This window comes from Rhinolophus sinicus, linkage group LG03, assembly GCF_036562045.2.
Source record: "Rhinolophus sinicus isolate RSC01 linkage group LG03, ASM3656204v1, whole genome shotgun sequence".
Classification (NCBI taxonomy): Eukaryota; Metazoa; Chordata; class Mammalia; order Chiroptera; family Rhinolophidae; genus Rhinolophus; species Rhinolophus sinicus.
Window position 1 is genome coordinate 157,638,528 of NC_133753.1, and position 243,793 is coordinate 157,882,320.

Here is a 243,793-nt window from a genome sequence, read left to right on the forward strand (position 1 = left end):
TGGTCCCTGCCTCTTCACCATCATCTTTTGCCAGCTTCTCCTTCGGTGCTCATTCTTTCCATTCCTGGAGCTCACCGTGCCTTCTCTTACTCCTGCAACAGTCGGCAAGACCATGTTTGTCCGGTTAACTCCTATTCTTGAATTCATTTAGATATCACATCCCTCAGAAAGCCTCTCAGTCCCCCAAATCTGCGTTAAGAAACTCTCCCCTGTGCTTCCAGAGCACCCTGTGCTTCCTTTAATTGTCTGTTATTTCACTGTGCTGTACCTACTTTACTTCCCTTGCTTCCGACACAAGTCTCTTAACTCCATGAAGATAGGGACCATATGCATATGCTCAGTTATATGCCCAGACTTCAGCACAAGTCCTAGAATAAATAAGCACTTATGTCAATTAGAAGTGTGTGCAGAAGAAAGGAACTATTCTTTCTTATGTGCTGAAAAATAAGATTGACATATTTGGTAACGGAGACTCGCCTGACAGGAACCACAGAAAAGAGGGATCTTATCAGTTTAATTTATTAAATTGTGTTCATATAGTTTTGTTCATGAATATTGTCTCCACTGAATTCCTGGAAGGAAGGCATTAGACTGTTTCCTTTGGGTTGAGGGAATATTTATAATCAGGACACACATTAATAAGGCTGGCTCTACTGTTAAAGAATTCAGTAGTGTACAAATTGGTTGTTACACAATAGTCATGGGGACGTAGGGTATAGCATAAGGAATATAGTCAGTAATTCTGTAATAACTATGTATGGTGTCAGATGGGTACTAGAGCAATCGGGGTGATGGATGGGAGGGGGTGGGGGGCAGGATGAAAAAGATGAAGGGATTAAGAGATATGAATTGGCAGCTACAAAACAGTCATGGGGATGTAAAGTAAAGCACAGGGAATATAGTCAATAATATTGTAAGAACTATGTATGGTGCCATGTGGGTACGAGACTAGTCAGGGGGATCACTTCTTAAGTTATATAAATGTCTAACCACTATGCTGTACACCTGAAGTTGATATAAAATAGCATTGAATGTCAATTGTAACTGACAAATTTAAAAAGGGAGGAAAAGATGAAGGTGAATAAGAGGTTCTCATTTTCAGATATAAAACAAATAAGTCATGGGGATGTAATGTACAGCATAGGGAATATAGTCAATAATATTGTGACAGTGTGGTACGGTGTCAGATTGTTGCTGGACTTACGTTGATCACTTCTTTAGGTATATAAATGTTGAACAACTATGGTGGACACCTGAAACTAATATAATATTGTATGTTAGCTATGTTTTAATAAAAATGTTTTTTTAAAAAAGAATCCAGTATTATAAGAATACCTGGCATCTGATTTTATTTGATTAGGACTTTATTAAATTTTCTGGAAAGTCACTTTTTGCTTGCCACCACTCTTTCTCTTATAGTTCCTACCTCTGAAAAGAATACTTCTAAATAACTTCTTTGCACTTTATAGTATTTTGTCCAAACATGAGCACATGCTTCTACCTCTGAATAAAGTGGTATGAACTTCAATTTTTATAAAATCATACATTGTAGTTCCTCAATTTTAAGATGCCAAAGATTTTTTTTTTCCTTTTCAGGGAAAATATATGAAATTAAATGTAGCCAACAATTTAAGACTCACCACAATTTCAGATATATTATAATATGAAAGAATCTGTGTCTTAAACACACACACACACACACACACACACACACACACAAGCATACATACATTTGAAAAAAAGAATGGAAGAAAACACAGCAAAATATTAAGGTTGGTGAGCTGTGGGGCTACGATTAATTTTTATTTTTTTCTCTCATATTTTTCCAATGTATCTACAAGGAGGATGGCTGTATTTTTTGCATAATAAACACAAAACAAAATTAAAAGATTTGGTATGATATATTTAATATGTCTTTTGCTTCTCTTACAGATGCTTAGGTCTCTGAGTTCTCAATTTATGAAATGAGTCAACACACTCTTGTCTTAACTTTGGGCTATATACTCTATCCATTTGAGTCTAGTATTATGGATCTGTTTTTATTCTTTGCATAGGAATGCATTCTTCCTTCTGGATGTAATTCCATAGAAATCTTTTACATAGTCCTCAGCTCATTATTCTTTGTGTGGCTGCCAATTTTTCTCTTCATTTGAACTTGTATGTTTTAGGACATTCAGAGAATGAATTAAGGCCTCTGACATAAATGCACATTCTGATACAAAAGCGACATTACAAATATCAGGTTCTGAGAACTTGCATACGGTACTAGATTTGGTCACTATTTGATTGAATTAGTTAATGATGGAGAAAGTGCTTCGTAAGTGTTCTGTAAATGACCCTGTTTCCTTCTCATGCTCATGATGCCTGAGACAAGAACAAAGCAGCTCCAGAACCGTTTCTTCCTTCTATTTCTTTTCCCTGTAGTATTTCTTACCCAAACAGTCTCCAGATTTTATGAATCGCTTTTATTTATAAAAATTTAAACAAACAGCTTGGAAAATGGCACTTCCAGCAAAGCAAAGTTAATTCCGGTTCTTGACAGTTTGCCTGAGAACTGCTACCCTGGTTCACAGGGGTACTGAATTCCTGGAAGGAGCAGGACAAAGGTTATGACCTTGAGAGAAATAGCCAGGACAATCAACATTTGTACAATCTCAAAGTACTTTACAAAGAGCTCATTAGGTAGAAGAAACATGGGAAGATGCATGGGCTCCCTCAACTAGTAGTGTAGAGACCTCTGAAAAGAAAATTTTCTAACTTGTTCACTACTTGGTCATTCAAACTTTTGAACCATGTTGGGCACTTAGCCTTGAACTTAAAAGCCTCCAAAATCTGAAAGCAATAATGATACATTGCTTCAGTGTGTCTTTTGTCTTTTTGATAGCACATTTCTATTCTGTTTTAGCTATTTTCATTGAAGAAATCAATTGCTTCTTAAAATATTAATTGATTTTTTTCAACATGCCGCATGAAGAATAGATCTTACCTACCCCCATATCTCCCGTTACCATCACTATGCCAGTGACTCCCGGTTCTCCATCTTTTGCCCAGATCCCTGTCCTGAGCCCCAGATGACCAACTGCCAGCTAGATATATCAATTTGGATACACCAGAAACACCTCACATGCTGTGTATTCAAAACACCATCTTCTTTCCATCCTCTTCTCTCATCTTTAATTTCCTATGCAGGTGAATGGCCTCGCCATCAACTAAGTTTCCAGCAAACTGTCGCCTTTGACCCATCCCTCTCCATAATGGTTCATATTCAAATGCCAAGGCTTGTTGATTCTACTTGCTGAACATACCTCAGATCACTGCTCTCCATTACCCCTGCCTCTCACAATGTCGGCCACTAATATTTCTCACCTCGATTTCTGCACAAGGTTTCTGAATCACACTGTTGCCTGTGTTCTGTCCTTAAAGATCCAATCTGTGCACTGTAGTTAGAGTGATCATTCTAAAATACAAACCTAATCACGTCACTCTCCTGCTACAAATAATATACTGGAAGTCCACTGCTCTTAGAATTAAGCCCAAATTTCTCAACCTGGCTTATAAGATTTTCATGATTTGGTTCCTACTTCTTTCTATAGCTTCACATACTCCCACCTCGCCTTCCCCCAAACCTTGCTGTAATTACAATGAGCTTTTTTGTGTGCTCTCTATTTCCTGGTCTTTGCATATGGTGCATTCATCACTTGGAACATTCTGGTTTCTCTGCATCACCTAAGGCTGGTTATCAACTATACTCAGTCTTAGATCTCAGTGCAAGTGCCATGTTTTCTGCCTTCCCCGCATCACTCCCACCCTACACTGAGTTAGGTGCCCCTCAATACTCCCATAACACCCCATACTAACTCCTGTATTTTAAAAAAAACGTTTTGTTTGCCTGTGTCCCCCAACTAGATGTTAGCTCCCTTAGGACAAATATAACATCTTCCTTACTTTTATATCTCTTGTAAAGTGATCTTGTAAAGGTCTTGTAAGGAACTTAGTAAAGTTCTGGAACCAGAAAGCTCTCAATTACCATTTGTTGAACTCATGAATAAAATTAGAGAAGTAACAGGTTTCCTGGCTATTAAAACGTTTGCAAATAAAGCTTGAGTTACTCAGATTGACTAACTCGGATTAGCAAGTATACCATCAGATCTAGGCCAGACTGGGGAAAATAAGAATTTTTACTTTTGATATAGGATCTGGCCTAGATTAAACTGACTCCAGAACCAGTAGTTCCCTTGCAAGTCTGAGGCATGTGACTTGTAAAAAGCCACTAATCCTTGATTCTGATAGAAGGAACGTCATCCTCAAAATGAGTTATAAATTAGGCAAAGTGAGTTTCTTATCCTTTTTTTTTTGTTGGAGCATTATTCTAGGGATCTGATGGTTTCAACCCTAGATCCCAGAAAAGCATGCAAGTGAAGATGAAGATTAGCGCTGGAGAAATGCAGAGACAGAGTTTTTAAATGAATGGGTTGAATAGTTGGAATATTTTTATGGGACTATGCTAGAAACAGAGGTGAACAAGAGACAATGCCCCTGCTGTATAGAAGGGAAGAGTCAGACAATAAGCAAACAAATAAATCAACAAGATAAAATCAGAAACAGATCAATGCTATGATGTCAATACAGGGTGACGTGATAGAGGGTGGGGGTGGGGAGGTGGCTGCTTACAATAGGGGGTTAGGGAAGGCCTCTTCGATAGGTGACATTTGAGCTGAGACCTGAATGGTGAAAAGGAGGCAGGCAGGCATGTAACGAAATGAAGGAAGAATAATCCTGTTGGAAGAAACAGCAAGTGCAAAGAATAAATTTGCAAGTTCAACGAACAGAAGAAAGAGCAATGTGAATGCGCGGGGGGAGCGGGGGAGGCGGGACATGGTTGCAGATGAAAGCAAGGAGATGGGCGGGGGCTGGCCCAGCAAGGCCTGCAGACTGTGCTGGGGAGTTTGGCTTTAATAATCAGTGCCCTGGGAAGCCACTGGCGGGTCATAAGCAAGTGACTGACTTTACCTAAATATCCTTGAATTTATAGACTGAGGAGGAAGGAGTTAAAAGTGGGGAAAAAAGGGTTTTTTTAACCTCTCCTACTAAATGAAAACCATGTGTTTGTGCTTTCTCAGCGTTTCAGTACTCAGATTGAATAGTTGACATGTTAAAATGCATTTATTACACATTTAATTTCCTTAATTGAAGGAGAACTTGGAAATACCCCTGCCGTTACTGATTCTAGGTGAAGAATCAATATTCCTTGCACATTTTAATTTTTTTTTCTTACTGTTTCTACCCAATGGGAGATTAGAAAGTAATTTTGTTTAAGAACTAAAATTAAAGTAATTACTAATTTTAACCTCTTTTGCTCCCATGTGGTTACTGCAATTAAAATCAGTATTTATAACATTCACAGCTAACCAGCATTTCAGGGTTTTAAAACCTTTCATTCTAGACCTTCAAGTACATAGCTGAAATCTTGCAAATCTTCTGTGGTTAACTGCAATTTACACATCCTTTCTAGTGAAACTCTGAGGTCTATAGGTGAATTGAATCTGAGTGCAATTAAAAAGTTACTTGGACAGCATTCCTTGCTAAGAAATGTTATCTATGTAGCATTTGTTAAGGATTATAAAGCTTGGTTTGTTATCTATAATTCAGAAACTTTACGTGGGTCTCTTTCAAAACAAAAACATAATATATTATAATACTGAAAAAATATTTTTTTCCTGAGGAGCTCAAAGCACTTTACTGATGTTTTCTCATTTGTCGCCACCATTTCCCCAAGGCAAGTAGATGGAAAATGTTATGCACATTCAATAGATGGGGGAACGAGGCCAAGAGAAATGAATGAACATGCCCAAGGTCATGTAATACGTCAATGGCAGAGGAAGGATGAGTCTCAGGTCTTCTAATTCCCAGGGACCTGGCATTTTGTAACATAGAGCAAGGTACCAAACCAGTTCTGGTTTGATTTGGTACATACAAGTCCCCACGTATACAATTACAGTAAATTAATCAGACATCTGTTTTGCGGTATATCTCTATGTTTGGTGTTTACATTGGCCACAATTCTTGTTATTTTTAAATGAAGACATGGGGGAGGTGTTAAAAAATTCAGTAAGATTAAAATATTTATCTCATATATTGCATGTGAGTTGTCTGGCTAGGAGCCTATACGGGCTATAGGAACTTTATCATTTTGCTAAAGTCTACATTTGTTGCCTGCTATTTAAGGAATTAGAAATACACACACACACACACACACACACACACACACACACACACACACACTTCATTGTATCATTTTCCCATAGAATGCTTTTCCTCCATAATAGGATATTTGAAAATTGTGAGCTCCTATGAAAAGTTAAAGTTGTTTAAGCTTTCTTTCTTAAGTTTTAAAATGTTTATATGTCCTTTTATATTAGTATTTAAGTTCTTGCTTTTTTGTCTTTTGTCTTTCTCCTATGCCTGAATCTTTATTGTAAAAAAATTCCAAACACAATAAGCAGTACAAGAATAGTACAATAAACCTCCATGTACCCCTTATACTGATTATAATTACATGTAATTATAACCAAATAATTATAAAGATTTTGCAACATTTATTTCATTTGTCTCTTTTTTGCCTTTGCCAAACTTTCAGAGAGTAAATCTCAGATATCAAGTCATCTCATCCCTGTATACTTTTCCTACAAATCTCTAAAAATAAGAACTTTTAGATCATAGTCTTAATGCCACTGTCACACTAAAACTTTAACAATAATGCCATTATATTATCTGAAATCTATGCCTTAATAAAATCTCTCAGATTGTTTAAAAAAACAAGCAATCTTTTCATAGTTGATTTGTTCAAATCAGGATTCAAACATGTGGCATTTGGTCGCTGTGTCAGACTCTTGTACTCTAGGGCAGCTCTCTCCCTTTTCCTCTGCCCACTGCTGTTGACTAGTTGCAGAAATCAGGGAAGTTCCCCTGAAGAGTGTCCCATATTCTGAAATTATGTTTGCTTCTTTGTGGTATCGTTTCACTTATGTCTCCACCTCCTATATTTACTATGCAAGGAAGTTAACTCTGGAGGCTGGATTATATTCAAGTTCTTTTTTTTTTTTTTTAATTGTTGCTGCAAGAACACTTCATAGGAGATACTGTGAGCTTCCTATTACATCATATGAGGAGGCCCACATGTCTGGTTGTTCCACCCTTATTATGCTAAGAGTATCAGAGGGTTCATATGGTGACAGCCTGACCCTTCCATTAAGTTCCCTGTCAGCCTCTCAACTAATGGTATCAACCATTGATGATTTTTGCCTAAATTAGTTATTGCAGGGGTTTCAAACAATTATTTTTTCATCTTACTATTCCTTCCACATTTATTAGCTGAAATTCTTCTGTAAAGAACTTTTTCTCCTCAACTAAGCCTACAAGGTTAAAGAGAGAATTAATGCTTAATTCTTTCCTTTTATTTGACAAGGGAATGGTATCCTAGTTACATTCATCAGTGTCCAATGAGGTGGATTTCGTTTAATTCATGATTCTTCTTGATACTCAAATTCAAGCACTGAAGTTTTGCTTCTAAAAAGAGTAAATATGGAAACATGCAACACAGATGGAGTACTCACCATGTACTGGTTTTTTGGGGAAAGCAATGTAACAGCACACAGACCCCCCCCCCCCCAGTACAAGGCACTTCCCTGTCTCAATCAAATCCTTTTTTAAAAAATTTCTCTTGGCTTTCCTTCGCTCTCTGGTGGGTATGAATGGGGTATAGAAACCAAAGGCGGGGTGGGGGTGGAGGGAAGGCCAGGTATAAACAAGAAGGAGAGAACTATGATTCATGGTTTGAAGCCAACCATCCTGGAAAAATGAAATACAATAAACACTTACTTCAAAGGAAACAGAAAATACTTCTCTACCATCTCCAGCCTTCAAGGAAGTGAACCAACTACAGAAAGTTCTTTATACCTCTGTTCAAAGCATATACACTGAGTTTTATCAGTCTTTTGCCTTAATAATAGTATAATTAATTGGTGAGAGTAGCTAAAATGGGGAGATGCTGATGACTACTTGCAATGCTAAATCTTTTGTGTTGTCCATTAGAACAAGGTCGCTAGGGAGAAATATGCTTACAAACCCATAAACCAAGGTGAATTGCACTTTTGATTTACCTATGAGCTCACAAGGTACGTGGGATACCCACATTAGCAGGCAACATGGCCCTCTTTGCGCAACTACCACAGGCCTAACTGGTTGGATAACTTCTTTCTAATGGCAAGACTTTATTCAACAACAATATATTTTTTATTGTCGATGTCAAAAATAACTTCATCTTTTGCTCATGTAAAAAATGAGGTTGGGAGACTAGCTTTCAGCAATGAAATTTACACCAACATTTTACTATCTTGTAATGTTAGAGATATTTACATAATAGTAAAGATATTTACAAAACTTTAATCTCTAAGGTTATTTTACAATATTTTTTGAATGGTCCAAAAATTCATATAGAAGATTATCTCTCAGAATAGGAATGCTTTGTGTTTCATTCAATTTCCTGTAATGGATATTAATCCCTTAAGATGTAAAACTGACAAATTACACATTCTAAAAATCAAATTTTATAATACAGCCTGACATTCCTCAAAGATAAACAACATTAAGGATAGAAGTCTTAGAATATTTGAAGACAAGGTGGAAGTAGTAAATTACTGACCTTTAATAGACAACAAGCTTAAATGGTGTCTTTTTCTAAAAACAGTTTAAAAGAATCTTGACACTCAATTTTGCTATCAATTTAGTGGTTGTCCTTCCGGGGAAAGTGATCCAAAGGTTAGATTGAATAAAGTTTGAATAATGAGTTTTCAGAGGTTAAAGTGGAAATAATTGATTTTGGCTGTCTTGACAGTATTTCTCATTAATTAGCATATATATTTATGGATGGACATATGAGAGTGGGCATAAAGTGTGAAGATCTTTGTATCACACTTTAATGCCCACCAGGGATAATCTACTATGAAAGAGGCACTAGGCAACCAAATAGACGAAACGAGTTGGTTGGTTGATGTCAGTTAGCCAACGTCAACGGCCACCCCAGTGCTAGCATGATGGGCACACGAACAGAGCCAGGGGGAAAGTTGGAGGCTGTACATGAGCCCAACTGCATTGGCTATCACTCCCTAAATCTGATCTAAATAGTATTACTGCCAGATTGGCAATGTGTCAGCATCAGAAATCCATGTTGAGACACCAATGCAACACTATCCCCCAAATAAACCAAACACCCACTTGCTAAGAAGTTGAATACACTGGGCGTCTTCCACTCATTTGTTTTCTGACCATGACAGACAAATATTCTAGTTATATGTTAGCTTTTCCTGCCTACAGAGCCTCTGCCAACACCACTATACTAACACTTATGGAGTATTTGATCCACCAACATGGGATCCCTCATAACAGCCATCAGACCGAGGGACCCACTTTGCAGCAAAGGAAATGTGAAATCGGGTTCATGATCATGGAATTCCCGTGGCTTTATTACACACCACACCAACCAGAACCTGCTGGCCAGTTAGAGATTTTGAATGGTTTGCTGAAGACATGTTTAAGTGCCAGCTCAGAGCCAATACTTTGTAAGGGCACCATTCTCTAGGCTGCAGTATCCCCAATAGGAAAAATTCATGAGACTGGGAACTAAGGAGTCAGAGCAGGAATGATCCTATTTATCTTCACTGTCAATAACCCACCTGGGGAGTTCATGCTGTCCATCCTCATCACAATATGCTCTGCAGGGTTAAAGACTCTGATCCCCAAAGGGTTAGCACTTCTCCCAGAGAACAAAATCAGAATCCCATTGAACCATAAGCAATCTGTCCCTGATCATTTCAAGTTCCTTGTGTTAAAGGACCAGGAAACAAGAAGAGGAGGGATAATTTAGGCAGAGATAATTGACCATGATCATCAAGAGATTGCATGATTATGCAACGGGGCATGGAGGAACATGTTGTGGAACTCAGGTGATCTACTTGGACACCTCTTGTTACACCCTTGCCAAATTGTGATGGAAATAGATGAGAGTAGTATCCTTAGCCTGAGAAGAGCATGGAAACAAAGGGCTCATTCCTCTCAGGAATGAGAATCTGGGTCATGCCACCAGCTAAGCCACCAAAACCAGAAGAGATGCTAGCTGAGAGGGAGGGGATTTTAGAATGGTTAGTGGAGGAGAGATAAATTAAGTATCAGTTTCAGCAACAGCTTAGTTTGTTCTACTAACTTTCCCCTTCTAAGGAAGAGAGGCCTACTGGACATACAGGAAGCAGTGACTCTGAATAGCATAAGGGGTAGCCAGGGTGTGCAACTGACACACAGCCTTCAACTGTCAGATCTTGTAGGGCTTACCTCAGCTGCAGAGATCCATCTTACCCAAGGTCACATCTTACACGAGGTCAGATCCTTCTGGGGGTAGCCCATATCCAATACATGATTAAGGTGAGGATATAAAGGCCTGGCTAATTTGGCCCAATGTGGGACAATTCTGAGACAATTTCACCTCCAGAGCTCCCCCAAGGAATTGGCTGTGGCTGCCAGGCTCTCATCACAGCTTGATTTATCCCTCTGCCTAATACTTCTTTCTCTCCTTCCCTAATAAATATCCCAAACACTAAGCTCTATGTCAGAGTCTACTTCCCAGAGTACACAAATGAGTACTGGTTACAGAGAATCCTGTTTTCATGAATTTTCCTCAGTCTGCCAAATTCCTCTGTTAGTCATGTCCGTGAGGGGTCTATAGATTGCCCAAGCAGAGTTGGCCCCTCACCTCTTTGTATCACCACAGCACTGAGTTTATTCTTTTCATTATAGCACTCACCACGTCATGTTGAATTGTTATAAATGTCAATGTGTCAGTCGGCCTCTCTGGACTGTTAGTCTCACTCTTGAAACCAGCGATGCTCTCCCCACCGGCCTTTGTGTTCCAGTGCCTAGTGTATAATCAGGGTGCAAACTCCGTAGCTGAACAGTGATGAATGAAGGAAGAAGCCTTAACTTTCAACAAGGCTTTTGTTTCACTCCTTCTTGAAGTGCTAAGCCCTTTATGAACAAACAAAAACGATCTTTATTAGACTATGTTCTATATTTGACTTTGTGTCAAGAAAGTCATACTGTCACACCAGAAATTATTTTCCCTTTGTGTTGAGTATGAGTCAAGTGGTAAATGGCTAACAGTAGCAGAGCAGCAATAAATTTTCCAAGCATGGGTAAAGGGTGAATGAATCCTGTCAACTTCTTTGGCCAACATCCTGGAAGTCAGTGCCTGTCTGCTGATATAAGCAGTTGTCATTTACTGAGAAGCTGCTATGCAACAGGCATAGAGCTAGACCCAGGAGTCAGAGAGAGGAAAGACAGTCCTACCCTAGGAAGGCTAACCTAATGAGGAAGACAGACGAGAAAAAAAGTTCGATATAGATGAGATATTTTCTTCCTAAACCCCTGTAAAACATCAATATCAGAATGAGAGTAAAATGTGAAGGATTCTTTGGAATAAAATAATAAAAACCAATGATAACTAAGGTTTCATGGGACACACACACACACACACACACACACACACACTTTCTCTACAGGAATCACAAATCTTTCTAGCAGAAGATAGTTATAGAAAGGGAACACCATTTACTAGGAAAAGAAATTAGGTGATTAGGTGATAACGAAGGGTTTGTGCAGCAGAAGCTCTAGGAAGATTGTATCAAAGATGAACCTGGGGCTCAATAGAGCACACTGGAAGACTCGTCTTTTTCTTATCTCTACTTTGATGGGGATGTGGATTTGGGACAGACAGAAGAAAAAGTGGACTCAGAACCCTTTCTTATAAAATGAGAAACTATCAAAATACCATGTTTCCCTGAAAATAAGACCTAGCCAGACAATCAGCTCACATCTTTTGGAGCAAAAATTAATATAAGACCCGGTCTTATTTTACTATAAGACTGGGCCTTATAATATAATATAATATAATATAATATAATATAATATAATATAATATAATATAATATAATATATACCGGTCTCATATAACATAGTGCTATATAAGACCATATCTTATATGACATAATATAGGACCGGGTTTTATATTAATTTTTGCTCCAAAAGACACATTAGAGCTGATTGTCCGGCTAGGTCTTATTTTCGGGGAAACAAGGTAGTATTATCCACCAGTGTTTAAATGCATCGGATAAGAGGATAAGAAGCATAGGGACAGCTTCTTACCAGGATATCAATCAATTACGTACACCTGGAAAAAGAACACATTGTCAGAAAGCTAACAAACCTTCTAGAAGACTAACATAAGCACTAACATCAGAGAGATAATAAATTTTACACTTAATTAACGTGCTGCCTTTTGTCCACAATGAGGATGCCTCAGCAGCCCCATCCATAGGACTTGCTCTTCTGGAAGAATAATAGCAGATTTGCCCTAAGCCGGCTCTATTCTTTTACTCCTTGGTCAGGAGTCAGAGCATGAACAGGCTAAGAATTAGCAAGACCTATAACTAGATATTCATGGAAGATCACATGATCAGGGTAGAACCCTGTCTAGGCAAGTGTCGTGTTCAAAGGAATAGAATAAGGAAAGATGCCAGAAGATAAGAGGAACACAGCTAATTGAGGCAAGATGGAATGCCTGGCTATCATCCAGGTGCCTGCTGCAACACTCCAGGAAAGGCACTAGTTAGCTTTGTTGCTGAAGCCTACATGGAATCTTAAGTCTCAAAGCGGGGTAGATTGTATAGGACTGTTTTTCCTACAACCTAAGGTCTACCCTGAAAGCACACCCTCTCTTCTAGGCCCAGGACTGAATCTTGGTTTCACCACTGCATTGGTGAAATGAGCCAAGGGGAGAGATACCCAAGGAAAATTAACTGATTAAAAGAACATAGATTAACAACAGGAATAAATCTCACAGACATAACAACAAACAAAGGCCAGACACAAAAAAGAACATGTTGTATGATTCAACTGATCAACTTCAAGAACAGCACAACTAATATGGCGATAAATGTCAGAATGGTAGTTATCTCTGGGTCCTGGCTGGTGGGAGTGTGCCTGGGAAGAGATTCTAGACATCTTTCTGAGATGTGGGAAATGTCCTATATCTTGTTTTAGGTAGCAGTTACCCGGGTGTAACCAATATGTAAAAATTCATTAAACTATACATTTACAATTTGTATATATTATGTATACTGTCCATCAGTAAATAGATAAACTCCACTTATTTTTAATCCCAGGTCTCTTCCTTCCATCACACACACACACACACACACACAACACAGCCCACCTACTTTGACCAATTTACATCTGAGCTCTTTTTCCTCAGGAAACAGTGTAGGGAGGGGCAACCTTGCCTTTCCCCTAAGTGGGTGCCAGGGATGTAGCGGCATATGACACAGTCCCACAAAAGGGGTTGGGGATGGGTAGAACTTCATTTCCTGAAATTTGGTAGTGAGGTGGACAAGTCCGGAATTCTAAAGGAAAGGGGCATCTAGAGGTAAGACTAGGTACTTACAGGGACGAAAAAGACTTGGCGGCAAAAAGCAACACCCGAGGCCTTTCTTGCCTGGAAGGTATAAGAACAAAAGAGAACCAGCAATGATTTTGCTGAATACCATGGAGCTAATAGCACAGGTTTTGTGATTCCCCTGGTGTAAGAAGAGGATTAGTTCTAGAGTCTGCAGTGGCATTAAACTACAGGTAAGGATTGTTGTGTGGCCCCATTTTTGTGAAAGGAGCCAGAGCAATCATTAGAAATACCATCTGAGGCCATAGAAACCAGAGAAACTAGCTCTCACCAAGGGATTCACCTGAAACCTTAGGCCCATTAGCATTGTATTTTAATCAAGTGTCTTCCAAAGAGGTAATAGGCACTCAAAACAAAAGCAATTTTGAGTCTTTTCAGGAAATGAGACCTCTTCTATTGCTTGCATGGCTTTCAGCTTTGAGAGAAATATAATGTGTCACTGGGATCCTACACATAACAGAAGGGCAGGATAGGATCTCACTGCAATTAGCAGAATCATGAATATAAGCATGGCTTGTTCAAGATCAGACATAGATGCTATTGTAATCAGAAGGACAGAGCAGCTCTCCATGCAGTCATTTAAGGACAACCATTTGAGCGTGTTAACCATTTGAGCACGCCAAGACCATCATGCTGTCAGAACAACAGCTGCACTGGAGAGCATGCGGCTCATCAGAGAGCACCACCAGAGTCGGCAGTCAAATAGAAATCCAGTAATTAATTTGGAGATTATTGCAAGCAAGCTACTGATCTGAGTCACCAATGCCATTTACTAGAAGCAGGACAAGACTACATGTTTATAAAGGTGAAGATACTATGACCAGGGAGAGAAACTGCTGCGGGATTCCCCTTCCTGAAACACCTCCTCCAGGCTGCGTCTCCTCTGCTCACAGTTGTTTTTGGCTTTTCTTGCCAACTATCAAATATACATCATTTTAATTGTCTTTAAAGGTATTTCCATTATCTGGCCTCCTTTTGTGTAGCAAAATTTCTTTCTAACATCCTGCCTGATTCCTTCCGCTTTGGCAAGCCTTTCCTGATGTGATTCCCTTTACCTGGGCCACTCCCTAGGTTTCCCTCCCACCTATTCCAACCCTGAGCAGGCTTCAGACTCCACTTCTAGATTCCCCTTCTACAGATGTGCCACTGATCTTGATCTAATCAACCCTAAGTGAGCTCATCCTCAAGTCACTTAGCATGTAACCTCCCCAGACAAGTTAGCCCTTCCTGTTATCGAAACAATGTTTTGTTTTTGTTATTGTTTGAGACAATCTAGCCTGTTCTAGTACCTTAGGAGCCCCCCATATGGCACCTTTCTGATGACATCCTCATCCCTCCCCACCAAGAACTTTATTGCATATTTTTGTGTGAGAGTTTCTCTAGAGTATATACGTAGGAGTGGAATTGTAAGTTGAAAGGTACATACATCTTCAACTTTACCAATTCCAAACTGATTTATAAGGTGCTCGTATCAATTTACATTCCCACAAGGGAAGTAGACTCTGAGACAGAGATTATTTGCAGAAAGTTTATTAGGGAGTACTCGTGGGATCAACCCCTGTGGAGGAAAGGGAATGTAGCAGCACTGGACAGAGGGATAAATTGAACTGTGATGTCATCTCAAAGAAAGCCTCAGCTCACCTCACAGCAAGCTCTGAGGCTGAAATACTTCAGGGTTGTCCTGTTTGGGGCTAGGCCACTAGGCCTTTATAACCCCATGTGACCAAGCTATGATCAAGTGCTACCCCCATTGGATGCAGGCTGTCCCCAGGAAGAGTACATAATTTTGGGAAGACAATTCTCTTTAACTGGCTGATTTATACCACTTTGTCATAAATCAAGTTTCCATAATGTGTAGTTTTGTTTCTGAGCAATCTGTTCTGTTCCTCTGGTCTATTTGTCTATTCTTCGACCAAAACCACATTGTCATAATCACTTTCCCTGCACTGTAGTTATATAATAGATCAATTTTGTGAGAATATTCTTAAAATATTGAGTCTTTTTATCTAAAAAGATGGCTTATCTCTCCAGATAATGAAGTCTTCTTTAGTGTCATTCAATAATGTTTATAATCATTTCCGTATAGGTCTTGCATATGTTTTGTTAGATTTATTTCCAGGTACTTTATACTTTTTATTGCTATTGTAAATGGTATTTTCCAATAGCTTGTTGCTGCTGCTTAGAAATACAATGAAGATTGATTTTTACTTGCAGTCTTAATATAAATTCTTACGTTAGTTCTAATAATTCTTTCTGTAGATTCTTTTTAGTTTTCTAACAATCATATCTATTTCATATTATCGAACTGACAGCCTGTTTCTGTAATAATCCATTACAATACAAAGATGTCTAAAACAAAGCGAATTATTCCTCTTTTCCCTGACACATTCTGCATTCTGTGTCTTCATCTTCCTGGGTTTACCAGTGTTAACAGCCTTCCACACTTTTCTCCTTGTAATTGACCATATATACCAACATTCAGGGGGGTTTATTAGTTTGCTTTTACTGGAATAGGACTATAACATAATTCTGCAACCTGCTTTTTTCACTTGTCTATTATCATGAAGTTCCCTAATCCCATCTTTTTTTCTAATATCTTCATACATTTACATAAATGAACTCAGATCATATATGCAGAGTTTTTGTTGTTGCTGTTTGTTTGTTTGGTTTGTTGGTTGGTTTGAGTGCCTCACTAAACCTGACTGGATAATGAGTAGACCAAATGCGAAGGACTTGAACTTTCATCAAAAGATTGCTGAACTAGTTGCATGTATAATTTTAAGATTAAATAAAATATTTAATGTATTGATGCATCTTTTAAAAATGATTCACACTAACTTTTTTGATTAACTAACGAGCTATTAGGCACAATAAGAGTTGGACCCACAATTACAAAATCGGTTCAAGTAGTGAGCAGACACACAAACAAATAAGAAGACATGTTCAGTAAAACACTTGTTAGGCATCCAAAGATAAAATAACAATCTGACTTTATTTGTCCTAGAGTAATGTACTCTATCAGGTGACGCCAGTTGTTTCACTGGCATTCGGCCGTGCCACACAGATCATGTCTGTCCGGTAGGATTAAGTGAGAACAGAAACTGTTCCAATCAAGTTGCCAATAACTTTACCGAGATTTTAAAGCTGTAATCTAGTAGTGATTTAAACTAGAACAACGTGAGGAACTAAACATAAGAAGACTTGGTCATTCTTGCTGTGTCTATGCAGTAGAGCATTCTATTTCTATGACAGCATATAAAATCCATCATGTCGAAATTCTAGAACACATGGAGCCTGCTGCAGAAGCATCATGTGCTATCTGCCAAAAAGATATTAAACAAACTGAATTCATCTGGTGTTTTCTGTAAACAATTTACGGTTACTGTCTAGCATCTTGCAAATCTTGACTGTGTGAAAATAGAATTCTAGGAATAACTTACCCTATTTTGTGTGATTTCACTGAAAAGAAAAAGAACATATTGCTTTAGTATTTGTATATTTCATGTCAGCAAAGTTTTACTAGTATAATTCTATGTTAATATTTTACTTGTGGTACTACGAAGTTATAATATTTTCCAAACTAAGTAATTTGTTACTTTTTTGAAAGTTAGGAGAATGTACATTTCATAATCTTCATTGTCATCATCAACAACAAATATTAAACGTGTATAATATAGAAAGCCCTACTGCATAGATGTGGAGAAGGATACTGGAAAACATGCATGCAGTTGCTACTATCTGGAAGTTGACGGTCTAAATGTAGAGCTATGATGTCAATAGATGAAAAAGATAATCACGATACCAGCTTTTCCTGAACTATGAATCACTATGTTCTGGTATTGTGCTACGTGCTTTTCATAATTATCAGAAGCCTCACAATAAACCAAAATGATAGGTAATATGTTTCCATTTTACCAATGAGAAAACTAAACTTAACAGCAACTTGAATTTGACTGTGAAGAGTCATTCCTTCATTTGATAATGACCACTTCTTTAGTATCAGACATTATACTAGGTTGGTGCAAAAGTAATTGTGGTTTTTGCAATTATTTACCTTTTAAACTGCAATTACTTTTGCACCAACCTAATATAATATACAGGAATTCAAAGGAGGTAGAGCTCTACTTGGTAGCTCTGGATCATAGCGTGGTTGCATTTTAGCGAATGGGGAGGAAGAGGGAGAGCGTTCCAAGCAAAGGGTATTCCTAAAGGTCAAAAACATGAAAGCAAATTTGATGGGAATAGCTGGGCTCAAGGGAGTGTAAGTAGGAGAATGAAGACGAAATTTACATCTATCAACACATATTTCTAAAAGACCGGCAAAAGTCGTTTGGGCATAAATTGTTGAGTGCTTTAAGTGTAAAGCTAAGGAATTTAGACTTTATTCCACAGAAATTGGTAAGTCAAAAGTGATTTAACACAAATTTAAATTCTTTAAACTATGGTAGTAACATATGTGCACTTTAAAAAATTCAAATAGTACAGAAGTATAGAAAGAAGAAGGCAAATTTCTCCTCTCCCCCACCTTACCAGAATTTTACTTCCCAGAAATAATCAGTGTTAATAGTTTGGTTACCACTTTCCAGCCTTTTAAAATTCATAAAAATATAAATCTACTTTTTAATGTAAATGCATTTATATTATACGTGTTTTTGGGGCCACCTGTTTGTTTTTTTTCCAACTCAGTAATGTATCATGAACACCTTTGCATGTCGATACACGCTATGAAGACTTTTGAACAGCCTAAAGCACTCAAGCATTTCAAAGTTTAGAAGCACTAAAATGACAAAAAAAAAGTCTGGCAAACATATATTAACATAACCAATGTTGTGATAAATATCTTTTTATGATTATCTTTCTACACTTGCCCAATCATTTCTTTAGGTTAAATTCCTAAAAGTGGAATTGCTGGATTAAAATTTGATATATATTTTCAAACTGTCCTCTGGAAAAATGATATCAAGTTATGCTGTCAGAGGACGTGTTTGAATGTTTTTTGTTCTGTACCTTTACCAATATCAGATATTATCAACAAAGAAACTTTTTGAGCAAGAATATGACAATGATCATAGCTGTTGTGTGTCAGGTAGCTGGCCTATTCTAGATCACTGTTTTTAATGCATGATTCATTGTCTATTTAAAGTTGTTACGCCAACAACTGGGTAAGCAGACATTAAGGAAATGTAAGATTTCTAATGTATTAGGAAGGTGACTAAACAGAATTAATCTCACTTGGCAGAAAATTAATCCAACTACTTTAAGTCAATGGTTCTCAAACCTTGGCACACAGAGAAATCATCTGGGGAGCTCTAAAAACTATCAAAGTCTGATATTTTTAAATATCAAATCATTTTAATTGTAGTATGATTTTTTAAATTTTCAATGCACTTTGCAATTATTCACAAATAGTCTGAATATATACACTTGCTATAATAATATGAATAAGAATGTTGAGAAAGAATGCATTTGAACAAAAACATTTAAAAAAAGTGTTTTCCAAAAATGTATGGTACATCAGTATCAAGTAAAGTACAAACACCTAACTGTCATTATTTAGGCCCAGACTTTCTATTCTCAAACGCCTAATAACTATCATAAATATTATTATGGAAAAATCACTCCAAAATAAAGAAATAATTAAAGCCAAAACCAAGAAACTATCAATGTCTGGATCCTACACCCCAAATTCTCATTTAATTGATCTGAGGTTGAGCACTGAGATTTTTTTTTTTAAAGCCCTTGAAGTGACTCTAATGTGAGCCACAATCAAGAATTTCTGCTTTAAATGTGAATATTGAAAGCTCCTGAACTCCATGCCCACTCATCTCATAAAGATGCCTGATGTTGCTTCCTTTTTCTGTAGCTCTCTGGAAAGTATGATGTGGGTTCCATGTTTTGGGGAGATCTCACGAGATCCAAACCAGGAACTACATAGTAATAGTCTGAAGAAATGTGTATTTCTTTTCTTGGCAAAGGCACTGGATTGTATTACAGGGCTTAACTGCATTTCTACACTTTGAGCCACAAAGACTAAGAAACGTCAGTATTCACAATCTTTAATCAAACATTATGTTAGGCCTCAGGTGAATTAAATACAGGCCAGGTAAATCTGCAGAAAACAAACAAAATAAACAAACAAACCTGGTTCTTAGAACATTCCCCAGAAGATGAAATGTGCAAGTTAAAACAGGTCTGGCCTGACTGACACACAGAGAAGGCAGGATTTACACAAGGCAATGTTAGTAGAATAATGAATAACCTAGTCCTATGAAGAATTGTTTTTCAGGTATTTCAACTGTGTAAGATCTAATTTCTCCCATCCTGTTGCCACATAATCTTCAAACACAGCCATTGTGATTAATGGTATTAGAAGGGAAACCCCATCATGTTTTGAGGGATGAATGTCCCTTCACTTTGCTGACCAGGAGAATGAGTCACCCATTTTCCACCGACCTCATGATATTTTGATGCTCCATGTCCATCTATCATTGCCAAGCAGCAGCTGACACTTTAAAGTGAACTTGTGCCCTTCAGAAATGTAAACTGAGCTCCAAATATCAGTATTCTGAGTTTTGCATTTGCCTGGGTTGATAACTTTTTAGGTATTATAAGAGTAGGTTGCTGATCGTGGCAACAGAGCGTCAGGCCTGGGATTCATTTACTGACATCTCACTGCAAACAGGATGGCTCTACACAGTACTGTGGTACTAAAGCAGCTCTCTGCAGGGGGAGTCATATGCCAGGGGGCTGATTTGCAGCATTTGCAGATTTCTGTGGTGTAAATACTCCCATCATGGCTGATTTCAGGCTACTATGGTTCAATAATCAGCACTCAAAAGCCTCAATATTTAACAATAAGCTCTCTCCAGCTGGTTCCAGCATGCTGCTGGCTCTACCTCACTAAGAATCAACAATCTTCGTTTTCTGGTGGGTAATTGCAGATTGACAGCTACTGTGTTCCCCCAAAATTAAGACCTAGCTGGACAATCAGCTCTAATGTGTCTTTTGGAGCAAAAATTAATATACGACCCAGTCTTATTTTACTATAAGACCGGGTATAATATAATATAACATAATATAATATATAATATAATATCCAGTCTTATTTTACTATGAGACCGGGTATTACATTATATATTACATTATGTTATATTATATTTTACTTATAGTAAACTAACACCGGGTCTTATATAACATAAGACTGAGTCTTATATTAATTTTTGCTCCAAAAGATGCATTAGAACTGATTGTCTGGCTAGGTCTTATATTCGGGGAAACATGGTAAAATATAGTGTAATTATTAGACTCAAGACCATTTTGTTGTTCAAAATTCAGCCTAAGAGTTCAGCAAAGCCCAATTCACACCTATACCACAAATTTCTCAGCATCTATTAATATTTTCAAAGACTCTAAGGGTCTAACAATGCAAAAACCCAGCTATTAGCACTTTCAAAAGGTTATTTATAAAACTATTTATAAGAATTATAGTCTAAAGCAAATTATTTTGGGCTGGGACCATGGAATGAATTGAAACTTAAAAGTTATTTAATCTAAGAACTAAATCAACTTATCAGCAGTAATGGTTACATGCTTGGCCATGCATGCTCCCTTTTTCTCATGAAGTTCAAATGCTCTTAGGAGTGAGCAGCTGTTCCAGATCCCATTTTATTTGACCCAAATTTGAGTCATGATCTCTTTGGAAAAAAAGACTTCTCTGTTTTCCTTGTGAAGTCCTATGTTTACCAAGTGGATGGCTCTGGAATAGAAAGAGGCACTAGTCGGCCTGGCATCTATTTGAGAAAGAAACCAGTCTACGTCTTCCTAGGAAATGTTCGTTTTTTTAAATACACATTGGTAAGAGGCAGTCATTATTTTTGTTAGCACTGTTCCCTTACATATCAGAAATATGTGAGTAAACATGTTAGTATATTACTATTTGAAACAGTCACCTGTATGTGCTTTCTATACCATCATGTCATAAAAACTGCTCATTATATTTCCATACAAAAATAATATTAACATATTGTAGAGAGGTTAAGAGTAACCTGGAGTCTGAACAGATATTAGTTTGTATCCTTCCTTGTATCCTCAATTTGTAAATTAATATCCTCATTTGTAAAAACAGACAAAAAAATAGTACCTACTTCATGGGGTTATTGTGAAGGTTAAATAAAATAATATGAATACAGAACTTAGCATAGGCTTGGCATTTAGTAAATTCACAATAAATCAAGAAATTATTTTATATTGTTATTCTTTTGATCTTTTGCAAGTTTCTTTATTTAACCCAATCTCATATGATCTTTTATTATAGTTATATTAAGTATGTAAGTATTAATATAGCCCTTTTAAAGATAAGGAAACAAAAAAAACCAAACAATCCAATTAAAAAATGGGCAGAGGACCTGAATACACATTTCTCCAAAGAGGAAATACAGATGGCTAATAGACATGAAAAGATGCTCAACATCACTAATCTTCAGGGAACTGCAAATCAAAACCACAATGAGATATCATCTCATACTTGTCAGAATGGCTATTATCAACTAATCAAAAAACAAGTGTTGGGGAGGATGTGGACAAACAGGAACCCTTGTGCACTGTTGGTGGGATTGCACACTGGTGTAGCCACTACAGAAAAGAGTTTGGAGGGTCCTCAAAAATTTAAAAACAGAACTACCTTATGACTCAGCAATTCTACTTCTAGGTATTTATTTGAAGAAATCCAAAACACTGATTGGAAGAGATGTATGCACTACTATGTTCACTGCAGTGTTATATATAAAAGCCAAGATATGGAAGCAACTTAAGTGCCCATTAATAGACAATTGGATAAAGAAGAGATGATACATATATACAATGGAATATTACTCAGCCATAAAAAATGAAATCTTACCATTTGAGACAACACGGATGTATCTATAGGGTATTATGCTAAGTGAAATAACTCAGATATAAAAACCATATGATCTCACTTATATATGGAACCTAAAGAAGAAAATAAACAAACAAAAAAATAAAACAGAAACAGACTCTTAGATACAGAGAACAAACTAATGGTTACCAGATGGGTGGGGGTTGGGGAACAGGGTGAAAAAGGTGAAGGGATTAAAATTTACAAATTGGCAGTTACAAAATAATCATGGGGATGTAAAGTACAGCATAGGGAATATAGTCAATAATACTGTAATAACTATGTATTATGCCAGGTGGGTACTAGACTTATTGGGGGGATCAATTCATAAATTACATAGATGTCTAACCACTATGCTATACACCTGAAAATAATATAAAATAACATTGAATATCAACTATAATTGAAAACAAACAAACAAAAAACAAAAATAAGAAAATGAATGCTCAGAAAAATTAGCAATTTGCCCAAGATGGAATAGTTGGTAAATAGCAGAGCTGGAATGGGTTTTCGTATAACATATTATATATAATTAACCATAATACTACTCTGCTGACTCAAAATAGTGCTAAACTAATAAACAGCAATAAAACTGGCATTCTAACTAGAATAATTTTTTTCATTCATGAGTAAGGTAAATATTGTTAGCTACTGATTTTGGAAATACTATTATTCCTTGAAAACAACCACAAGTTTCTTCTATTAGTAGCAGCAGCAGAAACTATTTCTAAATATTTCTGACATGCCAAGCACTACACTAAACACTTTATATGCTCATCCCTTTTCATCCTCAGAACTACTCTCTATGGTAGGTACTATCTTCTTTTTTACAAATAATCATAATAACTCACATTTATGACCACTTAGTCTGTGCCAGATATTGTGCCAAGTATTTTGGATGCATTGTCTCATTTTCATCAGCCCAACAAACTTCTGAGATAGGGAGCCATCATCATCATCATCATTATTATTATTATTACTATTATTCCAGTTTGCTAATGAAGATAATATATAGACAAATTTCCTGTTAAAATTATAGACCAGGAAACTTTTTATTAGACATTATCATCTCAGTGTAATTACATAATTTAAAGGTCCTGTCAAGATAATCTTGCTAGAGTCAGGTCCATTAAAAATAATCACTGAAGTAGAGATTGGAGAGAAAACAGTTGCTGAGGCAAAGTTATGTTCAAAGTATGTTTATGCATTCCTCCCAGAGTTGTAGAATAAGAAATGCTGTGAAAAACTTGAATTTTGGGGACTCATTGTATTAGTCAGACCCTATCTAGTTTGTGTAAAAATAAACTCTGTTTGGCAACTGCACACTAAAGAGTAACTATTCTTAACACCCAGTAACACATCATAGCCTTTCCAAAGATAAAAACAGTGATGGGGTCAAAGAAGTATGTTGTTTCAAGGCGTATGTTACTATTAATACAACAGTCTCTCTGCAGGAAGTATACACAGACAGCTCACAAAAACAGGAAAGTCACTCAGGAACCTGCTTTAAAATTCTCAGTCACAAATTAGAGTTAAAGAGAAGAACACAGTCTTTCTCATTCTTTACTCAGGCAATACTGTATTTTCAATCTTGTGAAGACAGATCTAGACAAATTCAGGAACATAACTTTTTACACCAACACTGTCATTTTACAGATAAAGAAACTAAGATCATGGATATGATGGACATCTAATGTTTTTGCCCGCCCAGAATCCATTTCCCCTTCTGGGAACAACCCATTCCCATGGACTTTTCTTTGGTACTCCTCCTTGACTCATGGTCTTTGGGTTTGGAGAGGGCTGATCTCATCCCCGGTTCCAGGGATGGGCATAGACCAGGCCTGGGCAAACAAGGTCACATTCAACTGTTCACTGACAGGCACGAGAGAATCTAAATTAATTTAATACAGAGGTTAAAATAAATCAGAGACCACACAGTTAATGCCAAAGCTAGGACTATATTCCAAACCTAATGCTCTTTTCATACTCACATGCCACATAACCATTTAAGTAAAAAAAAAAAGTTATTATTAATTTAAAAAATACTGGGGATGCCAAAAAAGGTATACACATGACTTGTATTCATCTTTTGTTATCGATATATATTGAGTATTACAATTTTAATACAGTATTTTTCCTTTCTTAAAATGTATATACATTTTTTGGCACCCTCTGTAGTTGCAGTTCCATTTCAGGGCTAATAAGTCAGACTGCCTCAGGGTCTAGTCTACTTCCTGTTTATATAGTAGGTAGCTGGAACATATGCCCACATGTCTTTCTATTTCCTTAAAGAGGATAACAATTTATACCCGGGTAAGAAGAGGACTGTATACATAGACATCACCAGATGGCCAATATAGAAATCAAACAGGCTATGTAATCGGAAGCAGGAAATGGAGAAGCTATATATTCTCTGCCAAAACAGGACCAGGAGCAGATTTTGGTACTGACGATGAACTGCTAATATCAAACAGAGTAAAGCTAAAAGAATCATAGTGCCAAAATATAACATAAATAATATTCCTGGTGGATTTAAAAAACAGATTTGCACTGTTCAATTTGGTTGACACAGAACCAGAAGAACTACAGATTGAAATGAGAAATATTATTAGGGAAGAATGAAAAAGACAATACCGGAACTGAAAAGGAAAGAAAAGTCGAGGTAGATGACAAAAGAAACACTAAAAACTTAAAGACAAGCGAGAAGCAAATGCTAAAGGCGACAAGAGCAGGGTTAGAATCCTGAATGTAATTTTTCAACAACTATCATGTAGAGATAAAGAGAACTATTACAATCGTCAATGTAAGGAGATGGAAGAAAAAAACGAAGAAGAGATCTCTATCTGAAGATTCAAGAAATAGAAGAGAAATCCACACCTAGACTAGGAATGCTGAATGACCAATAAGGAAGCACATTATCTGACCAAGAGAAAATAAAGAGAAGGTGGAAACAGTAAATTGAAAATCTATGCAAAAGAGACAAAAGGATGACAGAAACCTTCGAAGAAGATGCCTATGAAGAAGAACCTGTAATTCTAGAAAGCAAAGTGAAAGCTGCCCTGAAAAGTATAGGGAAGAAAAAAATCACCAAGGGTAGATGGGATACTGATAAAATTATTTCAAACCACAGAGACCGAATCTGTCAAAATTCTAACAAGAACATGTCAAGAAATAGGGAAAACAAAACAATGGCGACAGACTGGAAATGTTTACTATCCATCCCAGTCTTCAAGAAAGGAGGTGCCATGGAGTGCAGTAACTATAGGACCATTGCTAACTTCCCAAGCAAGTAAAGTGATGCTCAAGGTGATGCAACAAAGGCTTCGACCTTATATGGAGCAAGAAATGCCGGATGTTCAAGCTGGATTCAGAAAAGGAAGAGGCACTCAAGATCTAATTGCGAACATTCATTGGATACTGGAGTGCACCAAAGAATTTCAGAAGGCTGGTCTGTGTTTTGTAGACTACAGTAAAGCTTTTGACTGCATGGATCATGAAAAGCTATGAGTTGCTCTGAAAGAAATGGGTGTGTCTCAGCACTTAATTGTCCTGAGGTGTAACCTGTATTGTGGATAGGAGGCCACTGTCAGGACAGAATGGTTTTCTATAGGCAAAGGTATCAGACAAGGGCGCTATTTATCTCCTTAATTGTTTAGCCTGGACACAGAACCCATATAAAGAAGTGGGCTAGACTCAAAGGAAGAGTGAAATTTGGTGGAAGAAGTATCAGTTATTTATGTAGATGACACCGTCTTACTGGCAGAAAGTAGTAATGATTTGAAACGACTTATGATGAAAATGAAAGAAGAAAATGCCAAAGCAGAACTGCATTTGAACATCAAGAAGACAAAAATCATGACAAGGGAAGAAATATACAACTTTACCATAGACGAGGAAGACACTTTGAAATTGTTCAAGGTTTTGCTCACCTTGGTTCAGTCATTGATTCAAACGGAGACTGCAGCCAATACATCAAGAGAAGGTTGAGACTTCAAAGCAACAGAAGAATTAGGAAAGATCATCAAGAGCAAAGATGTGTCTGTCATTAGAGACCAAGGCTGGGATAATCCACACCCTCGAATTCCCAATTCTTATGCACAAATGTGAACGTTGGACAGTGAAGAAGACTGATAGGGAAAAAAATTGATTCATTTGAAATATGGTGTTGGAGGAAAGCTCTACGGATACACTGGACTGCCAGAAAGATGAATAACTTGGCCCTACAGCAAATTAAGACTGAAACATTGCTGGAGGCAAAAATGAGAAAACTGAAACTGTCCTGTTTTGAGCCCACCATGAGAAAGCAGGGTTCTTTGGAAAAGACCATAATGCGGGACAAATAGAAGGCAGCAAGAGGAAGACCAAAGGTGAAATGGACTGACTCCATAAAGAGCCATAGGCATGAATCTATAGGAGCTGAGAGCAGGGAGGTTGAGGACAGGACGTCGTGGACATCACTCATTCATAGGGTTGCCAGCAGCTGCCTCAATGGAACATAACACACACACGAAGAGGGCCATCATAATTTACTTCATATTCAATGCTACTCTAAGGTCATTTAAAAACTTATCTTATGCCACTGGGCTATCACTATATATTTCGTTCTATCGATCATTGGAGTATGATTTATGGCCACGTGAAAAGGGGCTAGGTAAGAAATGTGAGGCCGGTGTCGTGTTCCAGAAGGTTTACGGTGATTGCATTGGAATGACTAGATTATAAATAATTTTCTCTCATTCTTTTACTTTCCCATTTTGGGAGGTAAGAATATATTTCAAAAATTAAAAAGCTTACACTTTCCTTAAAAATTTAATTATTCAAAGATCAACTATCTCTGCTTCAATTTATTCAGGCCCTTTTTTTACTCTCTTACAACTCTGCCTTGCTTTTTCTATTTTGGCCATTCATCTCCCCGTTTATTCTTCTAGGAGAAAAAGATGAGACTCAAACTAGACAATATTCTGCCTATTCTGGGGCATAATTTTCCTAAGAGTGCCTGTGTGTAAGTGTCGCTGGATTAGGGCCGGTGTATCATGGCTCCCAAGAAAGCAGCTAACTCCCAGGAAATCAGTACACAATGAAGTCTTGGGAATTAGGAAGGTTTAGGAACCTTCTGGAGGGTTAGGAATTACCCAGAGCAATTTTAATTAACTATATCAGTGTGAACTTTCGTTACCTCAGGAAACTTGGAGTTGGTATTACTTAAAATTATATTTGGGTGTTACACCAAGCCTCAAACAGAAAATGTCTGACCTGAATTCCTTCTTTTCCCCTTTCCAAAATAGTTATACACTCTATGCACCCATGTCTCTCAACTCTTCCTCATTCTTCCTCACTCCCTATAATTAATAATTAGTAAGTCCGAATGTGTTTTCTTCACCATTCTCATATTGCTACATCGCCAGTTGCTGTTGGGACTAATAGCTTCTCAGCCACCCTTTAATCTCCTCCTCCCTTTAATCCTCCACCCCAATCTTTAATTTTAATCTTTAAGATCACAAATCCAATCCTGCCATGCCCCACCCCACTTCCACTCCAACACCAAACCATTCAGGGGTTCTTTATTTCCTTCAGGATAACAGCCAAACTTCTCAGCATAGCATTCAAAGCCTGTCAGGATCTGGCCTCTGGGTATTATTTTCGTACCATCTCTCACCAGCTCCTGTACACTCATTGGCTTCCCTTTAGTCACATCAGACGACAGTTTTACAGTCCACTTGGCACAAATTATTGCCTCTATCTGGACTACCTTGATCCTTCTATTTGGGGTTGATTAATTTATACTTGTTGACAAAAGAGTTTATATTGTGTTGTAGCTTTGGTATAAAACATGAGACTATTTATATGCTTTTTATATGCAGTGTTTCTGGAGGATTACATAAGAAACTGGTAATATTGATTGCCCTTGAAAAAGAGAACTATGAAACTGAAATGTAAAAAATGGAAAAGAGACTTTTCACTTTATACTCTTGTGCTTTTAGAATGTTGTGTCTTGTAAATATATCAATAATTTAATTAAAATTAAAGATATGTCTACTCTATGACTAAGCAATTACACTCCTTGGTATATTCTCAAGAGAAATGAATGCATATGTCCACCAAAAATCATGTACAAGAATATTCGTAGCTTTTCTCCTAATAAACAAAATCTGAAAACAACCTAAATGTCTATCAACAAGAGAATGGTTATATAAATGGAAATATATTTATTTAATGGAATACCACACAGTATTTTAAAAAAACACCAAAAAACCCTCAAAACTATGATATAGCCTCTCAGGGACATAGTGTTGAGCTAAAGAATTAAACACAAAAGAGTAAATACTGGATGGTTCAATTTTTTCAAGTTCAAAAACAGGCAACATGAATGGATGGTGATAGAAGTCAGAATTACGACTATGTCAAGCAAGGGTGAGCATGGAGGCCTAGGAGGTTGGCATGAGAGGATACTCACTGGGAAGGGGGAGACGCTTTGGTTAGGAGTGTTCTGTAGCTAGAGGTGGGTGGCAGTTAAATGAGTATATACCTATGTAAAACATATATATGTAATGGATATATATACATGTGTAAAAATAATTTAGTTGTACATAGCAGATTAGTGTATTTTACTGTCTACATGTTGATACATTTTTAAGTATTTAAAAAGCATAACAAGTACACACTGCCAATTTGAAAAAAGGAAATAATTTTTAAAAATCTCATTCAAATGTCAAATGATCTCTCCCTTTACATGGACAAAAGTCAATGCAACACCACACTAAAAGTTTATAAAGAAAAAAGCAACAGGGAAAATACTAAGAATTTCTTTAAACTAAAGAAAAAGTTTGAAGCAACTATTAATTGTAAGAATAAAATTCTGATTAAACCAATTATAAAACAAAACCAGAATTTTTTATCATGAACCTCAGACCTCAAAGACTATACTATAATGCTTCAGCCCACAAGAGGCAAAAAGGTTATTTTACAAACTTATTAAACAACTTTTAGAAAAGTAAATGAATAAGATGGTACTTAAGATTGACATTTTATCAGAGGACACATGGTAACCTGGAGAATTCGGTTTGTGGAAAAGTGGCAGATAGAAATGCAAGTGACAAGGGCAATATTATGCAAACCAGCTTTATGTGGTCCACAATGATGCAGAACAGTGATCTTTGTAGGTAAAAGGATAGAAGAACCAGGTGGTCAAGAGAAATAGGCAAAGAAGAGACAAGGTTCTAGACATCCAGAATATTTACAAGTGAATTTAAAAAGGCATGTGAAATTGTGAAATAAGCTGCTTTAGAATATATCAGCTCAGGAACAAAGGGAAGGGGAGAACCACCCAAAGTGAGAGCAACATGTGCTTTTAAAAAAGACTTTCAGTTCAGGAGAGGCCGTAAGGTACCAACAGAAGATGTTTAGGTCAACCCTCCCACTTCCAAGATTTAATACTTTGAAAATCTAATTTGTTAGGTTTTTACCCTCTTAATAAGTTATTTTTCTTTTCAATTAAAAAGTAATAGGGCTTCACTGTAGAAAATTTGGGAAATACAGACAAATTTTAAGCAGAACCCAAAAATTGGTCAAGAGATGATGACTCTAGAATTTCAGTGTAGGATAATTTCTAATAGGCAGACAGGACCTAAATACAAGCAGATCAGAGGTTCTCCTGCCCTGGGAACCCAGATGAGTTTATTATTGGAGATTTGTCATTTCTACTTTATTGGTGCATTTTCCCTCTAGAAGCTTCATGAGGGCAGAGATTTTTATCTGTGTTGTCCACTGCTGTATCCCAGTGCCTTGTACTTAATAGACACTCCAGAAATATTTGTTGAACTATTTTTTCATACTTATGAAGATTAGCTGCTACTTCTTTTTCCTTCATAATTAAAAGATTTAAAGTCCTTTTCATGTTGCATTTTATGACTTTTCTTATTTATCAGGACAATCTAGTTATTAAATAAAAATGTCTATTAAAGGAAGGAAAATGACAAATGTAAACAAAAGCCTCATGAAGTTCTTACTAATATCACATTGAATTTCTTCTGTGATGCCTTGTTGTACACACTTCCTGAATGGTGTAAGAAACAATTCCTTCAATTCCTTATGTTAATCTATTGCCCATATAACTTACCAAAAAGAACTTGAAAACCAATTTAAAATCTATGGCATTGCAACTCATTTTTTTTTTCTTCTAAAACTAGGATGTCTTTAAAAAAATTTTTTCCCCTCCAAATTCAGGCCTTGCTTTTGAAGAGCGAAAAATGAGCAAGGAGATTCCATGATACTTAGAAGTCTAGTAAAGGAAGTTGAGAATATTGAATATTCTTACAGTAAAAATTTTCAGGGAGGGCAGATGGAATTACTCAAGCTTGAAATATATGCAGAATTCTGTAGTCAACATTCCCACTCTTGGAATTAAAACAGGACCCTTGGAATCTTTCAGAATCAGAGGCAGTCAGGGCCCTTCAACCATTCCAAGGCAACCAAGGTCCAGCCTGGGAGCTACGACAGTTATTTTGGGAAAAACAAAAAAAGCGTAGTTAAGCAAAAGGGGGTTTTATTGGCTTACATAACTAGGAAGGCTAGAGGTGGAACTAAACTGGGCATAGCGGGGTCCAGGGGCTTAAACAATGTCAGGGTTCTGTCTTCCAGATCAAATCTCAGGAGACCGACTGGTCCTCCTTCGATCATGTACCCTTTGCTGAATCATTAATAGTGACCAGAGAATAAGATATTTGAATTGGCAGGGCATGGGAAAGTCCTGGGACACATACCCATCCACATAAGGAGGGAAATGGCATCAGTCTTACCCAAATCAAGTGAAGTATATTCTCCACAAGGGGCATTCGGTCACCACAGAGAGGGACAAAGGGTACTCCTGACAATGCCGAAATTTACCTGAGCACTAATGCTTCTGGAACACAACCCCCTTTCACACACACACACACACACACACACACACACACATCTCCTCACCCCTTGTGTGTCAGGAAATGGCTCACTGAGAGGAACCTCACCCATGTGACTTAGGTAGGACTCGTGGTGACCCCTTGTCTACTTATGATAACCAGACACAAACCCTCTAAGTTTCCATTCTTTGTCTCATAAATAATTAGCTGAACTGTTTGTCCCACTGAACAAGCTGAACAAAATGCCCGCCAACTTAGCTTGATTAAACTTTAGTAAGGCTTTTTTCCTTCGCCCTAAACTTGGTCCTACCTTTGAGAATAGGCAGACCTTGGCGATATGGCAGGTTCAGGTCCAGACCACAGCAATAAAGCCAGCCTCACAATAAAAGGGTTGTAATCTTTTTGCTGGTGGAAGTTCTTGCCTTCAATTTGTAAAAAAAAAAAGCAACAGCTGTGAAGTGTTATAAAGCCAGGTGCAATAAAACGAGGTATGCCTGCTTTAGAGCAAGGAATCCTTAACCACCCCTTCTGAGAATCAGCTGATTTTGGAGGGTGGGGGGAACATTCCCTGCTTGACTTCCTTATAACTCCATCTAGCATCCCAATCCACACCTGGTTTCTTCCATCCTTGTTTACTCTTCCTTACCTGCCTGACCTTTGAGATGCTTGCATATCAGAGCGGTCTCCCTACTGCAGCGGTCCCCACTCCTCATTGCAATAATCCTTTGTAATAAAATCTCTCCTTGCCTCAGTCTACATTTGGTTTTGTACTTGACACTGGCCAGACAAAGCAACAGATGTCTACCACAACATTCTATTATCCAGTCTGATGGACCTTAAGGGAATGAAAATTAATTATGCCCTTCCTTCCTACTCTCAGTTTTTAATCAATTGAGAAGTAGAAATACAAGCTGGAATCATGCAGATAAGAGCTCAAAAAGTCAGCTTCATTGATGGATGAATGGATAAAAAAAAAAAAATGGTATACACATACATTGGAATATTATTCAGCCTTAAAAAAAAAGGAAATTTTTATACATACTACAACATGGATGAAACTTGAGGATATTTGCTTAGAGAAACGAGCCAGTCACAAAAGTCAAATACTGTATGACTGCACTTATCTGAGTTATCTAGAGTAATCAAATTCACAGAAACAGAAAGTAGAATGGTAGTTGTCAGGCGCTGAAGTATGGGGAAAACAGGGATTTGTTGATTAATAGAGTTTCAATTGTGCAAAAGGAAAAAGTTTTGGAGATTGTACAATTAACATTACTGAATTTTATGCTTAGAAATGACTAAGATGGTAAATTTTATGCACTTTTTTACCACAATAAAATACTTTTACGAAAAGTCAGCTTTATTACTAGTAAAGTTGGTTGGAGAATGTGACATACTCATATACCAGTGGTCAAAAAGAGCTTACTAATACTTCACTAAATTAAATTTCTTCAAACTTCAGGCCTTCTTGCAGGACAGGGCCTCTTCTATTAAGATGATCATAAAGGCACGTCCTTAAGGACAGCCACTCTGAAAGAAAGAAGGGCTGAGTGACACATTAGCAGCTCCTTGCCTCAATCTTACCAATGAAGGTGCTTTTTCTCAAGAGGAGAATGAGCAAGGAGGGAGGCCTGAGTCCCCCAAGTTGTCTCTTCTGGAGAGCAGACAGATTTGAGGGGATAAGCATTTACTCCTAACCAGTCTGTTAAAAGAAAAAACACATTAGAATATAAACTGGGAAGGAATATGTAAAACTGGGACATTTTTCATAATTTTTTAATTAGAATAACAAGATTTGGAGTCATCTTTCTCTTTTCTCAAAATAATTTTATTGGATATTATCAGAGAAGGTCCAAGATAGTGGAATAGGTAAAGGCTATGTCTGCTGCTTCTTATGATCACATTAAAATTACAACTAGACATAGAAGAAAAGATAGGTACTAACCTTATGGACCTTGGGTTCAAAGAGCATTTTATGAATTTGACTCCAAAGGTAAGGGAAGTAAAAGCTAAAATAAATGAATGGGACTATATCAAACTTAAATGTTTCTGCACAACAAAAGAAACCATCAACAGAATAAAGAGGCAACCAACTGAATGGGAGAAGATTTTTGCAAGCAACGCCTCCGATAAGGGGCTAATATCCAAAATATACAAGGACCTCATACAGCTCAACAGCAAAAACAAACAAAAAACCCAATTGAAAAATGGGCAGAGGACCTGAAGAGACATTTCTCCAAAGAGGACATACAAATGGCAAACAGACATATGAAAAAATGCTCAACATCACTAATCATCAGAGAAATGCAAATAGAAACCACAATGAGGTATCACCTCACCCCAGTTAGAATGGCTATCATCAAGAAGACATATACTAACAAGTGTTGGAGAGGCTGTGGAGAAAAAGGAACCCTCATACACTGTTGGTGGGAATGCAGACTGGTGCAGCCGCTATGGAAGGCAGTGTGGAGGCTCCCCAAAAAATTACGAATAGAATTACCATATGACTCAGCAATCCCTCTCCTGGGTATCTACCCAAAAAATCTGAGAACATTTATCCATAAAGACATGTGTGCTCCAATGTTCATTGCAGCTTTATTTACGGGTGGCCAAGACATGGAAACAACCAAAATGTTCTTCGATAGATGAATGGATAAAGAAGTTGTGGTATATATATACAATGGAATACTATTCATTGGTAAGAAAAGGTGAAATAGTACCATTTGTGACAACATGGATGGATCTTGAGATTATAATGCTAAGTGAAATAAGTCAGATAGAAAAAGTAGAGAACCATATGATTTCACTGACATGTGGTATATAAAACTGAAAACAACAAAAGAACAAGACAAACAAATGAAGGAATAAAAACTCATAGACATAGACAATAGTTTAGGGGTCACCAGAGGGTAAGGGAGGAGAGGGCTCTAGGAGAGTGTAAATGGGGTCTAAAACACAGTGATTGAAAGAGAACTGACTCTGGGTGGTGAACACACAACATAAGCTATAGATAACGTATTACAGAATTGTACACCTAAAATCTATGTAACTTTACTAACAATTGTCACCCCAATAAACTCTAATTTTAAAAAAATTACAACTAGATTTGGGTGGCCATATGGCTCAGTTGGTTGGAGCACAGGCTCTAAGTATTAAGGTTGTCAGTTCAATTCCCACAAGGGGTGGTGGGCTGCACCCCCTGCAACTAAGATTGAAAACGGCAACTGGACATGTAGCTGAGCTGCGCCCTCCACAACTAGATTAAAGGACAACTACTTAGAGCTGATGGGCCCTGGAAATACACACTTTTCCCCAATATTCCCCAATTAAAAATAAAACGTCTTAAAAAAATTACAACTAGATTCTAGAACAACCAAGCTCAAGGATCATATGAAGACTAGCTGAACAGAAAGATATAAAGAAGAGGCCATATTGAGACTGATAGAAGGGGCAGAGATGTGAAATAGTCTGACCCCAAACCCACAGTAGTGGTGAAGGGGCACCTCAGCAGCTGGGATGCAAAGTTGGTTCGATACCTGCAAATCAATTAAGATGCTATAACACATAAACAAAATTAAGGATAAAAATCATTTGATCATATCAATAGATGCAGAAAAAGAATTTGACAAAAATCCAGCATCCATTATGATAAAAACTCTCAGCAAGTGGGGATAGAGGGAACACACCTCAACATAATAAAGGCCATATATAACAAATCCACAGCTAACATCACACTCAATGATGAAAAGCTAAAAGTGTTTTCCTTAAGATTGGGAACAAGACAAGGATGTCTACTTTCACCACTTTTAGTCAACATAGTATTGGAAGTCCTAACCACAGCAATCAGACAAGAAAAATAAAAGGCTAAGTGAAATAACTCAAACTGAGAAAGACAAATACCATATGATCTCACTTATATGTGGAATCTAACGAACAAAATAAATGAGCAAACAAAACAGAAACAGACATATAGAGAACAAACTGATGGTTGACAGAGGGGAGGTGGGTGGGAAGCTGCATGAGAAAGGTGAAGGGATTAAGAAGTATAGTTACAAAATAGTCATGGGGGTGTAAAGTACAGTATGGGGAATATAGTCATCAATATTGTAAAAAGTATGCATAGTGTCAAAGAGGTACTAAACTTATCAGGGGGATCACGTCATAAATTATATAAATGTCTAACCACTACACTGTATGCCTAAAACTAATGCAAAGTAATATTGACTGCGAAGTATAATTTTAAAAATAATAGTTACCGGGATATAAACTACAGCATTGGGAATATAGTCAATAACATTATAATAACTAGGTACAGTGTCCAATGGTAATAGGCTTATTTGGGTTATTACTTTGTGAGGTATATTAATGTCTAATCATTATGGTGTTTTGTACACCTGAAAGTAATAAAAAAAAGGTAAAAAATACCCCACAATTTTATTGGTATACCTTTTTAAAAATATAATTTTGTTAACATTGGAAGTAACACATTTGTAATAATTTGGTACACTCAATTTATTAAGTGGTTGAAAGGGGAAAATAAAAGGGATTATTAATATACAGTTCACATTTTATAATTACGTTAACTGTTTTCTGGCTTTTTTCATGTAAGGTTCATTAATGCTACCAGTGAAGCTAAACAGTTTCCAAATGCTTTTAATTGATATTAATGCCAAAACAAAAGGCTAATTTTGCACTGTAAAGCAGAGCTCTGACTTACATATTTTCATTTGAAAAAATAAGACATACCCTTGGGCACAAAAAATTCAAGGTCAGATACATGTAGATTAGATATATTTGGAATCACATTTTAAAAAAATGACTTCAATTTACTATAGTACTTGAATAACCATGTTTTCCAACATCTGTATGGAGAAGGCAGGGCAGATTTCATTTTTCTAGGTTATCAGATGAGAAAACAGAAGCATATTATGTTAAATTATGCGCTTCGGATCATTTACCCAGGAGTAAAATAGCTGGATTTAAAACTCCATTCTTTTCTCTTTGTATTTTCCAAAGAGAGTATGTTTAAACTATACTTCTCTCTCATTAACGAATTTTTGGTGAAAGGATTATCTCAAAACGTGCGGAAATTTGCAGTCGGTTTTTAAAGAGAAAAACTTATTCACATGGCATGTAAATTATACCTTAATTGAAAATTTAAAGAACATAAAACAAGGTTGGGGAAAAAAATTCCTCTGTGTGAACTTCAGACAGTTAACGAGTACATTAGGTATAGGCTGTGGAGAGACACTTTGGATAGTAGAGAGTAAAACACTTTGCATTTTTAAAAAAAGGATGGATACTGTTATGTCAAAAAAACATGTGTATCCTCTATCGGCCCAACACACATTTGGTTTGAATAATTTCTACATCCTCAGAGATATTCTCTCTCTAAGGAATCAATCCATTTAGGAAATTACTTCCTAGAACTTGTACTAAAAAATGAAGTGGCCTTATCTATCACATTTGCTTTGAGGGGAAAATGGTGTCCTTTAGATAAAACATTACAGTGACCAAAATACCTCCCATCTGTCAACTTCATATTCCTCTCTTTTAGTTTCCCATTATGCACTTTGCCAGGGAGTAAAACAGACAAGAACCTATTTTTACCACTGGAAGCATGCCAATTTGGCAAGGGGGTGGGACAATGGGCACTCTCATACATAATAAGACTATAAATTGGTTCAGCCTTTCTGGAAGGTAATTTGGCTATATACAGGATATGAAAATTTTAAATATGCATATCCTTTGGCCCAGAAATTCTACTTCTGAGAATTTATCCCAGTCAATAAATTAGACAAATATGTAAAGATGTACATAAAGGGCCTTCATGAAGCATTGTTTGCAATAAGTATGAGTTGGAGACCACCTAAAGCTTTTATCTCTAATGGACTGAATAAATACATCAGTGGAGTATTTTGAGGTGAGTGGAACAATCGTATATACAGTCATATCTTGGTATCCACAGAGGATTGGTTCCAGGACTCGCTGAGGATCCAAAATCCTCAGATGCTCAAGTCTCTTACATATAAAATGGCATAGTACTTGCATATAACCTACGCATATTCTCTGGTATACTTTAAATCATCTCCATATTACTTATAATACCTAATACAATGCAAATCTTGTGTAAATAGTTGTTATACTGTTGCGAATAATGAGAAGAAAAAAAGTCTGTACATGTTTAGTACAGACGCAACCATCGTAGGCCTAACTACACAGTACATGTCAGTAACATGTAACTTTATTTTTAAAAATAGTTTGATCCACAGTTGGTTGACTCCACAGACATGGAAACTTTGGATATGGACGGCCATCTGTACTTGTGTTCATTGCTAAGATAAATTATAAAATAGCATAGTCTGGGTTGCTAGGGTTGCAATAATCTGGGTTGTGAAAAATTCTCTACATGCATAGAAAACAGCCTGGAAGGATGTACAGCAAAATAATGCTGTTTTCCCTGGGTTGTGCAGTTTCAAGTAATTTTTAGTTTTTTATTACTTTTATGTTTTTTGAAACTACACCATAAGCATGTATTACTTGTTAAGTCATAAAATATGTGTGTTCTGGCTTGAAAAAAATTATAACATGCCACCTTAAAAACAATTACTTCAGGAGAAAATATTTGCAAATCATACATCCGATAAGGGATTAGTAACCAGATTATATAAAGAACTCCTACAACACAAGAACAAAAACACAAACAACCTCATTAAAAAATGCACATAGAACTTGAATAGACATTTCTCCAAAGGAGATATGTAAATGGACAATAAGCACATAAAAAAAAATGCTCAACAACACTAATCATTAGAGAAATGCAAATCGAACCCACAATGAGATACCATTTCATACTCATTACAACGGCTAGTATAAAAAAAACAACACAGAAAATAAGTGTTGGAGAGGATGTGGAGAAATGGGAACCCTTCTGCATTGTTTGTAGAAATGCCACTGTGGAAAACAATATGGTGGTTCCTCAAAAAGTAAACATAGAATTAGTATATGATGTGACAATTCCACTTCCAGATGTATACCCAAAAGAACTGAAGGTAGGGAGTTGAACAGATATTTGCACACTAATGTTCATAGTACTATTAATCACAATAGCCAAAAGGTAGAAACCAACCAATGTTTATTGATGAAATTAATGGATAAACAAAATGTAAGATATGTATATTATTCAGTCTTAAAAAGGAAGGAAATTCCTGTAGCATGTTGATATATGCTACAACATGGATGAAACTTGAAGACATTTATGCTAAGTATAATAAGCCAGGCATAAAAAGACAAATATTGTACGATTTCACTTATATGAGATATAGAGAGAAGTTAACTTCATGGAGACAGAAAGTAGAATGCTGGTTGCCAGGAGCTGGGGGAGGGTGGAATGGGGAGTTGCTATTTAATGGGTAAGTGGTGATGGTTGCACAACAATGTGAATGTACTTAATGCCACTGAACTGTAAAAATGTTTAAGATGGTAGAGTTTATGTTATGTATTATTTTACCACAGTAAAAAAACAAAAAAACAAAACACAATTCTTTTATATGTAGAGGTATCTGTTTCTATCATGACTAAGAAAGACCTAACTATCATGACTAAGAAAGACCTAACTTGTCAGAAAAATATCTATAGACTTCAGAAAACAGAAAACTCATATTCATCTCAATTCATTCCTCTTACCCATGGCCTGGCCTACGTTGGAAGGTATAAGTGACATTAATCCAAATTAATAGGAATTGAGTTAATCCTCTTCATTTCCCTTAATCCAATTAGGTTATTTATATGTGACTCATTATTTTTCCAGATTATACAGATACCTGAAAGACATGGAGAGATTATGGGGTAATGACAAGCAGATGTTTACTCCAGACATGTCATCTCTTCAGCCCACCTGAGATAGTCTGGCTTGGTAAGTGATTAGAGCTCTTCAGGTTTTCAGAAATAGTCTGGCTCTTACCCAGCTTTTATCTTTATCGGGGACTCAGCTGGTGGGGGCCACTACTGCTTTGACCCCAGTGTGTGCTACTCTCTGAAGCATTTTCAACACCCAGGCTAATGGCGTCAAAATAAAACACATAAGCTTCTCTTCAATCTGATGGTAAGTTTCTGCCCTTTGCAGGGACCCTCTCCCCAGGGCTGGGAGCGGCTTTCAACTCTTCTGATGGGTGAACTTTATCCTGGTGGGGAGCTCTTCATCCCAACGTCCCCTCTGCTGCTTCTTTCAGTGCCCGTGGTGAACTAAGGTGGACACACAGTGCCTGGGTTAGGACTCGGGTGAGGATGGAGTGGCACTGACAGCAAGGAGGGCGATGACTGCAGACACAGGCAGGAGCTGGGAGGGCAGGATGAGTGGCAGCCTCTGCTCAACCAGACCCAGGCAATTCAGCCGTTGCCTGGTTCTCTGTAAAAGACCTTCTGACAGCATCCAGATAAGAAATCTACCTTTTAGCATCTTCCATGTTTTGCCAATTTTCCTTCTACTACCAAGAGAAAAATAAAACAAACACAAACATTGTCCCACCTCTTCCTTTTTACTACTCAAAGTCCCATTCTTACTTAGTTAAAATCACCTTCTCCTCTAGGAAGAGAAAGGAAGGGCATTTTTTTCTGTTGTTATATCCAGGTGACTCACACTTTGCACTGTCCACAATACTACCCATGGCCTACGGAGCTTAGGAGAACCTCAGGCGGAGAGGACTCCTGATTGCCTGCTCTGTACCTTCTTCCTTAGGTGAATGGGTGTGTCAAACACTACTTTGATTCTCAGTGCCAGAGGACATAGGCTAATGAGACTTCAGAGCTAAGAGGGACACTGAAAAATAACTATTTTAGTTGCTTTAGTTTTTGTTCCAGGACATTATATGATCTGACCAAGAATACGGCCATTGGGTGTAGAAATGTACACCATTTAGTCTAGGAATAATTAAGGCCTCGCCTCTCTCCTTCCCCCCCGCCCCCAATCATTGCTTTAAGTATCATCAGTGGAGAAGTGAGGTGAGAAGAAGAATCTCAAATTAGTCATTCTTCGTAGTTGTTCACAACTTAAATGTAAGGTTTTTGTACTGAAAGAAGGTGAAATTCATAACTAAAATGAATGATTTTTTAAAACTTTGTATTTGCTAAGTAAGCACTCTCCCATTCTCATGGATATGCAAGAGTTTACATTTTAGAATATACAGAATGGTTAACAACTGGATAATACAGCAAAATAGCTAGTTGAAAAATAATTTAATTTCTGAAAATAATCAGTCAAAAAGTTAGGCTCTCTCTCTCTGAATATTTTTAGTCTCAGTTTTGGAAACTGGATTCCACTTGCTTTTGGAAAAACCCTTATTCTCTGACTTGTGGTTAATTAGAATTGGTCTTTCTACCATCTTTTACAGCCCTGGGATTTGGAAGCTTGATGGCGTACTGGGGGCTGCATGCCATTGGTGAGGTAGGGAAGATTTAAGATCTGCCCATCGAGTTTGGATGGCAAGTTGGACCTGGCTGCTAAGGTTGTCTCCAGAAGCCTAACCAGCTAGAACAGGCAGAGCTACTCATGCAGTGTCCAAAGGACACAATCATTTCAATTCAGACATGGTGAACACTAGGCTTCCAATAAAGCAGGCTGGGCACAGTAGTAGGAAATTCAGATGGTATACACCACTCAAGACTCAGGCCCCTGAACTAAGGGCAAGAGTTAGAGGGATAAGGAAGGGCTTAAGTTTGGGATAATTTGGGTATAGATAGCAGTACAAAGCCCACTCCATCATAGGCAGGGAGAGGGAAGAGATGGGTAACATATCCCTAATGATTCAGGGCTCATCCCTGCAGACACCTTAAGTGTAGGTAATAACATGAGTACTTGGGGAATAATTAGCCCCAGGGATTGTCATTACGATGCTAATAATTGGAAGAATTCACATTCTTTCTGCACTCCTGCATGCTTTTCATATATATAATGTCACACTCACACACACACACACACACACACACACACACACAGAAATTTATTGAAAGGAATTGGTTTATATAAGGAATTTTGCTTTATACCATGTCTCCCAAAGGAAGACAAAGGTATATAATTTGGGGTTTAGGGAAGCAAGTATGGAATCCACAGGGCAGGCCATTAAAGGGCCTGAAAGATAGGTTGGAAACTCTCAGGAAGGAGTGGACACTTCAGCCCACAGACAGAATTTCTTCCTTGGCGAAACCTTTCTGTTCTTAGAACTTGCAACTGATTGTGTCAGGCTCAGCCAGATTATTAAGGGTACTGTCCTTTCTTTAAAGTCAACTGATTGTAGGTGTTTATCCCATCTACAAAATACCTTAACAAAACACCTACGTTAGTGTTTGATTGAATAACTTGGTACTGGATAGCCTTAGGCAAGTTGACAAAAAAGACCATAGTGCCAGTTAAGTATCATTGAGTATCTGTCAAGTATCTGATTTTAGATTTGGAATCTGAGATTCTGAGAGGTAATGACTCTTGTCCTAGGAAACAGGCTCTGGTTTTTTGTGTGTGTGTTTTTTTTTTTGGTTGTTTTTTTGCTTTATACCATGTCTCCCAGAAGGAGACAAATGCATTCTAGCCATCTATATGATTCATGTTCCCAAGATCTTACAAATGTGGGAGAGACAGAACCAAAACTGTATTGCTTGTTTCAGAGGTGTATAAATATGAAAACAAGTGAGAATGAGCCTTCTGGTGAAGTGCTCAGTGGTGCCAGTTGTGGAAATCAGGTAGGGTGGAGGTTAAGGGAGGTGGCATAACCTCATAAAAAGATGATGGACTTTGGAATCAGACACACCTAGGTTTGAATTATACCTGTACTACTTTACAAATGCTGAGGCCTTAAGCAAATTATTAGTTTTAAAAAATTCCCTTTATTGAGGTATAATGTATATACAGTATAATGCACCCATTTAAGTATACTCATATATATCAATGAGTTTTAACAAATTTATACATCTGTGTAACCATACACATAATCAAGATACAGAACTAGTTCCTATACTCCTTCCCAGTCAACTCTGACTCACCAGCCCAAGGCAACCACTGACCTGCTGTCCCTATTTATTAAGTTTTATCTAATACTTATCGAGCACCTACTATCTGTCAGGCATAGTTCTGGGTATTGGGATATAGTAGTGAATAAGACAGACAAAAATAGCTTCCATTATGTAGAGGGAAATAGAAAGCGAACAAAATGTATGAGGAAATTTGTGTTGGATCACATGGTGACAACTGGACAAAAACAGGGGAAGTGACTGGGGAGAACCAGAGTGGGGGTGGGGCATGCTGGTCTTTTCAGTAAGGTAGTCAGGGATCGCATCACTGGCTAGGTGATGTGTAAGCAAAGATCTGATGTAAGTGAGGGTACATGCAGTATGTATACTAAGACAAGAATGTTCCAGGTGGAAGGAACAGGAAGTATAATGGCCCAATGGTGAATGTTGCTGGAATGTTTAAAAAACTGCAAAGAATCCAGTGTGGCTGGCGTGAAGGGACAGAGATGGAAAGCAGAAAAAGATAAGAAAAGTAAAGAGGTCCAGGTAGGATAGGACCTTATAGCCACTGTGAAAACTCTGACTTTTAATCTTAGTATAATAGGGTTTTGAGAAGAGGTGTGACATCATCGGGCATGTGTCTGGCTTCTGTGTTGGGAAATGACTGTAGAGGACAAGTTCAGAATTAATATAAAGTGCCTGGTACGCAGTAAATGTTCAGTAGATTTTAGCTATTTGGAGGTTACTGATTTCTTAGTAAAAATGAGGCTGTGACCTCTTTTTGTTTGTTTATTTCTGTACAGTGCAATTACAGATTCATTCATTTCCTTAACATATTTGTGGGACATGAATACACTAGGTGCTGGGGAATGAAAGTTGAGTTTAAAAAAGATAAGACCGCTGCAAATTCATAGCAACAGAAAGTAGACAGGTACCAGAAATGGGGAAAGGGGAAAATAGAAACTTGTTGTTCAATGGGTACAGAGTTTCAGTTTTGCAAGATGAAAAAGTTCTGCAAATATGTAGTACAACAATGTGAATATACTTTACTGACCTACACTTAAAAAATGGTTAAGATGGGGGGATGGATTTAGGACAGGAGTCACCACCCTCCCAGAATACCAGCATTTCGAATAAACCTGCTTTTCCTTCCACTGGGAAAAAAGTGCTTAAAATGGTGAATTTTATGTTAGTGATTTTCACCACAATTAAAAAAAATATTTAATAGCAAAAAATATGTATATGACAATTGGTAAGGGAGCTAATAGACAAATTAACAAGAAATACTAGGTAGAAACAAGTATTTGTAATGAAAAAATAATGGTGATGTGCTGTAACTGAAGGGCTATTTAAATTGAAAAAAATTAAGACTAGTGAAAAAAGAGAGTATGGCCCTATTTATGTAAAGATAGATGTCTGCTTTCTGACTAGACCCTACTCACTTACAAGCAATATCCTAAATAATATGAAACATTTGTACTTCTTTTTTCCCTGGGATGTGCAATCAACTATATATTTTAGAAAATAATGCCATTTTTTGTCCTACTAAAAACAGATGTGTACATATATGTATGTATATAATACACACACACATGTCATACATATGTATGTACGTGTATGCTTATGCATATATACTCATATGGATGTGTCCACATGTGTACATGCCACATTAAACAGATAAATGTCTGGTTGGTTATCTAGTGTCCAGGTAATAAGATGTAATTTGGGGTGATTTTCATTTTTGTACTTTTCTTCATTGTTTGGATTATTTAAATAATAAGAATATACCATTTTCCTTAAACGAATAAAGCTATTTTAAAAATCAAAATGACAACAACTTAACAATACAGTTCTGCTGCATAAGTTGGTAAATGAGAAGTGCTTGGAACATATCTGGAACACAGTAAGTGATAAATAAGTATTGGCTGTTTATTCTGCTTGTGACTATGTGGCAAGCCCTGCTCTAAGTACTTCACAGTATTTTCTCCCTTAACTCTTACAGATAACGCAGGTATTGAGATACAGATGGATTATGCCAAAGATCACACAGTTAAGTAATATTTTACAAACGTCTTTTAACCCTTTTAACATAAATGGCTATTCAAAATGCCTTGGCCCTGTACTTGTATAAGAACTCATTGCTGAGAATATTCTCAACTGATACTATAAATATGTAACTGCTTCATGTGACTCAAAGAATTACCTATAAATTCTCATAAGATTTCTGGAAGTATCACTTTAAATTAAATGAGTTAAATAACTATACATTCTAAGACGTGTAATTCATATAGTGAACTAAAATTTGTATCTCCAACTCCATAGCAAAATTAATAATAGTACCGGTTTGTCCTCGAATAACAATTTATTGTTCACAAAGCATATTCACATACATTGGCTCACCTTGATCTCAAAACCAGTGAGTGAAGCAGTGAGGCAGGGCAGGCACTAATACCAACCCTTCCTTCTTACCCCTGAGGAAGCTGAATCATATATGTATGCTTCAGTGAGAATGCCTTTCGCCACAAGTAACAAAAACCCAACTCTAACTGGTTTAAACAATATAGAAATATACTGGCTCACTTACTTGGATGCCCAAAGGGTGAGGGGGTCTTTAGGGTTGACGTAATCTAGTTGCACTGACTCTATTTCTCTGTAATTCTCTTGGTTCTTTCCTTCACCAAGTATTGGCTTCATCTTCAGCCTGATGCAGTTCTGGGCCTCAAAGCTATACACAAGAATGCTGGAGGAAAAGACCATTTCATTCTGTAGCTTTATCTTGAAAACTAGAAAACTGTTCTTAGAAGTTCTTAGCAAACTTCAGTTATCACTGGCTCAGATTAATTCATAGGCACATTCCCGACTCAATTATTGGCAAGGGGTATGGAATTACGCTTAGATGAATCAAGATACTTGGTGAAAATCTGGGCTCTGCTATAGGAAGGAGGAAAACTGGGGGTGGGTGATGAATACTGGCCGAGCACTACACCCTGGGAAGGGGCAGCCAAGACGAGTCCAACCCAACTCTTCTAGTTTAAGACCTGAGGCAAGCCAAGATAGCAGGACTCAGGCCTCCTAACTTTCATGCTTTTCATAAAACAATGTCAACTCTTTCAGATTTTCATTAGATTAGAATGCTCAGTTTTAGTTTTTATGGGGACACCCAAGGGGCATTCTTAAACCAAAAGTTTGAAAGTGGGAATTCCATATGACTGGGTGAAGTTGGATGGACTGGTAAAACTCTGCTTTGAAAGCTACATTCTGACAGATCTCTCAGAAGTACAGTATTATTCCTTTTCTTAATTATAAAATATTTCAAGCAATAAAAAACAAAGGTTTTTGGATGGACCTAGAGAGTATTATGCTAAGTGAAATAAGTCAGATTGAGAAAAATAAATACCATATGATCTCACTTATATGTGGAATCTAAAGAAAAAATGAACAAACAAAACAGAAACAGATTCATAGATAGAGAACAAACTGATGGTTACCAGATGTGGGTTTGGGGGTTGGGTGAGAAAGGTAAAGGGATTAAAAAATATAAATTGGTAGTTACAAAAAAGTCACAGGGATATAAAGTACAGCATAGAGAATATAGACAATAATGCTTTAATAACTATGTATAGTGCCAGGTGGGTACTAATTGGAGGAATCACCGCATAAATTATATAAATGTCTAACCACTATGCTGTACACCTGAAACTAATACAAAATAATACTGAATGTCAACTGTAACCGAAAAAAATAATTTAAAAAACTTAAAAAGAATCTTAACATTGTTCCCTATTTGCATTGAATTTTTAAAGGAAAAAAAAAAAAAGATTGCGGTTATAGTTGAAGGCCCCTAAGTTATCTCTCCTGGCTCCCATTCTCCGTTCTCCCTGATCATAGTCCTGAATATCATGTCCATTTTCATAAGGATGTCTTTATACTTTTAATGCTATGTATGTATCCAAGATACATAGTGTTATTTTGAACATACATGATTTATATGTGTATACATATATAAAAATATAAAACACACACACACTAAAACTATATAAATAGTAACCAGAATATATCTTCGGCAATGGTACATTTTGCTCAACATTGTTCTCGAGTGGTATTTATATTGATATGTAACACACGTATGTAGCTTTAGTTCACTCATCCTAACTGCAATATAGCCTATTATTCAAACAAACCCCAAAGCATTATCCACTTTTCTGTGGATGGATATTTTGTTTTCATTTCCACTGTTTGACTATTCCAAACAAAGCTTTTGTAAGCATTCTAGTAGATATTTCATGGTACTCATGTAGAAGAGTTTGTCTGGTGGTACCTACCCTGGAGTGGAATTACTGGATGTGTTCATCTGCAACTTAATAGATATTGCCAGATTGCTGTCAATCTGATGGCTGTGAAATGAAATTGTATTGTTGGTTTCAGAAGTATAATAATTTCTTTTTTTCCTTATATTTCCTATGTATTTGAAACTCTCCAGTTTCTTAAATTTATCCTATTTTCCATATTGAAAAATGTTCTTTCCTTTATCGTGGAAAATTATAGTGGCTATTATGAGTCTCTTCATCTTGATATATCTTATTTAAGTTAGCCTATGTTGTCCTTTGAAATATATTGTGTTATTTATTACACATAGAGCAATGACAATGAGAAAAGAAGAAACACACATATACAGACACTTGTTTTGGTTCCAATTTGTTATTTAAGATACAGTAATTTTTCCTTGATAATTTCTTGCTCATTTGACTAAGAATATAATGTGATCTAAATTTTTGTATTTTGTACAGGGAATGGAATGTATCCCCCTTTCTTTTCACTGGAAAAATCCCAAGATCAGAAGATTTAAGAATAACCGTGATAACCAATTATTTTAATTAGTATTTGGCAACCCTGTCTAGCAGAATCCTTGGACTTGCACCTGGAGTTTAGAGATGACACTGCTCAATGATTCCACTTTAGCATCTTAAAGCACTACTCTATTTTGATCGGTCTCTACCCAGGAGATTCAGCAGCACTTGGACACGCTTCCAGCAAGCTCCCCAGAGTTTCTGTGTGTTTGTGCATCAGCAAATCAAAATTTACACCCTACTGACCTAGGAAATACAAAGTCAACACAATAAACAACAATGAGATCATATTTCCATTTTGGTTGAGGACAAGGGGAACATTTAATCCTGACAGAGTGAGAGAGAGAAACAGGAGGAAATAAAATGCATGTTGATTGAGACTGTAGTTTTCTCTCGCAGTTTGCTTTGCAAAATCCAGATGGAAAAGGAATAAACATTTATTTCTCTCGCTTTCCATACTTACCTTTTAAGTGTCTTAGTATCAAAAGAAACACCCAGCCTGACACTGTGTTTTCTTTACTCAAACACTGTGGTGTGAGAATGTGAAGGCGGGGAGTGCTGAGCTTTGTGGGCATAAAGAAATACTCAAGATAAAAATCATGATAAAAATGATAATTTCCAAGACTTAAGACAGATGCCTCTGATGAGGGAATTATTTATGTTGGTTATAGGTTCTCAGAGAGGTGACTACACTCTGTGTCCTTTTAGTTTATTGATTAAGCTGTTTAAAAATGTAACAAACTGTTGTCAAGCTGTTTTTCAAACAGCTACTTTTATTGCTTCCTCTAGAGTCTGTAGGTGACAGCTCGATTTTTCTGGCATGCACTCTAATGGCCAACTTTTGGTAATGTTCCATTAAAAAACGACTACAAACATTTTTATAGATGAGGTAATAAGGAAGTTTTTAGGAGTTTTCTTCTAAATCATACCTTTTATTACTAAAGGTTAATAAGACCTGAAAGTGTTTGGGAAGTGGTTAGATATTCTCTTCTATTATTTTTGAAAAAGGAAACTTCCCTTACTCACCTTGAATTAAAATAATAATTTGTTAATCAAGCATGTCCTTGAAGTCAAACATTTTCTTCTTTTGACTATTAGTGCCCCCTCCCACCCTGATTCCTGAAGTTGCCCTAGTTCACAGCCAGCACTTCCTGCTGTTAAGTCCTTGGCCCTCCATTCTAACACTGACCTCCCAGCACTCACCTTCTGATAGGCACATTGAAACTTCAGCCTCCACACCAACCTTGGTCATTACCATCTCAAATATCACAAACCTCAATGCTCCTTAAGTGGCCTTTCTGCCTCACCCTCTCCTGGCTGCTAGAATCCTCCAGCTGCTGAATCAGTGACCTTAACCTGGGAGTCAACATGTTCAGGGTGAGAGATGTGAATTCTGGACACATGATTCAACATGATTCATTTCCTAATGTAGTAACTTCATTTCTATTACCCCAGAGGAACGCAGCAGAGGTAGTGACATTTTGTCTACCGGGACCACGGAAACTGCGTTGCTGCACTAACACATCCCGGCTGAATTCTGACAGGGTCCTGAGAAACTTACTAGGCAGACAGAGGAACTAATTGGAGCTTTGTAGACTTTAATACAAATACACACCACCCTTAGAAAACAAGTTGGCTTCAACCAGGGGAAAGTTAAACTAGGGCTTTAAAAGTTTAAGCAGGGCTTCACTTGTTTCCGCCCCACCACCACCCCCACCCCCCTTTTAATTTTTTTACTCTAACCTGAACTTCAGTAGATACAGGTCATCTAGGTAACAGTCTGGCTTTCCTGGAACAAGTTCATAACCTTACTTTAATTTGGTTGATGAGTTATGAAAGAAGCCAAACCTTTCAGAGCACTATGTATCTTGTGTAGACATTTTAAAAAGGCATTTACTTTTAGGAGTGGTTGCATATAGTTTGCCCTTACTTGAATCCTTCCAAACCTCTTATTTAACCTGCAGGCGTTAGAGTACTGACTGGGACTTAAAATGGGATGTTGTAAGAAAAACCCTCCAAACCCCACTCTCAAAGGAAAAAGCACCGAGAACATTGCCCATGGTCTCACTGGCTACGTTGCCGGCCTCACACCTCTGTTGCACTCTACTGGCATTGGAGATTTGCTCAGAATTTTTCATGCATCTAACTAGTCTTTTGGAAGAAAGAAAGATGAAGGGAAGGGAGGACATGAGAGAAAGATGCTTCAGATGGCTGGTTAGACCCCAGGATGTAGCTTATCTACTAGAGAATTAGTGACATGAAAATAATAAAACAGAAAGATTGAGCTCTGTGAATCGAGGGTTCTGTCTTCATTTAGATAAAGTCACCATTAAGCTACTCCTATTTCCCTATTCTTAACTAACCTAGAACTAGAAAAGGAAATGTAAAATTGAGTCACCTTCCCAAATGGCTTCAGAAAAGTTTTCCTAACCAGGGATTCCCAAAAGCAGAAAAATGTACTGGGGTGTATGAGCGCTTCAGAGATGAAGTGTGAGAAATTTCTCTCTTGCCACCTGATCCCAGTTGGAAATTCACTGGCTGTGTTGCTGACTGAACAAAACAGAGCATAATAGCCTCTGGCTGAAGATTTTATAATTGAAGCTGAGACCGAGTGGGCCATGTGCATGTTCAGAACAGTGATGGCATTGTGAATTACAACAGAAGTCCCACTTGTCAGACACACAAATGTTTAAGACCACAGAAAGACGTCTGATTTGGGACAGGGATGACAAAATGGAGCTTTTGGTTTCCTCCACTTTGCCCTGATTACAAAGGGACTGATGGCTGCTTTGTTCTGGGATCCAGTCTTACATTCCTGTTAGGACCTACCCAATCATTAATAGAGAAAGAAAATTCCTGTCTGGAATTACTCCTACTACTTTCTGAAAGAAGGAACCTTGTCCTCATCACCCAATGGGGGAAGAAAGCAATATAAGTGATATCACAGCCAGATTTTTTGCTTTGTTTGCTAATCATCAGTTTTCCTCGTTTATCTTTAGTGACCGCCTCAATGTTCAACAATAGTAGTAAACAGCATTAAGAAACATGGCGTCAGTTTGACAGTGTCAACATTTAAAATGCTTCTACCCTTTAAACCAGGAATTAGACTTTGGAGAATTATTTAACAGAAAAGAGACAGTTATTTAACAGATAAGCTGACAGATGTGGAAAACGACATATTCACAAAGATAATCTTGGCAGCACTGTTTGTAATGTTCAATGAGTGAAAATGACTTAAAAGTTCATCAACAGATGATTGATGAAATAAATTACTGTACCTTTGCATAACTTATGGGGTGTACGTTTAAAGTCCAGTTCCAATCTTTGTCATAAAACCTGGAACTCCGAAGTTTTTTGTTTTTTATTATCTGCTTAAGTAGTTGCTATATAGGGAAGTTACAAATAATAGGTAGTCAGGGATTGAAGTTAGGTTCTTTTCCTTTAGTTTTTATTAGTATAATGGAAAATTATTAACACTGATGGGAGATGGAAAGAAGGAATCCTGACTAATTCTAGACCATCTCTAAATAGCTCAATGGTCACCTTAACAGCCTGTTTTCTAGATTTATAGGCTGCACCAATGCCTCTTGGGTATATTCTACTTACCAGGTCAGAAGAGTCCCACATCATTCCTCTTAAAGCTAGAATTTTATAGCCATTTGATCACAATGCATACAAATGGTTAGAGTGAATATTTTCATCTCTCACTTGTGAGTTCTTTAACTACAGGGTCTAAGAAACTCCTGGATATAACAAAGATGGAAGAACACCATTTATTCCCACTGTTGACCTGCTGAAAAGAGAAAATCAACCATTTTGTTAGAAATAAGTCTGTGGTGTCAAGTGGCATGGTAATCTTAAAATTGTGTGGCACAGAACTTTAATTGTACAGTGGTCAGCCAGTGTGGGGGCAAACAACATAAAAGCTTTTTATACATACCTTTGTTTTATACTTTATCTCAACGAACTTATTACTTGCCTTCCTCGTTACACTGTGATCAGCTTAGGTTCAGGGTTGTTAGTCACTTGTGTCCTCAGTGGCAAACACAATGCCGAGTAGATAAAGGACACTTTATGGTCTTCAAATTGAATCCAAAACCCAAAGTTTGAAAACAAATTGTTTAAGACAGCAGTTCTTAAATTTTTCTGATTAATGCTAGGGATCCTTTCCCTAGAAGAAATGCACATATCTGTGTACACAAAAATTGTAATATAATTTCAGGACAATCATGGATATCTGCTTTCTCTCCCCCTTTCCTAGATCTTCTAGGATAACAAAGATTCCAGATTAAGGAATTCCTAGGTTTAGAATATAGAATCAGAGAGAGAAGTGATCTTTAGAAACATGCTCCGCCTCTCACTTTTTCTTTTACAAAAAGCACACTTCTTTCATCCACCTCATACAAACTCTTCCAGAATACTAAGGAGAAGTGCCCCTTCCATAAAAGGTGTAGAAAGCATGTATCTATGTAGTTTTAGATCCATTTATAAATGAGATATTTTGCAGTTATTGTAGAAAAATGCATCCTTACAGCAAAAGGTAATTTTAAAGAAGGTAAGCTTATTTAACAAATATCCATGGACTATTCACTATGATTCAAGGCCTGTGGAGAACGGGATGGAAACCATGACTTGAAGACATCACATTATGGTACATACTCAACTGGGTATTTGAGTTACATTTTGCCTCTTGTATATGTGTGATGAAGACAGTGGTGGGGGGAATGGGCAGAGAGCAACTGTAAATCCTATAAAGGAAGAAAATGAACCTTTGTTCATTCTATAAGAGTTTTTGGCTTTATTATGGTCATATAGGACTGCTATGCTCTCACCTTCAGTTACCACACTACCCATCAGAAGACTGATAGTAACCTCTAGATATGCACTGGCTGATCACAGATGAGGAGTAAGTTAATGCTTAAAACACGATGCTTGAACTATAATCCTGCAGTATGAGGGAGCTGCAACCACCTAAATACCATTTCTAAGATCCAGCATGTAAATGTTTCTTTCACCTGAGTAACATTTTGCTGATGATCATTATATATTTGCTGCATCTTAAACTCTGGAGGAGACCTCAAAGCTGCTCTGGTAGGAATGTCTACTCCAAGGATGAATCCCCTTTGTAAAAACACTCCTGGCAGTCACAGGTTTTGTTTGAATACTCATTAGCAGTAGTAGCAGAATGCATCTGTAATCAACAATAATTATTAGAAACTGCTTCCTCATACTGAACTAAAGCCTCCTTATATTTTCCAACCATTTCTCAGAATTATCCTATTCTTTCTCCCCTATCATTCAAGGATTTGAAAAGAGCTATTTATATTTCTGAATTTGTCTCTTGATGGAACTTCCCTAATTCTTTTATGCAGTTCTCTTGAGAAGTATTTTCAAGGTCATCACCCTCCTGTTGACTCTTCCAAACACTGTAATACTTGGCCAGTCTACTTAAAATGTGACACCTAGAACAGAACATGATATTCTAGCTGTGATTGATCTTACCACACTGAAGTCCAGAGGGATTATTCTTTTGACCTGGACATTCTTCCATCAATAGACTCTTATAAAGCTTTCATTCTCTCCTATTGCCCTCCCCAGGTGTGCTGTACTGTGGGCTTATGTTAGAATACGGTCAAATAAAACTGCCAGGTCTTGTTTCCTGAGTACCACCATCGAGTCAGGTTTCCCCTCCTTTTACTTTGGCAATGGAATGTGCCCAATTTCACCTTAAATTTATCTCAGCACTGAAATAATTTTAAATCACAATGTCATCGTATTTAACCATTCTTGCTCTTTATAAATTTGATAATACTTTCTATGGACTTCATTGTGTCTTCACCCAAAGGACTAAAAATTTCCCCGTTTAATGTGAATCATTATTCAACTCTCTTAGGTTGTGTCCATAGCTAGGAATCCACCTGGCTAACAATTACCCAGTCGTATCCTCATCATGGCCACAAAGATGTCAACAGAGATGTCAAGAGTCTTTTTGGATTCAGTGAACACTGTGCCTTTAAACCAGTCTTTAAGCCATGTAATTTCTCTGATGACAAATGCTAGACATTTTATCATGGTAGTTAATTTTTAGGTGAGCCTCCAGGAGCTATGAAATAAGCACCTAAAATGTGTGTCAGCTCATGCGATGCAGTGTCGTATTCACCTCTTCCCTTTTCTTGTACACACACACAGGACCAGATGCATTGGACCTGTACTTTATCTGGAAAGGAAACTACGAGATAAATTCAACCAAATAAAAACTCAAGAATCATTTACTGGAGAGAGGTATGTGAGGGGCTGTGTTGATTATCTCAATTTTTCAAAAAATTTTTTCAAAGTCTCCATGTATAGTGTTATTGTGGGTATGTTGGAAAAGACTACATTGATATAGTATTTAGATTTTGTGACCTTTGTTCTTTGCTTTGATATAGTTGGTACTAGATCAGTTTCAGTGGAATTTCTCCATTAAGGATGACTGAAAAAATAAACTTTGGACATTGACTGTTTCAAAGAAAATGGAAGCATGTATGTCTTTTTTTGCTTTTATTCTCACCAAATATTCATAAGAGAAGGCATATTCAATTTTGAGAGGCTATCCAATTTCAGGTGGGAGATGCATAACTGTAATAATGTTGTGTTGAGGGAAGAAAGAAGCCTTGGTCATTGCATCTAGTCAGATGAAATAGGGTTTCTCTTTTAGCACTCTGTGGGGCTCAGTTAACTATGCCTAAACCCAATTTGGGGGGTTAGTATTTTAACGCCATTTCCTTAAGAACATGTCAAATTCTTGTGCATGATAGAAATGAAAAACATGAAAAAATGGTCATAAACAAAGCAGTTGACCCACGGAGGAGGCAGGATTACTCTACACCTTCATACACAAAGGTTAAAGGCAAAACAGTAAAGGAGAAAGTTAAGTCATTCTCTATTAGTTAAGCCAAGTACAAAGTATAAGTACAGATCCGATCAATTTTTTTAAAGAACTATTTTCTCTATTTTGGTCTCTTACACCATGTAGTTTGTCAAGTCAAAAGAGCTACAGATATCCATTTTTCATCATATTAGTTTTAGGAAGGCAAGACAGGCATGAACAACTCTTGAAGATAATCTTGTTATTTTAGGGAACAAACAACGTTTCTCTTAGAGGAATAAAAATCTGCATTACGTGGTATAACATCAGGACTTTTCTTTCTCTTCTCTGTGGCATCTTAAAGTTAAATCCTTCGGCATGTCTACTATATATTAATATAAAATGACTAAGAACTTGCCCTTAGCAACGTACTGATGCCTCCCCCCAAACCTGAAACAAATCTAAATCTTCTGGATCAATAACCAAGAGAGATTTTATTACTTGTGACTCAGTCCATAAATCTGAAGTGTAGGTTGTCCAATGACAATTTTTATAGTTATCCACCCTTCAGAGTGCCTCACCAACACTCTATGCTCTGATCTGGAAAAAAAGAACAAGCAGATGGATGGCCACATTCAAAAAGGCTTCAAAAAATAAGTCCTTAGTTTTGAATTATGGTAGAGAATATTTTTGGGTACTTGATTTTGTGGCTTTTCCTTGGTAGATTTTAAATATTAGTTGTGGACCCTAAATAAAAAGCATATTACAGAGCTTTTGCTCTCTCATGCATTTCAGTTTTTACATTAACGTATGAAAGAAATGTTTAAGTTCGTTCTCTTGGATAATAATGCAATTTTATTGCGTGCAGCCTTTTTCACAGCAAGTATTAGTTTTTCCATGTGAAATAAGATTTAAAATGATAAAGTTATTGTTAAGGAGACACATTAGGCAATAGAAAAAGCTGAAGAGAGTTTTTGTCTGAAACTGGAAAACAGAACAGTCTGGGGGGGAAAAAAAGATATGAGAAAAGTACACAGGTTGCTAAGACCAAAAAAAGAGCTTTGGGGACCAGAGGCAGTGACCTTGAGTGAATGTGGGAGAAAGAAGGACCAGGCAATTATCTCAGTCAGGAGGGTAAGATTGCATGTGGACGTTTAAGCTGTTTGCTTGACAATAACCATCTTAGAATTTTCTTCTGTGTCACCAAAGCTCTTGATTTTTCCTGCTGTCTATAATTTTATTGTGCAGCATAATATTTTTTTTTTTTATTTAGCACAAAGTCCATTTGGACTAGAGAACAGAAAGGTTTTCATTTTGTCCCTGGCCAGTGAAGTCATACCTCAGGTACCCAGTGGGAAACAACTGGAAGACTTATGCAGAGTACATTCAAAGTTTGTTTTTTTGCTTTTTCATTTAAAAAGTTTTCTTGTCCAGTTGTAGTTTTCTTATTGTGTAGACTCCTAGAGGAAAAATAAGTACTGTGAGTTTACTGGTCTGCTGCAGAATTGGAATTCAGGCCCATATTTAGTTGAAGAGAGATCCCAAGGTTCATGTCAAATAAAAATCACCAGACCAAACAGACCACTGAAGAGCCATTTCCCCGTGGCTGAGTTTAAGCACACGTGTAACACTTGGGAGCAGCTGTCCTAAAGCGCTTCTGTCTAGAACCCACTCTTCTGGAGTTTCTGAACTCTTATGCTCTGCATCAGGTGCAGCTCTCTAAATAGCCATTGGTGACATGTGTACCCGCCACTTTGGGAGGAGGTCAAGTCCCACCACTTCTTAGAAACCGAAGAAGAGATACACTTCCTTAGTGTTCTTATTAGCAAATATGCCAAAAGACTGACAATCTTGTATGCTGACGTGGAAGGGCACCTCTAATACAAGATACAAAAACCTGCAATGTACATTGGGCTAGTTCAGTTAAAACTCATACTGTTTGGTACCCTTTGACTGGACGTTAGACAGAAAAGACACCCAAGTGGAGGACTATAATTTAAGTGTGGCAGAAAGTTGGGAATCACACGGCCTTCAACTCAAAGATAAATGAATGCATTGCTGAGGCATATTCCCCTGGCCCTGAGGTATGTAGGCAAAGAGGTCACACTTGACTGTGAGACAGAGTCAAAGTTGATGCAGAGCTCCCAGAAAATATTTACCAGAGGAATATGGTGATTCATTTATGTCCAGAAATCCCAAGTATAAAACTGCATGATATAAGAAGGATCAAATTATGTAATGTATATGATTCAATTTAAAAATTCTGAGCCCTCTTACATTATATTATCTAGATTACAAGAGTACAAAAAAAATCAAATTACATTCATATGAAACTTTTATAAAAAAAATCAAATCTATTTTTATGAAATTTTATAGTACAATTATTTTCGAATGGGCCTCTTCTTAGGTCACAGTATTTATAATTCCATTTACATCTGTGTAAGTTTTCAACTCAAACAACAAAAGGCAGTCAATAGAAATCTAAATTTTCACTTGCAAAACTCCCTTCAGTTTCCAGGCCAGTGACACATGGTGGTGTCGACTTGTCCTCCAGACGTGGATGGCTACCAAAGAGCCCCAGCCTACGGAGCGTGCAGGCCTCTGCTCATTAAGAACGCCTTTTGGTTTGGCTCACGTTCCAAGAAATTCTGGAGCATGTCCATGCCGTCCAGAGATCCCCCAGGTTTCAGGATTAGGTTTCTGTATTTCATTCCAACCTAATAAAATAAAACATCATGCCTAATAATTCACGGTTATAGCAGTTTTCCAAATCTCTAGATGCAAAAGAGAAAAGGGAAGGGGTGAAGAAACAGGGACCTCAGCTTCATTCTGTCTGGATGTTCCCTTGTGCTGGGCCTGTGGCGCTGTGGTATTTATTTATTCTGGTAGCTAAGCGATCTGAGCTTAGACCTCCAGTCTCCTACACTTCCCTTTATTACTGTCTCGTCTCCCTTGATTCTCAGCAGTGAAATGACAATGTGAGCAAACAGACGCACAAGAAATAAGCAAATAGAATACAGAACAGGTTCCTATTTGTTACGCCCTTTCAAATGGGATTTCAAAAGGGTTTACAAAGCAAGTGTTCAAGAAGGCCACAAGGAGGGGTTCCGTGTACCTGGAAATAGTGGCACATCTATGGCCCACATGACTTCTGATCTGTTTTTATGAGGGGCTCATAAAAAACCCCTGTTCCTTGGGAGAAGGTGGTGGGGGCGGGGGAGGGGGGCATAGGACAACACCACAGTCCCATGGTGCAGGGTAAGACATTTCTGTGGGCCCAACGCTGGGAATGAGGACCTTTGTCAAGTGTTCTTTGAGGACCAGATCTGTAATTTTAAAACATATCACAGTTTCGCTGTTTTTATTTACATTTAACATAGGAGCAGATAAAGTGAAAGAGAAGAATTGTAATTCAATATCAGTGTTATTCAATATTTTCACTTCCTTTTCAGCATTCTTTTAGGGAAACGAGGCAAGACAGTTCAGTGAAGCATAATTCTAAATACACACGTAAAAGAAACAGTTCACAGAGTAATACTCCTAAATTTATAGGTATTATATCATTTGATCAATAGGACAAGGAGCCTTTCTGAGTACAAGAACAGCTAGAGAATTTCCAGAGACAAAAGTAATACAACTTTTGACTTGTAACAATGATTCTGCTTGGTACAACCATCAGAGATCAGACTAGTCAAACTGTTCAGGAAAATAAAACGTGGATGAATGGAATCTACCAAGTCAGATACAAAACTATTTAATGCTCTACAGGGTCATAAAATTAAAACTTTTGGGATTATCTTTTGGTTATAAGCAGATATCATCTGCCACTTATTAATCATCCACAGGCTAACATCTAACTTTACAGTCTAGGCCCAAATCAGGGGTAAATAATTAGCCAAATAAAATTAACGTCTCATAAACTCTAGGGCAATAGAGTTTGACGAATAGAAATAGAATGTGAGCCACATACATAGCTTAAAATTTTCTAATAATCACATTTGAAAAAGTAGGTGAAACTAATTTTAATAAAATATTTTATTTAAACCAGTATATCTACAATATTATTTCCACATGCATCAATATAAAAAATTATTGAGATTTATTTGTTGTTGCAAGACTCAAATGTGTTTTTTACATTTATAGCACATCTCAATTCTTCAGTTGCACTAGTCACATTTCAAGTGCTGAATACCCACAAGTGGCTATCAACCTAGAATCTAAAATGTGAGTGATGGCTATTCTTGTCACAGACTTCATTATTCTAAGAAGTAGCAGATCAGAGCTCTTCAGCCCAATCGCAGTTTACCTCTTTTCCCTTTCACTCGCTGCCCAATGTGTCTAAATGTGACCAGTGTTAAATTAGTGGGGAGAAGAAAGGTAAGGAAAGACTATATTGTCTGAGGATAGCAGTATAGGAAGAACTTAGACAATGTGAGTTAAATTTATCTGCAGAATCATAAAAATAGTTTAATCCCTTTAAGATGGAAAAATTTTAAATATTTACTAATAGCAAAGAAAACAATATCATGAACTCTCATGTACCCATCATTCAACCTCAGTAACTAATATTTATCTGCCGACATTCTTAACGCTCACGATCTGAGAATCTTTTATTTATTAAAAATAATTTCATTATACAAACACAGGACTACTCAGGGAAATCTAAAGTGAAAAATAAATCACCCAAAATGCTGACGTCTGACCAAATATTCTCATCTTTTACAGAGACCTGTAGTTTTAGGTGGGAAAGAAAAGCAAGTCTTTGATGAGCTATGTAGCTGTGTGGTGTTGTGAAAAGTCAGCTCATGCCTCTTCCGAATGGGCAAGCCAGTCAGAGCAGGCCCCTGTTTAGTCTCACAATATGTGGCTCAGTACAGCTCTAGTCCTCCTCCGCTCAGAGCTCCAAACAAGTTGATTCAATTTCCTGAATTACAGAGCAATGGCCTTTTAATAGTTTCATTTCCTTTGCAACGAAGTTTGGAGAAGAGTTTAAGACTCGTTTTGGTAATAGGATCTTGCTTTTCTTTAAAAAAAAAAATTAAAAAAAATTAAGTGAATTTTTTGTGTCTCAGGAAGGTACCAGCCTCTGTGGGGGAGAGGACATGGCCTGGGAGACATATGCCACAGGAGAAGGAGTCTTTGTCATAAGTTGTTCTGCTTTGTTTGTATAGTAAAGAAACTTGAACTTCGAGGAAATGGAAGCTCTAAGACAATAACTAAAATTTTTCATGCTAAAAAAAATCCTTCGGGAGGATCTGCACATAGTAAGAGCTCCTGTTACCTGGTCTATGAAGGAACATAACCATCAACCACCTCTGTGGTTTTTCATTCTGGAAGATTAGAGTGTATCTTTTGGCAATTGTGCAAGTCCTCTCTAAAGCAAGATCAGGCGTTCTGGAGTCAGGCCCAGGTTTGAATCTTGGCTTCATCCTCAGCTATGTGCTCTTGGGCCTTGGTTTCCTTACCTGTTCATTGGGAATATGCCTCCCTCACTCAGCTGATGGGGAATTAGAGGTGATGATTTCAGCACATTGCCTACTCCCTACCATAATACCTGGCACGTATAGTGATATTCAATAAATCTTAGTCATCTTTCACTCCTTTCATTTCCTTTTCTCTCACACTGCCCCAAAGTTCAGTTTCTCCTAAACAGTCCTGGGAAACAAATGCATTCCTGGTTTGGTATGTCTTTAAAATTAGTTTTGTCAACTAATAGAGCTAAAAAAGAAAAAAAAGAAAGAAAGAAAGAAAAAAGCACAAGAGACTGTACCTCCACTATTAGTATGAAATAGAATATATAATTCAGTGGGACTATTAAGTAGGAGAGACAAGGCACTCATTTTATCTAAGAATATGTATCTTTTATTTGAGGTAGTACTTTGAGAGCCACCAGAACTATGTGAATGAAGGATGTCCATCATCTATCCGTGATGAGAACATACAAATAGGAAACAGATCGGGTCTCATGCTGTCTCTGGCATCTCTGAAGCAGCACATGCATGTTCCCACTGCCTCCCAACCCTCCCCACTTCCTCCTCATTGTGACTGACTCTGGGGAGTAGAGCCAGAGTCGCCTCCTTCCTACACTGAGTAACAGGCAGCAGGGCAGAGAGCATCCACCCAAGGACAGGGCACCTAGCAGGCGCACCAGCCTGCTTTCAAAGTGGACTTTGAAACCTTTGCTTCCACAGCCTATCAGTCAACGCCTTCCCAACAGCACACCCTTTGTTTCCTATGAGGGTGGAGAGACGGTGGGTGGAAAAGGAACACCTTTGACAACAACGAAGGAGGGAGAGAGTGAAAAGACTGGTGCTGGGAGTCAGGGCGATGAAAATTAGAACAGTGCTGGGAATCTTTACTTGATTAGAAGAGGCCTTCTGGAAACCTTAGGCAAAGTTTCCATTTGTGAGGATAGAAGGATAAATCTTTATTTAAGGGGAGGGAGGAGATCGGAGGAAAAAGGTACCCTGGGTAGTAGTATGCATTAGGGTAGTAGAGGAATGGAAGCAGATGGAGGCGGGGAGGAACTACCAGTTAGGTCCAAAGAGGTACCCATTTGTAACAGTGATAATTAAATGTAACAGTTTTGAAGCAGAGGACAAACACAAAGATGAATAAAACAGTTTCTATTACAGGGCCTTAGGGTCTAAGAGGTGAGATAAAGAAGTAGACAATTAACAAGGCAGATTATTAGGACTAAGAGAAACACAAAGAAGGGCTGTCAGAATACAAAGGAAGAAAAACCTCTTTCAGCTGGTTGGGATTCAAGAGTTAGAAGGTCTGGCCTTGTAAATATTCAAGAAGTAGGTTGGAAATCAATCCTACTTCCTTCCTCGTCCTTTAAATCGGGCAAAATCTAAATCTGTTAGAAAAGGTTGAAGTGTAAGAAAAGTCAGCCTTGGGGTGGTTAGGACAGGAGGGCTGAAGCAGAAGTTAATCCATTTGTAAGGCCGTCAACACAGAAAGTTTCATATTCTCCCGTGACAACATATAGCAGGAACTGGACCCCGGATTCTGTTTGAAAAGCACTCGAATACTTAGCTTGACATTACACATTCTCTGTCAGGTAATTCTTTTTCAGGTTTAACCAAGATTCTTCATGTTTCTGTCTGTTATTGCTTGTAAGATGTAACTACTTCCTTATGACATTCTGTGTTAAAATATAATAGTTATACTTTATCTTGATTTTCTTGGCATTCCTTTCAGCAGTGAGGTTTGGTTGTGTTTCTCCTTCATTGATGGAAAAAACAAAGCTTAGCAATTTCTCTAATGCAAAAAAGATTATTCTAGCTTAATAATATAATTGCCTTTGAATCCACAATGTTTATTACCTCTTAGGAAAATTTCCCACAATGAAGTTGCCTTATAAAAAGAAATGGCCCTAGTTAAATGCCCCCAGTTTTTCAACCCTATGATTAGCTGCTGGATTTTGAAACTACATTTGGTGACCTTCAAGCTATCCTTAACGAGATCTTAGAGCTTGCTGGAAAAGTGTTAATCCCAAGCAGATCCTTTTCCCAATTATTTAAGGGATCACCTGGAGTAGTAAAAGCTATGTCTGATAATGAGACTTCTCCATAATCCACTAGAAACAGACTAGATAATATTTACCAAACCAATTAAACAGTTAAGCTATTGTATCTACTTACTATGAGGAATATATAAAACCAGAGGTAGCAAACTTTTAGGCTATTATAGGTACATGGCCAGTTCTAACACTTTGATAAAAGCCCTCACAAACAGAATGGAAACAATTGTACCACAGAATATTCTATTGCTACCATTTGGTATTCAGCAGGCTAGAGGTTTACATTTGATCCTTCCTATTGCTGTTTTCCCAGAGGAGTGACACGCGTTCTACAGTTCTACTTGCTAAGAAGTGGAATGGTTCTCAGAACAGACTCTGGGCTTTGCAGGATGGCACGAGGTTACAGTGAGAAGGCCTCAGGATGTTCTTTTGCTGATCCCAATAACCATGGCCAATAATGTCCACAATATATGATCTTTCAGAGATTGGGGACGAAGAACAGCAGGCACTGACTCCTTGAAAGGCCATCCTGCTATCTTAAAATGATCCGAACACACTAGGGAAGATGAAGGCCTTGAGACAATGAAGTCTGCATGACATATTGGGATTGCTCTGATTCTCGTGATTTCAGATCAAATACAGTATTTGATCTGAAGCCATAAAAATTCTTTCTCTTCATCACAACATAAAAATTCTTTCTCTTTATACCATAAAAATTCTTTCTCTTCATCACAACATAGTTGTAATAATGACCTAAGTTTTTTTGGAGAATAGGATTATTATTCCAAAATATTAATTTTGAATAAGTGATATTTGAATTTTGTAAATTGGGTGTTATTTTAGTGCAAATATTTCTAAAAAACAAAAACAAACCAAAAAAAACCCGCCACCAAACCAAACAGACAGTACACGGTAGGAGGAGATAAAATGTCTATTTAAAAAGCTGTTCCAGTATCTGCCATAAAAGAGTGTGAGGGTGAGGCGCAAAGGGACTCTCGTGGTCACTGGAGCCACACTCACTATTGTCGTGACAGCAGGGGAGCAATAAATGACATGACATTCCAGAGTATTTGATAAGAAAGGAAAAAAGAAGGGATTAAAGCCAGCTTCATGTCATAAGACGAGTAATAATATACAGCCCTGTTGGATCCAGAATTTTAGTAAAACTGAAAACTGTCTTAATATCACAAGTAAACAAGTCCAAGTAGTTGGTAATCTTGTTTTCTCCAAGTTCAACCCAATTCCTTTGTTTAAATTACGAGTAGTCTGGCTCCCTGCCAAACTGTGAAGCTGGAGAATAGCAGGAAGTACATAGAAGCATAATGGCAGGGTTGCTTCTGCTGGACTTGCAAGTTCCTTCCGGGGGATCCACTGGGATCAGTACTTTGTACCTGGGCTATTAACCTTGGCAGCTGGAAGAGGAGATGAATGAGGAGGCTTCATTGAAAGAAGTACTGTAGCACTTATGCCAGGAAGCCTCACCAACTAATAAGAGCCAGTAAGAGGTCATAATCATGCCTTTACGTACTGAGACTTTGTGTTTCTTCAAACATTGCTTTCCAATTTCTACAATAATACGTACTCTACGTAAAAATAAGAAAAAGCTACATAAAAAGTACAGAAAAATATTTAATAATCACTCATAACTCTACAACCCAAAGATAACAATTGACAACATTTTGATGTACTTTTCCCCTACACATATGTTTTAAAATAAAAATTTGTGGGGTGGCTGGATGGCTCAGTTGGTTAGAGTGTGGCCTCTGAACATGGGGTTGCCAGTTTGACTCCCCTATGAGCCAGTGAGCTGGGCCCTCCACAACTAGATTGAAGACAATGAGCTGCCATTGAGCTTCCGGAGGGGCGGCCGGATGGCTCAGATGGTTAAATCACGAGCTCTCAACACAACGTTTCTAGTTCAATTCCTGCATGGGATGGTGGGCTGTGCCCCCTGCAACTAAAGACTGAAAACGGCGACTGGAATTGGAGTTGAGCTGCGCCCTCCATAACTAGATGTAAGGAAAATGACTTGGAGCTGATGGGCCCTAGAGAAACATGCTGTTCCCCAATATTCCCCAATTAAAAAAAAAAAAAAATTGCATCCTCTGGTATATAGTATTTTATAATCTGATTTTTTTCACTTTGCTTGATAGTTATGTTAAACATTCCAGACATAAGAAAAAGCTTACTGAAGCCTTTCCCCCAAGCCCAAGCCCACTCTTCTGTTTAGAGGATGGAAAAGTCACTTTTGGTTTGGATGATTTGAAAGACTTCATAAATGACCAGCCACGTGAGAAGAGCTTTTAAGAATGGAAGGGTTTCTGAGAATCATAGACAAGGAAGTCGTACATTTCAGGTGGAAGAAATACAATGAATAAATTTGTGAAGATGGAAAGATCTACAGGAACACAGAAATTTGGCTGACACACAGGGAGTTCTGGGAGGTAAGGAAGGAATCTGATTGCGAACCTCAGGGCTGTGAACAAAGAGAGGAATAACAAGAAGTAAGAAATAGAAAAAAAACAAAAAAGGCAGATCAGGGCCTTTGGAAGTTGACGATTGGGTCATCAGTGGTAATGCTGGAGAGAGGATAATTTTCCAGTTTAGTTGATGGAAGCAAAAACCAGGAAACAGAGGTTTGCAAAGACTGTTTCTTACACTAAGAAATGAGACTGTGAAAGGAAGAACACCTGAGTAGGAGCAATGAGATTATCAGAACCAATAGCAATAACCCCAGTTTTTTTCCAAGATGGCAAATGAGGAAGGCTTGGTATTAGAGACATCTCCTCAGGCAGGAGGAAAGACGATAAGCATTGATGTATAGAAAGAATAACAAAGATGAAGGTACTTGTGCTCAGTGATCTTAATTTTTTTAGTAAAGATCATCTGCCCAGAGAAGACAGAGGTGGTGGGACTCAGGGAAGTGGAACATGACTGCAGAGTAACCCTGGGTGTCCAGTTGAGGTTGGACAGCATGACTTTGTAGTTGGGCATGTTAATGGAGTCATCTGATCTTCTCCGGAACATTCTGAATCCCAAGGGCACCATCTCTAAATGACATGATGGAGGAATCCAGGGCTGGGCACTGGCTGAAGGTCATGCAGAGGTCAGGATATTTATGAGAAGTGGTTGACCATTGTAAATGAGTTGGCCAGGGAATGGAAGGAGACTTAAAGGGAACTAACAGCCTGGGTAGGGTGGGATGGAAGATGGAGTGATTAGAAAGTCTAGTATAGAATGTAGGTACTGTGGAGATTTTTGTGTTGTGTGTGTGTGTGATTGGGGGAGGTATGGTAGTCTAAATTACATCAATGTATTTCAGTGCATATGTGTAGGGCACTATGCAATCCAGAAATATGAAGTTTGAGGAACAAATCAGTTGGTTGAAATAAGCACAGAGAGCCTGATTTTGATAATTTGCTCTCCTAATTTCTGAATCAAACAGAATGAAAAACACACTGGCAAATGCACCAGCCCTAGAAATAATCTGACAGCTGAGTCTTCAACAAGAGTGGAGACAGGGGACTGTAACTCAGGAAGGTTGGCTGGCAGCCACCTGGCAGTCCATTCGCTGTACACGGAAAGGAATGGCTCAGGTTAATGAAGCAGCTTAAATTACTTAAAGGCATTTAGGTTACAAACTATGTAGTAGGTGGGGTTTGCCAGCCACAGAAAAAGGGTGGCTCCCACAGAAAATGTATAAGGAAAGTGTGTAGAGAGTATCAAAACATAAACAAACCATTTATATCAGGAAGGAGTTTAGTTTTCTTTCCCAATCTTCTATAAAACTAAAACATTGTATGGTGCATGTCAAAACTAGCAGCTATAAATGCTTAAATGCATAAACAAAGCTTTGAATTTTAATTATGCAATATACTGGAATGTTAATAAGCGAGAAAATGCAGGGTTTTTTTTTAAACTTACAAAATTAATCGTTTGTACACTACAACATGATGTACGATTTAAGAAGATTCAAGACTTTAAAGTTAAAAATTAAAAGCTGTTACCAAACCTCTTACTCTAAAATCTACGAGTTAAAGGGGAAGGAGCAACTACGAAATAAACAAAAGGAGAAAAAAAAGACAATACCTCTGGATTCATTATCCCTTCTTTTTTAAAACAGCTGTAAAACATATCCATGGAAAATACTTCACTCCAAAGATATCCATAATATTGGCCATCATATCCTCCTGCCAAATGTCCAAAAGTAGCTGGCATATTTGTACCTTTAAAGAAAGATACATTTCAATCAATGTCATGGCCAAAGTTAATTACCAGGTTATCTGCTAGCTCAGGTTTCCCTACAGGGAGCCCAGGTGTGGGAGGAGAGAGTGATAGGATTTCACCTCTAGTACACCCAAGGTTTCTGTGTGCCCTTGGTCAAGATGTTTACAAACTTCTCTCCTGAGATGGCTCAACCTCAGAGCTGGTTTCGGCCCTAAGCTCTGGAATGCCTAACCGTAGTTTCAGAGGCTTTGTCCACACCCATCAGATGTCTCAGTATTTCAGATTCCCTCAGTCCTTTCTCATCCCTTACACACATAATGTACTGTATCTTACAAATACTCTAATATTAAGCCTATTCTTTGTCACACATCTATATATCTAAATAGTGTGTCAGAAAGGCACTTATTTTACATTCATAATTACTGAAAAAGAACTCTTTACTTGAAAAGCTAAAAAAAATCTTCCTAATTCAATTGACCTTTAGGGCTACTTTAAAAAAGGATTTTGTCAAAATGGCCTGAGGCACAAAGTTGCTGTAGGGTTTACTATAAACAGAGCACACAAGAAAAGTGAAGCCCTAGATAGACTCCACCGACTATTCTGACCTTTGTTATCTCTATAAACGTGAATGATTCCTTTCAATAACAACTTCCTTGGTGGAAAAAAAAGTCACCTTACCAATTACATATACTTACAACTATATGTTGGCTTCAAACATATAAATATAAATGTAAACATACATCTGTGCAGCTATCCACACACCCACATGAATCTCACAAATATAAGGTTAGAAACTGCTAAGTCAAGCTGCCTTAACAGAATCCGAAACAAGGCATAAGTTTGTGCTTTCTCTCTGCAATGGTACCTTCTGGCAGTTTCTTACTGAAATAATTGGGAAGTCGTGGTGCATCCAGGGAGGGGGAACCCAGGCGGGTGCTGCCAAATGTGAATGGCTTTCTGGGCTCTGGGGTGGAGGCCAATTGCTCACGCCTGATTACACTAAAATGCTGCAAGGCTGGAGCCACCTTTCCTTCAAGCACATTTGGACAGGGTAACTCATGTGGCCAGAGTATGATCATCTGAAATTCATGGCCTGATTACAGAAACGAGAAACAAATTACACTAGGTAATCTACCTGACAAATGCTTACCTTTCCTGGCAGTGTGAGGAGAATACCCTGTACTGCACAGGAGAAATACACTCAACCCATAGTATTTACCCACCTGGAGTAGCAGCAACGCCTAAAATTTCTGTGCAATATTTGGCATATTCACTTGCAGCATCCAACGACGCATCGGTATGGAGAGACTGATCAACTTTGCTCAAAACAATCTGGCGTAAAGTCAGAAGACCTAATAACATAAGAATGTTTGGGCATGTTTTGTAGAAGAGAACTGTGTGTTCTAATATCACAAGATCATAGATTTCAAAACTGATTCCTGTAGTACTTGTTACAAAAATGGGAGCAGCAAGACATCTCATTTAAAATTTAAATGAGATGTAGTTTTCTTCTTGGACGTAATCCCAGGGTTCAGTATTATATTCAGCGGTCTTCCCGTATTAGCAGTTTTGGGGTACAATCATTATTAAAGGAGAACTAGTTCTATAGAAGAAGATGCCTGCAATTCTCTATTAAGTAATTTAAATTTATTTTCCTTTTCTAAAATTACAAGTCATACCTGTGTTGACCAGTCTAGAAGCAACAAGTTTTTCCAGCAGATCATCCATAATCGGTCTTCCATCTTTATAATGTTTGGATAGTCTTCGGAGGGAATCAATGTCCCACACCCAATTTTCAAGCATCTGTGATGGTGCCTCTACAAAGTCAGTTTCCACATTTGTTCCACTAAATCGTGCAAAATCAGTCTAGAAAGTAAGCATAGAGGGCTTTTAAAAAAAACAAGCACACACTGAATGAAAAACAAATATGTGATGAATTGCAATTAAGATTCTCTAAAACTTAAGTCAGAATCAGTCAATGGCTCCTTTGAATGAAGGTAAGAAAACCTCAAACTTAAATGAAAATAAAATACACCTGCCTAGCAGCATGAAAAATACCCCACAAATAAATCGATATTAAAGTAATATTTTATTCTTTGGAATCCTAATCAAACTTGGAGCAATTATCCAGGAATCAAATTGAAAAATAAATCAGCATAAGCTGATTTTTCTACTGGTTTCTAAGCTGATTTATCTCTGCTACTTAACTACTCAAGTTTTAATCAAAATCACTTAGCGTTAAGTTACAATACTACAGACAGATATCCTTTGTGTGTGTGTGATGTTTTGTGTTTTAAACTTTTAATTAAGTGGGTCTAAGATAACCGTATTTGTAGAAAGCCTGAGTTGTACCTGTCAGGTTGGGCAGAAGATGTTACCTTAAAAGGAGAAGCCACTTCAGTGGGAGTTAAGGCTGTATATTAGTTGGCAAGTGGGGTGAGATAAATGTAGCTAAAGGAAAAGAGAAACAAAGAATATACTCATAAGTTTAAGTACCCCTCTGTGAATGACAAAGGGGCGCTCTAAGAAGTCAATGACCGAAAGTAACCTCATGGGGTGATCCGATCATGAATTCCTAACTGGGCAGGTCATGGTGGGTGGGTGGTCATGTGCCAGGCCTTCCCTAACCACATCCCTAGTAAAAGGTTGTCCTTGCCTTAAATGAGCTCTGTCAATTGTTTTTGTGCATCTAGGTTAATATACCTTTGAAATACTTCTTATTTAGACCCCTCAGAAGACCACCAGCAAGAGAACACAGTATCTAATGAACTGTCTTCTAATCCAATCACAGATATTTTCCAGCTTTGCTTTCTCCCACCTTCATGTAATCTTCCTTACTTTTCTAATTAATTTACTTTTCTATTAATTCCAGAAACGAACTGCAGAACTGTCATTTGCTTGAGCATTTGAGATCTTGCTTTCCTGGCATGTCCTTAGCTTGGCTCAAATAAATTCTCACAAAAATTCCTACAGGTTTGGGTATTTCTTTTGTTGACACCTTGTAAAAATAAAAGACTTATTCTGAGGGTCGGGGCTAAGAGTTTAATTTTTTTGGTTTTTTTTTTTTTTTTTTTTTAAAGGAAAGTTTAGTAAATTGTTGAGTCAGATATCAGAAAAGCTCTTGAGCAGAAAGATGAGAATTCATTAGAACAGGTTGGTATTTTTTAACGTTCACACCATCCAAAAAACTTCTGTAACATTGCTATTGGCAAAGGAGACCGAGCATTCACCCTGCCAGGTCACCTGTAAAAAGGGGGTGACCAGTCTGCTGTCTTTCCCTGAACCTTTGTCCTATTTCCCTCTTCAGATGCTTTACATCCAAACTTCTCTTCCTAACTTCATCATCCTGGGGGCTCTACAGGCAAGGGAAAGGAAGAAGAAAGGGAACAGATGGGATGCCAAATCAGCAGCAAATAACCATTCTGCTTTTGGCCCGGGGCAGAGACACAGATGTCAACGCCATCTCACATTCTGCCTCCCTCTCTTGATGCAAAAAAATGTTTTGCTTGACTTCCCATTACAATTGTGCTGATTCTAGATATGAGGCACTTCAAATACTGAAGGGCCAGGGGAAACTGAAATTACTAGGCGCTGGACTGGGCCACCTGTCCTTGAGGACATCCCAATACAAAATTCTCACAGGAAAAGAGCAAGTGTTCCAGAAAATGAAACATTTTGCCTCTTTCTGGGATATAATCTTCTAAAATAACTACATCCTACATTTTGATACAACAAACTTATACAATAATCATAACAGGTAACATCTATGGAGAATTTACTGTATCAAGCATTATGCTAGATCCTTTACATGGATCACCTGATTTAAATACCAAAACAATTTATTCAGTAAATACTGTAATCTCTATTTTTGATATAAGGAAATTGAGGCACACCTAGATTAAAGTAGAAGTAGGATTTGAAACCATGTGGTCTGACTCCAGAACCCACAATTTTAACCTCAAATGCTATAATGCCTCTCCATCTTATAGAAAAATGAAAAGAAAAAAAAAGTAAAAGAAAATGTTAAATTACATTGTTACAAAGTGACTAAATACTCTAGGAAGGGATCTAAAGTAGAAAAGTCTTATATCAAATTTGCCTCTATGTGAAGAGTAAAAATGTGGTTTCCGTGTGTTTCTGTAGAAATCTGACTTCCTCTATGTACTGGAAGATTTTTCAAAGTCCAAACATGAGGTTGAGGTGTAAAAACCAGCCTTGGTAACCATCTATCCTAGACTTGGGATTCTGTAATACAAAGTGCATGATTTTCTAAAGATTACTGTTTTAAAATAAATACTAACAGAAAAAATAAAAGCAAAATCACACCATCAATTACAATATTTTCACAAAAATATAAATTTTGCATACTCTGCTTGTGTATTTTTCAGGCAGTGTTTGCAGATGAGGGGGAAAACCAATCCCAAATAACAAGAAAATGCATATGTGTGTGTGTGTGTGTGTGTGTGTTTGGTGGTGGGGGAGGGAGTGTTTCAGAAGCTAGAAAAAAAACAAACAAATGAATAACTCATGAGTTAAAATTGAATAAAATAAGAATTAACACAGTTATGACACTCAGAGTAGAGAAGAGAGGACTTATGCTATTTAAGTCATCTTGTAGTAGGAGAGAGAGCAGAGCAAGTGAATGAACAAATCAACAATGTCTTCCAAAGAACAAAAGGAAATGTTTGCAAGGAGTAAAAGCTAAAAATAACTCTACTGCTTACTAATTTCCCGAAAGTTAGTCATGCTCTGTTTCTCTGTATGCCCTCTGGGCAATATCATTTAAATATGTTTCAAATGAGGAGGACAAAGAACCTACAAAATTCAAAAGCTAGATTTCCAGCAAACAGCTAAATTTTAAAGAGAAAGGAATCCACAGTCAGCCACTGCCTTGTCTACACAGAAACCCTGGGCAAGTCTTAGGACCCAGCAGCCTCTGGGGGCCTGAAAGGCAGAACAGCTTGCCTGTGGCTTATTACTCATTGTGGACTAGCCAGCAAATACCCCTCCCCAGCTTTAAACTGTAGATTCCAAAGAACCCTAAAAAAATACTTGATATAGTTTTCAATCTGAACAATTTCAAGGTATTGAATATAGCAGCTTGTGAGGCATAGTAACTATCGATGCTAATATACTTCCCAGATAAAGCACAGTAGTGTAAAATAAACATGAAGTAAATTAACAAGTGATTTTGCAGGTGACACTTCAAAAAGTTTTAGGGCATTTTGCTGCAGGAAATATTTTGACAACAAAAGCTTAGAAAACAATATCAACTTGGATTCCTATTTGGTTAGACGTTCTTGAGAGGAAGAAAGTTGTGTAAAACGATGAGATTTTTCTTCATTATCTTTTTATACAGGCAATAGGATGCCTAAAATATACTCTGTTATAGATTTTTATAAAAGATGACTCGGTGCTGCAGAGAGTAACTTCTTAATTCATACAACACAGTGAGAGCTGGAGCAAACGTTATATAAACTACAGCTCAAAAACTCATGTGAGCTTTTGTTGTATTTAAAGACCAAAGTCCTATGGGCTTTTTCTAATTAAGAGGCCAGTTGCATTTACTAGTTACAACTAAAGTGTTATTTTCATGATAGCAAATCCCAACTCAAAGAAAAGGCATTTGCTGAAATCTGTAAGTGTATTGTGTTTAGGAAAATGAACAGGTCTCAGGAGGACTGACCTTGGCTGTCTGAGGTGAACCCCTATTGATTTCTTTGCAGTCATTCCACATCCTGACCTGTCTAATCTACCCTTAAATCCAGGGATGATGGGAAAGTTTATATAACAAGGCATTAAAAAAAGAAAAGTGCTACTGTCTCCTAGGCTTTGTCATAAATAGAGGGTTAAAGGTCATCGTTTCCACGTCACATATGCCTGGAATTATCACCGGAAGTAATAATAGTAATAGAGAGAACCTGAATAACACAGTTAACATTCTTATTAAGTTTCACAACAGTCTTACAGTTCAACAGGTCAGTATCACCACCATCATTCTAAAGACATGTGAAACAACACAGAATCCGCCGGAGTCTTGAACACTGCACCTTCATACACTTACCCTCAAACGGGCTATACCTTCCTGACTACTACTTCTTATATAGAAATTGCTTCTTTTCAGATGAAAAGAAATAAAAGTCTTATTCAAACTCTAATGCGAAGAAGGTTGGGGAGTATGCATGCCTTATTCACCACTGCATCTCCAAAATCCAGCATCTGCCCAGAAAGTTGTAGATGGTCAACAAATATTTGTGAAACGAATGAAGCTATGAGGAGAATGCTTCTATAGGACTCAAACTTCAATATTATCATACTTGACCTGACCTCTCAGCCTCCAACTCAGCACCACCTCACTACTTACTCTGTCTTCTTTCAATATTTAATAAATATTTGCAGCATTTTACTTAATAACACTGTTTTTAATTTTAAAATTTTTACATTTCATGTCTTCAAACTAAACTCAACATTCAGTATCTTTTTTTGCTTTTGAACCCTATCCTACCATATCTAGGGTAACATGTCAGACGCACTAGATGATCAATAACTCTGTCTCTAAGAAATCAACTAAACATTTCTTTCTCTTTTAAAAATATTTTTCTAATTATTAAAAAAAGTTAAAAATACAGTAAGTAAATGAAAGAAATACCTTGTCCCCAAACAGAAATAAACAATGCATAGATCATCATATTGGTTTTGTGACTTTAGCATTGACTTTAGCATTTATTCTACGTACATACGCTGTGTATGTATTATATATAAACAAATAAACACAAATAAATAAAATAAAAATGAGATCCTTAAAGAATTCCCCTCTAACACTGACCCTGGAAACTATAACAGCATACAGGGTTGGGGGTAGAGAGCAGAGGCTCCAAGATTGTGGGTAGATGTTTACTGTATTATCGGGGCTGAAACCAAAGAGGTCAGCTTATACTGAGGGATACGTGGAACTCGCTACACTCACTTACTCCACATAAGCTTGCATGAGCTTGATTTAGATGGAATGCCATTTAAGAAACTTAGAAGAAAAAAATCCATCTACCAAATGCAGGCCACAGGACAGAGTACTAGTGTCTCCAGTGCATGGATTGAGAGGGCTAAGAATGGTTATAGACAAGAGTCGTGACGAGCACGATGGGCAGACTCTGGACAAATCATTGAACCTTTCTAAGCTTCAGTTTTTCCCATTTGGAAATGGGGAAAAATAATAGTATAATAATGGAAACAGATTGGTAAATCTACTTCAGAGGACACTGTAAGGACAAAACTAATGAATGAATGTAAGGCACGGAATGGAGTCCCAGGCATATGGAAAGCGCTCCGTACATCTTGGCTGCTGTTATTTATTCTTAGCCTTGCCAGTTTGCCTGACCAGGTGTGGTTTTGGCTGGTCTGACCAAACCTGTCCTGCTTCCTCCAAGTATCTACTCTTTGATGTTAATGCTGATGATAAACATACCCGCATTTCTCTTCAAAGCTCCCACCAACCCCAATACAGCAGGTCCTCACATAACGCCATTATTTTGTTCAGCATGGTTTTGTTATAACATTGATAAGATGCCATAGGAACTTAACTCTTGTTTATATCAGTTAGCCTTGGTAAAATTGGTTTCATTATATATCATTTCTCTTAAAGTTGCAGAAGCTGTGGAAGATGTTAAGTGAGGACTTACTTTACTCTAAACTGTTTATTCTGCTCAAGCTTCAGGAATCACCTTCTAAGTAGGCAGCAATCATTAAAACAAAATAAAAACAAACACAAACCTGATGGTTTCCAAACATCTTCCACAGACCTTTACCCAAATCCCCTGAAGGTAGGCAGCATTTGTGAATTTTCTTAAATGACAGTACTTTGCCTTATGGCAATGTGTTCCTCTCTTAAATTATGACTTGTGTGCTACTTATTGATCCCTGGAGGGTTGAATTACATATAAGCACAGTTACAAGAATACTTCAAATATGTATGGCACTTTATGCTTTCCCAAGTACCTTTTCACACACTATTTAGTCTCACCAGCAGCCCAGAGAAGTAGGTATGAGAACTGTTGTTATCCTCATTTTATGAATAAGAAAAATGAGATGGTTCAAGGAGGTCGAATAACTTGCCACAGGTCACACAGCCAGACCCACCAATACACGAATGATTTTTAATCTAGTTCTCTTGTCATCGCACCAGGGTGCCTTCCTGACTGCTCTGGGATATATTTATTTATAACAGGATCTAACTCAACATATTTATAGCAGACACGATGCTCTATTAGTCTTTTGACAAAATTAACAGATTATTTGAAATCACATAATTTGAAGTTTTTCTGTCCTCCATCTCTTTCATTGATTTTTTTTTTTTTACAGCCCTTTCATTTTTAATTACTAAGGCTTTATGGTGATGCTAACGTGTTGCTTTAAAATAATCTCTAACAGTCCAAAACTGATTACGGCTCTGCAGGCACAATCCAACACAGGCATCACAATGGAGGCTGTTAACTAACAAGACTCTTTCTTTTCTACCCAAGTTCAAAAGGCCAGTGATGACTGAGAGGCGAAACCACAATAAAGCCACGAAACAGGAACAGCCACTAGAGATAAGACATGTTGATGGCTATCTTCAAAATTACCTTCCCTGTAGTGCACACACGAGAACATGAATGAAACGCCCCCTGAGAGACATGGCAGGCATACTGAACTAGCGCATCTATATGTGTGAAATCTGGATGTTCCTGCCGACACATTTAAACACCACTGTGACAAGCTCCAATGAGCTTTTCTGGTTATCACAGTTGCAAGGTGCCCCAGTGGAGAATTCAAACCCTGAGCTGCGATATATGGAAGCCATCTACTAAATACGCATATGTATGGCAACTTTTTCACTCGCTATGTATTTCCTAGGTGAGTCACAAGTATTACTGAACATGGATGCTATTAAACTCCTTACTCACTACTATCCAGTTTCGGTCAGTAAACAAGGTTTTGAAATTATTATAAAGCTGCAAATATATAGATCTATGCCTATTTTAAGACAAAAGTAGTGACCACTGGTTCCAGGTATGATTACCTTTAGTTCTTAAAATGTTACAGGACATTTGAAAAAATTAACAGACAAATAAGAGATTTTTCAAAGATCACCTTGTGCAGAGATGACCAAGCAAGGGATGGTACTAAAACACTGTTCATCTCTGTGATACATGTGTGTTCATGAATGAGGCAAACTCTAAGACTTGAATATGGTCTACTTTGTCAAGACACCAAACTAATGAGTGAAATATATATGTATTTATTTATAATAGAGTCATGAGTAAAACAGTTCTAAAATGACATAGTACAAAGATAGTATTTTCCAGTACCAAGGTGGCTATCACAAAGGATCAAAGGTAATATACAAAATAATGAGAATAACACAGAGTCATGGAGAACTGTACTGTGGAACATATGATAAGCATATGCTATTAAGGTTATACTAGGACTGTGTCTGAAAACAAGAACACGTATCAAGAGTACTGAAAACCTAATTTGAGGGTCACTGTTACTAAATGTGATTAAGATACCAAATTATGTCCTCGTGACATCATTAGCTGATAATCAATATCCAAATACGGGGAAAACTGCTATAACCCAGGACTTCTTAACTTGGAATTCATTACGGTCTCAGCTTCAAGGGCTCTGTGAGTCCTCTGGAATTCCATGTAAATCTGCCTGTACGAGTGTATGTACATTTTTCTGGAAGAGGTAGCCACAGTTTAAATCAGATTTTCAAAGGGTCCTTAGATCCCAAAAAGTTAAGTCCACATTCTAAAAGCAGGCCATTATTTATCTATGTATAAATTCATTACTAGATCTTGGATAATCTAAGAAATATCCCATAAGTCTGAAATTAAGAAAATTATTTGACTTTCATTCATAAAAATATTTTAGAAAAATATAAACTAGGTTTATCTTAATTAAGAAAACGTCAACCATAGCAAGGATACTGATGGAAAATAAGTATTTCAGGAATCCTATTGCTGTGAGAATGAAAATTATCTAAGAAAGAAAATTTAGGTTATCCTGAAAGATTTCTTTTCCTTGGATTAAAGAGAGGGTAGAAACGGTTACATCAGTATATCAGGACTTAATTATCTGAACAGATTCATATCCAATTCCCATTTTTTAAAATAACACATGGAAGCTCCATGATGTAAAGATAAAATGTTTAAAGAACTAACAGGCTTTTTTTTAACAAAGGTGATAGTAGTATTTTGGAAATGAGTGGGGACATTTTCGGCTATTACAATGATTAGAAGCTACTCTGGGGGCTAGGGATGCTGGATGTCCAGGACTGAACTGCACATGTTAGGACAACAAAAACTGTCCCATATTCTGCATGTCATTCATATGTCCTGCTAGACATTCAAATAAATGAAAAGCCTATAATTAAGAGAACCTCGAAACTAACTCCATTGCACATATTTTTGCAAAAATACTTTTTACACACTTTTAATTTTCAAGTCACTAACTGTTGGGATCAACTCTGTAAATCAACGTAAGATTACTTTTTTATTTGGAAGTTTCCCAAGAGGTGTTCACCATTTTGGAAAATCATGTCACCACTGGTGCTTTTGACTGAATGTTTGTGTCCCTTCCCCCCCACCCCCATAATTCATATGTTGAAATCTAACCCTCAGTGTGATGGTAGGAGGTGAGGCTTTTGGGAGGTGATTAGGTCTTGAAGGTGGGGCCCTCACGAATGGGATTAGTGCCCTTACAAAAGGGGTCCCATGGAGAGCCCTCATTTATTCTACCATGTGAAGAACACAGTAGGAAGGCACCATCTCTGAACCATAAAGCAGGTCCTCACCAGATGCCAAATCTGCTAGCACCTTGATCTTGGACTTTCAACCTCCAGAACTGTGAGAAATGTCTGTTATTTATCAGCCACCCAGTCTATGGTATTCTGTTTTAGCAACATGAACTAAGAAAATGGCAATGCCATTCTTGGACTTGAGTAAGAACACAAAGCACTTACATTAGTCTGTAGTGTTTTGCTGCCGGATCCAGGACAATTCACACACGGTACAAATCCGTGAATACTTCATTACGTCTTACTACACAGTCATGCCAAAGCATTACCATTTGAAAACCGTAAAAAATTTCTTTCTTTTATGTTCAGTGAGGACATTACATCAATTTAAAAAGAAATTCTCTAGAGAAAGGCTGTTAGGGAAAAACTAGCAAAATACAAATAAAGTGTAGCGTTTAGTTTGCCGTACTGCACCAATTTTGGCTACTTGCTTGTGACAAACGTACTACAGTAAGATACTAACAGTCGGGGAAGAGGGATAAGAGGTACATGGGCAATTTTTGCACTACTTTGTAACTTTCCTGTAAACCTAAGATTATGCTAATACAAAGTTATTTTTTAAAAGTTTAGTTTTAGAGATGCACAGAGATTTCAGATCTGGAAAACTTTCCCTACATTTATCAGTTTTTAAATAAATGTTAGGTTGAACTACAGAGCTAGATGTTTTCATATGTCAATAACAATTAAATTTTAGCAACTTCATATGGTTTATCCTAGAATAGTTTGGGTCTATTTTACTAGACTGTGTTTCAAAGTTGAGAATAAATGTACTTTTCATTTTCAGAAATAAAGAAAAATCTGTTGCAATCCATTACACGCACACACATGCACACACTCACCCACCCTATCCCTGGCAAATTTTCTCCATGGTTATATTACCTATGATTTTAATTTGAGGCTAGTAAAGAAAGGTATTATAAAATATTTATTATTAAAAAAGAAGTAAGGCGTCTGAGGTAGTTGAAAATCATTCAACTAAAAGCATTAACAAGCAGAAGAGAGAGATTACAGCACAGTTTATCTGTGAAGCTTATACCAAATTCCCATGGAAAAGAAGTAAAAGAAAAAAAGCAGAGTATTTGTAACCCTTCCTTAATGATAGTCTGCTTCCTTTTCCATAGGGTGGTATTTAACGAAGCTCTTTCATCAGTGGATTAACCTCTAAGTAAAAAAATATGTTGTGAAAGAGGACACAAGAAAAGTTTTGTGCTTTTGCAGAAGGCTTATGAAATTTCTGAAACTTTCAGTTTCTGAAAAAACATGTTAAGAAGAGAAACCTGACCACAGTGGGGGGGAAAATCTGGAAAAGCAATTGGCAGGTTTACCACCCCAAATCACTCACCTGTGCACAAATCTGATGCATGACATGACCAAATTCATGGAAGTAAGTCCTCACCTCATCGTGCCTCAGGAGAGAGGGACGATCTGCTAGAGGCTGTGAGAAGTTCACCACAAGGGCGGCCACAGACATCATGCGGCTCCCGTCCGGGAGGAGGCAGCCAGGCTGGAGGCCAAAGCAGGCTGCATGGTTGTATTTCCCTTCCCTAGGAACCAGAAGCGGAGTTCGTGAGATGTGAACATCCTTCCGCAGCAACAACATTGCCCGGGACTCTCTCAGTCATTAGGTCATATTTGCTACATGTTTGATAGAAGATGCTTTGAAACATTTAATTCCCCTTTTAGAACCTAGGTCAACATTTTGTTCAAATGGAAAAACTAAAGCAAATATCCGACTATCACTTCACATGAGTTACATCTCCAAAGTTTCTTTTGTTGAAAAATTTTAATGTCGGGATTAAGAATATAGGCCACACCTTGTACACAGCTGCACGCCCAACTTACTTTAATGAGTTCCTGGTTTTCTTCTTCAAAGGTGGTATCACTGAACACTAACTAGTGTTGAAGCAAATCTGAGATGAAAGATACAATTTGAGTCACCAGGTAGTTATTCCTTAAAAACAGAATTGATGAAAACTAAATTCTGTATAATAAGGTTGTTCCTTATTGTTCACGAAGGAAGGAATCAATATTCACAATTAAATGAGCTCCTTTGATAAACTACACAAGCCTTTTGGAAACAGAATGCTTTTAGTTAGCCTGGGAAAAGCATAAATTATACTATAAAGTTGTCTACTTTGGACAATGTGGTATCAGTGATGGTCTCTCCAAAAGCTATGGGCCATTAGACTTTATTTAGGAGTGGGCTCCCTTCTTTTTTTTTTTTTCTAGGAGTCTCTAACAGTACTTCCACGTTTGAGGTGGATTTTTTAGTTTGGTTTGTATATATATTTCTGTCGTATCTTTCTTGGTGACTCTTATTACTCTTGGGTCTTTTCCTGATGATGCTATTCAAGTTAAAAAACAAACAAACAAACAAACAAACATACAAAAAAAAATCCCTAGTCTTTTTCCAGGTATCTATTATGATGTATAAAGCTAGAAAGGGCATTGCTCCTATCCTTACAACAATAACACGCTGGACAATCCGCAAATCACAACTTGTCCTGAAGGCATCTGAAAGCAGAAGTTGAAGGGCAATCAATTAATCTATAGTCTAAGACAAGTATCTCCAAGGAGGGAGAGGAAAGAAGAAAGCAAGTATTTTTTAAAAATGACTTTATTTACCTGAGGCAGATACTGCAGACACTACTAAGAAAAACTTTTAACAAACTGCTAAAGGCTAATGGTGGACCAGCAAAAATCAGGAACCGCCAGAAGCTGTAGATAGGGAAATTCTGCATCCTTTTACAAGGTCCTCTCTGAGATCTCACTGGATGAGGCAAAAAGACTGGGAGAAGGATGAGAGCCCTCAGGAAGCATCAGTCCTGACCAGGCCTGGGAGAAGGGGCAGCTGCTGTCCTAAAGACATAAAGCATTGCCTAGGCCCTTTCACCTTCTCTTCCACGGAACAAAAGCCTTAAACTTCTGGACGAAGGACAACAAACTCTGTTGCCTTTAAGAGCACTGGTGAAGATCTGCTACCACTGGGCGAAGGAAACAGAAAAAACCCACTACACCTGAAGGGAGAGCAAAAATACACTGTAGGCCCAGACCTACCTCTAAGGGTCGGGTAGGATCACTGAGTCCTAAGACCCAAACCTTACCTAAGAGTGACGCTTCATCAGCGCAACGAGAATGCCCTCTTCCAAACCAGAGCAGTGAGCATCTAGTAACAAATAATCGTCTACTGCTGAGAGAGGAGCAAGAGCATGAAAAGAGACCTGCTCTGAAGCACAGCACAAAGGAAAGACCTAAAACTGATGGTGGAACAAACACTGAGAAAAACTCAGGCAAACCAGCTTCCATCCGAAACACGAGCTATAGGAATGTGAAGCTTTAGGTGCATTGAAGTTAATCACAGCAACAACAAATCTCAAACCCAACTCAACTACTAAATAGATTGAATCAAACACACATCAAAGGCTTAGAAGAAGTAATTATGTGTCCATTTTCAGGTTTTAAAACTATTTACCTCAGTCTTTACTGTCTTATATAAGACGTCTGGCTTCCAAAAAAAAAAAAAAAAAAAAATTGTGAGGCACACAGAGATGTCAAGAGGCAAAAAAACACAAGAAAACAGACTCAGACACGACAAAGATGCTGGAGCTGTCAGGCAAAGGATTTCAAATACTTAAAATTGTTCATTGTTAAAGGTTCTAGAGGATGTCACCTCTCACAACTCATTTTCAAAATCATACTGGAAGTTCTAGCTAATAACACAAGAAAATAAAATAAAAGGCATACAGATTGGGAAGGAAGAAGTGAAACTGTTCTTGTTTGCAGATGACATGACTGTCTGTAGAAAATCCAGAAGAATCAACAAAAATTCTTGAAACTGATAAGTGACTACAGCGATGCTGCAGGATGCCTGGTTAACATACAAAAGTCAATCACTTTCCTATATACTGGCAATGAACAAGTGGAATTGGAAATTAAGAACACATTACCATTTACACTAGCACCCCCCAAAATGAAACATTTACAGATATAAATCTAACGAAATATGTACAAGATCTATGTGAGGAAAACTACAAAACTCTGATGAATGACATCAACGAATAAATGCATATTTCACGTTCATGGAGAGGAAGATTCAATATTAGCAACATGTCAGTTCTTCCCAACTTCATCTGTAAATTCAATGCGGTCCCAATCAAAATCCCAGCATGTTATTTTGTAGATAGGGACAAATTGAGTCCAAAGTTTCTCAGGAGAAGCAAAAGACTCAAAACAGACAACTCAATATTGAAGGAAAAGAACAAAATCAGAGAGAACTGACACTCCCAGACTTGGACACTAACTATAAAGCTACAGTAATCAAGACAGTGTGGTGTTGGCAAAAGACGAGACAATAGATCAACAGAGCGGAATAGAGATCCCAGAAACAGATCCACATAGTCCACTGCTCTTTTACAGAGGAGCAAAGGCCATACAAAGAAACACAGATAGTTTTTTAAACAAATGGTGCTGGAACAACTAGATATCTGCATGCAAAAAAAAAAATAAAAAAATTAAAAAATGTGTCTAGACACAGACTTTTTATATCCTTCACAAAAATTAACTCAAATGACCTATATGTAAAATACAATACTATAAAATTTCATATATATGTACATATACGTGTGTGTGTGTGTGTGTGAGCAAATCTAAATGACTTTCTAAATCTAAATGGTTTTGTGATGATTTTTTAGATGCAACACTGAAGGGACGATCCATGAAGGACTCAAAAGCTGAACTTAATTAAAATGAAAAATTTCTGCTCTGAGACAGATACCATCAAGAAAGAGAAGACAAGCCACAGACTGGGAGAAAATATTTGCAAAAGATGTATCAGATAAATAAAATAACTCTTACAACTCCACAATAAGAAAACAACTCAATTGAAAAAAAATAAGTATATGAAAAGATGTTCAAATATCATCAGGACCATGCAAATTAAAATACAATGTGATACCACTCCATACTTATACAACACCGACAACACCAAATACTGGTGAGGATGTGGAGGAACAGGAACTTTCATCCACTGCTGGTAGGAATGTAAAATGGTACAGCCACTCTGGAAGACAGTTTGGCGGTTTCTTACAACATTAAACATACTCTCACCGTATGAACCAACAACTGTGCTCCTTGGTATTTACCCAGAGGAGTTGGAAATTTATGTCCAAACAACAATCTGCACACAGATGTTTACAGCAGTTTTATTCATAGTTGCGAAAACTTGGAAGTAATCAAGATGCCCTACAGTAGATGAATAGAATAAACTGTGGTACATCCAGGAAATGGAATTTATTCAGTGCTAAAAAGAAACCAGCTATCAAGCCATAAAAAGACACGGAGGAACCTTACCTGCATATTACTAAGTGAAAGAGGCCAATCTTAAAAGTCTAGATACTGTATGATTGCAACTATCTGACTTTCCAGAAAAGGTGAAACTATGGACAAAGTAAAAAGATCAGTAGTTTCCAGGGATTGGGGGTGGGGGTGGGGTGGGGAGAGAGGGAGGTAGACCACAGATGATTTTTAGGGTAGTGAAACTACTCTGCATGATACTATAATGCTAGATACGTATCATTATAATTTGTCCAAACTCACAGAATGTACATCAAGAATGAACCGTATGTAAACCATGACCTTTTGGTAATAATAATGTGTCAATGTAGGTTATCAATTGTAACAAATGTACCACTTTGGTAGCGGATGTTGATAATAGGGGAAGCTATGCATGTGTGGGTCCGGGATATATGGGAAATCTCTATACTTCATGCTCAATTTTGCTGTGAACCTAAAACTACTCTAAGAAATAAAATCTATTTTAAACAAACAAACAAAGAAACAAACAAACAAACCAGAACCATGCCAAGGCTGAGCTAGGAGAAAGCAGGGACGTTGAAAGGGAAGGCAGACAGAGGAAAGGCAGAGGAGAGGATATGTACGCCGACACCATACTCTCAATTTGATAAAAATTTCAGGCAGCCCAACCTTGGGTTGTTCAATGGGCCCATCAGTGTTTCTGGAATGATTTCATGGAGTTAGCTGGAAATGTGTAAACAAGTAAACAGATCTACAAATCTTATTTTTAACCTAGGAAAACTAAAGTAATCTGGGAGGTGTTTAACCTGTTACATTTTATACCTCTTGGTATATTATGAAAGGCAACAAAATTATTCTTGATTTGAGAGTAATATGGGTGCTACTGTGTTGGAGAAACAACAGCTGCATTTTCTTCCAAAAATATTTGGAGAATTAAAAAAAAAAAAATCTAAGAATCGCTTAAAATCTAAGACTTCCTACCAATTAAAAAAAAAAAATCAGTGACATTGAGGGGTTTTTACCTTTCTTTAAAAAAAATAAACTTGATTTATTTAACTTCAAAGGATTCCTTATTCTGAGATTATGCTTTTTTACATTTTTAAAAATAAAATGCTGGTGATTTTAAAGAATGTCCTTAGCTGGCATCTTATGTTGGAACCCTCAGAGTGTTTTTGTTTTGTTTGAGAATCTTAGTATTTGATTAGTGAAAATTGAAATGTGATATAAAAAATGGTCTGTTCCTGAATCTATTCCATGTATTCTTTTTTTGAGTTAGACAAAAACAAACAAACAAACAAACAAACAAACCCCCAAAACCCAACTTAATCCTTTAGGAAGCAAGCATGTAAGGTGACAGGAAGTGAATATTAAGTAGGTCACTTGTCATCACTCTCACAAAAGATCGTCCTCTGGTCCCCATACCAGACTGCTGGTAGCAACGGCCAGATCTCAAAGAAACCAATTATCTCTTGGCAGAGAGATAGCAGGATGGGGTGGCAAGAACTATCTTTGACAAGGGAAGAGAATATGGAGACAGTTATAAGAAGCTCCAATGTTGAAGGATTAACCCCTGAAAAAGTTCTTGGCTTAAAACTGTATGCTGACACTTTTCAATTAAAAATAGACCTACCTATCTACATTTGACATGGGTTTATTTTTAGCTCATCTCAGAAGTGCAAGAAAGTCCATAGAGCATTGGGATAAGATATCTCTGCCCACTGTCTGAACAACAGTTTTCTAGCCTTTTTGCAATCAGCTACCTGATGTCACCCAAAGTCTGAATTTCAAACTTGTTATTGCTACTGAACTAGATAAATACCGTAATATCCTTTGGCATATTTATAGTAAAATGGATTAGTAACTGTAACACACTGGCTTTGTTTTAGAAAGCAGGCTAGAGAGAAAGTGATCCTTTTCTGTCTGATGAAACACTGTAGAGTCCCAAGTTACCACATGCTACAGATATAATAATATTTTTAATTCTTACCATTAACTGAATACCTAGCCTGGTAATTTGCATATATAGTTTAACGCACAAAACAATCCTGCAAAGGGATAATCAGTCCCATATTACAGATGAGAAAACAGAGTCTCAAAGAGGTTATGTCACTCAAACATTCCAATTCAAGTTTGACTGACTACAAAGATTTTGCTGTTCCTACTATATAAGACTCAGGGGTAGTGGCTATAGATTTCAGAATACTGGCAGACACATCACCTGAACAACAAACATTCTGGGGGTCAATTTTAAATGAAGTAAATGCAGTACACGAACTAGATGCTGCTGCTGCTGCTGCTGCTGCTGCTGCTGCTGGTAGCTGCTAACATGAAGCACTTGCCATATGCTGGGTAGTCTCTGATTAATGCTTTGCACGTAATTAGCCATTTATCCTTACAACAACCCTACAAAGCAGGTAGGATTAGCATTCCCATTTTATAGGCCTGTAAAGAAACTGAGGCACAGAAACATGAAGAACCTGCCTAGTAAGTGATGGAGCCAGACATTCTGGCTTCAGAGTCCACATCTTTAATACCTTTACTAAGCACCAGGGAAGAGAACGATGGAAGACAAGAGCTTTAGTCTGGGTAGGAGTCAAATCCCTAAAGTCCCTTCAAACAATGTGATCGTCAGTACCTTGGATAGAGGTCCAAGTAGAACTGTCCCAAAACTTCTCCCGTGGCTTTGTCCTTCACGGTGTAAAGTGTAACACTTTTATTCCACACATGAGCATCTGTCACTTGCTCAAATGCAAGTCCCAACAACTCCTGGTAGATGTTCAGCAAGCCTTGGGTGACCGCTTCGATTGGGAAGTATTCCTTGAGGATGTCTTGGTCTATGGAGAACTTGAGTTCTTCTGTCTGAGTCATATAGTAATGCAGATCCCAGGCATTGATTTTCCCATCATATTCAAAACCCCTCTCTTCACATTCCTTTTTCTTCAAATTCAAAATGAACTCTCGTTCTGCCTCACCCAAGGGTTTTAATTTCTGGCTTAAATCATCTGTAAGGGAAGTGTGAAAAATCTCAATGATCTATTGCTCTTGGGGGCAAGCATGTTCCCACATACCACTCGTGTGTGGCATGGTGCTTTCTTCTTTGCAGTACTTGATACAGATAAACTGAAAGCGAGGCAGAGAAGCAGGGAGGGAGGGATAGAGGGGGGAAGGGAAAGCAGGCTCCATTGTGACAGCACTGCTGTTCTCTTCAAGATAATCTATTTTATGGCTCCTCGCTCCTTTTCCTTTTAGCACCACCCAAACCAGGCCACTTCCTCACAGCATCAACAAAGCTGAAGTTTATCTCAGAGAACTCTGACTCAAGAGTGTTATCAATTCAGGGAACAAAGCAATAGTGAAACTAAACACATGGGCATGATTATTCTTCAATGAGCTGAGGCTCCCCAGGAAGGCAGGGAAAATAAACCCAAGGCGACCTGTGATCAGTACTAAAACTGCTCAGTGCCTTTGATGGCCATGGGTGTAGTTGTCACTACCCCATTCCTATAAAGAAATCTATTTTGACACAGCAATTCCTCTGTTTAGATGGATACCACAATTTATATACTGTGTTTAATTAATTTGACTATTTCACTGTATTTGGTGAAATAAATATGCTCTTATTATTTATTTATTCTTCACAATGTGTTCCTATGTACGACAAACGTGTTTGGCTCTGTAAGGGACAAGGCAGTTAGGGAGGCAGCCCCACTGTGTGGGGTGAAGGTAACAGTCTGAGGCGTGCTGCGAAGAGAAAGGGGGAAACTCATAGGAGATACGAAGAGATATTCTGATTAGGCCTGTCAGAAAATAAGTGACTATGAGCAGCAAGAGGACAACTCAGACGGGAATATGACCATTTTAAATTGGAGGGAAAACTACTTTAAAAAATTAACTTAATCAAGTCGTTATTAAGGAAAAATTTCAGTAGATGCTGTCACCATTGAAGAAAACATTCTCACCAAATCTGTTAACTCCCTGAGCCATTCTCTCCTATAACATGCATTAGACTAGATGGCAATTACCTGTTCAAATCTGTTGTTACCACTCAGTGGAAAATTCAATAAGGAAAAGACCTCATCTTATTCCTTTCCACGGTCTTACCATTTAGTGCACTGCCTAATATAGAGAGAAGTTATTTCATAAATGTCTCATGAATGAATGAATGAATGATATAATAACAAATAGCTACCATTTATGGAACACCTGCTTCATGTCATATCTGATGCCAGCATATGAGGTTGGACAATTAATTTCGCAAACTCATCCTAGAAAAAGTGCTACAAACCTCATTGCTGAATATCACTACGGTCACCTTCAAAGTCCTCTCCTTGGGAATCTATGCACTGACTCCAGAGCCTAGTCCACCCTTCAAAGCAATTTGGGAACTCTTTTTCTAGAATGGCCATCAGAGCTATCATTACATTACCCTTGATGTCCTGAATGTCATCAAAATGTCTTCCTTTCAATATTTCCTTTATCTTCGGGTAAAGAAACAAGTCATTGGGGGCCAGATCAGGTGAGTAGGGAGGGTGTTCCAATACAGTTACTTGTTTACTGGCTAAAAACTCCCCCACAGACAGTGCCGTGTGAGCTGGTACATTGTCGTGATGCAAGAGCCATGAATTGTTGGCAAAAAGTTCAGGTCATTTTCGTCTAACTTTTTCATGCGGCCTTTTCAGCACTTCCCAATAGTAAACTTGGTTAACTGTCCAGTTTGTACAAATTCATAATGAATAATTCCTATGATATCAAAAAAGGTGAGCAACATTGTTGCAACAAGTTCATGAACTTAACTGTCAGACCGTGTACATATTAATAATTCAAGGTATGTGCATTAAGGACATAGTGGAGTAAGTCTTGGGCTGAAGGCTGATTTTAACCCATTATTAATAATACCCATCTTAATTAAGCTAATAAAAAGACACCAAAGTTATAGGCTACAAACTTTGACTGGTTGTTAAAGGCGAATCAAGTTTGAAAAGGGTCAATGAGGAAAGTTAAGAAAAAAATCATACTTCAGTGAACTCTGATTAGAGACAATTACAATGAAAATCAGTATCTTTACCATGGCTACGTTAGTCAACCATTTTCACTAAGATGAAAGAGAAAAACAGAGTGACTATTGGAATAGTGATACCTAGACTGAGATAGGGATGGGGAAGAGTGATAGAGCACCAATGACTAAATGTCACAGACCTAAGAACCTTGACTTTAAAAAGATTAATGAAAAAGTGCTTTTAAATGAATGTGAATATAGTTATCAGATAACAGTTTTCACGTATATTATTTTATATTAGTTTTGTATATAATAAGTGGCTTCTGGAATATAAAATGCTTATTTTTTTGTTTATATATTTTATTTTCACTTATTTCATATTTGTCAGCTTATTTCATATGGATTCATAAGTAGCCATGCTATAACTACCAATTACTTATTGGCACTGGGCTAATATAATACTGTCTGTTAGGACCCTAGATGTCTTGTTAGGCATTAGTATAAAAATTCCAAAGATACAAGATAGAATGAAGCCATTACTATTACTATAATAGTAATATAAACAATGATCAAACCTTAGAACCAAGCACGTTACCTGACACAGAGTAAGTGATCAATAACTTTCTCTTAAATGAAAAACAGGATGTCCTCAAAAGCATATTATGTTCGGAGACCCTCTGTCAAGTTGGTACCATGCAGCAAAACAGTCATAGAAAAAAAGAAATGGAAATATACAAGTGACTGAAAAAAGAAGAACCTAACCTAGAAAAGCTGTTACATGGCTTGTACTCTTCGCAGTATTCATTTCAAGGACAAAGTCAGCATGTGTGCTATAGCCGAGTAGTTTGGCCACTTTGGCCCGAAGTGGGAGTAGCTGTTGCAGAATCGTGGTGTTTTCCTAGTAATAAACAACAAAAAATAATAATTAGTTAGCTCTAAAACTTTAAAATAGTTACTACATGTATTTTTAGGTTGGTGAGACGTCAAATATTTTTAGACCATCTCAACTTCTAGTAAATTATTTCAATGCTACAGAATTTTTTTTTTTTTTTTATTCATGATCCAATTGTATTTCTGAAATAACTGACTTTTTAAACCTCAGGAGCTAGGTATGAGGTCTTAATAAAATTTTAGGTACTGTAAACTTAGAGTAAAAATGTATTCTTAAAGACGATAGTGATTCCGCATTTAGTTTCATTGACAGGACTACATCAAATATTGATACCTAAATATTTTTTACATTGTGGTAACATAGTCTTCTTCTTTTAATTAATTTATTTTGTGGTCACATATTCATAACACAAAATTTGCCACTTCAGAAAAACCCAGAAAATAACAAGTGTTGACGAGGATGTGGAGAATTTGAAATCTTTGTGCATTGCGAATGGGAACGTAAATTGCTGCAGCTACTGTGGAAACAGTCCTCAAAAAAAAAAAGTTAAACAGAGAATTACCAAATAATCCAGCAATTCCACTTCTGGTTACATATCCCAAAAAAGAAGAAGCAAGGACTCAAACAGATATTTGTACATTTGTGTTCACTGCAACATTATGTTAGTAACAGCCAAACGGTGGAAGCAACCCAAATATTCACCAATGGATAAACAAAATGGGAGAACAATGACTTAGTGTGTCACGGGTATGGAGTTTCAGTTGGGAAAGATGAAAACGCCTGGAGACGCATGGTGGCAATGTTTGTACAACAATGTGATATGCTTAATGCCACAAAACTCTACACTTAAAAATGTTTCAGAGATTTTTCTTAAATTATTACAAACATTTTTCTGTATTTGATTTGTGTTCAAAATGCAAATAATGATATTGCTTTATAGTTTTTTTAAACAATAAAAGGAAAGGTAAATAAATGTCAAGGGCACCCGGATGGCTCAGATGGTTAGAGCTCGAGCTCTAAACAACAGGGTTGCCAGTTCAATTCCCACATGGGCCAGTGAGCTGCGCCCTCCACAACTAGATTGAAGACAATGAGCTGCCGGTGAGCTTCCAGAAGGGCAACCGGAGGGCTCAGTTGATTAGAGCGCAAACTCTCAACAACAAGGTTGCCAGATCAGTTCCTACATGGGATAGTGGGCTACACCCCATGCAACTAAAGATTGAAAACAGCAACTGGACTTGGAGCTGAGCTGCTCGCTCCACAACCAGACTGAAGGACACGAGTTGGAGCTGATGGGCCCTGGGGAAGCTCACTGTTCCCCAATAAAAAAACTGAAAAAAACAAAAATAAAAAATAAATGTCAAAGAAAAACTTCTCCCAATGATTAAATCAGCAAATTATTTATAGACCTCTTTCTAAGGAACATCACACATCGAAGTCAGACTACCTGGGTTCAAAATTTGTCTCCACCATTTACCAGTTGTCTGACAGTTGGCAAGTCCCTTAACCTTTCTAAGCCTCAGTTTTCTCATCTGTAAGATACGGATAATAAAAGTAGCTAAGTCATAGGGCGATTCAAATGAAAATGTATGTAAAGAGCACAGAAAAGTGCTTGGTACAAGAGCAAACACTACGTAATTATCTGTTATAATTATTATTACTTTAACATTAGAATGGAAACATGGATAAGAGAAAACACATAGTATAATTCTCCAAGGTCTAAAATTAACTAGGTTGTGTTTGTCGTTTACCTTTTTCAGTTTCCTCAGACCTTCTCTCCAGACTACCAATTTTCTCCCAATATCTATTCCCCTATTCTTCCTTCTACTACTAGAATTCTCTGAGTTTCTGCCGGACACATGGTCACCTGACTACTTTCCCCAGACTTCCTTGAATCTAGTTGTGGCTAGATGATACACAATGGGACAGTGGAATGTTAATGAGGTGATGAGTGAAATTTCTGGGTCATCTCTTTATAGATGCTTGTCTTGCTAGCTGTATTGAAGATGACAACAATGACCCTAGAAGCCACATAACTAAGGATGGCAGAAATGTCCTCCAGCTCTGGACCATTCACCTCCAGCTCTAGACCATTCACCTTTTTAAAAAAAATTGTGGTTAAACACATATACCATAAAATATACCATTTTCACTATTTTTAAGTGTACAATTCAGTGGCACTAATTATATTCACATTGTTGTACAACCATTACCACAATCTGTTTCCAAAACTTTTCCAACACCCCAAACAGAAACTTGGTAACCATTAAGCAATAATTCCCCAGTCTTCCCACCACCTGGCAGATATTTATCCTCTCTGAAGAGGTATTTTTATCTTATTTGAGTCACTGTGCTTTTGGTTAGTACAGTAACTTTTGTATAGTTGCATAATCTATACCCTAATATCCACAGAGACTGATAGCAATAAGGCGCTGTTATGACAAAAATGAAAAATATAAAGAAATGGAAAGTGAGGATGCAGACATTGCAGGCTGGGAAGCTGGTAATCCTCATTGTATCATGGATAACAGTTAAAACTGCTGCTTGCCATAACTAGGAGAGCAGGCCAGTTACCTACTGAGTCTTAGCTGTAGGGGAATTCTTTGGGAAAACTAATAATGTTTGGTGTATATTTGTTGGCATTTGTTGCTTTTAGAAAGGTTACATGACAGAGATAAACACAAGTGAGAATTGATCAGTTTGCAAAGATGGAAGGAAAAGAATTCCGCTAAGAGAGGTTCTGCTTATGGATGGACCACAATCTGGGGCTTCGGATGCCTGGAAAAGCCAATTGCCCTGTAATCCTAACATCAGGAGAAAGGACTGTGACTCAGAGTTATTGAACTGCAGAAATTTGAGAATCATGCCTTTCTCCTCAAGCCAACTGTTTCAGAGGGCCCCAAAGTGGACTCCAGCTAGTATATAAGATTTCGTAGGTTTAAAAACTATGACCAAAAGGAATCTTTGCATACAGTTATTTTAACATGAGGCTGATGGAAGCAAACAGACAAGAAACCTACTAAGGTTTCAATGGGATTTTATTACCAAAGATATAAGCCTGGCTTACAAAAGCTTATGATTGTTTGATTCCTAAAGCAACCCTCAGGCTTCAAACTGACATCAGCAGGAATCTGCTTCCTGGATATGGTCATGGAGGGTAATAGACAGGAAAGAATTCCCTGCAGGCAAAACCAGGGGCCATGGAGTATAATTGTTAAAGAAATTCCTGCCAGAAAGGAGACTTAGTAAGTACAATGGGCTAGCCAAGGAACTTCACCAAGTGGAATCCTCATAATTCCTGCCAAGCTGTTTCTGAAAATTGGTATGGGCGTGCTACATTTCCCATTCTTTCTTTTTCCAAATGGGAATTTTCAGTGTGGTTATTCTGTTCCTATTCTACCACTGGGTGTGTGTGTTGGGGGTGAGAGGGCCAGACAACTTGTCTTCCCTTTCATACGTTTCATGAGAAGCAACAACTGGGGCGGACTTTGTTATCACTCAGAGAGCCTAGTCCTAGAGGCAGTAACTGGTTGGGATATGACACATGGTGAATGGATTTGACATGGGGTTAACAAGGTGCCCATGGTGACTTGGATAGCCAGAAAGACAGACCGCGGGGCAGCTGGGTAGTTGATTTTTAAAATCCATTTCTAATTTTTACTTTTTTCCTCTTACAAATAGAATCCACTCAGTTGAGCATATGGCTGTCAAATAAAGACTACATTTCCCAGCCTCCCCTGCGGTTAGATATGGCTCTATGATGGAATTTGGGTCAATGGGATGTGAACGGATTTGATGTATGTCATTTCCAGGTCATCCTAAGTGCTTGCTTTGTTCTATATTTTCCCTCTTCCCAACAGGCTGGGAAATGGTGACAACTGAAATGCCCTTGAAAGTCACTTGCTGAGGAAAGAGAGATGGCCCACCAGCCGTGGACTGTTGACTTGGGAGAAGAATACAACTTTCAGTTTATTTAATCCAGACTACTTTTATTAGAATAGCTTCGCCAATGGCCATACCACGCAGGTTGCCAATGAGCAAGCAAAAAGCTAAATCTTGTAGGTGTGAGGAATTAGGAAGCATGATGCTCACACAAATAGGAATATTAGTCTCTGAGCTGACTTCAACATTGGTAAACAAAACAAACCCTTTTCTTAAAATCTTCCATAAAAACAACAACAAAAAGGCAAACATTTATAGTACCTCTTTACACCTTGTATTAAAAGCCATTTCCAACTTCCTTCTGGTTTCAGGGATACAACATTTCTTCATGACAGGAAAATAGTGTGGATATTTTAAGGTAATTTTATACTTGTCATCGACTGTCTTTTCTAAACTTTCAATGAAGTCATCAGGAAGAGCACCTGCAAAAAATCATTTTCTCACACATCAAATTTTCCAACTCATTATTGGTTAATTTAGCATTGACGTGGTGTCTTGAAGAACTCCAGAAATTTTGTGAAGTAAAATTCCAGTAAAATAATGAAAATTCTCACAATATCATTTTGATGTTATTGGAATGGGGTGGTGTTAGAGAACAGGGGGCTTAGGAGATGGTGATTCAAATTATAAATAGGCTTCAGTGCACTTGTGCAGATGGCGTTAGGATGAAGAACAGGCAGAAAAGCAAGCCAAGCAAGACCCAGAACAGAATAAGAAGAGACTAGTTTACTTACACTATACAGGACCTTGTGAAGCAAAAAAATTTTCAGTGCACCAAAGGCTGTTAAACAGCATAAATTATCAAGAAAGATTATGAAATCTCCTCAGGACTGTATCTAGAAACAGTACATACTCTTATTGGCCTAAAATCTACGCATGGTTTGGTTGTCTTTTCTGTGGAAGGGACAGTGGGTTATGTAGAAGGCACAGTATCACTTTTTCAAAGAATTCTTTTAACTTTGATTTGACAAACTATAAGGTGAATTATTTGCCTAAATTATCTAATTTAATCTAGAAAAAAAATAACAAAATTTTACCAAGTTCAGCCTTGGAAAACACAAGGAAGGTATCATCCTCATTGAGGTTTTTGTTAAAGTCTATACATAGCTTACTCATTCTTTTCTTCATTGCTTTGATTTCCTGAAACAAAGACAGAAATACAGGACATTAACAGTAAAATGAAACTTCCATACTTATCATCATCAGTCAAATAAGTTTCACTTTTATATGAAGATTGACTTCTGTACCCAACCCTCAGGAAATACTTTCGTAGAGATGTGCTTGATAAAATACTTTTCTGCAGTCTTCTGTGTTGTGTCCATGAGTATCTGTATGTAATATGTACAAAAAGGCAATCCAGGAGATATGTTAGAAATTGTTGTAAATGTGCAAGAACTAAGTAAATTTACGAGGTATAGTCAAAGCAGAAACTAGTACACAGCTCACCCACAATAAATAGTTGCTGAGTGGATGAATGAATCTAGTGCCCATTAATATTAACAACTAGCATATTTCCTATCTTTTCCAATTCAAAATTTTAATTTAGTAAACCAGTACTTGGCGCTGAAGTAAGTCAAGAGATAAGAACTGAGTAATCAATTCTATGGCTACTTTGGGAAAAGTTATGTCTGAGTTTTGTAGAACGTTTGCAAACAAAGGTGACTCATGAGCCCTAACATTTGTATAAAAAGTATTAGGTGGGACATCAAAGGAAGCAATAGAAGGAAACCAGAAGAAAAAAACAGGAAATAACTTTATTAATCTGTCTCACTCTTCTAAAAATGCAAGATAATGAAATTTATATAAACCACACTGGTTCTCAAAGTGTGGCCCTGAGCAGAAGCATCATCATCACCTGGGAATTTGTTAGAAATCCAAATTCTTGAGACACACCAAATCTACCAAAACACAAGCTTTCAGAGGTAGGTCCCTCTAATCAGAGTTCTAACAAGCCCTCCAGGTAATTCTGAAGGCCACTAAGTTTGAGACTGCTGACTTAACACATATTTAGTGCCATTTGCAAATGTTCTGGTTGTCTCCCCAAGTTCTCTCTCACTTCCTCCCCACTCTGCAGGACTCATGTGGTTGGAGCGGGACCCGATCTGAAGTTCCAAGGATGCGACCTCTGCACCAGTTGGGTAATCCCATCCGCGCTGCAGTAGCGACTGGTTCAGATGACCCAGGCCTGGCATTCCTCTGACTAAAGGGGGACTCAGGATTAGGCATAGGATTCAATCTGGGCTATTAAGACATGAGGGGAGGCTTGATGAGGGTTACTCTATGTGCTTCTGGATGGTGGGGTTTTTAGATTTGCAGCCATTTTAGAAATAAAAGGTAGCCCCCTTTGGATAGTAGTAACACTGAAGAAGGCAGAGTAGAGAAATAGAAAAGTCGCCACTGAGCATCTGGACCAAACTAACCCCTGAAGCCCAAATACCTCTGGACCTCCCAGCTACACAAGCAAATAAATCGCTTTTACTGTTTCAGCAGTGTTGTTAGCTGCAACCAAACACATTTTAACTAACACAGTGTTTGTGCCCCAAACAGAACTGATTAACCAAAGGGCAAGTCAGATAAGACAGATCAGTTATATTTCTCCTGTAACTAGGATCAAGAGGATAGAAGATGTTCAAAGAGCATTTAGGTGGGAGAAAGGTGCCATATCTCAGTGGTGCCTTCAGGTATAGCTGCCATGCTGACATCACTTGGTTTGGATTTCTTTCTAACTTGTGTCTAGTTTTACTGCCTAGAAGAATCGCCTGGAAATAAATCATGGGTTGTTTTTTTCCTTTCCAAAAGAATAAAGTTAATTCTGCAGCCGAGTTTATTTCTGAAACCAGAAGATCTGACGGGCGTTATACAAAAGAAAAGTTTGAGAAGCACTTTGAAGCAGCTAGTCTCTCTGCCCACAAGGGGCATGCATACTTGTATATTAACCATAGGGCACTCCATTCCAAAGTGCCGGCTTAAAAATTCTCCATCATAAGGATTTTATTACCAGTGCCCTATCTCTGTAAGACCATGGGAATGAGAATCCAAATGAACTATGAAGACCTGGAACTAGCTATCAGAGAACAAAACAAAGCAGAGAAAACAAGCCCAGAATACATGGAACAAATAAAAATTGGAAACAATTAAAGAACAATTCAGTTATCAGTTGTTCGTCACTGACCATGACGTTAATAAGAGTTGTAGAATTTATTACCATTGACTATCAAATACATTGTAAATGGATTTGCATTATGCGTTATTTCCCATAATACACGTTTCCCTAGTTCCAGTTTTTTGTTGTATTTTGTTTTATTTATTCTTTTTTGTTCCAATAAGAAAAGGAAACATAAACTCACATTTTGTACTTCTGCTGGAAGATGGAGCCCATTCCTTTTTCCCATTTTAATTGACTTTTCCAAGTATCGTCTGGCTTCAGGCTTTATCTTTCCTAGATCACAGGTTTCCTGAAATTAAAGAGTGTGACAACCATTTCTGTTACAACAGTGCTTGGGTCAATTATAAACCATGAGGCCAAAGCAAATCTATTCATCATCTTAGTTGGGCCATGAAGCACATAGGTGATTATGAAGCAGATCCTTTTGAAGACCTAATTTCTCTACGCTTTAGTGAGCTTCTGTTCATTTAAAACAGAAAAATTAAACACATAAAAAGCTAAGCAGATTTACCTTGCTTTGCCTCAGAATCAAGAGTGCCTGTACCATTTGCAAGTGTGATAACAGAAACATTTGCATAATCTCATTCTGAGCATTCTCTATGACCAAGTGGTCTTTTTCACAAAACATATTCCTTATCATCAATCACCTGAATTTAATTTTCTATTATTTGCTACCCTGGTTCCATTTCAAAGGTAGGAATAAAAATAAAGAGCAAATTCTACACAAATGGAGAGTAGGACTCTTTTGCCAACATACCAAAAAAAGGACAGCTGGATAAAACCCCAGGAAAAGGCTTCCAACACTTTAAAAATACCTTATTGTCATTTGGCAAGAGAGATCAAGGGATTACAGCATGCTGTGTACGTACAGGTATCTGGGGAAAATGAGTCAGCACTGCACACAGAGGAGGAAAGCTGGATAGTACTGCTGAACCTGCAAGGGGCAACTCAAACAGCACTCACTCCAAATAAAGAAGGGCCCTGGGGGAAAACGGAAAATTCCCCTAGCCACAGCAAGGTACAAAAACACCAGACAGTTCTTCAAAACAGGTGGCAGAATATATAGACCATGTTTTCCCGAAAATAAGACCTATCCGGATAATCAGCTCTAATGCATCATTTGGAGCAAAAATTAATGTAAGACCCGGTCTTATTTTACTATAATATCTTATAACATAACATAACATAACATAATATAATATAATATATAATACCAGGTCTTGTATTAATTTTTGCTCCAAAAGACGCATTAGAGCTGATTGTCTGGCTAGGTCTTATTTTTGGGGAAACACAGTACATGGCATACCTGGATGGCTGGTCAGTTGGGGTGCCTGGCAGGAAATGGACTCTGGACAGACTCGGCAGGTGTAATGGATTTGGTTGAGTCAATGAAGGCCTTCTGTCTCTAGAGCCTGAGAGACCTCTCAGCCTTAGAGACCTACCAATAGCTGCACTCTCTCCCCATGAAAGATCTGGGCTGTCCATCCCTGAGCTTTAGATTTTCCCAACTAATTATATCTTTAAAAGAACTGTGCTTAGCTCTAGAGCCTGCATTTGATTGTCACAAGGCTCTTGCTGCAATAGTTCTGTAATGTTTTTACATTTTTATTGCAGCAGATAAATAGTTGTATTCTAACTGAGGGTACTACTTAATACAACAATCTGTATCTCACTTTGCCGATCAATAAAAAATTTTATGTCACAGTAGTAAAATACTTGTTGTGCATACATTACTCACACTTTCCTCTGAGTTTATGCTCAGTGGAGGCAGAGAGCAGTCAGACTCTTTTTTCCATAATAACCTTCTTTAATGTCCTTGGAGAATTTCTGAGCATGCTGGCAAGACTGGAGTTGGAACACTCCCTAGCTGGTATTGGCACAGACTGGGATCCCAGCAGCCACAGGTGTCTGCAATGGGAAGAACTCAGAATCGCTCGGGAGATAACTGGGCTAGGGGCTGGTTCCCTCAGGGATGGCCAGCAGTTCAAATTACAGTGCTCATGTAGATGTGATAAACCCCATGCTTTAAAAAAAAAAAAAAATGTATTGGGGAATATTGGGGAAGAGTGTGTTTCTGCAGGGCCCATCAGCTCCAAGTCGCTGTCCTTCAACCTAGTTGTGGAGGTTGCAGCTCAGCTCCAAGTCCAGTGGCTGTTTTCAATCTTAGTTGCAGGGGGCACAGCCCACCATCCCATGAGGGAATTGAACTGGCAACCTGGTTGTTAAGAGTTCATGCTCTAACCAGCTGAGCCATCTGGTAGCCCCTCCAGCAGCTCAGAGGCAGCTTGGAGGCAGCTCATTGTCTTTAATCTAGTTGTGGAGGGTGCAGCTCACTGGCCCATGTGGGAATCGAACCGGCAACCCTGTTGTTAAGAGCTCAGGCTCTAAGCAACTGAGCCATCTGGGCGCCCCTAACCTGGCTTTAACAGTGCCAGGAAGTCTGTCCTGAGGTGTGGGCCATGGCAACAGGAGTCTGTAGACAGTACAAGACTGGAAGTTGTAAGGTTGAAGAGAACGTAGGCAGTAGCTATGTATAGCAGGGGGAGAAGGAAAAAATCCCCAGTGAAAGGGGCCTGGCAAGAGCTGGGTAAGTTGTGAAGGACCCAAGTGAGCAGGCTGAGATACAGAGCAGAGGGACTTCCCAAGCAGGGCAGTGACCAAGATAGGAGCTAGGCACACCACTGGACAGCAGTGTGTGTACCTGGGTTCTCGGGGTTCACCAGTCACATTTAGCTCTGGGCTAAGGACAGAGGCTCATAGCAAGTCTCACCAGCAAATGTAAGCAGAATTCTTACTCTACATTCTGCTTGATCAAGATTGGCTCTTGTAGTAGGGGGGCCTGGACTTGCCATATCTGGGAATAGCAAGGCTGCTACTTCAGAAAGCCTAGAAGTATACGCAGCATAGTAAACTCCAAATTCATGGTCTAGATTAGGTAAAACCACATACTCACCAAGTAGTTAATATAAGTATAAACACGTAGAAGAAGGATGTTCTGAGATCAATCAGCCCTGAATTAGGTCCTATTAAAATGATTAATTATCTGTACCAAAATATGTGACTTACCACAAAAATGACACATAACAAAAATCTGACTCAATTATAACCAGACATCCTTTGCCAGTCAGACTCTGAGGTCTCGGAAACCTGCAGAGGTCTCTGGTAGGAGTAAGGTGCTTGTAAAATGTGCTTCTTTAGCACATTTCTGGCCCAGAGCTGATCACAGTATAATAATATTCTCCCTTATGCTAGCCAGCCAGCGTCAGAATTACACACTGCTCAAAGATTTTCTAAGAGGGAATTAGCCAACACTTCTAGACTGCTCTGCTGTGGTTGCATCTTCCTTTCTAAACAAGAATTTAATACCCTTGAATCTGAACCAGGTCTCAGGCCTTTCATGGGTGAAGTTTCTCCTCTTTAGGAGTGGGGACGGGACGGGAGGGGCTAAAGTTCTCTGAAGAAATTTTCAAATTTATATAATCTGACAGCAGGGCTCTTTTTACATCTCTGTGGTGACAAGATTTAGTTTCCGCTCTAACTTCCTCCTGCAACGAAAAGCTTTTATATAAATGTGTGAATGCACACACATACTCTTACACACATATGCTTATATTTTGCATTTTAATTTTACAAGAAAACTGAGGGTCAATGATTCTCCTAAGATCACACAGCTATTAGTGGTGAAAGTGGGGACAAATAAATTCTTCATATTCTTAGTTTTGTTCTTTGCCCGACATGCCATACTACTACATTACCATCCTTAATTCATTATCATTCTTTAGAATTTCATAATAAAAAAAATGAAAAATTTTCTCAATTTCCCCCAAACCTTCCCCACTGTCTTTCCCATGACCTTGCCGTTTTCTCCACAAGACCTCCACATTCTCAGTTGCTAACTTCAGTGGGATTTTCTGCATTGTCCACACAAAGTAGAAATTGCAATGTTGTTAAAAGAACTCTGAGGATTAAGCTAGTATGTTCCACTGAATATCATTTAGAAAAACTGATTCATAAACTTCAAATATGCTAAAGAAATATAAGGCAAAAGACTATGATAATCCAGATCCTATTGCAATAACTAAAACAGAAGTATAATTTGTTCAATTAAATGTTATTTTTGCAGTTTTTTTCCTGTTTGTTTTTTTCAACCAGTTACATTTACTGTTAAGTTTCTGTCCTATTGTACAGAGGACATCCTTGGGAGGCTGTGGACATTCTGGACAGAAAGGCTGCCAAAAGGCCTGCGTGCTAACTACGAACTCAATATGCCATCATAAAATGTGCTGCTTTTGTGTGGGCCACAGGCAACGTGAGGACAGAGGGGGGAACCACACTGCATGAAGACACATTTGAATTGGGCCTAGTTCAGTTCCATTCAACATACATTTACTGAGCTCCTATTCGTGCCAGGCAGCAGGGAAACAAGGTGAATATCCTAGGGGTGCTTTACGTCACACGAAGGGAAAAAAAGACACATGAGCAGATAATGTCAGTATCATGTAGTGAGTGAACAGAGAGGTAAGTACTTGGGAAGCACCAAAGAGGGGTGCCTGTCTAGTGGGGAAACTAAGGCAAGGTAGTTGATGCTTTATATGGGATCCCTCGGCTTTTAAGAGCTTGACAAAGGTGCAAGTTTCAGTAGTATTGGCTATGACCAATGACTAGACTCAATACATTTCAAAATAAAAAAGGCTTGCTAAGCGACAGGAATTATCATTAATTACCATGCCGCATTTTGGACATAGTTTCCTTCCTCTCCCCTTCCCCTTTTCCTTTCCTTTCCCTTCCTCCCTCCCTTCCTTATTTCCCTCCTTTTTTCCCTTCCATACTCCCTTCCCCCCACTCCTTTTTTTGCCATACTTTTAAGGTACTGATTCTTGTACTTTATTTTGGTACTAGGTCTCCATGGCTAGTAGCGTACATCACAATACTTAGTCCTGTGACCTATTCATTTATACAGTAACATTAAAACTTTTCTGTTTAAATCACTAAATGGCTAAGATGAATTGCAAGACCAAAGCCCACAGCTCTGAAAAAATATAATTATAATAGATAACAGCATGTCTCAATTTAGCCTGCATAATTCAGACTCACTTCACTACCATGTTTCCCGAAAATAAGACCTAGCCGGACAATCAGCTGTAATGCGTCTTCTGGAGCAAAAATTAATATAAGACCCGGTCTTATTTTACTATAAGACCAGGTATAACATAATAATATAATATAACATAATACCCAGTCATATTTTAATATAACATAAGACTGGGTCTTATATAATATAAAACCGGGTCTTACATTAATTTTTTGCTTCAAAAGACACGTTAGAGCTGATTGTCTGGCTAGGTCTTATTTTTGGGGAAACGGTAATAAATTCCTCTTCTGTACTTATTACTTAGCAGGCCACTGGAATAAAATATTATATACCTGGATTGTTTTGACATGAAGATACTGTATTTTTCCCACCAATGGATGGAAAGAGTGTCTATAAAACCTTTTTTATCTTTGCTGGATTTTAGGTAATAATTGAGAAACCTTTGTCAGGACTGTGAAATGAGATTTACCATTTATTAAAGTGCCCAATTCTAGAAGAAAACTAATACTGATAGTTATAGATTAAAAAAAAATACTGCCTATATTAGACTTATTGGGGGAATTAGTCCATAAGTTATATAAATATCTAACCACTATGCTGTACACCAGAAACTAATATTATATTGAATGTCAACTGTAATTAGAAAAAAAAATTTAAAAACACTGCCTAAATAAACATAATTATTTGTCAAGGAAGGTACTTAAAGATAACTAAATCCAACAAATAAGCTCCAATACATAAACAACACAAAAGTTATTTTTTATTGTTCTGATGTAGCCTGAACAGACATTGTAAAAACCCCTAATGACGTCCCCACAATAAACCCACAGGGATGAGGGTAATCAATCCATTAGAAAGTGGAAAAATTACGGAACCAAAGCTAAAACTACTATAAATCATTACAATAAAAACCTGAAGCTGACCAGCCCAAACAAATACACAAATCTGATGAATGTGCTGATGTTTACTATCAGGTCACTATGCTGTGCTAGTCTACTGTACAGGAAGCAATTTGTCCCGAAATTTAGTGGGCTAAGTCTGCAATACATAGAAAATTTAAAAGTATAACAAAGAAATCGAAAGTGACAAATCTCCCATATCTTGATGACATTGATAAGAATCAGAGAAGGCAGAATAGTAACAAAACATTACACTCTATTAATAACATGAAAATTGAAATACCTTTACTTTTTGAGGATAGAAAATCCCAAATGAGAACTAGAAGTCAGGATGAAAACAGAGTAATCAAAGACAATTAGAAAATCTGAGGAAAGTTTTAAAATATATATATACTACTAGAATAGAAATTAGATTATTTTGGGATGAAATGAAAATAGGAGACTATAAAGGCCATGATTTTAATCAAACAGAACAATAACTGGGGTCAAAAAGAAAAAAGGAAACAATTTGACTAATAAAGAATAATCATAAAGTTATTTCATGTTATTTTTGTAGTCCCAAAGATCAACAATACTGAATCACATAGATGATTATAGATTATAGGGTGAAAAATGCTTGTCTGACATGAGAGAATAGACAGCATATATTCTTATATGTCTAAATAAAATCTTGATTACATAGTCTATAGTGAGTTACAAATAAAACATTTGAAATAACACTGCTTTTTATTTCAACTCTTGTCAAAATTTGCTAAAAGGAACAGAAGTTTTGAGGTTTTGCATAATAAAAATGCAAAATAAAACAAAAATGCCTAGGATTATAAAAAATTGGTTATTTTCCAAACAAATTGCTGAAATAAAAATTCAAAGCAAAGATATAATGATAATGCTAGAAAGCAAGTCAACATTGGTGATAAAAAGATCAAAAACACTCAGCGCAGACCCACTTACAACATTCATTATCCATGATTTCTGTGAGTCCTGAAAAATGTAAGGATAAAAACAGGAATGACTCTGGTGTGTACAATCAACAACCTGTCATCAATATCATAGCCAAAACTACACAATATTTATAGATAAACAACTCAATTCCATTTGCTTCTAGTTAATCTAATCTAATATAAACCTTGTAATATACTGAAAATTCAAAGAGGTTTTTACATTTAACCATCAAATTCATGATAGCTAAAAAGCCTTAGATTTATGATGTTCTTTTACAGCTGGTCTTTAATTTTTTTTTTTTTTTTTAAAGATTTTATTGGGGAAGGGGAACAGGACTTTATTGGGGAACAGTGTGTACTTCCAGGATATTTTTTTGTTTGTTTTCCGAGTCAAGTTGTTGTCCTTTCAGTCTTAGTTGTGGATAGCGCAGCTCAGCTCCAGGTCTAGTTGCTGTTGCTAGTTGCAGGGGGCACAGCCCACCATCCCTTGCGGGACTCGAGGAATGGAACTGGCAACTTTGTGGTTGAGAGCCCGCCCTCCAACTGAGCCATCTGGGAGCTCAGCTCAAGGTGCCATGTTCAATCTTAGTTGCAGGGGACAGAGCCCACCATCCCTTGCGGGACTCGAGCAGTTGAACCAGCAACCTTGTGGTTGCGAGCCCAATGGCCCATGTGGGAATCGAACTGGCAGCCTTTGGAGTTAGGAGCATGGAACTCCAACCACCTGAGCCACCGGGCTGGCCCCTGGTCTTTAATTTTAAGAGAATGTAAATAGCAACGAAACAGAAACCTAAGTGGTATCATACAACATCGTATAATACTATGCTATGCCCATCATTATAATAATTAGAAACAATACCCAAGAGCATTCAAATGATTTGTATTTTTGGTCAAAAGTTTCTACTTTATTATTATAGATTTCTTTCCTTTTAAAGTGATTTATAACACCATTTACCTGTAAGTGGGAAATTCTCAGAAATATGTCTTCTCTCATGCTCATCTCAATATCAAAACGAGAAAGTCTTTCGTCTGCTTCTGTACTCGCTGCCCGTACTTCTTTGTCAGACGAGACATGCTGGGGAAAGTCTAGCATGGTTCGTTCCACTGTTAACAGAGCAAAAAACTATAAGGACTCATCAAATCAGTATTAACATTAATACCTTCTATCTAGAAGAATGATTACTCTGATAAAAGTTTTTCATTTTATAACGTTCTTTAATGGTTCCTAAGGAACAGCATGTAATGCAGGACTTAGCTTTCCCAGTGGTAGTATTCGGAACAATAGGTTGTGCACTGAACACACGTTAAAGGATGTCAGGGTGTAATTTATGAACTAGGAATGTAGAAAGGTAAAGATATAGTTCTTATAGTGAGGCATTTTATAATCTGGGGTGGGAGGGACAGGGAAGAGTACATAAAAAGATAAAAAAACTGTACAGGACAGAGCAGATTCATTGTCAAATGAAGGGATAGGGATTCAAAGGCAACAATAACAAGGGCTGGGGCACTGGGTGATGCCTTAAGGAGAAGGCTGGACCATAGAGGATGGGTGGCAAGAGGAAGAGCTCAGTAGGAGCTTGGAGAAGTAGACACTGCAAGCCTGGGGAGCAGCAGAGACAATGTTTAAGAAACAAGAGGTACAGCATAGGGAATAGAGTCAATGGAATTGAAATCGATATATATGATGTCAGAGGGGCAACAGATTGGGGGGGGGATATCATCACTTTGGGAGGGGTGAAATGTCTAACTATTACACTGTTTTGTACACCTGAAACTAAAAAAAAATTAAGAAAGAAACAAGCAGACGAATTTAGTGGGATGGGGTTTATTTAGAAGTTCTTAACATTTACTACAGACTTCTTAGAGAATTTAATAGAAGTTATAGACCCTCGCTCAATGCAAACATTCATATAAACATAAAAAGTTCCATGCAATTTCAGGAGATTCCCAGAAAGCTCAGTGGACATATCCAGTAAGCATCTGAACACTGGGGCTATCCCTGTGAAATGATGGTGGTAATGTGGTCTACTCTAATTTTCACACATGAGGTGGACAATTAACTTGTTGCAATTATGTTGCTCACCTTTTTTGGTATCAGTGGTATTATTCATCATGAATTTGTACCAACTGGACAAACAATTAACCAAGTTGACTATTCAGAAGTGCTGAAAAGGCTGCATGAAAAAGTTAGATGTCCTGAACTTTTCGCCAACAAATTCATGGCTCTTGCATCACGACAATGCACCAGCTCACACGGCACTGCCTGTGAGGACTTTTTAGCCAGTAAAAACACCCTCCCTACTCACCTGATCTTGCCCCCAATGACTTGTTTCTTTACCCAAAGATAAAGGAAATATTGAAAGGAAGACATTTGGATGACATTCAGGACATCAAGGGTAATGCGACAACAGCTCTGATGGCCATTCCAGAAAAAGAGTTCCAAAATTGCTTTCAAAGGTGGACTAGGTGCTGATCTCAGTGCATAACTTCCCAAGGGGAGTACTTTGAAGGTGACCGTAGTGATGAGGCATGTAGCACTTTTTCTAGGATGAGTTCACAAACTTAATTGTCCAACCTGGTGTTAAAGTTGAAGGTTGGGTTTTTCATACATTTGTATTTTGACTTTAATTGGGCAAAAATCTGATGTCAGTGAAACCTATACTATAGAAAAAAGTAAGGATGGGTTACAGTGATGGTTGTGGTTATGTGTGACAATGAATACATTTTTGCTTTGTAATCTTTAGTACTTTGAAGGTATTATAAATAGGTAAAATTTACTCACATAATATATGGTAGACAGTAGAGCTATACTTTATATACCAAGAAATTGTACAGTTAAACAAGCTACCTCACTCATATCAGTCCTCTTTATTGTTACAAATAAAGGTACAAAAAATTGCCACAAATATTTGAATAAATTCATAATGTGTGTTTTAAAAAATTAGTCAATTATTCTTTTAGGATTTGATTTAGTATATAATTTTATGTCCCTTAATTACAGAAAGAATGGAACAGATTTAAAATTGAATCTATACAGCACTTAAGTGATATAATTAACTATATAGTAATAATTTCTTTTTACTTTTTAAAATGAACTCAAAAAGATTATTAAGAAGCAATAAAAATTGCACAAGAACTTAAATGAGCAGCATAAAATGTAGGAGCCTAAAATTAGAAACGTATTCTTAAACAAACAATAATAATGAAAACCATTTCCTTCCTTACTTTGCCACAAAGACCTGGAACCAGACTCATGCAGTCACTGCCAAACTATAAACAGTGCCGATGCCCAGGACCTGACACAAAACGAATGGGATTTTAATAGCTATTGCTAGAGGCAGAATGAAGTCGAGAACATACACAGATAAGAGAAAGTCAGTCTTTAAAAATGTATTCCTAGTAGGATTAACCCACAAAGACAAATTTATGGGAGAGCAAGAACAGATATCACAAAAGTAAAATTATATTTAAAAGCTGTATTATTAGAGAAAAAGCAGAATTTAAAATAATTCTTTAAGAATATTTCTTTTCCCCCACTGATTTTTATACCGTGTTTCCCCAAAAATAAGACCTAGCCGGACAGTCAGCTCTAATGTGTCTTTTTGGAGCAAAAATTAATATAAGACCCGGTATTTACATTACATTATATTATTACATTACATTACATTACATTACATTACATTATATTATGTCATATTGACTGGGTCTTATAGTAAAATAAGACTGGGTCTTAAATTAATTTTTGCTCCAAAAGACGCATTAGAGCTGATTGTCCGGCTAGGTCTTATTTTGGGGGAAACACGGTATCTGTTAAATGTGTAAGTTACTAGGCTAACATACCTTCCTGGCCATAAGTGAGTGAAAGACGTATCTGAACCCAGGACAAACCCCATACAGGGTGGGAGATGTATATGAAATTGTCTGCCGGGAAAGCTCTGCTTAATGGGGACCAACCCTTTGTGCCTAATGGTACCAATCAGATCCTTTTTATTTAGGAGTTTAAACTCAAGGCTTGTAGCAAGATTTAGTGGCCATTAATGAGAATGAAGCAGTTGGTAGATAGTAGAGTCAGAAACTGAAACATAACTGCAGAGGTCAGAGAAAGTAGCCAAGTCCCCATTATGGTGGGACACAGGGTAGGAAACTCTTGGTGTTCAGGGATTGTTGAGGGTAAAGAGATGACCAGGTCACTAGGGCTGTGGAGGATTCTGGACGACCTTCCAAATTCCAGAAGACATATAAATGTTTATGATATCCAGTTCTACAGATACAGTACTACTATATTGTGAAGCCTGGATACACCACCACGTTGTTCAGCCATAAATGTCCTACAAAATACATTCAACCCTTAAAGGTCACTAGTATGAATTTTTATTTCATATAACTCAAAGGGTTTATACTTATATTATAAAAATAATGTATTTTAAGTGTAGAATATATGTAAATAGAGAATAGCATAAAGAGAAAAATAATAATCAACCTTAAACCCACCATCCAAGATATTAACCATTATTCAAATTTGTGTATTTTCTTCTGGTTTTCTATGTCCTTTCTTTCTATGTCATTAAATACTACTCCTAAACATGATTTTAATGGCTACACAGTGTAACAGAGGGTGAATGTATTATAATTTATTGAGCCATCCTATGGGTGGCCACCTGCTTTTGCTATGATAGAGTACATAAATTTATACATGATTTTTTTTCTGTATCTGATTATTTACTTAGATTAAATGCCTAAATGGGGAATTTCTGGGCTCGGGTATGAACTTCTTAAAAGTTTTGATATATATTGTCAAAATGCTCTCCAGATAGTGGGTGTAATAAGAGTGTACATTTTATAGCACCTTTGCCAATGTAATAAAAAAATTTATTAGGTAATTCAATTCTAAGCAATTAATTAATCATTATGTAAAAATCAATGTCTTGTGAAATTGGAAAACAAATTGCCAAGACATAAAGCATAAAATGGTTTAGAATGTCCACAAAATGAAATATTGATGTGATTTTGCATCCTACTCACCTATATATTTCACTTCTACATCGGCCAGTGCCTGCAAACAGTTCTCGTAAGTTACTTCCTCAAGGTCAAGCATTGCAATAGCATCGTACACCTGTTTGGTGTGCACAATGAGCTCCTCAGTTCTTGTTTTAATTTGCTCTGGTGAAAGATCCCATCTTAAAACGTTTCTGCCAGCCGCAGTATAGGAAGACATTGCCTGAAGAGGAGACATCACTTCTCTTCCTAGTGTCATTCTGAATAAAATCCTGCAACCACCAACTCTGAAAAGAATCAGAAAAAGAATAAAATTTAGACATTTTTGTTGGTCCAAAGTCAATACACAAATGGGCGTTATCTAATTAGATTTTAAATTAAAAAGAAGTTTTTAAATAAAATTGAGTACATTTTTTTCAGGTGAACACATATGCACAAAATTAACTGTTCTTGTGTATTCATTTTTTCTTGAATACTTATAGATTTAATAGAATTTGTACTTCCTAAACAATGAATTGTTTATATAATTAAATCATCAGAAAAATAAGTTTAGGTGTCAAAAAATAATTGTCCTTTATAAATTAAATCAGTAATCTTTTTTATTTAAATGTTTTTCCTGTGCTAATGTCCACCTACTATGTATGTAGACTCAACAAAGTTTTGGTATTCAACAAGGAAACATTTAAAAAGTTCTCTTTTTACGTTGAACACCAATTAAAATTTTTTTCCACCAAAATTTCACGTAATTCTAGAATGGGAATTTGAATTTAAGACTTGGAAAATAAACTCTGGTATAGCTATGACATTATCCTAACAGAAAAAAGAAATTAAGAATAATGATACCAATCCTTCACCCTCTTAAACAGTGAAACTAATAGTTGATGCCACACATCTATCTACCTACACTTATGTGTGTTCATGTATATAGATAATTTTAGAGCTTATAAATAAAAATGCTATAATAGATAACACTGATTATGTGTTTGGGCACTGTACTAAATGCTTTCCATTTATTAACTCAGTTCTTATAAGGACCCTATGAGGCAGACAGATACTGTGGTTATTCTTATATTACCAAAGAGGAAACTAAAACACAGAGAACTTAAGTAACCTGCCCAAGGTCACATAGCTAGTTATATGGTAGAAGCCACGATTAAAAGCCAGGTGGTACAGATCCAGATTCCACACTCTAAACCACTATGCTAAACTTCATTTCTATTATCTGACAAGAACCCTAAACAACCTTATGAGGTAGGTAGGACATTATTCCCTTTTAATAGATGATGCAATTGAGGCTCAGAGAGACTAAGTGACATGTTTAAGGTCATTTGCTCCACAAATCTTTTTTTTTTTTTTTTTAGGAGGGCGCAGCTCACTGTGTCCCATGCGGGGATCAAACTGGCAACCTTGTTGTTAAGAGCACCGCACTCTAACCAACTGAGCTAACTGGCTATCCTCAGTGCCACAAATCTTTATGAGCATGTACTGTGTCTGGTCACTGTGATAGGCACCGAAGACAAAAGGCAAATCGACTGGGACCCTGCTATTACAATATAGTGGAGAATACAAATTGATAAACAGGAAATTACACTGTATTGAGATGAGTGCTCTGATAGGGGTAAATTGAGGGAACGCTGAAAGACCACAGAAGGAACTTTTCTAGGAAGATTTTCCAGAGGAGCAATGAGCAAGCCAAGATCTGGACAATGTACAGAAACTATCCAAAGGCCAAAGGCCATAAAGAGAGAGAAGTCGGAAAGTTTGAGTAGGAAGTACTGAATGCACAGCCTTGGGAATCATTAAAGAGTTCAACCTTATTCTAAAGGCGACGAGAGAGCCATGAAAGGGTTTTATTCAGGTCAGAGATGAGATAAAACATGCATTTTAGAAAAATCACTCAAATTATAGTGAGTTGAAAAGTTTGGAAAAGAGAGATAATTCTAGAGGGAAGCTATTACTGTAATTGGGGTATAAGATAATGGCACACTGTACTAGGAAACAGGGGGAATTGGAGTGACTTCAAAGATATTCAGAGGTAGAATCAATATGAGTTGGTACTACTGAATGGATGTGTGGGGGAGGTGAGGGAGTCGAGGAGGATGCCCAGGCTTCTGTCTTAGAACTGGATGGATAGATGGTGGTGCCATCACTAAAGTAGGGAATGGAGTTAGAAGGGGGAGGAGGAGGCTTGGGGAGAAACAGAGAAATTCAATTTTGGACATGCCAAGTGGCTGTGGCACATATAAGTGGAATTCATTATTATTAAGTGGTAATTGAAGTTCCAGGGGTGGTTGACGTGGCCCTGGGGACTCTGTAGAGTGAGAACAGAAGAACTGGGCTCTAACTCTAGTTTAACCACTGACGTAGAAGGAAAATCAGGCCAGGCTGGGTCTAGGAGACTGTGAAAAGCAAGCACTGAAAAAAGGAGGGTGTGAATAACAGTACAATGTTGTAAAAATCTCAAGAAAGATGGAAAAGTCTCTGTTGAATATAGCAACCAGAATGTCTTTGTTGACTTTAGCAAGAGCGGTGTCAGTGGGGAGGTGGGGGGGAAGTCAGATTACTATGATCGAGGGGTACTAAGGTAAAGAACTGGAGAGAGTGCACTTAAGCAACTCTCTAGAGTTGGGTGAAAACAAGGAGAGCTAACTCTGAGTAGCTGGAAGAGGCTGGCGATAGAAGGGATGTGTTTCTAAGATAGGGGAGACCTAAATATTGACAGCCTAACTGTCTCTCCACATTAACTGATATCTCATATGTGAAACATACTGGTCAATGGTTACACTCAAGCCTGACAGACTGTTTTCTAATATATTTTCACATTTCTCCTTCAACTAGTTGAGTTATACATTCACCAAGGGTCAAGTTTCACTTGCTCAAAAACCTGTTTATGCCTATTATACTTGGTTTCATGTAATTTAACTGATTCAATGTATGCAAAAAAGAATGACTTGTTGTTTAGGTAAACTGTTATGTAAACACTTTTAAAAAGACAGTTGCTAAAAAGCCAACCTAAAAAAACTGCTATTATAGAAGTTTGAGAAAAGAATTGTGAAGATTAAGAAGATTTCTGACTTTAGATTACTTGTCTTCATGTGTAATCTTGTTCTACTTTAAAGAACTGAAATGGGAAATAAAAAATGATGCATTGTAGGTGTAGTTTATGCAAGGACAGTGAGGAACACCATTCAAATGATTCAGACTTGACAAAAAGTCCTTAGCCTTACACCAACCTATTTGAGAATGAACATACATTTTTGTTTTGTTTGAATACATTATTTAAGCAACCTATCATTTTTTATGATTCTACTTGAAACCATTTTTTTTCAACTAATTATTAAATGACATATAGAGCAAGATCCTAATGGAGGTGGGAACAAATGGCATGTAAAACATGAGCAGAGTAATTTGTTTCGGCTAGGAAGAGAGACTACAATATCAGTAATATCAACAAAACAGGTAAAATGGGAGTAGTTAAGTTAGAGTAAAAAAGTGAGATGTCTCAATTTAAGAATTCAAAGGTTAATAAGCAGTCTGACAACATCCAGGTTATCTTCCTGAAAGTGGATGGTTGATATAAACAAGTTGAAGAGTGCAAAGAGCTGACAACCTAGAATAGATAAACTGTCCCCCTTGAACACTGGAGTCAGCAGCTTGATAGTTAGGCCTGAGAGTAGAAAAGAAGACTGAACCAGGAACCAAATTCTTCAAAGAATGGAGGGGACCAACCGGGTGGTTGGGAGAGGGCAATACGGGCAGGGCACAGAATGGTAAAACCAGATTGAGTCTTGGAGGTGTTTTTATACACTGGTGCATAAGTATTGGTTTGGGAGAATAACTCCCAAGGTAGGAGCTGGGGAACAAAGAAGGTGTGGATCTTTCCTCCTTACTTTGTGGTATGGAATGTGGAAGAAAAGGGATGTAGGGGAAACACTTTCGTTAAAGTTGAGGGAATTTCAGTAAAGGTTAAAAGGAGAAAAGATGGTCCAGAGAGTATGAAAGAGTGGAGGGTCGTTTTTTTTTGTTGTTTTTTTTTGTGTGTTTTTTTTTTTTTTTTTTTAAATATGGGACAAGTTTCCAGAAATAAGAAGGAAGAAATCTAAGAGTATAGGAAATAAATATGTGCGGCTGTCCAGCCATTGACCTCTTCCCTTATGTAATTATACACACATCGTCTTCTAGTGCCCATGCATCCTCCACACACACACACAGTTCACGATCTTTAAAGGTGGCTGCGCCTACCCTGAGAACTCCTGGGAGAGAAAGGGGTCTTATTCCTACTCAGTGTAACGGAGCAAGCTGGTGTCCTTGACTGGAGCTGGCATCCATCTTATAAGAGTGGAACCTGACTTATGATGAAATGAACACTGTGAATGGAAGAATAAAGGAAGGAAACCAGTACTTCCTCACATCACTAAGCCCCTAGATCAATTAATTCTGAAGTCTGACCCAGAGTTAGACTTTTCAGTTATGTAAGTCTGTTGTTTAAGCCAGTTTGAATGTGGTTTTGTTATTTCCCTTATACAGGATCCTGACTAATAAAGGAATAAAGACTGATAAAGGAATGAACATAGAAAAAAAAAAAGTATGAAAATCAGAATAAAGAAATGATGGCTGACTGGAGGTCTTGGTGATGGCCTAAAACAATATGAAGTTCAGTGTGTGGAGTTGGCTGAAAATTTCCAAAATAGTTATTCCCACAATTCCTCATGGATACACAGACCTGAGACCTTCAAGGAGTCAGCCATGACCATGATTGCTTTGGCTTCTAAGGAAGTTCTAGTACAGGTGAAGAGGTTGCCATGGGATCCCTGAGGTAGTGAAAAGCAAGTAGAAGACGGATGACTAAACATAGGACTTCAGCATCTTAATACCTTGCTCTTTCCACTACTCCTCTTAATACAAACCAACTACCATGGACACATTTTAATTATTGGTAAACAGCTTTAAAAGAAAATTACTCCAAACATTTCACCGATAAGATGACCTTGACTGGTTTTCATTTATTTACTAACATGTATCAAAAGGGTGAGTGTTTGGTCACAGCACAACCTGCTTTTAACTCAGTCAAACTGATAAAGACGGCAGCACCTTCACTTTGGCAAATGGATATACCCGTAATCCCCATAATCACCCTTGTACAACTTCTGTTGTGACAAATGAAACACCACCCCTTTCTTAAAGTAATATTATTCCCTGAATGTGGAAGGAGTAAAAAGAAAGGAACAGAAGTTAGAAATCATGATTTTTGTGGGTTGATAGTACACATTAATTTTTTCATCTTATACCTTATTTTCTCACCTTCTGGGTTTTTGTCTTATTTCATCATGGGGTTTATAATTCTTGTTACCAAGAGAAAGGAATGGACAGAAGGAGCCCCTTATACTTCGAACTAAAAGATTTTGATAAACAGATTTTTCTGTCTGCATTGTCTCTGGTTTCCTCTTCCATTGTCAGTTTGCTGTCCCTCCTCTTCCCCTTTGCAACAATTTCAAGTTCACTCAATCCTTCAGATGTCAGTACGTTTCTCTCTTCCTTCCCTTCAGTGCCCCTGCAGCTCTGGAGAACTGTACCTGGGTGGGAAAACAAGGGCACCTGCAGTGACTCTGGCAACTGTGTGTGTACCCTTGATAATCTGGGGAGGATTTTTTTATTGACTTTCTGCAACTGAGAGCTACAAAAGTTGAAAGCAGGCAACACAGTGTGATCCTGTCTTTCTCTACAAGAGTTATTATGTGCAAGTATGTGAAAATTCAAATCTAGATTAAATCTGATATTTCTATTGTCTAATTAAACACCAGGCGATTTTTTTTCCCCCACAAACTTCCAGGCTTTTTATTACTTCTGTCCCAACCGCACCTTCTTCATTGTTTCTTCTGTCTTTGAAGCACTTTTCGGCACACAAGGCTTGAAATTTCTAACCAAGATATAATACAGAATATTATACTGGAATTGACAGAAAGGTGCATTTGTCAGGCTGTAGTCTCCTGTACACAACAAAAATGAAGTACTTAGGCAAAGAAAGCAAGTGACATAGATTTTGATAGAGATCGCTAGGTTGCAGAATTTCATTTGGACAAATGAGCATGCCACAGCTATTTTTAGTTAATTATTGTCTTAAAACTTCTGCAAAACATTTCATGGAATGTACTTTCAGAAATGTTCTGACTTACTGGATTCCTTTGCTTTTGAAGTAGTCTAAAGGCCTCCGTTTCTTCCCAGCAGGTCTTCCTTGACCATTCCAGTTCATCCAGATCTGAGCTTCTATCACCTTTCATCTATGCCATTCATTTTAAACATTTAAATTACCGTCATCCACCTATCCAAGCGGCTTGTCATATATTCTAAATAGACTAGGACTTTCTCAAGCACAATAACCATTTATATTTATTTTCCCACACCTCCAACTGTAACACATTGCACACTGCTGAGTACATAGTAGATGCTCACTGTATACTTGGAATGAGATGGGATTGAATGGTAAGGTTAAAACATTTCAGCAGCATTATCTTCCGTCATTATCACAAATAAACATCCATCAGGGAAATGTCTTTCATTAGAGCCAGGGCTAAGAAACTCCATTATATCAAGTGTCATAACTTCTGTTTCCCTACAATTTACATTTTATCCATGTTCTCATCCTATAGTGCTCCTCTGTTGAGGTACAAGGTTTGCATGGCATTTCCTGAAATTTGCCCCAATTCTTCAAAACACTGGGCAAATATTCTGCGTATTTACTTTGGAACTAATGTTTCTCTACAAATTGCTATTGAGGGCTGCATTTCATCAATCCCTCCAAAATGGAATTCCTGTGTGTTTATTTTAATGAGCTCTCTAGTTCCATTTCATCAGAACCACTCCCCTCTAATCTTGATTCCTACTGTTCACAAAGTTGTTGTTTTTCTGTCACTGATTTAACTAAGTCACCACTCTCATTATGACTTCTCAGGCCATAGCTCAAGTCCAGGCTCCTTTCATTAGAGCATATAGTGCTCCTTAATCTTAATCTTGGATGTCACCAATGCCAAAGCCGAGCCAGGCGCCTCTCCGATGCTTACTTGCTCCTTTAGGCACTTAGCTCACTTCTACCTGAAAACCTTCATCCAAGCAGCTCTTTATCCACTACAATTGTCCTGTCTAATAGTAGCCACATGTGGTTATTTAAATTTAAATTAATTAAGAGTAAATAAAATAAAAAAATTCAGCTCATCAGTTGCACTATGCACATTTCAAATACTCAACAGCTACCATGGCAAGTGGCTATCCTATTGGACAACACAGGTAAGGAGAACATTTTCATCACTGCAGAAAGTTCTAATGGATAGCATTGCAGTAGACAATCTCATTTCAGGAATGAGATGTACATTTGTACCCTCCTGTAGGCATCCTTTATGTTTTCCACTCTCAAAGAAGGAATGCTCCCTTGGTGTCTTCATTGGAGGAAAGACAGAACAGAAATTGAGGAAGGGATAAGTCATTTACTGAGCAGTTCCCATGTGCCAGGCAGTGTAAAAACACTCATTTAATGCTAACATTCTGGGAGATATGTATGAGTAAGCACTACTTTCAAGAGCAACAGTGTAGTAGAAAATAATTTTAGTTCTTTCTACAAGGAATAGGGCCAAAGGTACTAACACAACTAGAATATAAAAGTGGCCTTTCTACAGATTGTTTAAATTTCACAAATTCTTTATTTTTACAACTAAGAGTTCATCTTATTTATTAGTTGTGCTTACAAAGATAGAGGTCAGGTTACAACATTGTACCTAAAGGTTCCTGGTACTGGTAATAGACACTCAACACATCAAACATTTGTGAACTTACTGTGTTCTGTCTTTATCTTTTCATGTCTCTCATTTCTGTCAGTCACCAAATGTCAAAGCATCTCTGACTGGTGAATCTCTCCCATACATCCAGTCTCTCTCTTGATAAACAAATTCCCTTATATCCTCAACCTCTTTACAGAGCACATTGTCTTAAAAAATTTTTGTTTTAAATTATGTCAATTACAATTGACATACAATATTATATTAGATTCAGATATATTGCATAGTGGCTATATAACTTACAAAGTGATACCCCGGATGAGTCTAGTACCCACCTAGATTTATCACATGTAGTTACTACAATATTATTGACTATATTCCCTATTCCGTACTTATATCCCCATGACTATTTTGTAACTGCCAATTTCTACTTCTTAATTCCTTCACCTTTTCACCCCATCCTCCCAACCCCCCTCCAATCTGGCAACCATCAGTTTGTCCTCTGGATCTATGAGTCTGTTTCTGTTTTGTTTGTTTTTTAGATTCCACATGTAAGTGAAGTTATATGGTATTTGCCTTTCTCTGTCTGACTCATTTCACTTAGCATAATACTCTCTAGGTCCATCCATGTTATAGCAAGTGGTTAAGACTTCATTCTTTTTCATGGCCAAGTAATATTCTATTGTATATATGTAATAATCTTCTCTATCCAATCATCTATGGATGGACATTTAGGGTGCTTCCATATCTTGGTTATTGTAAATAGTGCAGCAGTGAACATAGGGGTACATATATCTTTTCCAATTAGTGTTTTGGATTTCTTCAGATAAATACCCAAAAGTGGGATTGCTGGGTTATACAGTAATTCTATTTTTCATTTTTTGAGGAATCTCCATACTATTTTCCACAGTGACTGCACCAATTTGCAATCGCACCAACACTTGTTATTTGATTTATTGATGACAGTCATTCTGTAAGGTGATATCTCATTGTTGTTTTAATTTGCATTTCTCTGATGATTAATGATGTTGAGCATCTTTTCATATATCTATTGGCCATGTGTACGTCCTCCTTGGAGAAATGTCTATTCAGGTCCCTGCCTATTTTTTAATTGGATTGTTTGGTTTTTTTGGTGTTGAGCTGTATAAGTTCTTTGTAAATTTTGGATGTTAACCCTTAATCAAAAGTATCATTGGCAAATATCTTCTCCCATTCAAGAGGCTGTCTTTTCATTTTATTGGGTTTCCCTTGCAAAAACTTTAGTTTGATGTAGTCCCATTTTTTAATTTTTTATTTTGTTTCCCTCACCTGAGGAGATAGATCAGAAAAAAATATTACTAAGAGTAATGTCAAAGAGTTTACTGCTTATGTTTCCTTCTAGGAGTTTCATAGTTTTGGGTCTTAGATTTAAGCCTTTAATCCTTTTTGAGTTTATTTTTATATATGGTGTAAGAAAGTGGTCTATTAATAGTTTTTTTGAGTTGCTTTTTTTTTTTTTTGGCATGCCTCTGTCCAGTTTTCCCAACACCATTTATTGAAGAGACTCTATTCACCCCATTGTATAGTCTCACCTCCTTTGTTAGAGATTAATTGACTATATAGGCGTGGGTTTATTTCTGGGCTCTCTATTCTGTTCCATTGATCTGTGTGTCTATTTCTATGCTAGTGCTAGTACCATGCTGTTTTGATTACTATAGATGTGTAGTATAGTTTGATATCAGGTAGCGTGATACCTCAAATTTTGTTCTTCTTTCTCAGGATTGCTATGGCTATTCAGGGTCTTTTGTGGTTCCATGTGAATTTTAAGATTATTTGTTCTAGCTCTGTGAAAAATGCCATTGGTATTTTGATGGCATTGAATTGAATCTATAGATTGCTTTGGATAGTATGGATAGTTTAACAGTGCTAATTCTTCCTATCCATGAGCACGGTATATGATTCCATTTACAGAGGTACCTCGGTTTTCGAACGTAATCCGTTCTGGAAGTCCGTTCGAGTTCTGAAACGTTTGAATACCGAGGCATAGTTTCCCCATAGAAAGTAATGCAAAATGGATTAATCCGTTCCAGACCTTTAAAATCAACCCCTAAAACTGCACATTTAGCATGAATTTTACTATCTAATTGTACTGTAGATCCGTAAAATTTACAGCTTTCGTAAACCAAAATGTTCGTCAACAGAGATGTTTGAAAACCGAGGTACTACTGTATTTCTATCTTCTTCAGTTTCTTTCTTCAGTGACTTACAGTTTTCTGAGTATAGGCATTTTGTTTCCTTTTTTCAGTTTATACCTAGGTTGTGTTTTTTTATGCTATTGTAAATGGAAGTTTTTTTGTTTTTGTTTTGTTTTTTAACAGGACTTTATTGGAGAACAGTGTGTATTTCCAGGACTTTTTATTGGGGAACAGTGGTGTGTTTTTCCCAGGACTCTCATCAGCTCCATCCAAGTCAAGTTCTTGTCCTTTCAATTTTAGTTGTGAAGGGCGCAGCTCAGCTCAAGGTCCAGTTGCCATTGTTAGTTGCAGGGGGAGCATCTAACCATCCCTTGTGTGAGTCAAACCGGCAACCTTGTGGTTGAGAGCCTGCATTCCAACCAACTGAGCCATCCGGAACTCAGCGGTAGCTCAGCTCAAGGTGCCATGTTCAATCTTATTTGCAGGGGGTGCAGCCCACCATCCCTTATGGGAATCAAACCGGCAACCTTGTGGTTGAGAGCATGCGCTCCAACTGAGCCACCTGTCTGCCCTGGAGTTGTTGTTTTTAATTTCTCTTTCTGACAGTTCATTCTTGATGTGTAAAAATGCAACCAATTTCTGACTATTAATTTTGTATCCTGATACTTTACTGAATTCAATTATGTTCTAATGGTATTTTGGTGGAATCATTAGAGTTCTTTCTATATAGTATTATGTCATCTGCAAATGATGAGTTTTACTCCTTCCTTTCTAATTCAGATGCCTTTATTTCTTTGTCTTGTCCAATTGCTGGGGCTAGGACTTCCAATATTTTGTTGAATAAAAGTGTTGAAAGTGGACATCCTTGTCTTGTTCCTGATTTTAAGGAGAACACTTTTAGCTTTTCCCTGTTGGGTATGATGATAGCTGTGGGTTTGTGATATACATTGTTTATTAATATTATGTTCAAGTTCCCTCTATTGCCATTTTGCTGAGGTTTTTTTTTATTATCATAAATTGATGTTAGAGTTTTTCAATTGCTTTCTTTGCATCTATTGATATGATCACATAATTCTTATCCTTCATTTTGTTTATGTGATATATAAAATTAATTGATTTGCAGATATTGAACCAACTTTTCACCCCAAGAATAAATATCACTTGATCATGGTTTATAATCTTTTCAGTGTATTGCTGAATTCGGTTTGCTAATATTTTATTGAGGAATTTTGCATCTATGTTCTTCAGGGATATTAGTCTATAATTCTTTTTCTTATACTCTCTTTTGTTTTGGAATCAGGGTGATACTGGACTCATAAAAGGAGCTTGGGAGCCTTTCCTACTCTTGAATTGTTTGGAATAGTCTGAGAAGGATAGGTGTTACTTCTCTGAATGTTTGGTAAAATTTATCTGTCACTTGGTCCAGAACTTTTCTTTGTTGGGAGTTTTCAGATTACTGATTTGATTTTGTTAGCTGTTATTGGTCTGTTCACATTTTCTGTTTCTTCACGACTCAGTTTTGGAAGATTGTATGTTTCTAGGAATTTATCTTTTTCTTCCAAATTGTCCAATTTGTTGGCATATAATTGTTCATAGTATTTTCTTAGAATACTTCGTATTTCCATAGTGTCAGTTATCACTTCTTTTTTATTTCTGATTTTATTTACTTGGGTCCTCTTTCTGTTTTTCTTTTCTTTTCTTTCTTTCGTTTTTTTTTTTTTTTAAGATTTTATTGGGGAAGGGGAAGAGGACTTTTTTTTTTATTGGGGAACAGTGTGTACTTCCAGGACTTTTTCCAAGTCAAGTTGTTGTCCTTTCAATCTTAGTTGTGGGGGGTGCCGTTCAGGTTCAAGTTGCTGTTCTTTCAGTCTTAGTTGTGGAGGGTGCAGCTCAGCTCCAGGTCCAGTTGCCGTTGTTAGTTGCAGGGGGCACAGCCCACCATCCCTTGCAGGAGTCGAACCGGCAACCTTATGGTTGAGAGGATGCACTCCAACCAACTGAGCCATCTGGGAGCTCAGCGGCAGCTCAGCTTAAGGTGCCGTGTTCAATCTTAGTTGCAGGGGACGTAGCCCTCCATCCTTTGCGGGACTCAAGTTGTTGAACCGGCAACATGTGGTTGAGAGCCCACTGGCCCATGTACGAATTGAACCTGCAGCTTTCAGAGTTAGGAGCATGGAGCTCCAACCACCTGAGCCACCAGGCCGGCCCTTCTTTCTTTTTCTTTTTCTTTTTCTTTTTCTTTTTTAACATACCTAACTTGGGTTTTTCCACTTTTTCTTTCTTTCTTTCTTTTTTTTTTTTTAATTTTTATTGGGGAATATTGCAGAACAGTGTGTTTCTCCAGGGCTCATCAGCTCCAAGTCGTTGTCCTTCAATCTAGTTGTGGAGGGAGCAGCTCAGCTCCAAGTCCAGTCGCCATTTTCAATCTTTAGTTGCCAGGGGGCACAGCCCACCATCCCACGCGGGAATTGAACCTTGAACCAGCAACCTTGTTGAGAGCTTGCGCTCTAACCAACTGAGCCATCCGGCTGCCCCTGTCTCTTTTTTTCTTGATGAGTCTGGTTAAATGTTTATCAATTTTGTTCATCTTTTCAAATAACCAGCTCTTTATTTCATTGATGTTTTGTACTGTTTTTTTAGACTCTATTTTATTTCTGCTCTGATCTTTATTCTTTCCCTCCTTCTCTCTGGGCTTTGTTTGTTGTTTGTTTTCTAGCTCCTTCAGGCGTAAGGTTAGATTGTTTGAAATTTTCTAGTTTCTTGAGGTTGACCTGTACTGCTATGAATTTCCCTATTGGAACTGCTTTGTTGTGTCCCATAGATTTTAGGTCGTTGTGTTTTCAATTTCATTTGTCCCTATGTATCTTTGGATTTCTTCTTTGATCTTGTTGTTGACCCATTCATTACTTAGTAACATGTTATTTAGCCTCCATTTGTTTGTGTGCTTTTCAGTTTTGTTCTTTTTTATTTATTTGGCAGTTGATTTGTTTGAATCAAGATCCAAAGTCCATACACTGCATTTGTTTCTTTTTACCTTTATATATATATATATATATATATATATATATATATATATATATATACACACACACACACACACACATATATGTATATATGTACATATATGTACATATACATACATATATACATATATACACATATATACACATTTCAATTTTTTAAAATTTTCATTGGGGTATACTGGGGAACAGTGTTTTTCCAGGACCCAGCAGCTCCATGTCGTTTTTTTCCTTCAATCTACTTGTGTGGGGGGTGCAGCTTAGCTTCAAGTCAAGTTGTTGTTGTTTTTTCAATGTTGTTGTGGAGGGTGCAGCTCACTGGCCCATGTGGGAATCGAACCGGCAATCTTGGTGTTATGAGCACTGTGCTCTAACCACTGAGCCAAACGGCCGCCCACTTGCGGCTCAGCTCCAAGCTCAAACTGTTGTTTCTCACTGGCCCATGTGGGAATCAAACCGGTGACCTTGGTGTTATGAGCACTGAGCTCTAACCACTGAGACAACTGGCCACCCCCAGTTTTGTTCTTGTAATTGATTTCTATGTTCATATCATTGTGATTGGAGAAGATGGTTGATATGATTTCAATCTCCTTAAATTTATTGAGACTTGCTTTGTGACCTAACATGAAATACTAGAAAATGTTCTATGTGCACTTGAAAAGAATGCATATTCTGCTTCTTTGGGGTAAAGTGCTCTAAAAATAGCAATTAAATCCATCTGGCCTAAAGTGTCACTTAAGACCAATTTCCTTGTTCAGTTTTTGTCTGGATGATCTATCCATTGATGTTGATGGGGGTGTTAAAGTCTCCTACAATTACTGTATTACTGTCAATATCTCCCTTTATGTCCATCAATATTTGCTTTATATATTTAGGTGCTCCTACATTGGGTGTGTAAATATTTACAAGTGTTATGTCCTCTTGTTGGACTGATCCCTTTATTATTATGAAATGTCCTTCTTTGTCTCTTACAGATTTTGTTTTAAAGTCTATTTTGTCTGATATAAGTATTGCTACCCAGCTTTTTAATTATTTTTTTCCATTCATATGAAATATATTTCTCCGTTCCTCTCAGTCTGTGTGTGTCTTTCAACCTGGAGTGGGTAGAGAGCATGTGTGTGGGTCTCATTTTCTTATTCATTCAGCCACCCTGTCTTTTGATTGGAGCATTTAATCCATTTACATTTAAAGTGATTATTGATAGGTATGTAGTTATTACCATGATACTATTCATATTTAGGATATTCCCCCAACCCCTTCTTTTTCTTAGAGAAGTCCCTTTAACATTTCTTGTAGTACTGGTTTGCTGGTGATGAATTCCTTTCGCTTTTTCTTATCTGGAAAGCTCTTTATCTTTCATTCAATTTTAAATGATAGCCTTGCTTGGTAGTCTTGTTTGTAGTTCCTTGCTTTTCATCACTTTGAATATTTCATGCTAATCCCTTCTGACTTGCAAAGTTTCTGTTGAGAAATCATTTGACAGTCATATGGGAGCTCCCTTGTAGGTAACTAACTGGTTTTTTCTTGCCGCTTTCAAGCTTCTCTCTTTATCTTTAACCTTTGGCATTTTAATTGTGATGTGTTTTGGTGTGGGCCTCTTTGGGTTCATCTTGTTTGGGACCCTGCACCTCCTCTGCTTGCGTATCTATTTCTTTCACCAGGTTAGGGAAGTTTTCAGCCATTATTTCTTCAAATAGTTTTCCAGTCCCTTGCTCTCTCTCTCCTCTCCTTCTGGTGCGAATGTTGGTACACTTGATGTTGTCCCAGAGGTCCCTTATATTATCCTTCTTTAAAAAATTTTTTTGTTTTTGTTTTTGCTGTTCTGATTTGGTGTTTTCTGCTTTCTTGTCTTTCAAATTGCTGATTTGATCCTCTGCTTCATCTACTCTGCTGTTGATTCCTCCTGGTGTATTCTTCATTTGAGTTACTATATTCTTCATTTCTGACTAGTTCTTTTTTATGGTTTCTATGTTTTTTTATTTTCTCTAACTCTTTGTTGAAGTTGTCACTATGTTTATCTATTCTTCCCCTAAGTTCATTGAGCATCCTTATAACCAGTGTTCTGAACTCTGTATCTGGTAGATTGCTTGCCTCCAGTTTGTTTAATTCTTTTTCTGGAGTTCTGTCCTGTTTTTTCATTTGGGCCATGTTTCTTTGCCTCCTCATTTTGGAACCAAAGAACCCATCACCTGTCCCATGAAATATGCTTCTTCTTTCAAGCTCCTCATGGGTCTTGTGACAGGGTGAATTTCCTTCTCCATCCCCAGTGCTGTTCCCAAACCATTACTGTGCCACAACTCTGATCTTCTGAGGCTGCTGCCTTCCTGCAGTATCCCTTGCTATTATCAACTGACCTCTTTGCCATTCTCTCACATTTATTAAAGACTTAGCTCTACAGTCCTTTCCATCTTAAGCTCCAAAATCGTCCCTGAGAGACTCTTAAGGGTAGATGGATGAGCTATAACATTCCCTTAAACTCCGTTTATTGACATACTTCACTCCCAGCACCTTTATGTTTATTCTGCTTACCACCACTTAGAGAAGCTCCTCAGAGATGAGGAATTCTGATATTCTGCTATCTGATGACAATCTCCTATCTTTTCTGCTTCTACTTCTCTACTCCTTTGATTCTTATTTTTCTAGCTCCTTTAGACTTCCAACACTTTGATCCTTCTATTTTCTCACTCACACAAGCTTCTTCTGTAGCTCTGCTTAGGCTTTAGTGATTAGCACTTTAGAGAGCCCTACTTTGGGCCTCCTGCTTCTGCATTCTGCTCAAGAGAGCTAAAACATGGTGCGCACATGGAGCCTACTCCACCCTCTCAAAACAACTATGCTTTGAGTACCCAGGACTCCAGAATTCCTTGCTCAAATGGCTCCCAGAGCCTATGTGGGGCTCTTCCTTGGGTCAGTCCTCCTGAGGGTGAACTGCACTATCGGTGCACACATCTCTTGGACTGAGGGGTGGTTTTTAGTAGGAGAGAGTGTGGTTGGAGCTTGGACTTACAGGTGGGGGTGCCCATGAACATGTGAGGGACCCCATGGGGCAAGAGGGGTCCAAGGCAGTCTTCCAACTGTACTGCTGTCCAGGTTACACAAATGTCAGAAGTAAGCCTCATCTATCGATTCAACCATCCTTCACTAAAATCCCAACTGCCCTGCTCCTAGTCCTTCTGCTATATCCAGCTTGAAAACCTTTGCCCAGGACCATATTAACCAGCCATCTTTCCTATTCTTACATCCACCTTACTGAACAGGGCTATGGGTTTTGATGCTGTTACATTAGTCTCTGATTTGAGCTGGACTATCAAGGCTTCAGGAAAATCCATCCATTTCCCACACCAGTTATTTTAAATTGTGACCAGCCGACCAAAATTTCTCCTTTCACTGACACTAGCTGACCTTGCTGCCTACATTACTCAGATATGAATTCCTTCAACTTCCCACCTACAAACATAGCTACACTGACAGTATCCTTTCGTCTTTACTCTTAACTAATATAAGATGTAGCTATTATGTCTGAAGTCAATTTCTCCGTCTGTACATGGGTCCTATCTGATCTCTTCCAGGACACCACTCCATGAAATATTATCTCTTTTAGTAGAATCTTGAATGTCTCACTTGTACTACCTCTTTATACACATATACATGCTTGAGTGCTTAAGTTTCTTCATTTAAATAAAACAAAACGAAAACTTCCTTGATCCTGGGTCCCTCACTAGAAACCACCCTCTATTTCTCTCCTTCCCTTCATTCCCAAGATTTTTCAGCGTGGTCTAGCCAGTCTTGCCATCCTTATAGCCTCTTTATCTCTCTTTTCCTCATCAACCCACATTAGGCTGGGTCCTGGCCTCTTAAGAACTGTCATTCTTTGGTACTTATCTACCTTGACTTTTTGTGATATTTGACAGTGTGGCTACTCCTTCCTTTTTTTATTCCCTCTTTTTTGGAACTTTTTTCTCCCTTAGCATCTGATAGTGATTACTCTTCCAATTCTCTGTCTTTAGCTGTATCTTCAAAACTTCTATCATCTGCTTTTTCATTCTATTCTTTAGAATTCCTTGGTGTTTCTCAAGATTCAGTTTTGTGCCCTCTTTTCTTCTCTTTTCATTTTGTACATTCTTCCTGGGGTGTCTGGTCTCCTTGAGTGGCTGCATACACTACCCATTGCTAAAGACGCCCAAATCTGTACCTCTAGTCCAAATCTCCAGAGTTTTAGACCCATATATCTAAAGCCTATTGCGTAGCTCCACTTGGATGTCAGTGGTCACCTCAAATCCAGTATGTCTAAAATTAAACTGACCACCTTCCTAACCCCCCAGAACTAAATCTGTCCTCCTCCTGTATTCCTTATCTCTGTGACAACAAAGAGTATGCATTCAGTTGTCCAAGTCAAAACCCAGGAGACTTTCTGGATGTCTTCCAATCCATTCTTCAGATTGCCTTCAGAGTAAGCTTCCTAAACTGTAAATCTGATCATGACACTCCCTTTCAGTAGCATGTCTCCCTTGACAAACTTATATTCAGGATCATGTACTGACTTCAGTGACTTCAGGATCAAGTTCAAGCTACTTAACATATACTCATAAGGCCCTTCTGGATCTGCCCTTTACTATTTTTCTGGCTTTGTCAATGCCACCCTTGCCCTCAAATCTATGGTCTAGGCATAATGAACTACTTCCAATCTCCCTAAAGTTGTTAAGCTCTCTTGAGGTCATTGCAGTGTTTTCCCCTCTGCCTGAAACACCTTTCATCTCCCTTACCCGAGGAACAACATCTCTGTCATCTCTTACTTATTTTAGATCATATCTGGGCTCAGACTTCACCTTCTTCAGTAAGCCTTCTTTAACTACCTCCAGCTGTTTTCGGGTGTCTTCTGCTACAATACTCCTTAGAACCCTACAGTTACACTGACCAAAGCACTTATACTGAAGAGTATTCACCTATTTACTCAGCTGTGCCTCCAATAGACCTTGAACAGAGATTGGGTTTTAAAGATATTTGTAGACCCTGAACCTATCAGCATTTGTGGTATATGTATATTTTAACTATGATATGTTTATCCAAAATCCCACGTAGGTTATTTAATACTTTTCTTCTATTATCTACATGTCCAATTATACAAGTAGTTCCATCTGAGAGTGCTTATATAAAGCCCTGATCGGCAATTAGGGAGGATGATGTAGAGTGGATGCAATGGCATACGAGTATACTGGATATTCAAGCATCCTTAAGGTTGCTAATAGTTTTTGTTCTGAATGGACCGCTCAATTGGGAAATCAGACTCACGAGTAATACTCAACAATAATTGAGCACTTCAGTTTGGATATTTATAGCCCCCTAACAAAGGTAAGCATCTGGTATTTGAGTTACTAGTGTTCCAGACAGCAGTTTTTTCATTTAAGGGTTTTTCCTTTTGGCTTAGGATCAAATTGTTTTATGAACAGCATGTTCTAGAATTAAATGCCTTGGAGTAAATCAACATTTACCAGTAAACAGAGACACGTGTCCTTAGCTAAAATTCTTCCTTTTGTGTTCTTTAGTAGAATTAATATCCAGAAAGATCATTCTAGCTTCGTTTCTGAGTTTACAGGAAATATAATTAAGTATGATAAATGTATTTATACGTTTACCCAATCCCACCTTCTTTCTCTTAGTGTTAAAGAAAGACGTGTCCCCTAACCTGTGGTCTTCAGCTTTTGCTTCCTGTGAACGTCCCACTTGATGCCTCCACTTCCTTGCCAATCACTAATTCTTCCACATTATTCCTCTAAAAGGTCTCTGGGAAAGGTCCCTTTTCCTTTTTCCTTGTCCTTCCCAGTCCTTTTCTGACTATTTCTTCTCAGTCTCCTTTGCTGACTTCTGTTCTCTTCTTTGACCCATTCAAAAAAAGTTGGTGTCTCCATGATTCCATCCAGATCTCTAGCTGGAACTCTAGACTCATAGACATCTCAAATGCAACATGTTCAAAACTTGATCTTTCTCATGAATTCCCAGTCTCAGTTTACCATTCTTCATCTAGGATCCTAAGCCAGAAATCTGTCACACATACGAGTGATGAGTATCATCATCATCCCTAATATTTGTTAAGAGCCTATTAATGTGCCAGGCACCATACCAAGAATTTATACACATTTTCTTATTTAATTTGTTTCTTATTTAACAAACCAAGAGGCAAGTATTATGAACCCAATTTTACTGGGCACAGAGAAGTACCATATTTCCCTGAAAATAAGACCTAACCGGAAAATAAGCCCTAGCATGATTTTTCAGGATGACATTCCGTGAACATAAGCCCTATGCGACTTTTGTAGCAAAACTTAATATAAGACCCGGTCTTATTTTCGGGGAAACTGGGTAAAGAAGTTTGTTCAAGGTCCAGCTTGTGTGGGGCTGGGATTTAAACTCAGGTCTGATTACAGAGCCCATATTCTTAACTACTATATTATACTCATGTTGTAATTGCATCCCAAAAAAGGAAACCATCAGATTTCTTACCAACTGCACCACCTCTCTGATCTTCCAGTTTGCTTATAATGGGGAGAAACTAAGGTAAATACACTAGTTAAAGCATGCATATTGACATCACTTGTCTGGTTTATTATCTATACCACTCCCTGAAGGATTGCTACAAGGGCTGAGAAGGAGTGTCCCACTTGAGCTTTCATCCAGCTCTGAAAAACAGGCCATGTAGGCCTGGGCAGCTTTTAGTCACCCATTTCCAAAACAGTAAAACAACTGAAACTGGGACAACCTGATGGCTACCCTCTGCACCCAAGTCTCATTCTTTTTCAGAGCCCTTTAATGAACTGCTCTTAGGCAAACAGTAAACCACTTGAAAAAGTGTACTCCTAGGAAGTTGCAAAGATTTTCTTAAAGGCAAACAACCTACGGTTTCCTATAGCTAAGATTCAGCTGAGGCACTAAAACAAAAGTTGCTATGCCACAAATGCTAGTTCTTTATTCCTTGGTGATTGCTCAGAAAAGAAACATTGACTTGTTACCATCATCTGTGACTATGCCTATATTGCAGATTAATAATACCAAAAACATGGCTCATTATAAAGGGATTTCACATGAAGTAAATTAGTTGATTCAGTCGTTTCTTCAGCAAATATTTACTGAGGTCCAATGATGAATAAAACATAGTTATTACACTCCAGGAGCTTAAAGACTCGTGAAGAAGAGACAGAGAGATAGACTAGAATATCAGACAGCAGATCCTGTGTGAATAAAGTGATGAGGAATTCAGAGGACAGAGCAAGTAACTCTACCTTAGGGAAGTCTTTCTACATTTCTCAGTCTACATATACACATGCACACCTACACACACCCTTAGAATTTGATTCTCCTTTTTTCTATCCTTTGTATAAAATACTTCATTATTATTATTATTAGCTATTAGTAAACAGCTAACAGAATTGACCTAGAGTATCATAGCTTTATTTTATTTCAACTAGCATTTGTGGAAGGCCTTCTAAGTGTATTCCAGGAAATGTTACTCACATGAACTACTTCTAACTTCTAAATTCTTTAAGTTCAATGTTTTAGGGTCCGTGTCCACTGCTTACTTGCTCTATACAATCTGTATTAAAATTTTTTTAAACAAACAATACATCTCCTGAAGACTGTTTCATCTGTTTTAAATCTGTTGGGAAAACAGCACAAATTTATAAAATTAAGCAACAAACAAATTTATAAAAGTTGTTGAATGAATTAAAATCTGTGTAAATACTGAACACTAACCATAGATTGGCTGGAGATGTACTAGGAAGGCTGAATGTTCTGTCCCACACCCAGGTCAGGGGAGAAATGAAAACATTCTCCTTCTACTGGAATGTAAGTTCTTTGAGAACACGGGCCGTGTCTTAGTCATCTTTGTATTTCTTGGCAAACGTGGAAGAATGTGTCAGTGCACAGCATATATGTTGCAACTGCTGAATCAATGAGTATGGAAAAGTGATAAGAAATCTAAATTACTCTGTCCTGGAATGACTACTAATTCAGCTCAAGACACCAAGTAAATAAGGTTATAAAGTAACCAAGAGAAGGTGCTAAGACAATAAAGTTGTTGAAGAGAAGTAATTAAGTGAGTGATATGTCATAAAAATACTTTGAGTCACGGATAAATTACCTACAGAACATGCCAGTACACTTGGAAAGCAAAGTACTACAATTTGACTGCTCTTGCTTCCACCTGCTGGTACAGGAAAGTAATTTTTTCAGATCGGGCAGAAAACCTTTAGCAACTCTAGAAAAAAACTTTATGAAAACATTGAACTTTCAAAGTGCTCTTGCCAAGGTAACACAGTACACGTCCTATAAACAGCCCCTAACAAAAATGTACACCATGAACTCAACTACAAATATTTGGAGTACAGAGCAGGACTACCCCAAACATGGAGACATTCCAGTGGCTTTTGTTCTGAGTAGCCTCCAGTGGCTGATAAAGCCAAAATATTATCCATTTTTTCTCATTGTACAGTCCTTTTTTTGTACTCACAAAAGTTGCATTTAAATTTGATGACTAAAATGACTAATGCAACTATAATGATCTAATTTTAGCCTTATATAGTAAAAATATACTATTTATTTTTGGAGACAGTGCTACATACAACCTCAGTTGTGTACAACTTCCTCTATCAGTGAGGCTTAAAAGGAGGAGAACTAATTATATTATACAAAGGCTACCTCAGGTTGAATGATGATTTACTTTCAACTCTTTCTTAAAATGCTAAAGAGAGAAAAAGGCCGTTTTATTTTAGATTTTGGTATGTAATAGAAACAAGTCCTTGTTTCCAAATTTTGTTGCAAGTAAATGAAAAGAGACTCTTTAGTCATCTTTTCCAAGAAATAGGAATAAAAATGAAAAAATGAAAGAAACTGCTTAAGGTTATATGAAGAACTGGACGACAAAAATATCTGTAATACTTCTCCTTTTGACAAAAAAAGATTTTAGAAAAAGTTCATACTATAAAATTACAAAGAATGAAAAAAAAATCTCAGGTTCTGCAAAATAAGAAAAAGGTAATAATTTAATTGATTTTCACCTAATTTGGTATATAGGGCAAGTGGTTTAATAATTATAGGTTTTAAATACATTTATTATAAATGCACATGAAAAGGTTCCTTCTTAAATCCTTTAACTTGCTTAAGTAAAACCACCTGAGACCACAGAGCATCTAAAATCAAGTGCTATGTCACAAATGAAATCAAGACTTCCTTAATAATTCATCAGTAAAGGGCCGACCCACATACATAGAAAACCATAACTCAAAAAAGACATTCCACTTTTATTTTTCTCTAGGAGGATTAATAAATTGCTTCTGGCACATTTAATTGGTGTTTGGGGTATACTTTTTGGAACTGAAATCCTTAGTAAACTACTCATGAGAGAGAGCCATCTCTCCTCAGTACATTATTTAATACTTGGGCCATTTTCAGCGGGGGTGGTAATCTGTACATGGATATTTTGTTGACTGAATGATGACGCCTAAATCCTCATCCCAGCCCTGGCTAATTACTAGTTTCCTGTTTTTTTTTTTAAAGACTGGTTCAACCACAAACAGGTATTTATTGTTTTTACTTGTGACAACAGTACTGTGATTATGTATTTTTGAGAAATCATCTTTTAGTACTATACATTGAAATACTTACGATTAAGGTAACATAATGCGAGGCATATGTTTCAAAACAACTGGAGGAAGAAGAGGTGTATGAAAAAAAGATTGGCCATGAGCTGACAATTTTGAAGCTTGGTGATTAGTTCATTAGACTAATTTCTTGAATTTTGCTTATAATTAAAAATTTACATAATAAAAAGTTAAAAAATTAGTGTTTATGTGCCTAGCTCTAGCTGCTATTCTAAATTCAGATATGTGGCCTGAAAAATATAAAAACATTAAAACAATACTCATACTGACAAGCACATTAAAGAGGGTAATAGATGGAGCAAAACAAACCCCAAGAGGAAACGAGAGTCCCAGTAAGGATAACAATCTTTGGCCAGTAAATGGAGATTCATAAATTCACAATTGGAAGGGGACTTAGAAACCAGCCAGTCCAAATCCTTTAATTGAGGAGGAAGCCCAGTGACGCGTCATGAATGACTAAAGCCTATGCTTAAGCACTTGACTTTACTGCGGCTCTAGTGAATGTTACGTCGCAAATGGATTATTAGAGAATATTCAAGTGGTACTGCTTTCTAGTGTATATAAAATTTGTGGCTGACGACTTTAAGCACTGCTACCAGGTGGCTGGCATGCTACGTCATCTAGTTACAAGTAAGCCTCTGGCTGCTGCTGGGCCACTGCCAGTCGTGCCTGCCACCACCATCAATAATAGTACCAATGTCCAACATTTATATGAGGGGCACTGTTCTAGGAGCTTTATATATACTAACTCGTTTAACCCTGCCAACAGGACTGTGACATAGACTCTATTATTACCCATATTTTTAGGGAGGGTGAAACTGAGGCAAAGAGATTTAACTTACCCAAGGCCACACAGCTAGAAATGGCTAGTAACCCAGTCAGTCTTGCTCCAGAGTCAATACCATCGAATACCAGATGATACTACCAGTCACACCAATCACTTTGGCGGTTCTGCCATTCTCTTCAAGTTCCCCACAGCTATTAACCTAAGCCCTTATCAGCGCCTGATACTTTTCTTTATTATCCCCTGTCCTAGCTGAGACACAGGCAGAGAAATAATCAGAGGGCATGGCCTAAGTGGCTCTGTGTGGATCCATGCCAAGTCCCGATTCTCCTGTTGCTTTGGCACAGCAACCCCTAGAAGCCACTGCCATTCACACATGTGAGAAATAAGTAAATCAACAGAATATGTGAGGAAAGAAAATAACAATGACACCTTGTGTTTCTGTAGTATGTGTACATTCTTAGCAAATTTTACCTCAAGATGGTGATGATGGCTTCGAATTCTTTGACCATCTATTTATCAAAAGGCTACACTTTAAAGCAGAGGTTTCCTCACCAACAAAAGATACAAGGCAGGTTTTTAAAAAATTTCCTAACAAAGATGAAAGATGAATAATTACCAACCTTAGAGCCTTTAGATTTGGAAGTCACATTGAAAGCAAAGGAAAGCACCTTCTTGAATATAATACAAGGTCAATTACTTACTTAGGAAGTGCTTATTATGTCTATGCCCTATGCTAAGTGTTTACTATGCATTATCTCATTTGATCTTCATTATAAATGAAAAAAACAGAGGTAGAGAAAGGTTGAGTTAATCACTCAAAAGTCATACAGCTAAATAAGTATAGATCTGGGATGTGAACCAGGCAATCTTATTCTAGAGCCTGAAATCTTAACTATTTACTAAGTTGCCTCTTTCAACCTAAAAATGTTATATTGTTTTGTGTAATCCAAGCTGCTAGTTATCAACAGGATAATAGAATTTCAGAACTGGGAGTCGTCTAGACGGATTCTACTTTCTATAGCAGCCCTAACAAGACCTGGTGATGTGAGGGTGGGAGGAGAGGGGGACTCTAAGATGATGACCATGTTTGTGTTTGTCATGGATCTGAGTGACAGCTAGAGGACTCAGGAGGAGAAGCAGATTAGAACATTTCTCTTTTTGGGGTGGGGGTTAGACGGATGGGGGAAACAGAAGCTTTACATGCATTTGATTTTAGACATATTGAGTTTTTAATGCCAGGAATATATCCAAGTGGAGATATACAGTAGGCATTTCGAGCGCAGGAGAAAGTGAGCACAGAGCTAGTTGCTAAAGAGAAAAGATGAATAAGGCCTCAAGGAACTTACTGGCTAGTATGGCAGAGAAACACATTAGACTTAATTTAGCAAATACTTATCAGTCACTTACATGTATCAGACTCAGAAAATGACAGCATAGTGTTACAGATACGCAACTCTACAGTTACCTTGTACAAGATGTTATAGGTGGATAGAGGAACAATACTTAACTCAGACTGGGGAGTCAGAGAAAGCTTCTTGGAGATGGGCCATGAATAGGAATTATCCAGGAAAGGATGGGGTGGGGGTGTGTGGAAAAGCCAAAGAGCAAGCCTGGAATAGTGGAAAGGACTGGCAGAGGCCCATTTTCACACACTGTCATAGCGTATTCTAGCAATTACACCCAATTTGGAAGTTAGAAACAGGAATTAGAGAACAATGAGGCTGAAGAGGTTGATAGGCAAGAGAGGTTTATGTCGTGCTAAAGAGCTTAAATTTTGTATTGCGGGCCATGGGAAGTCCTGAGTGAGGGTGAGATTCGTATTTTAGCTAGGCACTCAGTAGCTGTGGGAGGTGTGGAAGGCTGATTTTTAGGAGGCAAAGGAGACCAGTTAGGAGGCTGCAGTAATCCAGATAAACAATGAGAATGAAAAGTGAGAGTAGGTGAGAAACAATGGATTCCACGACTATTTGGAGGAAAATTGGCAGGACTTTGTGAAAGACAAGGAAACACAGCACATTTACTATTGGACAACAGAAAATGCAAGAGCAAGATCAGCTTTGGGGAACAGTGCTAGGTAAGTTTCAGACGTTGATTTGTGAGGGCCTGTGAGACATGCCAGGGTGTGGAAGTTGGTGATTTGGCAGTTAGATATATGAACCTGAAGACTAGGCGAGGGCTCTGGGTCGGAGACAGAGATACAGATGTCTTCAAAGGTACAGTTCTCAGAAAGAACTGGGACATCTAAGAGTGTAAAGATACGAACAATAGGGGAATTTGAAAAAGTCTGCACACTGGCTGGATTGAGGGAAGGTTTCAGACAGGAGGGTGTATCTGGAAGAGACCTCAGCACATATGAAGGCTCCAGGAAGAGATTTACAGAAGTTCAGAATAGAAACTTGAGAAAAACCAGCACTTGAGGGTCAGGTGTCAGGAAAAGGAAGCATGAAAGAAATTTGCGGAATGCCCCTAGTAAAGGAAAATGAGGAATTCGTCTCTCTGGAAGTTAAGAAAGAATGTGTGGCCAACAGTGTAATTGTTACATGGAGAACAAGTCAAGTCAGAACTGGAAAGTATCCATTGGATTTGGCAACTAACATCTATGACTTAAAGTATCATCTGATTGGTGACTCTTTTCCTCTCTTGTTCTTTGGCAGCCACATCAATCTGCTAACTCATTGGAAACATGGAAACAACTCAAGGTTCTAAGGTTCTTTCCTATGTGCTATTCTTATGCCATCCTGCTGTCATATAGGTGATCTGTTTAGCTCCAATACCTGACTTCATATTTAATACTATTAAGAATGTGCTTGTTAGAATGGTGTTCTAGTGAGCTAAGATCCTCTGGAACTTAAATTTTTCACTTTTACTTAGACTCACCTGAATATTTTATTATCAGTAGGTCATCTATATCCTTCCCCAAGTCACTGATAAAGCATTTGTAACTTTCAGTATACACACATAGTCAGTTCTTAATTATCCAAATCCTTAGGACTACTTTTTCTCTACCTTGAATGGAAGATAGAATATTATAAGTTACTACCGTGTTTCCCCCAAAATACGACCTAGCCAGACAATCAGCTCTAATGCGTCTTTTGGAGCAAAAATTAATATAAGACTGGGCCTTAAATTATATTATGTTATATAAAATCCGGTCTTATAGTAAAATAATACTGGGTCTTATATTAATTTTTGCTCCAAAAGACACATTAGAGCTGATGGTCCGGCTAGGTCTTATTTTCAGGGAAACAGGGTATGTAGCTACTTGGTATCAAGCACTATGCTAGCTATTTTCACATACATTAGGTCCTGCAATCCTTACACAAATTATAAGAGGTGGTTAATGTTATCTTTATTTTAGGGTTGAAGAAATTGAGGCTTATTGAGATTACACAAACCCGGTCTGCCTCCAAAGCCATGTGCACATTCTCTTTCCTTTATTTATTTTTTTGTGTGTGTTTGTGTGCGTGTAAATTTCCACATACCAAAATTTGTATTTTTGCAGCTGCACTGAGATATAATTCACCTGTAATATTATATAAGCTAAGATGTAGCACATTCTATTGCTTGAAGTCATTTCATTAGTTTTTAGCATGTTTGCCTTGGACAGTCACCTTACTCAGTGTGGCTGTTTATAAATTTTGATAGTTTGGTGGGGAGAGAACACCCTCCCCTGGTCTTCACATGTCCAAACCCTACCACCCTTCAAGGACCAATTATGACCATGTCCTTCCCTTTTATCCTGGTCATCTCTCCCTCTCCTGAATGCCTATCAATTTCTCCATTACTCTCCGGGTTACTTATCACCTTTTACCTTGTTTCTAATTATTTATGTATGTGCCTTATCACCCTAGCTAGGATGTACTGCATTGGCCTTTTAAGAAAGGTCAAAATAAGAAATAGCCCTAATAAAGTCTACTTCTGCACTTATTATGTAAGTATTCTTGAGGCTATTATTCATTGTGTTTACTTAATTTCCACTATACAATGCATCTGCATAATACATTTATCTCACAAACAGTACCAGGAAAACCTTTGTTCCTAATAATTCTTAACAAGGTGTTTTACTTTTGCCCTTATTGCCAGAAAGCTCACAGTTAAAAATCTGGAACCAATTTAAACAACAAAGCTGACCCTAATTTTCCTTTAAATTTTTTTGTCCAGTATTCTTTTCCCTTTATTTTGTTAATCTTAATGTTTACTTTTTAGGTAAGCAATCACAAATTAATTTTGGTAAAGAAGGGAAGATAAATTTTAACAAGGAAATAATATCAAATAGAATCTAGGTTTGCAAATAGGATCTAGGTTTCTTTTAAAAATCTATTCTCGTGCTATTTAGCACAGCCTTCGGCATATGGTAACTGCAGTCAGTTAATATTTGTGGCATGAGTGAATGAAGATTTGGAAGTTACGTGTAGCTTTCAAGAAGCCACATTCTATTACCCACCATTTCTGTAATCTTACAATTTTTCTTTCTTCTATTATTATTATTTTAAAGATTTTATTGGGGAAGGGGAACAGGACTTTATTGGGGAACAGTGTGTACTTCCAGGACTTTTTCCAAGTCAAGTTATTGTCCTTTCAATCTTAGTTTCAGGGGGTGCAGCCCATCATCCCTTGCGGGAGTCGAACTGGCAACCTTGTGGTTGAGAGGACGCATTCCAACCAACTGAGCCATCTGGGAGCTCAGCGTCAGCTCAGTTCAAAGTGCCATGTTCAATCTTAGGTGCAGGGGGTGGAGTCCACCATCCCTTACGGAAGTTGAGGAATCGAACTGGCAACGTTGTGGTTGAGAGCCCACTGGCCCATGTGGGAATCGAACCCGCAGTCTTTGGTGTTAGGAGCAAGGAGCTCCAACCGCCTGAGCCACCGGCCGGCCCCTCTTTTTTTATTTTATTGTTTGTTTTTAATTAAAATTCTTACAATGTTTCAATGTCATCAACAACATTCTTGATGAGCTGTTATACACCCTATTGAGTAGGCTTGGGTCCTTTTTGCCATTCCAAAAAAGTTTTCCATGTTTTTACTACCCTTCAGCTACTTCTGTGCAGTTATGGACATACAGTACTTACAGCATAGGGTCTATATCTACCAGAACAGGCGTGAGACGTATTCCAGGATATGAATTCATCATCATGGTTTCTTGGGGTTCTCCTGGGTACTTTTTTCCACCAGGTAGGGCAGGCTGCTTGTCATTACCTTCTTGGTCTGACCAACGTGTATTTCTGCTTTTCTCAGGATTGCTCTGCTTAATGTCACATGTTTCACCAGTCCTATGTACCTCCCAAGTCATACAAATCCAGAGTCTGGCTGCCTGCCCTGGGCTGACTCCAGGCCCATTCATGAGAAGTTTGTTTCTCAGCTTGGTTGCTTCTGACCCAGTACTTCAGAGATTGATACCTCTTTCAATTTCTTTCATATCCAGGATGATATACATAAAATAAGCTTTACTCCCAGATTATTCATTAATTAGACTATTACTCTACAAATCCACCAACTGGGTCTGTAAGGTACTGAGTGACTATTTGAGTGCCCCCAGTGCTGACAAGGGAATATGGGAAACATCATGTCTTTTAACATACGGCTTTTCTTCTGCCTCAAACCCACCCAGTAATACTCAAAATTGCTATATATCTGTTGGTTACGTTATCTTCTTACTGCATAATACTCTAATATTTTTTATTACATGATGAGGTCTAAATTAATACTTAGACATAGTAATTTCTCCTGGCAACTTTTTTTTCTTTTTTTTTTTCCTTTTTGCATAAAGAAATTTGCAAGGAACTATTTCATAAAGGGTTTAAAATATGTACTTCCTACTGAAAGTTATACCTGTCACTGTCAATATCAAAATGCCAAATCTAGGTCTGTACTCCTTAGATTGTAGCAGCGAATGCTGAATTTTCAGTTATTATCACCGATGACATTTTTTCATCCATCCACCCAATAAGTATATTGTGGGGACAGAGCCAGGAGTGCAGTTTCCAGGCTCTTGGCCTCATGTGGAAAGGTGCTGACTCAGGTAGTAAATGGCCATCAACTGTGATTGGATGGCCATCAGCTGTGGCTAGGTGGCCGTCAGCTGTAACCAGTGAGCCATTGGCCACTAATATAACTGCCGTGGCTTTGCTAGCAGAAAATGGGGGCTGGCAAGAAGATGGTGGCTGAGCTAGCAAGAGCAGATTGCAGTTAGCACAGCGGATGCCACCAGTGAGAATATGGTGATATGACTCCATTACTTATGGCTCCATGGGTGTTCCTTTTTGGCCTCACCATGTCCTGCGTTCCTATGTGGGGAGCGGGAGCAGAGACCCTGCCTGTCACCCTGCACGACATATATTTAAAAGAATCTAGTATGTGAACAACTTCATGCTAAATGCTAAAGATACAGAAATAAACAACAACAAAAAAACAGACTCCTGATGTCAGAAAACTTGTCAACTAGTGCGGGAGATAAACACTACTATTAATAATGTGTGTGCCAGGAAAACACTTATGATATATAATAGTATAGATGCCATGCATTGTAGCAAGCAGGTTTCACCTGAAAGCTGTGATTCTCTCTGGCACTACCACCCTGCCTAAACTGTGAGGCATAGAAAGAATTTTGCTCTTGGTCTAAGACCACGAATGGGCTTTAGTATCAAAGATACCAGCTAAATGAGGCTGGGAAATAAGAGGCTATCCTTTTGAATGCCAAGCAGAGATGCAGATAACCTCAGAGTAGGTGGCAGATCAGAAACCCATATTTTGTAAGAGGGACTTTCTCTTATACTTCCTGAAGTTTCTGTTGATTGCCTTTTTGCTTCACTTAATCATTTTTTAAAAGTCTTTAAAAAAAATGTCAGTCTTCATCATAAAGGGTTTAAATGTGAAAATGAAACATAAAAGTACTAGAAGAAAATGGGTGATTTTCGAAAATTTACAACCCTGCGGTAGGGATGAGCTTTCCAGGTATGAGACCAAAGGCACAGCTACAAAGGAAAAGACTGATGTACAAAATTTAAACTTCTGTAGAGCAAAAAAGCAAAAGGCAATTATCAATCCATCCCAAAATTCAAAGACAAAACAACAACAAAAACTGCAACCTCTACGAAGGGCTCCTACAAATTAATTATCTCAATTTGAAAACCCCCAAAATGCAACTATGCAATTCACAAATGTAAACGTAATAGCTAATATTTGAGCTTTTATGCGGCAATGTGGTATGCTGATTGTTAAAATGGCCTCCATTCTTCACCCCTCTATGTATCTGTGCCGTCTTATAATTTGAGATTGCTGCTCCTCCCATCAAGAGACAGTGCCTTTTCCCCCATTTCTTGAATCTGGGTTGGCCCTGTGACTTGCTTTGGCCAGAAGCATGCGGCAGGGTTGATGGTGTTCCCGTTTTCAGCCTCGGCCTCAAGAGGCCTTTATACACTTCCTCTCTCGTGGAACCCTGCCACTGCCATGAGAACAAGCCAGAGTCAGCATCCTAGAGGAGCAGAGATAACATGGAAGAGAGCTAAGTGGCCCAGCTTTGGCCATTCTAGCACCCCAAACATGTAAGAGAGCTTAGCCAAGATCAGTAGAGCTGCCTACACAACCCATGGCTGACTGTAGGTACAGAATGAATCCAGTTAAGACCAGAAAAGTTGCCCAACAAACATCTGGATTTGTCAGCAAAAAGAAACATTTATCATCATATGCCACTGAGATTTAGTTTGTTACAACATTCTTATGGCAAGAGTAATGGATACACCCAGGCAATGTTCAAAGTGCTCTACATTTATTCTCTCTCAACCTTAAAAAGGTGAGATAATAAAAAATATATATTGGTCTCTGCCGCTGGTTCCTGGCACAGAACTCCTAAAATTCTCATAATTTCCTAAGTGATAAGAGCACTAGGAGCATCTTTTGTTCTAATATGTGGTCATTGGCCTTGGTTCCTGACACAGACTCCTGAAAAACCTTTGTTAATTTCCTGGGCAACAGGAGTATCTTTAATGAAGTGACCCCTGGAGGAGGGCTGATCACTGAAAAGACCAAGCCATGATTAGAAGCTTGGAATTTTCAACCCCACCCCCCATTCTCTTGAGAAAAGGGCTGGAAAATGGTGGTAATGATCGATCATACCTATATGATGAAGCCTCCATAAAAATCCCCAAAGTTTGGGGTCTGAAGAGCTTCTAGGTCAATAAATAGATCCACATACCAGATTTATGATGTACCCCAAGTCCATGAGGACAGAAGCTCCTGTGCTCAGGCTCTCGCAGACTTCCCCTTCTGCTTCTCTTTCTCTGGCTGTTACTCTGTATCCTTATCATATTGTGGGGACAGAGCCAGGAGTGCAGTTTCCAGGCTCTCGCCCTCACATGGAAAGGTGCTGGCTCAGGTAGTAAATGGCCGTCAACTGTGATTGGATGGCCATCAGCTGTGGCTAGTTAGCCGTCAGCTGTAACCAGTGAGCCATTGGCCACTAATATAACTGCCGTGGCTACACCAGCAGCAAAATGGGGGCTGGCAAGAAGATGGAGGCTGGGCTGGCAAGCGCGGATTGCAGTTAGCATGGCGGAGTGTGGGTTGCGCATTGCAGAGAAGTGGACGGCAGGTTGCGGATAGTGTGGCTCCTGCTTCCTGTGTCTCCAACCCAGCTGCCAGTGATAATATAGTGGTATGACTCCCCTACCTATGGCTCCGTGGGTGTTCCTTTTTGGCCTCGCCATATCTTGCGTTCTTATGTGGGGAGCGGGACTAGAGACCCCGCATGCCACCCTGCATGACACATATCCTTTAACAAACTGGTAAACATAAGTGTTCCCCTGAGTTCTATGAGTTGCTGTAAAAAATTAATCGAACCCAGGGAGGAGGCTGTGGGAACCTCACATTTAGAGGTGACTGGTCAGAAGCACAGGTGACAATGTGGACTTCAATTGGCTTCTGAGGTACGAGCAGTCTTGTGGGACTGAGCCCTTCACTTGTGGGATCTGATGCTACCCCCAGGTAGATAGTGTCAGATTGAGTTAAACAGTTGGACACCCAGCTGATGTCACAGAGAATTGCTAGTTGTGGGGAAAACTCCCACACATTTGGTGACCAGAAGTGTCAGCAGTGAAGTGCTCTGGGTGAGTAGCAAAGGAGACTCAGGAGAAGGGAGAACTAGGTTTTTTTAATACAGGTGAGTACAATTTTTCCCTTTCGTATCTCATTTCGTATTCATTTGACATGTATTCCGTTCTAGTCACAGTGGTTGCTTGACTTTCTCAAACGCACCCGGCAAAGTATCACCTTGTCCATGCGTCCTTTCCTCTACCTATAATTTCATTCCCAGTACTCAGTATCCCCCTTTTCTGCTTCACTTTTACTCTTTAGTACATTTCCCCATCGAACATACTCAATATTTTCCTTAATTGTCTCTCCCACTAGAATGTAAGTTCCATGATTTTTGGCTGCTTTGTTCACTACTGTAGGCCTAGACTTAGAATATTGTTTGGCACATAATAGACACTCAATAAATATTTGGCAAGTGAAGAACTCAGCCAATCAATTCCCAATTTACTTATGAGGAAACAGACATACAGAAGTTAACTAACTCTGCCTGAGATCACAGTGCTGGCCTGTGGCAGAGCCAGCATTCAAATTTAGGCCAGCTGGCTTCAGATTACAATAGCCTAGCCTACTATGCTATATGCCTTTCTACTAGAGCGATTGGCATATACATATGTACCCAATAAATACCAATTTCCTTGCTTCTTCATATTTTAATCTAGGTATTTCTCCACAGAAGTTCTATGCTTTGTCTTAAACAAAGAGATGGTAATATTTAAGTTTGAGAAAGTACCAGAATATTTCTGTCCAAAACCAGGGGTAAAGAATAAAAAAATAAAAAAATCTTCCTCTACAACTTTTAAAATTCATTTTTACAAATAATCTCAGTCCAGCCTTTGATACTTATAACTTAAATACTTTTCTTTATTAGTCTTATATTTTTTCTAGCATCACTGTCCCCAAATTTGAGGGCTTGTATCTATTGGATTTGGGGGTACAATCTCAATTTTATTTAATTACAGTCAGATACATAAACACTGTTAAATTTATGAATAACTGTAATTTTAATTTTTCTGATTTTCCAAGACTTCCCATATGAATAAATTCTCACATTAGAAGATAAGCAAATTTTCTGGTTAGAGACTCAGATGACGAGTCCTGAATTTTTGTTTGAGAATTATACTCACCAAATAAACCCTCAAAAATGTAAATAAATGCAAATTATAGTAAGAGAAATTTCCACTTATCAAATTGGTAAGGATTATAAATATTAAAATGCTCAGTGTTGGTAAAGATATAGGAAACTAGCATTTACATACTCTGCTGGTGAGAGTATAATTTGGCAGAAACTTTTTGGAGAATATGATAGTAAGTACCAAAGGCCTAAAAGATATGCATGCCCTTTGATGTACAAATTCCATTGCTAATAATTTACACTAAGGAAATAATTAAGGATTTGGAAAGAGACTTAATAGCAATATTTATTTAAGCACTGTTTAACACATAGTATGAAGTTGGAAATAGTTGACATGTCCAAAAGTAGGGATTAAATTATCATACATCCCCAAATGGACTACGTTGTAGCTGTCTGTATTATGGAAGGATGTTTACATTACATAAAAATTATAATAAACATGGTACAATCTCATATTTGTAAAAAATGTATATGTAGAAAAGATTCTGGAAGCTCTTAATTGGTTCTTCTGGATGGGTACATTATATGTATTTTCATTTGCTTGTCAGTATTTTCTACGTTTTCTATAATGAACATGCATTGCTGTCATAATTTTATAAACCAAAGCTTCTTTTTTTAATTAAAAGAGGAAACTAGGGTTATTATAGCTATAATCTGAACCAAATACTGCTGGATCATCTTTCTCAGTTGTTTTTTAACCATGCCATCCACCCCTCATTGTATATTTTTTAGATTTTGCTTGGCTCACATGCTGTGCATTTTGGCTGAGGTAGCAGTTTAATTGCTATGGCAACAACAATTGAAAAAAAATCTTAGATATAATTTAGTCTAGTCCTTTTCATTTTACAAAATAAGGAATTCGACAGAGATCTAAGAGATTGAGGGATTTATTTAAGGTTATAAGGTTAGTTGTACAGTAATCCCAGTCCTAGCTCCAGATTCCTGGTCCACTTATCAACCCTCAGAAACTGGGTTAATGCTTCCATCAATGATCCTGGATGCCAAGCTGTCTTTGGGAAGGGTTATAGCAACTCTGCCAATAGGATAATCCATGAGAAATCAAAGTCAGTTGACCAAAAACCTAATTAACACTTATGACACAAAAATGAGCTCCCAACTGTCAGAGGAAACAGGAAAAATATACCAAGAGAACATACAAGCCTTCTGTATTGTCTAGTATTGATTCCTTTTGGAAGACACAGATTTGGAAACAAAGAGATTCTGTGATTCAGTCAGGTCTGCCATCCTTGGGAGTGAGGGTATGGGGAGGGGTCCTTGAGACCATTTCAAGGAGTCTCTGAGGTTAAAAGTATTTCATAAGAATACTAAGACAGTATTTACCTTTTTCACTTGGTTGACATTTGCACTGATGATGAAAAGCAATGCTTTGATAAAACTGGTGGCACCTTAGAACAAATCAAGGCAGTGGCACTAAACTGCTCTAACAGTCTTTATATTCTTTACTGACACTCCCTCATGCTAGAAATAATGTCAATTTCACTTTAGAATGTTCTTGATGAAACAGTAAAAATTATTAATTTTATTAAATTTTAATGATTGAATATATATGTGTGGCAAAGCATGCATAAAGCACTTCTGCGTTTTGAGTACAATGGTTTTCCAGAGGATTTGGCTGTCCAAATCAAAAGCCCTTGTGTAACTGATTGAATTATGAGCCAAAATAGCTGCTTTTTTCATGGAACCCCATTTGTACTTGAAAAAAATGACTGACAGACAAACCGGTTATTCAGGCTTAAGTATTTGGCAAAAATTTTATCTGAAATGAAACAAAGTGAAACTGTCACTTCAAGGAAAACAGCTGATAGTATTTGTTACCAATTATAAAATTTCAGCTTTCAAATGAAAATTAGAATTTTGAAAAATTTTCTGCCACTTTTAACTTGCCAGCTTTCTAATACTTGAAGACATTTATGATGATGGATGATGACATTAAAGGAATACAATTGTGTTTGATATTGTATAATGAAATGTGTCAAAATTAGGAAGAACTGTTTAACACAGTGAATCACTACTTTTCAAATAACAATGTTTGATATTACAAAATTATGCATGAGTAAAAGATCCATTCACAGTGTAAGATAGACTCATGGATTTTAATGTAACAGAACAGAAAAGTACATATACAGTTTCGTATTCCACTTTGCAACTAACCTTTATAAATTACCACTTGTCAAACTCTGATGGGCTATCAAAGAACATCCATAATTATCTAAGAAAATCTCCTAAAATATTCCTCTTTTTCCAATTACATATGAATAAAAAGTGGGATTTTCTTAAGACAAAACAGTGCAATAAATATAGAAGCAGAGGTAAAAATCCAGCTCTCTTCTATTAAGTCACACATTTGTTTTGTCAAAGTGCAAAACAACGCCACTTCCAGGATGGGTCTTATAAAAAACAAACAAACAAACAAACAAACCCCAGAAAACAAGTGTTGGTAAAGACTGGAATCCTTGTGCATTGTTGGTGGGAATGTAAAATGGTATAGCTGCTGTGGAACAGTAATGTGGTTCCTCAAAAAATTAAACATATAATTATCATATGATCCATTAACTCCACTTCTATGTATATATCTCAAAGAATTAAAAACAGAGACTCAAACAGATATGTGCACACCAATGATCACAGCAGCATTATTCAAAACAGTCAAAAGGCGGAAATAACCAAAATGTCCATGGACAGATAAACAAGATGTGGTATACCCATACAATAGAATATTATTCTGTGTTAAAAACATTATGCTAAGTGAAATAAGCCAGTCACAAAAGAGCAAATATTGTATACGGTACCTAAAATATTCAAACTCATAGAGACAAGAAGAATAGTGGTTACCATGGACTGGAAAGGGGATAAAAAGTTACTGTTTAATGGATATAAAGTTTACATATGGGATGATGAAAAAGTTCTGGAGATAGATAGTGGTAATGGTTGCACAACAAAGTGAATGTACTTAATACCAATGAATTGTGCACTTAAAAATAATTAAAATGGTAAATTTTGTGTTATGTACGCTTAACCATAATTTTTAAAAAGCTGAAAAAAAGCCAATGCCACTTTTCTCATTTTTTTGAATAATTTTGAAAAATGGTTACTTTTCATAAAATGTTATTTATCCATGTAATGAGTTTATTACTGTTTTTAAATAAACAATACTTTAAAAATCTCTCAGTTTTCATTTCTAATAAAGTAAATATGGAAGGATATAAACAGAAGTTCTTGGTATTGAGTAATTCCAAGAGGTAAAGGGGTCCTGAGACTAAAAAGTTTGAGAACCACTGTCTCAAACTGTATGAATATGTTTGAATATGAAATGTATTCTCTCTTCGTTATGTGAAGACCTTCATTTGTTGGTATAGCTTCATATGACAGCTATACCATTTGCAGCATGCAGACTGACATATGGTCAAACTCATACTATTGTCCCCTGGATGCACCTTAACTATAAAGCAGCAGCACAAAGCTCCACACAGATGAGTGGCAATACACAATAGAAAACTGTTTAAAAGCTTAAATCCTGATATGTTCCAAGGTAGCTGCATTGTTTCTGAAAAACCACTCCATTTAGCGCATCCATGCAAAGAATTCTTTCACCATTTTGCTACTGGTCTGTTGAGGAGGGTGGGGTTAGGGAGCTAGGAGGCAATCCAAAACAGCATCCGAGGCTGCCCCAAACCGTGTCCAAGCAATAATTTCCTCCATTTTGGGCCAAGTCAATTTGCCCAGACAAAAGGTCGAATGTCTTTTGGGTAGGAGGTAAATAAAAAGGGTATTAGAAAGCCTGATTGGAAATCATCAAAAGCACAGCGGTTTCATCTTGCGTGAATACTAAACGATTTGTATGCTAAGTGTGTGAGGGGCAAACGAGAACCGTTATTCTTGAGTCTACAGCTGCGGCACTTTTAATGACGGATCTGCAGTTCTGGATAGGGAAGAAAGACAAATGATTTTCTTATCCGGACCATCTTTCTACATTCTTTTCGGGCCAGGCCTGTGACCAGTCTCGTTAACTGCAGCTGAGGCAGTTCCAAACAAAGGGGAATGGATACACTCCCGAGGGAGAAGACAAGAGAAAGGTGGCCCTCCGGTTCTCGCGCCAAGTGGCCCTCAGGGTAGAGCGTGCGGGTCACGAGGAGGGAGGGTCCCAGGAGAGTCGTACGGATGAGGTTGGGAAACGCTGGGCCCGGGCGCAAGCCACCACCAGGGCAAAAAACCCCGCCCTGCCCACGGTCAAGGTTAACACGCGCACCGGAGGTACCTGTGGAGGTCTCGCACAGCCGAGAGGCACCGGGTGATCATGGGAGCGCCGAGAGGCGGCGACGGCGAGCGCGCTGTCCTCCGGTTTGGGGGAGAAGAAGGCGGGGCGCCAGTGAACCGAGAGGGGGTCTAGCCGAGAAGCCAACAGCGGCTGCGGCGGTAGCAGCGGAGGCAGCAGCTGGTCCTACGCGATCCCTCCCACGTGCGGCAGCTCCACGCCGGCGCCCACGACAGCCACCGCCCCCCGCACCGCCCCCCGCACCGCCCCCCGCACCGCCCCCCGCACCGCCCCCCGCACCGCCCCCGCACCGCCCCCGCACCGCCCCCGCACCGCCCCCGCACCGCCCCCGCACCGCCCCCGCACCGCCCCCCGCACCGCCCCCGCACCGCCCCCCGCACCGCCCCCCGCACCGCCCCCCGCACCGCCCCCCGTGCGTCCAGCACCGCCCCGGGGGCGGTTCTGATGAGACCTAGCGGCTACAAGCGAATCGCACCGCCAGGTGGGCTGAGGGGCGGCGGTGGCCTGGGAGCCGGGGAAGTTTGGGCGACCCGTGCCAGTGCTGCGATCCGGGGCCAGGCTCCAGCCCTGAGGACCAGGGGGCGGGCGTACCCGCTGACGGACGCCCGCGGGCCCGCTGCCATCGTCTTGCGTCCTCCTGCCTGGTAAGGGGCATCTGCCTGGGAAGGGTGCATCCCCTGACGCCCCGACCGGGCCTGCACCGCGCACCCTCAGCAATACCCGTCAGGGCGGAGGCGAGGCCCGGGTACCGAAGGGAGGAAGGAGGAGGTCGATGTGTTCTGGGGAGAGTAAGGGAGAGAAGCCTGGAGGAGGCTGGACATCTCCATTTCCCTTCTGCACCCTTCCCCGTCCCCCCATTCTTTTTTTCACCTTCTGCCCTGGGGCTTTATTTAGTACTTGCGACCCCATGGCCTAGAAGCGGAGCTTGCCTTTAAAATAAGCACACAAATAGTAAACATCCTAGCCGCGGGTACCACACCCAGGTTGAGAATTAGGGAACGGGGGAGCAGATGGATGATGCGATTTAGTGGAAATAAGCCATTAATGCCGGCTGGCCCTGCGCCACTATTTGGATGCAATAGTATTCCCAGTGAATGAACATGACCAGGAGCTTCCAGCTTGTCCACGAGAGCACAGCTACTGCAGACAGCACTGGTCGGTTTATAGTATCCATCGACTTAGGCAATGATTTCCTGACATGTCTGGTGATTGAATAGAAATGCCATTTTTATTAAGAACGACACTCAGTGGAACAACCTTTCGTTAATATATTTCCTCATCAAATAACTGTCTCAGCCTACCAAAATACGTGGAGTGTAAATTATGCATACATTTTTAAAAATCTCATGAAATAGAGGAAGATGCTCAGCGTGGATCAGCTTCTGAGTCAGCAGTATGAATTCTCCCTCAATTGAGCACTGAGGCCTTTTGGGGACTTCTTGTATCTTTATCTATACGTTTATCCTTATCTCTATCTGCACCATGTATATATGCTGTTAAGATATAGTGAGATATTCAGTTAGAGTCTAAGCTTATGTTGTACATGTTTTGAGAAAGATTTTACTTTTGCAAGTTTTAACATAATCTATTACTACTGGGTATAAATAAATATGTAATACCTTACCATAACAACACTGTGCTCTCCTGACTCTTTAAAAATAGAAAGGAGTGAAGGTAATACAGATTTCAGTTCTTGCTTTATACTTAAAAATTTTTTTAATTAAATTTGTTGGGGTGACATTGGTTAATAAGATTATGTAAGTTTCAAGTGTATAATATTATAATACATCATATGTATATTGTATTGTGTGCTCATCACCCAAAGCTTAGTCTCCTTTAGTCACCATTACTTTTAATATAATTTATAACCCTTGTTATTTATAACCTTTCTGACCGATTCTGTAAAATAACTTAGTTCAGTGCTTTTCTTTTTCTTATCAAGGAAAAGTGGTTAAGCATTTACAATGTCGTCTATCAAGCACCTAGTTTATGCAGTTATCCGTTTCTTACGGGAACAAAGTCAGGTGGACACTTATACTTCAGATGAACAAGAAAGTTTGGAAGGTAGGTACCTGTTCTTTATGTTCATTTGTGTTATAATTATAAAGACTTAAAATAGCTATAAGCCTGACTTTGATCTATTAAAATCAGAATATTTTGTTGATCTTTCAAGAGAGACCAAACTATAAGGTCATCATGTTTTCATTCTCTGAGGCTTGTTTTGTTTGTTTTAATTAACAAGATAAGCGGACTACTGTTCATTTTTTGAACTGCTATCATGTGTCAGAACTATGCTATTTGTATTGTGGAGAAATTTTTCTTTACAGTGAATGTTAAATTAGTATTATCCCCACGTAACAGATAAGTAAATTAAACCAGATTAAGTAACATAACACAGTTAATATGTGGCAGAGCTGAGATTTAAATCCTGATTTTTACTCTGAAGATCTTGTTGTCTCTTCTTCCTAACAGAAAAGCATCCAATTGAGACTTGATATATGAAAATACCTTAGTCATCATAAAAGCACTATGTAAAAGTCTAATAATTATGTCACTATTAAGCTTTGACAGCTCCCTACCTGGGGACTTGAAATGAAATGAGAGGCTTGCACCCCCGTTTTATGTGGGCTTTAAATACTAGATTCGGTAATCTGTAAAATGCAGCAGGACTTGGATGACAGATACCATCACATGTTTCCTTGACGGGTTCCTTTTCATCACATGTTTTCCTTTTCTGCTTCATGTTTATACATTATAAAATTTACATTCAATATAACCATAACAAGATAGAATTCTGCAGGTGGGCTTGTGGAGGTTCAATGAGCCTAAAGACTTAATTATTGCAATGAGACAGTGCATTTGGGAAAACTTACTGACAGTACAATTTGAATTTCCCATCTTGAAGCTGTTTCTCCTGTAAAGGGGACACATCTATTAATTTCAATAAGCACTTCCCTTGTGAATATGCTTTTCGGAGGTAGGGATGAAAATTGGGTATTTGTTCTAAAACTGCTTGTAGTCTGGGGAGATGATGTCTTTCCAGGTGGCATTGAGAGAAGCAGGTGACATACAGTCGGACAACATGGCCATCAGTCCATTTAATATTAAGGTCTTTTGTTCTTGATGGTTAGATTATAACTGAAGGTAAAGGTGACTGGTTATCTAAGGAGGATGCTGGTTGTGGCTGCTCTGTAGCAAACTGATAAATGCAGTCATTTAATAAAAGATGTTTCTTTTCTAATCAAAGGCACTATAACACTTTTAAGGGCCAGAAGGAAAATTCAGAATTTTTAAAAAACCAACATGTTATGTCCTATTTTTAGCATGGTAGTCAGCCAAAAATATGTGCCTTCAGCTGTTTGTTATATATGGCATCCAGAAATGGTGCCAATTGGTTTTGATCAACCCCTATTTTTGACTCTTTCTGAGTCTAATTTTATTGAATATGAAATCATTGAGAGATGTCTGCCCCCCTTCGAGACATTTTAAGAAGGCTTAGAAAACAAGCCTAAGTTTAGTACCGGCTTTACCACTATGATGAGCTGGGGTATTAACAGCTTTGAGTCTTCTCATTAGATTATGTCATCCACTCCTCTTAATTGTTGTCATCTTCTAACAACCACTTCATGTTTTGACTATTGTGGCTTCTGCTCACTGTCATGCTCCCTAGCACTACTCCTGTCTTAATTCTTGGCAATTGCTGTATATTCAGAGATGATTCTTCCACTTCCCTTGGCTCTCAGTTTCTTGAACTTCGTTCCTCCAGTGATCTCAACTGCTCACTCCCTCGGTCAGACCGTAGACCAGTAGTTCTCGACTCAGGGTGATTTTGTGATATCTGGAGATATTTTGGATTGTCATGACCGGGGGGACTGGCATCTAGTGGGTAGGGGCCATACATACTGCTAAACATACTGCAATGCAGAGGGTGTCTCTCAACAACAACGAATTATCTAGTCCAAAATGTCAGCGGGCCTGAGGTTGAAAAACTCTTCCCTAGACCTTGTCATTATGCACACTACATTCCCTCCATAAACTCTATCTTAAATGTTTCACTTCCTGACCACTACTGCCTGTCTTTCCAGCTCACGCCCTCTAGAATCCTTCCCCAAACAATTCTTCCACCTTACCAATACCTCCAATCTCTCAACCCCTTACTTTTTCACACCTCTGTTCTTACCTAGTTTAAATTCCATGGTTGATCATTGTAATGATAGCCTTGTACGTCCCTCCCTTCCTTGCAAAACCCAACCCTGTTTAAATCCAGCTCTTCCTCTACTCTTTGCCCCACCCATGTGAATGTATATGGATGGAGCAAAACACACAGCCTTGATGACTGGTCCCGCTTCATGACCACAAGCCTCAGGTGGACCTTTAATGCTGTCCAGCAGTCACACCATCTGTTCCAAGTTCACACTTTTGCTCTCCTAGATGACCACTTGAACACGTTCTCATGTCTTCTCAAACCTCCAAACCTCCTTCCTTCCCTGTGCTGCCTGTTGCACCAAGGAAATTGAAGTAATAAGAAAATATCTTCCACAGACTCTCTCTGCTCCATCTTGCCACCATCAGCATCTACACCCACATACTCTGCCTGCCTGTCTGTTACCATATGCTAGGGACTAGATATGATTTTTTTCTCCCAAAACTCCTATGTTGAAACCTACTGCCCAGTGTGATGGTAATAGGAAGTGGGGCCCTCATGGTTGGGATTAGTGCCCTTCTAAAATAAACATCAGGGAGCTCCCTCGCTCCTACCATGTGGGAACACAGTGAGAAGGTGCTATCTATGAACCAGAAAGTGGTACTTACCAGACATCAGGTCGGCTTGCACCTTGATCTTGGACTTCCCAGCCTCCAGAACAATGAAGAACACATTTCTGTTGGTTAGAAGCTACTCAGTCTATGGCATTCTGTTATAGCAACTCAGACAGACTAAGATTGCAGAGATGAACTAGTCATTGTCCTTCCTAAATGGAACCCCTCTACTGGCACACTGGGTCCCATCATGTGTCACCTACTCCAGGATGTCACTCTAGTTATTCTACCCTCCTTGTCTTACATCAGCCGATTTTCACTCTCTACTGGATCATTTCCATCAGAATATAAACTTTCCTTTATTGCTCCTTCTTAAAAAAGCATAATCAATAAATAATTACTCTTGCCATACTATTAATACCTCTGTCCCCCCAAACTACTGCCTATTTTTTTGGGGGGGGTCTCCCTTTGCAGGTAAACTCTTTGAAAGACTTGTCTTTACTTGCTTTCTCCAATTCCTCTCCAAATGGGCTTTTGCCTCCATCTCTCCACCCATACTGTTCTTATTAAGGTCATCGGTGGTTTCTGTGTTATTTAGTTCAGTAGTCATTTCTCAGTCTGCATCTGATTAGCTGCCATTTAGAAAGTTGCGGATCACCCCCTCATCCCCTGGCCCCTCATACACTATTCACTTGACTGCCCGGATACCTAAAACTCTCTTCATTTTCTTCTTATCTCGTTGTTTGCTCCTTCTCTGTCTCCTTTGCTAGTTCCTCTTTACCCTGACCTGGAGTGCCCAGGGTCTAGTGGTTGATCGTCTTCTCTTCGATATCTACACTCACTTTTCTGGTGATATCATTCAGCTTCTTGGCCTTAACTATTCTTTATATGCTGATATCTCTCAAACACATACCCTCGGCCCAGAGATTTCTTCTGAACTCCAGACTTCTGAATATCTCCATCAGTAGGCATCAGTATGCCTATTGAATATCTCTATTTGTGTGTCTAAGAGGCACCTCAAATCCAACATTTCCAAAACTGAAATCCTCATCCTCCCACCCAAAATCTGTTCTATCCACAACTTTCCTATCTCATTTGATGGCCACTCTATCTTTTCAGTCGCTCGGGCCAAAAACGGTGTGCGTCCTCTCAACCACAAGGTTGCCAGTTCATTCTGGACTCAGTTCTTTCTCTCAGACTCTGCATGTAATCATTCAATAAATCCTGTTAGCTGTACCTCTCAAATATGTCTAGAGTCTGACCACTTTTTCCCACCTCCACTTGATGTCATCTCTGGATAGAACGAAGTATTCCTCATCGGTTTTACTGTGATGGCCTCTAACTGGTGTCTCTGCTTGTATCCTTGCAACTTTGCTGACCATTCTCAACACCGCTGCCAGTGAGCTTTTAAAACAGGGTATGTCAGATTCTATCATTTCTCTGCGTAAAATCTCGCAGTGACTCCTCATGTTGCTTATTCATTGTCTGAAGGATCTATATAGTTTGGACTTCTGTGATGTATTGTTCCCAGACTCTTCCCTTTTCTCATTTGGCTTGAGCCAAATTTGCTTCCTTACTCAGCATGCACCAAATCCTCTTTCCTACGGGCTTTTTACGCTAGTTGTTTTCTCTGACCAAAATGTTCTTCCCCCACGTAATGGTACTACGCCCATTTCCTTTAAGTCTCTATCAAATCTCTTTCTGAATGAGGCCTACCCTGAGCACTCCATAAATCTGCAGCCTGCTTTCCTGCTCTGTTCCCCACACTCCTACCCTCCTTGCCCTGTTTCACATGTTTATTGTAGAATGTCAGCCCCAAGACGTCAGCGTTCTTTTTGGTTTTATGCACTGATATACCTATCCAAAGCATCTAGAAAAGTGTCTGACACATAGTAGGTGCCCAATAAATATTTGTTGAATTGCTGAATTGAATCAAGTGATCCTGGGCAAATCACTTAGTTGGTCTGTATCTTAGTTTCTAAGTTTGTTAGGTGGAGCTATCTGCCCTCTCTCCATCTAAGAGATTTGTTAAGAGAATCTGGGGCAGTGATGGCAGTTACTTAGCATATGAAAGGTTTTGAATAAAGTACTATACAGAAGGGAAATGGTACTATTGAATAGATTCTTCACTTGTCCTTCTCATCAGTACCAAACAGACTTATTATTTGGTGTTAAAGTAGAAAAATGATTATATACAGTATTTCTTTAGATTTTTATGACTTATTCCTAAGTATAGCCTCATGAAAGGGGATCAAATGTAATAATCCTTGTTTCATAAATGAGAATCTTGAGGTTAAAAAAAAGAAATTACTGCACTCAGGTATTTGATACACTTTTTTTTTGTGTGGCTGGATTAATGATGATAATGAGATAGTCTGGAGTTCCAGGGCTTTACTCACTAAACCATACGTCTCTCTAAAAAAAAGCACGTGTGTTACTATTGAGCACTAAACATTGTGGCAATTAGGTTTACTTATCAAAAAATTGTGTTTATTTATATGTAGAATCTAAAATAGTCAAACTCATAAAATCAGAGAGTAGAATGGTGGTTGCCAGGGGCTGGGGAGAAGAGGAAATGGGGAGGTGAGGGTCAAAGGGTACAAACACTTTCAGTTACGCAAGATGAGTAAGTTCTGGAGACCTACTTTCAGCACAGTGCCTTATAGCTAACAATTCTGTATTATATAGTTAGAATTTGCTAACAGTTTAGGTTTTCAGTGCTCCTATCCACTGCCCTACATACACAATAAAAGGGGGTGAGAGGAAACTGGGAGGTGATGGATATGTCTAACGTATTCACGGGTGTATACTTATCCCCAAATTCATCGAGTGGTATACATTATATAGGTACAGCTTTTTATATGCCAGTCATACTTCGGTAAAGTGGTTTTTAACAAAACCCAAACAATTGTGTTTAACACAAAACGGTGACCTCCTTTAGTAAGACTTAATTGTGTCTAGTGTGTCTGGGTTCTAAGGTTAGCGGCTGCAGAGGTACAGAAGCTGGACTGGATTGCTCAACAAGGTAGAGCATAAAATTCCCTCACAGTCACCATATGGACGGTTCACCAGAAGTGTTTAGATGGTGGTTAGTCAGTTCGGTGTTAAGTCAGTGTTTAGCTCTGACATGTCCACACCCTCCAACTAGCATAGTCTCCACGGCTTTCCACCCGGTCAGCATCCTAGCCATACACCAACTGTAGATAGATGAGGCACCTCTCACCACTTAACATGCTATGTGTTTTACTTATTGTGTTTGTCTGCCTCCTATTAAATGTAAGCTTACATTTAATTGTTAAATAGATAGTGATATTTGTCTGTTAGGTTAACTGCTTGGATTTTTGCTACCTTAGAATAGCACCTTGCACATAGTAGGTGCCTGGTAAATTTGCATACATGAATGAAGTTTTAAAAGCCAACCTATCTTTACATAAATAAGCACACCAGGATTAATATTTAGTGCTTCCTATGTGCCAGAGACTGTTTCTCTTAACGATTTTTAATCAGGTTGAGAATTCTATTTCTCACATTAAAAATGAAAGGTATATATTTTTTAGTTTTAGTCAAGGTATTGGGACATTGGTGGTTAATCAAATATTGGAAGTGGGGAGTAGTTGTTTTTAATGACTTGCTTCAACAAGAATATGATGTAATACATACATTGAGAAATTATATTCTAGGTAGCATTTTTCTTTAAGTGACGAATAAGAAATCAAGTTGTCTTCCCTCAGTAGCTGGTCTATAAACAGAAATCTTTATGCATCTGAACTATTTAGTTTTCCTTATGTTCTGTGATCATAAATGCTGAATTATCACAGATTGCAACAGAGAGCAGACTTCCACCAGAAAAAAAAAAGGTTGTTTCTTTTTTTAGGTGGCTAATATTTTTTTTCACTGTTAAAATTTATTTCAAGTTGCAATTCAGTGCTTGGAGACAGTTTTTAAAATCAGCTCAGAAGATACCCATCTAGCAGTTTCACAGCCTCTGACAGAAATGTTCACAAATTCCTTCTGTAAGGTAAGCTGTCATTGTTTTCTCATTAGTGTCTTATTTAAATATGATGACAATACTATGTTGGATTGTTAATATTTTAGGGGCCATGCCTATAAGTAACTAATTTCTTTCTGGATATAAGATAAGATAGTCCACATGAATATGATTCGGGACCGAAAATATAAGTCTTTTAATGTGCTTTAGGTTTTCATATTAGTAGCTATTATCATCCTCTCACCTTCTTTTATATGTATTTAAGGATATTTTTTAGTTGACTTTTTAAGTCCTTTATACTCTCTGAGTATTTTTAGATTTCTGACATCTCAATTGACATTCCCCTACAACATGGAATACAAGTTAAAAATGAAAGTTTTAATGTTTAGGAAGCAACCGTGTAGAAATAGATTCACCAGGAATTGAATCATCATTTTGAAGCAGATTTCATCAAATTTGGCCATTGATGGGGCTCTTTAAAACAGGGAGAGGTTCAGGGTCAACGTGCATAAAACTAAGACCGGAGCCCGTGTTTTCTGATTCCTCCTCCCAAGGACTGTTTTCATGCCCACTGGTCTCGGGCATTTTCAGGAAACACGGGCCATAGATTGTCTGCAAAAGTTTAAGGTTAGTGAGTTTAGAGCCCCAGGGTGACCTCCCAGGTGTATTTTCATTACATTTTGGTGCCTCACGGACAACTTTTGTTATTCTAGCTCTGTATTTAAGCTTCAGTACAGAATGAGGAACTTGGGAGAGAAGCTGAAACAGTGCTCCAGCCTGGCAGGGACACTGCTGAGAATACCACGTTGACTGTTTCTAGAACTTGTTGTGAAGAGGTCCTTAGAGTTGCAGTGAAGATGGTAATTTGGCCGTAAATCGCTCCCTCTTTTTATACTGGAGAAAGAATACAGCTATACATTAATTGTCAAACAGATGAATTCTAACGATATGACAAGATGTAAGGGATAGCAGTATGTCTCTGTGTTTCTTGTCAGGAATTCCCCTTCTGTCTCTTTGGTTGCTGGGGTTCTTTCCTTGTCTGGGCTTGTGGGCAGAAGCCAACTTTCCTCCTGCCTAGACTCCTGAGAGGCCTGTGCTTTAGATGGTGCTTGGATTTAGTCAGTCTTTAGCTTCCTGTCACTGTTGTACCTGGTACTGAGGAGATCAGAATGGTTTTTGTTTTTTCTTTTAATCTCCCACAAAGCTGAAATTAACTTTTACACCGTTTAAATAGAGCTCCTTTAAAAAAATTTTTTTCTGCTATTTCTCTCTGATTGTATTTAATTGTAAAAGTTTGTTGCTTACTGTTATTAAAACACAATTTTTTGAAACTGGCTCCATAGTATATTTGCATAGTATTATTTGTGGTAGGAATCCTTTCGTACTCCTATTCAACAGCTGTGGCTTCATTATGGATGTGTTTGTTAGCAGAGTGTGGCAGAGGAAGCCTAAAACTTCTCTGAAGCGGCATCAAGACTGTTATAATTAAAGAAATTGTCTCACCAAGTATACTTGGTTGTTATATTGGTGATTTTATTTTTAAGATACTGCTTTTCTGTTTTTTCCCCTAAGTTTATATACTAAATGGATTCATTCTTTCTATATAAAGTAAATAACACTTGTCCCTCCATGAGCTGCTCAAGTGCATTCAGTTAATATGAGAATTCATTTTCAAAGTTGTAAAACTGGCAATTTTATTAAAATAATTCAGAAGGATTTAGAAGACAACATGGATTATAATCCATTTTTCAATATGCCATTTTTTCTGACTCCAGAAAGTTACTCTTCTTCATGCATAAGCTGCCTAGGCTAGAGAAGATTTGAAATAGAAGGAGCCCTAAAGGCAAGTTACTATGGGGCTGTAATGTGTCTTTGAAGTACACTTACATCCTGAGCGACCACAGGCGATTTTAAGTAGTGACCTTACTTGTGAAAGTTCTGAAGTTGATTCTTTACTTTTTGGTTCCAATACTTTATGTTTAGAAAAACTGTTTAGTAGAGAAAGATATTTTTTTAAAAAAGGAAAAGAATGACTCATATACTTTATCAGTGATTTTGTATTTGTGAATATTTGTGTGTAATTAGCAAAGTATATTTCCAGTGTTACAGTTATCAAGTTTATTGAAACTTTAGTCAAGACAAAAGTAATGGAGGATAGATATATTGTAAATATAGAACACAGGTATACTGGCTACCAATTATGCTTTCTTGAAAATTGTAGACTTATTAATAAAGTTCAGAGTCAAGTTTAAAAGCAATACAATTTTTAAAAGATCTTCCAAAAATGGAAAAAATACGTTGTGTTCCCAGTGTCACTCAAGATATTTCTGAATTTTTCATTTAGCTTACAAGCACCTTTGGTTTGAACATTATTAATGCAAAAAAGGTTTGAGGATGATAGTAGGTATTAAAAACAGGAATGTTATTCTGTTTATTGTCTTCTGATAAAATTAATATATGCACATTGTTTAAAAAATTTTGGACAATATGGAAAGATATACAGAGACTGAAAATTTTACCTCCAAATATTACTACTGTTAACCTTTTGTTTATACCTTTCCAGTCTTTGGTTTTAGCCTTTGTGCGTGTGTATGTGTGTGTGCACATTTTTAAATAATAAGATCATATAATAAATGCTTTTTTTGTAGACTGTGAATTTGACTTAGGAGAATATCTCTTAGTATAGGGAACATTATATTTCAGAATTTTCACTAATATAACCAATCCCTTGAACATATTTCTATTCTTATTCTTTGTATACTGATTCCTTTTTTGTTCATGAAAAAGGATTTCTGGGTAAAGAAAAATCAAGTAAAATTTATTTTGATTCACAGTTGCCCATTATCTTCTAGAAAAATTCCACATATTCGTTTGTCTAATAAAAGTATGTCAGAGGAGTTTCCCCCTATTTCTTGCTAACACTATTATTTAGGTGTTAGATTTCACGACATTGGAATTACAGATGATTTACTATAATATGGGTAATTCATGATTGTCTTACTTATAGATCTCTGGGATGATTCCTAATGTAGGTAAATGGAAATTATTAATTTTTAATTTCAGAATGACATTATGCCTGTCTCAAACTCAGTGCCTGAAGATGTGGGAAAAGCTGACCAATTAAAAGATGAAGGTGAATATTTCATAGAAAAATTTTTTAGTTAGTAAAACTTTCTGAAACTCTGGCGAAGGTGACTCTGTCAATCGACAAAATTCTGGTTTACACTGCCAGACTGGGTTGTCATAACTCACATGGCATTTGTGAAACAGGAATGAATGTGACAGGGAAGAAGCCTGAAAATATAGAACAGCCTGTGGGCCACATAGGTGTATGGCTTGCTTTAAGAGAAGCAGATCTGTCATGCGTAAAACTTGCAAAACTACTTAAGGGTGATTACTTGTAACTGTATTTGCTATGTATACTCTAGGATTCCAATTCTTCTTCATGCTTAATCAAAAGATGACAATGATTTGCAGTATTTTAAGTTTCATATATTTAGTGTTTTTGATTCTTTGAAATTTATTAAGTGCATAAGGCACTTGATGTGTTTATTAGCTAGCACATTGTGACTATATTATCAAATTTTCTAATCGTGAATATTGAAGCATTGTTGATTTTAATAAATAAGTCATTGTTGTGTGAAAACAGATGGCCGTGAGAGGTGGTCAAGCATAAGGTTACTCCAAGCTGTATGTTACACTTATTGGTGTTAATTAAGGCTTCTGGCCAACTAACACCTTCCTGGAAGGTGGCTTTCAAATATTTTTTGTGTGCTTTGCTTCTGAAGAACTCTGGTATAGTCTGATGAAACCAAGAAGAGAGTACATTGTTGTTATTCCCTGACACATCACAGAAATATAGACATCTCTCATAAGGTTGTTTTGATAATTAAAGGAGACAATTTTATAGGAGAGTACCATGTAACTATAAAGTGCTGTATAATGGTTAGTTAGATCTATCTGAATTTTTTCATATTAGTTTGTGAATTGCAGCTTTTTTCATTAATGTGTATAAATGTATCTATATGTATACATACATTTGAAGTGGTTTACCGGAAAAGCCATAAAATGGGTTTTAATAATAATAAATAATAATAATAATAATGATAAAATGCTACACTGAGACCAAAAGGCCCAACAGTAACAAGGAAATCCCAATAACTCAGAAAATGTAAATCTTTTTATATGGAAGAAGCAAATCTATTTAAGTACTTAGGCTAATGTAGTTAACTTTGTGCTCAGTCATAAAAGCTATGTTATCCTCTTAGCTGCCTTAGAAGCTTATATTCATTTTGTGGGGGGTGGTGGGGAGAAAAATTAGTTTTTTTAACTTTTAAAAAACAGCCTTATTGAGTTATAATTCACATACCATGCAATTTACTCCTTTAAAGTATGCAAATTCCTTGGTTTCTAGTATATTCAGAGTTGTGAAGTTATCACCATAATTATAGAACATTTTTATCACCCCAAAAGAAACCGTCGTGTACTCATTAGGAGTCATTCTTTGTATGTATTTCTGATTCTTAATTTGCAGTAACTTCTTGTGATTTTAGATGCTTTTATCTACCTGCATTTAATTTCATCGTCCTATTTCTGTTCCCTGCAAATTTACACCCTCCTCCCATTGAGTAGCTAATGATCTATTAAAAAAGAAAGTTAATAGGAGAGCTTCTGTTTTAGGGCCAGCTGGAAGGAACAATAGAGGCTTCTGGGATGCAAATCCTTCCTCCTAATCCTACTGTTTTAAAATCTTCCATTTTGAACACTGGCACTTAAAAGTGAACAGGGCACTTTTCTGTTGAATGGAATATGAAAGATAGCCAATGAGAAATTCCTTATTTTACTGGCCAGTTGTTAACCTAGCTAACTTATTGTGATGTATCTGCAGATGTTCTTCCTGAAAATCAGTATCCTGTAGGCTAGCCATGGTATCTGAAATTCTGTCTTTCTAGAAATTAATCTCCAATAATCTCCCTTTTAAAAAGAATCTGTGTCTGGAAGAAATAGCACATATACATGTTATCTGCCCATCACATGTTAGCGTGATCAGCTTTCCCAGCTTACCAACACAGCAGAGCTCTGAGGGCTTGGTTACTTAGCAGATGTATATTTTGACAAGGAAGAAGTGGAATACAAGTCCAGATGGGGGAGGGTGTTGCGTTGGCTCTAAAAGGAAGGAGAGAGATGAAGATAAAAAGAAGGTAAGAAGAGATTAGATTTTGCCATGAGATAATCGCAATTGTTGCCTTTACTCATGTATTGAAGCCTGAATTTTATAAATACAAACATTAATATAATAATTTATTTCCTGTGTGACTGAAAAATCATGTTGCTGACCTTCGTATTATTGTAGTTTCTATGATTAAAACTTATCTTTCAGACTTTATATTTTTCTTGTATATTGTACTTACTATACCTTCTGATTATTTTAGGCAATAACCACATGAAAGAAGAAAATTATGCTGCTGCAGTAGATTGTTACACACAAGCGATAGAACTGGATCCTAATAATGCGGTTTATTATTGCAACAGGTAAACTGGCACTATTGTGGCATGTTTATAGTTCTAGAACATTTGCATTAACGTTCTGAAGGAGAACTGTAAAATTTATTTATTTAGAAAATTTTGGAAGTTCAGAAAAGTATAAAAAAGGAAAACAGTAAACTCACCACTTTGAGGCACCCACTGTTACTAACCTTTTGGCATATTTTGTTTGATGTGTAATCAATTTTAGATTCAGCTTTATTCATTAGGCATATCATAAACATGTTCTTCTATTATTGAAATCCTTCATCAACATTATTTAAATTGATATAAATTAGTCTATTATTACTTCTTTTATAAGTATTATTACTACTTATAAAATCTTTTTAATATTTCCAGCACCTATCACTGTGGCTGACAAACACTCAGTGTTCTTTTAATAAGTGGATAGATGTATCTTAATTTACTTATCTGTTGACCTACTGGAAGACATTGAAGTTGTCCTTTTTTTTTCTTCAATATTTTAAAGCCGCAATGAACATCTTTGTTTCTAAAATTATTTTCTGATTTTTTTAAACTTGAGTTATCCTTGGAAATGCACTCGGGAGGTCTAACTGTATAAACATCTAAAAATTGTTCATGCAAATTGGAAAGTTATTCCAATTTCTTTTAAAATATTTTGAAAATTAATTTGCTCCCCTAGGAGTGTATGAGTGTATATGTTTTTACCTGTTTTATACCTTTATCAGCACTAAGTACATGAATTATTTATTATTAATTTAATAATGTTATTTTAATAGTAATTGTTCTAATTTATACTTAATTTCTAGTGAGGTAGGGTATTTTAAAAATGTTGGCCATTTTTTCCCCCTCTAAATTATCTATTTGTACCTGTGCCAGGCCTTACCCTGTTTGACCTCAGACTTCTTTCTTTCCTTGTTCTATCCCTTTTAAAAGGGGTCTGACCCCTACCAGCTGCATTTTGCTGGCTCCTTTGTCACTTGAGTTTTGCCTGGGTTTAGCCATGGGACGTGCTGGCTGGCAGGAGTTTGGACAGAATGAAAGGAGAAGTTGGGCTATTTCTTCTCCTCTTTTTACATCAGGGAGTTTATCCAGCAGGGGCTGCTTCTCATCCTTGTCTTCAGCTCCCACGCAAGATACCTGCTATGATCCCAGCTTTTGCCAGGTGATGTTGGGTTTTGGACTTTGTCCTGTTTTAGGGAGTAATGGCTTCCCGCTGTCGCTAATCTCTGGATTGCTGTGCCGCCTTCCCCCATTTGGCACCTCAGCTCTTCTATCAGCTATGTAATGAATTCCTTGCACTAAATTACTCTGTTTTAAATATACAGTTCCAATAGAACTTTCTGTAATGATGAAAATGTTTATATCTGAATCGTCTAATACAGTAACCACTAGCCACCGTGGCTGTTGAGCACTTGAAATACGGCTAGTGCAATTGAGGACCTAAATTGTGAACGTTTAATTTAATATCAATTTAAATTAATTTAAATTCAGTAGCTGCATGTGGCTTGTGGCCACTGTACTGGACAGCACAGCTCTATATTAAAGATACAATCCCTTTGTCCTCAGTGTACAGCTTATTGCTTGCCTTTTAAAGGATGTTCTTCACATGTAAAAGTTTTAAATATTTATATAGAAAAATTTGTTTTCCTTTTTTTTTTTTGAGTTTTACTCCAATGTGTTTAGGCATAAAGCTCTCCCCATTTACAGACTTGACAAATCACTTCTATTTTCTTATTTTTCCTTTACATTTAAATTTTATCATTGCAAGTCGATTTTGGTGACTGGTATGAATGTTTTAACCAATCTGAAGCTTTTTATAACAGTGCCTTATAAAGATGACCTTTCATTATATAGTAAGTTCTTACATTTGAACGAGATCTTTAAGTTAATTTGGCCTTTCATTGAGTTATTCTTACCATATTAGGGTATTCGTACTCTTCTGAGATAGTCCCTTCTCCGCCGACTTTTTCTTTTGTGGTTATTTTTGTTAGAAAATTCTGTCTTCTTTATATTCACACTGAATTTGTTTTCATGTAGCTCCTGTAGCTTCACTCAGTAGGCTTTATTTTTATTCTTAAGGGCATTTATTTACAGAATATGTATGTTTCTTCTTTTTTTATCACAGTACTCGACGGTTTGAAGTTTTCTACCATGTTCATTTGAGTTCTTTTCTCCGTGTTAAATGTTCACAGCTTCTTCAATAACGTTTCAGATTGTACAGCTTTATGTCTTGCACTTTTGCTCTAAACTTGTTTCAGTTTACCTGTATCTATTACTGTGTAGCTCCAGAAGTTAACACAGTTTATCTGGCATTGGTCTGAGAGAACAGTCTTGTAGGGCTTTCGCTTAATCTACTTCTAGATAACATAATTGTATGTTAGCATTTTATAGCATTATTTACTAAATTCATATTTTGCTTTTGGTTTATTAAAGCCTCTCTTTGTTTTTCACACATTCTCTCTATCCCAGGGGTGTCCAAACTTTTTTCAACGATTTTCACCAAGGGCCATATGCGGTAAAATACACAAACAGCCGGGCCACTCACTCGAGGTGAAGTACGTATTGCCTCACCTGGTTTATTTAAGTAAACTAAATATATTTTTGGAATTTGCTGCGGGCCAATTAACAATGGATTGCGGGCCACAGTTGGCCTGCGGGCCGCAGTTTGGACACCCCTGCTCTATCCTATCATTCAATCATGTATTCATTTGACATGTTCTTGCCAAACACCTGCTGTGTACCCGTGTTCTTACTGGAGGTAAAGTTGGTTGTCTGGATTCAAATGCAGGATCTTACAGCTTATCCTTGTAGATTTTTATCTTGCTACAGTCTCTTATTCATAATCTTTTTGGATCATTTGTAAAGTAATGTATTTGCTTTTGCTCCTAGTTTCATGTCACCCACAAATGTGAGAAGACTACTGTGTCTACATTATGTTGACTACATGATGTCAGTTATGAAGTCAGCGAAGGGAGCAATCATAGGGAAGTGATTAAGAGCTGGGGTTCTGAGCCAGACTCTTTGGATTCTAATTTTCGGCTCTGCCACTTACTACCTTTGTGACCTTGAGCAAATTACCTAACATGTGTATGCCTTAGTTTCCTCTTGGTAAAATGTGGATAATAGTATTTACCTGATAGGATTGTTGTAGAGATCAAATAGTTAATACAAATAAACTGCTAGTAAAGTGTCTCGTAAAGAGAGTTGTACACAACAATAGCTACTACCATTATTATTTGTGCAATGTGTTTTTTTTTTTTTTTGCCCTGATCAGAATATAAACAGATTCCAAATTTATTGGGTCCAAATATGTTGTCAGTTGTTTTTCTCTGATGTATCAGTCTAGTGGTAACCCTGTTAAAATAAAAAGGAAATGATGTTAGTTTGATAGGCCTTGTTCTGAATTAAGCTAGTGTCATTTTCCTTCCCTTTCATCGTTTGTAATATTTTTAATAAAAATTTTCAAAATTTAAAAAAGTTTGCAATGAATACGCATGCATACATAGATTTTGCCATTTTTAGTATAGTTGCTATATCACATATTTATTTATCTTTCTGTGCCTCTATTCATTATTTATCTTATTTTTCATGCATTTCTAGGTAAATTGCATCCATCAGTCCCCTTTTCCTTAAATACATTAGCATGTATCTCATTAACTAGAGTTCAAAATTTAACATTTTTTTTGTGGTAAAATTTACATGCAGTAAAATGCACAAATATTAACTGGACTTTCACTGAGTTTTGACAGATGCATATACCCATGTAACTTAAAACCCCTAACAAGTACTGAAAATTACCATCAGCCCAGAAAGTTTCACATGCTCTTTCAGAATCAGTTGTCTAAAACACTCGCCAGAGGCAACCATTGTTTTGGGTTTTTTTTTCCACCATAGATTAAATTTATTCTCATTTAAAATATCACATGAAAGGAATCATACAATATGTACTTTTTCGTGGGGGACTTTTTTAGCTCAGCATAATGGTTTTGAGATTCAACCATGTTGTTGCATGTATCAGTGGTTCATTCTTTTTTTTTAATTGCTAAGTAATATTTTCATTGTTTGAATGTACCACAGTTTGCTTAGCCATTTTCCTTTTCATGGTCACCTGAGCTGCTATTAGTTTTTTCTCTTGTTTTTGTGGTTTATAGTTGTTGTTTGTCTAAGAGTTGGATCCATATGGATTTACTTGACGATACTGGAAACCTACATTTTCTTTCTTCACACAAAAATCCCATTATTAACCTGTTCTAATATTTTAACCCAGAAAAATAGAAAATCCAAATAATTTGTGGAGAATGAATTCCCCAAGCTGTGGTTTTATGTTTGAATTTCATTCTCTGTAATTAGATGTAATTACATAATATTTTAATTTAGCATGTGAAATCTTGAAATACATTTAGTAGCATCATAAAATGTTATGACCAGATAGATATAAATGTTACCAGAAAATTGCTTATTTATAAAGCACAGTGAGCCATACACTTTTCACTATGAATATGGTAAATCTGAGCCTAAATCAATCATTCATTTTTAATGAGATTAAGGCTCATTAGTAGTCTTAGGCCCACTAGTGCTGTATTAGAGGATGTTCTTGGCAGTAACTATGCTTGCTTTTCATTTAATTATTGTTAACTTGAAGTCAATAACTATACTTCTCTTTCGCATTTAAATGATATATTTATTGACGAGTTCAGTAATAGAGCATGCAATTTAATATTAAATAATTAGAAAACTGTATTTGATACATGTATTAAATAAAGCTTTAGGATCTTTTTTTTAAGACTCTAGTAGCTATAAATATCTCAATAGCCTGTAATCTTGCCAACTGCCCCTTGCTATTTTTCTTAGCCAGTTGGCTGCCAAGAGTTGGAAGCTCAGAATAGCAGATCTAAATCTTCCTTTTGATACTAATTTTTACAGTTTTATTACTAATCAAAATATTGTTCTTATATTAAACTTACTAGGAGGAACCCTAGTATACCGTTTATAGAAGTGACTTTTTATATGTTAGAAAATGATCAGTTGGCACAGGTCTTTCTTTTCTAACATTTTTCTTCTATTTTGACCTTTTAGGATTCTAATGATGCTTTAGGCTCAGCTTAGATACCAGGAAAACCTGAGTCCTTCCTTGAAAACCGGTTAATTATTTTTGCTTTTTTTCTGTACTCCTAGCACTTACGATGATATGTAACATTTATGTAACTTGATCATATACTCTGTCTTATCTTACAGTTATGTGCACACTTGTTTTTTTTCTTCAGGTGAAGGGCAGAGATTGGATCTTGTATCTATTTGTATCTCCTATAGTACCTACAGTACCTCACAGGAGTTCTGCTAATTTTTATAGGGTACATGGAGGACTACAGAAGAAATATAAGAAATTTCCATCAATGTTGAAGTGATTAAGCACTCACATTAACACTTTATACATAAAACAACAAACGATTGAGTATAGGTCTAAAACATTTCTAAGTACTTTACAATATTAAATGATGTTTCATATTAAACTAGATAGTTTTCTATGTCTTCTGTCCCTAGATAATATTCTTATTTCTTTTGTACAATGTCATTGCTGAGTACGTTACTTTACCCATAGCAGTCTCATGTTTCTGGGGTGATTGGATGGTTGAATGACTGAGGCAATAAACAGAATTGAAGATAGACAGGAAAGAGAGCGTGATGGAAAGAATTTGTCTGGAAGGCTTCTCCCGTGATGGGGAATTTGAGTTGGAGCTGGATTTGATGGACAGCTAAAACTTGGAAAGACAGAGGAAGGGGGGAAGCCATTTTAAGTTGGAAAGTGTACTTTGAAAGGCAAAATTAGGAATCATTAGGGCATTGTACCAAGGAATGCTAGTGACAGCGTGAACTCTGAGAAAGATAGGAACAGAGACCACATTGTTTTGTATTTTGTTTTTTGTTTTCACCTCCATAGCACCATGTAGTCATTAGGTTCACTGGGATTTGGACTTGGTTTGTTGAACTTGGCGTTGAATCTCACTCAGTTCAGCCCCTTACTAGCTGTGTGACCTTGGGCAGCCACTTAACCTTTTTGAGCCTCAATTTCCTCACTTGTAAAATAGAGATAATGCTAACCAGTTCTCAGGGTAGTTGTGAGGAGCAATAATGTATATATATATATAGTCCCTAGCATAGTCCTAGGCCTTTAATATCTGTTTCTTTGAAAAACAATGTCATTCCTAGTTGTAGGAACAGGTTTTTGCGATAATTTATTTAGCAGGATACATATAGTGTGGGAAATGTAAGATACCTGTGATTTCTTGTTTGCCTTATTTTCTATAAAAACAGAGCACAAGTAATATTCATGCTCTTGCTCTAACAAGCTAAAGAAAGCAAGGTTGTTTGAAAATATGGGAACTTGAACTGTATTGTCCTGCTGGAATTCCATTAGTTATGCCCTGATAACCAGACGGCAGGGGCAGAGAGAGCAGACCACATTGTTATTCAGGTCACACACTGGCATGTTTGGCCTCATCTCACAGGAGATTAAAATGTAGCCTGACTTCTCTTCCCTTTCCTGGCTTCAGAGGTTCAGTCTCTCTCCTCTTTCTTTTGTGAATGAGGCAAATCCGCTTCCATCCTAGCTTGCAGTTTGTATGTAAAGCGAAAGTTATCAAGATTGAAACTGTCATTCTATTCCCATCTGCCCACTCTTCTTTCTGGATCTGATTCTCCCTGCTGTATTCCTGGTTTTATTATCAGTATCTGAATCCAGAGATCAGGGTGTCTTCCTCTGTTTCCCTGTCCCTATATTTCCCAAGTAACTCATTTGTTACCCCCTCCTTTTTCATCACTGCTCCCTTAGTCCAGGTTCTTAACTTTTCTAAACTAGTGGCTTCCCATTTCTACTTGCACTTCCCACTCCATTCTTCTGCCAAAAGGATCTTTCTAAATTGTGACATTAATCATCTGACTCTTGGCTTTCTGTTCACTAGTTCCAGATGCCTACATGATTGAATTTAAGCTTCTCAGCATGATACATAAAATCTTTTATAATCTAGGCTCTTCCTTTTCTTTTCACTTTATTATTTTTTCTTCCTACTCCATTCCTCTTCTCTCTACTTTCTATGCACTTGTAATGTGAAATTTACTGATCTCTTAAAAATACCATGGTGGGACTTTTATCCATGCTTTTATGTACTCCTTCCTGTGTCTAGAATATTTCCTACTTTATCTAATTGGTCAACTGCTGGTCATCCTTCAAGACCCTTTAGGTGTTGCTTCTCTTGGGAAGACTTGCTTAATTTCTTTTCTACGCAACCTCCTGACCATGCCCCTATGCCTCCCCTGCCATGTCCTATGAAGTGGTGCTGCCCAATATGGTAGCTCCTGGCTACAGGTGGTTGTTTAACTGTAAATTATTAAAATTAATAAAATAAAAAATTCAGGTCCTCAATGGCACTAGCTTATTTCAAGTACTCTTTAGTTACACGTGGCTAGGGGCTACAGTATTGGATAGCACAGATAAAGAACTTTTCTATCACAGAAAGTTCTATTAAACAGCTCTGCATAGGGTTAAACCACACCTTTCTCTGTTGTCTCTTCCTTTGATACTTCCATTGTTGTATTTATCATACTGTTTATTTATTTACATGTCTATTTCCCTATTAGACAGTGAAAGATTGGAGAGCAGAGATATATTTTTTTCATCTCTTATATTTGGTTTTGAGGTCAGTGTTTAGCTGATTATAGATATTCAACAAAAGTTTGAGTTGAATTGATTCAGTGAATTTTAGAAGGCAGAATTGCCTCAACTTGAAGACTTCTCATGGTGAAGCAGTTATATGGCAGCATGTGAGATATATATATATATATATATATATATATATATATATATATATAATTTAAAACTTATTTATAAACTATTTAAAATTACTGTAAAAGTAATATGATGACGATCCATACACATGTACCCTAAAATCAGTAGTAACTAACATTCTGCCATTTTTACTTCCTCTATCTCTCTGTCTCTATGTGGGTGAGTGAGTGTGTGTGTGTGTGTGTGTGTGTGTGTGTATAAAATTACAACTTTCTTGCTGATCCTAAGTACACAAATTATATCTCCTAAGAATAAGGATATATTCCACATTAGTGTCATACGATTCACATGTAAGAAAATTAGCATTAATACTGAAATATCTCAAAAAAAAATACTGAAATTTCTCCAACTTTCCTCCAAATACCTTCTATAGCTATGTCTTGATCCAGAATCCAGTCAAGGCTCATGAATTGCATTTTGATATTTCACTTTAGTCTCTCTTAATCTAGAAAATATCCTTGTCTTTTTTTATTGTTTTTCATGACATAGACTTTTTGAAGAATTCAGGCCAATGATATTATAGAATGTGCCTTATTCTAGATTTGTGCGATTGTTTACTCATGATTAAATTTAGGTTAAATTTTGGTATGAAGTCTTCATAAATGATTATGTGTACCATTTATTGAATTAAATTAGAAGGCACATAATTTCAAACTGTTCCATTAATGGTGATTCTAAGTTTGATATCTTGGGGTGGTGACCACCATTTCTATTATTCCTTTTGTAATTAAAAATAATCTGTGGTGTCAGATCATGTGAACATCCTGTTTCCCGACAGTCTTTTACTCAATGTTTTATCATCCGTTCAATGATCTTTTCCTAAATCATTAATACGCTGATAGTTACAAAATGATGATTTTCTAATTTTATCATATCCTTTACATATATTTCCTTATGTATTTCTGTAGAGAGCTTTCTTCCCTTTACCCCCTTTTCTGTTTTCCTCCTCCTTTCTCCTCCCCCAACTTTTTGGAGTATAATTATAAATTCATAAATTTTAAAATATTCACTATTCAATGTGTTATAATAAGTTACCCTTTTTATTATTTTTGTATTTAAATTATCCCCATTTGGCTAGGGAGAGCCCCTTTAAACTGGCTGTGTGTCCTTTTATATAACTTCATTTGTTTTTGAATACTTGGTTGCTTTCTGAGACAAGTTACTGTGTTTCCCTGAAAATAAGACCTAGCCAGACAATCAGCTCTAATGCGTCTTTTGGACCAAAAATTAATATAATACCCAGTCTTATTTTACTATAAGACCTGGTCTTATAAGACCCGGTATATAAATATGATATAATATAATATAATATTATATATATATAATACCGTGTAGGTCTTATTTTCGGGGAAACACGGTATTCCAGATTTGCCTTGTACTTTCTCTGCCCTAGATGTGGGTTCAGCTATTTCTACTAATGGTATTTAAAAACCAAGATCTGGTTGCAAGAGGTTATCATTGCTATTCAAGTGTTACTGCTTCCAGGTCCTTTTAGAACTAGGAAATATTCTTTTTGAAAAGTCATCAGTTTATACAGATAACATCAATTCACATTCCAGTGTCACAGTGTCCAGTGTTTTTCAATCCCTTTAAACTTCAACCTGTGTGTGATTATGTCTTAAGTGATATTTATACAATTTGAGAATTTGATTTTTATCTAGGCAACTTTGTAATTACTTGTATATTTGAATTGTTTTCTGCTATCTTATTTTTTTAGGTTTTTTTCCTTCCCCCTGGCTTTTTTTTTTGGAGGGGGGGCTTTTCTTGTATTGACTGGGTTATTTTATTTCATTTTTTCCTTCATAATTATTTGAAAGTGATAATTCTATCCTCTTCTTTTAGTGACCATCTTGTCATGCTGTTAGTTTGTATTATTCCATCAAATAAACCCATACTTCTTTTTCACATAAACTACCAAAATAGGTTTGTTGATTCCTGTACTTTTTTTTAAAGTGCAGCAAAGGAGACTGTATACTTCTTTCAAGTTTTGTAATCTTAGTTTGAGAAGTAAGGGTCTCAGTCATGCTATAAAAAGAAAAGCTGACAGAAAAACGGATTCACCTCCAGCTTTCTTTATAGCCTGCCAGCTCCCTCCAAATCCCAACCCCAGGAATCTAAGCAATATTGAAGCAGGAATATTAGTTTGATTACTGCTCTATCTATTATGCCTAGAAAAGTGTGTGTGCATTAGCTAACCCTCAATAGATATATTAGTTAAATGAAGAAAGTATAACTATGTAGTCTGGAGAAGAATGAATGGGGTGGTAGTGGGAAGCAGGGCAGGGGACACGTTGGAACTTTTCAGTTGGAAGGACTTGCACGTTGAACAGAAATTCTACTGGTCTGCTAGTGCCCTGAGGGTTGGAGTCAGCCCACTGTAGGGAAACAGAGAGCTGTCTGCTCTCAAGATTGTGTAGAGGGGTAGTGAGTGCGTTCATTATATTGTCAGGTCCCAGTTATCCCAGCAGAGTTTTGTTAGAAGTAAGCTGGAAGGGATTAAACAGTCCTTAATTGCTCTGAGATTCTGTGCTAAGTAGATGGAATACATTGCCATCCTTCATTTACAGCCAGATTTAGGCACACAGGTAAGTTGGATTTTTTAACTTAGATTTGCTAGGTGATCTTAACCGTACTAGGAAAGTGATCATTTAACGGCACAGCACTCTGAGAAGCCGTTCTCAGTGTGCCTCCCTAGTGACACCAAATGTCCTAGTGTTTTCAGTTTGGGCAAATTAAAAAGGCAATAAATAGGTAGATCAGTTGTGTGGTCCGCATGTTTGTCTTTTCTATAGCAGAGCAAACAGTGAAAGGCAGCCTGCATATTTTCTCTGAATTTTGTTTCTGAATTTTCTTTTCATTAGATTATAGAATTATTTTAGACAGTTTGATTCAGATGTTTACTGGGAGTGATATAAAATTGGGACAAGGGAAATGTAGTTTTATTAGAACCTGAAAATCTAAATTAATGCCTTGAAGGCTGCTTATCATAAAACTCTCTTTTCTTTCTCTTAGGGCTGCTGCTCAGAGTAAATTAGGTCACTACACAGATGCAATAAAGGATTGTGAAAAAGCAATAGCAATTGATTCAAAGTACAGCAAGGCCTATGGGAGAATGGGGTAAGTTCAAAGTCGTGCCAAGTTGTATCAGATATGCTGTTCTTAATGGCTTGGTTTTGAATTTCCTGCTTAATATTGCATCCTCTCAACTAACAAAAAGATAAAATATACATTGAGGGAGAAAATCACTGCAGTTTCTGTGATTTGGGAGAGAAATGATTAGTTATATGGTGAATGGTTTGTTGTTAAGAGAAAATCATATAGCCATAATGAGTAGACTCACTTCATGTTTAAGGCTACAAATCTCATGAGCACTCAGATTTTGGCAGACAGTCCTACTCTACTTCCTTCTGAATTCACTGTACCGCTCTCTAGTTGATTGCTTGACACCTACTCTTCTCTCTTCAAATTTCTACTACATCCTCCATGGCGACTCTCAGTTGAGGATATTGCTTTGTACCTGAGAAAATAGAGGCATTTTGAAGAAAAGGAGCTCATCTTCCTACTTCCAAATCAAACTACCTGCACTTGTGTCCACAGACTGCCTTTTCTACTGTTAAAATGCAAGGGTTCTTACCTAAGACTAATGCCTCCTTCATTCATGCTTCAGATCTCATCCCTTTGTACCTTCTCCATCCTCTCCTTTCTTTTCTCCAACATCAGTTTTCCTGTCTCTAACAGTGATGATGACCGCATGTGAAAAGGTCATACAGAATCAGACACTGGAATCATCCTTTCACAGGCTGCCTCATTTCTCAGTTCCTCTTTCTCTTCAAAGCCCCTGATAGCTGTCTGTACTTACTGTCTGATCTTCATCCTCTTTCATTCTCTCGGCTCACTCGGCTCACTCGTCTATATCACTCAGCTGAGAGCTCTGCTCAAGTTCATGAGTTGTCTGTGTTTTGCCAAGGCCAAAGTTTAGTTCTGTATCCTCTCCCTACCCGTCTTTTCATATTTGGCATGATCAACTTATTTTATTTTTTTGAAAATCAAATACAAAAGGTGTTATTTCTGAAATCATTCTTTAGGCTTGTGTGACACCACAATTCCTGGTTTTCCTTTCTTTCACTGGCTGCTCTTTTCCAGTCTCCCTATTGCTTCTTCCTTTTTCTGCCCCCTTTAAATAACAGTGTGCCTCAGGGCTCTGGCCTTTCCTCTGCTGCCAGTCTCTCAGGTTCTTCTCTCTTCTGATTTTATCCTGTCCCATGGTTTTGAATTCCATCTATAGTTGATACTCATTATTCATGGATTCTGTATTTATGAATTCACCTACTTGCTGAACTATTTTTGTAACCCCAACTCAATATTCATTGTGCTTTTGTGTTCATTCACAGTGTGGTGAAAATTTTGAGTCACTTGACGTGCAAGATCTGAGCTGAGGTCAGATAAAGCGATGCCCTGCCTTTTTGTTTTAGCGCTCAAGCTGTAAATGGTGTCCTTTTTGCAGTTTATTTAGTGATATATATATATCACTAATTGCATTTTGTGCCTTTTGTTGATTTCCCTGTTTACAATGGATCCAAATGTTGGCTGAAGTATTTTCTAGTGTTCCTAAGTACAAGAAGGTTGTAATGTGCCTTATGAAAAAAAATACACGTTAGGTAAGTTTTGTTCAGGCATGAATTAGTACTATTGGCTTTAAGTTCAATGCTAATGAATCAATACTATATATTCAATAAGGTTTCCACAAGCAGAAAAACCCATAAAACAAGGTTATGTATTGATTGGTCGGCGAAAATGTTGTGACCACAGGAACCTAACCCCATATTTCCCCTAGGAGCAATTGTTTAGTGTTTGCTAAATCAGTGTTTGTGGTAGCTTTATAGAACATAACTACTCTGAATAATGAGAAATCAACCGTACATGTTGATGGATCTCTTAAGTTATTACATATCTTAAATTATATGTCTGAATGCCATATTAATATTCAACTTCTTTTCATCTCCATTTATATGTTTAATAGGCATTTTAAACTTAACATGTCCCATACAGAACTCTTGTTCTCTTCTTCTATCTTTCCCATCTCAGTAAATGTTACTATCATTCACCTACCAGTGCTCAGGTCGAAAGTCTAGGTGTCATCCTTCATTCTTATATCTGACACATTTTATCAGTAAGTCCTGTTAATTCCAATTTCCACACATATCTTGAATTCAAGCACTGATTGCTATTTTGTTTATCACCCTAGTCCAAATTACCATCTCTGACCTAGGCCACTGCAATGGCTTCCTAACTGGTCTCCCTGCCTCCATGCCCTGCCCTGCCCCTCCCCCCTCTTTGTGGAGCCTCTGGAGACCAGCCAAAGAGAGCTTTCTAAACCGTAAATCAGATCATGTCACTCCACTGCAACCAGAATAAAAGCCAGACTCCAAGCCATGGCCCTATATTATCTGGCACCTGATTACTCCCTGACATCATCTTTCTACACTTTGATTTCTGTTCTCCCTCCTCATCATCCTTTGTCCCGTTGCTTAAGCACACCAACCTTACGTCATTCTCAGGCCTTTTGCGTTTACTGCCGCTTCTATTTAGGATGCTCCTGCCATGATTTTCAAATGACTGCTTCCTTCTCATCTTTCAGGTCTTTTCAATGTGGCTGCATTTGAGCAGCTCCCTTATTCATTCTCTTTAATATTATTCTTTTATTTGCATATTTGTTGCTTGTCTTCCCCAGGTAGAATGACATTTTCTTAAACTCAAGAACTTTACCTTTTTCATTGTGGAATCTAAAATTGTGCCTTGTGCACAATAAGGTTTCAATAAGTATTTATTGACTGCTGATTAATTGAGGACTTTGATGAAGTATCTTTCATGGTTGACTGGTAGAAAACTAATTAGTGTCTGAGAATTTCTCTGTGGGTAAGCACTGTATTTTATTGAGATCAGAGGTCTGTGAGGTAATTGGTATAATTTGTTAAAAACAAACCTAGAGCAAATTAAAAAAACCTCAATACTATCTTTCCATATATACCGTTATTGTTTAGTTGTGAAGTCATTTTCCAATAAATAAACTCTAACTCAGTGGAAGAAAACAAAAAAATTTAACAACTCTAGACCAGAAGAAAAATGTTATTTGACTGGTAAATGATGCTAATTTTATCTATCTAACAAGTAACATGTCTTGTTCAGGAATAGTCGGATGATAGCCCACAGTCTATTTTTATTTTTTATGGTGAACTGATATTTACTGTGACTCAGTGTCTCTGCTAGGAAGTAGGAAGAAAGCGTGACCTTACGAAGCACAAATCTAGTTCAGAGTCCTTGAAGTGGTTTTAGCATCATGGAGGTATGTAACCACAGGATTGTTAGTCAGTTCATACCTTTATGGAGCTTAATCATTTATAAAGCAAATTACTTCACATATTAGTCTTAAAAATGGAAGGGTAGGTACGGTTCATTTCTAAGCATTAGGTTCATGATTAATATGGGACAGCCAAGGTGTCAGCAAGCAGAATGGAGAGATTCCAGGCTTACAGAATCTTAGAATTAAAAGTAATTTTAGGGATATTTCTGTGAACCATAGTATAATGAATAGACTAAGTATAATTTGGATTCAAATTGAATACCAAGGCAGAAATTGGACAATGTGTGTGATGTCCTGATGTTTTTTAATCATGTATCTTACACTCTGTTACTCTGTTCTTTTCAGGCTGGCCCTTACTGCCATGAATAAATTTGAAGAAGCAGTTACAAGTTACCAAAAGGCACTAGATCTTGACCCTGAAAATGATTCCTATAAGTCAAATCTGAAAATAGCAGAACAGAAGTTAAGAGAGGTATCCAGTCCGGTAAGTTATTAATGTTAAATGAGTGAAGTATTTTCTGTCATTCACAATTTATTGTAATTAAATTTCAGTGGTTAGTATAATTCTCAGATATTATAATTGTTTTACAGACAGGAACTGGATTGAGCTTTGACATGGCTAGTTTAATAAATAATCCAGCATTCATTAGTATGGTGAGTATATTTCCTTTTCTGCTCTGCTGGCTGTTTTCCATAAAGCTGTATTATTCCAAAACTTTTTAGAAGTAAATAAGGGAGCCTTTGTGATGGCGGTGGTAACATAACAGAGTGGTGATGTAATGCTGTGGCTGAGGTTTTTCATCTGCCCATGTACCTGTTTATGAGAAAGCCATGGACAGACTTCAGGAAGCCCGTGGATTCCCTGAAATTGTATATAAACATTTTTGTACCTGTGGATATGTGCATTTTTCTAGGGAATCCTTATTTTTTGTCAGGTTGGCATAGGGGTCTGCATGTCTACAAAAGGTTAAAAACCATTCTTTCACATGAAAATAGCCCTAGGAAAATATCTAATAATTGGGGTCTGAGGATCTTGGCTATTGTGGCTCCCAAGCTCTCCTGTCAGCGTTATCTGCTTCCTTTCTATCTTAAGAGTTTATTTGAACTTTTAATGTAATTCTCATTTATATGTACCCCATCTTTCAAACCAACAAAATCACTTATAGATCTTTTTGAAAACACACATGCTCTTGTCTGATATGTGGAAACTCTGGTTTAGTGGCGCAGGTTGTTACCTGGGCAGATAAAGCTCCTTAGGTGACTGCATACCTCTGGCTGAGAACTATTGTACCAGATGCTGCACCCTTGGAAGGCATCCCCACTTCTTACTCATCTTTGTTTCCATAAAAAAATGTCTTGCATCCACTAAATCTTCAGTTGAGATGAAGTGTACAGATGGCTCATTCCTAGTGAGATAAAAAAGTCTTTTGAACATTTGCTAGGTTTGTAGCAGTTGGTAGTTTAAAATTGTTAGTTGAAGTCTTTGTAGACAGTAGTTAATTTTTGAATCACTGACTCTAAATGAGGTATTTGGAAAGCCATCTCTTGCTTTTATTATCAGGGAAATAATGTTCGACTAATTTACAAGTAATTCGGTAACTCTTTGTGTCTCAGGATTGAGGCCAACCAATTTAAGTGGGTCTTACTACCTAAATACAACAGATGTGTCTCTCTGAGGTTTTGTCTTTTCAACATTGTTGCCCAATTTTAGGCCTCAGGTTGTGCTATTGCAGCAGGGTACGAAAATGGATTTCTTTTGGTTTCTGATTTGGCTTAGCCCTCAAGATGCCAAGTACTGAAGTGAGGTGTGGGTTAAAAACATTGTGTGACTCTTCAAATGGGTCAGTTTGATAGAGATTAAAGGAGGAGTTTTGGAGACAGCTGTTAGAGTTACTACTGTCTACAAAGATTAGACTAAAACTAAATTTTACGTGAATATTGTCAACTACCAATTTGAGGCAAGAAAAATTTATTTATGCTTTCAAAATGGAACGTTTCAAAAGTGTATGTGTATAAACAGTTCCCCTCCTACTTAAGGATGGGAAGGATTGAAACTGTTATGCCCCAGGGAACAAGGTCTTAAGAGTACTCTTTTGAAGTGGACCCTCTCAAGTGTAGGAGATTCTTTAACTATACCTTTAAAGTTTCTTTCTCCTTCTGACTTTATTGATCTGATCAGTAGTAATAAGTATACTGCTGTCAATATCCTTATAGTGTTGTGTAATCTCTCTATCCTTGCAACATGTTTTAAATGACATTTTTTTCTAGTACCTTTTTCATATTACCCATTCATTTTGTGTAGCACACTAAAACACTACAAAATCTTAGTACATTCATGGTTTAGCTTTCATTCCTCTGTTTGGTTTCTTAAAAATCTTTGTTAAAGTTCCCTAAATATTAACTACCTTTAACGAGAGATGCCGTTTTTCAATTCCAGGCAGCAAGTTTAATGCAGAACCCTCAAGTTCAACAGCTGTAAGTATGTCGAAAGAAAGAATTACATTTTCCCCCTTCCACTTGGCAGGATCCTAATTTGAGCACATCAGCTCCAAAATGATAAAACTGCCCTGTACGCCAGTCAATTGGAACTTACACACACACATTTGCCCTAACTTCTTACACAATGTACGTATATTCAAGTGACTGTCCTTGGCCATTATCTTACCTGTAAAGAATGTATGCCAATCTCTTGCCTACTCTAGAATGTCAGGAATGATGACAAATGCCATTGGGGGACCTGCTGCTGGAGTTGGGGGCCTAACTGACCTGTCCAGCCTCATCCAAGCGTAAGTGTTACTTAAAACAGAAATAGTAAAAACGTGTGTTTTACATTTTGTCAATGAAGGGACCAGGGATTTCTTTTTTAACTTTTACTGTTAGTATCTGTGGCCTCACTAGTTATTAAATCTAAAAAGTTGACAAGTTGGAATTTTCAGACTGAAGGGCAGGAATATAGAAGATCTGGATCCAAGAAAAAGTTGTCTGGCAGATTTGAATAGCTACTCAAGGATGAAGATGAAAGTCAAATAGCTACTTAACATATACTTTCATTTAGGTCCACCTATATATTTCAAAATCACATATTACATATATTAATGTTCAATTTAGGAGACTATTACGAAAAAGTAATTCTGGTTTTTGCAGTTATTTTTAACCTTTTAAACCGCAATTACTTTTGCACCAACCTATTTTTTTTCAGTGTGTGTCATCACTAAAGGGACTCCTTGTATCTTCTCATTACCTTCACTTCCATCCATGTTGCTTAAGATACTGTACTCTGCATTTTGAATGTGTGTGTGACGCTGTCACTGAAAATTTTATACGAAGCCACAAATACCATTTGCTGTTTGTGATCATGACCACATAACACCATTTGCAATATTGCATTTTTAGAGTGATCTTTAAGTGGCATGATTATAGTGATGTCTAACACTTGCAACTGAGGGTCACACTTTAGGAATTTGTATTAAATTTTTTGCCTTTCTAAAAATCAGTTCTATTCAGTGACTTCTCTGCACATCCCAAAAAGAGTGTGACACCTGTCATGAAGACTATTAAGACTTGACTAAAAGAGCAAATACCTTGCTTTATGTTTGAGCACATACAATAAAAGCGTGTACATTTTAGCCCTCTGCTTATTTGTGGTTAAGCACCAGATGGGATGAATTTCACCCAATTCAGGAACTCATTTTTTAGCTTGGGTGTTTCGTTTCTTATAAAAAGCAATGCCCTATAATAATACCATCTGGAGGCATTGGTAAACTTGCAGATACTAAAGCTGTGATTCTAAAACTTGTTTTTATAGAAAAAGTTCTCTTTGGGTGGTACCCACATCCTTTGCAGTTCTTTCTGCATCAGTGTTGTGAGACTGGAAATCCCCTCATTCATACCGCTTTGCCTCTTTACTTACAGGGGACAGCAGTTTGCTCAGCAGATACAGCAACAGAATCCTGAACTTATAGAACAGCTGAGAAATCACATCCGGAGCAGATCCTTCAGCAGCAGCACCGAAGACCATTCCTGACTTGGCCAGGGACCCCAGTCCAGAGTGTAAATGGTTATGGCTCTGAAGTGTTTGCTGTACATAGTGACCAAAAACCAAAAACAAAAACCCTGAGGAATAAATCTGTCTAGACAGTAGGTTTATCACAAACAGACTTGAACATAACATGACTTCTTTGTAAACAAATCATCAGTAGCCTTGTTAAGTGGCAGTACAGCACTGGACAGCGCACCATTTTCAAATCTTCATCATTGTATTTGTACATTAGACTTAATAACAGAGTGTATCGATTGAACAGTAAGGCTCTTTTATTGGTGAGCTCTCTAGCTCCAAATTCCCTTAAGCAAACTTTTTTGAAAGGGGAGATGACTAAGAGGAAAGGTTTCTCATGCTGGGTTAGAAGTGTACTTGCCACTGAGCAGCATGTCTGGAGAGAAGAAATTTTTTACCTAGGTTTAGCTTTGATAAGGATGTCAGTCACACATACATACCCTAGGGGCAGGACTGTCTTTAATGCTACTTGTTCTGATGGGTAACAGGGAATCCTGGGAGCTGGTGGAAAGCAGCATTTAGTGGAAGGGTTGTTGTTTTGAAAAGAAAAAATAGATGCTGTGAATGTACAAAAAGTGAAGTAGGTAGGATGCTCAGGTTTTCTTCACAGTTCTTAACTAACCTTGCCTGCAGTTTTGTATTGGTACCATTAGCATGGCCAGTTATGCTAAATACATAATAAAATACATTTAGGAATCCTTAATGGTACTGGTTAGGTCAGTTGTATAACTATTCAGTTTAACTAGCACAATTTCCTCAGTGGTGACCTTACCATCGAAACTCTCAAATATACCTACATTTAAATAAGCCAATGACTTGGCCCTTAAGGATTTTCTAAGTGGTGTTTAGTTATGTGCCCATAAACACCATGTTGTTTTTTTTAAACAGTAATTATTTGATGGATAACAAAAAGCATCTATCACTAACAATGCTTGTTCATGTAATCCTCTGCTATGATTTGGTTTGGCATGTTGGTTTTATGCTTCACCTTAATTTGATACAACTTAAACATAATAGGGGGCTTAAAATATACTGCAATTAGAATACATATCAGTTTGTGGAGAGAAATGGCATTGTTAGGTATTAATGACATGGCTCTAACTACAGTGATGGGTGAGACTGTTCTAATTCCAACTGGAATTTCTTTTGTTTGTTAATTATGGAATTGGTTAAGTTGGGCAGACTTGTCATGATTTCACAAGTGCTTGAGAGAAAACAAAAATAAAGTAATGCTGATGATCAGGGCCTTACTCTAACTATTCTCAAAAGACTACTTATTATCTTGAAGTTTAAAAACCAATGTTTCCTTTCTTTCCCTTTGTGAGATTAGACCAGTGGTTCTATAATTTCACTGTAAGAATCATCACCAGGGTATTTATTAAAAATGCAGATGCAGGACCACACTTTCAATTTTTATTTAGTAAGTCCTATAATAAGGAATCACCATTTTAAACAGTATACCAGGTGGTTCTGCTATAGATCCAAAGACTCTAAATTAGAGCAGCACTAGGTTAGAAATTTCTCCTCAGTGAGACCAGCAAATACCTAATCCCCCTGAGTTCAGGCTACAATGAAGACCTATACAAACACATAGTTTTGGCCGGAGAAGAGCAGGACTTGAGTCTTAGGCCCTCTGAATTAAATGTCCTATATTCCATCTAAATTAACTTAATTTTTCATAAGTTAAATTCAGCTCCTAGTGTTCAAGTGTTATACAAAATGAAGTACTAAATGAAAGTGATGACTGATGAAAAAAAGCAAAGTTGATCCTTAATTAAAATTAGTCACTCTTATTCAGTGTTCAGTAAATAAAAGTTTCTAGTATAACCATCTTGAGTGCATTAAAAATGCTTTCAGGTTGATAAAATTGGTAAGCCTCCAGCTTACTGACTAGGAAAATAGAGAAAATACAAATCAACAGTATCAGAAGTGAAAGGAGATATTACTGCAGATATCCTGTAGACATTAAAGGGATCATTTGAAAATAACACAACGAACTCTAGGTCCATATATTTAACAACTTAGACAAAATAAATCTCACGGAAGAAATAGATATCTTCCAGAAAAGAAAACTACAATAACCCCAAATGATTTCAATGGGGAATTCTGCCAAACACTTAAGGTAAAATAATATCAACGCTATACAATCTCTTCCAGAAAATAGAAGAGGAAGAAACATTTCCAAACTCATTTTATATACCTATTACTCTAATACCAAAATCAGACAAAGACATTATATGAAAAAACACTTTAAAACAATGTCTTGATTTGCTAGTATCTGTTGTGAAGGTAGTCATTCATTTTATAAGAAGTAATGGGAAGTGGTGTTTTTCTTCCTTTTTTCTATTCCAGTTTGGGTTTTTTTGCTAATATACCACCTATAACAAATTCATTCTAGACGATATCTGTCCACTTACCTGGATTTCCATTGAATTACAGCCAGTTTTGCTTTTCAAGTCCCTTCATCACGTTGGAATCACTGCATTTCGAAAAAGTTTTGTGTAGTTGGATTTGCTAGCTACTCTTAAAATTTTAAGGAATGCCCCCAATAGCATTCTTCCTTATCTAGAACAAGACAGCATTGAGGAAAATCTTTATATACAGTCTACTTAGGAATGATTAACTTCCATTAACCACATTTCAGTGTAGAAGCTGTAGCTGTTATCATGCTGTTAAACTTAAAATGTCATTTTTATGCAAATTACATTTTCATTTAATATGCCAAATTGTTTATCTAATTTTTATAATATGGTGTAAACAGGTCCTTTCTAAGATGACATTATCTAACCTTTACTTAAAGAATGAACAATATGTGTCTAGGTTATTGCTTATAAAGAGACTTTGTAATTAAGTCAAATTATATAGCACATTTCAAGTGACCATTATATATATGTTACTTTTAAAATTTGAAACAGAGTAAAATAGAAGGCTCAGTCATGAAAAGATGCTTAACAAACAATCAAAACACCCAGTGCAATGGCTATAAAATCTTATTCGTCACTTAATCAATCTTATTCATTTTGGAAGACACAGACATTTTATACTTCTTGTACTTTATTTTGCACAGACATTTCATTATCATTCCAATTTAAGGGGCAAATCTCACTCCAAATATAACTTTCACTTTGGACCAATTTGTCATTGCAATCGATAATTATGCATTTAAGAAAAAACAATTTTTGTATTTGACTTAATGTACTCTTACATTTAAGCAATTATATATACATCCTTGAGCTGCAATTTACCAAAATAAGTTTTTATTTAACAGCATTACCTTTTGTTTTCCTGACAAAACATTGAAACTTTTAGTACATTCATGTTGCAAAGTTGTTTAGAATCTTAACTTTTCACTGTTTTGTTCATGGCATAAGTAAATTAGTATAATTACATGCAGAAAGTTTAATAATATGACATAATTTAGAGTTCAAAATCAAATATCAGAAGCTGGAAATCCTTTAAATATGCCTATGAAAATAAGTGGCTTATTTTTTAATGGGAATAAAAACAGGACTTTTGGACTTAAAAATTATCAGGCTTCTTAATTAAAACTTAGCAGAGTAATTAATCAACAGTCTAAGAAATAAAACCAATTCTGATCTGCTGTAACTGAAACTGAGATGTGTGTGTTTGTATGTCTACACAAACACAGATACATACCAACACAATCATTTTGAAAACAACTAGCCAAATTCATACTGTGTTAGCAAATGTAAGGTTACAGGAGGGCTAGCCCTGTTGCTTTAAACATTTTCTGTTGACTGAGGAGCTGGGATAAACACGGGGTTAAATGAAATATTTCTAAAAGTATTATACAAATTCTAAAGTATGAAGAAATAGCTGTATCTTCTAGATCGAGGCCTGCAACTATGGCCTGCAGGCCAGCTGCCCGGTTTTGTAAACACCACTGTGTTCCTGTTGCCTACTGGATACTCACATACTACAAAAGCAGTGGGGTATTTTCAACAGAAACCACATGGCCTACAAAGCCTAAAATATTTAGTATCTGACTCTTGACATAAAAATTTTCCTAATCCCTGTTCCACGGACACATGGCCTCAAATACAGAGTTTTTCCAGAACAAAGTCCAATGGTCTTCTAAAATGAAATCAAACAGACGTTGTGTAGAAAATGTACAAATGTTAATTTAGCATATAACTTACAAGATAAAATCAGTAGATGGTTTTTTTGAAAACAAATACGTAGTACTTTATCTGTTGTAAAGGAAAGAAATTTAAATAATATATACTTATTTTTGCTGTTGATCATTTTACAAAGATGACAAGAATACAGAAAGTTCTGTTGAAACTCAATGAAAAGCGTAACACTGGAAATTTTCTTCAGCTTTCCACTTTAATGGCCGAAGATACCACACAGACTTGTGCGATGTCATCATATTCATATGTTCTCTTTAAAAACGTGTCTGTTAGTCTTAAGCCGGAGATGCTCTATTGAGAGAAAGATACAGGCCTAAGTTTCATTCATTGGTAATTACTAGAGAAAATATGGATATAATATATGACTATGGGTTAATGGCCCCCAACTATTGAAATTATTGAAAAGAGAGCATACTTGCAGTCCCTGTACTGAAGACAGTAGAGTAAGAGCAAGGCAGAGAGAAGAACTTGGATGTAACTTTCCAAGCTGTCTTCCTGAAATGCCGCACCAGTGGATAGAATTGGTATTGCACATTTCCAAAACCAGATCCATAGTCCTTTCACTGCTGGAGGAATCAGAAAAATAGGAATAAATCTTGTTCCTTTCACAAAGAGGTATGCGATATTCTTCCACTACTGTCAGCAAATTTGTTTTCTGGGTGTCTCGGACAATAAAAGCCAGAAACAGAAATGAAAATATGTCATTTTTATTTCACTTAAGAAAAAGAATCAGGAAAATGAAAGGAGATGGCATTTTCTAGGGTTTAAAGTGGCACTGAGACTAATCTGCCTGTCTGGATGTTGGCCTTCTGGTTGCATTACTGAATACCGGATCCCTGCTGCTGATGTTAACAGTGTTGTCATTTCTCTGGGAGACTTCCAGACACCTGTGTCTATCTCGTTGCTATGCATCCTTCCGATTTCTGTAGGTACTCCACAGGAAAGAAAGAGATAACACTGAGTCTGGTCTAGTGCTTCTGCTATTTATGTTTCTTTACCATGCAGATAACATAGAAAGTGACTGACAACATTTACAAGAAGTAAATATTACTCGGTTATGTTCACTTTACCATGAAAAGCCTGCTTCTGCTTATAATTAACATCACCAGTTCAGCTTAAACATGTTAAAAAAAAACACTGTTAATGAAAGTAGCATTTTTTAAAAAAACACACAAAAGGCTCATGATAAAAAAGTTTCTTACTCTACCACCATTCATGACTACTTTCAACTCTTTTAGCTTTTTTCCCCTCATAGATGGCTTCATATTTTAAAATACTTAAATTTTAAATGTTAATTTATTGATTTTTGGACATAATGATTTAATGATATTTAGCTTTTATATGCCTCTGTCTCCCCAACAAACATTTTAAATAGCCACTATGTGGCACAGTCCAGGTTAGATGAATTACATGAATTTTCTCATTAAATTTCACAAAAATCCTATAAGTATATTGTACGTGTGCGCGCGCACACGTGTGTGTTGGGGGCAGGGTAAATCCCATTTTTATAGATGAGGAAACTGACAATCTAAGAAACAAGTGCTTTTTAGAAAAAAGTTATTTGAATCACAAAGTTAAAATGAACACCGAAAGAAACTGAATTCATTTTTTACAGCACTTTGTCTTTTGGTCAATATCTGATTTGCTATACCTCAAAAACCTCAAAAAATCCAAAAGCACACTGTAAATGCACAGGATCTTTACCGTGTGTGTGGTGTTCACTGAGCAACTATGATGTGGCAGTGCAGGAAAAGACAGGATCCCTTCTCTTGAAAAATTCAGTCTAGTAAGGAAGAGACTAATAACTGTAGCAATATATGAATGTCATTAAGAATGATATTAAAATTTGTTATGGTAGAGAAAGGGATGATTAACTGCATGGGAGGGTCTAGGTAGCTTCATAGGGGAAGCAGGTATTTTGTAATTTTGAAGGATGACTATTTCCTATCCCCCTCTTTGTAAGGTTGGAATGGATATGGGATTAAAAAGGATTACACACATTCAGACTGTGAGGGTTGGAATTCATCACTGCAATATTATCAAAATGCCCCAACTAATAGTACATACAAGTAGTAATAGGAGTAGCAAAAGTGACAGGGCTGGAATTTAATCCTAGGGGTTTTTTTGTTTTTTTTTGGCTTCAAAGTGCTGTGGTCTCTTTGCTTCCCAACAGCTAGATTATACTCTCCCTTTATTATCAAAGTTCTGTTTTCCAATCTATGATTATCCCTTAAATTCATAACTAGTTTTTACTTTCTTAATACTAAAGATACAGCTCAGGTATAGCATGGCTCAGAAAAATCTACCTTACTACATTAAATCTATAATGTATTATTCCATAAGAATCTACTAGTTCATGCTTTAGTAATCGGAAGTCTGAGGGAAGTGTAAACAATGAAAAGAATATGGACTTTGAAGTCAAATATATCTGGTTTCAAATTCTGGCCCCATCTTTTCTAGTTCTCTGAGCTTGAGTCAACCTCTGAGTTAGCTTTCTCTTGCATGGAATGTGAATAATTAATAGTTACCTCATAGGATATGATGAATGAATATAATCAAATACAGAAAACGCCTAATATAGTAGGACCTCAAAAATATGTAATACACAGCTATCAGATGAAGAACTTCACGGTATTCAACATCAACATCAGAGAGGCTATATGTCAAGAGGAAAGTTAAAAGGAGACAGCAATTTAAAAGATCTTAAAATTCTCTTTTAGGTAAGTGAAAAGGAAAGGACATCCATCCACAAACATTGGCATTACCTGCAGTTTGTTATTTTACAGGTAATGTGAAAAGGTTCTTCTAGGTTTACGGTATCTGGGATTGCCTCCAAAGATAACCTAACATCTCCATAACCTGGAGCCTAAGAGAAAAAAACAATACAGTTAACATCCGTTATAAAATCTTTCCATTTTAATGACAGTACCACATCAATACATTCACTAAACAGTTGTTGGGTGACCAAGCTGATGTTCTGAGAAAATATTTTTCAGTCATTCTACTGTTCTTCATTTTAACTTCCTTTGCAGTTATTACCTGTGGAATAGCACTATAGACCCTGACTGTTTTTGCTATAATTACTCCATTGTTCACTAGAGTTACAATGAGTCTCATAGGTAGTCAATAAAGAAATTTCAGGAGGTCTGAATCTTAAAGGGATTTTTTCCGAAGATACTGTAGCTTATACATCCATAACTCTCAGTAGGTAAGGTTACCGCCTGAACAGAAAGGGGATGATCACTTTGAAATGATCCAGGAAGAAAAGCATGTCTCTTCAGACATATGGGCAGGGATGGACCACAAAAACATCAAAGCTTGGAACGTGCCATGGCAGGAGGACAGCTAATTGCTACATTTAAAAATAGGCCCAGTCATAGTAGACTTACTGGGTTGATTACTTCATAAGTTATGTAAATGTCTATAATCACTATGTTGTACACCTGAAACTAACATAATATTGTATGTCAACTGTAATTGAAAAATAAAAAGGCCCAGTGATAATCTTTTTTTTTCCAAATTGTTACCTCAAATGGTTAAAGAAAAGTAAATTTTAGAATATATCAGAACAGGTAGTATTTAGCACAAAAGGAGGATTCTATAGCATAGTCTAACAAGCACAAGAAAAAGAAGCCTGGCAGCTATCCCTGCATTCAGAGCAGAAACTAAGTAAAATATCCAACCAATGCTTACAAGGTAACTTTAGTGGGACTCATTTTCTAGGTTTCAGATGATTCAGATTTTAAACATCTTTTAAAAAAAAGGTATGAAATGAGTAGGTGACTGCAGAAAGACTTTTGGAACGTTGCAAAAAAGAAAACTTTAATATAGAGGAAGTCAGATGAATAGTGAGTGTGAATTACATAGGAGGGAATGATTGATAAGCAGTTATTTTAATTCCTGTTTGGGAAAGTAAAAAACTATGTATCACGTAGAAATTAACATTTGCACATTGTTCATTAATCTCAATACCAATTTTCTACCTAGAGATCAGGGAAATTATTAGTCTTTTATCTCTTATTCTCTTTACAGTGCTCTGATTTTTAGGGGTAGACCTAAGAAAATTTAAATTGTTCTAACTACCTACCACCTCCCAAATCAAAACTTTCACCAAGGTTTTTTCCACTCACCATTCTTTGAAGTTGGCTGGTCTGTAATCTTCCCCTTTCACCTAGATTTGTTTTCCACACAATATCCAATTTTCCGATTACTGTTACTCCCTTAATGATGCCTGCTTTTTCTGCAAACTCCTTTTTGGGTTTTAGGCAGTACAAGTACTGGCGTGTATCCATTGGTTGCAAATATGTTCTTGACCCAAATGTAGTTACACTGACAGGTGGAAACAGAGATGGAGAAAATTCTCTAGCATCTTTTAAAAGAAAAACCATGGCTGTAATTGTTCCTTTTGACAGGAACTGAATAATTTACTATCCAAAGAGCTACAACGGAACAGCTCAGTGGTTTCAACACAAATGAAAAGGATTTGTACTGAGAGGATTTATTAATATTTTTCAGTTGATATAGAAAATCTTGAGGTTCTTTATAATAGAATGCAATATATTACCTAAAATATTGAATATGTATCAATTAACTGAAAACATACAACAGAAATTAGAACTTTAAGTATCCTTTCCATTTTTTTCTACAATTATCAAAGAAAATAGTTAAGAATAAGAAGAAACATAACATTATAAACTAAGTAATCATTTCCAAAAGATCAGGAAGAGAATGGAAAATTGTTTTCCCTAGTGGGTGTATGGGAGGCTATAAACTTTTCTGTATCTAATCACCATAATAACATAAAAGTAAACTTTCCATTTTTAAGAAAGTCAGGTACTTTGTCCAGCTATTACCTTCTTATCCATATTAATGTCAACATTACATTTATTTATTCTTATTCTAAATTACCTATATAAAGACATATGTATTTCATTTTCACAAAACATTAAATCCTGCATTTCTACACTCACTCCTTTTGATGTTGGGAGAATATTTCTTCTTAAAATTCTCCCTCATCCTTACCCTTTCTAACTTCCCCATCGTTCCTTCCCACCATGCCTCAGTTTTATCATTTGCAGGAAAAGATGAAAGGTTCCATATTTATTTCACTGAATTATTATGAAAAATTAAAAAAACAGTACTTTAAATAGTAAAACACAAAATGCAAACAACTAGGATCTTTAATTTTTATGAATAGGTAGAATACAGGAGCTTTTTAGGGCAGTGAAACTATTTTGAAATGTACAGTAATGGTGGATACATGTCATTAGATTTGTCAAAACCAATAGAGTGTACAACACAAAAAATGAACCCTAATGTAAACTATAGATTTTAGTTAATAATAAGTATTAATATTGGCTCACCAATTGTAACAAATGAGCCACATTAAAACAAGATGTAAATAATACGATACTGTGAGTGGGGAGGGAGTCATATGGAAACTTCTTTTGCATCAGTTTTTCTATGAACATAAAAGTTTTCTAAAACAATAAAGTTGTTAATTTAAAAACAACTACAAACCATCTAAGAGTAACATATGTTAGAAAAGTTCATACCTTTCAAAATAAGAACAAATACCTCATAACTCATATTTACCATTCTCCAGCTTGGTGGACTGAATTTAACTCTGTTACATTGTACATTATAGATGGCTCCAACGAGACTTTCTCCATAAACATGGGTGAGGTTGTAATATTCTGAATCTGGGCTTCCAGAAATACTTCATCAGTCTGAGGGTATGAAAAAAATATCCACCAAAGTGTGACGGTATTTAAAATATTAACCTCAACAAAAACATCTGATCTATATAAAGAAAAAATATTAACCACAAATGTGATTAGTTCATGCCTGCAAATCAAAGTTATCATAATGCAAGAAAAGAAATCTTCATCCTAATGTGATTAATAGGGGCAAAGTCAAGTGTTAGTCAACTGATAACTTGTCAAACAATGGATAGGGGATAACTATAATACTTTTTGTATTAACATCCAAAAATATTTAACTGGAATTTCATTCACAAGATCCTAAATCTTTTAGTAAGTCATTAAAATGTTAAAACAAAATTTAGTATGAATATACCTCTGCACCTATCAGTTTAGTAATATGTTAAGATAATTAGGTTTTCGCAATAACTTTGGAGCATAATATAACTTCAATTGTCATATTACTTCAATTTAGAGAGTATAGGGACCACTAATACAGTGAATTATCTATTTTATATAATCTTATAGGATTTAACTTTAAAACTGATTGTTAGTGGTCATTAGTAATTTTTTGGTTTACTTTGAACGTATATTTAGAGCTAAAAAATATGTGAATTATACCAGACAATCTTAGAACTTTTAAATAAAACTAAAGCTATTTTGTAGCCTTAGTGATGGTTTGAAAATTGACACTATTCAGTAGTTTAGTCAATGGATAATTTAAATATTTTTATAAAAATTTTTTATTCCGATTATGTTAAACATCTTTCTTTTTATGCTATTTGATTATTATTTTTGTGTGTGTAATTGAAAGATAAGAAACAACTTGGTTCATTTTTTAAACCCACCTATATAAAAAATGATATACTAAAGATATTCAAGAATTAATTTGTTCAAAAGTTTCATAGCACTATATATAGAAACAAAACAAAATAAACTATGACCAAATAATTTGGCACTTACAAGTGTTTTTACCAGTAAATCCAGGGAAATGGAAATCACTTGCAAAAATATAATGATGAAGATATAATCTACTGTTTCCCGAAAATAAGACCTAGCCGGACAATCAGCTCTAATGCATCTTTCAGAGCAAAAATTAATATAAGACCCAGTCTTATAGAATATAAGACAGGGGTTGATATAATATAATAAATATAATACAATATAATACCATACCGGGTTTTATATAAGACAGGATCTGATATAATATAATAAATATAATATAATATAATATAATATAATATAATATAATATAATATAATATAATAGCGGGTCTTACATTAATTTTTGCTCCAAAAGACACATTAGAGCTGATTGTCCGGCTAGGTCTTATTTTCGGGGAAACACGGTATTATCTAAAATAAAATAGATTCTTCAGTCCTCAGCACATGTGCTCAAATAAAAACAAAACTACGATGATGCATATATCAGTTTAAAAGAATATACCATTTAAAAGCATTTTTCTGTTACTTTTTCTCAAAAAAAACCCCCCAAAAACCTACATATATCCCATCAATCCATTGCTTTAAAAATAACCATAGACCCACATTTCAATTTTAAAAATTCAATTTCTGCATAAATTTACAAAGAGTTTAGATAAAAATGAAAGAAAAACAAGCAACATAATGGAAAATTAAGTTAGTATGAACAGTTAGTATAAAATAGACATTTGAAAATTTAAGAATTCAGTGCTAAGGCAGTTGTTATTATAGATGTAATGTAACTGCATATGCAAATACTGCTTAAACAAAAATTTGACAATATGATTTTAACTAACCTGGACAAATTTGATTTTCTCGTGTTTATTGTTGTCAAAGGGCCATCTTTACCTGACCCAGACTTAAAACTAAAACCACTGTGCATTTGAAAATAAATTTCAACTAGTTTATTCAGAGAATTGAAGTAAAGTAGGCTAATTTATACTATGATGGTGAAAATCCCAAGGTTATTTTAAACAAGGTTAACATGCCTCTTTTAAAAAAACACCTAAGGGAAAACACTAAAAGTGAGAATATAATTGTTTCTGTATGACAATTTAATCGCTGATCATTTTTTTTCTCACAGAATAAGACAATATAAAAAGTACAAAAAAATACATTTTTTTGAAGTCAAACAGGTCTTATTCACAACTAACTTCTTTTTCCACTATGTTTTGTAAAGAGAGGTTTATTAGGCAGAGATCAAAAAGTGGTGAGTAAGGTAAGCATATAAATTTATAATAAAAAATCAAATTACCACAGAACTGAGGTCACTCTAATGGGAAAATAAAAAAGAAAAATTAGAAAAATCAGAATTAAATGTTAAAGAAAAAGAATAACTTTAAAATAAAATGCATTTCTGCATTTTTTTTAATTTACTAAATAAGACAGCATTAGTAAAACGAAAGTAAACAGAAAGCAACATAAAGAAATACGACAAATCATTTTTCTAAAAAGGTGAAACTGCGAAGGTTAAATGAATAGAGAAGAACGCTATAGGTGAATACTTAAACAGAAGCAAATATTCAAAGGCACATCTTGGGGGAGAGAGGTATATTTCATGCCTTGCTGGTTCTATAAATTCTTTACTTACATTGTAATTCTTCATAGATTACCTAAGATTGATATATACTATCCTGTAGAGCTTCTCCTAAATTTACTAATAATGGAATTCTTTTTCCAAGGAGCATCTTGGGTGATTAGGGTTCTATGGATCATAATTCAGGGAATGCTGGGCTAGACCACCTCAGACTAAATTTAGCATTTATTCTCTTCTTGTTAATAGATTTCATAGTTAGTCTTTTTCTTTTTCATATATATTTCTAAAGTTACCTGTTTATCAAGTACCATTTCAAATGTCCTTCTTTTGTGAAACACACAGCTGGAAATCATATTTCACTTCTGTATGTTCTTGGAGTATTAGTACACTTTATGATCTAGTTGGGGAGGGCTGCTTATAATTGTAGTTATGTCACACCAGTCTCCTCCACTAGATCTAAGTCACTTGAGGACTGGGAAGATGTTCAGCTTATATAGTCCTCTTCAGTACCTGGCATGGAGCTCTGTACCCAGCAGGTGACCAAATGTTTGAATCCTAGCTTCTAATGTCACCGATCTCCTTGCAAGGCTTTCCTATTTTAGAAGACTACAACAAAGTTTCTCAAAACTTATTTTCCTTTAGGTGATTCACATATTAGAATTCTTAGAAGCAGCATTAAAAATGTTCCCGACAATCGTAGGGCTAAGTATAGTTGTTGCATAAGGACTATGGCACGGAGCAATAACCATCACCTACTATTAGAGTAGTTTACTAACTCCTATCATTTTCCTGAATTTCCTAGTTGGGGTCCTTAGAATCTGCCTCAAGCTACAGGCTGAACAGCATTTGTTTGCCTAACAGGTATTACTGAGTATCTTAGAGAGACCCTAAATCCTACTTGTTTACTCCTGGTTTTTAAAGAGTTGTCTATTTTCAAAAGTTTAGAATTTCACTAGAATTGTTATTGCTGAAGTTTGTTGGCAAAATTTAAAGATTATGTCTATATATAATGTTAACTGAAAAAGGCAGCCAAAATTGTTACTATGATTATAAAAACAGATTATATATAAATGAGTAAAGACTGAGAATATGGATTAATAAAAAAATCAAATACTTTTTTGTGTGATGAAATTGAGGGGTTTTTCTTTCTTTTGGGGGAATATGTCACTTTTATATTACTCATGGAATAACTATTAGAGCAATTTAAAAAACTATTTGTAAATCACTCTGAATATTATTGTAACAAAACTACTTGTCAAGTATCTTAATGTACCAACACATTTTCAACAAAGAAAACCTAAAATAGCTTAATATACGCTTTCCTAAGAGCCAATTACAGAAAAAAAGACGCCATCTAAAGCCCTATTTATTTCTCATTTTTCTTTTTTTTTTTAATTTTCTTTTTTTATTAGTTTTGGGTGCACAAAGCAATGTAATAGTCATTTACACCCCTCACATAGTGATAACCCCGCCCCCCCATCTACTACCTGTCTGGCATTGTATATAGCTGTTACAATTCCATCGACTCTATTCCCTATGCTGTACTCCATATTCCGTGATTCTATATATACATATATATTTAATTATAGTTGACATACAATATTATTCAACTTTAGCTTCAGGTGTACAGTGCAGTGGTCAGGCATCTACACAGTCTATGAAGTGGTCTCCTTAATAAGTCCAGTGCCCATCTGGCACCCTACATAATCTTTACAACATTATTGATTATATTCCTCAAACTGTATTTCATATCCTTGTGACAATGTTGTGACTACTAATTTGTGCTTTCTAATCCCTTTACCTTCTTCCCCATCTGCGCTCTCACCTAGCAACCATCAATTCCGCCCCCCATTATCTCTGAGTCTATTTCTGTTTTGCTTGCTCGTTTATTCTGTTCTTTAGAGTCCACATATAAGTGAGATCATACGGTATTTGTCTTTCTCCGACTGATTTATTTCACTTAGCATAATATTCTCTAGGTCCACCCATATTGTTGCAAATGGTAAAATTTCATTCTTCTTTATGTCTGAGTAATACTCCATTGCATAAATGTACCACGGTTGCTTTGTCCAATCATCTATCGATGGGCATTTCGGTTGTTTCCATGTCTTAGCTAGTGAATAGCGCTGCAATAAATATAGGGGTGCGTATATTTTTTTGAATTAAGTGTTTTGGATTTCTTTGGATAGATACCCAGGAGTAGAATTGCTGGATCATAAGGAAGGTAGAGTTCCATTTTCAATTTTTTAACGTACCTCCATACTGTTTTCCATAGTGGCTGCACCAATCTGCAATCCCACAAGCAGTGCACGAAGGTTCTCTTTTCTCCACATCCTCACCAGCACTTGCTGTTTGAATTATTGATAATAGCCTTTCTGACAGGAGTGTGGTGGTATCTCATTGTGGCTTTTATTTGCATTTTTGTAATGATTGAGCATTTTTTCATATGTCTGTTAGCCTTCTGCATGTCCTCTTTAGAGAAATGTCTCTTCAAATCCTGTCCATTTCTTATTTGGGTTGTTTGATTTTTTTGGTGTTGAAATGTATAAACTGTTTATAAATTTTGGATATTAACCCCTTTTCAAATATATCATTGGCAAATATCTTCTCCCATTCAGTAGGATGTCTTTTTGTTTTATTGATGATTTCCTTTGCTGCAAAAAATCTTTGTAGTTTGATGCAATCCCATGTTTATTTTTTCTTTTGCTTCCCTTATATTAGTAAAAATATTACTAAGAGTAACGTCTGCATATTTTCTTCTAGGAATTTTAAGGTTTCGGGTCTTACATTTAAGTCTTTAACCTATATTGAATTTATTTTTGTATAGTGAAAGAAGGTGGTCCAGCTTCAGTTTTTTGCATGTGTCTGTGCAGTTTTCCCAGCACCATTTATTAAATAGACTGTCTTTATCCTGGTGTGAATCTTTGCTTCCACTGTCATAGATTAAATGACCAACAGGCATGGATTTATTTCTGGACTCTCTATTCTGTTCTGTTGATCTATGTGTCTGTTTTTATGCCAATAGCATGCTGTTATGATTACTATAGTCTTGAAGTATGATTTGATGTCAGATAGCGTGATACCTCCGACTGTGTTCTTATTTCTCAAGACTGCTGTGGCTGGCTATTCAGGGTCTTTCATGATTCCATATAAATTTTAGGATTATATATTCCAGTTCTATGAAAAATGTCATTGGTAATTCGATAGGGATTGCACTGAATCTATATATTACCTTAGGTAGTATGGACATTTTAACTATATTAATTCTTCCTATCCATGAGAATGGTATATGTTTCCATTTACTTGTATCTTCTTTAATTTCTCTCTTCAATGTCTAATAATTTTACTAGTACAGGTCTTTTATTCATTGGTTAAATTTATTCCTACGTATTTTTTGGTTTTGAAGCAATTGTAAATGGGACTGTTTTCTTAATTTCTCCTTCTGATAGTTTGTTATTGGTGTATAAAAATGCAACTGATTTCTGAATATTAATTTTGTATCCTGCTACTTTACTAAATTCATTTATCAGTTCTAATAGTTTTCAGTGGAATCGTTGGGGATCTCTATATATGGTATCATGTCATCTGCATACAATGACAATTTTACTTCCTCCTTTCCAATTTAAATGCCTGCCTTTAATTTCTTTTCTCTGTCTGACTGCTGTGGCTAGAACTTCCAGAACTATGCTGAATAAAAGTGGTGAAAGTGGGCAACCTTGTCTTGTTCCTGATCTTAAGGGGAGTGCTTTTAGTTTTTCCCCATGGATTAGGATGTTAGCTGTGGGTTTATCATCTATGGCTTTTATTATGTTGAGATATGATTCCTCTATTCCTACTTTGCTAAGTTTTTATCATAAATGGATTCTGGATTTTGTCAAATGCTTTTTCTGCATCTACTGATATCAGACCATATGATTTTTATTTTTCATTTTGTTATGGTGGTATATCACATTAATTGATTTGTAGATATTGAAAACAACTTTGCATACCAGGAATGAATCCCACTTGATCGTGGTGTATGATCTATTTAATATATTGCTGAATTTGGTTTGCTAATATTTGGTTGAGGATTTTTGCATCTATGTTCATTAGGGATATCAGCCTATATTTTTCTGTTTCTGTAATGTCTTTGTCTAGTTTAAGGATCAGGGTGACAGTGGTTTCATAAAATGAGCTCCTTCCGGATTTTTTGGAATAGTTTGAGGTGATAATTCTTTTTTGAATGTTTGGTAAAATTATTCACCTATGAAGCCATCTGGTCCAGGGCTTTTGTTTGTTGGGAGCCTGTTGATTACTAATTCAATTTCGTTGGTAGTAATTGGTCTGTTCAGATTTTCTGTTTCTTCTTGATTCTGCCTTGGAAGAATGTATATGCTTCTAGAAATTTATCCATTTCTTTCAGATTGTCTAATTTGTTGGCATATAGTTGCTTGTAGTATTTTCTTAAACTTTTTTTGTATTTCTGTGGTGTCTGTTGTTACTTCTTCTTTTTCATTTCTGATTTTATTAATTTGGGTTCTCTCTCTTTCTTGATGAGTTTGGCTAACGATCTGTCAATTTTGTTTATCTTTTCAAAAAACCAGCTCTTGGTTTCACTGATCTTTTGTATTGTTTTTTTGGTCTCTATTTCGTTTATCTCTGTTCTGATCTTTATTATCTCCTTTCTTATACTCCCTTTGAGTTTATTTTGCTGTTGTTTTTCCAGACCCCTTAGGTGTAAAGATAGACTGTTGATTTGAGATTTTTCTTATTTTTTTAGGTATGCCTGCATTGCTATGAATTTCCTTTTTAGGACTGCTTTCACTGTATCCCATAGATTTGGGGTCGTTGTATTTTCATTTTCGTTTGTCTCAAGGTATCTTTTGATTTCATCCTTGATCTCATTGTTGAATCCTTCATTATTTAGTAACATGTTATTTAGCCTTCTAATTTTCTAACATATCTATTCTAACAGAATAGTTAGCAATCTCCTCTCAAGCTATGAACGAAACATTTCCTAAGAAAATAAGAAATAAGACTATTTAAAGTTTATCAATCTGAATACTATATTAATGAATAGTATACTAGTAATATCAAAAAATGTGGAACAAATATGTAGTATTCCAACTTCCCTGCCCCCCAAAAGAAATGTGAACTCTTTAACATCTAGTAATCTCCTTGATGAGACTGTACCCTCTCATCAAATATGTATGCTCTTCACTACAGTATTCCACGTGTTTGCAACTCTTCTTAGAATTCCTTCACTGCTCTGACATTTTGATGTTTCCAACATCCATTCCTTCTAGACTGTTTCCCTCCTCTTCTTCCATGAAGCTTCTTCAGACTATTCCAAAATCTCATCCTCAGAATTCCTGTAGTACACCTTTTTATATCATTCTCTTTAGACTCACTGTATACTCTATTAGGTAGTTTCGTTATTTTATGCCTTTTTTCTTTTTTCCTAACAGGTCTTAACTGCAGGTCAGGTTCCTTATCTTAGACATCTTAGTAAGCCCAGTTGTAGACCAAACTTTATACTGAATAAAAACTCAGATGCTGTTGGTAAAAATATCTACCAAATTTGAGATGTGATTGCAAATTTCTGATCATCTGGTTTCAGAGTAATAAAGATATAATTTCCTTTCAAAATATTGTAGTTAAACATCTTTGAATTTATCACTGTGATATGAAATATAACTTTGGGGGGAAAGGGACCAATAGGAAATCTGCTTTCTCTGGAGTTCCTGAAGCAAGGATTAAAATAAAATTTCGTAAAAGAAATTCAAGCAATAAAACCTTTCTCCAATGGCAAATTCTATTTTATCTCTTTTGTTAGGATAGAATACAGATTAACTTCTTTTCTAAAAGTTACTTCTTTCTATATTTTTGCCAAACTTATTTTTCCCAATAAGCATTTCAAGCCAGTTACCAAACTCAGCATCCTAACTCTGCCTGGCACACTGACTTCTCGGGACAAGAATATGCTGAGCTCTACTTGTTAATATTTTTCCATGTAAATATTAAATCTTTTTTGCAGTGTTAGATCTACTACTTAAATTTTTGTAGTATCAGAATTACATTGTAAATATTCAATAGATTGCTAATGTTTTTAGACAGTAACAACAACCATTAAATGAAATTATAGGGCCATCATTTAATAAAAGAGGTGAAAAAGACTCACAAAATTAATAATGAGAATAAAAATCAAGACATACTGATTCCATTTAAATTGAAGACAGCAAATTAAAAGAGATCTACAATGAAATTATTCACTTTTGATTGAACTTTATGCTCATTTTTCACAATCTGCAATAGCAATTTACTTCAATACAAAATGTAATACAACAGAATTTTAGTCAAACAAGATCTTAGTGTTTAATCTGAAATCGCATTAAGTGCCCAACACTTACCTCTGCATTGTAAAATTTGGTTTTCACATCCAGTGGTTTGAGAACCTAGTTGAATAAAACATATCAATCAGAGATTCTTATCATTTGACCATTTATTTTTGTTTGTTTGTTTTAAATAGTAGGGTTTAAAATTATCAAAGGCATTTTCCAATTTTAATTGTAAAATACTTTTCTAATGGGTATGCAATACTCTTGCAAAAACAAGAAACAATTCTAAACGCATTTTTTAAAAAAGGTAACCATTTCTTGACTGGGTGATAGTTACATGGATTTTACTTCATTACATTTTACTATAAACTTAACACATATTTAAATATTTTTCTTTATGTACATTTCACAAGCAAATGTTTACCAAAATAAGCAACTGAAGCTCCTTTTATTTTCTTTTAAAAGGCATGCAAAATGTTAAACAAATGAGCAATGTAGCAAAGCAACAGCAAAAACGATTCTATTGATAATACTTTTCTCTTTGACTTACAGAGGAATGAAAAATACACATAGCATCATATATATAGAGCTCTCTCTACGTATAGATCTATATATGGTTGCTTTCCCGCCCACACACATACATATGTTAAACCAGTGGTTTTTAACTATATTTGATCATTGATCTTGAAAACTGTGTATAAACCAAAATTCTACCTACAATTTCAGTGACTCATGGAGTCTCTGATGAAGCTTGGTCTACTCAGCCCAAGTCAATAGTCTCTCATTTAAATATTTCTTTAGAATTTTGATACTTGACACTCATTGTTTCCCCCATTCTAGGTTCTCATGTGTTTTATCAAGTCATGAAAACAAAACTTTTTTTACGATAAAAATCTTCAAGTTTCGTTATTAAAACATTACATTGGTAATGATAATTTCTCTGATTTTATTTAACTTAATTATGTCTAACTTTAGATTGCTACTAATATGACAAATCCAAAAATATTAAGCTATTTACTTTATTTGGAGCCTTTTTTACACTGTAGATAAAGTAGAAATAACTGCACACTTCCAGGGAAGAAAGGCATCGAAAAACCATTTACCATTGTCATATTCAATACCTGAAATTTGAAGAATTTTCTAAAATACATTTTTTCTCCACCCTGGGTTGTATAACTCACCGCACACACCAAGCTGAAACAGAAAGCTGTCTTAATGATTCTGAAACATTTTCAATTTTGTATCTTAATAGTAAATCTAACACACCTCATTTCTACCTACAATCTGGAAAGAATTTATACCAGTCATGTGAAAGTGTAGTCAAATGAGCCTATAGCAGGGAAAAAAAGCATTCCAGCAGATGTAAATATAATTACATGAATAAGGAAGCTTTGATTAGTAAAATGAGATATACAATTTTTGGAGCAGGAAGTCTGTACCTTTTCCTTCAAAAGGTGAAATATATTCCAAAATAAATTCCAGAATAACCCATTAGTTGAATGTAAAAAGTAAGTTCATATAAACTAGAAGAAATACAATTTTTTAAAAAATTCCAGCATGGGGAAAGACTTCATAACATAAATGCAATGGGAAAGAAAAGCTTCTTAAAGTTTTTAAAATTGAGTAAATCAAAGACACTAAAGTAAAATAAAAATGCAGACAACAAACTGGGATAAAACACTTCTAACAATACATGGAGAAAACGGTTAGATGTTTAATATACAAAGAATTCTTGCAAGTCAATAAGGAGAACATTCATATCTCACTCAAATTAGGAGGAAAGGAATACATAAACTGTAATACCATACTGGATAACAAGAATGTGAAAATGTTCGGCCTCACAACCAATCAAAGAAACAAAGTAAAATAATGAGATAAGATTTTTTTCATCTCTTAAGGTTTGGCAAAAAGTCTTTATAAGTGATATCACCGTTGATAAGGATGTAGAGAAACCGACTCTATACTGCTAGTGATCATAAGAAATTTAGAAAATAATTCTTCAATAAAAGAGCCTTAAAAATGTTTATTATGCTCCCATGGTACACCCACTTCTAGCAATCTATCATAAGGAAATTTTAAGGGGTACATCACAGTGTTATTTATAATAGTGAAAAACTGGAAATAAAATCCAAATTTAGGGTAAACAAAATATATGGTCCCAATGTGAAAGATAAAGCCATTTAAAAATAATGTTTTCAAGAAAACTGACTTATGTTCATGGTGACTCAAGAAGATAAAACCATGGGTAGTATGATAAAAATTTTGTAAAGTATTATACAAATTATTTACACACATCTGTTATCTATATGCCCATACAAAAAATTTGAAGAAATATACCAATATTTTAATAGTGGTTATGTGAGGTGGTGGCATTGTAGGTAATTTAATTTCTCCTTTATACTTATACCTAGTACTAAGCCAGGTGCTAGGAATATAGAATTGATCAAAACACAATACCTGCTCTCAAAGTGCTCACAGTAGAAGCAGTTTAGTAAGGTAAAGATTTTGAGGTTAGATTTAGATTTGAGTTCTATGCCATTATTTACCAGCTATTTAATTCTACAAAAGTCTCATTTTCTATAAAAATGGGGACTTTATACATTTAATACCATTTGTTGAAACTCAATTTCAACAAATATTGACGTATTTTTTTTGCTAGATGCTGGGCATATAGCAAACTTGATGAAACTCATACTTTAATGGGGATGGTAGGCACTCAATAATTTAAGTACAAAAGGCATTTAAAAAAATGACAAGTTGTGGGTGCTATAGAATATACAAAAGGGTGACAATCAAGTGTAGGTCAGAAAAGCCTCTCTGAGGAAGTCATGCTGTAACTAAGAAATGAAGAAGTAGAAGTAAACTAAACTAAACAACGTAATAATTTCTTTGTAAGGGAAGAATACATTTCAAATCATGCAGTTCAGGGGTAAAAGAAGTCCCGTATGACTGCCATGCAGAGGGAGAGAAGACTGATAAAAGGTGGAAACAGAGAGTCTCGTAAGAATTAGGTTGTGGAGAGCTTTCTAAAATCTACACAAAGTCAGAATTTCCTAAGGGTAGTGAAAGGTCACTCAAAAGGTAAATGACTTATCTGAGATCACATAGTTTAATAAATGATGAAGCTGAAATTTAAACTTCGGAAAAATTTGACTCATACCAATCATAGAATATACAAGTGTATTTAAAAATGCCTACAACAGATCTTGTCACCAAAATGAACTGATTAAATAAGATACTATTACATACTTTAATATTATATAATTATTTAAGACAAAGAAAAGCAAAAGTAGAGATGAAGAAGAGACAATAATGAGAGATAGTTAAGAATAGGATTTGCGAATTGATTGGATGTGAGGGTGGTAAGGCAGATGGAGAAGTCTAAAATTACTTTAGGTGGCTGAAATGTTCACATTTGCTTCTCAGAAAGAAAGAAAGAAAAATACAGCTTTACCATTCAAATACATACACAGGCCAGGATACAGAAATTGAGATTTTCTTCTCATAGATTGTCTTACTTTGGTTCTGCATTTCTGAATTCTCAGGGTACAGTGCATAGACATAGTTAAACACAGAATACAGAACTGAAAACTTGTGAATTTAAAAATAAATGCTATTAAAATCAGTTGCTAGCATTTCAAAAGATAATAAATGTACTTTTAGAGTGCTACCTGGGTTTTAAACATTTGCATAACTTTTTATTTTTTAGATAAAATTGTCTGTAGGTGCAAAAATGAAACTAGAGATAAATGAGGATAAATTAAGATTTTTTTTCCCCTATCAAACTTTCTGTTTAAAGTTTGTTTCTGGTAAACATGTAAAAGTGAAACATAAAAGGGTCTGAAGTAGGTTTTTAGGTTTAATGATAACTAGAAATAAAGCAGAAGTTTCAAATAAAGGAATATATAAGCAAAAGCCTTCAAGAACTAGTAAATTAATCCTTACATGTGTGTTCCAATTTCCTTTACTTCATGATGTATGACATCATCAATACAACAATCAGGTTTAAGTTCAGCCACTGCAGCATTGGAGGCTGAAAGGTTTAAACGCTGAGAGCTTGTCTGAAGATCAGCCTTGAAAGAAAGTGGTAAGAAAAATCCAAATGAGACTGGTTACACAGTATGGATGGGTACAAGTGTAAAGAATAGGGGAAAAGGAACAAAGAAGTATGATGAAGGGGGAGCAACATTTCTCTGTGTAAATCTTTCTGTATAGCTCTGATGCTTTGAACCATGGTAATGGTTCACACACACATGCACATTAAAAATAAAATCAACTGAGTAGTAGGGTAAATCCAAAATTAAATACCAAAGGCTCACACTGCTGTAGAGTGTGTTTTTGACTTAGGGATATCAAAGCACCCCAGACTGCAATTCACAGAATACAAAGTCACCAAAAGTCTTCATCAAAAATACTATTAAAAAAAAACAGGTAACAAGAATTTAAACAATTCATTGATAAATATTGCTATCCCTAACAAACTGTGAAACAGAAAAAACTGTAATGTAATACTTAAATTGAATTAAATACCTTCAAAAAAACATTAGGAAATATGAAAAAAAAACCTTGAATGAGAAATTTCAAAACTATAGCAAAAATTTAAAAAAGCATTTTAAATTTTTTTTTGTAAAAGTTGACTGAACTCAAAAAGATAAAGACCATATCAGAAACAAAGACTAAATTACAAGGCATCCCCAGAAAGATAGATCTGAATGAATATTTAATAAGGGACACTAAAAAAAAGGAGGCAAAGAAGAACCAGTTTACATATAGAGTTTGTAAAATAATAAATGAAAACTTTCTGGAAATAAAAGATCTGTATCTATAAATTGAAAGTGTCTACTTGGTATTGAAGAAATCACATCCAAGACCAACTCTGAAACTTATAGAAAATAATCCCCTGGGCTTCCAGAAAAAATTATCAAATAACTTACAAGGCAAGAAAATTAGACTGGCATCAGTCCTCTAAAAAACAACACATACAGCTAGGTAAGAAAGGAGTAACATTTTCAGAAAACATAAGGAACATAAATGTAAACAATGGATTTTAGCATTTTCAGAAAATATAAGGAAAATAAAATGTAAACAAAGGATTTTATATCTAGCCAAACTGTTCTTCATACATGGAAAAACACTTCTGAACATGCAAGGACTTGGAGAATACTGTATCTACAAGCATGTCCTGAGCCATTTACTTGAGAAATCTCCATCCAACCAATATGCAAATTAAAAAAATAGGAAGATATGAGACAGGGAAAAGGAAAGTGGCATACATAGGTGGAAGTTAAAGGATGCTATTAAAGACTAAAAACTCTATAATAAGTAGCTGTGTAAGAAAACAGGGAAGAGGGAGCATTATAAAAGAGGTAAATACAAAGGTGAGAACTAGAACAGAAATACACACCTTTCTAACTACAAAAAAAACATTTAAAAAAATGAGCAATGAAAACACATTGTGTGGAGGAAAAAAACAGTAGATATAACATAATACACCCAATATGTAAATATCAAATGAGGTGACATAATTGAAACCACGCATGTCAAACTTATCAAAATATGTGAATGAACTTAATTCATCTATTAAAAAAATTCAATTTGGCTCCCAAAGCAAGAACTAATTATATGTCATATAAAAAGACATAAATAAAAATGAAATGACTCAAAAACAAAAATAAAGATATGGGCAAAAGCATACCAGGTAAACAGAAATAGTAAGAAAACAGGATTAGTGATACTGATACCACTACTATGATTTAGGCCAAAATGGATTAAGTGTAGCAAAGGAGGATACTTTTACTGCTAAAAGCCACAATTCATAATGGAGAATAACAAGTATAAATATGTATACACCAAACAGCATAGTCTTCATAAAGCAAAAAGTCTAAGAGACATGAGACTTAAACAGAAACACACTAGTAATATAAGATTAGAATGCCTCACGCAGTATAAGACAGATCAAGTTAAAAAAAAAAGTAAAGATATAAAAGATCTAATATCACAATCAATAGAGTAAATATTATGGATATCCAGCTTTACAGCTGATAATAAAAAATACACTTTCTTCTCAATTATACATGGAATATTCATTAAAAAATAATATTAGGAAACAAAACTTTGGAGTTCTATAAATAGAAATATTACAAGAAAATTGTGATTATAATACAATAAAAGTACAAATTATTAATAAAAAAAAGGCCTTTCTGTATGAAAAACCTTCTATTAAACAACTCTTGAATAGAAGGGGAAACACAAAGGAAATTACAGAATTCTTTAAAAAGCAATCACAATGAAAATGCTACATATCAGAATCTGTAGGCTATATCTAAAGCAGTGAATCAGAAAAAAAATTCATTTTTATCAATGGAGATAAAATAAAAATAAACAAACTAAATCCCCAGCTAAAAAACTGAAAAAGAACAAAAAGCTGAAAAAAAAAAAGCTGAAAAATCAGAAGCACAAGAGATAGTTAAAAGCAAAAATTAATGAGGTATGAAATAGAAATAGATTACATATAAAGTAATAAAAGCTGTGTTTTTTTGAAAAAACAATATGCAAACCAAGAACTAGCTAACTTAATCAAAAATATGCAAAATAAGTAATGACCAGGGGGAAATAATACTGAAACAGAAGAAATGTTAAGAGACTACTTTGTAGACCTGTATGCAAATAAACATCTGCATAAAATGGATCATTTCCTAGAATGAAACAGTTGAACAAAATCTACATTAGATATAGAAAACAGACTAATCTCCAAAGGAAAAAAGTGAAAATGCTAACAAGTAACTTCCCCCACAAACAGCACCAGCCCATGATTTCACAGAATTCTACAAGCCTTTCAAGGACCACAGAGTCTAAATGCTCCATTTATTGTTCCAAAGCACTGGAAATGAAAGGAAATTTCCTAAATCTTTTATTAAGCAACCATAATATTGATATTTAAAACTTGGTAAACAAACATGAAAAAGAAAAATTTAGGCCAGTATCATGCCACGCTTCTTATATTGTGTTAAGTGATTTTGATGTAAAAAATACATTGACATCTATATCACCTCAAGAGAATCTGATGTAAAAAATGGCTGTGAGTACATCATGAATCTGAATAGCTATTTGAGACTAAGAAGACTCTTGGTGGGCACTGCATCGCTCAACAAACATTAGCTGTTGCTGTTATTACTTTAAACACCAGGGCCTTTATAGAAATTAAAACTAAATAGAGCCAACAGAAATATACATTCGTATTTTATAAGTATGCTATTGTATTATTTGCTCTTTTTAATACTGAATTAAAGCATATGCTTTTGCTGATTTGTTCACCTTATAAAAATAAATTCAACATTTACTGAATACCAATTGTATGCCAGGAAAAAATTATATATTCTCAAACTTCTGAAGGTCTCTCAAAGGTCTGTAAAGTCAGACCTTTTCATAATCTCATGCAGAGGTTGGCAAACTTTAAAAGGTCAGACAGCAAGTACTTTAGACTTTACAGGTCATACAGTCTCTGTCGCAACTATGCAACTCTGGCGTTGTAACTTGTATCTGACACAAATAACACATAAATGAATGAATGTGGCTGTCCATCAATACATATTTATGGATACTGAAATTTGAATTTCATATAATTTCAAAACCACTAAATAAGCTTTTGTTTCTTTACAATCATTTGAAAATGTGAAAAACATTCTTAGCTCAAAGGTCTTATAAAAAGAGGCAATGGACCAAATTTGGCTCACAGGCTTTTTGCCAATGCCTGATCTACTGAAAGGCAAAAACCTCATCAAAAGTATGACAAACATATGTACATAATGCAAAAATCTGAATCCAGTTTCTGGAAATTGAGTCATACATAAAATTTGGAACATTGCTCTCTAAGGTCCTTTTCAACTCTAATACTTGCTCATCATTTTCAAACTCACTCATTCTAATTGGACTTCCCTTTTAGGCAATGCCCTAGTGACCCAAAAGCACCACCTGAAGACAGACAGCTTTGACAACAACTTCTCCCCGACATACAGTGAAGTTTTGCTTTCTTTATGTCCTTTGTGAATAAATTTCAGGTTGCTTAATCCAGTTAGCATATTCTCTCTTACTTTCTAAACGACTGCAAAAATCTTCTAAATGGTCTATTTTCTATAAACCATCCCATACCATGTTTTCATGTCAGTCTTCCAACACAGTGTGAATACCTCTGTTCAAAAGTTTGCACTGAGTGCCCACTGTCTTTTAAAAAAAAAAGGCTAGAACCTTAGCCTCAGCCTCCCTTTGAAGATGCTCCACTATGTGGCTACTAGACATCTCTACAATCTTACCTACTCTTACCCAGTGAATTCTGTTCAGTGCTACTAAAACACCATATGTATTTCTATGTCTCTGCTTCCCATTACCATGTCCCTCGTATCTTTTTCTCTAAACCCTACCATTCTTTCAAGATCCTCTTGTGTTCCCTCTCCTCCAATAAACCTTCTTGAGTGATGCAATTCCCTGTGATCTTTCCTCCTCTTTCAAATGTTATTGTTAACCACAAGTTATTAACAAAAACAGTCTGCTATTTACCTTTGGTACATTTTCTCATCTAACAAACTTTGAGGATAACAAAAAATGATTCTGTGCTCAGCATACTATCCTATAACTGTAGGTGTTCAATTACTGCTTGTTGTTAATGACAAAAAGTCTTGTATCAAACAAATTTAGTTAAGTTTCAAAAACATCAGAATAGAAATTTGAAAGTTTTTTTTTTAATATATCCTAAGCAAGAATGCCACTTACTTTTACCAATATATCTTTTACAACTTGATTGCTATCATTGTGAACGCTGATATAACTGGAAAAGGTCTCTCCCAAAAAAATATTCCTGTGAAATAAAATAAATTTTTAGGCAGAAATCTATTCAAGTTTTATCACAAATATTCTATTTGAGCATCACTGAGAACTTCAAATGGAGAAAAATTTATTAAAGGATAGAGATCGGTAAAATAGCGTTGCAACATTCCTTGTTTACACTAGGCTGCTCATTTATTACCTAGTGCAATTCAAAGTACTGACTTACTCTATAAAACATGATATATATCTTGGGCTTCAACTACTACACAAACGGCCAGTCTCCTGAAAATAACTCATTGAAATCAGGTCCATTTTAAGAGTCTTAAGATTGGTTATTGAAGAGGACAGAAAAAGGCAATTTTTGAAGAGGACAGAAAAAGGCAATTTTTGAAATAACTTATACCCTAAATCTAGAGGAGATCTAAGTAATTGATCTCAGAGTATTTTTCACCAATATATTTGATTTTTCTACGTTATTCTAATAAAAATAATGACTAGTGGCTTTACTTTATATCTTTTATAAACTATGTTTTATAAAAATATATATTTATTAATATGTATTACATGAAAATATTTAACGGCTATATTCCTAAGTTTTCAAGACACAAGTCTATGACCACATTCTGTAAACCTTTCAAAAAAACTTGAAAAATTCCTTTTGGTTTCAAATTCTCTCAATGGAAACATACTGGAGCTAGGGGCTTCTACCTCATTAATAATTTAGAAGAGAATAGCTAAGAGCAAGAGATAGCTAAGAGAATAACTATGTGGCTACTACACATCTCTACAATCTTACCTACTCTTACTTACTCTTACAATCTTACCTTCTCTTATTCAAGAGAAGGAATAAAAAATTTAGAGTTCCTAATTAGTTGACAAGTCTGATAACTTATGTTGTGAAGCTGAATAAAGAGTTCTTCTGAAAGACATTTAGATTAAATCAATTAAAATAAAAAGAAATCCATGGACATTAATAAATATAAGTTCTAAAGAAGAAAGTTAAAATTCTATCACACTAGGAACCACTATTAAAACTTTGGTATGTATCTAATTTTTTTCAATCATATGTGTCTTATGGCTACTTAAAAACCAGAATCACATAGTGCAATTTTAGTAAATTTTTTTTTTTTTTTTACCACTTAAATGTCCCATGAGCATTTTTCCAGCTCATAGTTATTTTTTGAAAACCAGATTTGTAATGGCTTTAAAATATTGTTGCATTTCTTATGTGACTACATCATTCTTACCCGAAATTCTGTGGTAAAGTCAACATTTCACCCAACATTAAAATTTCTGCACCATTTACAGTGGAAGGATCATCTCTCATGAGTTGGTTAAAGAGATCTCCTGCAGGAAAAGAAAAACACAAAATTCTAAGCTCTATCTTGTAAATAAGTTTTACTTACATAAAGAAATAGTTGGGAGAAATATTTTTTATAAATACTCTCTTGACAAAAATTATATTTAAAAAACATAATTTCTAATCTTCAATACAATTAATGCATGCCAAAAATTGTTTTCACAGAGAATGAACACTTCAGAAACACAGGAAAATATGTAATATAAAATATATTATATGAATCTCCAATAATTTTAAATAAAGGGAATCCTAATACATTGATGGAACATTTGAAGATAAATGTAATTTCAATAGTATCATGACTATGAATGCATTGACACTAAAATGAAAATAAAAGTATCTTGCTGCCATGAGATATCAATAGTATCTTGATTTACAGATTATGAGTGAAATCTGTTACTCAGATGAACACCACTCACGTGGTACAAAAACGGGCAACAAAGAATGCAGCAGAGTTAGCATAAGATTGGCAAGGACTAGGTTTATTTCAACATAATGCAGGCAATCCAACTTTCAACTTTTCCCTAAGTACAATTAGAATAAAGCATGTGTCATACCAGGTAAGTCTTTTTCTTCACATGTTACTGGAATGTTGGTGAATAAAGTAGGCTTAGTTAAACGCATCACTGTAAATTAAAAAAAAAACAAAAAAAAAAACAAGAAAATATTAATATTGCTTTGGGCTAGCTAGTACTCCAAAGTCAAGTGTATGATATTCATCAATTTTATACTAATATAAAATATAACTAAATACTTCCTAAAGATAATATTAAATACTTCCTAAGATTATTACACAGCAGTGATTTACTAAAAATATTAATATATGAAAGAATTTTATATGAGAAAAAAGAGAACAATTTTGCTTTTACTTACAACCTAATTAATTGTAAAAATAAAATGTAAATGTAATACCACTCATTGTAGAGAAACTGGAAAATAAAGGAATTCTAAAGTTTAAAATATATTAGGAGAAAAAAGCTTTAAAAAACTCAAGTGACTTCACTGTAAACAGTATCAATAAAATATTAATTAAAATTAACCTCACAGGGAAAAACTTTTAGATGCACCATTTTTAACATGAAACAATAATTTTATGCCAAAAAGATCTTTGTAAGCTTTGTCCCTTTGTTAGAATCACAGGCAACTGGAAGTTCAGTAAGTGGACCTTTAAGTAATAATTCTGTGATGAAGTTACAAAAGTATCAGTTAATGTATACAGATTTATGTAATTCTGTCCAAAACTATGATTTGTTCTCAGGACATGACAAAATGTGTCTAAAGTTTATCTAGAAAAACAAATAAATGCAAATAAGAAAATTAATGGGAAAAAATGAGGAAGAACTCAACTTACAATATATTAAACCATTTAAATCCATAACCGACTAGTTGGCTTATTAATGCAAGACCATAGTGATATATGGATCAGATAGTTTTAAAAAAAGATTAGGATACAGCAAAATAAATCAACATTATAAGGTGCTAGGACAACTGGTTAGCCGAGAAAAGTAAAATTTAATTTACAAATTCATTTCAAATATTAAATAAATTACACATGTATCAAATAGACAAAAAAATTAAGCCACAGAAAACTAGAAAACATGAAGTATTTATTAAATCTAGTCTAGCAAGGATAGAACATTCTAATTTTTTAAAAAAAATCTTTTTCAACTATGTCTAGATTGACATTTGACCACATCAAAATAAAGACAAAAATATAAAATTAAAAGTCATAACAAACAAAATATTTTAGAAAATGAATCACAGATTTTTTATACTCTATTAAAAATGGTCATTCAAATCAAAACCAAAAAACTTTAAAGACTATAGGCATAAATGGTCAATTCACAACGTACGTGGTATTATTCACACATGTACTACCTAACCATTAACTATCTATATCATACATGTCAAATTTAGTGCCTTTGTCATCCAGGTCTCAGCTTAAGTGATCTTTTTCAGAAAAGAAGTAACAGGTCACCTTGTTTCTCCCATCATACCTTGTATTTATCATGCACTGTATTTATTTACTTGTTTATAGCACTTCTACCTAAACTCCATGAGGTTTAAGCTCTCATGTATCATGTTCAGTTTTGTGGCCTCCTCATTTGACACAGGATCTGGCACATAGTATATTCTATGGAGCTTTGCTAAATTAAAGAATTAACACCTCATCAAAGTCCTTAAGTAACTTGGTATTATTTTGAATCTATACAATGTTGTATTAAAAAGATGGCTTCTGAAATAGTCAACAAATGCTAACCTTAAAATTTCTGAAGTTGCTCGTGTAGTTGGTATTTACTGAACATGTACTAGTGGGAGACACTATGCTACTTTACAAATATTAACACATTTCATTCTCATGGTTACTCTACAGAGTTGGTGTTATCATTATCCCCCTTTTACAGATAAGGAGAAGTTAATTTGCATATAAAAGATTACATAGCAGATAGGTGGCAGAAATTTGAACCTGGGTGATTTCTTTCATTCTGTTAAAAAATAAGTCTTAAATTATTAATTATAAGTATGGGTCATGAACCTGGGATGTCATGCCTTATCAGAAAGCATCCCATGAGAATTCAAAGTAGGACCCTATCTCAAACACAGCATTAACCACCTATAGATCAAAGACTTGGGAGAGGGGGTTAAGGAGGTGTTTCTGACCTTCTACTTCACTCTTATTTCTAAGCAGAAAATATTAACACTAAGTAAAATCTAAAAGGGATAAAAAGGTGCTCTGAAAACAATATACAGGAGAGTTTTTCTCACAATCTAAATATCTAAGACTCTAAGCTCACTATTAACACCAATTAATGTTTTCAGTTTCTTCCTGATTTTTTTTTTCATTTCAGAAGAAACCCAATCTTAACAAATAAAGAGGAAACACACTCTCAAGGTAATCCCGAAACACTTTTTAAGTGTCCTCGAGTTTACCCAAATGTGTAGCCAATTTATTTGCTTATTATATGGTCAAGCTTCCATTATGTACAAAACTCCTATAAAGCTTAGTTTTTGCTGATTCTACGGGTTTTTTTTCCCTAGGAGATGAGACAGTAGGAAGTGGGTAAAGAACCACTTTCCATTAAAAATAAGATCTTTAAGTTGTTTGATAAGTTGGCAAATGAAATTAAATTCATGTGATGCCCTCCACATCTTTTTTTCTTTGAATTTGACTTTTATTCGAAGGTAGATGCAATGTCAGGGAAAAATTAAATTATGGCAGTTGCCACTTTCCTGGAGAGTAAATGCTGACAGTATTTTAGCAAATGCCCTCACAGATTCACCTTCCTGTACATATTTTTGTTTCCCCAAATTATTTCCATGTCTATGACTTAACAGTGGAACCCAGAAATATTGCTGAGTCCTATCAGCTAGTGTTAGAATCTTGAGTCCTGAGGTTCTAAATACTCTAAAAGGATTCAAAGAAGGAGCTGTGGATTCTGAATTCTTAGGCCTTGATTACTTAAGTACTGTACGTCTAGGTAGAAGAGAAGTGAATCTCTTCTTTTAAGTTCATGGAAATATATGCAATAAAATTTAATCTTCAGTTTCCTAGTTCTGAATTACCTTTTCATTATTTCTCAAATGGTTGCAAAGCAATTTATATAGAATAAATTAGAAAAATTTAAATCTACCACATATGAAGACAAAGAAGCTTTTTTTAACGTGATTCTTAGATTAAAAAGCTACTCATAAGAATCCTATGACCCCTGACTGTACCTTGTATTTTCAGCTCTGTGTACAGTCATTTCAAAATAATAAAATTATCATTAAAAAAACATCGTGTTCTGTGTTGACTGTCTTATGAGTACCTAACTTTTAACCTTTGAGTAACAATCTTACAGTAAATAAGACCTGAACAATAAAAATCAAATTTCACCATTTATTATTCCCTAATAATATTAATCAACTTTTATTTGCAAGCTTGCTGGCAATACTGAATAATTCTTGATGTTTCTCCAGCAGTCTTGGGTTGAAAAGATGATTAATGAACGAAAAGAGGAAGTAATTACTGAAGAAGTTACCTTGGAAACTTCCTCTATACCTAGTGACTTTTTATTTAAAGACTTTTGGAAGCATTCATGCATATGATGGTTATTTTCTAGACAGTCTCATTTGCGACAATAAAATGGTACTAAAAGGGTTTTAAAAAAACGTTTGGATAGAGTAAAACTTAACTGGAAAAGATGATCTTTAGTTAAAAATTAGTAGACTCCTCAGATTTTAAGCAACCTCAGCTTACGAAAAATCCCTCCAAAGGGCACATTTACCATGTATTATGAAGCCCCTACCATGCCAAGCACTATGCCACCAGACACATATGTCTGCCTTCCAGTGAGTACAGTCTTACTAGCTTTTCTCAGGATTTAGTTTTACTACTTAATAGTAGTAACTCCATGTAAGCTCTGTGAGAGCAGGGTCCATGTTTGTCTCCTTCCCTACCACATTCTAGTACCTAGCTCATGGTAGGCATTTAAATTTGTTAAATAAATACATGCTTTTATAATACTTTTATTCTATAATCACTTTGGTTATTTTTATGAGGTGATGTGTAAACACAATTTATAACACTTCGGTTACGGCAAACCAACAATAACTCCAAGAACCAACCAACTAGTAATCAGCATTAATGGTTATTAAAATTTAATTACCTGTATTAGAATAAATAAAGAATAATTTCATCACTTATCACATTTGGTACTTTGCTTCAAAACAGGTTATAACCTTAGATACATTATGGTCTGAGGCAAATTATACTTTTTTTTTTTAACCTTTGTTTCAAAACAACACATCAACAATTGTCTATTACAGATCTTTGGAAACATCAGCAGAATTTGGACTGGTCTTGCAATTTGAACTACATTCATGCCACTTGAATAGCTTTCCCAATGGAATTAGTTTTAGTTTTATTTAAAAAATATATTACGCTTTATGAGAGTAAATAAAATTACTGTAAAATTATATTTTAAGGATTCACCCAAATCCAAATTATTCACTTTAATTCATAGGAATATCTAATTCAACCACCGGAAAAGAACAGAACAAAAGGAACAGAATATTTCACCTCTAAATTCAGTATAAATAATAATTTATCACAATTCATTTAAAAGAAGACTGCTAAAAGTAAGACCCAGAAAGTTCTTGACTTAAATGACAAGCCTAGGCATTCACCTGATATTTATTTCTGGGATACAAACTGTATACACATTACCACATAATTATTTTTCACAATGTTAAGAATAAATAGGCTACATTAGCAAAGGTTCAAATAAAAAAATTTAGTCATTAAAAATTTTAAAAATTTATTAATTCTATTGTTTCAGTTCATACTGTTCATTCAGAATATTCTTCTTTTTGACAATCAGTGGAATTCATTACATACTTAAAATAACACCATATTTATGCACAAATAAATTCATTTTCCCAGTAAGAGCCAATCTTCCTTTAAGGAGATTTCCCACATATTCACAGTACATAATATCACAGAACACCCATATTTGGCCTAAATGTCTCTGAATTGTAGCGTTACAAGATGGAAGTTCATGGTGTCTGATAATTTGATTGAGTTTTGCCCAAATGTCTTCCAGAGTTTGGTTGTTACAAATAGTGTGTTCTATTGTCCATCTTGCTCTATAAAAGGAATGTATATTTAGTGCCTTTAAACTATGTTGCAATTTTTCAGACAAAGGAAAAATATTTTCAGTACAATTACTGCTGGGAAGTGAAACACTCCAAGACCTCTTCTTTTGCCGGTTTCCTTTTTCTGATTGTTTATCCAGATTTCTAGAATTAGTTTGTTCATTCAGTGTGTGTGATCGGATTAAGTGCTTCTTTTCTTTCAAATTAGGTTGAAACTCCAATAGATCTACTGTGCAATCATAACTCTGTAATTTAACATCATGTTCTGAAATAGTTAAGTACTGTCTCACATCTTCAGCTGCCTCTTCAGAAATCATAGGTGCTGATCTTTTAGGTTTGAGTGGAAGTTTGGACCCATCATGTGGAAACCAAGGAATAAATCTTGATAGTGGACGTGTAGGAAAGTCTTGAATTGCTTTCTCTGCAATTTTTAGCAGTTGTGTGGGATCCCTCTCATACGGTCGATAATGTAATATTACTTCTGTTGTCATTCTGCAGTAATCCAGTTACTCTTACATGGAGAGAAAATTTCTTAGCTGAGTTCCTCAGAGCTAGAATGTAATTTATAATTACAAGACTGTCTTTCTTTCCAAATCAGAGGGAAACAGGACCTAAAGTGGAAGTATTGCAGAGAATAAGATATGGAAGGGACAGCCTACATACCCATAGGCAGGGAGAAAAGGAAAAACAAAAACCAATCCCAATATGTTTTTACCAAAGTGCTACCGGTAAATGTGAATATAATCCACAAAACTGGAAATCTTTTCTCACCAAAATAAGTGATCTGGATTAGATGCCCTATAAGATCACTTCCAGCCTAAAAATGCTAGTAGTCAACATGTTTAACTCAACAGATATAAAGGATTTGGACATAATGATATTAATATATTAGGTAATAATAATCTTAAGACTATTATCAGAAACAAAGAGCAAATTAATAATTCTTAAAATACTGGATTTATAGAAAGATAACTAAAAAAATGTAATAATACTTAAAAATTTGAAGACAACCCAGTAGTAAACATTAAAAACATGAACATGGCTTAACTTTGCATTTAGGCTAAGGACTGGTTTTGTGACAGTCTCCTCCGTATAACTGGGGCACTTAAGCAGTTTCAAGACCTTAGCACGTGGCTCCTGAATTCCAATTTGGAGGAGGAACAAGAAGGCTAGACCCTTATTTCTTTTCCTCTTAAAACACAGAAGTCCTCAAGTTGCCCCACATTAAGTCATTAAGTTCCAGCATACGGTATACAGGGTCAAGAAAGGAGCCTCACAGGATCTGCAAGTTAGGCTTCCTAACCAGGTCCAAAGCTGCAAGAGTTATAAGGCAGGTTTCTTTCATATCCTTACTGTAGAAAAAAAAGAGGTTGCATCCCTTCTCCCCCCAAATCATTAGAGAACTACTTGATCAAGGTTCTCCCATTGCAAGGATAACAGTGGAGGGGACTCCTGGCATGATATCACAATACTCATTTGACAACTGATTCTGAAGAGTTAAAAGAAGTAATCTCACAATTTTTTTTCACCTACTATTAATGCCCATTAACAGATTTGACAACTCTAAATTCATAAATGACTGTCATCCTTAATATGAATAACTTTTAATATAGATCTAAATATAGATAGCATATTCTTTCAAGAATTAATGCTCTTGTTTTCTTCCCTCTTCCTTACACTTTCACATCATAAGATATGGCATTGAGAATTCTTCCACTGTTGTCTGAACTTATTCAGTGTTGTACTCCAGATTCTGAAGTTCTGACTGTTTCTTAATATTTTACATATCTAAGAAAGTAAACTTAAATGACCTTATAAATTTTGGCATCCAACATCAGTAAAATTAAAAACTTGTGAAATTTTGATTAACTAGGACATTGGAGAAGAATAACAACACCAAAAGAATTTTAATAAAGCTAAAACTATTAGTGAATTTCAAAGCACTTGTCCTTTAAGTTGCTAAAATACTCTTTCCCAAGGTATCTCCTGCTTTGGAAAATAAAGAAAACTAAAAATTCCTAATGGCAGTCAGCCTCTATATTAGTGAAGTTTAACTGAGTTTAACAGCTTCCAATTTGTATAAAATAATACCTAGCAGCTAATAGAACTATTCCAAATTCCCATCAAAGTAGTTGATAAGGGAAGGATCTGTAAAAATGCTGTTTCCTTCATTAGGAGGCAACATGGGAGTCTTGGAAAGATTGAGGAGGGCCTTGTGTTGAAATATGGCCTCAATCACTTATTAGCTTGGTGATCTTGGAAAAGTTTCTTAACTTATGAGAGTTAAGTAACATCTATTCTACAAACTTGATATGAGATTGAAAGATAAAGAACTTGACAGTTCCTTTTCTTCTTTTTCTTTTTCTCCAGGAATAAACAATTTCAGTCCAGCTCATTTGCTCAAACTAAGCTTACAGGTCCTATTGTTATATTACTTAATATTGCAATTTCTTAATTTTACAAATCAGAGACAATCCTGTTAACCCTAACTATCAGTTTATGATTTTATGTTACAAATGGGACTGGTGAGCTTCTGGAACGTTTCTTGCTTAACATCACAACTAAGGCGGTGGTGGAGGGGAGAGGGTAAGGTCCCTCAAAATGGATACAAGAAAGTTAGTGCAATTCAACTGCATCCAAATGTCTACTGAGCATTTTCTCAGCTCATTCCAAGAAGGTATTGGTAACCACATAGAGCATCCACGAAATGAAAAGTGCATCTGTGGTATAGAAAACAGATGAAATAAAGCGGAAAGCATTTCAAATAAACGTTTTTCAGAAAACAGGAATTCCAGAAAAACTGCCCGATTTTTCCCTAATGATCTAATTAAATCATCGAACTTACTTAAAATTGTTTGCTGTGTACAGAAAACGAGAGTTGCCATGAATTTTTCCATATACACAATATTTTGAAGTAAACTACAGTAAGTTTTCAAAAAACCTAAATTATATGTTAGTACTATGTATTTCTACATCTTTGGCACTGTTGTCGCGCAATACTAAACTAATTTTACAGATGAAGCTGAAGCCTCGAAACTTTGTCAGTGCCACATTTAGAGACAAGAGACAGAAGGAAACCACTCTGGATGTCAGCTGTCATCCACCAGGTTCACAGAGCTTTCCCCGGGTGGGGTGGCGACGTCAGCTTCTGTGGCTAAAATCTATCTGGTGACTGCAGCAGCGCATAACAGAGTGAGCGATTAATCAGGTACCTATCTATCCCATTCTAGAGGGAGGCTCTCAAACCCAAAAATCAAAGAGCAGAAATTGCTTCCTGCGGCTCGGCCAAGGGACCGAGCAGCAGGGCGAGCACTGACAAGAGTTTAAAAAGGATGAAGCCTACAACCCAGAGGCCAGGTCTGTGAGGCAAAAGCTTCGAGAACTAGAGAAAGAAGGGGAGAAAACACGTTAAGGAGAGTAAGGTTCACAAGTTTACCTTTCAGGGCCAGCAGGTGCTCCTGTTTGGGGGGATTCACTTCCATTCTGACCGACACTTTTGACTCAATTACGGAGGCTGAAGAGGTTCAATCCAACCCGGAAGTAAACAGGAAAGTACACCCAACAGTTATTCTCTTCCGGTGGTATCAAGGTCTCTTCTTACCCAGTCCGTCACGGACCCATCGGCTTTGTTTTACCAAGGACATCTTAGAGACCTGTATATAAAATACTGTTTTTCAGCCACAATCACACATCGCGACTTCAAGAAACCACTTGCCAGGAACAATACAGGGCCTTGGAAACACCTACACTGCGGAGTAAAAGACACCGATGAGGCACACTGGAATTTGTAGTTTATACAAGAAGTCGCATTGCATGCTGGGAGATGGAGTCTCCCCTCGCCCGTCCGTTTTCTCCCCACGCCCGTTTTGCAAAAGAACAGCTCGTTACTGGAGGAGGAGTTTCACCTCAAAACTTTACTTCTGTTTTATCCCTACTTTTTTCTTAACTTTGTTCCTTCCATCAGTTGCAGAGTCCTTAATAACAATAAAAATAAAGCACCCAAGCGCAAGGATAGGTATGCAGCCAAACAGCTAGTGACCGGAGGGAGGAGGAGCGAGGAGATGGTCGGAATCGCCCCACCCCGCGTCGTACTGCGCGTGTGCGCCAGTGGTGAGCGCCCAGGCCTGTGGGTAGGTGGCTCTATCCCGCCCCTCAGTTGAAGGCTCTGACGGCTGCTTCTGCGGCGCCGCTCCTTTGAGGATGGCTGCCCTGGTTGTAAACAAGCCTGGAACGGGACTAGACAGTGGCCGCCAGGGCAGCCGGGGGACGGCCGTGGTGAAGGTGAGGGACCTTGCGTGCTCTGTTCTCCACCATTGGCCACTCTTTCGGTTCATCCCGGAGATCTGGCTGCAGCGCCGCGGCCCTGGCTTCTTTGGGCAGGATGCGCGGCCTCTGGGCTCCTCTCGGCTTAGCAAACCTCGCCCTCCCCTCTGTGACTTTTATCACCGCAGGCCTGAGGTGGCCTGGTCTTCTGCTCATGCCGGTCCACTGCTTGGCATCACGTAGGGGGACGTTTGTGAAAAGGAGTTTATGGGCCAATGAGAGTGACCTGGGTTGTTCTTTCCCCTGGTCTTCTGCTTTTAGTTAAGCTCAACAGGCATTAATTAGCTTTAAAAAAATCTATTAAATCGAGCCATTATTATCGCCTGGTACTGTGTTAGCTATTTTAACTCGTTATTATCTACTTACGAGGTAGATGTTTATTCCTGTTTACAGGTGAGGAAACTCAGGTTTTGGGTTAACATGGTGTGTGGCAGAGCACGGTTGTTGACTGGCTCTAAAGTTTCCTTTTCACTATTGCATTACTTCTATAATCAGACATCTATCATTGGGTTGGTCTGCCCCCTCCTCTCTTGGTAGTAGTTTGTCAACACTTTTGAGAAGCCTCCAACAGCTGCATAGCTGGGCATTATGCTACTGTATGTGAATTGCCCAATGCTTCAAGTTTGAAACTTTACCCTGTGTAAGTGCTCCAGGATGCCTTTACTAAAAAAGCAACTGGAATACGTGGAATTCGTTTTAACCTTCCACTATATATATGGAAAAATCTGGAAGAGGGGACTGATCACAACGGTTTGTAGAATAACCTTCAGGATTACTTGTAATCTGAGAGGTTGATAATTCTCGTTCCTGGCTACATATTAGAACCACTGAGAACTTAAAAACAAAACAAAAAAAACCCAAAAAACTGATGCACTCCTCCCCCAGTTCTGATTAAGTTGACATCTATATTTTTTACACTTCCAGAAATGATTTCAATGTGGAACCAGGTTTGAGAACCAACCCAGATAATATCTGAAGTTCTTTTAAGATCTTGAATAATAGCCACCTGTGATTTTTCACCTAATGTTGGTTGTATATGATAACAAATGTTACATTTCTGCTTACAACTATGTTATCAATATTGGTGGTGTTGATTCATCTGACCTTTATATATTAATGAAATTATTCTGAAGATGCACAGCATATCAGAGAGGTGGAGGAAGCCTTTTATTATTAGCCATGTTGTTCGGTTGAGATTTTATTTATTGAATTGTGTTTTTTCTAAGTAGAGAATACCTGAAGATTATTTTGTGAATTAACTTGAACTAATAAGTTGTCATTAGAATAGATATTTCTGTATCTACTTTTGTCACCCTGTTTGCCTTAAAAATCTCAAAAATATACCAAAATTTGATGTAACTCCAATTTATTATAGCACATAGTTGGATATATTAGAGACTCACTTTGTTCATTTTCATCTTTACATGTGAAATGTGCATGAGCAGTGCAAAGGACAGCCCTTTTTGGGAAACAGCCTCATGCTATAATTTGTGAGAAGTATGGTGGCATAAATTAAAAAAAAATGTCATTGTCATTTTCATAGATGAAAGCAAGAAGTATTAGTTGGAAGGTAAAGGTTGAAGTATACTAATGCTAGTATTATGTGAACCGGCATCTTACTTAATGAACAAGTTGATAATGACATGGCTTTTATCTTTAGGGAAACAGATTAAAATCTGATATTAGTAAGTTATTTACATTCAGAAAAGAATCAGGAACAATTCTTTTGAACAGTAAGTCTTTGTGAGTTTCTTTTGAATAGTGAGCCTTTGTAGTCCTTTTAAAATATGGTCTGGTTTATTAAATTTGATTTACATGTAATAAGCACATGTAATGAAGTCCTTGTTGGCATATTGGTGAAATTTTTTAAATTAAGAGCTTTTTTCCTATCTAGAACTTAATTTCTTATATTGTTAGCTAAAATTCCTAATAGTCTAGTAACTTTATTTTTTGATCCGTGTTTGGCTTACTAATCAGACTGTGGAATTTTACTAGTGCTTTTTGGAAAATCCTGTAGTAGCAACATGAGTAAGTTATTTTACCTTGTGTAATGATAAAATCAGCGATACAAGATATGAATGAGCTAAGTAAATTTTTGTTTTTTTGGAGCTTATTGTCATAAACAAGTAATATTTATTATGGTGTCACATTAATGATAACATTTATAAAATGTTGCATTTATTTTATATCTAATTCTGTGGTGAATATGTTTTCTGTATTTAGTAAAATTTGATATTTAGGTGAAACTTTTTTCCTGCCTTTTAAAAAAATATAGGATAAATTGGAGTGTGTGTGTGTGTGTGTGTGTGTGTGTATCATATATATAATTTGTGTGTAGCTGTTCTGCAGCTATTTCCCTTCCTCATAGGGAACCACTTTTCCAATATAATCAGTTTCCTGTGTATCCTGCCAGGAAGATAGTATGCCTGTATAACAATATATACATAAATATATGTTCCCTTTTTCTCCCCATCTTTACACAAAAGTTAATATGTTCTAGCTCCCTTTTCACTTGGCTTTCATTTGAAATCATTCTGTGTGTATACATAAAAAACTTCCTAACTCTTCTTCACTAGACTACATAGTTTTGCAGTATATGAATGTGCCATAATCATTTTCCAGTCTCGTGTTGATGTATATTTACTTTGTTTCCAATCTTTGGCAAATGGTGTTGTAAGGAATAACATACAGATCTTCTCACACATGTGTGACATATTTGTAGGATAAGTTCCTGAAAGTAGAATTGTTGAGTTTTTCAAATTTTTGATAGGTATTGCAAATTGCCTTCCAGAGAGGCTATATCAATAAATCATTTCACAGCAGCCAGCGATGTATGAGAGTATCTGTTCACCCATTCTTTCACCAACACAAAGTGTTATCAACCTTTTTGATATAATCTGAAAAAAAGTATACTACCGTAGTGTAGCTTTAATTGCATTTCAATGTGTTTTGAGTGAGGTCAAACATCTTTCAATATATTTAAAGAGCTGTTTTCGTTTCCTTTTTTTGAATCATACTGGGATGTAAGCCAATTATGAATTATCTGTTTATTTACAGTGAAAGATGTTTGCGTTTCAAAGACTTAAGTCCAAAATAATTGCAGTTAAGATTAAAATTTTAATGGATTAAGTCTGATTTCCACTCTGGGTTTTCTTCTTCCTTTGTTTCTTTTCTTTTCTTTTTTTTTTTCTTTTCTTTCTTTTTTCTTTTATCTTGTGTATTTGTTGTGGACAGTGGTTGGCTGGGCTCTTTTTAATTTTTTTTTTTTTTTGAGGAGGGCTAGCTCAGTGGCCCATGTGGGGATTAAACTGGCAACCTTGGTGTTATCAGCACCACGCTCTAACCAACTGAGCTAACCAGCCACTCCTGTTTTTAAATTTTTATTTTGTTGGATTTCATTTATATAAGCATATAGTGTTGGTATTTGGAATACCCTGTTCCTGAGGCTTTTTGGGTCTAACAGGGAAAGACAGGCTGGAAAGCCAGTAAAGGTATTCAAGTATTTTGAATGTTAAAACAGACACTCATCATACATGGGGGGGCGGGGGAGGGGTAAGGGATGCTAGTGGTCATTTCATTTGGACAGAGCTGTGGGTAGACTGGAGAGAGATGGTGTTTAGGAATTTATTGGTTTATTAATGTAAAAAAGGATCCACTAGAAAAATGTCTATTTTGCTATTTCCTCAACATTAGCATAAAGAAAGACACAAGAACAGTTTGTCATGTTCTGGAAACAGCAAGCTATTTGATGGAGTTTGAGAATAGAGCCTGAAAGGGTGTAGCAGTGAAGCGATAGGACAGAGACCAGATTGTAGCAGGTCATACATACCGTGTTTCCCTGAAAGTAAGACCTAGCTGGACAATCAACTCTAATGTGTCTTGGAGTAAAAATTAATATAAGACCCAATTGTATTATATTATGTTATATTATTTTATGGTATAAGACTCGGTCTTATATTATAGTGAAATAAGACTGGGTTTTATATTAATTTTTGCTCCAAAAGACACATTAGAGCTGATTGTTCGGCTAGGCTTACTTTCCGAGAGACACGGTAGGTGGCAGGCATAGAAGTTTGTGATGCAATTAAACAGTTCACTGTAGATATTTTAAAAAAAACACACTAAAATTATGAAACACTTCAGATATATTAACAAATGAAAGTACCAAAAATCCTTCATTGATGTAAATACTGTTTGTTGGCCAATTATAAAACAAAAACTCATGGGCCTGGGAATTTGAATATGCTGATTCTTGTCAGCTTTCTTTTGACTGACTTCATGGCCTTGGGAAAATCATATACTTGTGATTGGAGCTAGATAGACAAAATATTCTCTAACCCAGTGGCATATTTATTAATTGAGAACAACAAATTGAAATTTAAGTCTAAGATGATTGCTCTCTTGCCTTTACATTATAAGTGATGTAAATGGATAGTATAAGATACTTCAAAATTACTTACAGTCTTCTTAACAAGTCCTTTATAATTTACAAGGGTGAATTTCCATCCTAGCACATATTTCAAATTCTGTGTCCAAATTAATGCTGATTTTTTGGAGGTTAGGTAATTGCAGAGATATTGTTTAAGAACCCATTTTTGTTAGAATTATATATTGTTACAGATTCAAATATAACGAATCAAGCCATAATTTTTGAAAGATAAAGATGATGTTAATTTACATTATCTTAGTCCCCAGCACTTAACATTTCAAGATTTCACTCTGGTTTAATTTTGGTATGGTCTGTCAGATGAAATGATAAATGGTGATTTAAAGTTTTACAACTTAGACAGTTTTTTATGGATGAATAAAGTAATTTAACAAGATTGATTCAAAGAGCACATGTTCCCTTTCAAATGTTAGGTGCTGGAGTGTGGAGTTTGTGAAGATGTCTTTTCTTTGCAAGGAGACAAAGTCCCTCGCCTTCTTCTTTGTGGCCACACGGTCTGTCATGACTGCCTCACTCGCCTGCCTCTTCATGGAAGAGCAATCCGTTGTCCTTTTGATCGACAAGTAACAGACTTAGGTAGGAAAATATATATGTATGTATTTAAGATTTAGAATTTTTTATGTAATACAAATGTCATAGAAAACAATTTCTTTCTTCTTGATTTTTAAAATTACATAATTCCAAGGAGGTTTCAGTTTCTATTAAGCCAGTAGTCTTGTAACTATAAACTAGCTTACTCTTAGGTGGTAGTTTTATTTCATCTTCTGAGGTGTTTATATTCAGTACTTCCTTATATATGAAGAGTTTTAAGACACCTGAGAAAAACATGCCAACTTTATTCAAAGAAATAAGAAAATTCATTTGCCTGAAGCCATTAATCCATCAAAACAATGTTCCTTTAATAAATGAATAGGCCAATAGTGAAATACATATAAGTAATTTGAGTGTCGGCATGTTTTTATTTACTAGTATCAGAAACAGAAGTATTTGTAGCTTGTGATAATGACTTGTTTTCTTTTAAAATAAGCTTAATGTTTTTTGTGGATTTTTTTCAGTTCCTTGCAAACTTCTGAAATTTCACTTTATATATTTCAAAATGAGTTATTACGGTGGGATACCAGATTTGGAAATAATAACATTTATTAACATTTGAACAGTTATTTTACAAACATGAATTCTATAAGTGTACTCTTTTTGATAACAGAATATTCTCCAAAATAAATAGTTTAAGGGTGTCATTGTTTTTCAGGTCAGTAGCACTATTTGTTTTAAGGCTATTTTAATGTATTCATACTATATATCAGGTGGAACACATTCAAAATAATTTATCCACCAATAAAAGAAAGCAAGAATAACCAGATTTTTTTAGACTAGAGAGCTTTAAAATGCTAAAAAATATGATTGTAAAATGTTTTCTTCTAGGGGAAGATAAGGTTTCTTAAGGTTTTGGTAGACTTTGATTGAAATAAATCCGTAGTATGTCATTTGCCAGAAAACTAATATAGGACAGTATTAGCATTATTACAGATGACATTAACTTACTTAACCAAGAAATTACTTAGCCAAGAAATAATAGGGATGTGAGGGGGAGATGTCTGTATTTTGACATTCTTTTATTTGGCCTTTTATTCTGTAAGATATCATACCATCTTTATAGAAAACTTTAGAAATGGTAATGTTTTGCAAACAGAGGCTGGACCTCTCTACCTTTTTGAAGGGCACTGTCCCTCCTCTCCGTAAGTATCGTAGTATGGCTTGTTAACATCCTCAATGTTTGAACTAGAAATTTATGACAGGCAATGGTTAGTCATCTCCTAGGTTAAAATTAAACATGACTGCTATTGTATTGACATTAGGAAAAGCAAATCAATAACTCTGTCTTGGGTATAGATAGTAATTACTATACCTCGTAGATTAGGTTTTTACTGTGATTTTAGTCTATGGAATATGTGTTAATGAGCCGTGATATAGTTTGATGTCATTATTTTTTAAAATCTATTTTTAATTGTACTATAGAAATAATGTATATATACGTTGCAGAAAATTTGAAAATCTAGAAAGGTATAAAGAAGAAAAAAATCATTTGTAATTCCTCCTCCTAGAGAAGAAATCTACTGTTAATGTAAGAGAATCAGAATGAGAATTCTTTTCTAGTCCAAGAAGAATATTTATCAGTACGATTCAGCAATGTCTCTGGTTCTTCTTTTCTGTACACATGGTAAAATTATACTTCCCTGTCCTCTTAGAGTTAGGTATGACTGTGTAATTTCCTTTTCACCAGTGACGTATGAATAGAATTGAGGTATTAACTTCCAGAGAGAAGCTGTTCAGAAGGGGTGTATGGTAGGGAAAAGTAGTTTTTTTAAGGTTTCAGGAGTCTTTGATTTAAATAAATACATAGCACGGTTTGCAGTAACTGCTTTTCCCTGCAGCGGTGCGGTGGTCCAGGGGGTTGGAGGCTCAGTGTCCTGTGCCCCTGATCAGGGACAGTAGGGAACACAACCTTCCTTATCTTCCCCAATCCCTGAGATGTTACATGAGCAAGAAGCACATCTCAATGTTTTAAGCCATTGAGATTTTAAAGTTATTTTGAGAGTTACAGAAGTATTAGGGATATAGTAGGCAGTAGATAGATACTTCTAGGAGTTTATGTGTACATATTCATTAAAATGACAATATTTGGAAAATTGTCACGACAGTATTTTTAAATAAAGGACTTGCTTAGTATACTTCTTGGCCATTATATAAGTAGAGTAGATACAACTCAGCTTGTTGCAGAATACATGTAAAAATTGAAAACAATGAGAACGCCTTATAGGGTGGCAAAGTTGAGGGAGAAATGCTGGGTGGGCTGCATAAAAATACTTGGGAAAGAAGGTCACAAAAGTCAGATAGAAGGCTAAAGTTATTTACCCTAATTTGAACATTTTTTGGAGAACCACAAGATGTGGTTTCTTTTCTTTTTTTAAAAAAAAAAACACAAGGAAAGGGGGCTAAGAGGAAGAGGAGCCTTGCAGCTGGTGACCTCATCATCCTTTTATTTATTTATTTATTCGTTCATTCATTCAGTGAATATGTATTAGGTGACAGCTATGTGTCAGATGGTATTTGTGCACAGAAGTGCACCATCACGGACATATTCCTTCTAATGCTGAAGGATCTTGCTTTTATTTATAGGCTCAGTGAGAGAGAGAGAGAGAGAGAGAGAATATGAGAATGAGACTATGCATGCATGCACGTATGCATACTCATCTGGCCTTTTCCAGTCAGTTCTGGGGAAAGAAGCATCGTTCCATATTCAAATGTGCCTAGAGTCTTACCTACCTGAAAGGTGTTGTCTTGCTTTAGTGTGAGGCTCTGTATTTTTGTGTGAGAAGGAGTTCATACAGTTACAGACCGCTGTAGTGTTTCAGGTTAGAGGAGGGGTGGGGGGAAATGTTATCTTTAGTGTTTTAGTTCCAGTTTAGATAGAGATGGAGTTATTTTAGGTTAAGCATATCTTTCATACAGTGGTTTTCAAACATGAGTCATAGCTTGTTTGTGGTCATGAAATCAATTTAGTTGGTTGTGACAGATATTTTAAAAAATGAAATAGAACTAAAAACATCAGTGTGTTGCACACTGTAAGGGTAAATATTAGTGTGTGAACTGTTTGTTTCAGTTATATATACGATACATGATCCTATGAATACAGTGTAAATTGTATTTCTTACTGTAGGTTGCTATAAAAGTATTTCAAAGCACTTGTTTTAGAATATATAGTAAAAGTCAGTGACGAAATAGGATTTATAAAGTTAAATGATAGAAAAATAATAGAACTTTAAAGTATGTTTCTACTGAGAATGCTGAAGAGTTCTGTTTTTTTTTTAAATAATAGTAAGATAATTGTTCTAGCATAAAAGAAAATGGGGAAAATTTGAATTTTTAAAATTTAGACATTATTAATGACTAAACTGGATGACTTAGAAATTACTATTGAGGTTTGAGGTAGAATGATTAATACTCCATTCTGTTAGATCTAATTATTTTTATATTCTAGGAGATTCAGGTGTCTGGGGATTGAAAAAAAATTTTGCTTTATTGGAGCTTTTGGAACGACTGCAGAATGGACATATTGGTCAGTATGGTGCTGCAGAAGAAGCCATTGGGATATCTGGAGAGGTATTGATTGATGAAATATTTATTGGTGAAATATTTATTATAAGCATAAATTTCTACATTTAATTTAAAATACTTGCCATTGAAAGCACAATATTACCTCACTTACTCCAGCAGGTAGGACCCCAGAAACACTTTTCGTTATATTACAGTTCTTAAAGCAACAATGCTCCCAGTAGAACAGAAGTAAAACTGAAACTTGAATTCTCCGAAAATACTATACCCAAACTATGTTTTGTGTATAAACTTGTCTCTTTATTATAGTTAGTTCTATCTAAGGGTAAAGTGAAAGAGTAAGAAAATTATGGAAGCGTAAGGATACATAAGCTATATTAAAGCAGAGGAGGCAAAAGTGAAAGCAATCAACAATAAAGCACAAAGAAAGAGGAACTCCATGAAAGAGGCAATTTAGTGTAGAGGTAAAATGCCTTAAAGATACCAGTGGCTCTTGAGGGAGTTACTACTAGTAAATATCTTCATGAGAAGGATAAATTATTTGTAGGTGTATTCTCTTCATCCAGATGGGGTAAACATCCAATAAATATTAGAAAGAAGTATGCTAACAGGTTAAAATACATTTTTAACACTTAAAGAGTTGTCTGTATAGCTCATAGACTGTTCTGGATATAAGAATAGAGGTAGTAAATAATAATGATTTTGGTGATCAACTTTAAAACCATATGTTTAATATCACGGAAAAAATACCAGATTGATTTCCATTTATCTTTTATTAGATCATGATTTCTTTACGTATAGTGAGTCAGTGAAATGAATTTCAAACTGAAGCATTGTTTTCTGAGATTTTTTCAGTTCTTTCACATGCTATATCTTACCTGTATTTCAAAAGACATTAGAATATTGTCTAATGTTGATCTTGTAAATTATTTACCACGTCTGGAAAATAGAAGTCATGAATTTTTTATTTTATATGTGCACATCTCTTGTTGCAAACAAAAATTGGTTAACTTTGGGTTCCTTTTTATTTCATGTGATAGTGAATGACATCATTGACGTATTTTCTAATTTTTATTTCTGGAAAAACTTATGCCAAATCTCTCCCTTTCCAATTATGGACTTTTAATATTCACCAAAAATTTCCAAAGTATTCTTGATTATCTGACATGTAAAACTTTCCAACTTGAAATGCTGTTTAGTAATTCATGAAAATTATAAATAATATATAAAAGCTTACATATAACAGGTTATTTATTTATTTTTAATTGATTAAATCAGTGACTTTCGACCACAACCATGCAATGGACTCACCTGTGGCGCTTTAGAAAAAAATGCACAAGCTCAGTCTTTACCCTACTGAAATAAGTATTTGCCAGGTTGAAGTCTTGGAATCCGTATTTTTAAAAGCTTCCCAGCTAATTCTGATGCATATGCCTGGTTATCTAAATAGCACTTGTGCTTCTCTCCTTCCTATACATCATCATGACAAATAATATTTAAAGCAGTGGGTGTGTATTTAATATTAGCTTTTTCAGTCTTTAAAGAAGACCTCTAACCTCTATTGTTCAATTTCTTTGTGTAAAGTGAGGGGATTTTATGGCAGATATCTTTGTACTGATTGTGAATCTATGAGAAGAGTTTTATTTTTGGCTTCAAATTCACAGCATATATTGATAATCAATTTTGGGAATAGTTTCTCACCCGTAGAAATGAATACTTTCTCAGGTGAATAGCAAATGACCTTTGTACTTAATTACTAGTATATTTTCCGATATTAAGGCTGGTTAGTTAAAAAAAGAGCTTATGGGCTTTAGTATTTCAAAATTCGTTATGTTACAATGATTGGGGTTCAGTATTAAGACCTGAATTTTTTGTTTGTCAGAGCATCATTCGTTGCGATGAAGATGAAGCTCACGTTGCCTCTGTGTATTGTACTGTGTGTGCAACTCACTTGTGCTCAGAGTGTTCCCAAGTTACTCATTCTACAAAGACATTAGCCAAGCACAGGCGAGTGCCTCTAGCTGATAAACCTCATGAGAAAACCATGTGCTCTCAGCATCAGGTGCATGCCATTGAGTTTGTTTGCTTGGAAGAAGGCTGTCAAACTAGCCCACTTATGTGCTGTGTCTGCAAAGAATATGGAAAACACCAAGGTCACAAGGTATGAATAGAATTAAACTGGATGACTCTACCTACGTTACCAGCCCACCATTTGTTTCCACTGACTTGGTTCTTTATGCTAAAAGCAGGGATTGAAGAAGAGTTAAGTTGAGCTTGATAGCTTGAAAAGAAATGAGAGATTTAATTTCTGAATTACAATAATACAGAGAGGCCTCATGATTCTTTCTTTACTGAAAAATAGCTTTCCAGTAGGAAACAAAGTTCTCTTCTTTGTGTGCATGTTTTCAAAATGAACTGTATTGTTTTAACAATATTTATGTCTACAATATTTATGTCTACTGCTTATGATAAAATTTGACAGAGTCTCTTGGGTTCTTATTTACTGATAAATGAACTTCCAAATTTTAAATAATTTCTTTGCAGGATAAACAGTTTTTGCATGAAAGCAAATTAGTATTTCGTATGCTGTTCTTTTTTGTAAATGTGTTATAAAAACCACTTATGGCTGATGCTGTTTTTTATTAATAGGAGTGATTTAAATAGCTGTTTATATCATCAATCAATACTATGCATTCTTTTCTATAATTGTGTTGCATTTTGTAGCATTCAGTATTGGAACCAGAAGCTAACCAGATCCGAGCATCAATTTTAGATATGGCTCATTGCATACGGACCTTCACAGAGGAAATATCAGATTATTCCAGAAAATTAGTTAGAATCGTTCAGCACATTGAAGGAGGAGAACAAATAGTGGAAGATGGAATTGGCATGGCCCACACGGAGCATGTATGGATTTTTCTTTCTTCTTTACCTTTTTGCTCTTTTTCCTTATTACCTTTAACCTCCTAGTCTTTATTGAGCAATTGAACTGTGCCAGTACTGCACTAATCACTGCAAATAATTCTTTTAAAAAGTGTCTGTCTTCATGGAATTTATAATCCGTCATGGAAGAGAGACAGTTTCAAGGATGGTAACTGTTTATTTTGTGGGAGCAGTATAGGGTGCCTTGGGAGTGCATAGAGGGGCAGTAATTTAGGTGAATCAGGTAAAACTTCCCAGAAGACGTAATATCTAAACTGAGATTAGAAGGGATTTAGTCAGGGAGAAGAGTGGGGTGGGGAGTGAGTTGTCCCAGACTCGGAAGCATCTGTTAAAATGGATAGTTAACTGGGAGGGTCAGGCCTGATGTCTGTTTCTACTTTGCCCAGCAGGGCACTAATGGAGAAGGAAGAGTTTTGGGAGGGGATAATGGGACCAAGCTGATAAGTTTAATTTAGAAGTCGAATTATTATTCCTGTGAAATAATGCAGGGGAGATCCCCTCCAGTGAATTAGAGAGTTGGGAAGGCAGTGTGTTTAACTTTTAAGAAATTGGCTGTGAAGAGAAGAAGGAAGGAACTATGGTGGTAATTGTAGTTGCTTTTTAAAATTGAATTATAGAGAAAGGAATCTTTTTAGATGGGAATATAAAATACAGGGACAGACAAAATGTAATGTTTTTCTTTGGTAACCAAACAAATTTAAAGCTAAGTCACTGAGGAATAATGTTAGAACTGCTCTATCAAAAAACAGTAGCCATTAGCCACATGTGGCTATTTACGTCGAAATTGTTTAAAAATTAAATACAAAAATTTAAATTTAGTTCTTCAGTTTCACTAGCTACATTTCAAGTACACTTCAAGTACCTGAAGCTAGTGGCGACTGTATTGGACAGCACAGCTATAGAACATGTCCATCTTCACAGAAAGTTCTGTTGGACATTGTGCTAGAGTGGAAATATTTTATTCCTTCCCTCGGCAAATATTATTGACACATACCAACTGCTGGACACTGTTCTAGCACTGTTCTTGCTGAGGAGACACCACTGTACAAGTCAGAAAGCTCTGCTTTTGCAGACTTGACATTCTACTGTGAGGAGAGGGACGATAAGTAAGTAAAATCTTTATGGCAGAAGTATTTTAGGTGCTTTGGAGAAAAACAAGGGAAACAGGGAGTGCACATTTATATGGAGTATTCAAGGACAGATTCCTGAGAAAGGGAGATTGAGCAAAGACCTAACGGAGATACGAAAGGGAACCATGCAAGTATTTTGGAGAAGAGCATTCCAGGCAGAGAAAAATGCAAGTGCAAACAGGCCCTGAAGTAGGAGTGTGCCTCCTGTGCTTAAGAAACTGAGGAGGCAAGTGTAGCTAGAGTAGAATGACTGAGGAGGGCCATAGCAAGAGTTGAAGTCAGAAGGGGCCTATGTAGGCACTTGCTCTTCTTTCCACCAGGGACGCTCTCCCTCAAGATATTTGTGTGCTTCCCTCTCTTACCTCCTTCAGCTCTTTGCTCAGGTGTGCCTTTTGCAGGGAGTCTGTCCTTGAACACCCCATATAAAGGACTCTGGCATTTACTCTGAGAGGAATGGGAAACCATTGAAGAGTTTTGAGCAAAAGAAAAATTATCTTTCTGACCTACCATTTTAGTAGGATCAGTCTGGCTGCTGGATTGAGAATACGTTGTAGAGGGGGTGGTACCTAGTGAGACCAATTAGAAGACTGTTAGAATAACCAGGTGAGAAAGGGTAGTGGCTCGGATCAGGTCGATAGAAGTGGAGGTGCTGAGGCATGATTAGATTCTGGATATATTCTGGAGTCCACAGAATTTGCTGAGGGACGAGTTTTGGGATACGAAAGAGTTGTGTTAAAGATGATTCCAATTTTTTTGTCTTGAACAACCTGGAGGATGGAGTTGTCATTTATTGAGATGGAGGAAACTAGGTTTGGGTTTGGGAGAGACTGGAGATTAGGTGTTCCATTTTGCTTGAGATGCCGCTTAAAAAGTGTGATATCCAAAGGCTGTGGTTAAGGGGAAGTATCCAGTGTGGAGATACAAATTTGAGGACTTTTAAGGATATAGATGATATTTAAATATTTATTATTTCACATACACAGTCTTATGGTTACAGTTGTTTAAAACTTATTTTTTTAATTAAATTTATTGGGGTGATAAAACTTGTTTTTATTTCCTTAGGTACCAGGTACTGCAGAGAATGCCCGGTCATGTGTCCGAGCTTATTTTTCTGATCTGCATGAAACTCTGTGTCGTCAAGAAGAAATGGCTCTAAGTGTTGTTGATGCTCATGTTCGAGAAAAACTGATTTGGCTCAGGCAACAACAAGAAGATATGACTATTTTATTGTCCCAGGTTTCAACAGCCTGTCTCCATTGTGAAAAGACTTTACAACAGGTAGGTAGTTTAAACATAGGAAGGACATAGTTTAAGAAGGGGGATTTGTCAGGTTAAGTAGATAATTACCAGAGGTACACACTAATGTGTTTTAAGTCACATTAATAAATATTTGTATATTATTATATGTAACTATACATTGACATTGAGCTTAGGACAACCTCTAACCTTGAATTGCTCCACCAGCCCTGTCAGTGTCTTCTCCTTCATGTGCCCTCCCAACCATAACACCATTGGTTCTAGAATCTAACTTCTTGTCATTCTCCAGTCATGCCAAGCCCTTCTACTCTTCTTTGCCAAGCATGTAGTATTGTTTCTGCTTGGTTGGCTTATATCTCCCTCTTCTGATAGTGGAAAGCCTTCTTCAAAGGCTAGTTCAAATATTTGCTATTCTTTGAAGCTCTCTCTTCCTTATTCTTTTTATTTTTGGGTGGACGGTGGGAGGGGGAGTTGTCTCTTCCAACCTGTACCTATCTCTGCTCTAGTTCAGTGGTTGGTTGTTAACTTTGATGTCACGGCAAACCTGTTTTCTGATGGTTGTGGTATCATAAGCAATTTTTACCCAGTCTGCAGATAATGTACTTTTTAAATAAAGGTTTTTCTAACAAAAATGTCAGTCTTACTCATTTCTGTTTTGGATTTGCATTCATGAGTGGGCAATGTAAGGCTGCAGTGTATCTTATCTTTACTGATATATTGCTAATAATTGTGTTGATTTCAATTCATTGTAGAGCTAAACTTTGTTGACAGATTGTATGTGGGGCGTTAGGGAGGAGAAGGCAAGACTGGCTTCAAGGTTTTTGTTCTGAGCAACTGGAACAATAGAATTGCTATCAACTAATGTGCAGCATATGCAACAGTGATCAAAAACCAATACCACCACTGCTCTCATGGAACTTACATATTGTTGGGAGATCTCTGTGTTATGAAGAATAAATTGGCGTATGTATCGAATATCTGGAATAATATTTAAGAAACTGGAAAGTGCTTGACTTTCGAGGAAAGGGCCTGAAGATCTAGAGTGAGAGGGAGGCTTGTCAGTTTGACCTGTAGTCTTTTAAAAAAAATTTTTAAACCAATACATGGATATCTTAAATTATTTTAAAAACATTTTATAGAAGTACAACATACATATAGAAATGTATTCTTAAGTGTTCAGCTGACTGAATTTTCAGACTGGACATTACTATATAACCAGTGCCCAGATCAAGTAATAGGACATTACCAGCACCCCAAAACCCCTCAGGCTCCCTTCTGGTAACTACCTGCCTTTCCCCTCAAAGATAAACCACTATCCTGATTCTAATGCATATTTTATTTTTGCCTATTTTGGTAATTAATATAAATGGAATCATACAGTATGAACTCTTCATGTCATTTTTTCTTGTACTCTGTATTATGTTTGTAAAATTCCTATCACATCGAATTGTGGCCCATTCTCATAAGTGGTATGTTATGTTGCATTTGTGAATATACCACCGTTTATTTATTCATTCTTTTGTTGATATGTTCTTAAATTATATATTAATTATCCTAGTCAAATTTACATTTAATTCTGAATACTGTAATGTTAAAAGAGCTTTTCTTGAGTTTTGATGATACCTCTTTTTTCCTTATTTCTTTAACATGTTTCTAAGAAATACTGTCTTCTCTTTCCTAGGATGATTGTAGAGTTGTCTTGGCAAAACAAGAAATTACAAGGTTACTGGAAACATTGCAGAAACAGCAACAGCAGTTTACAGAGGTTGCAGATCACATTCAATTGGATGCCAGCATCCCTGTGACTTTTACAAAGGTAATGTACTATGCTTCATTTTTAGGTTTGTTTTCTGACAGATTATAATTGTTTACATTCCATGATAATCAGCCTGAAAAGACAAGGAATTCATGAATCATAGGTTTAAAAAAAACAATAAGCTTTTATTAGTGGAAAATAAAGAGTGGTACAAGGAATCTCCCTGTACCCATCACCCACTTTATCCCTTAAAAACTTTTAATGTCATCTCCCCTTTGCCCATAGCCCTTTCTATCTGCAGTCTCCCAGGTTATTTTGAAATGAAGACCAACACATTTCATCCCAACACCATATCATTTCATCTATGAAATATATGTGTGTATATTTCTAAAAGGTAAAGACTCTTTAAAAAAAAGTAACAAAATACCACTATCACAACTAAAATATTAAATAACAAATAATGTCCATCATCCAATTAGTATTCAAATTTCCCAGATTGTTAAAAAAATTTTTTTTTAAGTTCCTTTTTTGAGGCAGAATCCAAACAAGGCCTGTATATATTTTGGTCTCTTTTAAAGTGGATCCCCCGTAATTTAAAAATTCGTGTGTTCCATTTTGCTTTCTATTTTTAGGGACTTTTTTATTTTAAATTTAATGTTGGTTTGTAATTATGTGAAACATTTACATGATCCAGAGTCAAATCTGTAACGCAAGGTTCATTCAGAGCAACTTAGCTTCAATCCCTGACCCCTCTACCTTTTTTCTCCCTCATAGTAACCGATTAATAATTTTTTCTTAGTTTTATTTATCATTTAAAAAATTATGGAGAAATATTTTTATATATTTATTTGCACACTCCCTACATTTAAAGGTAGAATACATTACATACTTCTGCACTATGCCCTTTTCACTTAAGTGTATGTCCTGGAGAACAAAGTATACAGTGACATTTTCTGTTCCTTTGTTACAGTTGCAACATACTTTATTGTGAGGATGTACCACTTTTTTATTGTGGCAAAAAACACATAATATAAAATTTACCATCTTAACCATTTTTAAGTGCATAGTTAAGTATATTCAAATTGTATGAAACAGGTCTCCAGAAATTTTTCATCTTGCAAACTGAAACTCTATACCTTATAAACAGTAACTCCCATTTCCTACCACCTGACCAGCTCCTGATAACCACTATTCTACCTTCTGCTTCTTTGCTTTTGACTACCCTAAATAGCTCATGTAAGTGGAATCATACAATGTTTATCTTTGTGTGACTGGCTTATTTCATTTAGCATGATGTCCTCAAAGTTCATCTATGTCATAGCATGTAACAGAATTTCATTGAGTTTTAAGACTAAATAATATCCCATTGTTCGTATATACCACATTTTGTTTATCCATTTATCCATCGAAGGACATTAGGGTTACTCCCACCTCTTGGCTATTGTGAATAGTGCTGTTATGAACATGAGTGTGCAAATATCTCTTTGAGACCTTGCTTTCAATTCTTTTGGATATATATTCAGAAGTGGGATTACTGGATCATATGGTAGTTCTATTTTTAATTTTCTAAGGAAATGCCATACTGTTTTCCATAGTGGTTGTACCATATTATAAGCCCAGCATTATTGAATTACTTGATTTTTTTTGTCAAATCGTAGGAATTTTCTTATATATTCTGGATATGAATCCATTATTAATCCATTGCAAATATTTTCTCCCAATCCTTAGGTTGCTCCTTCACTCTGTTGACTGTCCTTTGATTCACAAAAGTTTTTAAGATTGGTATAGTCCCATTTGTCTGTTTTTGCTTTTGCTGAATGTACTTTTAGTGTCACATCTAGGAAATTATTGCCAAATCCAATGTTACAAAGCTTCCCCTCTGTTTTCTTTTAGGAGTTTTATAGTTTTATGTCTCATGTTTAGGACTTTAATCCATATATTTATAATCCAACTATTTATACTTGTTATGTCTTCTTTGTAAATTTACCTTTTTATCACTCTAATGACCTTCTCTCTTATAATGGTTCTAACTTAAAAATTATTTTGTCTGATGTTAAGATCGCCATTTCTGCTCTCTTCTTGGTATGATTTGCATGGAGTATCTTTTTTTCATCCTTTTACTTTGAGCCTATGTGTGTCATTAGATATAAAATGACTCTCTTGTAGAGAGCATATTGTTGGATCTTGTTTATTTTTTTTTCCATTTAGTTAAACTTTGTCTTTTGATAAGGGAGTTAAGTCTATTTATAATTAAAGTAATTATTAATAGGTAAGGATGTACTATTGCCATTTTGTTAATTGTTTTCTGTATATCTTATAGCTGTTTTTGTTTCTCCTTTCTCCTCTGACTGCCTTCTTTTGTGTTTTATTGTTTTGTAATGACACGGTTTGAGTCCCTTCTCATTTCTTTATGTGTATATTCTATGGATTTTTTTTTTTGTGTTTAACATTGTAAATACATAATACATTTTAATTATAACATTCTATTTTAAATCGACAACACTTCAGTTGCATAGCAAAAACCCTACTCTACCCCCTGCATTTTGTTACTGATGTCACAAATTACGTATTTATCTGTTTTATACCTATTAACAGAGACTTGTAGTTTTAAAAATAGTTTTATTTCAATTCTATAAAAATTAAATTTATGCACCAAAATTACAATAATACAGGTTACTATTTGTTCATGTATTGACCCTTACCATTTTATTATTTTATATATCTTTGTGTTCCTGTCTAGCATCCTTTGGTTTCAATTTGAAGGACTTTGGTATTTCTTGAAGAGCAGGTCTAATGGTAATTATTCTCTCAGCTCGTTTTTCTGGGAAAGCCATTTTTTTCTTCATTTTTGAAGGACACATTTGTCATACGTAGAGTTCTCAGTTGACAGCTTCTTTTTCTTTCAGCACTTTGAAAAGATCCTCCCACTCCTTTCTGGTCTGCAAAGATTCGGTGGAGAAATTGGCTGATAATCTTAAGGAAGCTCCCTTGTATGTGATGAGTCACTTTTCTCTTGCTGCTTTTAGATTCTCCCTTTGTCTTTGTCTTTTGACAGTTTGATTATAATGTGTCTCAATGTAGATCTTTTTGGGTTTATCCTAGTTGGAGTGTGTTGAGTTAGAATTTTTATGTCCATTTCTCTCCTCAGATTGGGAAGTTTTCAGCCATTATTTCTTCAGGTAAGCTCTCTCTGCCCCTTTCTTTCTATTCTTCTGGGATTCTCATAATGTGTACATTAGTGGGCTTGCTAGTGTCCCATAAGTCCCTTAGGCTCTCTTCATTTTTCTTCACTCTTTTTTCTTTTTTCTCTTCTAACTTGATGAGTTCAAATGATTTGCCTTCAAATTCGCTTATTCTCTCTTCTGCCTGATGAAGTCTACTGTTGAAACTCTACTGAACTTTTACAGTGCAGTTATATTTTTAGCTCCAGAATTTCAGTTCTTTTTTTTAAAGTTCTATCTCTTTGTTGATGTTCTCATTTTGCCTATTCTTTGTTTCCTGATTTTGTTAACTTGTCTGTGTTTCTTTTGGCTTATTGAGCATCTCTATGACTGGTGTTTTAAATTCTTTGTCCAGCAGCTCATACCTGAATTTTTTCAGGGTCAGTTTTTGGAATTTTATTTTGTTCTTTTGGTTGGGTCATATTTTCCTGTTTCTTTGTATGCCTTGTGATATTTTGCTGAGACTTGGGCATTTGAAAAAACATCCACTTCTCCCAATCTATTAACTGGCTTCTTCGTTAACTGGGAAGACCTTCACAGATCAGCATAGCTAGAGACTCTAGGACTTCTCAGATCTTTTCTGGGGTATATTTTCTCTGGGTTTGTGTGTGTGCTTTTATTTCTCTCAAATTCTCTAAGCTGCTTGCCCCTACATTTTCTCAGAAACTAGCAATCTCTTGTTCCCCATGGTGTCTCCCTGCACAACTGCAGCTCCAATGTGCCATGTTCTTGCCTCTTTCCAGTGACTTTCAAATTATGCCACTGGTCCCTAAGAGGTCCAAGTCAGGTAAGACAGAAACCAGTCTCTATGGCAGACCCCAGAGAAGCCAGAACATCGGACGCTTAGTCCATTCTTTTGTTTCATCCCTAGGAAGAAATGCGGTATGGGAGCTTTCCTCCTGGCTGTGCCAGGTTGGGGCAGGGGCTAAAATGTGTGTGCAAAATTCTGTGAATTTTCCTACCCATTTTGGTGGAATCCCTTCCTACTTTTATGGTGTCCGGGTTGCTGTAGCTTCTCAACTTGTCTCTAGAGTTCTCTCAAAGGTATTCAGGTCCACATATTTTTTCTGAGGGTCAGGACTCTACTGAAGATACAGATGGTAGTTGAAGCACATGGAGTAAATGAGAATATACAGAATGAGAAGCAGGCCTCATATAGATTCTCAAAAATACCAACATTAAAGAGGTAGATAAAAGGAAAATGAGAGAGAGCGTCTAAAAAGGTAGAATGAAAACCAGGAAACTTTTGTATCATAAAAGCCAAGAAAAAAGTGCTAAAACAAGGAGGCAAAATGATAATTGATGACACTTATATAGCAGTTATTATATGCCAGGAGCTGTTGTAAGGACTTTTATATGTATTGTTAAAAATTAATACTTGCAAAAATCGTGTAAGTTTGGTACTATTTTTATCCTCATTTTATAGATGTGGGAAGTGAAGTATAGAGGTCATGCAGCTAGTAATATATACAAGTATGTTTATTGTAAGTATGTTCATTATTTGTAATATAAAACAATGAGAGATAACCTAACATCTGTCAATTGGAGATTGGTTAAATTGTGGTTTATGGACTATAATGAAACAATTAAAAGAAAAAGGTAGGTCGTTATGTTTTGAAATGCAAGGATTCCATAATATACTGTTGAGTATAAAAGTTACTATGTTTCCCTGAAAATAAGACCTAGCCAGACCATCAGCTCTAATGCGTCTTTTGGAGCAAAAATTAATATAAGACCAGGTATTATATTAATTACATTATATATTATACTATATACGACCCGGTCTTATTTTAATTATTTTAATATAAGACCGGGTCTTATACAAATTTTTGCTCCAAAAGATGCACGAGAGCTGATGGTCCGGCTAGGTCTTATTTTCGGGGAAACACGGTAGTTGCAATGTGTATGGTTTTTCATTTAATTTTTTAAAACAGTATATTTGTTTTGTTTGTATATGTTAACCAGTGTGTGCATAGCAAAGTGCAGAGATACACATGAAATCGTTAATCGGATATTTCTGGGAAGAGAGCAGCAATTTTCATTTTTAATTAATATACTTATTAATATATTTAGCACAACATAAAGACCTTATTTAAAGAAGATTCAATTGAGCTAGAAAACCTGGGGAAATTAAGTGGGTGTATTATTTTTTATTTACTTGTATATAAAAAAATTGTCCATTTTACTAAGGGATTTAACAATACTAAGTGATTGTTTTCTCTGAGAAGATCAGATTCAGGGTATTTTAGGGACTACAACTCAGATTTCAGTTGGTTGAGGAATGAGTAGGAGAGAAGGCAATAATTAACCGAGACATTTTATTTTTTAAAAAGTGTAAATACTAAGGCTTTCTAACTCCGTATCAAAATTAAAAGTTTTTTTGTTTTGTTGTTTTTAAATTATAGGACAATAGAGTTCACATTGGACCAAAAATGGAAATTCGAGTTGTTACATTAGGATTAGACGGTGCTGGAAAAACTACGATTTTGTTTAAGTTAAAACAGGATGAGTTTATGCAGCCTATTCCAACAATTGGTAAGTATGAGTATTGCTCTTTACCTTAATAGGCATTTTATGGACAAAACCTAGCTTACAGCTGAGTTCTTCGGGTCTTGTTTTATGCCAGTTTGGGATGGAGATGGGCTTTTTTCTGGCTCTGAGACACCAACGATTGAGGAAAAATGACAGATTCAGTGGCTGTGGGGTTGAAATGAGGATTGTGGGATAGTAAGGAAAAGAGTATTGGTGAGACAATTGGAAGGAATAAATTGGTGACCCTGGCTGAGGGTTAAGGGAGAGGGGGTAGCGGTAGTGCAGAGTTGGCAGGTACCTGGGTTTCCAGGTCCTATGGACCCTGGTAGAAATTTAGACGGCTAACAGCTGATGAAGCTATAGTCTCCCTGTGTCGGTTTATTAGGAATGGAGTTGTTTGGGCAGCAGTAGATACTGCTGTATGAAGATAATTTGTAAGTGACAACTATAATATAAACAAGAGGTTGCCTTGTGTTTGGTGTGTCATTCACTGTAAATATAAGTTCAGTATTAAAGTAACTTTTTTTTTTTACAATAGGTTTTAATGTGGAAACTGTAGAATATAAAAATCTAAAGTTCACTATTTGGGATGTAGGTGGAAAACACAAATTAAGACCATTGTGGAAACATTATTACCTCAATACCCAAGGTAAGAGGCAAAAATGACATCTTAATTTTTCAGATTTTTAGGATGCTAGTTTTCAGTATATTGATTTAATTAGTAATGGTGACATTTAAGCTTTGATTAAACACTGATTATACCTTTAAATATTGGTGGCCAGCCACACATAATTAAAAAAAATGAATGTAGAAAGACTGGGATATATACTTGGGTACCATAATTACAGCATAAAAACAATACCTAGCTTATATATGTGGGCCGTTAACAGTACTTACCTCTTTCTGCTCTTAACAGTTCATTATTAGTGTTTATGTGAATCTGATCACTGGCAACATGGTGGAGTATTGTACAATTTGTGGTATATGGTTCTGCTCATTTCAGTTCAACATTTATCCCATTATAATATCTCAATAGCTCCATTTCCATTTATCATTGTTATCTGCGGAAGAACCTACAGTGGTTTGTTTTTGACCAAATTGTTTTACATCACATATATTCCATCTAGCATTTATTAACATTTGGCACCCATTATACACTTTTGCCTCCTATACCCCAAAATGAAGCTTATATTTATTGCCACCTGTTCCATTTGTCATCCTACTTTCCACTTAGAAGAGAGACTAGATAATTGTTTTTATTTTAGGACTTTTGATGTTTAGTATGAGCTAATGATTAATGGCACAAAAAAATGGCATTATGATCATGAGGAATGGTTGAAAGTCTGTGGATGTTTAGCTACCATAAAGTAGCTGGAAAAATTTTAGAAGAGTATTAATTCAATAGATATTTATGATATTTCTGCTGTGTGTTTTGAGTACAGTCTATGTGGAAAGTGCTGTCCTAGGCACCTAAAGAGAGTGCTTTGAAGAGATCAAGATGGTGATTTATTTATTTTTAAAGGACTATCTTTTGGTAAAAGAAGTAATCAAAGAACAAGTAGCATCAGTAGGTAGATCACAAGAAGTACATTTTCATTAATTAAAATATCGATATACACAACTTATGTTTGGTAGAGCAAGTGTTACAGATACTGTTGTAGATGGGGAAATGAAAGCTGAAAAGTACGTGAACTATTTGAGGTCATACCATTAATGATTGCTAGGTGCTCCTATAAGAATGAGCAGCCTTTCTGTGAAAATAGTCATGGTAGACTATCCATAATGTAGTAATGAGAGCATTAAAATATTTGGTCCATTTACTGAAACTAACAGGTGACTAACTGAATATTTTTATCGTTTTTTGGTAGCTGTTGTATTTGTTGTGGATAGCAGTCATAGAGACAGAGTGAGTGAAGCACACAGTGAACTTGCAAAGTTGTTAACGGAAAAGGAACTCCGAGATGCTTTGCTCCTGATTTTTGCTAACAAACAGGTAACCCATCTGTATTTCAGAATACTTATTTTAGTAGTTTTGTGCATTTCGCATCATAAGGTAGTTGGAATGATTTCAAGGGAAATAATTAGTAGATATTAATGAAGTTTCTGCTGTCTTGCGTGCAATCTATGTGGAGAGTGCTGTGCTTCGTACCTTGGAGTATACAAAAAGAAACAAAGTAGTTGATGTTCACCAGAAACTCCCATGTATTAGGTTGGTGCAAAAGTAACTGTGGTTTAAAAGGTTAAAAATAATTGCAAAAACCGCAATTACTTTTGCACCAACATAACATGTATATGAGTAAATGTGTAAGTGAATCTATATGAGAATCTAATACAAAAAATTGGTAAATAACTTCAATAATATTAACAAAATGGTATGGGAAATGAAGAGAGTAGTTCTAAAGGTGGCATCTTGGATGATATGTGAAAAGTAGGATTAGAGTTGAAATTATGATAAGTTGAAAGTACCAATAAGACTTTGAGTCAGTATGTGAAAGAGAATATTGTAGCCAGAGATTTTATATATATATAAACACACACACACACACACCTATATCTATCTATACACATAGCTATGTGTATGTGTGTGTATGTATATATATACATATATATACACACACACACACACATACACACATATAATGGGGGTGCCAAAAAAATGTATACACATTTTAAGAGATGTTATCTATGTATTACTTTTCAAAGTTGAGTTGAATTACTCTAGCGATATGTAGTATGATGTTCGCTCAAAAGATGGCATTAATCAAATGAATGCTAGCATCACCATGTGACAGGCAGGATAGTCAAAGAAAATGGTGGAAGCACAGTTGTCGTTCGAGGAGCGCAAGACCATTATGAAATGGTATTTGATATTCTAGAACATTGTGGAAGTACAATGACAATGGAGGCATATGTGACAGAACCTCCAACAGGCCTAACAATTGCATGCATTTGTGATAAGTCTGAGACACATGGTGCTGTGTGTGATGAGCACAAAGGAAGATGCGGGAGGCCTCGCATAGCAACAAGTCCTGCTGCTCCTGCTGTGTTGTTGGATCCGTTTACACGCTCGCCACAGAAGTCTACCAAACAGTGTTCGCCTTAATCAGAAGTGTCTGGATGCTGATGGTAACCACTTTGAGCACCTCTTGTAATTGCAGAAGTCAAACATGACTTGTAGTCATCTTTTGTTATCGGTATATATTGAGTATTGCAATTTTAATAGTTCCGTCCTTTCTTAAAATGTATATACTTTTTTTGCACCCTCTGTATGTACGTGTATGTATGTAATAGCACATAAGCACCCAACTTCAATCTACATAGTATAGAACTGATGAAGAAATTATGTTGCACCTACACAATTCAGATGTTAAAACTAATGTGGAAAGTCTGTTTGTCCTGATAATGGAAAGACACCTATCTCCAAGAAATTATCTGGAAAAATATGAGATTATTACTGGTGGTTGCTTCTGGGAAGTAGGGGTGTTTGGAATAGTTTAATAAACTCTTCATTATATAAACCCTACATATAAGTCACTTTTCATGATATACATGTTAATTTTTCTTTTAAATTGATGCCTTATAATGACTCCGGCAGTATCATTCAGGTTGCATGGCCTTTATTGATTTCATTGTAAGGCTATTCTTAGTAATTTTAAATATTATAAATAAGTAAATTATTTAACCAAAACTAAATTTTTTCCTATTCTTAATCTCAGATAACTGAAAAAGGTGAATCTAGGTTTTTAACTTTAGGCTTCTGCTAGAATGGTACCAACAGAATTGTATATAAATAGTAATAATTAGAAAAATATTGATGGACTGATAAAAAAAATTCTAATGTGTATATATCTTTCAGGATGTTGCTGGAGCTCTGTCAGTAGAAGAAATCACTGAACTTCTCAGTCTTCATAAACTGTGCTGTGGCCGTAGCTGGTATATCCAGGGCTGCGACGCTCGCAGTGGTATGGGACTGTACGAAGGATTGGACTGGCTCTCACGCCAACTTGTGGCTGCGGGAGTATTGGATGTCGCTTGATCTTTAATGCAGCAGTTGTTTCAAGTTTTGTGGTTAAGAGTTATTTTGCACATAATGTGTTGTATGGAATTCTACATCTTAAAGATAGTTAATTTAGGATTTGAGTACACATTTTAAAAGAAATGTACATTTGTTATTTAAGTTTTCCAGATTATATGTGACCCATATATTGGGAAGTAGTTATAGAGAAAGCGTAACGGAAGGTTTATTCTTACAGACAACTGAGTGCCTAATGGAACCTCTGTGTGAAGCAAGTGAAGCATAACTGTTTCTTTAACTTGCTTTATCACTGAATTTTGGCAGTATTTAGTAGCAAAAACGGCAGTTACTTAATGAAATAGAATCCACGAACTGCAACTTCGGGTAATGGAATTACTTTTATCTTTAGTATAACAGAATACCTTTAATGCTAAGACTATAAGCTATAGAAAATTAATTTTATACAGTGTTTTATTAAAACTTTCTCCTAAAGCTTTTTGTATAAAACCCAGTGAGTCAGAATGAAATATTATCTAACTAGGCCTGATCGTCAGATTTGTACTAAACTGAAGAACAATTAGTAAAACTGTGAAAGTCAGTTATGTTCTAGTTATTCTTCACTTATGAAAGACCCATTTCCAGGACTGAATCTGGATGTATTATTTCCTACAGAGCTCTAAATTGGTCCTTCTACTTTTTCAACATACTTAAAGTAGTTAGTAGTGTTTCTTTTAAAAATAATATTGCATCCTTAGTGAGAATGACTGTATGTGAAATGTAGTAAGTCACACATAGAACCGGGGTTGGTTTTACATAAGAGAGAGATCAAAGTAGAAAACTACCTTTAAGAGAAGTCATTTAAACAGTGGAGAATGCTTACTACATCAATTACTATAAAATGCTTTACCCAAATAAGTGCATTTACCTTGACAATAAAACATGAAGGCTCTTTATGACAAGGCCTTGAAAAGTTATTTAAGAGAAATAACATGTCTAAGGAAGGAAAATAAATGTTCAAAAAGTTTACATCACATTTATTATGCAGTGTTGTAAAAGTTGAAAATTTTTGTGCTCTTTACTGTTTTTCATTTTTAAAGGATACTTCCTTATTATGGCAGTACAATTTATTATATTTAAACATAGCTAGATTGGGTTTTATGGATTTTTTTAAATACTTTTTATATTTTAGGATGAAGTTGAATCCTAAATCGTAGTTTAGCTACTATGTGGACTTTGATGTGTGATGACAAGATGTGATGTTCAGGTGGTACTGTGTTGATTGAGTCTCTTCAAATGTATTTTTGTTTAAAAACAACAAAACTTTTAGAAAACAAAGCATTAAAAAAAAGGTCCAGTGGTATGGGCAATGTGTAAATAAGTATATATAATTATGTCGTCCCTTTATTTTTCAAGTAAAAGGTCATGCTGTTACAAGTATAGTTTGTGAGTATAAGTACTACTTGTGAATTAAATTATTTAATATTTCACTGATTGCAATAACTGTGAAAAATAAAAATGGTGTTACATTTGCCTGTGAGCCCTTGAACTGTTTTCTCTACTAGGTCTAACACTAACATGTAAACTTACTTTCCTTGTAAATTATTGTTTATTTCACCAATTTTGTTAAACTTTGTAATTCACATTTTTAGCGTATTATTAGTTGTGCTTAGACCTAATTGTAATGTATATAATAGTGTTTGTGATTTTTTTTTTAAGAAATATTTTTTCTCAGGCTCTTACTATTATTTGTGGTTGTATTCTTTCACTAATTATGATTGTGCTAGTTCCCTCTGGGAAACATCAAATTTAAGAATGAGAGAGACATTTTAAATATACTCTATTAGGATTTGCTTCCTAGCTCTGAATTTCTGTATTAAGCCTAAATATTACTGTATGATTTATATAAAGCAGGTTTTTCAAGTGTATAGCCCTGGTCTATAATTCTGGAATGCATTATAATCACCAGAAGCCACTATTTGCATTATACATATGACCAGCACAGACAGCAATAAAATGTTAAAATAATTTTAAAGAAGTCCTATCATTATTCTAAAAATTCTTTTTCTTGAACCATCTATCTTGTAGTAGTGCTAGTAGCCAATTCAAAGTCTTATTTGTGCTGTGGTTAGAGAAACTATAAAATAAAATAGGATAGGGACTCACATGTCAAATTTGAGATGTAGTTTAAGATTTAGAAATAATTTATTCTGTATTTTCAATGTAAGTCATGTTTAAATG

General features: G+C 36.5%; 5 protein-coding genes across 17 annotated transcripts; 2 read left to right on the forward strand and 3 right to left on the reverse strand.

Annotated features, from left to right (window-relative positions):
* Positions 1–54,890: 54,890 nt before the first annotated feature.
* On the reverse strand, positions 54,891–145,012 carry NLN (neurolysin). Of its 9 annotated transcripts, none has more exons than XM_019743911.2 (15): positions 144,782–144,967; positions 106,914–107,173; positions 102,847–102,995; positions 101,902–101,931; positions 101,234–101,269; positions 95,141–95,248; positions 92,831–92,933; positions 92,055–92,215; positions 87,722–87,857; positions 84,599–84,965; positions 77,993–78,194; positions 67,493–67,679; positions 67,037–67,165; positions 65,676–65,812; positions 55,314–56,775 (listed from the first exon to the last, which is right to left on the reverse strand). In XM_019743911.2, exons 1-15 carry the CDS (start codon positions 144,820–144,822, stop codon positions 56,641–56,643), a joined length of 2,181 nt encoding a protein of 726 aa, XP_019599470.2. In that variant the 5' UTR covers positions 144,823–144,967; the 3' UTR covers positions 55,314–56,640. The 9 variants fall into 9 exon arrangements, with proteins under 9 accessions (XP_074184993.1, XP_074184995.1, XP_019599470.2 ...); XM_019743902.2 differs by having other exon boundaries at positions 144,773–144,891; XM_074328889.1 differs by lacking the exon at positions 144,782–144,967 and adding an exon at positions 112,188–112,397 and having other exon boundaries at positions 78,047–78,194.
* Positions 145,013–145,199: 187 nt separating this feature from the next.
* Positions 145,200–180,923, forward strand: SGTB (small glutamine rich tetratricopeptide repeat co-chaperone beta). Of its 2 annotated transcripts, XM_019743982.2 has the most exons (11): positions 145,246–145,443; positions 146,742–146,863; positions 153,472–153,575; positions 156,609–156,678; positions 158,978–159,077; positions 169,909–170,013; positions 173,603–173,741; positions 173,849–173,911; positions 175,695–175,732; positions 175,960–176,043; positions 177,170–178,567. In XM_019743982.2, the coding sequence occupies exons 2-11, from the start codon at positions 146,764–146,766 to the stop codon at positions 177,279–177,281; spliced, it is 915 nt and encodes a 304-aa protein (XP_019599541.1). In that variant the 5' UTR covers positions 145,246–145,443; positions 146,742–146,763; the 3' UTR covers positions 177,282–178,567. The 2 variants fall into 2 exon arrangements, with proteins under 2 accessions (XP_019599550.1, XP_019599541.1); XM_019743991.2 differs by lacking the exon at positions 169,909–170,013 and having other exon boundaries at positions 145,200–145,443; positions 177,170–180,923.
* TRAPPC13 (trafficking protein particle complex subunit 13) lies at positions 180,348–215,394 on the reverse strand. 4 transcript variants are annotated; one of them, XM_019743951.2, is made up of 13 exons: positions 215,255–215,394; positions 206,739–206,807; positions 206,069–206,168; positions 204,768–204,852; positions 199,947–200,074; positions 197,123–197,195; positions 196,074–196,118; positions 189,403–189,420; positions 187,061–187,194; positions 185,596–185,794; positions 184,231–184,331; positions 181,881–182,028; positions 180,348–181,756 (listed from the first exon to the last, which is right to left on the reverse strand). In XM_019743951.2, the coding sequence occupies exons 1-13, from the start codon at positions 215,298–215,300 to the stop codon at positions 181,649–181,651; spliced, it is 1,254 nt and encodes a 417-aa protein (XP_019599510.1). In that variant the 5' UTR covers positions 215,301–215,394; the 3' UTR covers positions 180,348–181,648. The 4 variants fall into 4 exon arrangements, with proteins under 4 accessions (XP_019599510.1, XP_019599500.1, XP_019599528.1 ...); XM_019743941.2 differs by having other exon boundaries at positions 181,881–182,031; XM_019743969.2 differs by lacking the exon at positions 189,403–189,420.
* Positions 211,342–215,364, reverse strand: SHLD3 (shieldin complex subunit 3). Its single transcript, XM_074328896.1, has 2 exons — positions 215,255–215,364; positions 211,342–212,429 (listed from the first exon to the last, which is right to left on the reverse strand). The coding sequence occupies exon 2, from the start codon at positions 212,307–212,309 to the stop codon at positions 211,554–211,556; it is 756 nt and encodes a 251-aa protein (XP_074184997.1). The 5' UTR covers positions 212,310–212,429; positions 215,255–215,364; the 3' UTR covers positions 211,342–211,553.
* A 526-nt stretch (positions 215,395–215,920) lies between the features above and the next one.
* Positions 215,921–243,580, forward strand: TRIM23 (tripartite motif containing 23). Its single transcript, XM_019743889.2, has 11 exons — positions 215,921–216,099; positions 221,002–221,164; positions 224,628–224,749; positions 226,584–226,862; positions 227,426–227,608; positions 229,837–230,052; positions 231,713–231,847; positions 237,414–237,543; positions 238,079–238,189; positions 239,409–239,533; positions 241,397–243,580. Exons 1-11 carry the CDS (start codon positions 216,019–216,021, stop codon positions 241,574–241,576), a joined length of 1,725 nt encoding a protein of 574 aa, XP_019599448.1. The 5' UTR covers positions 215,921–216,018; the 3' UTR covers positions 241,577–243,580.
* Positions 243,581–243,793: the final 213 nt, after the last annotated feature.

What these genes read in the sequence shown, in the direction of transcription:
- NLN (XM_074328887.1), bottom strand. Translation starts at nt 112,315, where the DNA reads ATGCAGACAGAAAAATCTGTTTATCAAAATCTTTTAGTTCGAAGTATA. An exon ending in TCTATCCTCAAAAAGTAAAG is followed by an intron (nt 95,249 to 101,233) that starts GTATTTCAATTT and finishes CTTTAATTTCAG; the next exon opens with GAAACCTGTGATCTAGGAAA. An exon ending in CCATGTAACAGCTTTTCTAG is followed by an intron (nt 84,966 to 87,721) that starts GTTAGGTTCTTC and finishes CTTCCCTTACAG; the next exon opens with ATGATTTAAGCCAGAAATTA.
- SGTB (XM_019743982.2), top strand. Translation starts at nt 146,764, where the DNA reads ATGTCGTCTATCAAGCACCTAGTTTATGCAGTTATCCGTTTCTTACGG. An exon ending in GCGGTTTATTATTGCAACAG is followed by an intron (nt 159,078 to 169,908) that starts GTAAACTGGCAC and finishes TCTTTCTCTTAG; the next exon opens with GGCTGCTGCTCAGAGTAAAT. An exon ending in ATCCAGCATTCATTAGTATG is followed by an intron (nt 173,912 to 175,694) that starts GTGAGTATATTT and finishes TTTCAATTCCAG; the next exon opens with GCAGCAAGTTTAATGCAGAA.
- SHLD3 (XM_074328896.1), bottom strand. Translation starts at nt 212,309, where the DNA reads ATGACAACAGAAGTAATATTACATTATCGACCGTATGAGAGGGATCCC.
- TRAPPC13 (XM_019743941.2), bottom strand. Translation starts at nt 215,300, where the DNA reads ATGGAAGTGAATCCCCCCAAACAGGAGCACCTGCTGGCCCTGAAAG. An exon ending in TGAAGAAAAAGACTTACCTG is followed by an intron (nt 206,169 to 206,738) that starts GTATGACACATG and finishes CTTTTCCTGCAG; the next exon opens with GAGATCTCTTTAACCAACTC. An exon ending in CCAGCCAACTTCAAAGAATG is followed by an intron (nt 184,332 to 185,595) that starts GTGAGTGGAAAA and finishes TTTTTCTCTTAG; the next exon opens with GCTCCAGGTTATGGAGATGT.
- TRIM23 (XM_019743889.2), top strand. Translation starts at nt 216,019, where the DNA reads ATGGCTGCCCTGGTTGTAAACAAGCCTGGAACGGGACTAGACAGTGGC. An exon ending in GTGAAAAGACTTTACAACAG is followed by an intron (nt 230,053 to 231,712) that starts GTAGGTAGTTTA and finishes TCTCTTTCCTAG; the next exon opens with GATGATTGTAGAGTTGTCTT. An exon ending in TGATTTTTGCTAACAAACAG is followed by an intron (nt 239,534 to 241,396) that starts GTAACCCATCTG and finishes TATATCTTTCAG; the next exon opens with GATGTTGCTGGAGCTCTGTC.